General features: G+C 42.6%; 1 protein-coding gene and 1 pseudogene across 1 annotated transcript; one reads left to right on the forward strand and one right to left on the reverse strand.

Annotated features, from left to right (window-relative positions):
• Nucleotides 1–23,869: 23,869 nt before the first annotated feature.
• Nucleotides 23,870–93,067, reverse strand: ENPP1 (ectonucleotide pyrophosphatase/phosphodiesterase 1). Its single transcript, XM_072721009.1, has 25 exons — nucleotides 92,842–93,067; nucleotides 65,016–65,088; nucleotides 63,137–63,253; nucleotides 62,195–62,320; nucleotides 61,224–61,284; nucleotides 59,192–59,289; nucleotides 57,222–57,301; nucleotides 56,075–56,194; nucleotides 54,898–55,007; nucleotides 53,936–54,001; nucleotides 53,554–53,626; nucleotides 50,816–50,924; nucleotides 49,714–49,845; nucleotides 47,915–47,946; nucleotides 46,209–46,336; nucleotides 44,784–44,853; nucleotides 43,966–44,053; nucleotides 42,168–42,337; nucleotides 41,274–41,325; nucleotides 39,204–39,358; nucleotides 37,488–37,617; nucleotides 32,851–32,931; nucleotides 31,883–32,015; nucleotides 30,138–30,300; nucleotides 23,870–28,237 (listed from the first exon to the last, which is right to left on the reverse strand). Exons 1-25 carry the CDS (start codon nucleotides 93,052–93,054, stop codon nucleotides 28,067–28,069), a joined length of 2,751 nt encoding a protein of 916 aa, XP_072577110.1. The 5' UTR covers nucleotides 93,055–93,067; the 3' UTR covers nucleotides 23,870–28,066.
• Nucleotides 93,068–93,434: 367 nt separating this feature from the next.
• On the forward strand, nucleotides 93,435–133,235 carry LOC112912248 (zinc finger RNA-binding protein-like; annotated as a pseudogene).
• Nucleotides 133,236–288,358: the final 155,123 nt, after the last annotated feature.

A 288,358-nucleotide genomic window follows, 5' to 3' on the forward strand; every position in this document is an offset into this window, starting at 1 on the left:
CAAACTGAACTCCAATAAAAAATAAAAAATAACAAAAAGATAAAAACAACCAGCTAGAGGAGATGGAAGTTCCTGGTTTATAGAAATAGAAAATTTTTACTGTAAATGCTTCCATGATAGCCAATTTCAAACTACCGATGTGAAGTCCCTCAGCTTGCAAAATCTCTGACAATTATCAGTTGCCCTAGAGGCTGTCCCCAAGGGACCTCTGCCTAGTTTGAACATGTTGAATTGAGCTGATCTTCAGACATCTAAATGAAGATGTCTAGTAAGAATTACAAGTCTGAGAGTTGAGCAAAGCAAGGTCTTCAAAGTCTCAAAGGTCTACTATTTGGGGAAATGTCACTGAGAAGTCAAGTTCTAGGTTTCACACCTCTACTCAACGAAAGTAGATGTTATAAATATTTTATGTGAAAACAGGAGGTACCACTTCACCAATTTAGAGGCACCAGATAAAACAGTAGTTCAGGTTACATTCACATTAAAAGCTAACTGCAGATCCCCATGATGTCCAACATGCCCTTGGAATTGCCTTTCCAAACAGCCCTGGGCTCCTTGGAAGCCTGTTACAGATTTTCCATAATCACTTACTGCCACCTGCTGGGTGAAGAGGTGCAGCACTCGAGGTCAAGGAACCACCTGAACTCTACATAGCTAAGACTTCTGGGCTATTTGCAGCCTAGTGTCATTGTTACTGTTAAAGCAAAAGCCATTTGAAAAGACAGTCCACCCAGTTTAGAGAAATGTGCCCAGTGTCATATCCAGTCATTGCTGGCAATTCGCAGAGCTTCAACATGACTGCTGGAGATCTCTGCTGATTTGCCCAGGCTTCAGTGACCTTTGAGATGCAAAGGAAGGCACTTCTCACATACGATGCTCCTGTAAATAGATCCTCTTAGTGTTCAGTGCTCTGGATGGATACTCAGACAGGTAGACCATGGTTCCCAAGGAACTCCTATGGCATCTGTACATTGAATTCCTATGCTCCTAGTATTCCTAAACTGAAGATATCCTATAGTGATACGTCACTGTGATCTAATAATATTTCTAACGTTCATATCATCCACTTTATCCTGTAAGTAAGCTGAGACTTTGTTTGGCAAAGTCATTGTGCCAAAAAATTACTAGTTCTACATAAACATAATTACAAGGGCCAACTAAACAGTTGCTGACTTATTTTATTTTCTTTAATTCAGAAGGATGAGAACTTCTTATGAAAGGGGGGAAAAAACAAGAGAAGACACAAAATATATTTCAGATTAATTGGTTAGGTAACTATTAATGTGATCATTGCTTTTCATATAATTACTACAAAGTGGAACTTAAAATTATTTATGAATACATCCTCATAGTTACTATAAAATTCTACTAAGAATGCAAGTTTTTGGTATTATTTTTGTTTCTAAATATTTATTTTAAAAACTGAGCATTTTGTACAAAACAATGGACACTCATAAACATAGCAACTAATGTTCATATTTAATTTGGGAATAATAATAAAACAGCATATCTTGCACCTTAGAGTGGTGGGATTGGGAAGAAGGTAAAAATTCCACTCACCACTGCTATTCAAAATGATATTGTAAGAAAAAAAATGATATTGTAATTTCTAGGATGGAAATAGAACAATAAAAAAGGGAATAAAAGAAAGATAGGTAGGATAGATTAAAACTGTCCTCATTTGCAGATGCTTTGATTGCCTACATAAAAAGTCCCAAGGAATATACAAAAAAAAGTTAGAATCACATATTTCTGTAAAGTCCTACTGACTGTGCCTGCCTCTCCTGCCTCTCCTTCTGCTTGCTCCTTCTCTTTTGCCTCTGCCACCCTGAGTCAGTAGGACCATACTTCCACTTCTTCCTTATGATGATCCATTTCCACTTATTGAACAGTAAATAATCATCACACCATATAGTTAATCAACCTGTTGTGTATGTGTGTCTTCATGTGACAATCTAATAACTAGGGCAAGAACCATATGAGACATTTCTGTGTCTTCTTCATTATCAACTAAGTATTCATGATATAGAGCATTGTGTGTAAGACTCGTATAGAAGTGGATAACCTATGTTCACACAGGCATAAGGGGAGTAATATTTAATATAAAATTAATATTGTCAGTTTTCTGTTTTATAACTTCTCTTTTAGAGAATTATATTATCATATAGTACACCTCTCTCATGATTGGAGAAACAGGGTGTCAGCCTATCATCACACAAAAATGATTTCTTAAAAAGACCATAACAATGTTTCCAAAGTTGTATTGTAAACATGACTGTAATATTGTATGCCATGAAATTTTGTGATGATCCACTAGTCTATAAACTAAGCTACTGCAAAGCAAAGCAATGACATTGATTGTACGAGGCTCCCAGAAAACAATCATATTGCTACTTCATTGTCACTTCATGAGTCATTATACCTGTAAATAAATGGGAATTTCTTTTTCATTTTTCGTTTTCCTTTTTTATGTGTAGTGTTAGTAATATGTGTAACATCAACAATGTTGTATCATATTAGATAATATCTATGTAGGTTCTACAGAGATTTCATTTTGTAAACAGATGACATGACTTTGCAGTATGGATAAATGCTATACTATAAGTGTATTTTCTCTTCCTTATTATTTTATCAATGACATTTTCTTTTCTCTAGCTTACTTTATTGTAATAACACAGTGTACAAGATATGTAACATAGAAAGCATGTTAACTCTGTTATCAGTTAGGCTTCTGGTCAACAGCAGGCTACTCATAGGTAAGTTTTGGGGGAGTAAAAACTTATACGAGGATTTTTTACTTCATTGAGGTTGGCACCACTAATAATATTCAAGGGTCAACTGTAATTATTTAAAAATAATAAGCTGCTTAAAAATACAACCAGAAAAAAATGCTCATTGACAATATCTGTGTACCTACCTATGATTAGATAACCTCTTATTGCTGAATACTAAGGGCAAGAATCCAATGTACTGATTATACCTCTGCTGAACTGCTTTACTACCTTATTTATGCCCCAGTTCTTACATGTCACTACATGTGATTTCTATCAACTCATAATTCCTTCCTGCATTTGATTTAATAATTCACATGTGTATATCATACTATTATATGTCAAACCCAATGTCATCTTTGAAACCTCAGTGTTTATTACAATGCCTGGCACATTATAGAAAGGCCAGTGAATGAATGAGCTATATCCAAATAAACAGTATGTTACTTTTAAGAAATGGAAGAACAAATGAATGAGTAATTGCAGATAATGGCTACAAGAGTTTTCAGGAAACATTTTTGTGAATAAAAAGGTCTGTATTTTCATGGCAGGAAAAATCTTGTAAGGAATGTTCTCACTCTCGCTGTCCTGGTTTTCGCCTAAAAACATTTCAAGATGGCCAGCAGGGGGAGAATTACTCCTTACTTTAGAGTTGGGATCCAAACTAGGTACAGGCATCTTCTGCTTTTTGAAAGTTTGTGCTAGGCCACTTTGCTTTTACACACACACAAAAAAAATCCTACATTATTAGTACCTAGTTTTGCTAACCAAGAGAAGAGGATTTTTGCCTTTACAAAAAAACCCCAAAAACTCAAAAGGCAAAAGTAGCATTCAGCACTTGCTTTGCAGTGAGCCTTTACCCAGGCAGTGTGCACCTCCTGCCGCAAGAAGGGCTCCACCAGGCTCCTTCCTGAGAGAACTACATGGCATCTCAGCATCAAGCCACCAGAGCTTTGAACTGTCTGTGAGCATCTGTGCTTTATCTCAATTTATTTGGTGTCTTTGTTAGCAAGATATGCCCTAAGGTACCAAAAAAGCCTATGAGAAGATATTGTTTCATCTGGGAACACTCAAAACAATTTCCACATACACTAATGGTAATTGCTTCTTCGCTCTATACCATTTCTACTTAGCAAAAGGTTCATAGGAACGCTCTATTTTCAGATAGTGGGGGGAAATTGTATTTGTGGCTCTCGTAGTTTCCTCTGTTCAATTTTATTTCAATGCCAGCATTTATGGAGCTAAACAATATTTCTAAAGTGAGGATTGTCTTTCGGTATTTTTACTGCTGTTATATTTATTATTGCTGTGAAGCATACTTGTAAACTTGCAGATTACTATCTACCATCAGGATAGATCTATTCTGTCACCCTGTCCTCTCCCTCCTCATTTTTTGGTAAATTATTGTAAAACTGACAAATAAAATCATATAACACAAAATTTGCCATCTTAGCCATTTTAAGTGTACAGTTTCATAGCAGTAAGTATATTAATACTGTTGTACAACAGATTTTCAGAAAATTACCATCTTTCAAAATTGAAGCTCTGTATTATTACATAACTCATATATCCTTCCTCTCCAACCCCTGGTAACTAACTACCTGGTAACCTTTTGCTTCTATGACTGACTCCTTTAGATAGTTCATACATAAGTAGGACTGTACAATATTGGCTTTTTGTGTCTGGCTTATTTCACTTAATGTTCTCAAGGTTCATCTCTGTTGTAGCATCTGATATATTTTTTCTTTCATTTTAAGGCTGAATAATATTTTATTGTTTGTAGATAACATATTTTATTTATCGATTCTTCTGTCAATGTACATTTAAGTTGCTTCCACCACTTGGCTATTGTGAATAGTTCTGCTACAAACATGATATGCATCAATATGGCCTTTTTAAAATTTTTTTATTGGAGTTCAATTTGCCAACATATAGCATAACACCCAGTGCTCATCCTGCCAAGTGCCCCCCTCAGTGCCCATCACCCAGTCACCCCCACCCCCTGCCCACCTCCCCTTTCACTACCCCTTGTTCATTTCCCAAAGTTAGGTGTCTCTCATTCAACATGGCCTTTTATTTTTTTTATAAATTTATTTTTTTATTGGTGTTCAATTTGCCAACATATAGAATAACACCCAGTGCTCATCCCATCAAGTGCCCCCCTCAGTGCCCATCACCCAGTCACCACCACCCCTGCCCACCTCCCCTTCCACCACCCCTAGTTCGTTTCTCAGAGTTAGGAGTCTCTCATATTCTGTCTCTGTTTCTGATATTTCCCACTCATTTTTCTCCTTTCCCCTTTATTCCCTTTCACTATTTTTTATATTCCCCAAATGAATGAGACCATATAATGTTTGTCCTTCTCCGATTGACTTACTTCACTCAGCATAATACCTTCCAGTTCCATCCACATGGAAGCAAATGGTGGGTATTTGTCATTTCTAATGGCTGAAGAATATTCCATTGTATACATAGACCACATCTTCTTTATTCATTCATCTTTCGATGGACACTGAGGCTCCTTCCACAGTTTGGCTATTGTGGACATTGCTGCTAGAAACATCGGGGTGCAGGTGTCCCGGCGTTTCACTGCATCTGTATCTTTGGGGTATAAATCCCCAGCAGTGCAATTGCTGGGTCGTAGGGCAGGTCTATTTTTAACTCTTTGAGGAACCTCCACACAGTTTTCCAGAGTGGCTGCACCAGTTCACATTCCCACCAACAGTGCAAGAGGGTTCCCCTTTCTCCATATCCTCTCCAACATCTGGCCTTTTAAATATAAAATCAATACACATACAAATGACTTAGATCTCAATTTGTAACTCAAACTTGTTGCTTTCACAAACAACTGAAGATAGATTTTTGAAGAATGCCAACATTATATACCACATACTACATAGGTAGTCCTTTCTCTGCCTCCCACAATCTCTGTAGCATTTTCCAACGTCTGCCTACTGCCTGGTCCCAAAGTCAATGCTACATGTTTCAGGTTGCATTCAGGGAGGTGGGGCAAGATGGCAGAGGAGTAGGGTCCTCAACTCACCTGGCCTCACCAACTTACCCAGATAACTTTCAAACCATCATGAAAACCTACGAATTCAACCTGAGGTTTAATGAGAGAAAAGCTGGAACACTACAGAGAGAAGGGTTCTTGCTTGTAACAAGGTAGGAAGGCAGAAAAAAATAAAATAAAAAAGACTCAAGTGGGGGAGGGGCCCTGCGAGGAGCCGGGGTAGGCCTGCAGCAAAAGCCTCTGGGACAGGAAAGCCCAGGCCAGGAGAAGCAGGACCTTTAAAAAAATCCGCATCAGATTCTGCTTGGACTGAAAGGTCCTTAGCAGGGAAATCGAACAGAATGGCAGAAGGGGCAGGGAAGCCTCCAGTCTCCCGGAGTCACCAACAGAGGAAGTGTGCCCAGGGGAGAGCATACCACAAACTGTGGGCTGATATCAAAGGGCTGGAGTGCGCAGCCAGTGGGGAATCAGGGAGAAGCCAGTGGGTCAGGTGGGTGGTTCCAGATGGAGGGGTCTGTGCCCTGCTGACTTTGGGAGCCTCGCACCCAGGGAGTGCAATTCCAGTAGCACAGGCCCCGGATCCCAAGGCGCCAAGCGAACACAGCCCAGGATCCTGTATTTCCCCCAGAGAGGCAGAGGAGGGGAGGACACAGGACAGTGAAGACTCTCCTGCCTCTGGGTGCCCCCGAGCTGTGCAGATCAGTGCCACCACCACCACCCCAGAAGCATCTAGGCTAGTGAGGACTGGGAGACTGCAGTAGTTACTGCAGGGAGCTGACTCCAGAGCTGGAGACGTGGCCGTCAACAGTGTTGTTCCTCCTGGTGTCACCTGTGCCTGGGAAGGGCAGGGCTGCCAGGAAACAGAGGCCTCATGGAGTAACCAGCTCCCACTGAGCGCGGCACCCAGCGGGGGGGCGGGGCAGCTCCCCCAGGTGCACACACCTGAGATTCAGCACAGCAGGCCCCTCCCCCAGAAGACCAGCTGGAAGGACAGGGGAAGAGCAAGTTCTTGACCCAGCGGCACTGAAAAGCTCCAGGAGAAGTCCAGGGATTTACAGTATATAGAACCAGAGGGTATCCATCCTATTTTTTTCTTCCTTTTTCCAGTACAACTTGTTTTTATATCAGACTGTAAATTTCCATTTTTTCCTCTTTTCCCACCTTAACTACAATACTTTACCACCTGTTCATTTTTAAGATTCTTCCTTTTTGACTTTCATACTTCTACAATTACAGGTCCTAGATATATTTTCCGCCTCTAGATTCCCTTCAACATTCTCAACTTAATTTTGGGAGATATACAAGATACGATTTTTTTGTTTTGTGTTTTTTGTTTTTTCTGCCTCATTTTGTTCTACAATGGTGGAAGTTAAAACCTTTTAAAACATGAGCAGCCTGTATCCAGAACCAAGTGGTATACTGTGCTGGTTCATTCAATGAGACTCCTCATTCCCATTCTGCCCCCCTCTTTATCTCAATTATGTTTTGGTGGTCAATGTTGGGGCCTCTACAAGTATTTCTGCTTTATATAAATTTGGGACTAAGCATCTTATAACATACAGAACTTACTATACTCATAACCAAGAGCATCTTCCTCTAGAACCGATCAGGTAGACTACATTCTCCCTACACTACAACTCCATCACCACCACCAAATCCCAGCCCCCACTCCTTTTGCTTTCTTTTTTTCTCCTTTTTTTGCTCTTCTTCTTTGAGATTCTTGGCCTATTTTTTTTCTACTTTGTTTTAAATTTTGCTTTTCACTTTAGTGGTCCTTTTGTTTTATTTCATTCTGATCTTTGTTTTCAGTTTCTGGTCTCTGACCAAGCAGAATCATCTAGGGTGAAATTTACTTAGGTCATGGTTGATATTCTTGACTCAGCCTGCTCATACAGCCACTCTGCACTGAGCAAAATGAGTAGAAGGAAGAACTCACCACAAAAGAAAGAATCAGAAACAGTACTCTCTGCCACAGAGTTATAGAGTTCGGATTACAATTAAATGTCAGAAAGTCAATTCAGAAGCACAATTATAAAGCTACTGGTAGTTCTGAAAAAAAGCATAAAGGAATCAAGAGACTTCATGACTGCAGAATTTAGATCTAATCAGGCCGAAATTAAAAATCAACTAGGGATCCCTGAGTGGGTTAGCAGTTTGGCACCTGCCTTTGGCCCAGGACATGATCCTGGAGTCACAGGATCAAGTCCCAAATAGGGCTCCCTGCATGGAGTCTACTTCTCTCTCTACCTGTGTCTTTGCCAATCTCTCTCTCTCTCTCTCTCTCTCTCTCTCTGTGTGTGTGTGTGTGTGTGTATCTCATGAATAAATAAATAAAATTGTTAAAAATTTCAATTAAATGAGATACAATCCACACTGGAGGTCCTAATGATGAGGGTTAATGAGGTAGAAGAAAGAGTAAATGACATAAAAGACAAGTTGATTGCAAGGAAAGCTGAGGAAAAAAGAGAAAAACAATTAAAAGACCATGAGGAAAGGTTAAGGGAAATAAATGATAGCCTCCGAAGGAAAAATCTAAATATAATTGGGGTTCCAGAGAGCACTGAGAAGACAGAGGGCCAGAAAGCATATTGGAAGAAATCATAGCTGAGAAAATCCCTAATTGGGGGAGGGAAACAGGCATTCAAATCCAGAAGATAGAGATACCGCCCCCCAAATCAATAAACACCGTTCAACAGCTTGAAATTTAATAGTCAAACTTGCAAATTACAAAGAAAAAGAGAAAATCCTTAAAGCAACAAGATATAAGAGATCCCAAACTTATATGGGGAGAAATATTAGAGTAATAGCAGACCTCTCCACAGAGACCTGGCAGGCCAGAAAGGGCTGGCAGGACATATTCAGGGTGCTAAATGAGAAGAACATGCAGCCAAGAATACTTTATCCAGCAAGGCTCTCATTCAGAATAGAAGGAGAGATAAAGAGCTTCCAAGACAGGCAGGAACTGAAAGAATATGTGACCTCCAAACCAGCACTGCAAGAAATATTAAGGGGGACCCTGTAAAAGAAAAAGTCCAAAGAAATAATCCACAAAAACAAGGACTGAATAGATATTACAATGACACTAAATTCATATCTTTCAATAGTAACTCTGAACGTGAACGGGCTTAATGACCCCATCAAAACATGCTGGGGTTCAGACTGGATACAAAAGCAAGACCCAACTATTTTCTGTCTACAAGAGACTCATTTAGACCTAAGGACACCTCCAGCCTGAAAATGAAATGGTGAAGAACCATTTCCCATTTAAACGTCCCTCAAGAAAAGCTGGAGTAGAATCATATCAGATAAATTAAAGTTTATCCCAAAGAATGTAGTAAGAGATGAAGAGGGACACTATATCATACTTAAAGGGTCTATCCAACAAGAGGCCCTAACAATCATGAATATTTATGACCCTAATGTGGGAGCTGCCAAGTATATCAATCAAGTAATAACCAAAGTAAAGACACACTTAGTTAATAATGCACGAATACTAGGCGACTTCAACATGGCACTTTCTACTAATGACAGGTCTTATAAACACAACATCTCCAAAGAAACAGAGCTTTATTTTTTTACAATAAATTTATTTTTTATTGGTGTTCAATTTGCCAACATACAGAACAACACCCAGTGCTCATCCCACCAAGTGCCCCCCTCAGTGCCCGTCACCCATTCACCCCCACTCCCCGCCCTCCTCCCCTTCCACCATGCCTAGTTCGTTTCCCAGAGTTGGGAGTCTTTATGTTCTGTCTCCCTTTCTGATATTTCCCACACATTTCTTCTCCCTTCCCTTATATTCCCTTTCACTATTATTTATATTCCCCAAATGAATGAGAACATATAATATTTGCTTTAAATGATACTGGACCAGATGGCATTCACAGATGTATATAGAACTTTGCATCCAAACACAACTGAATACCCATTCTTTCAAGTGCACATGGAACTTTCTCCAGAATAGACCACATACTGGGTCACAAATCAGGTCTCAAGTGATACCAAAAGATTGGGATTGTCCCCTGCAATTTTCAGAGCACAATGCTTTGAAACTAAAACTCAATCACAAGAAGAAATTTGGAAGAAACTCAAACACATGGGGGTTAAAGAGCATCCTGCTAAAAGATGTCTGGGTCAAACAGGAATTTAGAAAAGAATTAAAGAGATTCATGGAAACTAATGAAAATGAAAATACAACCATTCAAAGTCTTTGGGATACAAAAGCAGTCCTAAGAGGGAAATGCATTGCAATACAACCATCCCTCAAAAATTGGAAAAAACTCAAATACACAAGCTAACTTCGCACCTAAAAGAACTGGAGAAAGAAAAGCAAATAAAACCTACACCAAGAAGAAGAGAGTTAATAAAGATTCTAGCAGAACTCAATGAAATAGAGACCAGAAGAATTGTGGAACAGATTAACAAAACCAGGAGTTGGTTCTTTGAAAGAATTCATAAGATAGATAAACCCCTAGCCAGCCTTATTAAAAAGAAAAGAGAAAAGACTCCAATTAATAAAATTATGAATGAAAGAGGAGAGTTCACAACCCATAACAAGGAAATACAAACAATTTTAAAAACGTATTATGAGCATGTATACATCAAAAAATTATACAATCTAGAAGAAATAGACGCATTTCTGGTAAACCACAAATTACCAAAACTGGAACAGGAAGAAATAGAAAACCTGAACAGGCCAATAACCAGGGAGGAATTTGAAGCAGTCATCACAAACCTCCCAAGACACAAAAGTCCAGGGACAGATGGCTTCCCAGGACAATTCTATCAAACATTTAAGAATAAACAACACCTATTTTATTAAAGCTGTTCTGAAAGATAGAAAGGGACAGAATACTTCCAAACTCATTTTATGAGAGCAGCAACACCTTGATTCCAAAACCAAAGACTCCACCAAAAAGGAGAATTATAGACCAATATCCCTGATGAACACAGACGCAAAAATTCTCAACAAGATCCTAGTCAATAGGATCCCACAGTACATTAAGAAGATTATTCACCATGACCAAGTGGGATTTATCCCCAGGATGCAAGGCTGGTTCAACACTCATAAAACAATCAACGGAATAGATCATATTAACAAGAGAAAAAACAAGAACCATATGATTCTCTCAATTGATGCAGAGAAAGCATTGGACAAAATACAGCATCCATTCCTGATCAAAACTCTTCAGAGTGTAGGGATAGAGGGAACATTCCTCAGCATCTTAAAAGACATCTATGAAAAGCCCACAGCAAATATCATTCTCAATGGGGAAACACTGAGAGTCCCCTAAGATCAGGAACACAACAGGGATATCTGCTCTCACCAGTGCTATTCAACATAGTACTGGAAGTCCTAGCCTCAGCAATCAGACAACAAAAAGAAATAAAAGACATTCAAATTGGCAAAGAAGAAGTCAAACTCTCCTTCTTCACATATGACTACTGTACATAGAAAACCCAAAAGACTCCACCCCAAGATTGCTAGAACTGATTCAGCAATGTGGCAGGATACAAAATCAGTGCCCAGAAACCAGTGGCATTTCTATACACTAACAATGAGACTGAAGAAAGAGAAATTAAGGAGTCAATGCCATTTACAATTGCACCCAAAAGCATAAGATACCTAGGAATAAACCTAATCAAAGAGGTGAAGAATCTATACCCTAAAAACTACAGAACACTTCTGAAAGAAATTGAGGAGGACACAAAGAGATGGAAAAGTATTCCATGCTCATGGATTGAATATTGTGAATGAATATTGTGAAAATGTAAATGTTACCCAAGGCATTTTACACATTTAATGCAATACCTATCAAAATACCATGGACTTTCTTCAGAGAGTTGGAACAAATCATCTTAAGATTTGTGTGGAATCAGAAAAGACCCCGAATAGCCAGGGGATTGTTGAAAAAGAAAACCAGAGCCGGGGGCATCACAAGGCTGGATGTACTAAGTTGTACTACAAAGCTGTGGTCATCAAGACAGTGTGGTGCTGGCACAAGAACAGACCCATAGATCAATGGAACAGAAGAAAGACCCAGAAATGGGCCCTCAACTCTATGACCAACTAATATTTGACAAAGCAGGAAAGACCATCTACTGGAAAAAGGACAGTCTCTTCAATAAATGGTGTTGGGAAAATTGGACAGCCACGTTCAGAAGAATGAAACTAGACCATTCTCTTACACCAAACACAATGATAAACTCAAAATGGATGAAAGATTTGTGGAGGCTGAGAAAATTAAGGCCATTTCACCTCAAGTTTAACGTTAGCACAAGTACAGCCATCTCAGGCCCCTGTGAATAAGAGCTGAATTTTACAGGAAAAACCGCAGAATGCCCTTGACAGAAAGTCCCATATCAGAATGAGAACAGAGCTCAGAACGCCCTTGACAGAGACAGAAAGTCCCGTATTGGAATGAAAACGGAGCTTAAGAAATTCCCCCGCCCCTTCTGAAAGTCCCCTAGACCAGCCCATAAAAACCCAACGGTAACCCCCCTCGGGGTCCAAGTCCCTGCCCCGCTGTGTCGGGTATACTTGGACCCAAGCTCGAGCTTGTTAATAAACCCTCGTGTCCTCGTATCAGTGTCAGCTCCTTGGTGGTTTTCTCAGATTCGCAATTTTGGGCACAACATTTAGGGGCTCGTCTGGGATCCGAGAGGCCCCCTGGACCCCATCCGGAGGGTTTCACACCTGGTGAGTACTCAACTTTTTCTACGGGTGTCTTTGTTATTTTCTGAGAGCTCTAAACTGCATTTTTACCTGTAGGAATTCCAATCTGTATTGGGTCGGCATTGGCTTAGGCGGACGCGCTGGCAGGTTGTCGACTGGGGGTCTTGGGAGACGGCCCTTGCCCCCGCCAGGAGGACGAAGTCCTCATTTGAGGGGGTCTTAGGAGATGTTCCTTGCCCCCTCCGGGAGGATGAAGTCGTCATCTGTGAGGAGGACAGGCTGTCATTAGGGACTACCTGCCCTTCGGTTTACTTTGTTTTGTCTCAGCAGTCGCACTGGAACATTTGTCTGTTTTACTGTGTCTTTGTTAATTGTCATAAGCGTCTGTGCTTTGGTGTGGATGGGGACATAATGGGGCAGACACAAACCACCCCCCTGTCTCTTATGCTCTCCCACTTTTCAGACGTTAGGGAAAGAGCTCATAATCTGAGCACAGACATATGGAGAGAAAAATTTCGAGAACTTACTGCATGTCAGAATAGCCAAGCCTTGATGCAGGATGGCCCTGAGAAGGAACTTTCCACCTACCTATTATCTTACAGGTTAGGCCGTGGTCTTCAGGACGGCCACCCTGACCAGGGGCCCTACATCCTGGCCTGGCAGGACATGATCGAGAATCCCCCTCCTTGGCTAAAACTATTCTTACCCCCAAAGCAGGACCTACCAAGACTATAGCCCTGCCAAAGGCCGAGAAGGAGACTGACTCTAAGACCAAAAAGCCCCTTTATCCGGTCTTGCAGGATTCCTCCCCGGAGGACCTGATTCTCCCACCGCCCTACCGGACACCCCCTCGCCCTCTGGGGCTGCAGAAGGGGCGCCACCCCTCCCTGACGAGGGAGTCCCTGTGCACGGTGGCAGCGGGGACACGCGGGCGGCCCCACCGGGCGGCCCCACCCCCTAATGCGGGGCCAGCCAACTCCACCGACCGTCCCCTCCGCCCCATGGGACCCTGAGGGGAGCGGCGGACAGCCAATGTTATATCGGCCCTTCTCCACCAGTGATTTATATCATTGGAAAACCCAGAATGCAAAGTTCTCTGATAACCCGACAGATCTAATCAGGCTTTTAGATGCTGTTCTCTTTACCCACCAACCCACAGCTCTTGCAGGTTCTCTCCACCCCGGAGGAGAGAGAAGGAATTCAGGTGGAAGCCCGAGGTCTCCGGGAGAGGACAGACACCGACTCCAAACCCAGACCTCCTAAACGCTGCCTTCCCCTTATCCCGGCCCCTGGGACCACAACTCGGCTGGGGGTAAGGAGAGGCCCCGGGTCCACCGCCAGACTCTAGGGGCAGGTCTCCAGGCTGCCGGGCACAAGCCGACCGATCTGGCCAAGGTCTATGATGTGAGGGAGGGTGAGGATGAGAGTCCAGCAGCCTTCGTAGAGTCATAGAGGCTTTTAGGCGGTGCCCCCCCTATGAACCCAGAAGCCCCGGAAACAAAGGCCGCAATTATCATGCTTTTGTTAACCAGGCCGCTCCAGACATCGAAAGAAAACAAATCCGGATCTAACCCGGGCACCTGGCTCCAAGGGGACCGCCCAGGAGCCTACTGGGAAGTGGACTTCACTGAAGTAAAACCTGGAAAATACAGGTATAGGTATTTACTAGTATTTGCAGATACTTTTTCAGGATGGACAGAGGCATTTCCCACCAAACATGAAACAGCACAGACTGTGACCAAGAAACTGCTGGAAGACATCTTACCGAGGTATGGTTTTCCTGTTAAGATTGGATCAGACAACAGCCCAGGATTCATCTCTATGGTAACATGGGGAGTGGCACTAGTACTTGGGGCAGATTGGAAATTACATTGTGCATATAGGCCCCAGAGCTCAGGACAGGTAGAGAGGATGAACAGAACATTAAAGGAGACCTTAACTAAATTAGCCCTGGAGACTGGCAGGGACTGGGTGACTCTCCTCCCCTTCGCCCTATATAGGGTACAAAACTCCCCACATAAGATGGGACTTACCCCCTACAAGATCATGTTCGGTCTTCCTCCACCTATTATCTCCAATTTAAAACCTGAGGTGCTCACTGAATTTGATGATCACCAGCTCCTTTTCTCCCTCCAAATGTTACAACAAACTCATGAACAGGTATGGCCTAAGCTGAGGGCCCTTTACAAGACCAGGCCACCCCCAGACCCCCATCAATGTTGGCTGGGTGACTGGGTGTACGTCCAGAGATACCAATACCAGACACTTCAACCTTGCTGGAAGGGACCCTACATCATGAACCTGACCACTCCTACCACTCTCAAAGTCGATGGGATTACTCCCTGGGTCCAGTACACCCACATCCGGCCAGCTGACCCACACACCGTTCTCAAGGACTTTGTTCCAGAATAGAAAATTCAACCAGACAAGGACAATCCCCTAAAGCTAAGACTGCACCGTTCTCACTTACCCTACTAATGTTGCATATGCTATGTCCTCTTCATGCCAGAACCAATCCCCATCAGCCATTTAATCTAACCTGGCAGGGAATAGATGTCTCAAGGGAGAAGTAATCTCACCCAGTCACCTCACTTCCTCCCCTAGCCTACTATGGGGTTTCATCCTGTCGCCCCCTGCTTTGCTTCACACACACACACACACACACACACAAGGACAGGTGGGTACAAGTTCCACTGGAGGAAAAATGGCAAGGACTGACAATTTCCCCTTGTAAAAGGCCTTCATACCAGATAATGAACTCAAAAGACTGCTTTCACTGCGATTGTGCACAGGAGGAACCTGAGCCTTGGGTCTTGCATGTCCCTGGCTCACTCACTGCTGAGGAAGAGGAAGGAGAGCAAGGCTTAAGCTAATGTGTAACTGGTCAGTTGGCAAGTGGCAGAAAGAGCCTACAAGGGAAAATGTGGGGAGCACTATGCAGCAAGGCCCGGCATCCCAGGTGGGCAGCGACAGGTGAGGTGAGAAAGGCAAGAAAGACTATGTTTGGGATGCGATGCAATGAAGGGTATTAAAGGAAATAGTTGTGCTCTGCACTAGAAAATTGGGTTATGTAAATGATGCTATGAATGCTGAGCCAGAGGCGAGATCAGAGAGTTGGTATAAGGTCTGTTTATTAAATGGGTGAGTCTGGTGCCATTTCTTTTAGCGAAGTCGGAGTCGAAATTGAAGAGATCAGACCATGAAAGTCACTGCACTCGTTTACCATCAGGATTAAAAATATGCACCCAATTCAGCCTTACTTTTAAAGTCTTTTAAAGTTTAAAAAGATGGGAGCAGGGATCCCTGGGTGGCGCAGCGGTTTGGCGCCTGCCTTTGGCCCAGGGCACGATCCTGGAGACCCGGGATCAAATCCCACGTCGGGCTCCCGGTGCATGGAGCCTGCTTCTCCCTCTGCCTGTGTCTCTGCCTCTCTCTCTCTCTCTCTCTCTCTCTCTCTCTCTGTGACTATAATAAATAAATAAAAATTTAAAAAAATGGGAGCATCTTAACTATAGAGAGGCTTTTGCAAGCAAGGGGGGCTTAAACCCACAGTATCATGTTTTGCATGAAGAAAATAGACCTTCCCTTGGGTGACTACATTTTAAACATGCAAATCCATATGCTGCCTTTTCTTTACTGACCACTCAGGAATAGTCCAAGAATCTATGGCAAAAGTCAGAGAAAGTTGGCTAGATATAAACGGGAATGAGAACAGCAACAAGGTTGGTTCGAATCCTGGTTCAATCATTCCCACTGGCTCACTCTGAGACCAACCTGGACCTATGATTGGGTCCTTCCTTTGGTTCCTCTTAGAGGGGGAAATGTGGAGGCCAAGAAAATTAAGGCCATTCCACCTCAAATTTAGCATTAGCACAAGTACAGCCATCTCAGGCCCCTGTGAATAAGAGCTGAACTTTACAGGAAAAGCCACAGAACGCCCTTGACAGAAAGTCCCATATCAGAATGAAAACAGAGCTCAGAACGCCCTTGACAGAGAAAGTCCTGTATTGAAATGAAAACAGAGCTTAAGAAATTCCTCCACCCCTTCTGAAAATCCCCTAGACCAGCTCATAAAAACCCAACTGTAACCCCCCTCTGGGTCCAAGTCCCTGCTCCACTGTGTCAGAAATACTTGGACCCAACCTTGAGCTTGTTAATAAACCTTCATGTACCTGCATCAGTGTCAGCTCCTTGGTGGTTTTCTTGGATTCCCAATCTTGGGCCCAACAGATCTAAATGTAAGACAAGAATCCATCAAAATCCTAGAGGAGAATACAGGCAACACCTTTTGAACTTGGCCACAGTAACTTCTTGCAAGATACATCTATGAAGGCAAGGAAACAAAGGGAAAAGTGAACTATTGGGACTTCATCAAGATAAAAAGCTTCTGCACAGCAAAAGAAACAGTCGACAAAACTAAAAGACAACCTACAGAATGGGAGAAGATATTTGCAAATGACCTATCAGATAAAGGACTAGTATCCAAGATCTATAAAGAACTTATTAAACTCAACAGCAAAGAAACAAACAATCCAATCATGAAATGGGCAAAAGACATGAACAGAAATTTCACAGAGGAAGACTTAGACATGGCCAACAAGCACATGAGAAAATGCATCACTTGCCATCAGAGAAATACAAATCAATACCACAATGAGATACCACCTCACACCAGTGAGAATGGTGAAAATTAACAAGACAGGAAACAACAAATGTTGGAGAGGATGTGGAGAAAGGGGAACCTTCTTGCACTGTGGTGGTAATGTGAACTGGTACAGCCACTCTGGAAAACTGTGTGGAGGTTCCTCAAGGAGTTAAAAATAGAGTAACCCTATGACGCAGCAATTGCACTGCCGGTGGTTTACCCCAAAGATACAGGTGCAATGAAAGACCGAGACACCTGCACCCCAATGTTTATAGCAGCAATGTCCACAATACCCAAACTGTGGAAGGATCCTTGGTGTCCATTGAAAGATGAATGGATAAAGATGTGATATATACATATATATACACAATGGCATATTACTCAGCCATTAGGAACAACGAATACCCACCATTTGTCTCAACGTGGATGGAACTGGAGGGTAGTATGCTGAGTGAAGTTAATCGGAGAAGGGGAAACATTATATGGTTTCCTTCATACGAGGAATATAAAAAATAGTGAAAGGGATTAAAGGGGAAAGGAGAAAAAATTAGTGGGAAATATCAGAGAGGGAGACAGAACATGAGAGACTCCTAACTCTGGGAAATTAACAAGGGGTAGTGGAAGGGGAGGTGGGCGGGGGGACGGGGGGACTGAGTGATGGGCACTGAGGGGGGCACTTGATGGGATGAGCACTGGGTGTTATACTATATGGTGTAAATCAAACCCCATTAAAAATATATACAAAAAAAGTTGCACTCAGTACTACCCACTCTCAGGCATCAAATGTATATGATTGCATACAAGCACTCCAATACATAGTAGCTTAAAAGAATGATTTAATAATTCTCATGATTCTATGGTTGTGCTCAGCAGAGTGGTTCTTCTGTTGGTCTCTCTGGGGCCATTCATACCACTGCCGCCATCGGGCAGCTCCATTCACAGTGGAGGGCATAAGATGGCTTTACCCTCTCCTTTGTTGGGGCCTTGTACTGGTTGTGACCTCAGCCTCTCTTCCACACAGTTTCTTGTCATCCATTGCGTTAGCCCTGGATGGTAGGAGTATTTTTCAGAGCCTAAAGCATAAGGTACAAGGACCTTTAAGGATCACCTCATAAGTGAAAAAAATGTCACTTTATGTCAAAGCAAGTCACAAGGCTAGCCCACAATTCAAGGCTGGAGCAACAAAGTCACACTGAAAAGAAGCATGCAGGACAGAAAGAGAGAACAATCTATCTCAATGGTGGAATGGGGGAATATAATGAGAATTATTCTGGGAGAAAACTCAGGGACATAAGGAAAGAGAAAAGGGAGTTGAAAGAGATATGCAATCTCCTGGGTATCCATCAAATTGAGAAAATGAGCCACAGTCCAAGAGTATCGAACACAAGAATTGTTTACTCCCCAGACAACGTGAACATTTGTATGAGACACAAGCTCAGAAGAGGGAAGACCAAATATATAGAAAGTCCAAGACAAACTCAAACTCTCTTTTCTCCCACCACTACTTTATCCCTGGGCTTCAAAAAAGTGGATGGGAGGCAAAATATTTCTACCTGAAACTATAGTTTAAAGGAATAAACAAATGACTCTCAGATACGATTGGAAGATGGTCACCCAGTCCATCTCTGAGTAGAATAGCGCGTCAAACAGGAGGAAGATGAAAAGGAATGGCATTAAACTCAGCAAATATATTGTGGGCTAAGACAAGAGGAAAGAAAGGAGGGAGAGACAGAGGCAGGGAGGCAGAGGGGAGGTGAGGAAGGAAAGCTTACGCCATCTATTCCACCTAGAGGAGAACATAGGTCAAACAATAAGAAGACACATGAATTCAATAAATAAAAATAAGCTCAAAGAAGATATGATAAATAATAAAAGATTTTAAAAGAGCAGATGGCAGGCCCAGAGAAATAATACTACAGAAATAATAAATCACAAATAGCAAAGAAGAGAGTAAACATACTGAAAAATGGATTCAGGGGCATAAAGGGATGCTTGAGATAATTACAGTGATTGGAAATATATCTAAGAAAGCTTAATGCAATAATGGAGAAACTAATGAAGAAGCCAGGATGTGAGTAGATATCTGCATGGGATGATGATTATTTTTCAACTTATACTTTGCAGAATATTGTTACATTTCCAAAATAAAAATGAAATCTGTCAATTAGGAAATCATTGTTCTTTTTTTAAAAGAGCGGTTATGGGAGGTGGGGAGGGCTGGGGAGGTGATCAGAAACCAAATTATTAGAGTTTCAAACAAGGGGAGAAGTTAGTGAGGCAATAAGGTCAGGGGCTATAAGCCAGGCACCTACTGGCCCTGTTTCACTGTTTGAGCTCCAGGGACAGATGCAACAAGGAGGATGCATAGGGAAAAGGAGGGACCAGTACACACAGGTATCTCTCTAGATGACAGCAGCACAGAGGTGGGAATCACAGATGGTGGCTGAGGAAGAAGGGTTAATTAATAACGAAGAAAACAAAGCCCTGGGAGAAGTGAGAACTCAGGTCTGAACAAACAAACAAATCCCATTTTCTCCATGAGAGACTAGAAGTAAGGTGGCAGGCGCCAACACAGAAGCTTGGAAGGGAAAGAAAGAGGACCCAAGACAAATGTTTTGTGTCATATGGTGAAATTCAAGTCCAAGTGAGCTTTTTTGGAAGTATGTGAACATCAGCATGGAGAGTAGCAGAGCAATGAGGGAATATCCCTCATACACTACTAATATGCACCCAAGCAATATCCTAGGTACTGGGTACTGTCTGCTGTTTGGATGCTTATCACCACATATATAGATATGGGTGCAGTCACTTCAAATATTTTCTAAGATTCAAGAGCGCTTTTTGTCTAAACGAATTTTACTGGTGTTTTTTTCCCAGATTATAGAAGAAAGAAATTATAGAAGAACAAGACAGTGAGGATCACCCCAAACCCCCAGCACTCAGTTAAAATCATTGTAAATATTTTACTGTGTACAAGAAAAACAGAAGAAGAAGGGGAGGAAGAAGAGGAAAGGGGATTTTATTTTTCCTTTCACCAAAATGGATACATTATCATATGATATTTTAGAAGTTCATTTTTGATTCCTGTATTGTGAAGTTTTCCACTTTAGTAAATTCAGATAAAGATCACATTTGAGAGAATATTCTATTGTATGAATATACTATAACTATTTCTCTAATAAGAGTCAACAATTTCAATTGAGCATTTTATGTCTTCGTACAATTGTACAATGGCTTCTTCAGAATAATTTGAGGAACTGAAATCTGAGTCATAGTTCATGAACAGTTTTTAGACTTTTGGAATGCAAATTATCAAATTGTGTTCACATGGGCCATAACAATTTGTGCCGCCACCCTCAAGGTGTGACTCCTGCCGATTAACTTCCCAACACTGGAGATCCGCATCTTTTAAAGCTTTTCCCACATGGTAAGCACACAAAGATGTCACTTGTATATCTTTAATTTATGAACTAAAACACTTTTTATGGTTTTGCTTTATTTTACAGCTCTTTTCTTTATGAATGTTTTAATCTAGACTTTTTCAATTTGAGAGTTAACTTTTAATTCTGCTTTTAAGTGCTCTTTTTAAAATAGCGATATTTCATGTTCTTAATACACTATTAATTTAATTCAGAACTGATTCGGAATTCAGCTGCTGATGGAGTAGACCTTGATGAATTTGAACACTTTTAATATTCTCTTCAAGAAGGAGGTGTAACATGCTGTTTAAATATATGAGCTTTATCAAGACGTGGGCTCAAATCCCTGCCAGTGATAACACACTAGCCAGGGTTAGGATTACTATTTTCACATCACAGAGTTGTTGAGAAAATATATGTAAAATGTCATTTAGTACAATGTCTGGAACACAATAAGCACCCAGTAAAGTTAGCCATTATTATAACTATCATAATATTTGATCTAGTTTCAGAGACATCTTTGTTATCATAATGATGAATACTAGGTACACAAATAATCAAACTTGTCTACTATCAACCTTCCATGATGGAAAGGGATGATTTCACATCACTAACATCTCTTAGTTCGTCACTATCTTAGCCAATGCTAGATTCAATTACCCTAAACTTCACAGATAGTGAGAAGATGTAGGAGAATCTCTCGTCTTCAGTAAAATGAAGTTGCCTGAAATGTTTGTTTTAAGGTGCTCCAGCATGGTTCCTACCACCTACTTATTTTTTCCAAGCTGATATGTTTTTCTTCATAGCAAAAGGTGTTACCTGAGGTTGATAGAAGAGATGCTCCCATGCTTTTCCACCTTTGCCACTGAATGCTTACGACAGCACTTTGTTGCTGGAAAAACACTACATGCTTTGTAGAGAGGTTTTCATTTGAGATGTCAAAACTCTGAACAAAGTTCATTCTTTTCCTCTTCAGTTCACCAGGCAACATACCTTCCACAGGATGTAGTCGATGAAACTATGAGTGGCCCTTGAAAGGCATTCTTGATCTTATACTTATTGTATTTTTATTTTTATGTTTGTATTGTATTTATTTTTAAATGATGCCTTGTATACTAGGAAGACATATACAGATGCACTCCTTTTAAAAAAAAGTACCCATCTGGCACATAAAAACCACAGATGCAAAGAATAATTAATGTCACTGTGATGTCCCATAGCTGCATTCTATAACCTGTGATTCCTGAGCTATTTTAAATGAGTGCTTGGGTAGGATTAGCTTATTGGGTTTTATTCATCTGGACTTTTTTTTTCATTATTAATAACCAACGACGATGTACCAGGCACTGTACTAGAAACAGTGGCTATAAAGATTATTTCTATTCTCAATGACAGTTTTGGAGACAAAATGGAGAACTACATGAAAAGGAATTTGTCAATTTAAAAAATATATGCTTAATGTCAAATGAGAGTTACAACCAGTGTGGGGGAAAGTTCCACAGGATTCAGTCGTATTTCTTATGAAACAGCACACTCTTGACATAAATCTCATCAAAGTTATAGTTTTAGAGAAGAAATTCAAAGGGTATATTCTTAGCAAATTTAACAGAAGACCACAGGCTGGAAATACTTAGATAATGCAGCTTCTTGGGACTTCTCAATCTCAAGAGGTTGGTGGAATGTGTTCTCTTTAGGATAAGACCCTGCCAGGTCCCTGAAAGCCCTAGGTGGAAGCTAATACTTCTCTTATACCCATAACCACATCACCCTGAAATTATTTCCTTTTATGGTTGCAGACTACCTTTAACAAGCCACACACTTGGATCTAGTATCAGGGCCTGAGTACAGTTTCCTAGTAAGTCACAGCGCCATCTAGTAACATTAGGTACAGATTATAGGACAATAAAATGCATCACACATGTGCAGTTGGTTACAATGACTAGCCTGAGGACCTGTGGTCTGTCTTCTCTGACGCCTGGGAGGGTCTGATCACATGACCATGCTTTAGGGATAAAGAGAACTGATGTCAAGAGCAAATGGGCCTTGAGCTATATCTTGAAATCAAGGTGAAATGTTGGTAAGTATCACGAGGGCAGGCATCCCATCTGTTCTGTTCCCCAATTTATTCCTAATGCCTATTTCCTTGACACAGAGTAAACACAGCTTTGAAATCTGTTGTCAGTCTTGATCTAATTGAATTTAATCTAGTTGAAGGCAGCAAAGCATCCTATTGAGTTAAACAGTGATGAGATCTTGAAAACACACAAGAACATAAAAATGACCTCACGGGCTAACCACTGTTTCTGTTTGGACCTTCATAAAAGTGAGTAACTCTTCAAAACAGTGAAATTGTGTCAAGATCTAGAATAGTTTATGAATGCAAAATTGTAGATTTTGATCTCAGATTTTTTAAATTGTAAAAATTTGAGCAATGAGATCCATTCATTGAACTGAGAAAATACTAGTCTCATTTATTTAAAATAATCTCCAGTCTCTATTAATTTATAAACCTTCAGTTCTGACAGGTTTATATTACACTTATTACAATGTCATCTAATTGTAGGCATAAAAAATTTTGATAGTGAGAAATACCTGGATGTCCTGGGGCAAAATTATTAAGAGATATAAAAACTCATTTCCTGGATATTTATTAAATTGTTTTGTGTCTCTATCTGTGAAAGCTGAAATCTATCCTAATTCTGAGTTCTGAATTTGTTGCAATGAAATTCTATGAGAGTTTTAAATGAATGGGTTATTTTTAATAAAATCCTGCCCCCTGAGTTGAAGTTTTATGGGCAAGTACGAAATCAAATTTAAAACGATGACTTTGGGGTAGAATGAAAGGCACATTTTTTTTTCTGTTGCTTCCTTTCATATCTCAGGAAGAGATTCTTTCATTTCTAGCAGACTAAGACTAATTTTATGCATCTATAGTTTCTGCTATAGCTATAAATTCGAGTAAATATTTTTCCTTCAATTGCTGGTTATACACAATGGAAAGGAGAAGTACAAAAATTTCATACTAAAAAATTCTATGGAAGTTACAAATTGGATACTTTCCCTCTGGCTTCAGACCATTCTAAATATTGGAAGGATGTTTATACATGCCAGTCTTTTGTTTTTACCTACAAGTATGATTGCAAATAATTAAAAACCAAAAACAAGAATAATAAGTCACAGATCAGAAATTCATGTTTACTCTGTGAACCTGAAATGAACTTTGGATCTTTTCTCCCCTACCATCAATACAACTGTGGCTGTCTACAATCCTTGCATGCAGTACAAGGAAAAAATCACCATCCCATTCCCTGTCCCCGCCCTCCACACACAGGAAAGCAGCCACACTTCTGCATATATCACTTTTATTGGTAAATCCACATTTCTTAGCTTAGACATATTCTGTAGATTATTCCCCTCCCCCTTTCAATATCTAGACTGCCAAAAATCAAGGAAAATGCCACTGGACTGCAGTCATGTTAAAATTTTACCAAATGCTTATTACGAAAGCACCAACACACCGGATTCCTGTGATAGGCTTTGGCATGAAGTGTAATCACATTTAGTTTCAAAGTTCAAATGCCTGTTCCTGTTATACATAAGCAGGTACCCACAAGGCAAGGCAGGACAGTTACTGTAGCTAATGAAAGAAAAAAGTCAGAGTGAGGAGAAGTAACAGCCTTTCCTGGAGGAGTGGGTGGTCTCCGCTACAATCTCGTCTGCCTCCTCTCCTCAAACAGGACTGGGCCAACTGGTCTAATGGTCCTTTACACATTGATCTACTGTGCTGGAACATTTGCCTTCAGCCCCCTAAGGTTTGCCCTCTTTTCTCTGAAACTTCTAGGTATTTTTAAGTTCCAGCTGGTTCTCTGCCCTGCCATGATCGAGCTGACTGAGCTATAAAATCTTATACGGAAGTTACTTACATCATTTAAGAAGTACTAATCAGAGGCATTGCAATAAAATGAGGGAAAAGTAAAGGTTTTGCTTTGCATATGAAAAGCAAAGACCAGCCTTTACTGTAGAGAGTAGGATAAAGACATTTTCATATATAGTCTTGTGAATTTACCATTCAAATTGAGAGAGTGAAGGCCAGTCACTTGTCTTAAATTGATAATATGTCAAAGGAGAGATCTCTTTCGAGACAAAACAAGAAAAAGAACACTGTAAGAGGAACTGAAAAAACAAGCTCAGTAGGAATAGATGTGGGTGCCCTTTAAAGAGTCAGCATAGCATTTATAGTCTGACTTTTAAGAATAGATTATTATAACAAAGCAGAAAAAATAAAGTGGTTGTACATCATAAGTTGGTCATAGCAACACTCGTAGGAAATATCAGAAGTAAAAGAGTAAATGGGAAGAGGCCAAGGATGTATTCGTCCAACGGATATTAAAATGTCCTTTCCTGGAATGCCTGGGTGGCTCAGCAGTTTAGCACCTGCTTTTGGCTCAGGGCATGATCCTAGAGTCCCGGGATCAAGTCCCAGATTGGGCTCCCTGCATGGAGCCTACTTCTCCCTCTGCCTGTGTCTCTGCCTCTTTCTTTCTGTGTGTCTCTCATGAATAAATGGATGAAATCTTAAAAAAAATTTAAAAATAAATAAATTTGAAAAATGTCCTTTCCTTACCTGTTCACCTGAAGAGTTCCACTTCACACCAAGTTCCAGTCCAAATGTCACCATCCATGGGAAGTCACTGATAAGACTACCGCGTACCACCCAGTGTCTCTTCTCTCCTCCCTGGCACCCTGCCTGGCTCCATTAAAACAATTACCACCCTTTTGGGATCATCTACACTTCTGCTATGTCCTCTCCCTCCCTAAAACTGTAAGGATTATTACTTGTCCTTCTTTGTATCCCTGGTGACTGGCAAAAGGGAGAGACATCTATCCATTTAATTAAGATCTGCTAAGATACTTTACATAGAGGCAATCATGTGTCTGCATGTGTTTTGAAGAATATATAAAAATCAATGAGACACTTCTATAAAGAAGTAGATATTCTTCTGCTAAGTGCAGATAAAAAGCTTAGATATTACATATAAAACAAAAATAGGAAGATTCTGACAGGTGGAGAGAAGGAGGCAAACAGACTAGGGACCTTGGGACCCAAAAGACAAAGCTGTGATAAGTTCCCCTGAGTTTGCTTTTTAGTTCATATGTCCCAGACTTGGAGCGAAAGAAGTCACAACCTGTACATGCCAACAGAGTGGGCAGAAAAATGTCGGAAGAAAGGCCTACTCTCTAGCCAAAGGACTGGAAAAGTAGCCTAGCAAGAGAGAAAAGAGTAATGGCTCCACTCCAGGAAACACCACTGAAAAGACCATGGCCCTACCCATGCCAGCAAAGGCCAAGTGGGGAGCCTAGACTTCCAGCCTCAACAGGTTGTAATGAAGTATCCTAACTCCCCTGAAATTGCAGTGTCTGAGAAGGTTGAGTAGGCAACTGGCCATTTCATCCCCACTTGGGTCATAATAATGCTTTCCCAGCATTCCTGCCCAGTGTCAGTGGATACCACATGGGAGCAAGGACAAGGCCCACTGCACACCCTAGCCAGGAATGCACTCAATGGAGGCCCAGTGGAGAGCTGACCTCCCACCCTACACAGCAGCGACAAGGGTCTCATCTCGCCCCAACCATCACTGGCAGCTGAGTGGGAAACCTGGACTCATAGCCACGTGTGGAAATAACTAGACAGTGCTTCTAATTCGCCCACTGAGCTGATGTCAGAGAAAGTCTGCTAAAACAGATGGTTTCAAAAAAGATCTATACTCACATAATACCTAAATTATTCAGTTTTCCACTGAAAATCATTCATCATGCCCAGGACCAGGAAAATCTCTTTCAATTTGAAAAGAGAGAGCATATGCCAACCTTTAGATGACACAGATGCTGGCATTATTTGAAAAGAATTTTGCAGCAGCCATCACCAAATGCTTCAGTGGGAAGTATGAAGTGCAATGGAAAAAAATGAGAAAATAGAAAATCTCAGCAAAAATAATAAAATTAAAATTCTCAGCAAAGAAAGAAATGACATGAAGAAGAACTAAGTGGAAATTTTAGAAAACAAAACAAAACACAATTATTGAAATACAAAAATCAATGGGTGGGTGGGCTCAACAACAAAATGGATGAGAGAGAAAAAAAAAATCCATGAACTTAAAGACAGAACAATAGAAATTGACCCAAATTGAATAACAGAAGACAGATTGGAAAAAAGTAATATACAAACTCTCAGGACCCTATGGGACTAAAACAAAAAACAACCCAACTTTCATTAAATAATTTCATTAATTTCAATTAATTTCAATTTAATTTCATTAAATAATTTCTAGATACAAATTGTATTATCTAAAGGATTCTGTGCCCTGTAGTCTGTTGAAGAATGATCATTATATGAAGAGCAAATACAGATTTCTGGTGGACTAATATATCACTGAAATCAAACCCAGGTTGCCTGAGTGAAGGCCAACTCTGAAGGTTCACAGGTTGGGACTAAAAGATACAGGCTATGTGGTGGAGAGGTCAGGTTCCTTTATGACTGATGACCAAGAAGACGTAAAGCAATGGTTACACGTTCTCTCCAGATCTGGGGAACTTCAAAATGAACAGCTCAGCACAGTTCTGCTGTTGGCGGGGTCATTTTTGTGCAGAGGAAAACAACCTACTGTCTTGAAAAATGCCACGATGCATGTGCTAACAAGTTCTCTGAAGTTCCACCAAGTCATTTTTAATAGTCTAAAAGAACCACTTTGAGAGCTATTTTCCACCTATGTTAATTACCAGTGAACAGGATGGGAATCTCTTTTTGTATAAATGTAGAAGAAAATTTTATAGCAGGTAGATCTACTAGATTACTCAATTCACACATCTTCCCTCGAAGTCTAACTTGTTAAAGACTTTAAATCTGAAGAAGCCCAGTCGCAACTAAAAAATAAAAAAATAAAAAATAAAAAAAATACCCACAGGATGACATATTTTGGCTTTTGAAGGGGTATAGAGCAAAGACAGAAAGAGGGCCTTAGAAATATTTTTGCTTCTAATAATTTTTTCAGTTAAAACTAAAATGAATGAAACTCCAAGTTAGAAAGTATCCAGAATTACTTTTTAAATCCTTGTGAAAATACTAATGTAACACAGACTATTCCAATCCTATCCATTCAGTTGTGTTTGCCAGTTCCATAAAAGTTTATTAAAGAAAATAAAATTAAAATATCTGGTGTCCAGACAAGGTTCACAGCTACTTCTGCCCTTAAGAGAAGTAGAAAAGTAGTTTTAGAGATAGTCTGTCTTTATTCCCCAAATTGGAACAATTAAGAATTGTTCATTCAACTGTGTGTGAGATTCAGTAAGAGCATTTTTCTACTGCCAAGCGGAGGCCACAGGGTTCCCTGAGATGGTTGTATTGCAGAGGATTCTCAGCTCTGGTAGACATTTTCCAAACAATGTGACAGCGTGAAGAGAAGACTGTATAAAATAAAAGGTTCTTTCCAAAACATTGTGCTATGTTTTTAGAATTAAAAATATCAGTCTTCAAAAAAAAAAAAATCAGTCTTCTTGGTCAAAGGCTGGCAGCTGTGTTTTCAACTTTAGAATGTCTGAAATTGGCTCTCTTCTTTCTTGATAGAAGCTGAGTCCAGTGAGGTGTTCAACATCTGTGATCCGAGCTCTGTGTAACCTCAGTAACTCTTCAACCCACAGAGACTCATGCTTTCCATGCTATGAAAGTGAGGGGGGAGAAAGAAGTCACTGGAGAGAACAGTCAGTTCACTTTCCTTACAAGCACTCCATCTTCACATTTCAAAGATTTACATCACTCTAGCTCCCAGAAGGCAGGTGCTACAAGCTTTGTTAGGCATGATCGCTGCTTTCGAGTAGCTCACCATCTAATACATACCAAGCAGGCTTATTTAATTAGATGTCTCAAGTTTGGGAAAAGGGACATATACCTGGAATCGACGCTCATGTACTGCATTGGTGCAAGAACCTTCAACAGTGTGGGAATTAGCAGAGAGAAACTTGGATTTAAGTCCTGGTCCTGTCACCATCACACCATGTAAACTGAGGCAAGTTATTTAACATCTGAAACCTGATGTTCCTACCTATACCCTCCTGAGAGGGTTGTTCTGAGGATCAAATGTCATGATGTGTGCAAATGCACTATGAGAACACCAGTTCTAATCAGAATCAGTTATTTACACAGTTGCAATGCAGAGGGGATCTGGGGACATAGTAAAACACAATTTCCTTTCTGGTGGGGTAATGACGTCTCGGCTAACGGGAAATCAGACAAGAAGTAAAGACACATGCTCTGGCACATGGAAGCAGAGCCAGTAGCAGAGGCAGGTAACAGAGATGGAAATCATACACTTATGTGTAACTATACATTTTTCTGAATATGCCTTCTGTTGGAGTAGGATGAAGAAGGTATGCACTGGCTGCTGGGCTATAATTGTACTTTAAAGACATCCTCCAATAAAGATTTCTGTACCCTTGGGGCATTATATTAGTTGGAAATAATTCAGACTTTCTACATAAAAAGGGAATGGATCAATCATTTCCATTTTCCCATTAGCCTCCAATGATCACTATACCCAGTGCTACTTACTACCCCACTCAAGCTCTTTCTCTGCAACAATCTTCACTCTGGCTCTTAGGGGAATAACCCTGACTCAGTGGACTACTAGGCCAGTAGATACTTTCCATTCCTGTTGTCCCAACACATAGAGATAGATAAAAAGTACAGGTAATGCATCTTCCTCTCATGTCAATATCCTGCTGATGGTTAGTCACTACTTCAGAGATGAAACAAAAGGGATCAGTCAACATATGTGATACACCTTCCAATAATCCTCTCTCTGGTTCAAGTCCAATATTTAGTGTGTTCTAGGTATACTGCTATTATAGAATTTGGTAAAATGTTTACATTTAAGACATTGGTAGAATAGCTTTTGGAACGGTAGAGATGGAAAAGGAGTGCCTAATTAGGGACAAACATGATTTTATAATGAAGTTATATGTAGAAATTAACCTGAAATACTACCTAGCCATAACTTTAAGACTAATTTATAACAGTGCTGACACTTTGAGAATTATCAATCTAGTTTTGAAACAAGAGTAAATTTGTAGTTTAAATAAACCTGGAATTTAGCAGCTAAGCCAAATGCAGGTGCTAAGATTTGACTTTTTTTTTTTTTTTTTTAAGATTTGTTTATTTACTCATGAGAGACACAGAGAGAGAGGCAGAGACACAGGCAAAGAAGCAGGCTCCATGCAGGGAGCCTGATGCGGGACTCGATCCCAGGTCTCCAGGATCCCAAACTGAGCTGAAGGAAGATGCTCAACCACTGAGCCACCCAGGCATCCCCTAAGGTTTTACATTTTGATCTGTTTTTTGTGTTTTAACAGACAAGGGTGGTCTTCGCCAAAGATATATCATCTCGAAGTTTCGAATTTAAAACCACTCTGCAGAGTTCATGTAAAGTACATTCTTTCAAAGTACATGCATATTCACATTCTGTTTTTGCCCACAGTAATGTCAGATATGATACACACAAATATACTTATATTCATATTTTCTACACAAATTAACAAAGGTAAATTAACAAAGGCTTCTTACCACACAGCTCTCGCTGTTGTCAGCCCTGTGAGGCAAAATGAAAGCTAAGCTGTCTAAATCATCACACTGTGAGGGAGTCTGGAATGTGTCTTTACAATTTGTCAGCACAATGAAGAAGTGAGTTGGGATCAGAATTTCTTGATTATGGATGAGTCGGCTGTTTCTAGAAAACATGAAAATCTTTACTTTAAGAAAAACATAACCATCTTTTTTTAATGAATATGTCAGTAAAGTATATTTTTAGTACAATGCATCTAAAAATAAAATTCAGTCAAATAATTAAAAATATTATGAAGTTAGTGATCATAATACCTCAACATGTTCTGCCAGATTGAGAGAATTAGAGCTAGAAAACAGATGAACATGAGCCAAAAAATTTTTATTTTCTATAAAAATTTACTGAACTTCAGATTTTTTTTTTTTTTTAGTTCTACCTTAACACAGTGGAATTGGGACACTAAAGAGAAAAATCTTTCTCGAATCCCTACAACCAGGATTCCAAAGCATTATTAATTGTCTTCCAACTCTGTGCTGCTATGCACAGATGGCAGACAGAGAGGGAACTGGTTTGGGATGTTTTCTACTCCAGCCGTGCCAGAGAAGTCATGTTTCTATGAACCCTCCTTGCTTTTAAAGGGATTTTCTTTCTCATCCTGAGAACTTCTTTTAAATTGCAGCACATTTTCCAACATGTCCCTTTACCTCATCTTAATGCTATTTCCTTTGGCCTCAAAACCAGGTTTATTTATTTGTTTTTCAGTATCTTTCCAAATTTAAGTTAGTGGGAGCATTGTTTTCTATCATAACCTTATGTGGAACCGTAATATATAAAACTTATTAAAACTGAGAGCTCTGGTGGAAGGGGAAAGGCATGAAATTCTCTTCTTTACCCATTCTACTGCTATGACCTCTGAGGCAGTTATGTTGAGACCCTTATATATTTATAATAAATAGACAAACAAACAAAACCTGTCATTTTACAAACCAATGTCTGTAAATTATACATGACAAACTAATGTGTCACCGGTACATGTGTGTGAGAGTAATCCCTGAGCCCGCCTGGGAGAGCAGTTCTCCAGAAAGAGCTGAATGTCAGCATACATTTCATTCTCTTTTTCCTGTAAGCCTTAATAGCAATATTGCTTCAAAAAAATCATGCTGTTATTATTTTAAGAAAAATCAAGTGGCTTTGAAAATGTTCTGCTGCTCTCCTTTATAGAAACCACCCACTGATGGTTTGAGTCACTGATGGTGACTCAGTCTCCCTCTAAGCAACGCTAGGTAAAATCTGTGACATTCACCCAAGGTCTATACTTGGATACTACAGCTTTATTCTTCCATTCATGATGCCTCTAGCCACACCTAGTGTAGATAACACATCTAGTGGTTATCTTCTAATCACTTTATTAAGACAGTATCGTAACAATTAGCCACACAGAGAGATCTTCAACATGTATCTTAAACCTTCTTAACATATGGCAGACTTCAGTGTTTGATCTGAACTCAGGAATTACTCATCTAAACTGAGTGGGGGAGAAACAGTCTTTCTTTCCTCTAAAAAACATTTTACTGAACACTGAGCAAAACGTCAAAATTAATCAGATATTTCAAGGGGCTTCCAGTGTAATCAGAAATGTCATGTTCAGCAATATGAATAGTATCAGACAGAAAAAGCTCCACTGACTCAAATGGATGGTAATCTCAGTTGACAGCTGTTTTTAAGAGTAAATGAAATATGTTCTTACTGCCTCAAGGTCTCTGAGGAATCATAACGTCCATCATAATCAGAGTCAAACACAGGACCGCTGACAACATTGACACCATTTCTTTCCTCCACGTATCTTTGCAGAAGGGTACCATGAAAATAGTGCCATATAACTGAAACAAGAAGGAAGGAAGTCATGCCGCCATGTGAAATAACTCAATAATCTTATTCAAAATTAGAATCTGTAATAATTAAAGACAATGTCAAATCTGACTTCAGTCTTAGTGTGATGCCAAAAATACATTGTTCAGCTTTGGCCTCTGGCAGAAGAGACAGATGTTGAAATCAACACTATTTTGGGCATCCCTGACCATGTGCATCACCATGAATTTGTGATCACAGATCACCATTAGGCATTAAAAACCATGAACCTAAATGCAAGGCAGGTTATTCAGATATACTGTTAATATCCAAAAATTCCCTTTGAAATATTCGCAAGTATTCTATACGTAGAGTAAAAGCCTCCTTGTGTGCTCTATATTTTGAAATTCTATGACATCTAAAGAAAAAAATGTGTATTTATTTTTGTAAGAATTCCAAATACTGTAATAATTAATGATGATGCAAAAATCTATTCATTTTAAGATCAAAAACAATTACCAAGAACCTCCAAAAGTTAAATGGGAAAACATATTGAAAGTTAATGTGTTAGTAGGCTATATTAGTCAGATAACTTAGAAAAAATATTACATACTTTTTCCACCAAAAGATATTTATAAACATTTAAATACAAAGTAGAATAATAGACATTGGAATATATCATAATTCTAAGAGTTGTAGAAGTTTTGTGTACTGATATTGTTAAAGTTAAGAACACATAAGAACATATACCTGTAAGAATCTGTTTGATAGTCATTTAATTTAGAGGATAAGTCTTATTAATATAATTATACCTATAATATACAGAAATTCATTGAAATTGTGAGATACAGGGTTAAAATTTTTTACCTTGAAAACTCTGGTACATTGGCACTATATTAGTACTAAGCAGTGCTTCAGAATATAGTTGATTTGAACCTTTATTTAGTTCTACAAAGAAAATTAAAAAAAAGTAACTATTTCGTTCTTCATGAATAACATTAGAAATTATACTTTCTCATGGGAGGGCATTTATTTTTTATTTCTTTTTAACTTGTTTCTTTTTTTTTTAATTGGAGTTCAATTTGCCAACATATAGCATAACGCCCACTGCTCATCCCGCCAAGTGCCCCCGTCAGTGCCCATCACCCAGTCACCCCAACCCCCCGCCCACCTCCCTTTCCACAACCCCTTGTTTATTTCCCAGAGTTAGGAGTCTCTCATGTTCTGTCTCCCTCTCTGATATTTTCACTCATTTTCTCTCCTTTTCCCTTTATTGCCTTTCACTATTCTTTATATTCCCCAAATGAATGAGACCATATAATGTTTGTCCTTCTCTGACTGACTTATTTCACTCAGCATAATACCCTCCAGTTGCATCCACGTGGAAGCAAAGGGTGGGTATTTGTCGTTTCTAATGGCTGAGTAATATTCCATTGTATACATAGACCACATCTTCTTTATCCATTCATCTTTCGATGGACACCGAGGCTTCTTCCACAGTTTGGCTATTGTGGACATTGCTGCTATAAACATTAGAGTGCAGGTGTTCTGGCATTTCACTGCATCTGTATCTTTGGGGTAAATCCCCAGCAATGCAATTGCTGGGTCATAGGGTAGCTCTATTTTTAACTCTTTGAGGAACCTCCACAGTTTTCCAGAGTGGCTGCACCAGTTAACATTCCTACCAAGAGTGCAGGAGGGTTTCCCTTTCTCCACATCCTCTCCAGCATTTGTTGTTTCCTGTCTTGATAATTTTCACCATTCTCGCTGGTATCTCACTGTCGTTTTGATTTGTATTTCCCTGATGGCAAGTGATGAGGAGATTTTCTCATGTGCTTGTTGGCCATGTCTATGTCTTCCTCTGTGAAATCTGTTTACGTCTTTTGCCCATTCCATGATTGGATTGTTTATGGATCTTGGATGCTAGCCCTTTATCTGATATGTCATTGCAAATATCTTCTCCCATTCTGTAGGTTGTCTTTGAGTTTTGTTGACTGTTTCTTTTGCTGTGCAGGAGCTTTTTATCATGAGTAAGTCCTAATAATTCATTTTTGCTTTTGTTTCCCCTGCCTTCATAGAAGTATCTTGCAAGAATTTGGAGTGGCCAAGTTCAAAAAGGATGTTGCCAGTGTTCTCCTCTAGGATTTTGATGGATTCTTGTCACCCATTTAGATCTTTCATCCATTTTGTGCTTATCTTTCTGTCTGGTGTAAGAGAATGGTCAAGTTTCATTCTTCTGAATGTGGCTGTCCAATTTTCCCAGCAGCATTTATTGAAGAGACTTTTTTCCAGTAGATGGTCTTTCCTGCTTTGTCAAATATTACTTGACCGTAGAGGGTCCACTTCTGGGTTCTCTATTCTGTTCCATTGATCTATGTGTCTGTTTTTGTGCCAGTACCACACTGTCTTGATAACCACAGCTTTGTAGTACAACCTGAAATCTGGCATTGTGATGCCCCCGGCTCTGGTTTTCTTTTCCAATATTCCCCTGGCTATTCGGGTCTTTTCTGATTCCACACAAATCTTAAGATGATTTGTTCCAACTCTCTGAAGAAAGTCCATGGTATTTTAATAGGGATTGCATTAAATGTGTAAAATGCCTTGGGTAACATTTACATTTTCACAATATTAATTCTTCCAATCCATGAGCATGGAATATTTTTCCATCTCTTTGTATCTTCCTCAATTTCTTTCAGAAGTGTTCTGTAGTTTTTAGGGTATAGATACTTTACCTCTTTGATTAGGTTTATTCCTAGGTATCTTATGCTTTTGGGTGCAATTGTAAATGGGATTGATTCCTTAATTTCTCTTTCTTCGGTCTCATTGTTAGTGTATAGAAATGTCACTGGTTTCTGGGCATTGATTTTGTATCCTGCCACACTGCCGAATTGCTGTATGAGTTCTAGCAATCTTGGGGTGGAGGCTTTTGGTTTTTCTATATACAGTATCAGGTCATATGTGAAGAGGGAGAGTTTGACTTCTTCTTTGCCAATTTGAATGTCTTTCGTATTGCTGAGGCTAGGACCTCTAGTACTATGTTGAATAGTAGTGGTGAGAGCAGATATCCCTGTTGTGTTCCTGATCTTAGGGGAAACACTCTCAGTGTTTCCCCATTGAGAATGATATTTGCTGTGGGCTTTTCGTAGATGGCTTTTAAGATGTCGAGGAATGTTCCCTCTATCCCTACACTCTGAAGAGTTTTGATCAGGAATGGATGCTGTATTTTGTCAAATGCTTTCTCTGCATCTATTGAGAGGATCATATGGTTCTTGTTTTTTCTCTTGTTCATATGATCTGTCACATTGATTGCTTTATGAATGTTGTACCAGCCTTGCATCCCAGGGATAAATCCCATTTGGTTGTGGTGAATAATCTTCTTAATGTACTGCTGGATCCTATTGGCTAGGATCTTGTTGAGAATTTTTGCATCTGTGTTCATCAGGGATATTGGTCTGTAATTCTCCTTCTTGGTGGGGTCTTTGTCTGGTTTTGGAATTAAGGTGATGCTGGCCTCATCGAACAGGTTTGGAAGTATTCCGTCCCTTTCTTTTAGAACAGCTTTAGTAGATAGAATAGGTATGGTTTCTTCTTTAAACATGTGACAGAATTCCCCTGGGAATCCATCTGGCCCTGGATTTTTGTATCTTGGGAGGTTTGTGATGACTGCTTCAATTTCCTCCCTGGTTATTGGCCTGTTTAGGTTTTCTATTTCTTCCTGTTCCAGTTTTGGTAATTTGTGTTTTTCCAGAAATGCATCCATTTCTTCTAGGTTGCCTAATATTGGCATATAGCTGCTCATAAGTTTAAAAATCGTTTGTATTTTCCTGGTATTAGTGATAATCTCTCCTTTTTCATTCGTGATTTTATTAATTTGAGTGTTTTCTCTTTTGTTTTTTAAGGCTGGCTAATGGTTTATCTATGGGAGGGCATTTAAAAAAATTAGCTGAGTATCACCTTAAACTCATAAAACATTCCTAGGTACTGAGTCAAGGGAAAGTGCAATTTGTTTGGTCAAGTCCCTTAAAATAAAGTAAAATATAGATCTTTTCTTTTTCAAGATGAATTTACTAAAGAAACAAAAGTTTAATAACAGCCCCAATTGGGGATCCCTGGGTGGCTCAGCAGTTTAGCGCCTGCTTTCGGCCCAGGGCATGATTCTGGAGTCCCAGGATCAATTCCCACGTCGGGCTCCCTGCATGGAGCCTGCTTCTCTTCTGCCTCTGTCTCTACCTTTCTCTCTTTCTATGTCTCCCATGAATAAATAAATAAAATCTTTAAAAAAAAATAACACCCCCAATTTAAATATATTCAAATTTCAACTAAAATGTATTGACAACCCTCTCTCCTTACACTCTTCCAATAGTGAGAAGAAAAAAAGAGAATATATGGCTTCAGAACAGTACTTACTACCCAGAAAAAACATCGTAGGATGCCTGCCACTAATTATTGTATAAGACTTCTTTGTATAGATTTTTGGCATGGGCCTGGTCTATTTTTATAAAGCAATAGTCAAGTTCTGACTTCAGACACTTACTCTGGGGATTGGACTGGATATTAAGAATATTTGAGCACTTGGAGCCTTCTGATTTTTGCCTTTTTTTTTTAATTTTTTAATTTTATTTTTTTATTTTTGCCTTTTTTAAAAAAGATTTTATTTATTTATTCATGAGTGACACACACAGAGAGAGAGAGGGAGAAACAAAGGGAGAGGGAGAAGCAGGGTTCATGCAGGAAGCCTGATGTGGGACTCGATCCCAGGACTCCAGGATCACGCCCTGGGCCAAAGGCAGACGCTCAACCGCGAGCTACCCAGGTGTCCCTGATTTCTGCCTTTTAAGGCCAGTCTCAAAACATCTTCTCATTAACCCACAAATGTGCCGCATTAAAAATAAACACAACTTCAAAAAAGAAAAAAAAGCCATTCCCTAGCAGCTCCATCTCCGTGAAAGAGCAAGTACACCTAGGCTCTGCCTATTCCTAATTCTTTGACAAATTACTTTTCCTTTTTAAAAAATTTTTATTAAAATTTTTTTTTTAATTTATTTGAGAGAGAGGGAGAGAGCATGACTGACAAGTGGTAGGAGAATGAGGGGCAAAGGGAGAGGGAGAAGCAGGCTCCCTGATGCGCAGGGAGCATGACATCCCAGGACCCTGGGATCGTGACCTGAACCGAAAGCAGACACTTAACCGACTGGGCCACCCAGGCACCCCTACATTTTTCCTTGTAAGAAACAAAAGATATTTCCTTCCTAAGAACCCTGATATATCCTTCTGTTCCAAGTTTTCTCAAATTCCATGTCAAAGGAATGTAGAAACGTGAAGAATGTTCTTTTTTCTAAAATTCAAGTTTTAGGCACTGGAAACTTTTCCCTAATAGTTATACTTTTCATTCACAATTTTCACCAATAAAAAAAAAAACAAGATATGTACTCTGCCTCATAAGGAAAAGAAAAGGAAGACAGAAAGAGGACAAGAGAGAAAAGGTCAGAGACTTAGAAACTTACGTGGTGGGTAGAGGAACCCATAACTCAGTTCAGCATTATTTTTATAAAAGGAACACTTATGGATAGGACTCAGAGGAATTCGAAGATCCTGGTAAAGACAGTTGGAAAAGTCTTCTGTAGAGAAACTGTCCTGAACAACAAAATGAAAACAGCCATCAAGTATCACACATATACAAGAAGATTGCTTTGAGTAGCTGAAGGTGAATAACACCATACAATTATAGAGCTCCAGCTGTCCTCCACCATTTCCCCATTTTTCTAGTAGTATATTCATCTTTTTTCTAAAGATGTAAATGTAAAACCTCTTTAAGATATTAAGGATATTAGACATCTGTCGTATATGTGCAAATATTTTCCTATTATGCTGGCTCATTTTGTGGACACTGGTTTTGTTTGGTCAATTGCAAACCGACTGAGGATGAAATGCTGTTTTGGGGGAGACCTGAGTCTTTCATACGCAACTACACAGACTATAAAGCTAGGAGTGGGGAGCCACTGAACAATAATGCGGCATGAAAACCTCAGGAGTACTGATGACAATATATGCGGCTTTGATTATATAAGAAAACTGAACATTTGAACAGAATTAAAGAACACTGTAATTAAGGCTTTAAACAACAGTACATCTGCTGGGGACCTACAAAACACCACACAGACTCTCATATATCACAAAGTCAAGTAAAAAAATGTATTTAGAGTGTTGGAAAATAGTCTTCAAAATTACAACAATCAAATTTATGGTAGAAACTTTATGTAAACTTTATGTAATCATGTGAATATGTGCAGGTACATTGTGTGTGTGCATATACATATGTATACACACACACACACACACACATATTTAACACAGTAATTACATATATACACACACATATCCCTATCTTTTTATTTGGCTTTCTCAGTGAGTATTAACAATAGTTTTATTCTTTAAATCCAGCTGCTACACTCAGTTAAGCTCTCTCAAATCCCCTTTCCATCCCTTAAGGGCATCCTGTAGCTTGCCTGGCATTCACTTTCTAAAAATCTGGTCTAGTTTAAAACTTCAATTTGATTAAAATCTAAATCTCATCCCCTCCTCCATTCTCTCTTCCAAGGCCCATCTTCCGTTTCTCTTTGTATCACAGTAGCCAGGGGGCAGGGGGCAGGGGGAATGATGGTCTTATTCTGAGGTATTTGCCCTCTTCACCCCCAACTCTTTTCAAGGCCTTCCTATGTTCTGGGAGGTGGACAGGACCCCAGCCTCTCCCTGGTTTGGTTTGGGGGTCGTCCTGTGAGTGGTATATACAGGGAGGTTACTGAGCTTTAACAGCCTCCCCCATTAGTGAGGACCCCCTCAGGTGAGCGCAGCTGAGGAAGATCCTTTGTGCTCACACATCTATGTATTTAGAGATGAAGAACTGTGCCTGACTAAAAAATTGATTTTGCAAAATTGTAAAGTAGAATCATAAGATAGTAAAATGAACAAAAAGCATGGGAGGAACTCCTATTACATGCACATCCCTCATTTCACAGAAGAAATCCGTGGAGTCGCATAGCTAGTTAGTGGCAGAGCTAGAACCAGAACCTAATTTTCAGACTCCCAGTTTAGTGACCTTCTAACTCAGGAATTGAGTATAGAGCCAAGATTAACTGACCAAAATTAACTATGCTTTCAATGTTTTGCTTCACGATAATTTGAAATATCCACACATAGCTAAAGAGGAGACCAATACTTGCATTTCTGTCGACAGTGTAAGATGTCCAAAGGGGCATCAGGATGTCATGGCTGTAACCACTCACAAACTGGTGCTGGTATAGAAGACAGACTGTGGTGTTCTTCTGGATAACTCTGGGTCTTCCATAAGGTAAAGTGCCGCGCTTAATAACCTTCTCTTGGGTCATAGGGGAATAACGAAACCACCATTCAAACATACTTACTGTGAGTTCTATGACAATATATAATGATACATTCATCCAATTCTTTCCTCTAATTTTCCTACTGAAAAGTGATTTTTAACTGTAAAAAAAAACCCCTAATTACAAAGAACAGAACCATGAACGATTAAGAAAACAAAAGAGATTCACTATAGTTTTTGCCCATGAAGATTCTGAAAGATCAACATAATATCAAGATATCACAAGAGGACACTATATGAAATTGCTAGAAATTTCAGCAACTAGGACTTAAAAGAATATTACTAAAATTCTTAGCATTATTTTAATGATTTATTCTTCAGGGAAAACTACAGACAGAGAAATTTCTGGGTGATGCATGATGTGCTTAGAAAGTAAAAAATTCACAGCCGAAATTATGAGATTGAGCTGAATGAAGCATTAATAAGATAGGCCATTTATTGTATTTTTGCCAAGTATCAAGTGCTTTGTAGAGTCTTTTGTATACATCATCTAACTTAATTCTTACATAGCCCTATGAATTAAGGTTATATGCCCCATTATACAGATGAGTAGTTTACAGGGATTGAATACTTTATCCATGGACATACAGTTCCTATGCTCATATTCAAACACTGATCAGTTCCAGAAGTGTCATCCTTTACCAGAACTCTTTGCCATTACAGAGCCATCAAAGATTTCTCTAAACATTTACAGGGCTTTTTTATTTCATTTGATCTGATTTGATTTTTATGTTATGTTATTCTGTTTTTGAGAGAGAGAAAGAGAGAGTGAGACACATGCAAGAGGGGGGAGGAGAGAGGGAAAGGGAGTGAGAGCATCCCAAGCAGACTCCAAACTCAGTGTGGAGCTCGATGTAGGGCTCAATCTCATGACACTGAGATCATGACCTAAACCAAAATCAAAATCAAGAGCCGGATGCTTAATTGACAGAGCCACCCAGGTGCTCCAAATTTAAAGAGATTTTATATAAGCAAATTCAACTTTGGAATGATGCAGAATTCACTTTTATTCCAGAAGGAAAAAACTGAGCCAAGTAACTAAAGGATCAGAGACTATATCAATGTGTATCAGAGACCATATCAAAGTGATGCTGAACATCCCAGTCACAACTGATGAATGTTAACAGTTGTCTGTATATTAAGCATACATAATTTTCATTCAAAAGTTATGAAGAAATAACTTTAGATAAATAATTTATACACTCAGAACTAAGAACCAAGTGAAATAGAAATTTAACAGGTGTTTACAATTGAAATCTGAGGGTCTCTTATAGGACCTATTAAAATCCTCAAAATCTCAAACCACCTCCACTATGTTCATAAAGAGTAATTCAGCTTCCATTAAATATATGATGTGCTTTAAAGATTCCTTCTTTCTTTATGATGAACAGTCTAGAGTGTCAAGCAATGATATCTCTTTGTTTCCTCAGGTGGTCCTCCACCACTACTACCTTTAAGTTATTGGTTGTTCTCTCTCTCTCTCTCTCTCTTTTTTGAGTTCTCTATGGTCTTTTTTAAATTTTATTATTTTTTTTATTGGAGTTCAATTTGCCAACATGTAGCATATCACCCAGTGCTTATCCCATCAAGTGCCCCCCTCAGTGCCTGTCACCCATTCACCCCAACCCCCCACCCACCTCCCTTTCCACCACCCCTTGTACATTTCCTAGAGTTAGGAGTCTCTCATGTTCTGTCACCCTCTGATTCTTCCCACTCATTTTCTCTCCTTTCCCCTCTATCCCCTTCACTATTTTTTATATTCCCCAAATGAATGAGACCATATAATGTTTCATTGTTCTCAACTAATGTCCCCAAACCAACTTTCTGTGGTTGATACTGTTGAGAAAAAGCCTGCTTCCACATTCTAAGCTCAAGAGTAAACATGTCTTACCTTCTGCCACAGTCAAATTCAACTGTGTCTCAAAATCTGTAACTGGCAAAACCTAAAAAGGTAATAGTACTATTTTAAGTAACAAGAGACATGGGGTTTTATTTTGTTTTTGTCTTAAGACATGCTTTAATCTTGAAAGAAACAACTTCTACAACAGCCTGATTATTCTATCATGGGACAAAGGTAAAACCATCTTGTACAAGTGAAAGTTATTTTTTTGAAGAAGAGGATAAAAGGTCAGATGACAGCTACAAAAAGACAAAACTGTTACATAAGCCCAACAGTATGAATGAAAAATGAGAATTGCTGCTTTATCATTTTATCACTATTCTTATAGTCTTTCTTTGAGCCTAAAACAAAATGGAAAGCATAAAATCAACTGCTCCCCAAATCTCTAAGGACACTATCAATTTTGTTCACTTGTCACATATTTTTATCTTCTTACAACTGTATGTGAAGATAGGAGTAAAAAAGAAACAGTGCCATATATTCATTTCATACCAAAAGAAATGTGATTTTCCCTCTAAATTTAAAATAAATTGAGATATATTTTAGAGAAAGAATACTGTGATTGGTTTATAATAAAGACCTCACTGCTAGGATAACAGCACAGATTCTCATGATTCAAGATGCTCCAGGACTTAGCTGGACTTCTCCCAACCTGCACCTAAGTCAAGTCACAGCACCAAGGGATAGAGACAGAGGTGAAAATGCAAAAACTAGGGAGAGGAAAAATAAACAATAAAAGTGGTGCAGCGTTCTACCAGAATTAAACATAAATATATATTTATGCCCACTCATAGATTTTAATTTGACCATTAATTGTTTCTAGAACACAAGCTATGCAGAGGGTCCCGTAAGATCAAACTGGGCTACGTTTTTGAAGATACTTACTGAGGGATCGCATGAGCAGTCAAGGTTATGTCTGGGGGCTCTTGTGAAGGGGCACTGTACCATGGGATGAACTTCTTTGGGGTTCTTTGGGGTGTAGACAGGATTCTTTAGAAGGTGGTTAAGACTTCCATGAGTTCCATTATTAGGAGCAGGTGTCAAATTCAGTAAATCTGCATAATTCCAAGAATGATAAATCGTTAGAGGTTTCAAAATCAAATAAACAGTAGACTTATCCTTTGATTTTTATTTTTTTAAACCCTATCTATAAAAGAGTTTACTCTCCTAAAATGAAACTGTAACACTCTCTTGAATTTTAGAGCATTTATGACTAAGGTATTCTTAATGGAATTACTGATACGTATGCTGTAGTTCTCTATAGAAACTTCTGAATTTTAATGTGTAGGATAGTTACCACCATTAGTATGCTTATTATATGCCAACCACTGTGCTAATATATTTTTCTTGCTTAATCCTCAAAACAATTTAATAAGTTATTGTCAATACTTGGTAGATGAGTAATCACAGTGTTTTGCTCAAGGCCTCAAAGCTTTAATGGAGTAAGACCTAGGATTCAAAACTAGCTTAGTCTGAGTCTGACTCATGCTCTTGGTAATAACAACAGCAAACACGGGTGCCTATGTGGCTTAGTCAGTTAAGCATCTGCCTTCAGCTCATGATCCCAGGGTCCTGGGATCGAGTCCCACATGTGGCTCCCTGATCAGTGAGGAATTTGCTTCTTCCTCTGCTCCTCCCCCACTTATTCTCTCTCTCTCTCTCTCTCTCTCTCTCTCTCACACACACACACACACACACACACATACATAAATAAATAAATAAAATCTTTAAAAATAAAATAGCAAACACTTCTATAGTAAAGCACTTAGGATGTGCTGGGCATTGTTTTAAGTGCTTTAGGACATATTAATTCATTTAAAAATATAGGTTTCCACTGAAAGAATTACACTGAGGACATATTTAAGTTTTGCAAATGCCTGGTATCATTATCAGAAAAAGGAAGTAATATTTAAAACACATATCTGACCATAAAAGTATTAATTATATGGTCTCATTCATTTGGGGAATATAAATAATAGTGAAAGGGAATAAAGGGGAAAGGAGGAAAAATAAGTGGGAAATATCAGAAAGGGAGACAGAACATGGAAGACTCCTAACTCTGGGAAACGAACTAGGGGTGGTGGAAGGGGAGGTGGGCGGGGGGTGGGGGTGACTGGGTGGCGGGCACGAAGTGGGCACTTGACAGGATGAGCACTGGGTGTTATTCTGTATGTTGGCAAATTGAACACCAATAAAAAATAAATTTATTATTAAAAAAATAAAATAAGAAAATTACTAATTAAGAAAGTACAGAGTAAACCAAGAATGTATCTAATGAGTCCTCCTCAATTTCTACCACCTTGACACTGTCATCCATTCAACTATGATTACTACCAGAGGCTCTGCCTGTTTGGTGTACCCTTCAGACTCCAAACTCTCTCAGGCTTCCCCCCAGGCCTGTTTCAAATGTTATATAATTAAGCCCAAGTCCTGGCAAAATGTGAGGCATTGGGGATGTACCTGCTCTGGATGTTCCAGTTTACCTGTGTGCAGCCTAGTGGAAGAAACATTTGTAATCAGATGGCATGGTCCCCATACTTTTTTTCAATGACTCCAGGTCAGGAAGAAGATCTGTTTCCCCTCATCACCCTCTCTATAAAGGAGCCCACCACGTGGCCTACTTTGGATAGTCCTATATCAGCTCTGTTTTCAGACAAAATGAAAGAAGCCTGTTCACACTTACCACATATTAAATTATAGACTTCAATATTTTCAAAGGAGTCAACTTCAATGTTGTGCTTGAATCCAGGTCCATAGCCAATAAAGAGGGCCTAGATTGGCCAGAAAAGTCAGTTTGTCAATTCATTTCAGCTATGTATGTAGTCAGTGACAAAAACTATTTTATATTATCCACACTGTCTGTATATGTATAAACTGGTTAAGATAATGGGAAAAATGCTTGTGTCCATGAACTCCATGGGATACTGTTTTAACCCATGGTGCACATTTAATCTAAGGACACATGGGCTATTTCTCTCAGCTTTACTGCAATCCTGACTTGACAGTCAGAACAGATGATCAGATGATGAAATCATTGCTCATCTGTAAAATGGGATATAAATGTCACCCTGCTCACCACACACAGTGCAGTAGGAATCAAATTAATCATTGTGAGTATATTTTGAAATTTTAAATTGTTAGTTAAATATAAGGCATTATCTTCATTTAGGAAAAAAGCATGATATCTTTTCCCCTATTAAATCACTAGTTTTCATTTACTATAGAGCAATATTCTTAATGGAGCAGAAATACAGGCAAAATAACTATTAGAAATTTAGTCTAAGGTAAAAATCACAAGTTCATGAAACACGAATATAACATTTTAACAAAATTCTATTAATGTAATGCCCAAAGTAAAACAGCTATATAAAATTATATGCTTCATTAATTTTCATTCAAGACATATAATCACATTCTATGTTTCTAAGTCTATAATATAACTTCATACAGTTTTCTTCAGATATAAACTATCATTTTTTAAAGTATAACAAGTTTACTTACTTGCATATTTGAAAACAAATTGTCAGAACCATGGAATCCACTTCCACAATGTTTTCTTTCTGAAGGATTCCTAATTTTGACATAGTATGAATTAAAGACGTAAAGTCTATTCATAGTACCAAATTTATAATCATGACATTATTTATGTTAATAAAGAATAAGGCCCTATTTTGTTAAACAAAGCAAAAAAAAAAAAAAAGCAAACAAAGTCACCTGGCTTGGAAAGAATTAACTGGCCACCCTTATCTTTTATTTTGTAGATAAATCAACTCTATAAGCAATATAGCATAGAGGAGAAAAGACATAAGCATTGACACAGAGTTGATTCTGAATGCTGACTAGGCTATTTACTAGCTGTGACTTTAGCAAGCTAGTTTTCTTTCCTTGGTTTCAATTTTGTCGTTTTTGGTTATTTGTACAAATTAAATGGTTTAGTCTAAAGAAATCTTTGGAATATAATAGATGTCATTGAAATATTAGTTCTCTCATGAGGGTAAAGACCACCACTTCCTTCATATTTTTCTTCCAGACACTAAAAGTACAGCTCTCTAGTAAATGGAGTGAAACATTAACTGAATCCTTGTTCATTGCTTAGGCTTTGCTTTATCATCCCTGACTTCCTGGCAACCATCAAAAGAGTTAATTATCATGTTTTGAGATATTAACAATATTAACCATTCAAATAGTTTTCCAACACACCAAAAAACTGAGGTGAAAAACAACTCTGTAAAATGAAGAAAGTAATCGTTCATTATAAAGAGGTTCTACCAATTAATTGCTGGATTTATATTTATTTATTTAAGTATTTATTTGTTTGTTTGTTTATTTATCTGGCAGACAGAGAGAAAGAGTAAGCACAAGCAGGGGTAGTGGCAGAGGGAAAAATAGAAGCAGGTTTCCTGCTCAGGAGCTCCATCCCAGGACCATTGGATCATGACTCGAGTTGAAGGCAGCCGCTTAATGAACCACCCAGGCACCCTATTTGCTGGATTTAAAGGTATTAGTAGGACAGCTGTAATGTGCAGCAGGGATACAATGGTAAGTGGTAGTACAAATGTAGAACATAAGAAATAATCATATGGATGTGAGCAGAGGAGTGGTATCTAGCTGGGGGTGAATGGCTCTCCCCAGGGAAACTCTGGCAATGTCTAGAGACACTTTTGGTTGGCACAACTGTGGAAAGGGTGCTTTTTAATCTAATGGTTAGAAGCCAGGGATGCTTTCAAATATCCTGCAATGTCAAGGACACCACAAAGAATTATCTGACCCAAAAGGTCAACAGGCCAAGGTTAAGAAATTCCAGGATAGTGTGGAGAGAATCTATTTGTACAATTTTCATATAATAAGATTGTTGGAAAGGGGCCAATGGTTACATTGAATTACTAACATATGAGGCTAAGTTTATCTGGAAGCCATCAAACTTACAATGCGAGTTGCCACTGAGGGTCCAAATAGAATGTCAAGGGCTCAATCCTGTCATTTTTGGCAAAATGCATACGCTTCGGTAAGAAATGTTTCAGATAAGGTTTGAAGTGCTGGTTTGGTTCCCGGCACTGAAATTATAGGAGGTAAAGAAAAAATCTTATTTCCATATCTTTTTAGGTGTAAACTTCTCTTGAAATTGCTTAATTCTGTACGAATTTTTTCTGATAAAATTTTTACCAGACTGCTCAATAAGTCACAGATACAAAAATAACTGAGTTCTTACTAGTTATATAATGTACCAGTTGACCATTCCCAACAATTCAACACTCAAATTTTTTTTTTTTTTTTTTTTTTTTATTTATGATAGTCACAGAGAGAGAGAGAGAGGCAGAGACACAGGCAGAGGGAGAAGCAGGCTCCATGCACCGGGAGCCTGACGTGGGATTCGATCCCGGGTCTCCAGGATCGCGCCCTGGGCCAAAGGCAGGCGCCAAACCGCTGCGCCACCCAGGGGTCCCAACACTCATATTTTTTACAAGAAATCAGACTTCATAAAAACCCACAAACTCAAAAAAAAAAAAAAAAACCCACAAACTCTTAAGACTTTGGCACTCAGTTTTGTTATTACTGATTATATTATTTTCAAACACTTAGAACTACAATGTCAAGAATTTTAATACTTAAAACATACCATGTAAAAAACTGTACTGTAGATAACTTATCAACAAGACAGACATTTATTTTTTAAATAGGTATAAAAAGACTGCTAGGAAATATGTAATAATGTTAACAGTACCTATGGTAAAATAGCTATAGATTTTTTCCTTCTGTTTTTTCCAATTATTTCTTTTATTTAAAAAAAAAGATTTATTCATTCATGAGAGACACACACACACAGAGAGAGAGAGAGAGAGAGAGAGAGAGAGGCAGAAACACAGGCAAAGGGAGAAGCAGTTTCTATACAGGGAGCCCAATGTGGGACTCTATCCTGGATCCTTGGGATCATGCCCTGAGCTGAAGGCAAACTCTCAACCACTGAGCCACCGAGGCGTTTCTCCAATTATTTCTTTACTGTCATAAAAATGAAACAATGACAATAAACGAATTCTTTAAAATTTTTTTAATTAATTAATTTATTTGAGAGAGAAAGAGACAGTGTGCATGCATGTGTGTTGGGGAAGGAGGAACACAGGGAAAGAGAGAGGCAGACTCCCTAGTGAGCAGGGAGCCTGACATGGCCTCAGTCTTGGGTTCCTGAGCTCATGACCTGAGCTGAAGGCAGATATTTAACCCACAGAGGCACCCAGGCACACCCTTAAAAACTTTCAATGCTAGCTTATTGGGAAATATCCTCAAAGTTATTTAAAAACAACAGAGCAGGATCCCTGGGTGGCACAGCGGTTTAGCGCCTGCCTTTGGCCCAGGGCGCGATCCTGGAGACCCGGGATCGAAGCTTCTCCCTCTGCCTATGTCTCCGCCTCTCTGTGTGTGTGTGTGACTATCATAAATAAATAAAATTTAAAAAAAATAATAAAAATAAAAAAATAATAAAAAATAAAAATAAAAACAACAGAGCATATAAATGTTGGCCCATACACTCAAAAATTCTAATGCTAAAACCCCAAGAACAGATACTGAACCCTCTTTCTAAACACATATTAAACAAACAAACAATAACTAGATAATGGAGACATAAAGATACTTACAGAAAGATTTCTGGCAAGATCTTCATAATTAACTGAAGGGGGACAAAGATAAGAATTATTGTTGATGGTATGCTACAATTAAAACAAAAGTGCTGCATGTCAAACTCAAACTCTATATTAAAATATCAAAATATGTTTCAAGCACCTTATTTAAATCATTAGTTATTGGCAAGATTGAGAAGGCAACCACCCCATGCCTCTAAAATTATGTCATATTGTTCAATGAAAAGGCAAGTTACAGAATAACTTTCTATCCATTCATCTGTTAATTTATATATGTGTCCACCCATCTGACCACCCACTTATCTGTCCATGCACCTAGATCTAGAACGATTTCAAGGTATAAAAATTAAAAAACAAACATGTTTTATATACGCATACCAGATATCTGGAAAGACATATCCCAACCTAACAAGATTTATCTCTAGAGAGAGGAAATGAGTCATGAATTAGGGAGATTTAGGGAAACTGTTATGTTTTACTTTACATATTTTGATATTCAGTAATTCTAGAATTTCCAAATAAAAAGGAAACAGGGGAACTTAGAAGAGAGGGCAAGTAGACTAGCTTTGAAACTGAATTTGCAAAGCAAGATTTAGTGTATTCTGTGCTACAAATCAATAAATGTCTAGCTTTCCAAAGATCCTTCTAGTATACTTTATATAAACTTGAGAAAATTACTCAGATAAAAGAACATGTATTATAAATATATTTTATGTATGTATACTGATAAATAAATATAGATACAGTTTTTGCTTTAATTTGGGAAACAGAAGCCTAAGGAGATAAGGGTGTGGTCAAAGCTTAGCCATCCCATCCTAAACAGCTGTGGGCACTGCCTCTGCCTGCATACTTTTTATAACAGGTTTTACAATAATTGTATACTACTTTTATAAATTAAAAAACTACTAATTAAAACTTGCCATGCATATACAGAGTCTGTGCTTAGTGTCACTACATTGTTTAATATTTGCATAAACATTTTCCTGCAGTGACATCTATTTCTCCTTATGGATATTCAACATGACACATACAGCACCACACTGCCCAAACCTAATTCTGATAAATGTCAGACAAGCTTTTTATCTCTTTCTATTTCAAAGTTTACTGTAGTAGAGAGATAAACAGGACCTGCTGTAGGCATCTGGAAGTTAACAAAGATGGCAATCAAGAAGTGGCTACAACAGAGGTTCAAACAGTTAGCAAATGGACCTCACTTGCCAAAGAATTAATATTTAAAACCATTTCTTGGCAGGTGGGGTTCCACATGTGTCAGGACAGAATGTGAAGAAATTTTTTCTCCATTTACAAAACACATTCTTACTCTGTTTTGGAATGGTCAAGGAAAAGTCATTTATGAGGACAAAAACCAGTTGTTCATAGAATTTTAAGAATTACGGAATTGCCAACATTCCTCCTCATAATGGAATATTATTCTATAACAGCTCTAAGCTATTTTAATGGAATGTTATTAAACTTGAATATGTGTAGCTGAACTTTTCAGTTTTTTTTTTTTGTACAAGTATTCTTGAACCTAATACAAGTAAAACACATACTTCAACATAAAATTGTACTAAGTTCATCAAATAATATGTTTAGCAATGAACAACAAAGATAAGTGGTTGGACCTGTGTCCTCATACCCAGTCCCCTTATAGAATCCCTCTGAGTACCAAAGATCTGCATTGGAGAACTAATCATGAAAAAGAAATTAACTTTGATGCACTTTAGTGAAGAGACATAGTAATTTAGAGGAAAGTATTATAAATATAATCCAAGTTAGCATCCATGTATACTTACATGAAAAGTACTTATTTGGGACATCAGAGGGTCTCAATCGAGCTGCAGGTCCATATACAATTTTGATATCTTTAACATCTCCCAAATATTTATTCAGATATACATATTTCTTGCAACTGCCTTGTTCCATGCCTGGGAGAAAAAAAATTCCCAAACATTTTGCAATTTTAACAAGGAATTTAAATGTAGAAGAGAATTTCTTTTACCTCCAAAATTTATTTCAATAATTATATGCTCAGTGCTTATGTTTGTTAAACATCTAATAGGTAAGACATAGAATTTCAGCTATATATACTGTTCCACTTCAAAAAAAAACAAAGAACTTTTTCCCTTCTTTCATCCACAATTCATTTACTGTTTCTTTTTATTTATGTATATAGTAACTTTATGTGAGTGAGGAGGAATATCACAGTTTCAGACTGAAAAGGAAAGCCCACTTATTTTCCCTAAATCACCCAAAATACTAATGGTAGCATAAAATTCTCAGTCTCATTCCAGAACTGCAGCTTCTTTGGCATAGAACTTCTTACAACTGTTTCTAGAAATAGCTTTTAGTAATTATTTCTGAAGCAAACAGTAACACGAGAAAATAAATAAGAATTTGTTTTCTATTTTCTTATATACTCATTACTTCTGTACTCCCAAGGCTATTACTGTTCTAAGATCAAAGTAAAAAATGAAATTAACATAGTGCTAAAATTAATTTATACTGCTTCTGAAATCAGATTTATCATGGTAAAGAAAATAGAAAAAGCACCCAACAATGGGCTCAAATGAAATCTAAAATTGTTAGACTAGATTTACCAAAATTTATTATTAAATAACGTTGTTTTAACTATTCAGAATTCCTGGTATAAACCTTCCCCAAATCAGGAGATGGGTGTATTGTCATTGATAGGCTTTTAGGTTTCTGTTAATTTTGTGTTTTACTCGTACTTTATGTTTAATATAATTTTTTTCTAAAAACTTTCCACAAAAAACTACATTTAAAAAAAAGAATTAACTATAACAAACAGAAGAAATAATGAAACAATAACCAATCAAGGAAACTTCTTTTTGGCACCATTTAACCTGAAGGGTAAATGATACAAATTCAGATTACCATGGTCTGATATAAGGATGAGGTTCAGGCATCGATGCAAGTTCAGCCCTTTCAGGCCATCCATCAGCATGCCAACCATGTTGTCAACCCTCTGCAATGCTCTGATGACCTAAGAGAGGGAAGCAATTTCATATGATGGATTCCATACCAATGGCTATTTCTGTATCTGTTAATAAAGGGAACGTTCAGTGTATGCTATGATAAACTGACTTACATTAGGCTAAGACAGGTCAGTTAAGACAATACTCATTAACAAAAGAAGGGCCCAAATCCCATACGTGCTCAATTATAAATATTAGGAATGACACCAGCTGATCTGTTTGTCTTAACTGCCAGATGTCAAAATTATTCATGAAATGCTTTTTATAATTCTTTGTATTTGATTTCTAAAATTAGAATTCTTAGGAATACAACCTATTATTTCCTTCCAAACTACATGTATTTTGCACAACTTTATCACAAGGACACAGAAGAGCAAATGGTTTTAGCAACTTGCTTTTTGACATTTCTCTTTACAGCTCTCTTTGCAAAGCTGCCTGAGGAGAATTCTTTGCAGTTCTACATGTGCTTTCTGTTATGTATCAAATCAATCTTATTTCTGTGGTCAATGTATTTCATCTCTACAGTCAATGTATTTCACTGAAATATGAAACAATCTCCTTCAATACAGTCTTTCATTCATGCAAAGCTATCCAACTTGAATTCGAATTTTAAAGTATTAAAATAAGGTGGGTTTTGATGTGCCAGAAATATTAGAATTTAACAGAGTTTACAAGTTGGCGACTATGATGAAAAGCAATGGGCTCAATCTTAATGCAGGTGAATCAAAAAAGTAGTCCTTTGGCAAATCTTCTGTGAAATTAGAATAGGCAGTACTGACTTTACAACTTCTAAGAGCTGATCATCAAACAATTGTAAAATGACCCTCAGACTTACTTGTAGCCAAACTGACCTGGACAGGAATCTTAAGTGTCAGGGAATTTAGTGAACAAATAAATAATAGGCATCTGGCCAACTGTCAAAGCAACATAACACCAACAAGAAGGTTTTCCCTTCCAGTTATGACATCATCGCATTGTCAGCTGTGTGTCTTCTTTACTCCACCTCTCGGGAGCATTTTGTCTTAGTGGAAGGCCAGAAGCAAAGCAAGGCACATGGAATTACTAACTACATTAGAGCTGCTGCAGATGGGTTTTGATGGAAAGAACCTAGAGAGTAAATACAGACCTAGACTGAGGATCAACTTCCCTCTCTGTCTCTTTTAGCTGACAATATGGCATCCAAGAGGAACCTATGCTTTAAGAGAGGCAAATCTGGAGTAAAGTAAAAAATCCCTTCCCAGGGTAAGGGAAACCAGATGGTGTAGGCAGGTGTTTTAAATTCAAGTGAGAAAAAATAAGCCATGTTCTCCCCTCCTCCTGCTGCTGCTGCTGAAGGAAGCATTTAGAGCAAATAGCACTCTCAAAACCAGAGCTCACGACAGACACAGTAGTATAGGCTCTGGTCTGGACTCTGTGCTACAGAGTCTTTGAAGCTCACAAACTATCCATCCTGAGGGCGAAATTCTAGCTATTCCTGGTCTTTTATCTCTTGGAGTCACATGGGGAAAAAGAAAACAAGGATTCTGAGATTAGGGTCCCTGGCTATATGGATTCTCCTTTCATTATGACCAACAATATTCACAGATCTCATTTCTTGTTTCTTCTCAGATCCCGGGTTACAGATAAAATATACATCATAAGGGAAGTCAGCTTAGAGGTACAAGGAAAGAAGTTCAAATCATTATCTGTGCTATCGCTTCCTCTGCTCCAAGAAACAAAAATTACATAGCCACTCAAAAACTGAAAGCAGTATTTGATCTTCTAAATCTCTATACCAGGACCCCTGGGTGGCTCAGTCGGTTAAGCATCTGCCTTCGACTCAAGTCATTATCCCAGGATTCTGTGATTGAGCCCCATATATGGGGTCCTTGCTCAGGGGAGAGCCTGCTTCTTCCTCTTCTGCTCCCCCTGCTTGTGCTGTCAGATAAATTTTAAAATCTTTTATTTAAATGTGAGTTGAAAAAAGTATTTTAAAAAATAAAATAAAGCCCTTATACTGATTACAAACATAGCCAGGATGAGCTAAGTTCCTGAAAGAGTATCAGGTCAAGTAAGACCTTACACTGTCAGCCTTAGTCTATGAGCTGTTTCCCATCTCTAGCTTCCTAGTAACTGTTCAATAAAATCATAGTTATTTCAAATTCTCTATAGTTTTGACAAAATTTCCTATTTTTTGATGCCTGAGCTCTGTTGTGAGCATAAGCTCAGAGATCAGAGGTATTGGTATTGAACTAAATGGTATTGAACTAAAATCCCCTAGGGTGGAAAGGTCACAGTAGGTTTCTTGTGCTATTGGACTAATTCTCCTATATTTACATAGAAAGTTGGAGTCTTACCCATTTTCAGCATTTCCAAGGAGCCCTTAGTTTTTTAAGGTGATGTAGTGAGAAATGGAGTGAATAAAAGCTTTGGAAATGAGAATACGCATTTTTTTTTTTTTTTTTTTTTTGAGAATACGCAATTTATCACCAGTTCAATTTAGCATTGCAGGAAGTTTAGATAAGACCAATTCTCCCTACTATTTTTACTAAAGTGCATCTTATTCATTCCAGAATCATGGAATCTTACAGAATGGTCCAAAAGCCTGCTTCAAAGCAAGGTTTAGTTAGAAGTAATCACTGATAAAAAGGCACTTACTTCACTGCTGACTGGTCCATATGAATGACCTGAAGAATCTGGTTCTTCTAAATACAGAGTGTAAAAGTGTGGTCTAAATCAAACAGCATCAAAATGTAATATTTTATAAACACATTGTAAAACAGAATGGAAAGAATAATTTAACAATCAACAGTGAGTAAAAAGTCTACAACACTGGGGTAACATTTCTAAACTTCCTAAGAAATAATTTACAGATTTGGAGTTCTTCAAAATGTGGCTATTAGAGCTACATTAAAAAAGTTCATTTGGATATAAAATGCCAGAGCCAATTGCAAAGTTTTTTTTGCAACTTATTTAAAAATATTGTGTGATTTCTGTAAAACAAAGCAGTATTTATCATAGAAATTAGTCCTCTACATACCTTTCATCTTTAGGAAGCTGTAACCACTTAAGAACAGCTAAAATCCTTTCTTCAAATGGTATTGAACTAAAATTAAGGATAAGCAAAATGAAACAATTTGTGACAATGGTCTGAGTTTAAAATGGCAGTGTTTTTCTTACTCAAAATAACACTGAAAGACTAAAATAATACCATGCATTGTGTTTGAAACAATGTAAAAGTTTTATTTGAAAACTCAAATTTCTTTTCCCAACAAAGGAACAAAGGTTAAGATTTACACATATGAGAACTGTAACTGGGTTTAAAAATTTGCTTCTTGGGGCTCCTGGGTGGCACAGTCTATTAAGCATATGACTCTTGATTTTGGCTCAGGTTGTGGTCTCAGGGTCATGAGGTTGAGCCCCCATGTAGGGCTCCCCACTCAGTCTGCTTGAGACTCTCTCTCTTCCTCTCCATTTCCCCCTGCCCCCTGCTCACATTCTCTCTCTCAAATAAATAAGCAAATCTTTAAAAAATAATAATGAATAAATAAAAATAAAAATTTTCTTCTTATATCTACTTGAGGATATTATTTCTCTGAGGACAGTAACTGCTTCCAGGTGAATGACCCATGTGTTGATACATTCTACAAAGGGTACCTCTTGGATAGTTCACTCACTTGTGACTCTTACATAAAAGTTGGAGTCAGTCACCACAACTTCATTTTTTACTCCTGCCCAAAGATCTGAATGCAAACTCCAACACATTACCAGCACTTTCTAGAAAACCTCTAGAAAAAAACTGTCTAGTTTTACTGGCCATCCATGCATCCAAAACTTACTTACCTTCCACCTAAAAGGTAGCTGAGATAGAGTTCTTATTCTGACCATTCTCATTTTTCAGCCAACGCATCACAGAAATGCTGGAACTTAGACTTGATAACAAGGAGAAGCTGAGATTTAAAACAAATAAGCTATTCTGAAAAAAAATACAACTATACATACCCATTATACATTTTATAGATATCTGGGAGAATTCCTTTAATTTCCACATCCGATCCTGGCCAAAAAAATGTGCCACTTTTCAGGCCTTGATATTTAGTGGTGAGCCAAATCTGGGGAAGAGAATGAAGGCAATTCAGAAAATTATAAAACCGTGCATCTGTTAGGAAAGTATGTGTTCATGTGACATCAATGCACTCAAGTGCTACAATATTTTTGAGGTTAGAAAGCTCCTGCAGTGAGACTATAAAGTAATCACTTAATAGGACTCTGAATAGCAGCAAAATGAAATGAAATAATTAGAGATTAAATTAGTCTAAAAAAATATAGACACCATCAGTTGAAAACCTCTGCAACTTTCAGAGCCCTAACCCTACCTACTTAATGGGCTCCCCTTGAAAGAAGGAAATATTCCCAAATATTCATCTGTTTAATTTGTTGACACATTTGTTGTATAACTAACACTTATTAAGTACTTACTGCCAATTATAGTTCTAAATAATATCCCCATAAGCATCCCAATTATTAATTTAGATAATCCTCACAATAACCCCATGAGGTAGTTAACTGTATCATCTACAGGATAAATATGAGAAAACCAAGCTATAGCAAAAATTGCCTAAAGTCACATAATTTTAAATATCAGTACTAGAATTTGAATTTATTTCCTGAAAATTAAACATCATGATCTTTTTCCTTCTAAGAGGAATATTGAGACTATCCAAAAAAGTCTCCACAGAATTTCTGGGGCAATTTTTTTTAAAAATACAATGAACACATCTAAATCACTGCAAGAAAGAATCTTCTAAGTTAGCATATATAAATGAATTCAAAGTTTACCTCCTTTGGAAACAATTTGTTATATGTAGATCAAAATGTGGCCCCCAGACTACAGTTATAAACTACTAGTACAAGAAGGTAGAATCAGCAGAAAAGAAAAATGGTTCAGAATTTCCCCAACCCAGCTATGAAATAAAACTACTCTCATTATACAATGATACAAGCTGTATTTAGGATTATTAGCATTCATCTCCATCACCAAAAGGAGGACCACAGATATGATAAATGATGTAGGTTATTAAAAGCTTCAGGAAATCTGTTATTTAACTGTGATTGAAATAGATTAGAGTAACTTAAAAAAACTATTTTATTAGCTAAAATGAACAAACAAACAACTCACTGGTTCTCCTTTGTACCACTCAGGATTAAATTTCTCCTTACTTTTAAGTGCAAAGAAAGCATTCATTTTGGGATCATATATCTTATTGTCAATTATGCCATGGGATTCTGGATAAAGTCCCTAAAAAATATAAAAACAAGTTTTATGCAGGTTGTGAGGTTTTTAGTGTTAAATAAATTCAGAGAACAAAATCATCGAAGAGAAACAGGTAATTAAAGCTACAAGAAACTTAACATAGGTTAAGGAGAGAAAAACAAAGAAATGGAATTGTCAAAACACAATCAACCACTCAAGATGTTTTATAATATTCGTGTTTTAAATTATGTAATAAGTAGGAATGCTATGGATGAGGATCTAGATAAATAGGCAGCCTCCCCAATGTTTTTAAAGATTTTATTTATTTATTTATTTATTTATTTATTTATTTATTTATTTATTTATTTATTTATGAGAGAGAGAGAGAGAGAGTAGAAGCAGGGAGAGGAGCAGAGGGAGAGGCAGACTTCACAAGGAACAGAGTCTAACTCATGCTGGATCTCACAACACTGAGATCATGATCTGAGCCGAAATCAAGAGTCAGATACTTAACCAACTGTGCCACCCAGGCATCCCTATAACCTCTTCAATTTTTAAGAGTGTTCTATTTTCCTTTCACATTGCTGAGTAAAGTATTTTTGTAGAATAAACTTTGTTTTAGTTGAGTCTGAGAATAGCTTGCATTAACACAACCTCAGGAATTAATTTTCTGGCTTCAACCCTAATGCCTAATATATTTGACTTTTTTTCTGGACTCCAATTAAATTGGGAAACTTTGAAACAGAAACAGGGTTGTAATCCTGTCTAGAGTCAGGCAAAGTGATTGCTTAAACTCAAACACCAAGATGATTGGAAAGGCAAAAGGAAGTCAAGAAATCGTTTCTCAGAGACTTTAGTCACCTCTTTTCAAGATGGAAATATTGAGACCAGAAGGTAAAATGTCCTTCCCCAAACTGCAGCAGTAGTGGCAGAGCAAAGACTAGGTTTCCTTGCTTAACTACATATTGGAAAAGTTATCCTTTTTTGATCTGATGTCTAATTATTCCCTCGAAAAATGTAACATTTACATTTCACTTCTGTGAACATACAAAAGTTGAAACTTGGAGCTTACAGTGACAATGCTGTAGTGATTAGGAAAAGTTTTTGTTGGATATACTGGTCTCATGTTTTTGGTATATGTTCCACAGTTTTCTATAAGGGAAAAAATTAAAGATTGTTATTAAATACAATTGATAATCGGTTTACATCATCTAGCTTTGCTACCAATAAGTCTAAATAGTATTAAAAAATTAACCAGGAGGAATTTATAACCATATAAAAATTTAGGGCTACTTATAAAGCAACACTGTAGATTCAAATTCAATGTTAAGAGTTCATTTTTTTCAGAAAAATATCAAACAAAATAATTAAGCCATTGAAATAATTATCCCATACTCATCAATAACCTTAAGTTCTAGGTGGACCACTTGTAATGAGGATGCCTACTAGATCTCTGTCTGATATTACTTGGTGCTTACATACCTAAATTATAAGAGGTAGTTTAAAAAAAAAAAAAAAAACTCTACTGGTAGCAAAATCTGCAACATTAAAACATGGGTGAAACAGTAGCTGGGATGACAGTATCCCAATCTGAAAATCCACAACCAACTAATTCTGGACAAACTCAACACGGCTCTAAAGATAAAAGATATCTTCTGGCTTTAAGCTAGAGAAAGCACAGAAGTCAGACTGCTCCAGATTTAGCCTTGGTGTCATGCTCCTTTTCTCCTGCCTCTACTATTGAAAAAAGAACACATAAACTAATGATTCTAGCATTTCAGTACATCATTGCTAAAAATGTTCCTGAACTGGCATGTGTCGATCTATCTCAATGCCTTCCAAACAGTGCAGAATTACAGAGTATGTTCCCCAATTATGCGAAGCTGGGGCTTAGGCTAATTGTGTACTGATTTCTTTTCAAATTTCGCATATAGGTAGCTACAGCTCCTTAATTCTGAACTCAAGATGCCATGTTTGGTGCCACAATCTTTCCTCCTAATGGTTGCAAAGGACTAGATTCAAGCTTCAAAGCCCATGGGCCTAACTGATAAGAACAGAGCCTTCCTTGCCCATGCATGCTTTTTGCTATGGACTTTTTTCATGTCAAATGATTATTTATAAAAATTATTTTCTTCTAGGTAGAAATTAAAAACTGAATTTTAAAAGTTTTCCCAAAATTATTTTGTCATAAAAGTAAAATAAATGCACATGTGTATTTACTGAGAGTGATTTTAATGTTTAAGCTAATCTCAAGTACTCAAGAGTCTAATAAATATTTTAGAATTCCAGAACACTAAAATCACTGTATTTGCTTCTATTTCAGTCTTGTATTATACTGTAATGCTTAACTATTGATCACCGATAATGAGCAAATTTCCATAATTTTTAGACCCATAAGCAATTTTTTTCCTTTTTCAATTAACAATGATGATATAAATGGTACCCATAAAACTGGGGGTTAACTTGATTTAAAACTTTAGCATTAATACCAAGAAAAGACCATTCTACTATTGCATCAATAACTTATAGGACAATCATTAAAGGCTTTGTATGAGGCAAAGAAATTTGGAAGGATGCTACATGATACTATAGGATAACTGGGAAATATTCAGTGTCTACATAACTAGAATGATATCAGAAATACTTTCAGTTTTTGAAATTCTATTTTAAAATGTAATAATTATTATTTTTCCACAAAATGAACCCAAAAATTCTAAGAAAAAATACATACATGCCTATAGAGATCTAAATGTATGTATGTATGTGTGTGTGTGTGTGTGTGTGTGTGTGTGTGTGTATACACATAACTGTATTATCTTAGAAGTATTTAAAAGGCAGCTTCAAAGTAATTACAATATTGGAAACTAGCTCCTTATCATCAGGTTCAACTACTTCGCAATAGAGATGTTTGGTAAAACACATTCTGCCAGTACTTTTCCAAAACAAAACAAAACAAAACAAAACAAAACAAAACCACTGTCTGCTTCATCTAGTTCACTGAAAACGGTGACACCTCCAACAGGGAACTCCAAAGTTACTCACTTAGTTTGCTAATAACAGGAAGAAGGCCACCCCAAGTGTGTAAATATTCTGCCCTGAAGCCATCCAAGGAAAATAAGAGGGTAGGAGGCATTTCAAACCTGGGTAATGAGAAAGAAAAGAAACAAATGTATGAAGAAGCAGAAGGAACACACACACATCCAATGACAGTTCTTCTCCTTCTTTGGCAAAAGTCCAATGAAGACTTCTCCCTGAGATCATTTTGTAATCTAAAGTAAACAAGCTCAGCAAGCACCCTTATAAAGGAGATTTTACATTTATATCATATATGTGCCTATACATTCCATAACATATATATATGATATATACATACATCATCAAATACTATTTCTCAAACACTTCTACCATTTTGAGCCACCGTATTGAGAATATCATTCACAGTCCCTGCTATTCCAAAAACTGGGCCAAATGCTACTAAAATATAATAATATTTTCCCAATTTGTAGGAATATAAATATTAATAAATAGGATTTTTCTAAATTATGTTTTTGCTTCCATTAAGTTTTTTCCTGAGCAACCACTTCCTGACATTGTTTCTATGTGAATCTAATATATGGTACCTTATATCAGATAAATTATATATAATATTTAGTTTTTAAATTTACTAAATTTGAAAGATACTACTATTTTGTAGAGAGATTTGAGAACTACTTACACCATAGCTCAGTTAGAAGATTCCAGAATCAGCTACATAGGGTCTCAATAGTCCAGAACTGTATAAAATCATTTGTATTCAAGCAACATAAAATAGAAGTTTCTTGTGCCACCAGATAAATATACTGGTATAACTTCCAGTATAATAACACATGTTCTAAATTACAATCTTATTGTAAAGAAAGGAATTTTTTTTCCACTAAAAAGATCCACTAAAAAGATTGACATTACAAATCAAAAATAATGATCAATATGTGAAGGGAATGAAAGATTCAAAATTCACTAAATCTAAATTTTCCAATATACCTTGGACTTAAAAGACAGCTTAAGGTATAAGAGAGTTCCCTTTGAAAAAAGTCTCTTCTGTTTTAATCTTTTGGTTAGGGTTTAGTTTTTGCACCTGCTATTACTGTTGTTTCCAAAAAAATGTACTCTCTCATCCCAAAGGAAAAAAATACATTGTATAAAGCAAAGATAAATTATATACACAAACAACGTAAGCTAAAACTACAGTTTTAAAATTTTCATCCTTTGGAAAAATATCATTATTTTAAAAAGGTAAAAATGTATTTCTGAAGATGAATAATTCAAATTATATGAGGTAATAGATCTCAAGTGGAGCCAAGATAAATATATCTAACATCTTCATAAAACTCCCCCCTTTGAATTCCACACAAATTGTTTCAATGACCTACCTAGTACACATAAGACTGTGCAAAATACTTTAAGGACAAAAAGAACAAATATGAATTATAAAAAAAAATTAAGATTTTACTTATTCATTCATGAGAGACACAGAAAGAGAGAGAGAGAGAGAGAGAGAGGGAGGCAGAGACACAGGCAGAAGGAGAAGCAGGCTCGATGCAGGGAGGCTGATGTGGGACTTGATCCCAGGACTCCAGGATCACGCCTTGGGCTGAAGGCAGGCGTTAAACCGCTGAGCCACCCAGTGATCCCTGAATTATAAAAATTATGTAATATTCTCTGATAGACACATTGCTTATTCCCAAAATTTATGTGAGCCAAAATACAAAAATAAAAAGGAAGCTATAAAGTAATTTGCTAAAGGTTTAACTCTTAAAGCTACAAATGAAAGTAAAAAGCCTTCCTTCCCAAGTAGAAGGACAAAAGATTTCCACTCAATGCTTACAAACACTAAAACCTAAAGTCATGGCCTCTCTTTTTCTATGAGCTTCCAGAGGGGGGAGGTCATTCCATAGTCAACTCTACACCATCAGTGCCTGACACAAGGCCTGACTAAAAACATTTAATGAACCAAAAATGAATTATTATCTTCTCAACTTGGAAAGAGAAAAAAAAATAGTACCTTAAAAGAATAGTATCTTAGAATATATCTTACCCTGCTGGACACTGCGGCTCATCAATGCTCTCACATGTTTCTTCTACCCAACTTTTCTCTCCTAAAGTATTTTCAAGAAATAAAACAAGTTGAACACACTAAACAGTTAACAATAATTGTGATTTTGTGAGGCAATGACAGATTCCAAAACAAAATAAACCAGATATATAGGTAATATGTGGCATGATTTTAGGGAAATACAACAAATATAGAAAGCAAAATAAGAGCCTATGGAAAAAAAGCAAAAAGAAAAAACAAAAAACAAAATAAGAGCCAGTTGATACCAGGAAGAAAAAAATGTATAATTGCAAGACTACAACACATTACTGAATTTGTGAGAACTTAAAGGCATCTTTTTCATTCTTTAGTTGTTAATATTTTTAGCCAAAATTTATAGCCCTCCTTTTATCCACCCAACATATTTTAGTATATTTTAGTACTAAATCCTTGATGTCTTAGTTCCCTTCATATTAATTTCAAAGAATCCTGTAACACTTGGACAAGACATCACAATAGCATCAGTTTACATAATACCCTACAATCATGGGCAGTAATTTCACATCTATTCTTTCAATACGTGGCAGACACTGTCCTCATTTACTACGAGGCAACGTGGGACATGATAGTCAGCCAGGACTGCAGAAGTCCTCTTTCCACAAGGCATCATTAAATGTATAGCTAATATCAAAATAACATGAAGGGGTTGTAGCGGCAGAGTGAGTAACTATAGATAGAATGAGATTTGCTGTGCGTAGATAATAGCAATTCTTCAACTGATTGATAGGTACAAGATTCTTTGCATACTCTACTCATGTTTGAATTTTTCTTTAATAAAGTATTTTTTCAGCTAACCATAGTTGGTCAATAAATATGGCTCCTAATGTAAAAAAAACCACACCTATGCAAAACCCCGCCACCATGTAGGGGGATGTCCGGCTGCTGTGGAACCAGATGGGCATTTGAAACCTCACCTAGGCATACAGAACTATAGTTGACGCAGCAGTCACCCTTGTCCCTGCAGTCATCTGAACAGGAGCAAAGGCTTCTGGACAACCTTTTCTCACCACACCTGAACTTGCTGCATGTCCATATGCGTTCTAGAAACAAACAACAACAAAATCCATGTTATGGTCCAAATTGAATACATCTAAAGTGGACACACAATGCATCTCTTCTGGAGAACAATCCATGAGACACAATGAGCTCTTTCATAACTTATAGTTACTCACAGAATCTGCCACCGCAGTGGTCGATCTGAACTAATAGAAAATATGCAAGCAGTAATTGTTATTATGTCACTAAAAGAACCCAGAATTTCATCATTTTGAAACATGGACAAATATTATTATTATCACATCATATATGGATCTTTCTTGGCTTTTTTCCACCAGCCATTTTCAGGGTTCTGAAATTTAAGCTCAATCTGGTTTATTCTCATTTAAATATTAAATACCCATGTCAGATGTAGAGAAATCCAAATCAAACTGAGAAAATTCACATCTTCTGATGGTTTTATTTTGAAGTATAAGTAGACATCTACATATACTTGAAACTAATGTAACATTCTGTCAACTATATACTTCAATAAAAAGAAGTGGCCTTCTAAGAACTGTGTTTTAATGAGCCCACACTGAAAAGATTCATATATTTCAAGCAACCTTAGGTTAGTTTAAGTGCAAATTAGATTATGTTGGCTTTCAGCGTACATTAAAAACAAGCACAGTTTTGCTAGCCCTAAAGTGTTGAACAAAGGCAAAACACATGAAATTTTTTCTCTAACGAATACCAAGGCCAAATTTTTAAAAATCTCAAATGAGTTAGATAAATCACATACCTAAAAGATGCAGAACTTTTCTTTGATCTTTTACTAAATGCCGATGGCCCCATCTTTTGCCCTGAACATTTTTATTTACCTGGTTCTATGCACGTCTCCTGGTAATCCAGACAGCAGTTTCCAAGGTCAACACAAGCAACATCACAGCGGCAGTTCCCAAACGTTCTCTCAAAACAACGACCTTTGCAACTTTTAACTGAAAATATTGAATAACAAGTTAGAGGTTTCTGATCATAGAAACACAAAGCAAACATCAACTAATATACCTAAAATAAAATCAAATCCTACCTTAGAAAACACAGATTGGGGGAATAAAGTTACCTAAGAATATTTTCATAAATATACATAGGAAGTGGCACAACAGAAGGCATAGAGTTTTGATTTTATCTCTTGCCATAGAAAAAGGGACTTTTAAAATTTATTACAAACCCAACTGGGGCTGATAAGATTTAAATCCTTATGGCACGGTAAAGAAAAGTCAGAATAAGGACTTGTTCTGAATGTGTTATGCTCTGAGAAGTTTGGCTTACACAGCCATAAAGTTCTCTAAAATCTCAAAACGTGAGGTAAAGTTTGTTTTTTTGTTTTGTTTTCTGTTTTGTTTTTTGTTTTGTGAGATAAGATTTTAAAAGTGATTATCTGAGCATTTCAGAAAGAGAAAGAATGTCTGACTTAACTCCCCCCCCAGTCTTGGTATATAAAAGAAGTAATGTCCATGTGCGAATGTTCTGCAAGACTGCCCCTCCCATCATCATCCAAAATACCCATTTCACCTTCAGATCCAGCCTGGTGCCCAAACTCCCCAGTCAAGGTCTGATTTCCTTGTTTGAAGCTTGTATAAAACCTTGTCCTTCCACTCCATCACTTAATTCCATTTGAACCAGAGTATTTGGTTAATATCCCAGTGTCATACTACACTACCAGCTTCTTTTTTTTAAGATTTTTTATTTATTTATTTATTTTTAAATTTTATTTATTCATGAAAGACACATAGAAAGAGGCAGACACACAGGCAGAGGGAGAAGTAGGCTCCATGAAGGGAGCCCGACAGAGGACTCAATCCCGGGACCCCAGAGTCACGCCCTGGGCCAAATGCAGGCGCTAAACCACTGAGCCACCCTGGGATCCCAGGCTACCAGGTTCTTAAGAACAAAGACCACATGTGGATTTTGCCCAGCACCCTACAAGGTGCTTGACTATAGTTAGTACTAGCAAGTTTTTGTTAAATGGATAAATGGTGGATATGAAAGGAAAATTTTTTATTAAGAACAATAATTTTATGGTTTTTTTTTTAATTTTATGTTTTAATTGTTACTAGATATGTCAAAAAAGATAGGTTTTCATTAGATTACTAAAAAAATGAGGATAGTGAGAAAAAAAAATCCATTGTAAAATAATGCAAATCCAAGAGAAAAAAAGGAATAATTGTAGCTTTTGACCACCAAGGCCAACAATTTTAAAAGCCGAAAGGGCGTGTAACCATTAAGTTTCTGGTTGCCCAATGATGCTAAGTGATTACCTAGTAACCCCCTGTAGGGCTGCTTCAGTAACTAACTCCTTGTGAAAAAAAGAGTGTCCTAGGAGTCCCTGGAGAAAGTGAGGGAGAGGGCTCCAGGGGCACACCACCAGAATCTCTAGGCCATATTTGCCTATTTGCTTCACCGTTCTTAATTTATTTTTTGTTGTTTGGTGGTTTTCTCTTTGGTTAATTTTTTTGGTCATAGCCCCTGTTTGTTGTTTTAGGATGAAGTTTTGCAAGTAAATACAATATTATAGCTATAATAATAATAATAATGAAACTTCAAGAAGGCTCAAACCAGCATGAAATCTGCAGTAACTACGGAGTACCCACAGATCAGGACATAACACTTTTCTCAATCACATTCTGAAGAAGTCTAAGTAGCAGTACATGTGCACATATGTACACAGGCACGCACACTCATTACTGTGGTAATTACCTTCTTTGGCACAGCTTGGTTTCAAACCAAATATACAACCAAGAATTGTTGTTAACACACAGACTGACAATACCTGTAGAGAGAAAAAAGAAAATTATATAGCTTCAAAATCCTTTTATTTAGTCAAATGTTTCTAAACTTGCCGGTGCTGCTCTGTTTCCTGATATGGGTACAGGTCACATGGATACATGTGCTTTGTGAAAAATTCAAACTGCATGGCTACGCTTTGTGCATTTTTCTGTATGTATGTTATAGTTCAAGAAAAAGTTTATTCAAGTGTTAGCAAACAAATCTGTGCCATTGAAAATGTTTCCAAAAACTTCCCAGTTGATGCAAATGAATCCAGTCAGAGAATTCTGAACTAATTAAGGAAAGGAGAGAGGAATAAAATCTATTCAGAGATTCAATTTCTTATTTGTTAATCCATAAAAGGCAACATGAGAATATTAGATGCTTCCTTTATATAGTTTACATAAACCTAAACAATATCCTCATAGGCCCCGTGCCCCACAGCTGCTCGTGGGAACAGGCACTAGATAGGGCTGGGTAACTCCAATGTGGGCCCAAACATCACCACAAACTGGTTGTACAACTTGGGGGAGATCACTTACAATAGTCTAGACATCAGATTACTCACTTATACAATCAAAGAGCTGGACTACATGGATCTCTAAAAATCTTCCTAGCTCTAACATTTTGCCACTTTCTCATTCTCCACTCTTGTGGCCTTTGACATTTTAAAATAAGTAGATACACCAAATAGAATTTTTATTTGAAAATTAGAGAGAGAGAGAAAAAAAAAATCCAGAGAACAACTCTCAACATTTTTACTGAAATGGAGTTCCCTTGATAGCTCCCTGGAGTCTTGCTTTGCAGGAAAATCCAACAAACTATGCATTCAGTACCAACTATGTGTAAAGACAACTATGCACAGGAAAGAACGGAGAGATACCTCAGGGAGCTTCTATTTGTGTGGCAAAAGATAAATATAACAGCATAAATGGCTCATATTTGGCAGGTCCAAGGAGGCAGCTGCAGTTCCACGGTTGTTTAAAGAAGGAGAAAAGTTGCAGTGGTTGGAGAGAGGATCAGAGAAGACTTCATGGAGAAAGTCCTTAGGCGGGGCTCTGAAAGGGGAAAATGATGGTGTGACATGATAGGTGATGATGATGGAGCAAACTTCTAGGAGGAAGGCCAGAATCAGGATGTCTGAAGGAAGAAGTGGAAGGCAGCAAATGAATGAGCAGCCTACTTTAGCTAGAACAAAGAATATGCAAAGGGGAATGGATGTAGTGGGGACAGGTAGAGCGGTGTTTCCCAAAAGCCAAGCTAAAGAGATAATAGAAACAAGAGGAATGAGTAAATGGGACAGGGTGGATGCTGGGTACGGGCATTTTTGAACTCACTCCCTCAAATAAAACATATCAAGTATTGACCATATATGCCAGTCACCAGGTTAGGTACTGGATACTCAGTAGTAAAACACACATGACCTTTGTCCTCGAGGTGCCTAATGTCAACTGACTACAAGAACTAAAGAGAAAGGAAATGGCAAACTGAATCAGCAGGTCTAATTTATTTCAGAAGAAAATGAGGGTAAAGGAAGAGAGAGCAAGAGTTTAGTGGGTTTCAAACACAACAGGGTCTAGGTGAAGCTTTTTTCTTAGGAAACCAAAAACCTAAGTGTATCTATATCCATCAAAATAGGGAGCCATCAGAGGAAGAGCTTCAACAAACAGGTAAATGATGGCAAACAGAACAAGGCACCAGCAGAGAGCACTAACAGATTGCCCTGAACCTTTGATGGTAGTATAAGTTGACACAAACATACGAAAAGTAATTTTCGTCTCTATCAAAAAACACTAAACACTCTTATTGTCACATAGGGAAATGAAACTGTAAAACTAATCTGTATTTAGTATATTGTAATTTAAAACCTGGAGAATTAAAGTTTTCATTGTAATAAATTTATAAGAATAGTTTGAACAGTGCTTTATTTTCTTGTCATATAGCTTACAATACAGAATGAGAATCTTTTCCATGCCTCAGCACCCTGCCACATTCCTTTCTAAACTTAGTAATGGTGAGTTTATGGACATAGTGAGGAGTGTGGTTGGATGGACAGGATAAGGATGTCCCAGAGAAAGAGACACTGGCACAAGAAATCATACTAAAGGAAGTCTTGGAGATACTGCACAATACTTAAAGTGCAAAGCCTAAAACGAGGGAAACTGATGTAAGTTCCTCTGGCTGCATAGCTGGAGTCTGCTAAACAGAGGCAGTGTTAACATGCACACAGTTGGCTTTTTCTTCCATAATCTCATTTACACTTGAACTGAATTTCACTTCTGGCGTTATCACTTTTTTTTTGCCTTTGCTCAATTTTCATCTTTATTGGCCAATACTCTCTTTAAATTATACATTTTTATAAAATGTCATGTACGTTTGCCACTGGCAGACAAAGAAGCAACATAACTACTTGCTTTGCTGGCTGTGAACTGACCAACACATGCATAGTAACCAATCACTGACAGACTTTTTTAATATTTTATTTATTTATTCATGAGAGACACATACAGAGAGACAGAGACACAGGCAGAGGGAGAAGCAGGCTCCCTGTGGAGAGCCCAATGTGGGACTCAATCCCAGGACCCCAGGGATCACTGTGTGAGCCAAAGGTCAATGCTCAACCACTGAGTCACCCAGATGCCTCTCACTTACAGACTTTTAAAAAAGCCAGTTGGTCACAGACCACCATACACATCTATTATTTACACAGTGATTTGCAGGCTGAAAAAGCTAACAGCAAAGACTCTACTCTGTGCAACTCTTTACAGTTAACAATAAATCTTAGTAACTAAAATGATCCATGTTGTTGGGGGACTGGTGTTATTAAACTGTGGTTACTGAAATTGAGCATGCCACTGAGTCATGCAAAACTAGGGCTGCCTGCGCTCTCACGGATGGGCAATATGGCTGTCCAAGGCTGCCTATTTCAAAAATGTTTGTCTTCACAATAAATACACAAACAAACAAGAACCAAGAAATAAGTTCATTTTAAGAAACTGCCTTAAAAGGTCAGTTTAATCTACACAATCTCAGGAGGTTAGCCTCAAAGATAGGCATGTCAGAAGAAGGCTCTCACAAAATAATACAAAGCATGGAAATGAAACAAGAATATGACAATAGGAATAATTAATTCTCATCTATAATCACATCCTTAAAAGATGAAACATCATCAGAACAGTTTTTAGCAGGAAAATTTCAGAGCTGTAAAATCTAATCCAATTTTAACCTCTTCTCAAAGTAGTTTAAGAAATCAATGTCAGAGGTACCTGGATGGCTCAGCTGGACAAATAATCATTGAGCTGAAAATCAGCAATCTGTGATGTCAGTCAGTTAAGTGTCTACCTTGGGCTCTGGTCACGATTTCAGGGTCCTGGGATCGAGCCCTATTTCGGGCTTCTTGCTCAGACAGGAGTCTGCTTCTTCCTCTGCCCCTCCCTCCCACTTGTGTGTGATCTCTCTCAAATAAATTCTTTTTTAAAGCAATGTCAAGATTCATTACTCATTTTCACCTCTACATCAATTTAGGTACTTTTCATATTTTGATATTCTCTTAGAAACTTGAGACAAAACATTTCATCTTTGAACACATGGAGCTACCAGACACAGAAGTAAATTGTTGGAATGTTTTACCTCTACATCAGAAGAATATTTATTTGAGAGTTTCCTGCTTCTTCAGTTGGAGTACTTAAATAATTAGGCCTTTCTTGGACATTTAGTGAACCAAAAGAAATAGATACAAAGAAAGCACTCGTTTTTTTTCAAAGAGATTCCCTCAAATACAGTGACATTAATATAACATGTATTATTCTTTATTGAGCATTCATTCATATGAGTGTCTACTTGTACCCAGTCCCTTCCCTTTGCTAAAGGCCAGAGACAAATAAAAGTAACTAGTAACTCCTATCCTGACAGAGAAATGAAGCTGGTGGGGGGGAGGGCATGGAAATTAATGATTACGATGAAAAGGGACAAGAGCTACAGAAGAAATATGTAAAAAATGTTAACACACAAATAGCACAGTAGAGAGAAGCAAAGGAGAGAATAGTGATTAAAAAAAAATACTTGATAAAGAGAAATTTGGAGAAAAAGGGATTTCCTCATCCATCAATAAATAAATGTGAGAGGTAAATCTAACATCTTTTATGCAATGAAAGCAATGAATAAGTAATTTAAAAAATCATGCCACTTCTGCAGCTTAATAAAAGATTAGAGACTTCATATACTATGTATGTTTTAAACTTATACTTAGCATTCATTCATTCATGGAGCCCAGTGCGGGGCTTGAACTCCCAACTCTGAGATCAAGAGTCAGATGTTTAAATGACTGAGCCACCCAGCTGCATGAAGCCTGGGATGAAAGTGTTTTCTTCCAAAAATGATTTATATTTGCTTCTGTCAAAAACATTAGAGAAACTTCAAGTTTGAGAACACCTTTGTAACTTGAGGTAGATAAAGTGAGATCAACTTACATATATCTTTATTTATGGGAAATACACCATAATTATACAATAGAGCTAGGTCTTACAGAGTGTTCCAACTTCATACAACCTAATATGTATATAATACATTTATAACACAATTCACAGCATATAAGATATGTAAGCATGCAAAATTTCTTTACAGAATGAAGTTTTGACTTCAAAATATTATTTCTGATTTATGATAGCCTCCAGAAATATACCTCTTATATTTCTGTCTCTCTTTTCTATGGTCAAGCTCATCAAATTCTGTTCAAGAAATATTAATGCCTGCCTGTACTGTATCAGGGAACATCTAGTACGCTTTTTCTTTCTTTCTTTCTTTCTTTTTTTTTTTTTGTTTAAGATTTTACTTACTTATTCATGAGACACAGAGAGAGAAAGAGAGGCAGAGACACAGGCAGAGGGAGAAGCAGGCTCCATGCAGGGAGCCTGAGTGGGAGTCCATCCTGGGTCTCTAGGATCAGGCCCTGGGCTGCAGGCGGCGCTAAACCGCTGAGCCACCTGGGCTGCCCTGCTAACTGTCTTAAGTAGAATGTCCTTTATGTTCATACTTATGCTAGTTATAACATAATTTACTGAAATAGTGGTATTTTTTATTACCTCAATAACGTCTCAATTAAGAGTCACAAATCATTATAGGAATATTTATTATCTTCTGACTAGAATAGGTTAAAGACTACAATGACAGAAGGAGGATCACGTGCTAAAACAAACGAGAAATTAGTCATTTTCAAGTTGTTTTTTTTTTTTTTAAGATTTCATTTATTTATTTGGAATAGAAAGAGAGTAAGGAGGGGCAGGGGCAAAGGGAAAGGGAGAAGAAGACTGCCCACTGAGCAGGGAGCCTGACATAGGGCTTGTTCCCAAGACCCTGGGATCATGACCTGAGGCAAAGGCAGACACTTAACCAACTCGGCCACCCAAGCGCCCCTCATTTTATGAGCTTTTAGGCAATAACTAGCAATTTATTGAGACACACACACACACACACACACACACACACACACACAGTAAAACCAAAACAAACAAACCAAACCCAGGGTCTTAATGGACAAGGCCATTTGCTACCAAATCACTGCTTCTAAGAGTAACTAGAAGGACCAATCAGAAAACTAATGACAACGTAACAGAGGGAGAACACTATAGTGGTTCCTTTGGATCTGCAAAGATCCGTGCATGAGGCACTACTTATTATTACCTGCTCAACCCAGCTGCTAAAGTATTTCTAGGACCTCTCTATTACAAGCAAGCTAACCTCACAAGCCATAGCACTGTCCCTCACAGAGATATCTAGCACTGTGGATAAAAAAATTCTCTGCTACATGGATACTAGTTCGTCACTTTCCACAAACATAAAAGGGTAAATATTGGTTTTAAAATAAGAAATACTGGGTAGCCTGGGTGGCTCAGCAGTTTAGCGCAGCCTTCAGCCCAGGGCATGATCCTGGAGACCTGGGATTGAGTCCCAGGATGGAGTCCCATGTCGGGCTCCCTGCATGAAGCCTGCTTCTCCTTCTGCCTGTGTCTCTGCCCCCTCCCCCTCTCTCTGTGTGTCTCTAATGAATAAATAAAATTTAAAAAATAAATAAGAAATATTAAGACAGGAGAAACAAACAATCCAATCATGAAATGGGCAAAAGACATGAAGAGAAATCTCACAGAGGAAGACATAGACATGGCCAACATGCACATGAGAAAATGCTCTGCATCACTTGCCATCAGGGAAATACAAATCAAAACCACAATGAGATACCACCTCACACCAGTGAGAATTGGGAACATTAACAAGGCAGGAAACAACAAATGTTGGAGAGGATGCGGAGAAAAGGGAACCCTCTTACACTGTTGGTGGGAATGTGACCTGGTGCAGCCACTCTGGAAAATTGTGTGGACGTTCCTCAGTGTTGAAAATAGACCTGCCCTTTGACCCAGCAATTGCACTGCTGGAGATTTACTCCAAAGATACAGATGTAGTGAAACGCCAGGACACTTGCACCCCGATGTTTCTAGCAGCAATGTCCACAATAGCCAAACTGTGGAAGGAGCCTCGGTGTCCATTGAAAGATGATGGATAAAGAAGATGTGGTTTAAGTATACAATGGAATATTCCTCAGCCATTAGAAATGACAAATACCCACCATTTGCTTCCACGTGGATGGAACTGGAAGGTATTATGCTGAGTGAAGTAAGTCAATCAGAGAAGGACAAACATTATATGTTCTCATTCATTTGGGGAATATAAATAATAGTGAAAGGGAATATAAGGGAAGGGAGAATAAATGTGTGGGAAATATCAGAAAGGGAGATAGAACATGAAGACTCCTAACTCTGGGAAATGAACTAGGAGTGATGGAAGGGGAGGAGGGCAGTGGGTGGGGGTGAATGGGTGACGGGCACTGAGGGGGACACTTGACGGGATGAACACTGGGTGTTATTCTGTATGTTGGTAAATTGAACACCAATAAAAAATAAATTTATTATTAAAAAAATAAAAAAAAAATAAATCATTCAAAAAAAATAAAAACCATACACTCTTCTTTGGAATATTTAGTTCCTTTTCTCATATCTTAAAAAAAAAAAAAAAAAAAAACAGAAGAGAAATAATGTCAGAAGGAGGTAGAACAGTTTAGTAAGACATAAAATAGAAATCCTTAAATAAAAAAAAATAAAAATAAAAATAAAAAGAAATCCTTAAATTATTAGTATTTTAAATACTGGCTCTCTCAAATGCTACCATGTGCTACTCTGGACCTCTGGACATTTAACCCATTTAACCCTTTCCTAAGTGAGAAAGAAAGAAAACAGCAAATAGATATTTTGAAACATTCAGGTATGATACTATGTACATGAAAGAGAAAAGCAGCAATGCCTTCAATCTCACATGAATCTGTTAGGAGATGCTTATAAAAGAACATGCAGTTCAAAACAATTATTTTGAATAAACACATTTCATATTTGGTTGAACTAGCCTCTTGGGCTGATAAAACTACGAGATTCTTCCCCAAACTAGAATTAGTGGTCCAGAAAATGTTTGGGGTTTTTTTTTTTTTTTTGGCACCTTTGATATTTAAGCAAATAGTCATTTTATCAATTCCCTGATTTTCAAAGACTTATCCTAGTTAAACAAGCATTTAAAGAAAAGTATCCAAAAAAGCTCCTATCTACAGCCAATAAAAGCTGGTAATGATAACTGAAAAATAATCTTTTTAGGACAAGTTAAAATAAAATATCAAATTAAAAGGCTGGCTTTAGGGATCCCTGGGTGGCGCAGCGGTTTGGCACCTGCCTTTGGCCCAGGGCGCGATCCTGGAGACCCGGGATCGAATCCCACATCGGGCTCCCGGTGCATGGAGCCTGCTTCTCCCTCCGCCTGTGTCTCTGCCTCTTTCTCTCTCTGTGACTATCATAAATAAATAAAAATTAAAAAAAAAATTAAAAAAAAAAAAAAAGAAAAAAAAATAAAAGGCTGGCTTTAAAAATAGAAACAATGTTACTACTTTGCCATAAACTGCAAAGAAATGATTAACCATTTTCAGTTAAAAATATAAGTATGGCAAAATCATGGCCTTAATCACAAAAAGATAAACAACTCTCATGCCATTATATCCAAAGAAGGATGTGTATTATACTTCGAGCTTTGTGATACAGAAGAAGCCACATCATCTGTAGTTCCCACATTGGACTGAATATTTTCTAAGGTCCCTGATAAATCTAAAATATCTATGAATCAACTTCTGACAACTGATCCTACTTTTATTTGGATTACCCCTGACCCCATCTCCTCCACCCTTCTCTCTTAAGGAATATTACCTCAAATATGAACATGTATTAAGATTCTTGGCTGACTCTGGAAAACAGTATGGAGGTTTCTCAATAAGTTAAAAATAGAACTACCCTAAGATTGGGCAATTGCACTACTAGGTATTTACCCAAAGGATATAAAAATAGTGATTCATAGGGATTCATGCACCCCAGTGTTGATAGCAGCATTATCAATAATAGCCAAATTATGGGAAAAGCCCAAATGTCCACCGACCGATGAATGGATAAAGATGTTGTGGTGTATACACACACATACACACACACACGGGCTATTACTCAGCCATACAAAAAGAATGAAATCTTGCAATTTGTTAGAAAGTGGATGAAGATGGAGAATATTATGTTAAGTGAAATAGGTCGGTCAGAGAAAGACATATGATTTCACTCATATGTGGAATTTAAGAAACAAAAAGGTGAACATAAGGGGAAAAAAAAGAAAGAGGCAAACCAAGCAAGACTTTTACCTATAGAGAATGAAATGAGGGTTGATGGAGGGGAGGTGGGCAGGAGGATGGGCTAGATGGGTGATGGGTATTAAGGGGGGCACCTGGAATGAGTACTGGATGTTGTATGTTAAGTGATGCATCACTAAATTCTACTCCTGAAACTAATATTACACTGTATGGTAACTAACTGAAACTTAAAAACTTGAAAAAGAAAAAAAAAAAAGACTATTAGCTAAAAATAGTATAGTGGAATAACTATTAGGTCTGCTATGAAAAGAACTGGAAACATCAGCCCTGGAGACTTACTTCCTCAGGTGAATCAGAAGTACGAGTGGGCGGGGCAACTCACCTGAGCCATATCCTTCAGTCAAAATTTTTCCTGGAATGCTGCAAAGCCTCCAGAGAATTGAATCATCTAGGACAGCAATTCTTTTCTCTATTATGTTCATTTATTTATTTTCCAGTTTTCACAAGAAATAATTGACATCACTATAAGTTTAAGGCATACAACATGATGGTTTGATTGATATATACTGTGAAATGATTAGGTTTGGTTAACATCTATCATCTCATATAGATATAATAAAAAGAATAACTTGTTTATTTTTGTTTCAAAAAGTACCAAGCCCTTCATAGGGAAAAATATCCAGTCTTTGTAACTTCTGGCTGAGTGAGTAATCACTTTTCTCAGATCTCATCAATTGCTTTCACAGACCATTTCTCTCTGAAGTTAAAGGTCAAAGGGTAAAGCAGCCATTTGGTGGTATAAAGTAATGGTTTCAGTAGATTTAGCTTTGATGGCAACCTTCACCCCATGACCTGTATTCTCTCCTTTAATCTTGAGATATAAACACTTAATTAACAAGATCAGTAACAGAAAATACCTCAACATGAAACAGGATCACTCTTAAAAAGGCTGGAGGTTAAAAAAAAAAAAAAAAAAAAAAAGGCTGGAGGTTAACTCAGATAGACTTCTGCCACTAAGGCTTCTACTTATATCTACAAATGCATAATACCCACAATGATCACAGAACATTTTTGTGGTTTTCCTTTATGTAATCTTCTGACTCCAGTCTCTTAAGAAAAGTAATCTATCGAAATAAGATCTTGAGGAAAGTGTTTAGCAAACTGGATTTCTATCTCTTGACTTTTAACAAAATAAAATGATGGGGAGTACTTGGTGGCTCAGTTGGTTAAGAGTCCTCAGACTCTTTTTCAGCTCAGGTCATGAACTCAGACTCAGGTCATAAGGTCGGCTCTGCACTAGGTATGGAGCCAGCTTAAGATTTTCTCTCTCTCTCCCTCTGCTCCTCCCCCATCCCACTTAACTGTAGCCTCTCTCTAAAAAATAAAGAAAAAGTTTCAAAGTAAAATGAGATGGAATAAATATTTAAAGATTTAACATGAAACCACTGGAAGAAAATATGAGCAAATATTTTTATAATTTTAGGGTGATGAACACTATTATAAAGATGGCACAAAAATCCAAAAATTAGAATGGAGACATTAATATATTTGATCCATAAAAATAAGGAATGCCTGTAATGCCAAAGAAAAAGAACATCAGCCACTAGAAAGATGGGGTGGGAGAAACTAGGATAAAACATTTCAAAAGGAGCACCTGGGTGGCTCAGTAGGTTAAGTGTCCAACTCTTGGTTTCAGCTCAGGTCATGATCTCAGGATTGTGGGATTGAGCCCCACATCAGGCTTTGCACCCAGTGAGGAGTCTGCAGGAGATTCTCTCCCTCTCCCTCTGCCCATCTCCTGCTCTCTCTCTCAAATAAATAAATAAAATCTTTAAAAAAATTTTTTTTCAATATATGACAGGTTAACATCCATAATAATGAGCACATAAAAATCAAGTAGAAAAGATAATCCGCAGTTTTAAAATAATAAAAATAATAATAAACTATTCTATGCAAAGAAGTAAAACAGCTAATAAAAACATATGTGCCTCCATTAAAAATCAAAGAACTATAAATCAGAGTCCTTTTTCAGCTAATGAGATTAACAATTATTAAAAAGATTGATAATTGCAAGTATTGGCAAGTATATCAGGTGAAACAGACACTTTTGCACTGCCTTCATAGTATATGTTCCTTTCTAAAAGGTTATTTAGATTAATCCACCTTTCTAAAAAGTTATTTAGATTAATTTATGTAAATTCAAAATGTACATAATCTCCACTCCTGCAATTCCAAATTTAAAAATTTGCAGAGAAATTTTCACATAGATGCATTAGGCTATGCACAGAGATATTTATTGTAGCAATTTTTGTAATAGCAAAAATGTGCAAAAACCTAAATTTCTGATAATAAGCAACTGAATAAATATAATGCATTATGGTAAACCCAAACAGTATAAAATACTGATCAATTCTTCTGAACTTATGTAAATCCATCACTGAAATGCTTACTCTTAAAGTCTTCGGCCCCATGTAAGCTGTCTACTCTGAGGCTATTGTGCCGTAAGCCCAAGCTATCCTATGCATAGATCAGACCACATGAGGAGGTCCCGAAACTATATGACGTGGGAGGAAGATGCCTGGCCAGCATCTAGATGCTCCATCCCCTGCTGTTACAACTCCAGGCACCATCTGACTATAACCACATGACAGACCTGAACCACATCTGCCCTACCACACTTTCCCCAAATTCCTGACCCATCAAATACCATGAGAGGGTTTTGAATCTACACAACTGACAACCAGATACTGAACAGAGAGGAATTTACCAAGCTGGTAATACCAACCAGTATGGCTCTCTGAGCATAGGAGAACACACTTTCCTTCCTCCCAGATTTTAAGCCTACATCATTCCCAAGATAAAATGATCAATGGAGGAATGAGTTAACTCTGCTTAAAGTGCCCAATGGCCAGCTTCTTTCAGAGGTAATATTTGTTCCTCATCACTTCATTGAAGGAAGGGAAATGCCTGAAAAATACTTCACATAGGGACATAAGCATGTAAGTGATGTGATGTGTATGTTGCTTCCTTTGGTACGGGCACAGAGAATTTAGGCACAAGTATTTATGTAAGTCCACTCCTAATTTTCAAATGTAGACTTTTGGTTATGAGTATCAAGAATATTAGTAAACATTTAGGGGAAAAATAGGACAAGATGAGGCTGAAAGTCTGAAACATCTTGTCTTATATGAGAAAGTAAAGGAAGCGCTAAATACCAAACACACACACAATGATGGGGGGAGTGCCAAAAGGTACAAACTTTCAGTTATAAAATAAGCAAGTTATAGAGATGTAATTAATGTACAGCATGGTAACTATAATTAAAAATACTCTATTGTAGGGATGCCTGGGTGGCTCAGTGGTTGAGCACCTGCCTTTGGCTCAGGTCGTGATCCTGGGGTCCTGGGATCAAGTCCTACATTGGGCTCCCTGCGGGGAGCCTACTTCTTCCTCTGCCTGTGTCTCTGCCTCTCTCTGTCTCATGAATAAATCAGTAAAATCTTTAAAAAAAAATACTCGTATATTTGAAAGATGCTAAATCTTAAAAGTTCTCAACACAAGACAAAAAAAATTATAACTGTGTGATGATGGATGTTAACTAAACTTACTGTAGTGATCACTTTACAATATATATGTATATTGAATCATTATGTTGTCTACCCAAAACTAATATAAAGTTATATGTCAATTATACCTCAATAAAAAAATTATGATCCAATTACATTTCACATGGTCAGCCCTCAATACTTTGAAAGTAAAGCAATTTTTGTTGTCAACTATATTCAATTTTCTTTAAAAGCCAACTATAATTTAATTTAGAAAAACTGTATTAATCCGTAAAGAAAACAATATTAGTAAACACTTGGGGGGGGGGGGAATAGGACAAGATGAGTTTGAAAGCCTGAAACATTTTGTAGTACCAGAAAATAAGGAAGTGTTAAACACAAACACAAGCACCACACAAAGATGGGGGAGGTCAAAGGGACGGAGGTGCCAACTCCCAATGGCCAAAGCTACAATAATTTGTGTAAAAATACAATAACACATTTTGGGGTTATAACCCAAAGTATAAAATAAACATCAGTAAGTACAAACTGAAACAAATGACTGAGTAAATAAGCAATATATGGGGAAGAAGAGACAAATCTCCCATACAGAATTCCAATTAACTTCTATAGATACTCTACCCTCAAGACAGAACATACTCTAATAAAAGTGTTGGCTGGGATTTCAGAGTACAGGATGGAAAAGTACAAAACAGAGTATCTCGAAGAGTGAAGAACACTGGAAAACACCACGTCAGGGCTCCACCTCCCAAAAGTGAACATTCCCGCTCTACTCATGAGAAAAATGTAGGCAAATCCCAGTTGCAAGACATTCCACAAAATACATGACTAGTACTGCTGAAAACTGTCAAGATCATCAAAAACAAGAATAGTCTGTTGTCACAGAGATGTGACAACTAAATGTAATGTGGTGTTCCTGGATGGGATATGGGAACAAACAAAAAAGGACAGCAGAGGAAAGATAAGGAAATACAAACAAAGCATGTACTTTAGTTAATGAGGCTGTATGAATATGGGTTCATCATATTGACGATATTGTGACAAATGCATCATTCTGGCATAAGATGTTAATCATCTCAGCTCCGGTTTCACCATTCTTTCCCCTTTACCCCTCCTGCCCTCAGGATGGTAGCAGGTTCCTTCTGTTACCTTTCCTGGAGCTGCCTCATTGCCACACCATCCCATTTGGATTTCAGTTCTTCAAATACCTTTGCAACCTGTTTCTCATACTAAATTCTCTGGATGAGATTACCAAGTATGACCTTTGTTTTTCTGATTGGACCCTGGCCAATAGAGCTTGGAATTTCTCTCTCAATGCACCCTATACACACACACACACACACACACACACACACACACACAGACCCCTCAAGGCATAACCTAAAGGTATAATCTAAACTAAACTGAATATAGGCAAAGAACTTTCCATTTTGGGGATTCATTTGTTTTTAATTCTCTATCTCCTAGATACAAAACATATATATATTTTAATTAAGTCTTGCTTCAGTTGGATTTCAAGAAGAAAAAAAAAAAACACTGCCAAAATAATTCTGAAAACAGTTTGTTTCTTTTGAAGCTATGATCAAGAAAGATGAGTCATTAAATGAAAAGTATTATTAACTGATTTTAGAAAAAAATGTTTTAAGTCAAGTTCATGAGATGGAAAAGTAGTTCATTTACAGAACAGGACAGCCCTTTCTCCCCTCAGGCTGAGGACAAATGGACAAAAAAGGTAAGGAACTATGGATTTTATCCAAAATAGTTTTTCTTGCCTAGACAGGTATCTTGCCTTCACAGATGAAAGGTCTGAGATAAAAACAAAAGGGAGAAAGGGCATTGTGCTCAGTTAAGTACATGTGATTTGTTTCCCCTCACACCCCAAATAATTTTTGCAGCATAATGACTACAGCAACTTATATTTATTCTTAAAAGATGGCGGCAGGAGTGAAGGGAATAGACAACAAAAAGACAACTTATCCAGGGGATTCCTGGCAATTCTTCCCAAGGACAGGAAACAGGATAATGCAAGATAATGCAAGATAATTTAGGAGGCAACATAATTTTAGAAATGTGTCACCTTTAACGTGCAGATTTGCTGAATGGCTGCAACCAACTTAATTACACTCATTCAGTTGGATAAAAAAAAAATCTTAAAATTACATTTGGAAGAACATTTACAAAGTAACCCTTTTGAACAATTTCTTTTGTTCTAACAAATGTTTCTTGAACAAAGAACATTTGTTTTAGGTACATGTTCATTATTACTTCCTGGAAGAACTATAAAAGTAAAAACAACAACAACAAAAACCCCATGATACCACGACCTTCAAGAACTACTAGCAACAGAAGTTTTTAAGATGCTCATGTTCTAACAGCTTCTATTGCCCAGTATGGTAGTGACTAGCACTTAGCTGTGGAGAACTCCAAAAGTGCCTCCTGTGACAACAAACTGGATTCCTTTTTATTTAACCTTACGTAACAGAAATTTTAATTTAAATAGAGACATGCAGAACTTACAATCTAGAGGAAAAGAGAAAATAGTTCTGAAACAGCCAGGTAAAAAAGCAGGCTCTTCCTTCACCCATGTTCCTACTGATGTGGTTTTGAAATGTAGGTGAGTTGGTTGGTGGGGTAAGGTCTGGAGCCAATGTGCTAATTCTTGAGAAGTCTTTGGTGCAAAAAGGTGATTTTATGAAAGCGTGGGGACAGGACCCATGGGCAGGAAGAGCTGCTGCCAAGGGCTTGTGAGGGGTTGTGATTATAATCTTGGGAGTTGGGGGATGCAAGGCAAAGGGAGGTTTCAAAAGGATTTTCACATGCCATTGTCAACTTAGGGCTGTTTTTCCTCCTAGCAAGGCATTAAATGAAGACAGCTGAAAGATTCTTTCTGGGTTAGTTAGGGTATTGATAAAGATCCTTTTTCTTGTAAATCACTAAGACATTTTGTAAACTGAGGGAGACTTCTGTCTTGCAGGACTGTGATCTCTATTAGTTAAGCATTTCTTTTTTTCCTTCCCTTAGTTTTCAGGCAGCCAGGAGTGCCTGAGGAACCTTACACAGATCCCACCTCGGGGAGGGAGGTTTGGGAGGTGTCAACATATGCTTTGCCCTCAGCGTGCCTCTGCTCCCCTCATCACTACTGCTACTGATCTTTCCAAAATGTAAATCAGATTTTGTCACTAAGAATGAAAATAGAAACAAAAACAAACAGTGATTTCCAATTTGCAACGCCCTGCGTGGACCTGGCCCCAGGCCTCCTTCCCAACCATGTCACTCATCATACAACCTCTGCTTACCAGCCACCTGGTTTCCTCCCAATTCTGTGATAGACCATGCTCCCCGCTATCTCAGGGGGCCTTTGTACATGCAGCCACCTCCTCGGAAGCCTCTTCTGCTCCCTGGTCACTGCCCCCAGGACACCGTCAACCTCTGTGAAGGTGCCACTTCCCCCTCAGGACTCTCCCTCACAGCCCAGGGTAAGGTTCCCAGGCAATTCTTATCACTGCTGCAATGGGAGATAATCATATAGATTCTTTGATAACTGGTGCTACGGGGGTGGACCTTGAGAACAGGGAGGAAGTCTTTCCCTTCTCGTAGCCACATTTAGCCCTGATTCTTGCATGAAACTGCTTACACAGTAGGGACTTGAAATAGTTAAGCTACCCACCCTAACAATAACCATCAACCATAATTAATTCATTTAATCTCTAGACCTATGAGGTAGCTAGCTACTATTTTTCTCCCCATTTTACAGATGAGGCAACTAAGGCACAAGAGAAGTGAAGGGACTTGCCCAAGGGCACACAACATTTCTGGACAAAGATGATCTCCAATGCCAGCAGTTTGGCCCTTAACTACTAAGTTCTATGGCCTCTATATGATTAACAGAGGCAAGATAAAATAGCAACTGAGTGCTTCAGGGACAGGGGAGATGGTGCCAAAGAGCAGCTAAGGAATGTTTCCTGTGAGAGGAGAAACGGAGTTGGATCCCAGGGAGTGCCTCATGTCAGGTAAGAAAAAGAGGTTTAAAAGAAAAAAAAATCATTCTTGGGTTAGAAAACAGAAATAGTCAAAACAAGTGTATCTGTAAAACAGTATATACAGGCCTGAGCTGACTATAATGGAAGGTATGTTCCAGCAGAGCTGGGGCACTGTGAACAGGGATATCAAGACCTGGGCTGCCTCCACTGGCACAACACCAGGAGTACAGGAGGGGATATTGATCCGAGTCCTTCGAACATCTAAACCCACGTTAGGCATACAACATCCACATATCCCATATTACAGAAGGGACACAGTGTCCCACCTCCATTTGGGTCCCAGACCTGACTTGCCAGCCATCAGGTGCGATCCCTGTTAGGTCACACAATCGTGCCGATCAAAGGCAGAAAAGTGCTTCACAGAAGTCTGACACAGAGTCCACTCCATAAAGGCATGTACAAGTTCATCAAATACGTCACAGCTCTTACCACGAGCAAGGGTCTACTCTAAGAGCCTGGCGAATCCTGACCGCTCAACAGCCACACCTGTGCGTCATGGACCTTCGGGCTGCTATGAATGGATGAAGCTATTCACGCCAGCCCCCATCGGCAACACTGTTACTCAGGCAATGAGAAATAGGCAAAAAGATTGCGCTTAGGGGTATGCATTTCCCCTTTTATGTTATATTCAGGAAAACTAATAACAATAAGAAAGAGATCTGAGCAGTGGAGGTGAAGCTGAGGAATGAATAAAACAAAACCAAACAAAAAATCTGTTCTAAATTTTTGAATTCTTGGGGACTAAGTCTGAGGTATGAGCAGAGATGCTTTCAAAGATTACCCCATGATTTAACCCCATAAAATAAAAGTCTCGAAACCCTATTCCTGAAAGGTTATAAAGCTGTCTAGCAGTAACAAAATCTCAATGGAACATAATTTAAAAAGGAAATGGAGCGGTATCTGTAGTATAATTCTATTTTTGTTAAAAAAAAAAAAGTGATACATACACAGAAAAGTCCTGAGGTAGAAAACAGAAACAAAAACAAAACCCTATAAATAGCAGATAAGGGGAATGCAATCTTTATTCTCTTCCTTATATTTCCCCACATTTTCTGAACTTTCTGTAATACATGGTATGTTTCTAACAAGGTGAAAATACTCTGAGCTCTCTATACTACACAAAGATTTGAATGTACAGGAGAGTCACCTAACCCAAACCTCCTATAACGTGGTTAAAGAAACTGAAAGTCAGAGAAGCAAAGCACATACGTGTTCAAAGGTCACACAGCAACTAATTGCTGTGACTTCACATGCCCATCTCTTAAAATTTGCTTGAATCATCCCAGAAAACTCAATGTTCTCTTTTCCTTTAAAAGTTTCCAAGAGATGACAAATGTAGCAATACTTCCATACATCACCATTCCTCACCTTTACTTCCTTTGAGCTGTAAGGTACTTTAGTCTACAAGTACAGTTTCCTACTTCTCTTTTGTTAATTCAGACACAAGACAAACACAGTATTCATGATGCGAACCACACCCTTCCCACCTGAATACACTTCATTCACCTGCTTCCTAGGCTCCAGAAGATTCTAATCGAAGTGATGCTGGGTGGCACTCTATAAGAAACCAATGTGTTTGGATGATGAAGTATTATGGAATAAACTCTATGCCAAGGACATTTAATTTGATTCAGTGCCACCTGAAAAAACCCAGGTCCAAGATCTCTTTGTTTTGGTGTTGCATTGGGTATATTGTTGATTGTTGAGAAGGTGCTGGTCATGGAAACTCTGAAGAGTTCTATTTGGTGGTGCAACGTAAAAGTGAAATCAGCTTGATATTCTGATAGGTGGGTGTCTGAATTGAAAAGAACATCCGAATGTTATCAGATCCCAGCAATCGCAGAAGATTGGCACAGCCGAGAGTAATAAAGAGCAATTAAAGGACAAGCCAGGGCAGAGGCAGGAAAAGGCAGTTAAAGTACAAGAAACAAATGAGAGCACAGGTTGGCTCCTGAGAGACAGTGACTGTACATGTGAAGGGAGGTAAGAAAGACTGTACTTCATGTCCTGTCCATACAAGGGCAAGGGCTACCTTCATCAATGCACCGAGGTCCCAGGAAAGAATGAGGCCAAATGCAACAAGCGGTAGCACCACATCAACCCAAAGCCAACACAGCTGAGATAATTAAGGAACACTTAGTAATTTTATTCTTAACCATAACATCATGCATGAAGTCTGTGGAAGCCCAAAAGTCAATGACCCCCAGCCCGAGACATTCGGGTTGAAATGCCTCCTGTACCACCCACTTCAACATCCTTAGGAGTGCCACTCCTCAAGCTTTAATGTGTACACAAACCCCTGGTGATCCGAGAAGATGCAGATTCTGGTTTGGGAGGTCTGGAGTGGGGCCCAAGGTGCTGCATTCTGCACAGGCACCGAGGAGGTGATGCCACTAGCCTAGCCTGCAGACTTTGCTTTGGGTAGCAAGGATATAAATGTCTTCTGAATAAGGAAAAATAAAAAATTCAATCACACCGAAGCATGTCAGGAAGCACAAGAAAAATGAGCACTTATTCAGGGCACATTTTGTGTCCCACTTTGTATACATTGCCTAATTTAATTCTTACACCAGCCAGTATGATTTGATCATCTCTATTTTATTGTTGTGGAAGCTGATATTCAGTAAAATTATTTGCCAGCATTCAAACAGCTAATAACAGTTCCAGGATTTAAACTGAGTCTGAAAAATTAAATAAATAAACAAACAAACAAACAAACAAACCCAGTCTGTCTGACTTGAAAACTGTCTGTCAATAAGCTACAGGGATAGGATTAAGAAAAGTATTAGAAATTCTTAGAGTCCCCCAAATTTCTGAGCCATGATTTCTTGTCCCTAACACAAAGATAATGGCAGAGCTGTGGCATAGAACAAAAGAGGTAATGGATCTACTTAGAAGTCTAGAAAGGATGTTATATGAAGATACAGTAAGTTGTAACTAGCTTCTAGTTGTAACTAAGAGATATGTCTAAATCTCCTTTCCTTAAAATAGTATTGAATGTATACCTTTCTTTAAAGCAGATATTCTTAAAGCTTTTGGTCTCAGAATTCCTTTATACTCTTACAGAGGACTTTTCAGACAATTGTGGGCATTCTTTAAAACGATTCCAAAATTCTACAAATGGTAATTTCTTAAAGGCAAAATGCAACATGCAACTTGAAACAATATTAATACATTTTTCATACTGCTACATTAAAATCCATTGGTCTATCCTGTACTTTGAATGAAACTTACACTCATAGTTTTGTAAATCATCCATTGATCCCAAAATACTGATTTACTGAGTTACACGTTCTTCCAAATGTTGACATGTTGTTTTACCCCATGCGAAAAAAATCACACTCCTTACCCTTACTATTTCCACCAATTTCTAAAGAAAAGTTGTTGGGTTTTTTTTTTTTAAGATTTTATTTAGTTAGTTGAGAAAGAGCAAGAGAACACAAGCAGGGGGAACTGCAAAGGGAGAGGGAGAAGTAGTCTCCTCGGTGAGCAGGAAACCTGATGTGGGGCTTGATCCCAGAACCCTGGGATTATGACCTGAGCCCAAGGCAGATACCTGACAGAGCCACCCAGGAACCCCTGAAGAAAGTCTTTAAAAATTGGGATGCTATCAATCATACAATGGCAGCTACAAAGTTCTCCAAAATTCTGATTTTTGCTGAAAAGATTGGATTTTATCATAGGAAACAGGTATCTTAATTTGTTGTCCTTGAAGTGACAAGCTAACATTATGCATTTTGACAAAATGTGTGCCAAATATTAAAATCTAAAATCTAATCTAAAATATGAAAATCTAATCTAAAATCTATGACATTTATATTATGTGTGTCAGTTGTTCCTTCCAATAAAAATGTTCCATGAAAAAAAAAAAAAAACACAGCTAGTTCAACTCACAACACAATCAGTTTTCCCTCCAGAAAACCACAGCACTCCAGTATGCAGCAGATATGCGGCATGCGTACCTCCAATTTCACACCTATTAAAGAGATAGGTAATTTAGGGTTGATATTTAATAAAAATCTGCTTTCTTGAGGACATTTTTACTGCTTTAGTATACTCTTTTAAGTGAAACTGACTTCTTTTTGTCGTGATCCCGAGTACATGACTACCTGTATTACTGGGGCCACTCATTGCCTTTATTTCTGCTAAGGCGACCCCAGAGGCACCTGCCATTGCTTTAATGTCATCAGTGTAAATGTCAGCAGTTAAAAGGGCAAATGACAGCATGCTACTGTTAAAATCATTTGGAACTCGTAGTCCTCCGAAAGGCTTAACTTAGGGACGGATACCCCAGGGACCCACACACCACACTTTGAGAGCTGCTGCCTGAAATATTTTGGCTTTTGAAACTTCATTCTATCTGTGTTGTCTTTTGCTTATGTGAAGATTTATTCAAAATAAAGGTAATCCGGAGCAACAGGCAACTATTTGGAAAAACATCATAATGAAAGTTGTATTTATTTTGCTGCACGACAGCACCATAAAAACTACTTAAGTCCCTTCCACGTCTGTCTCTCCATGACAGACCATAGGCCCCATATGCTTGCTAATGGCACAAAGCTTTTCAAGGAAAAGAAATCAGCTTTAGGAACAAGCTACTTTTTCTGAAAGATTTCCTGAAAACCAAAATAGAATGCTCTTTAAAGGATATCAAATCACACCTGTGATAGAATGTTTGCCACCTAAATCTATGTAAAGACCTAAGACATGGTGAGAAAATGATCCATCCACATGAGATATGCTTGTGAAAATTCACTCCCTCCAAAATGACTTTCTATCATGACTCTCTATTTTCCTATTCTGGTACATTTAAAAATGTATTAAGAAGGAAATTCAAATTAAAGAAGATGAAAATCATTTTCCCCAAAATTGTATACATTGGAAGCTCAGCGTAACATGTGATTACTGACATCACTCTGATAAAAAGGCAAACAAATAGGATGCCATTCACCAATAATTCAGAATAAAAATCCATAGTTAAAAGTCCTTTTGGTTATCAAAGTTTTCTACTTCCAAATGGTATGACTTTTGCCTATAAATTTAACCCACTCTTTCTAGAAGTAGAGTAAATGAACCAACTATGTCTGAATTACTTGAGGTACCTAATATGATGCAGATTCTCTGGGTCCATTCCTATCTTAGTCTTCCCAAACTACTGTGACAAAATATCATAGACTGGGTAGCTTACACCGCAGAAATTCTTACAGTACTAGAGCCTGGCAAGTCAAAGATCAAGATGCTGGCCAAACTACATCCTGGTAAAGACTCTTCTTCCTGGCTGCTCTTTCATTATGTCTCCACAGAACTTCTTCTGTGTGTGTTGGAGAGAGCATGGGGGAAAGGAAGGGAAGACACCACTCAGCTCTCCTCTCTCTTCCCCTTCTTGTAAGGCCACTGATCTGATCCCCACAGCTGCACTCTCATAACCTCATCTAAGTCTTGTTACCTCCCAGAAGCCCCACTTCCAAATATTATCACACTGCAGAGTTGATTTCACCATGTGAATTTGAAAAGGACACAAACGTGCAGTCTGTAACAATTCCTTTTTTTTTTCTTAAGATTTTATTTATTTATTCATGAGAGACACAGAGAGAGAGGCAGAGACACAGGCAGAGGGAGAAGCAGTCTCCCTGCAGGGAGCCCAATGTGTGACTCAATCCTGGGACCCCAGGATCACGCCCTGAGCCAAAGCCAGATGCTCAACCACTGAGCCACCCAGGCGTCCCTAGTCCTAACAATTTCAAGCCTTCTACACCATAACCTCTAGGACTGGAGCCCAACAATGTTTTCCTTAATAGTTTCTGGCTGTTTTCCTAAGCATGGTGCAGTTTGAGAAACCTGAGTGTGCCCCTGTGTGCCTGTTTCCTAATCTGTAAACTGGAATTGATAGTCACCATACTTTCCTGTTTCAGAATTGCTGATGTGTTGAGGATCAGTTAAGAATATGTGAGAAAATGCTTTCTAAGACTGCAAAGTGCTTTGTGAATGATAATCATCCAAGCTTTTATCACCTACATTTCCACCAGATCATATTCTAAAAACTAAAAGTAAGGGTGCCTGGGTGGCTCAGTCAGTTAAGTGTCCCACTCTTGATTTTGGCTTAGGTTATGATCTCAGGGTTCTGAAATCGAGCCCTGCAATGGGCATCATCCTGGGCGTGGAGCCTGCTTACGATTCTCTCTCTCTCTCTCTCTCTCTCTCTCTCTCTCTCTCTCTCCCTCTCCCTCTCTCCCTCTCCCTGACAAAATAAATAAATAAAATTTTTAAAAATTAAAATAAAATAAAAATTAAAAGTGAGGGTCACCTGGGTTGCTCAGTCAGTTAAGCATCCGACTCTTGGTTTCATCTCAAGTCATAATCTCAGTGTCCTGAGATCAAGCCCTGAGTCAGGCACTCTACTCAGTGGGAGTCGGCTTGAGATTCTCTCCCTCTGCCTCTGCCCCTTTCCTTCCTCTAAAATAAATAAATAATCTTTTTTTAAAAACTGTAAAAATGAATAAAAGATTATTACAGATATTATATGAGTTCTTACCATAAAACCTCAGATAACTAAAATACACAGTAAATAGGGTGGTCTAGTTAATAGCTGAACATCCTGGTCACTCTTTTGAAAAGTGATTTTAAATATATTATTATACTTTATTTCCATGGTAAATATATAACAGATTTTATTTGATGTCAAAGGGGGCTTTTTATTTGACTCAGTTTTCTGAATATCAATTCTTGCTACATAGGAGTCAAGCTTAAAAGAGTAATTTCTGCCTTGAACTCATTTGCCAAGAGGTCCCTTATTTACTCCCTGTTGTTTGGGAGTAACATAGCTGATAAAGGCATGTTTATTTTAACCAAAGGTAGATCTCTAATCACAAGTTGTATTCCAAAAGTTTACATCTTCCTAAATCATTTGAAACATGAAATGCCTCTCCCTCTACCAAATAAAAATTATGAATCACAATTATATTCTCTAACTTGTCCAAAAACCCATAATACAGATGAAATACATTTGCTATGAGTTAGAAATCACAGGGATATTTTGCCATGAAATTTATCAAACTCAATCTGAGTACATAACTATTCTCATTTACCTTTAATGTTTGTATCTGAGAAAAAAGCTAGCTGGAGAAAAAGAAGATGATAGGTAAAAATTTCTTTGAATATTCTAAATGGATCAATGGTCCTCAGTTCTTTATTACACAGAATGCATAAGGTCCCTCAACATGGCCATTAGGGATTCTCTTCAGAATCATGAACAGGATATAACAGAGGCAGGGGACAGCAAAACCAAGTGTCCAGAACAGATTCTGAACAAGCAGAATGCAAGGGAAAAATAAAATGTTGAAAAGATGTCTGTATCCATGGAGCAGAAACCGCTGAGTATCAATGGTGAGAGAGTGACCAGAATGCATAAGACCCAAACCAGAAAGAATTGAAAGCAATGCTGGAGAAAACAGCCCACAAAAGCCATGAAGACTGAATGGCAGGGTATGCCACAAAGTCACAAAAACAGAAGAGGCCTTGATACAAGTAAAGGAGACTCTCATTTGTACCTGCAGGATGACCTAACCTGTGCATGCCAGATGCGGCCACACTAGGTCATTCATACCTGAGAGGATGGCCAGTGGTTAGATCCTGATTCTGAATCCAAGTGATCACAGAGGCCTTGTTAGGCCTGTCCTAAAGCATGATGGCCTTGGCTGGAAACTTTTGTTTATGGCTTATTCACTGCCTCTTCCATCTGCAATGCCCTAATGGAATGGTATCCTACTTTTGATCTTACCCTGAATTTCTACCCAAGTGCCTTATCTATTGGTGCATCTATATTTAGATTCCTGACTTTCAACTGGTCATATGGGTCTGTGGTTGTATATGTAGCTTCTCATCTACCCATTTTCCAAAGCAAAGTGTCACCTGGTCTAAGTAAAAATGCAGTACATTCATTCATTCAACCAGAAGCTGACACTGTCAGGCACCATCTGAGAACCAGTGGTAAACACAATCATCTTGCTTGCCTCCTAGAAATGTTTGATTCATTTTATCACATGTGAAACAAATACCAAAAGGCATAAACAGGAGACTTCTTTGGCCTCTAAGATGCTCTGGTCATTTTGAAATATGCTAAACTATGGCTGGACAGATATTAAATTTTACAAATCAAAGAACAATGTTGATTCCAAATCTGATTAAGGGCAGAGAACCAGGGGCACCTAGTGGCTCAGCCAATTAAGTGTCTGACTCTTGATTTCGGTTCAGGTCCTGATCTCAGGATTGTTAGAGTAAGCCCCACATCAAGCTGTGTGCTCAGTAGAGTCTGCTTGAGATTCTCTCTTCTCTCTTCCCCTCTCCTTCTGTACCTCTCCCTGCTCAGGCTAAGTAAGTAAAATCTTTAAAAAAAAAAAAAGGCAGAGAATTATCTTGAATGTTCTCCATTTCTCCATGCTGTATTTTAGAGATAAGACAATGTGTTGGAAAAAAATGAGAAAATCTAAAAAAAAAAAAAAAAAAAAAAAAAAAGGAGAAAATCTTATCCAATTAATAGCTTTCATACCCAAACTTCTGATAAATGAGGGCAACCTCTGCCACTTACAAAGAATTCTTTCACTGAAAGGGGAAGTAGTCTTTAGCCACCACCACCCACACATAAAGCCCTTTACACATACACAGGTATATCTATTCATAAGCACAGCAGGACGTCACAAACAAAATAACACTGCAGAACGACTCACTGGTGAATGGAAAAATGTACTGCATTGTGGCTGAAAATTCTCTGCCCTTTCAAATGATACCAGGGAACAAGGATTTTTTTTTTTTTAATAACTCTTCAAGTCTAACCTCAGTGGAAGTCAAAATTTCAGCTCAGAATTTATTTTGGAACTAAGGAAAGACATCCAGCATTTAACATATCATCTAGAGCACATACAGAGTAATTCTCCTATTTGCCCTCTGAGTTTTCTGCAGCCTAGCTCAATGCTTAGGCATTGGCATTTCCAGGGCCCAGGGCCAAAAGCCACCAGAACCTGCAATTCTTTCCCTGGACTCAGACACCACACTAAAGAGAAGCAAGGATAGAGTGGGTTCTTTCCTTCATCCATTCTCCCATTACTACAGCATTTAAACTTATTGGAAATGTCTTCAAAAATGCAAGAGTTGCCACTGATTATCTCTCTGGAAAGCAACTGCAATTATCCTGCTAGGTAAAGACTGTGTGCCCCACGACTAGGTCAGTGGTTGGCTTCCAGTAATCCCAACTCAGGATACAATTAGTCAACACATTCCTTCAGCTTTACAAAAAAGGTGTTGATGACCAACTTGAAAAAAGGAATCCCATAATTGCAGCTCCTTTCTAGAAGACTTGTCCCAGAACTCTTTGATGTCAATTGTCAAATTCCTTCAGGAGACTTTTCCCTTTGTAAGTGCTTCATTTGGGAAAGCGGGAACAGTTGGAGAAGAAAGCAGGGTATTAAAGTAGGGAAGAAAAAGAATGGGTAAAAGTTTTCACATTCACTGGAGTTATTAACATTTCAAAAATACAGCAATGAGTTTGGGTGTATATTTAATGTCCCACAGTGTTTCATCAAAGATGTGAGATGATAATTCTTTGCCAATTCATGTTACAGCAAAGACCCCACCTAACGGGAAAAGAAATATTCATGACTGTACTACTTGTGAAAGTGAGACCTAAGGCACTTTCATGTCCAGTATCCACAGCTGCATCATCAGAGCACAGTGGAATGCTGTCTGACCAGTGACTGCAGGTGTCAGAGACTGAAATGCAAGTTTCAGAGGTAGACCTTTGCTCATACCTGAACGTAAACGAGTAGGAAAAACTTAAAAACAGATATAGTAATTGGCAATTTAGCAACCTTCTAAGACTACAGGCATTTAGAAGTGATTTCGCATTAGTTACACACAGATTCAAATGTACAATTATGGAATAGCTAGGAGTGTGCTAAACCTGAAAGTACAGATACTAAAGAATTTAAGTGATCGTTATAAAAGCAAAGGTCTCCCATTAACAGAAACCTAAAAGGAGACTCAAAAGACCAAAAGTAAGTTCTCACCCTGATGCAAAAATATGTGTTGAGATACACTGTGTGGTTAGTGACTCTCTGAAATTTAGGCTTAGGTTGACTAAGCATACGACACCATCTCTTGAGGAATGTTGGCTCCTCAACGTATTGTAACAGCTCCATGAAACCTAAAATATAGTGAAAATGGAAATGCTTATGAGAAGAGGTAGGTTTCAAATATCAGGAAACGTATTCTCCACACAGCATTGTTCAATCATAATAAGTGATGTTACTTCCACATAATGCAATAAAAATAATGTCTCCTTGTAATTTTCAGTTTACTTCCCCACAAACATTGTTCCCATTGGATCCTCATGATAATCCTATGCAATGGGCAATGAAAGTAATGTCCTCATTTTAACGAATAAGGAACTGAGGTTTGGGAGAGTTATACAAGGACTCAGCAATCACTAACTCAACCAAGAACCCAGGCTCTGACTCTCAGCCCGCCACTTTCTACCCTAGGAATGAAAATCCCCCACATTTCATAAAATTGGCTGTGGGTCTTGCCACTGTCACAACAAAATAGCAGAGGAATAATGACTACTTTTGTTAGCAACAAAAACCACGTAACCTACGGTAAAAAGAGTGGACAAAGAACGGCTCGCGCTTCTTCACATTCGCATAACATGAATATTGATGGGATTTCTGAACAGCTGCACGGAAATTCCTAAGCAGAGCCAAAAGAAAAGGCATTTCCTAAAGCTCCCCATAAAACTTAGGCAACTCTATTAAATCTTTTCCAGTGAAATAGGTTAATGCAAAGAAAGTCATCAATACTACACCCAGGGTCGCCTAAAAAGAGACTGAAAAGGGAAAAACAAAACAAACAAAAAAAAAATGTTGGTCCTTCCTAAGACCAGCAATCCTCCGGCTGGCTGGTTATTTCTCCCCAAAAACAACTTCATTCGCTCTTGGGGGACGGGTGGTATTTACAAACAGCGCAGTTCTAACAGCCTCATTTCCCAGCCGGGCCCTCCGGAGCCTCCGCGGCGCCCGGGAGCGTGAAGGCCTCCCCCGGGGAGCAGAGCGCACCGAGCGGGGGTCCGGGCAGCGGCCGCGCGCGTGGAGAGGGGGCGCAGGGGGCGCAGGGGGCACGCGTGGAGAGGGGGCGCAGGGGGCGCGCGTGGAGAGGGGGCGCAGGGCGCGCGCGTGGAGAGGGGGCGCAGGGGGCGCGCGTGGAGAGGGGGCGCAGGGGGCGCAGGGGGCGCGCGTGGAGAGGGGGCGCAGGGGGCGCGCGTGGAGAGGGGGCGCAGGGCGCGCGCGTGGAGAGGGGGCGCAGGGCGCGCGCGTGGAGAGGGGGCGCAGGGGGCGCAGGAGCCGGACACCGCCCTCCCCGCCCGGGCGCCGGGCCGGCCGCGGACCTACCAGCGAGAGCACCTTATAGGTGTTGGGGTCCTTGGCCGGGCGGGCGCGGGCCGCCTTCTCCGGCGGCTCCTCCCCCAGGTCCATGGGGGCCAGCAAGGACGCGGTCGCCTGCCCATGTCCCGGCGCCGCGGCGGCTCGGGCGCAGTTCGGGTCGGGGCCGTTCCCCGCCGGGCCCTCCCGGGAGCCGCGGCCCGCCTGGCCGCCGCGCTCCATCGTGGCCCCGGCGCTCCGGCCCGGCCGCCCCGCCGCGCCCTTAATAGGCTCCGCGCCCGGCCCCGCCCCGCCCCGCCCCGCCCCGCCCCGCCGCCGCGCCCGCCCCTCGCCCGCCCCTCGCCGCCGGACCTTGGCTCGGCTCCCGCCGCCGGCGCTGCTGTGAAGGGAAAGCGACTCAACGCCCCGGATTACTTGGCTTCCTGTCTGATTTCGGGCGCTCTGCGTGTGGGTTATTTTAGGTCCTGCACGTGGGCGAGTCTTTAACTTCCCCCAAAGCCTTCTCCCCGCGCCCGGCACCTTCCGAACACTTGCCGCAGCCGCCCTGCGTGGCCTCGCGGCGCGGGCTGCCCTGGAATTGCAGAGTGTGGTCTGCAGAGGGCATGAGCTCATGCGGCCCCAAAATAGAGCGGGAGGGGGAGGAGGGGGAGGAGGAGGAGGATGCGGCCGGGCCGGCACTGCCCCTCGGTGGCCGGCGAGAGCCGTGGGGCCGCGCGTGTTTCCAGGTGCACGTGCAAGCGGGCCGGAGGGCCCAAGGTGGGGTCAGACCATCTCCTAAGCCCCGCCACCCACTACCACTCTCCTCTGAGACATGAATTACCCACCTTAAGATACCTGGTGTAACAAAAGCACTCATATATAAGGGATACTTAGTTTTCCACGGTTTTATGTGGTTTCTGGGGTTTTCTAGCCCATCTTGCCTTAATATATTTGTTAGTTCCTTTCGACTTTCTGTGTTGAAGGCTTCAAAGTGTCCATGCTGCCTCCTCCTGAGGTTGATCCTGGCACTTGGTTAGCAATACTGAACATTTTAACATCATCTGAAATACTTTGATACTTTATTTTTGAACAAGGACATGAAGGGTAGGCTGTAAATCTTGATGGGTTTTGATTCACCTTTTATTCTACAACTTTCACATTTCCTTCCTCATCAGAAAAACCGCAAGTGTGTAGTGAAGTGATTCTTGTCAAGGGGAAACAGACGAGTGGCTTTCAACAGTTTTGCAATACTAGGGACTGACTTTGAAGACCCAGGAAAGTTTCACAGTCCAAAAACATTCATTGTCAATCCATTTTGACTACACGAATGTATACAATTTTTTTTTTAAGATTTAATTTATTTATTCATGAGAGACACAGAGAAAGGCAGAGACACAGGCAGAGGGAGAAGCAGGCTCCCTGCAGGGACCCCAAAATGGGACTGGATCCCAGGACCCCAGGATCAAGCCCTGAGCCAAAGGTGCTCAACCACTGAGCCACTCAGGTGCCCCCAGATATTTTTTTTTAAACTGAGGATGACTATTTCACAGATATAAAATGTTTGTTGTTCCCTTTAAAACAGTCAATTTAGGATGCTTTCCATTTATATTGACTCTTCATTCATTCAGTCTTTTGGCCTCCAACTTTGTATACCATATTGAAGATGAAAAAAATGTATGTATTTCTCAAGTAGCTCTCAGTCTGATGGAAGGGGGTAAAGACAACAAACAAAAAAAAATTTAAAACCCAAGTCCTAAATACAAAATAGTGTCACAAATCAGATATTTTGAAAGTTTACTGGAGAGGTAACTGACATTTGGAAGGAGTAAAAGGCCATCCCCTCAAAACGTTATTGAGCCCACTTTTAATTACCTTTGAGTCAGCTTACAAACCACCCAAAAGAAACACGTTTTCACTGTTTCATAGTCACACATATTTTTTACCCCGAACTTGGCTCCAAATTTTCCTTAACTGTTTCCAGAAGTCAGATTCAGGGACAAAGATTTGTGCCACAGAGACTGGTCAAATCAGTGTCAAAACTTCTAAAGGAAACTCCACAGAAACTTCTAAAGTGGCTTTGAACCTGACAAAACAAATGGAATCAGTATATTGGTCGTTCACATTCCAAGGCAAAGAATAACTTTCAAGGTTTCACCCATTGGAAATGTGAGCGGACACTCTGGAGTCACAAACTCAAACACCATAAAGGAGTGAGGCAGCCCCGGGGTAGGTGAACTGTGTGCCCTCGTTAGAGGGGTGAGGCATGTGCCTATCATGGCCACTTAGATTTCTCAAGAGAAACAAGAAATGTAGATGTTTGTGCGAATTCTCCAGATTGCAAAACTGTGTCTACAAAATTCAGAAAAACAATTTATTTAAACACTTGAAAGGCCAAACAAAATGTAACACATCTGCAGGGTGGGCCTGGCAAACAGGCCACCAGGATGTGGCCTCTGCCTTATACTCAGGCCTTGCCTGTGCCAGTCGGGACTTGTATGGGTAACTATAAAAGTCCCATGGAAATTTTAAAATCAGGGATGCCTGGGTGGCTCAGCAGTTGGGCGTCTGCCTTCTGTTCAGGGCCTGATCCTGGGTCTGGAGAACGAGTACCCCACCAGGCCCCCTGCGAGGAGACTGCTTCTCCAATGTTGTGCCCAAGATCGCGAATCTGAGAAACCGCCGAGGAGCCGACACCGATGCAATCACACGGGGGTTTATTTACATTACAAGCTCGAGCCTGGGCCCAAGTACACCCGATGCAGCGGAGCAGGGACTTGGACCCCGAGACTAAGAGGCGTAGCAGCTTTATAGGGGCCAGTGGCCAATGGGATACGCAGAAAGTTGCACAGTCATGCTGGTCGGCTGAGCAGGATTTCCGGTTAGGCTGTGCCCTGGTCTCTGACTAGGGCGGGGCAGTGCCCTAAGTAATAAGCAGGTCAACACAAGGCGGGTGCAGCCCAAAATAGAGTCAGTCCTGCTCTGCTTGTCCAGGGGTAGGGGATTTTGTTCAATTTCCTGGGTCCCACACCATCTTCTTATGTCTCTTCCTCTCTCTGTGTGTCTCTCATGAATAAATAAGTAAAATCTTTAAAATTCTTTTGAAAAAACTATTTATTTATGATAGTCACAGAGAGAGGCGCAGAGACATAGGCAGAGGGAGAAGCAGGCTCCATGCACCGGGAGCCCGATGTGGGATTCGATCCCGGGTCTCTAGGATCGTGCCCTGGGCCAAAGGCAGGCGCCAAACCACTGCACCACCCAGGGATCTCCAAAAAAACAATTTAAATCAGAGGGATAAGAATGGATCAATTGAGCATGCAACTCATATTGCTTAGCTACAGACATAGCAATGCCTGTAGTGAGTCTTGCCTCGGTCTTGTTTGTATTCCACACTCCCAAGTACAACAGAACCTTCCTGGTTAGTGCAAGGTTAATAATAAGTTGGATCCTTGACCCTAAATACTCTGCTTTAATGATTGAAGACTATAATCTGGTACAGCAGGAAAGATGAGAATTTAAGACTTTATCAGATTTCTAAAGTTTTATTCTACAGAAATATGTATGTATTTAAAGATTTTATTTATTTATTCATGAGAGACACATGAGAGAGGCAGAGACACAGGCAGAGGGAGAAGCAGGCCCCATGCAGGGAGCTGGATGCAGGACTCTATCCCAGGACCCTGGGATCATGCCCTGAGCCAAAGGCAGACACTCAACCACTAAGCCACCCAGGCATCCCTCTACAGAAATATTTCGATGTTTCTCTCCCAGTGCCTGAAACTTGAGACACAGATAGGACCAAAACACCAAATAAAACCAACTTATTTGTGTGTTTGAATTCTGACTTCACAATGTGAGGAACAGTTTCTGGGTTTTAAAAACTGAAATATGCTGCAGAGTAATTATTTTACCAGCTGCTCCAGAGCTTGTCCAGCTTTCTCCGATTCTCCAGTAAAACAGGAAAGACCTCTAGCCCAGCCTAAAAAAGAAAAAAAAAAAAAACTTTGGCTCTTCAGTCTTCGTGAGACTTAGAAAAAAAAAAAAAAAAATTTCCATGGCATTAATTTATTTTTAAGATTTTTGTAGAATATCCTTTCTCTTTCCTTTTCATAAGCACAAAAGATTTACTCTCTGGGAGAAGCTTGGATAACTATGTGACCTTGTACAGATTACAAGGACTCTCTGAGTCTCGGCTTCCTCATTTATAAAATGATGTTACAAATAATACCATAAAATTACACTGCTGTCTCCAAATAACAACAACAACAACAAAAAAAAATTAACATTTCCCTACTGCCACAAAAATTTGAATGTATTCTTTCCATATTTTTGTTTATTTTTTATTGGAGTTCGATTTGCCAACATATAGCATATTGCCCAGTGCTCATCCCATCAAGTGCCTCCCTCCATGCCCATCACCCTGTCACCCCATCCCCCAACCAACTCCCCTTCCACTACTCCTTGTTCGTTTCCCAGAGTTAGGAGTCTCTCATGTTCTGTCTCCCTCTCTGATATTTCCCACTCATTTTCTCTCCTTTCCCCTATGATCCCTTTCACTGTTTTTTATATTCCCCATATGAATGAAACCGTATAATGTTTGTCCTTCTCCGATTGACTTACTTCACTCAGCATAATGCCCTCCAGTTCTATCCACGTCTAAACAAATGGTGGGTATTTGTCGTTTCTAATAGCTGAGTAATATTTCATTGTATACATAGACCACATCTTCTATATCCATTCATTGTATCCTTTCCATACTGAAATCACTCAACTCACACCCCTACCAGAGAGAGAATAAAACAATTTCATTTTCACGTAAATAATGCATGGTTAACACTTAATTTCTGGAAAGGTTTGAGAGCTGCCAGTGAAAATGCAACTACAAAGGTAGAGCCTGTGGGGTCAGGAAGAGATGCTTGCCCCTCTGGGATGGAGGAGAGACAGCTTCTTAGCAGGCAGATAGCAAAATGAGTGGACTGAACCACGGAGTGTAAAATGCAGTTGAGAGTTACAGAAACCATGAAAACATGGAAAATACATATCCCATCTAGAGGGAGCTGCCATCCAGGCCTTCACTTTCTGGTACTCTGAAGTCTCTGCCACTCTTGTTTCCTTTTACACCTCATTCCCAATAAAGCCTTGGTTGCACATGATGTGATAAGCACTGAATGTTATGCTATATGTTGGCAAATTGAATTTAAAAAAAAAAACTCTGGTTGCCAATAACCTGAATTCATGTCTGCCACTCTGCTATTTGCTTTCCTCGTGCCTCATGTCTTATCTTTCTCTCTGTTCCTCCTTCGCTTCTGTAAATTTGTGGTAATTTTTTGTTGTTATACCATGCTAATTCCTCTGTTGAATTTTAGCTTTTTTAAAGGTGTTTTTCTTAGTAGTTGCTCTAAAAGTTATAATAGGCATCTTTAACTTACCATCTGCTTCAGATTGATACTGACTTAATTCTGGTAAAATATAGCATTTTTTTCTGTAATACATTTCCCTTGCCTCATCCTTTTCTTTTGCTATTGTTGTTATATATATCAATCTGTATGTGTTATAAAGCCAATGATTCAGTGTTGTAATCATTTTTAAACAAACATATTTTTTTAAAGAAATTAAGAGAACACTCACATATAGACACACAGATTTTTTTCCCCTTGAATATGTGTTACTTTTTCTTGTTTCTTTGCATGTAATATAATTTTTGGTTGAACACTGGACTTGTGGGACTGTGTTATAGCAACTCTGAGTTCTGAGTATTTTTCTGACATTTTTTTAATTCTCCCCTGTACTTACAGCTACAAATTTGTCCTGCTGTTTTATACCTTTGCCAGGGGACTTTTTGGAGTGATAGAAATGCCTTATATCATTACTCCATTTATATATACACCAAAAACTCACTAAATAGCACACCTAAAATCAAAGAATTTTACTGCATACAAAATATACCTCAATAAGGCTGATTTTTAAAAAATAAAAAATGAAGTAATATGGACAGGGATTTCTGGGCAAGGCGTGGATCAAACTCTTTCACTTTCTCCCAAATCACACTCAAACAACAAAATGATTTTTTACACACATACAAGGACAAAGAGAACTGGAGAAGAGATGACCAGAATAACACAACATTAGGTGGAAAAAGAGGTGGACATTTGATAACTGCTTTAGGAGATGAAAGAAACGCAACCCTAAGCCAAAAGCCAAGGTGAAACTAGACTTCTATGTAAAATGGGCTACACTGGGTACCTCTTTTAGAGGATATAAAGGTTGGACTTAAAAACAGGAGAATTGGGTAAAAGTCTGTTTTAGAAGCATTGAGAGGGCCAGAGTCTCACCCCAACTCCATGCAATTGGTCTCTCTCTTTTCCCTTGTCAGCAGAAAACTGGATATTTATTCTGTGGGGAAAATAAAACACAGTCTTTGGACTCAAGGACTCCAGAAATGAGAGGCAAGGAATTACCATATTAACATATCTATCTAGTTACCATTATTGGGAACACATTTATTGATTATCTACTGTATATCAAGGACTGTATTGGAAACACATGGCGATAAAACAAAAACAAAAACAAAAACAACCAAAGAATTGTCTGGTTCCAGGAGAATAATCTACAAAAGTATTGTTGTGTGTAAATATTCTACTTAGAAAATTAATTCGGGGGTGAGGGGGATATCTTCAAAATATCTTCAATCTCTTTGAGCTACAAGATAATTCATTTTAAGAAATTAAATGTAAAGGATCCCTGGGTGGCTCGGCGGTTAAGTGCCTGCCTTTGGCCCAGGGCGTGATCCTGGAGTCCTGGGATCGAGTCCCATGTCGGGCTCCCGGCATGGACCTGCTTCTCCCTCCTCCTGTGTCTCTGCCTCTCTCTCTCTCTCTCTCTTTCTCTCTCATGAATAAATAAAATAAAATAAAATAAAATCTTTAAAAATAAAATAGATGTAGTCAATTACTTTATTTAAAAAAAGAAATTAAATGTAAGATGAATGGGATGGTAATTATCCACAGGTCTCAAATTTTCCATGTGAATCTAAAACAAAGTGATTCTGAGTCCTTGCTGTCAATTCACTGAGAACTGAAATTAAGATTAACATTATTATAACAGAAAAATTAGTTACCCAGAAATGTTCCTATTCTTGAAATTATCATACTTCTTTATAAGGAAAAATGAAGGTCTTAAACTTGCAAATTTTATTAAAGCATGCAAATTAAAGTAGAGAAAATTGAATTTTCAGAAAAAAATGTATGAATAATTAATTTTATTTACTCTTGGCCATATATTTCTTTTTTTTTTCCAAATATTTTATTTATTTATTTGAGAGAGAGAGCATAAGCAGGAGGAGAGGCAGAGGGAAAGGGAGGAGCAAACTCCGCAGTAAGCAGGGAGCCCAACATGGGGCTTGATCCCAGGACCCTGTGACTCTGACCTGAGCAGAAGGCAGACACTGAATCTACTGTGCCACCCAGGCACCCCTTGGCTATACATTTCTTGATCGTAGAAATCTTCATCAGACTAATAAAACTTACACTAAAAATTTTACTGTTTTAGAAAATTAAGTAAAGTCAATATGAATATACATTTTTAATATGCATGACTATTAAATAGAAAAATATTTTACATGTTTTACATCTAAAAATTAACTGATTTATTCTTTATTATTATGCATTCACATGTACACATACATATATGTATATCTTTCTATGTCTATACATCCATCCATTGCACAACTATAGGAAACAATAAGATGGTGGGAAACAACATATTTGAAGGAGCACATAACTTTCAGTTTCTGAAGCCATAATCAGGTCTTTGATGGACTAAAATACTCAGCAAATTTATTTGATCTGGTATGGAGACTAACAATAATAATATTAACTTATTTTATTGATTGTCACTGTGTCCTGGTCATGATTCTGGAGACTTAAGTCATTCATGTATTTTTTTCACCTCTTTATTCATTCATTTATTTATGCATGTATTCACCCAGTATTTATTGAATTCCTACCATGAGTCAAGTGTTATTATAGGCTTGGTCTACAAGAGTAAAAGAACATCAATCTTCTCAAGGAGTTAAGTGTCTTGTGAAAGGAGATAGATATTAATCAAGTAAGTGCTTAGAATCATATTAAAAAGTGCAATAAGCACTATGATGAAAGAGTACAAGAGGCTAGAATATAGATACTGGAATATCTAAACTAGTCTGCGGTAGTGGTAGGATGTGGTTAAAGGATTCCTTGAAGAAGTGATGCTTGGACCAAAATTTGAAAGATAGGTAGGACTTAATTAGAGGAAGTGAAAATAAGACCACAGACCCAGATGATTACCGGTTGTATAACATCTGTATAAAGGAAGAAATGAGATAAATGGGCCATGAGTCATAAACTGAGACAATTCAGGTATCAGTTCTTTATCTGCCAATTTTATGGTGTCCTTTTATACATGAAAACAATTCAAGATCTCTCTAACATTGCCCAGAGTTTTGGGATCTGGATAGGGAGAAGTACTTGAATTTACAAGTGAAAAAAGAACTTCAAAGGGATGATAACAATAATATACATTTATGTGTGTGTGTGTGTTTAAGACTTTATTTATTTATTCATGAGAGACACAGAGAAAGACAGAGATATAGGCAGGGGGAGAAGCAAGCTCCTCATAGGGAGCCTGATGCAGGACTCAATCCTGGATCCCAGGGTCACGCCTTGAGCCGAAGGCAGACACTCAACTGCTGAGCCACCCAGGGGTCCCAATAATACACATTTGAAATGTGATCCAGGTATATGCATTTTGAAAATAGAAAGTGAAAGAGCAAATTAGATAAAATATACATTTGAAAATAGATTCAAATACATATTTTGAAAATAAGGGAGTCATATAAATGAGAAAAGTTATACATCAAAAAGGAGATTCAAAAAGAAAGCAAATCACAGAATGATGTCGAGAAAGGAAATCTGTAAAGATATTTTTGTTTTGATTTACCTTGAGTTCCGAAGCACTGCAAGTAACAAGTGACCTTTATGAGGTTTTAACAGGAAATTGAATGTCTTGTACTTTTTTTGCTTCAATCAAATAAAGTTAAACTTTCTAAGATATTTCATAGGAATGAATGCTTGGCAAACTGACAAAGCAATGTGAAAATTTATTTTTGCTTTTTTTACACTTGTTCAGAGATACTTGAACTTTGTAAGTCACAAATTGTAAAATGATTCAAAATTTCATTTTAGTAAGTTATTATATTTTTCAAAATGGGAGGATGAGGATTCTGTGGGTTAGGCCTTTGTGCATAAAGAAGCAGTTGGCTTCCCAGCTCAGAGGATGGGCAGATCCTCCTCTCTAGCAGTTGCTGTATTGTAAACACAATTCCAAGGAGAGGCATAAAGGACTTTAAGGATTCATTCAGACATCCTCTTCAGCTCCCTGGAAGTAAGCCATGATTGAGATTGGCTGGAAAACAGCTATTGGTAACAGATCCATCTGGCAAGCAGCTGAGACATGAAGTTGCTTTTTTTGAGCAAAGGCTTAAAGCCAATGATATCTCTAACAGGCACTGATACAAACAACCACAGTCGCCTTGTAGAGCCTTGTTGCTATGTAACTGCATATTATGGGGATAAAATAAATGATGATAAATAATAAAATAATACTGGTTACTACTTGTGGGGTTAATGGGGTTCAGGGCAGGCTGCCCCAGATTATGCCATTTTGGCATATTATTTTGAATTAAAGTTACTTGAGAAACAGCCAATACAAGAATACTCTGACTCTCTTTTCTGTCTCTCTGAAAGCAAGAAATAAATCTCCCAGGTAAAATGCACCCTCCATGCACCAGGATGTAGAGACATCCTTATTGCTAGAGATAGGGAGTTCAAAGCCATGTAGACTTTTTGTAAACAAACTCTGCTTAGTTTCCTCACTAATGAGTACTCAAACCTAAGTTTCCTTGTCTTGTCAGTTCTTAACAAATGTATTGTTTCTTTGTCTGAAAGGTATAAAAGCTGCCTTCACTGATCACTTCTTTGAGTCTCATATTCTTATGGGGTTCAATATACACAAAATTAAATATGTGTTTCTCCCATCAATCTGTGTTATGTTAATTTAAGTATTAGACCAGCCAAAAGAACCAAGAGGGGTTGGGAGAAACTGTCCCCTCCCTGACAGTTTTGGCATAGTAGGAAGGGTACTTTGCTGGCTGGACACTACTTGCTCCAGGGCTACAACTGAAAGGTCCTAGGGCCCTGACTAGCACCAACAGAAAGTAAAGAATTCTTACTTTGTCAGCAGGTCTCTGTCTTGTTCAATGGAAACAAAAGTGGTGATAACCCTTCTGCTGTTTTTCAAAATTTAGATTATCAGGAGAAAATATTTGTGGAACTAGTTCCTTAGGTACAAGGACACAGGTATAGATTTTGTATGAGTGCTGTCATTTTGTACTGATCCTTTTCTCCCCAAAGATGGCTACTATTTCTCTTTGTTTCTGTCTATTATATCATTTATCATAAGGAGGAAAAATCAAAGGGTAAAACACTGGCATAGGACCTATAAGCCTGCTGTTCAAGCTGACTTCACAGACTGGTGAGGTCACACTTCTCACCAGATCAATATCTGTTTACCATAAACTTTGCTATGGGTTCCCTGTGTAAAAACTAGATCAGGCTTTTCCTTTCGTCTTGTTCTATGTCCTGAGAGTGTGCCTTTATGACCAAAGGGAATATTCTTTCTGGTCTCCCCCATCCAGAAGATGTACTTACCAGGGTACACTTTGGTGGTCAGTTGAATGGACTGGGATTCCAAGACACGATGTTATAAGCAGCATTCTCTTTGTCTGACCATGCCAACTCTCCAGGGAATTTGTCCTAACACTCCATAAGGGGCCTTTATCATCTCAACGTTTCTGTCTGCTAATCTAATTCCACCAGCACCTGCACAATGTCACAGATTAGCAGGTCTGGGACTGGAGAGGCATCTCATGTTCCTGTAAGAGAACAGAAATAGCATTTTCAATTCACCATCCCTTATTGCCTATGCAATGAAGGCCTTAGCTTTCTTAGGCTGTCTGGATCTGTGAGGGCTGCAGTTCTTGTAGTCTCTCATAGGATACCTCTGGCATCTTTGGTGAAGCCATAAAAAAGCTTACTGGTTTGAGTCACTATTGGATTAGTATAAGATTCTATTCATCACTGATCACACAATGGATCCTTTGAATTGGAAAAACTTCTATATTTTAGAGAACCTAAACAATTGTCTTATTGATACCAGCAGAAAGACCAAATTAAAAAGTGGGTACAAAAAATTATGACAGCTAACTGTACGGACTCTGTTAACAAGATAAAAAACAGAAATTAAACCTAAAATGAAATTAAAGTCCACATCCAACATAAATTCCCTTTCTTAAAATCTGGCCCCATCTCCTCAAATTCCTCTAACTCCTCAAACTCTTCCACCTTCCTCAGAAAATCCCTTAAACACTCAGCTGCTTGTTTTAACTTCCCTTCCCCTACAAGATTTTCAGAGAGCCCTCCAGCATAATCCCTAGGCCCAAGGTCTACAAGTTACTTAGGTAAATACTAAAAGCCAGGAAATAAATCCAGAAATACCCAGGATGAGCAATAAGGTTCATTTTGCTGGGCTTTATAGTCAGACTTTACCAGCTTCAGGTCTTTCTATGCAGAGATCCTAAGCTGTAGGAGCTCTGTTTATGTTGTCTGTATGTATGTGTATAATATGTACATTACAAATGTGGTATTTTTCTACCTCTGGATGGTATTGCCAAAACTAATTCATAAAAGAGCTCTATTTAATGGCTTTAAGTGCTTGTAAATTAAGTATTTCTGATTCTCAAAAAAGAGAATAGAAACTAATCGTATTGATTTTCAAAATCACATGCCCTGGGAAAATATTTGGTATTGAGCAAGTTTAAGTTTGTTGGTTTAAATAATACAGATGTTTTTAGAGTTCTCAGCATTAAATATAATGCTTTTATTCTGCCTAAAGCTTACCAAAAGTCAAATAAGTTCATGTTATCTCTGTTACAAAATGTGTCAGCAAGAAAAAAAAACTTAATGGTTAACTGCTTTAATGATCTCAAGAAATTCCCATGAGTAATCTAAGTATGATTCTTAAAAACATATGAGTTAAATGAGAGAAGAGTTTTAAAAACTGAATTTTTAAGCAATGATTGCATTGGAATATGTTTACTTAAATAGTTTTCCAAATCTACTTGGTATCTTCCAGAACTCCTATCCTTAGGATTTTGCTAAGTTAAATCAAATTAAGGGAGCTTGTTTACTGTCTAGATCATTTCCAATAAGATAAATACGGAAACATTAATTGCTGAACAAGCCTAAGTAAAGCTACTTTTGAACTCTTTTTACAAAGGAACTAGAGAAATTTGGGTGTATTAGTAAATATGCCTTGTGCTATGTTAAATACATTTTGCTACTTATGTATTTATAATTTTGTCAATCTAAGAATACTGATGTAATAGTTCATAGTTGCTTACTTTTTAATTTTCACTAGAAATTAAGGTTTCTAAGGGTTAAGAATTGTAATTAGCATATGTAATTAAAGCTTTTAGAAATAAGGGAAATAACTGTATGCAAGAAAAGTAGGATAAACATTTTTAGAAAGCAAACATATGAGGAATAAAGATGCATTTTTGTTGGTTGGAAAAATAATTCTGTCCTAAAGTAAAGCTGATTATTTCTGAGCAGGAAAGATAACAAGGGACAAATTGAAATAAACATAGGAAGTTGTAGAAGGTTTATGAAGAAGGAATCTTGGAGACAGAATTTTATATGTGATCAAGTTGGATGAATTGAATTAATTTGTTATAAGGATTAAGGAAATAAATTTGAATATCAATAGTGTACTTATGTCAAACCAGAACTTAATTTTCTTTCAACTTCTAAAAGGACAAATAAATTTGACTGGACTATTGGTCTACTCCTCATAAGAGTTTATACTCATCAGAAATTATAGAAAGGTTTTTCTTTACCTTTTAAAGTAATTTGCTTAGAAAACAAGAATTTTATGTTTTTCTAAAATAATTTCCAGTGTTTATCAGGTCTTTGATTGCTAAAGTAAACCTAGTTCTCTTGATATTAAAAGAACTAAGTTTTGCTTAGAACTATGTAACCTATATTTGCCTATGAGGTCTGTAATTGTCACTTTGGTTAAAGAGATAAATAACTAAGGATTATTGCACAGGGAACTATGATCCTATTTTACCAAGTGTTTTAAAACCTTTTGATATTTTTGACAAGCTTCCCCCAAAGCAAATTCTAAATAAAGTCTTTTTGACCTCAGACAAACAATTTTAAGAGGGTCTCTGGGACATCTCAAAAGATTTATCTCTCCTCTTATAAAAGAGAAATGTTGGGGATCCCTGGGTGGCTCAGCGGTTTGGCGCCTGCCTTTGGCCCAGGGTGTGATCCTGCAGTCCCAGGATTGAATCCCACTTGGGGCTCCGGGCATGGAGCCTGCTTCTCCCTCTGCCCATGTCTCTGCCTCTCTCTCTCTCTCTCTATGTCTATCATGAATAAATAAATAAAATCTCTAAAAAAAAAAAGAGAGAGAGAGAGAGAGAGAAATGTTACACAAATTATTCTAATTTAGTATGTTATAATTACATGGGAAGGATTGTCAAATAATGATGATAACTCTTCTTAGGTTATAGGATATAAGTGAATGTTAATAATATGAGTGCTTTAAAATTATATAAAATTCCTAGAATTCTGATATATCCTGGTATAATGTTATCAATCACAATTCTGGTTATTATTATCTGAAAATGTGTGTCACAGAAATAAATTATCTTGTCAGATTTTCTCATCAATTGTATTATAATGAACTCTCATCACATATTTAATTATAGCTACTTTTAAGTCTTTTGTTATTGTTTTATTCAGATGTTGTTACAAAAGCTTCCTGAAAATTTGTTTCATCTTCAGAGAAATTCATGGAAAGGAATCTGACAAGTACTCTAGAATATAGCTTTCTGCTAATTTTCAGAGCATATCACTGAACTAAATAAGAATTTATAGCAGCTTTATTGGGGAAACTGATGGCTTCCTAAAGCTTCTGACAAAAGATAGATCAACAAGAATTAATTGCGTGGGACTGAATAAACTGAGGAGGTTGATTATAATTTTTATGACTTTCTACTTGAAACCTTGCTATTTTTTTAATGTTTTGTTTCCAGATGTAAGGAAACCTTTTTCTCTTTTTCTTAAGCTTCCTGTGACATGGAGCAAAGATAAAACATCAACAATCTTCTCCTCCCTACCTGATCCCTCCAAATTTGGCAACTCTTGGTGAATATTTTTCTGTTTTTATGGCAATACAGTTATTTGAATAAGTTCAATAACTGTTGAAGAGTCAAAATTCTCTTTGGCTGAAAAGAAGGGAAAGGAGAAGCAGGAAGCAAAGAAAGTATGTGATTCGGTGGTGCCTGATATCCAGTCCCTACTGGACTGCTCCCAAATGCATTATTCTGAAGGGTCTGCTGCTGTTTGTAAAGATAGCTAAAGAAGTATCATTTTGTAATGAGAAGAGGCTTTGGACTCAGAATACCTTTTTGGAAGTTCTGGTTTCCCTATTCAGTAGTTGGATGACCTAGCCAAGTTACCTAACATCTTTCTGCTTTGATTTCCACATTTGGAAAATGAAGATAATAGTACTATCTGTTCTGCCCATCTCAAAAAGGCTGTTTGAAATATAATGAAGAGTCTAGACATGAAAGCACTTTGTAAGTTTTAAGGGACTAGTAGAGTTGGTGATGATGTTCCTGTAATAATTAACTATAGAGTAGATGCAAACCGAAGCCAAATCATTTATTCCTGAAGGGGAAATTTGCTGCTTTGGAGTGGTGGTTTGTTTACCCTAAAATTTCTAGGATTTTATTTTTTAGTTTCAAAGTATTGGTAAACATAACTTGCAAACATTATGTATTTTAAATTAACGCTCATTTTAAATTTCACATCGTGACTGCTGAAAAAAAAATTGTTCCCTGAAGAAAATTTTACAGTTTATAACCATAGAGAAAGCAAACTTGTTTTTCTTAATTGCTCCAAAGGACATTCTACCCTGAAGTGATAATTGTGTGAATTTGTAGACCTGTCTGAGGATCCAAAATAAATTTCTAAATATACAGAACTCTATGCAAGAGAATAACCTTTTATTTCAAAGTAAAATTTAACTTTAAAAATAAAAATCAGTGTGCTTTTTTATAAGATCTGTGGCAAGATAAACAGATGTGCCCACCCTTTCCCCACCCTAAGTACAATGACCTTCATTCCTAAAGAGATCCCATGACTTCTTTGTTGCTTAATATCACTTCTTTTTTACCCCATTCTGTTCTATATTCTTTCCCTCCATGACTCTTATTCCAAGGTGACATCAGCTTTCAGGTAAAAAGCAATATTCAAATATTTTTTCATGAGGAAGATTCTGGATGCTCCTTGATCCTATTGCCCTACCCTCAATATCCCCTGTGCTTTTCTTTCCAAAGATGTATTATTATTGTATGATACACATAATATAGTTTGTATATCATACAATGATTTTGCTGATTTTAAATTACTCTTTGGCTAACAGTGGAAATAAATATTTGAAAGATATCACAGTATTTTTAAAAAATAGAACTTTGTTTTTCTTTTCTTTTTTATTGAAGTATAATTGACATTCAATATTATATTAGTTTTAGGTGTCCGATGTAGTGACTCAACATTTATATATGCTACAAAAATGCTCACCTAATGTCTAGTTACCATCTGTCACCATACAGAGCTAATATAATATTATTGTCTATATTCCCTGTGCTGGAAATTTCATTCCCATTATTTTATTTTATAACTGAAAATCTGTAACTCTTGATCCCCTTTACCTATTTTGCCCAACCCCCAACCTCTTCCCTGGCAAACACCAGTCTGTTCTCTGTATCAGTGAATCTGGTTTTGTTTAATTATGTTAGTTCATTTGTTTTATTTTATAGATCTCACATTTAAATGAAATCATATGATATTTGTCTTCCTCTAGTTAACTTATTTCACTTAGCATAATACCCTCTAGGTCCATCCACCTTGTCAATAATGGTAAAATTTCATTCTTTTTTTTTTTTTTTTTTAGAGAGAGAGGGTACATGTGTGTGCACATGTGTGTCCTTTGGGAGGGAGGTGATGGAATAGAGGAGGAGCGGAAGAGAGAACCTTATGCAGGCTCCACACTGAACAAGCCTGATGCAAGGCTCCACATGGGGCTCCATGTGGGGCTCAATCTCATGACCCTAAGATCATGACCTGAGCCTAAATCAAAGTCAGATGCTTAACCAACTGAGCCACCAAGGCTGGCTGGAGATCTCCTGCCCCCTTTTCAATCAGATGTTGTTTTACTTTCTTTTGAATTCTATGAGTTCTTTACATTTTTGGATATTAGTCCCTCATCAGATATATGATTTGCAAATATTTTCTCCCATTTAGTAGATCGCTTTTTCATTAAGTTGATAGTTTCCTTTGCTGTGTAAAGCTTTTTAATTTGATATAGTCCCATTTGTTTAGCTTCATTTTTGTTGCCCTTGCCTATGGAGTCAGGTCCAAAAACAGATCACTAAGACAAATATTGAGAAGCTTACCGCCTATATTTTCCTCTAGGACTTTTGTGTTTTTAGGATATACATTCAAGTATTGAATCCATTTTGAGTTAATTTTTGTGTATGGTGTGAGAAAATGATCCAGTTTCACTCTTTTGTGTGTAGGTGTTTAGTTTTCCCAACAACAGTTTTTGAAGAAATTGTCTTTTCCCCATGGTGTATTCTTGTCTTCTTTGCCACAAATTAATTGATTATACATGTGTAGGTTTATTTCTGGGCTCTTAATTCTGAGAAACAGTACTTTGAAATGATTCCCTGCAAACAGAACAATCTTACAAAAGGAAATAATTAAGCCCATAAAAAATAATCACTTGGTTTGCATAGCATCCTAGGTTTCCAAATTTTCCACCAATATTAGAACCTGTCTACACAAGTTTCATATTTGGTAAACATTTTTTTAAAAACTAAGGAATCATGACTCTATTCCATGAACAGCAGGCAAACTAGAAGGGAACCAAAATACCAGGAACCAAAATACCAGGAGTGTTTATAAAGGTGAAACCCTTATAGGGAAGGGGACTAAGAAATTCCAGTGTTTCTTTATCCCCTCTCTGAACCCCCCGAGATCCAGGGTGACTAGGACCCCTGGTGAAATCATCCATACTTGAGACTGAAGATTTTCTGTGGGGTATATTAGACTTTCAGTGAGGCATGTGTGTTGTAGGGGGAAAAACAATATTATGATACAATTTTATATATTAAAAATCCAAATAATTTTTATTTTGGAGGCACCTGGTGGCTCAATCAGTTAAGCATCTGACTCTTGATTTTGGCTTACATCATGATCTCAAGGGGCATGACTGAGCCCTACCTCTGGCTCTGTGCTGGACATGGAGCCTGTTTAAGATCCTCTCTCTGCCTCTCCCTCTTCCCTTGCCACCTTCCCCTCTCCCTACACTGGTGCACATGCACACACATGCTCTCTCTCTTTCTAAAAAAAAAAAAAAAAAAAAATCTGAAATGTCAAATTATTCTTAATTTGGTTTTCCAAGAAGGCATGGATTTTGAAACATTGAGTTCTGTGCAGAGTTTTTCCTCCTTTCAGCTTCCTGTGGGAATTTGCCTGACTTCTCATGCCAGAACCAAGATCCGTACTGAGAGTGGGTATCAATAAGACCACCAGTTTCCCAGGGTGTAAGCGAGAGAAATCCAGCCTCCATAAGCTCCCTGGCCCAGGTCACAGATGTTCTACATTTGCCTCCACTCTTCTTCTCAATAAGCCTTCCAGGAGAAACTATAAACCCAATGCCCAATGGTCCTACATGAAGCTTGAGTTACATGTCTGGACAGCGAGCTGATGGAGCTCTGGATGAGAGTTTGGCTACATGGAGGGTTGCCATTTCCAACCAAGCAATTTTATTCCACACAATCTCCTGGGAGAGAAGTAAGACAGAAGCGAGGAAGGAGAAACTTGGCCCACCATACATCAATATGGGCTTACCTAAGCCTTTTGCTAAGTAACCATAGAGAAATACATTGAAACAACCAGACTTCATTACTAAAACCAGAAAGTATTTTTTCATGATTAATTGCTTCTTGGTTTCCAATTCCTGGAAAAAAGCTCTGCCAATGAGAATGTGCTAATAGTTCTCTCACGAAAACAAAAACAAAACAACCCATAAGTAAAGTTAAAATTCATATGCTGGAATTATCAGGAAATATTAACACATATATGTTGTGTGTTGGTAATTTCTTATAGAGAAATAAAGATGGAAGTCAGTTTACTGCACAGAGTAACCAATGAGAGTTAATAAGAAGATTGATGATTTGGCTAGCCTTCTTGATCAATGGTGATTCCAGAGGAGTGAAGTTTAAAGATTTTGTGGTCTTCATAATCTGTAATAAAAAATGGAGCATCTATGATACACAGATCAGTACTCAGTTGACTCTGAAATCAACTCATTCATTTTCTAGTCTCATTTTATTGAACCTTACCTCAACGCGTTGCCCCTTCAAGATAATGTTGGTTATCTGGATAAAAGAAAGAAGCAGAAACGAGTGAACAAGATAAACCAGGATTTCGTATCTAATGAGGCAGGTCAAACAAGATGGAATATCTCTTGGTTAGGAGGGGATTAAAAAATCCACAACAAGTGGCTAGGCACATCTGGAGAAGGGTATTGCAGAAAATAGTTGTGGAAAAGCTTTAAGAACACAAACAGCCTTAGTATGAACCGATGTTCTACATTCCCAAAGTATTCTGGTTGTCCTAGTTTCTGCTGTGTCCCAGTGTCCTCTCTGTTCCCCTACCCATCTAGAGCTTGTCACATCTATTCTTTAACGGCCTGTGATTTCCTCCATCCCAGTGACCCTTGGGTTTCTAGGTTGTTTTCCTCAGAGTTCTGTTTTAAGAAAACTGTTCTCTTCATAAATATCAGCAAAATGGCTGCCCAGAAGTCCATACCAGTGGTCAAATCTACTTCCAATGTAAAGCTAGCAGGCCAAAAATTGGTTTCATCTCACCAGGCCCATCAAATCCTCTCAGCCCCTCCATCTGCCTACCTTGCTACCTAATGAACTATTTTAATCTCCACTACCACCACTGCCACCACCATCAAGGCCCTTATACCCATTTTTAAATAGACATCCAACTCTCTGTGAGACAGATATTGGGAGCCTACCACATGGCTGGCACTGGAAATATAGTAATGGTGGGAAAAGACACCTTCCTGGCACTTTCAGTTTATTGGGGGTGGAATGTAGACAACAAGGATAATAAATAAATAAAACATACAGTGTGTTAGCAAGTACTAAGTTTGTGGAGAAGAATAAGTGGGGAAGGGAGAGGATATTAGGGAGACGTGGCTATAATTTTCATCATAGTGGCCAGAGAAGGCCTTACTGAGAAGGTAACATCTAAGTAAAGAGTAATAAAGAATGAGGTGACAAAGGGTATCTGGGGAAGGAGTGTTGCAGAAAATGAGAGCTGGCAGGTGCACAGCTCTGAGGTCAGAGCCTACATGGCCTTTCTGAAGCATACCCAAGAGACCAGGGTGGCTGGAGCAGAGCTGGGGAAGAAAGATGAAAGCAAATGAAGTGAAAGAGGTCAGGAAGTTGGATTTTGGAGGTGAGAAACAACCCTTATCTACAAATCCCACAAATACTGACTACCATTGTGGAACACTCCCTAGAGAGCTACTTCTGGGATTTCATATCTTTTATTGCCAAGTGCAGCCAGTGGATTTACTGTGCATATGTAGATGCTCTGCCCTCTGTTTGGAGCCTCTGCCAATTTAAGGCAGGATCCTCATGTATTTCTTGGTTCCCTTGAGGGCAGTTACATGGATAGGTTTTTATCTGGACTTGTGTTTGTCCTCAGTTCCTAGGAAGCTATAAATCTGCAGAGATTTTTTTTTTTCTGTTGACTTTTCTGCCAATTAATTCAAGAGCAGAGGAAGTATGCAGGAGGATTCACGATCAGGGATATGGGCATTTCTGAACCGTGACACTAAGAATATGGAGATAAGATAATGACCTGAGGAGGGTGGGAGAGGCGGTTATGAATTCTCAAGGGGCCAGCCTGGCATGTGCCTGTTGCAGTGTCCCCACTACTTATATTAGCTCATCATTCTTCCCACCGCTGAACAAATGAATGCTTTTCAACAAATTAGTAATATTTTGATAGTTAAGACTTGCTATCTTTTGAACTATTTTTAACAATATTGTATATTTCATAGTACTCAGATGCCATTGTCATTTTTTACTGAGAGGTCTTTTTTAAAAAAGCCCAAGATTGAATCCATGGGTAGGAAGCATTCAGCAGTGAACAAAGATGAACTGACTCTGGTTTCTAACCCCACTCTTTTTAAAACCACAGTGATGTTTCACCCAAGTTTTCTGTATTAAAAACAATTATTTAGAATACTTATTCTGTACTGGATGCTATCATAAGCACATATTAACTCTTTACATGCATTAACCCATAAAAAAATTTCTGATGTATTGTTATTGTACCATTTTTTAGATTTAAAAAGTTGATGCTTAGAGAGTTTAAGAAAATCTGCACAGTGTTTCTATGTATAGCTGCCAAAGGGACATATTTTCATTTACTCTGCAAAGGGAGGTATGAATAACTGGCAAAAATATATTGAAATCTTAAGAAGCAATAAGCAGACTGTTATCATTAGATCAGTCTGTAATGTTTAATTCAGTTTATTCCTTGATGGATGAGGGATACACTCCTTTTAGGATCTGGTAGAGATTAGGAAAGCCAAGAAAATCTTACAGGCCCTCAATTGGCCTGAAAACACTGTAAAAATAGCTATAGACACATTATCTCACTTTTTCCGTATCTGAGTCCAGTTTCAACTGAGGAAGTCAGAATTATGTGTTCAGGGAAAAATCATGGAAATAAACTAACTGGGGACACCTCGGTGGCTCAGTGGTTGAGGTCTGCCTTTGCCTCAGGGCGTAATCCCGGAGTCCTGGGATCAAGTCCCCATCCAGCTCCCTGCCTGGAGCCTACTTCTCCCTCTGCCTGTGTCTCTGCCTCTCTCTCTGTGTCTTTCATGAATAAATAAATACAATCTTAAAAAAAAAAAAGAAATAAACTAACTGAACACCATCAGTTATGCTGGAGTTTTTGCAGCACTATTACTTTGTGAGTTATTGTCTTTTCCTTATCCAGGAGTTAAAAAATTCAGAGATATCTTCAAGAAATTAACTAACTAAGATATACATGAAGAATCTTGACCATTCTTTTTTTTAACCACATCAGACAAGGGAGTAGTGACACTAAGACTCAAGAAAAGCTCCCCACTGGGGATACCGATGAATCCAAGGACACATGGTTTACTTTTCTTGAGGTGGGTCATATGGGAGTACACAGAGTCACAAGTTCCTCAAAATCCAACCTCCCCATGGTTTTTGCATCAAGATCTTCTACCCACTACCCTCCCACCGTTTCCTTCCTCTCATATCATTGCCATCAACTTAAATCCAAAACATTTACATAAAATGAGTTTCTCTTTACAAGTTTGTAGCATTCTAGAAAAGTTCTGATTTACTATTTTTGCAATTATTATAAGTCTTATTAATGTTCTTCCTTGGGGCACATCATCATTTCAGACATGCCTTCTCACTTGAAGAGCACAATTTTATACATATAAATATATATTTTAAATTTACATATGTATATATGTTTAATATACATATATTATTTTACAAGCTACATTAACAGTCACATGTCATGATGCCTCAACTTTTCTGAAATGTCATAGTTAAGAATATAATTTCTGATAATATCATTGTATAATCCTGAATTAAAGTGGGTGGATACTTGTGGTAAAACAGCATGGTAATAACATTTGAAAAATTCCAAAGTTTTTTTTCTTATCTCTATTTTCAAATCAACACTCCTCTTGTAAACTTAAAAATATCCATTGTTCTAACAAATATCAATTTATTTAATAAATATATCTTGAGTAGTTGGCACGTGCCTTGAGCACCTACCACCTGACAGAAACGTTTGCTGGGCAATGGATATGCAATGAAGAAATGAGCACCAATGAAGGTGAACCTAGCCCTCTCAACTAATCCCACCAAGGAATATAATTATAAGCAAATAAAGATGAAGGCAAGATATTTAGGACTTACCAATAACTCAAGCCACTTATATGATAAATCATTTCATTAATAAACTACATGCATACATAGCAATTGTTTAGGAAGTATCCGACTGGTTGCCCAACAACTGCATTTAGAGATCTACCCAGCATATAAACCTCAATAAGGCAAAAGTAAGCCCCATATCTTGTCCCCAGACTTTCTGTTTGAAGACATCTTTATCCTTTCAGTTGCCTCAGACAAAACCTTGGTGCCATCTTGACTTTTCCTTCTCCTTCTTTTATCTAATCTTTCAGCAAATCTGTGACTCTACCTTCAAAATACATGTGAAACCTGACCACTTCTCCCTCCTGCCACTGATCCCACCCAGGTCTGGATAGCAGAATTCAAGTGATATCAAATCTTGCCTGGATTTTTACCCCCAAATGGCCTATCTTCTACATTGTCTCTGTTGGCAGTCAATTCTCAATGTAGGTGATATAGTGACCTTGATAAAGTCTAAGTCACTCCTCTGCTCAAAATGTTCCAGTCCACACTACTCATACATTAAATTCACAGTCTTACAGGAGCACATTTTTTTACTACGACTTCACCTCTTGCTCCTTTGCTCCTCACTCTCTTTGCTCTAACATCCTGGCCTCTTGCTTATTCCTGAACTGGCCAGGAACATCCCTTTTCTGGGAGTCTTTGCTTTCCCTGTTCCTCCTGCCTGGAATGCCTCTCCTCAGAGACCTGCATGTCTCCCTCCTTCCCTCACCTCCTTCAAGTATTATTCAAATGACATCTTTCTAATGAAGCTCATCTTCTATTTAACATGGCAACCTGTCCTGGCCTCCACTCCCAGCATTCCTGACTCCTCTGATTCTGCTCCTCTTTTCTTTTCCCCCAGTACTTAGCATCTATTAACAAGTATATAATTTTTTATAAAATTACATTGTTTCTTTGTCTTTCCCCCTAAAATCTAAAACTCATGAAGCCAAGAAGCTTTGTCTTTTTTCATTCATGTATTCTAAACATTTAGAACAGTGCCTGGTACTTAATAGATATTTTTCAAATAGATGAATGGAAGTTAGTAAGCAGGGAAATGTAGTGGAAGAGTGCAGACTTTGAGTAGGCAAACCTGGGTCCAAATACAACTTTGCATGTTCTAGTTGGGTGAGCTTGGGTGAATTACTACATACACTGAAGCTTTAGTTCCTCCAACTGTAAAAAAGTGTAAACCATAGTATCATTGTTGTCAGCGTGCAGTACATGGACATGCTGCTTCTTGCCACCCCTGCCTTCTACCTTCCCCCTTTGCCACCCTCCATCCAAGCCCTCAGGGCAGCTGCTGGTTCACTCCTGCTTGCTGGGGGTCTGGGAACATTTGGATACCTCTGGAAACTCTATCCAGTGTTCTGACTTTCCTACATGATCTTGGCCAAGTCACTTATTGACAATTACCTGATCTGCATGAAGTCACAAAGGGTCCTCATGTTGTGATGTTACAGGATCCTCTAATCATGCTCACTGTGCACATATAAACTAATTTGATTCTCATCACAACTCTGCAAGATACTGTTAATGTACCCACTTCACAGTTGAGAAAGCAGGCTGTAGAGAGAGGTGGTTGTTAACTCCTTAAGGTCATATGGCTAATAAATGGAAGAACTGGAATTCAAACTTACTGAACTCCAAAGCTTGAGCTCCTCTGTAATTCCAGGATGTAGAACAGAGATTATCACTATCCTCATCAAAAGAAAGGGAGAAAAAAAAAGAACGGAAGGAAGGAAGGAAGGAAGGAAGGAAGGAAGGAGAAAGAAGAAAGAAAGAAAGAAAGAAAGAAAGAAAGAAAGAAAGAAAGAAAGAAAGAAAGAAAGAAAGAAAAAGAAAGAAAGAAAGAAAGGAAGGAAGGAAGGAAGGAAGGAAGGAAGGAAGGAAGGAAGGAAGGAAGGAAGAAAGAAAGAAAGAAAGAAAGAAAGAAAGAAAGAAAGAAAGAAAGAAAGAAAGATCATTGTGAGAATTACACACGAAACACCCAGGGTGACAGGTTTTCTAGGTGTGGTTATCAGAGATCTCATCACCATATTTTTATATGAGATAGTTAACAAAACATATAATGCCATATTTTTTCAAACAATGGTCTCTAAGTCATGCAGATAGCTTGTTGAGTGCTCAAAAATATGTGCTCATTTTGGCAGCCTAGGCAGTAGTCAGAACACTAAAGCTCATCAACAGCATGAGTTCTTCAGGTTTCATTGTGAGAACTTGAGCAGGTCAGTTAGTTACTGGAAGGTATTGCTACAGGATTTGTGTTCCTAAGTGCCCAGGTTCTTGGTCACTCCACTTCAAAGAATGAAGAGGTAGACCAGACCAAGAGTGGTGAGCAGCAAAGCAAGGTTTATTGAGCGAGAATATAGAACTTCCAGAGAGAAGGGGGAGCCTGAGAGGGTTGCTCCTGGAGTTTCTAAGTTTAGCGATTTTTAAGAGCTCTTTTGCAGAACTATCTTAAGCAATCAGGGTGTGCTGAGTCCTGCCAATCAGGGCTTTGGTCCGGTATCTGTCTACCTATTAGGTTAATGTGTCTGTGCTGTTGATGTGCCTTTTTATGCTGATATCTGGGGGCTTTGGTCTTGCCCGTGACCTTGACAAATGCTTTGTGGCTAATTGTCTCAATTTAGGATGTTTTGCAGAAGTCTTTTCTGCAAGGGCTGCAAAGCAGAATGTGAGTGTGGTCCCGTGTAATCTGTAGAACAGGATGTCAGTGGTGTTTTTCTGTCTGTCCTGACTCCATATTTTCGTGTTGGGGATCCTGGTCCTGACTCCCTAACTGTCTAGCTAACTCCTAACAAAATGAGATAAAGCCCCAGAGGAGAGTCTGCCTCAAAGATAGTTTATAGATATTCAGCCTTTTCCTAGATTTCACCCACCTTGTAACACCCTTTCTAGAATGGAGGTAGCTATTACATATCCCCTGAATCTTCTTTTCTCTCAGGATGAACACATGTGGGGTTTTTTCTTTTAGCTTTTCCTTATACGACAGAGTCTGTGCTCCTCCTCCTCATACTTGTATTGTCCTTGTTTTAACAAGATTCCTTTTATTTCAGTTGTGCATGGAACTGAACTCATACTTCAGGTGATGTGACCTCCACAGAAGGGAGTGACCTTTCTATCCTCTCTGAACAGGATTTCTCTCTCAGATCAGACCAACGTCACCTTTGGGGTTCCCTCAATGGTCTATTGATCTATAACAAGTTGAGTCTCCTACATTTTTCACCATCTGTTGCTCAGGGGCCTGCCATGCCATTGGCTGTGAGTACCCGTGATAGGCTTTGTCAGATGCTTTCTGGAGATCCAGGTGTGCTCTGACTCTGGCATTGCCTTTATTTACTGATTACCAAAAATAAACAAAGGAACAAACAAAAAATACATGATGTTATTTTCCATAAGGGTGGGAGTTTTTTCATTCAGAAGACATATACTGGATGCCTGGCACATGATAGGCCCTCAGTGACTTTTAAATAAATGCATGAATCTGTAGTTCATGAGTTGATTGGCTCCTGTTACTCCCTTGTGGTACAGGGTTGTGGGATTCTGGTCTCATGAAGTCAAAGAATGCATCTCGCAGATGCAAAAGAGTGAAGTGAAAGTTTATTAAGTGAAAGTGAGAACAGAAAGAAAAGAAAAAGCCCTCTGGAGTAGAGGGGTTACTAAAGGGTTGCCACTGTGGGCTGTTAGTACCAGTCTTATTGAGAACCAACCAGGGAACTTAAATCTTCTTGACGTCTCTATCACTGATAGTGCCATGCTTACTTTTTCTTTGATGTTTAGTAATTTTTAGTGGTCCAGCTGTAACTATAACAGAGATATCTGGTCTCTGACATTAATGGCAAATGAGGTAGTCTCGTTAATCTTGTTATGTTCCCTTATCTCTGGTTTTGAATGCCTCAGGATTTCTCCACAGCTGGGATTTCTGTGAGCCTGGTCACTGGACCCCTGCATGAGCCTGGTCATCTATCTCTCCCTGTCTATACCTTAACCTGTTCCTTACTTAATTGCTTAATACAGGTTTGAAAGGCAAGCCATGGCCTGTGCAATTTACTTTAGGAAATTGTGTGATTTACTTTAGGAATTGTAACTATAAGTTCCACTTATCTCTTATTGCACAGCAAATATATTTCAGTTCACTTCTTAAAAGTAACTAGAAATGGCTCAGAAATCTTAAGAGCCCACCAGTTGAATTTGTGAGGATAAACTGGTTCAGAGTAGCATCCTTTTCTCGCACGGCCTCACATATCTCAAATATTTTATGCTTCTATCTCCTCTCAATAGTGTTTGTTTTTCGTCTGATGTTTCTTCTTCATGAAAGAAAATCAAAAAGCAAAATTGAATGCATTTTTATTCCTGCTTTCTTTCGGCCATTTGCCAACATTACACTATTTGCTATTGGAAATGAGCCTGTCTTTTCTAGTCATTTAACTTTGTATACTATTAATGGGGCCACTTTGTTATCCTTAGGTGTTTATGACTATAAAAATCTGGTATTAGATCATTATATCTTTCAGTTGCTAATACTGTTAGGAGTTAGCTAGACGGTTAGGGAGTCAGGACCAGGATCCCCAACACGAAAATATGGAGTCAGGACAGACAGAAAAACACCACTGACATCCTGTTCTACAGATTACACGGGACCACACTCACATTCTGCTTTGCAGCCCTTGCAGAAAAGACTTCTGCAAAACATCCTAAATTGAGACAATTAGCCACAAAGCATTTGTCAAGGTCACGGGCAAGACCAAAGCCCCCAGATATCAGCATAAAAAGGCACATCAACAGCACAGACACATTAACCTAATAGGTAGACAGATACCGGACCAAAGCCCTGATTGGCAGGACTCAGCACACCCTGATTGCTTAAGATAGTTCTGCAAAAGAGCTCTTAAAAATCGCTAAACTTAGAAACTCCAGGAGCAACCCTCTCAGGCTCCCCCTTCTCTCTGGAAGTTCTATATTCTCGCTCAGTAAACCTTGCTTTGCTGCTCACCACTCTTGGTCTGGTCTACCTCTTCATTCTTTGAAGTGGAGTGACCAAGAACCTGGGCACTTAGGAACACAAATCCTGTAGCAATACCTTCCAGTAACTAACTGACCTGCTCAAGTTCTCACAATGAAACCTGAAGAACTCATGCTGTTGATGAGCTTTAGTGTTCTGACTACTGCCTAGGCTGCCAAAATGAGCACATATTTTTGAGCACTCAACAAGCTATCTGCATGACTTAGAGACCATTGTTTGAAAAAATATGGCATTATATGTTTTGTTAACTATCTCATATAAAAATATGGTGATGAGATCTCTGATAACCACACCTAGAAAACCTGTCACCCTGGGTGTTCCGTGTATAAAGCCTGCACCCTTCCACTACATTACCCTGTCTACTAACTTTCTCTCAATTTTAGCTTTAAAGTACCTGATTCCTGATGGACACAGCACCTAATGTCTCTTCACAAGCACACAGGGAGCACGGGAAGGGATCCCTTCCCTTCCATCTGGCCTGTCTCATCTTCCCAGGGGCTAAATGACTGCTTTTGTATTAACTGATTCCATTGTGAAAGTTTCAAGAGGTTAACAGCAGATAAGATTCAGAAAGGAAAAAAAGTATTTGACCTTAGGGGCAAATGTTTACCTCAGAGATAGAAGCAAAGAAACCACTCCAGGGATCATGAGTGACTGCAGTCTGAAAGGACACAGAGAGCATGGCCTGAAATGCCACAGCAGCCCAATCCCATACATCAACGTGTTGACAAAGGGCTCAGACCAGTGCAGACATAGCTATTGCTGATTTCCCAAATGGGACATTGGGCCTCTAGAACGTGGTATCCACTTTTGAAAACGAGAGAAATTGGTTTGCCTGGGTTGGGAGAGTCTGTTGGACTTCTCCGCTTCAACAAACATCTCTGAATCAGGCTTCTATTCCTTCAAGAACCATACTTACCTTCAAGCACATTTTGGCTCAGAGAGGCCCTCATTACCAGTTATGTTCACAAAGAAAGGAATCCTTTCAGGGAGACTTCAGAAAATATATGAAAAGGGTCTTTGAAAGCTATCACATTTTGAAATTGACTTTCAATGAGCTACTGCAGCTGCAGTGATCACGTTATGTAGATGCAATGGTTTTTCTTTATTTTTAGTATTCTAGAGTTCACTTTTCCCTACTATTCTCAAATAACCTAAGTATTCTGAGCCTTCTGATGCTCTGTTTACAAGAAAATTGATAGCATAAGAAGAAGCATTCTTTTTCCCTGGTAATGTCCCTAGCAGATTTCTGCATTGCTGACAAGACTATGGTTAACGAGGGCAGCCCCGGTGGCTCAGTGGTTTAACGCCGCCTTTAGTCCAGGATGTGATCCTGGAGACCCGGGATCAAGTCCCACCTCTGGCTCCCTGCATGGAGCCTTCTTCTCCCTCTGCCTCTGTGTGTGTGTGTGTGTGTGTCTCATTAATAAATAAGTAAAATCCTTTAAAAAAAATTAAGACCTTGACTTCTTTAAAAAAAAAAAAAGACTATGGTTAATGAGCATACATCTATAAGCATAACTTTGAACTGTATTCAATAAAACAAACATTCAAAATGTCACCTTCACTAAAGGGTAGTGCTACTTTAAGTACTATGTTTTGGGGTTTAGGAACATAAAGAGATGCTTTAAATGAAGAAGTAGCTGCCTAGATGACTCCACGCGGGTGGAGATCACATCCCCAATGTGGCCGATTCTATTCATGAACTCCTTTTCTGTCCTTCCTCACCACCTCTCACACCAGAATCAGGCCAATGTTTAGCTCCCCGAAACTGTTCTGTGCTTATGTTACTTTTATTAAATACTTATTACGTGCATTGAAAGTGTGAAAGTAAAAAAAAAAGTGTGAAAGTGTGAAAAGCGAAATAAAATAGAGTCACTTAGGTCAAGGAATTTTACAATGGAACCGGGAGGCCATGAAATAGGGGGCTGTATGCATGTCTTCACCAGATGGAACCATGAACTTTTGAACTGGGCCAAACAGCAAATAAATGCTCCAAGGATTCTGCTCTGAACACTTGCAACTTGCTTACAGTTGGGGACTTCTGCTCAGTGATAGCCTTAGCAACCAATTATGTCTAGCCCACATTAGCTTTCTATTGCCTATACTGATTAAAATTCTTTGTAAACATCATATTCAAGTATTCCCTTTTGGTCTTTAAAAACCCCTTCCTTGGGATCCCTGGATGGCTAGCGGTTTAGCGCTGCCTTCGGCCCAGGGCGTGATCCTGGACACCCGGGATCAAGTCCCGCCTTGGGCTCCCTACATGGAGCCTGCTTCTCCCTCTGCCTGTGTCTGTGCCTCTCTCTCTCTCTGTCTCTGTCTCTGTCTCTCATGAATAAATAAAACCTATATTTAAAAAAAAAAACCTGCCTTTGCTCCCTAATGGGAAACTATTACCTTGGATTATAAATGTGTTGATCCCAAATGAATACTTTTTTTAAAGTTTTTATTTATTTATTCATGACAGACAGAGAGAGAGGCAGAAGGCAGACACAGGCAGAGGGAGAGGGAGAGAAGCAGGCTCCATGCAGGGAGCCTGAGTGGGACTCGATTCTGGGTCTCCAGGACCACACCCTGAGCCGAAGGTGGCGCCAAACCGCTGGGTCACCGGGGCTCTCAAATTTTTGCTTAATTATTGCCTCCTGACAGTTTTAGGTTGACAAGGAACACAACTGAATTTAATTTTCATAGTAACCTCTTGAAGTGGGTACTATTTTTGTTCCCACTTTACAAAGGCAGAGGCTGAAGCTTGTAAATTCTGCCTAACAAATGGCCGTTAAGTAGTGACTCTGACCCAGAGCCCTGCTTCTTCATTATTGCACTAAAATATGTCTCCTTGCCAAGTTCCTTCCACCTAGGATTGGTCCGTAAGTCCCTAAATTTAATCTGAAGTGTTCTAATAAGAAGGATAATCGCAGGTAGGAAATAAGTTAGTGGGACCTGAAATCTCTGGCCACTAGAAACAGAAAGGAGCCCCTGACAGAAATAACAGTGAACATTAGGTGTGAAGTCAGTTATTCCGGCTGCTTCACCCCCAGCCATGGCCAGCCTTAGCCTAGAGACATCAAGACCTGCCACAAGCACAGAGGGGAGACTCTAATGCTTTATTGTTCTTTTTTTATTTTTTCTTTTTCAGACTTCTGGGCTTTGGAAATCTGCCAGAAAAGCTTGGCAATGGCCTTAGGAGAACTGTTGGCAGCACCCTTAGGAGCTGTTGGCCAAAAGCTTCAAACATCACTTCTCATCACTGAGACTTGTCTGTTGGGAGTAGTTCAAAGATATTCTTTCAACCAAGATAATTAGTTCCACAAAAGGGACCCATTGTGGTTTATAGGGCTCACCATCGATTACTAGGTCAAGATAAGGATTGTTCTCTCTTTTTTCCCTCCAAAGACCTTAGATAGTAAAGTACTTTTGACCTTGTGCAATAGAGATTCTCTTTCCCTTTGAGAATCATGTGGTAAGGTGCAAAGAAATCAACATCCATTGTACCACTTCTCAGCACCCATGTTTACACTGTCAGTCACTTAACCCACAGGCATGTGGCCCTAGCCAGCAGAATCAGGAGAAAAACACAACATTCCTCAGACCAGCAATGGCCCTGAGGGGGTCAGACATACCACCCTGAGATAGGCTGCCTTAGCATATTGATTATTTTGAGCTGAAAGCACTTGGCAAATAACAGATGCAGGAAGGGGTCCCGCTTTCTACTAAAAGTATGTCATAAGATTTGTCTTGGAAAAGATGTCCTTCTTGCACTGGGAAAAGAATGTTCTTACCACCAGAGATGAACACACAAGCAAACCTACTAAAATAACTATTATCTTCCATTAGTTTCTCCCATATATTTTCTCATCACTGCCTCACGATTTGCTGCCCGTAGCCCAAACTTCTCTGTCTTAAACTACATACCCACAATTTTTTAAAAGATTTTATTTATTTATTCATAGACACACAGAGAGAGGCAGAGACACAGGCAGAGAGAGAAGCAGGCTCCAAGCAGGGAACCCGATGTGGGACTCGATCCTGGGTCTCCAGGATCACACCCCAGGCTGCAGGCGGCGCCAAACCGCTGTGCCACCGGGGCTGCCCACATACCCACAATTTATCATTAGTTGCTTTAAAAAAAATACATAAGCTTTGGGACCTAATGGCTTCTTTTGGTCACCAGTTTCATTTGAAGACTCACACGCACACATTAAATATTAAATAAAATTTGTATGCTTTGCTCCTGCTAATCTGTCTTCTGTCAGCTTACTTCTTAGAGCCAGCCACAGACCCTACCTAGGACGGTGGCATGAAGTTTCCCCTTCCCGAGAGACCTTTTGGAAAGCATGGAAAGTTTTGTTCCAAATAGCCTGATGACAAAAAACAGCCAAACTGATGAAATGCCTCATTAAAATTTTTTTCCTCTTTTTTGTTTTTATGCATTCTATTCACAATCATTGAAAAAAATGTAAAAAATACAATTGAAAAGAAAGTGAGGGGACGCCTGGGTGGCTTGGTGGTTGGGCGTCTGCCTTCAGCTTAAGGCGTGGTCCCAGAGTCCCGGGATTGGGTCCCACATCAGGTTCCCTGCCTGGAGCTTGCTTCTCCCTCTGCCTCTGTCTCTGCCTCTCTCTCTCTGTGTGTGTCTCTCATGAATAAATAAATGGGTAAAAGTCTTTGAAGAAAAAGAAAAGAAAATGGGTAAATTAAAACCACTCAAAATACTACTATTCAGAGATAATAACCATTAATACTTTTTGCAGATTCTTCCAAGCTCTTTCTTGGATTTGTTTTGTCTTTTTCAGTTTTATTGAGAAATTACTCAATTCAACAAGAATTATGTATGACATCACTGAGTAAATTTAAGGCATACAGCATAATGGTTTGATTTGCATATATTGTGAATGATAACCACAATAAATTCAGCTAACAACCATTCTCATATAGATAAAGTTGATGGAAAAAATTTCCCCTTATAATAAGAATTCACATTTAGTCTCCTATTAACTCTCCTCTATATCATACAGCAATGTTAGCTATAGTCATCATGTGCATGGCATCACAAATACTTACCTTGTAACTGGAAGTTTGTAATTTTGAGAATCTTCCTTCAAGTCTGCCTTCCCCTACTACTTGCCTCTGGCAACTACAAATCTAATCTTTTTTATTTCTTTTTTTTTTTTAAGATGTATTTATTTATTTATGATAGACAGAGAGAGAGAGAGAGAGAGAGAGAGAGAGATTGAGGCAGAGACACAGGCAGAGGGACAAGCAGGCTCTATGCTGGGAGCCCGACGTGGGACTCGATCCTGGGACTCCAGGATCGCGCCCTGGGCCAAAGGCAGGCGCCAAACCGCTGAGCCACCCAGGGATCCCCTCTAATCTTTTTTCCTATGAGTTTGGGGTGGGTAATTTTTTGCCCTGTGTTTTTGTTTGTTTTAGGTTCCACATATGAATGAGATCATACAGTATTTGTCTTCTCTAATTTTAATTTCCCTAAGCATAGTGCCTTCAGGGTCCTTCCATGTCATTGAACGTGGTAGGAATTTCTCATTTTTGTGGTTGAATGTGTATACACACATATATACATGTATATATATAAAAAACACAAAAAGTAAATATAAATGTATATGCATATGTGTGTATATATGTATATATACAAAAACTCCTTTATCCATTCATTCACTCATTCACTGAAGGAAATCTAGGTTGTTTCTTTGTTTGGGCTATTGAAAATAACGCTTCTATGAACATGGAAGTGAAGATGAACTTTTTAAGTTAGTGTTTTTGTAACCTTTGCCTATATTCCCAGAAGTGCAATTGCTTGGATCATATAGCTGTTCTATTTTTGAGGTTTTTTTGAGGATCCTCCAACCAACATTTTCCCTAACAGTCCTTGAAAGTGCCATAACATCCTTAGCAGAGCAAATCAATGGGTCCTTATTATAATGCCAGAAGAGAGAGGAAGCAGTTTTGCTGCTTTGCCACGAGGCCCCTCCACTGGGGTCTTATACTTTGCTAAGATAATGTAAATGATTGTCATTCTGTTGCCCCCATTTGTAAAATGAGACGGCAGCAGAGTTAGATTATTATCTCAGAACAATGGAGAATCCAGGGGCCTTCTGAGAAGGCATTTGTTGCAAAGTGCAGCTTTGTTAAGACAACAGAGCAAAACCCAGCATTTGGTGTAGAGGTCTGCAGCAGTTGGTAAAAGCTGATGCTTCAGAGGTGCAGAACTTACTTATTAACCTAATATATTTATAGCACTTAGTATGTGCCAGCCGCTCTAGGTGCTTTATAAATCTCAAATCGTTTACTTCTTATAACAATCCTGTAATAAGGTAAATAGCATCTCTATCCCTATTTTTACATGGAGGTTAAAATAACTTGGGATTAATTCTAGAGTCTGTGTATCTAACCACATAACAGTATTGTCCATCAGGGAATGCTCTTAATCATACTGAGAACATCCCCAACCACTCCCACACATCTAGCATAATAAATGATCAATTTTCCAATCAAGCAGAAAGCACCATTTAACTGGTATTAGAAAAGTAAAAACAACGAAAATGGAAATTTGCACACAAAAGGCCACATAATACCTAAAATAATGAAAATAATTTTTAGAGGGTAACGTGCACCCTGCACCTGATTTAGCCCTGGTTTCATCTGCCATTTATTAATTTTAACTTTTTCTTTTCCAGGCAGATTCATTTTTTTCTTCAATAAATCATAATCAGACTATTTAAGGATGTATTTTTCCAAAGCCCTATATCATATATCATCTTATCAAATCCCCCAAACAATCAGTTAGGAAAGTATTGAGGCTTAAAAAGGCTAAGTGATTTATTTGCGGTAACAAAAGGAAGACATGAACACATCTTCTGACTATTTCACCACCCTATCATATGTCTTGGCCTCCATAATCTTACAATGGGCATTGAAACGAAGCAAAAATGTAAGTGTGCTTATATGTTAACAGACATAGGCAGTTAGGTAAACAGATTAATATCTAGACACACACACACACAACTATAATATTTCATGTATTTTGAATTCAACCATCTGGTGAACTCACCTTTTAGAACTCAGGATCACCTAATCATTTTATGTATGCATGCATGCACGCATTGATGTATAGAATATGCATGTATTTGTTCACCTCTAGTCAGCTTCCTCTTACATACCTCACAAAACTGATTCTTTTTTTTTTCATTATGATAAGTGTACTCTTTAATCTCCATTACCTATTTCATCCATCCCCCCACTCACCTTTCCTCTTATAACCCTGTTTGCTCTCTATACTTACGAGTCTGTTTTTTGGTTTGTCTCTTTTTTTTCCCCTTTGCTTATTTGTTTTGTTTCCTAAATTCCACATATGAGTGAGATCATATGGTATTTGTCTTTCTCTGATTGACTTATTTTGCTTAGCATTATATTCTCTTGCTCTATCCATGTTGTTGCAAATGGAAAGATTTCATTTTTTATGGCTGAATAATATTCATATATATATATGAATATATGAATTCATACATATATATATCACATCTTCTTTATCCATTCATCTACTGATGGACACTTGGGCTGCTTCCATAGTTTGGTTGTTGTAAATAATGCTGCAGTAAACATAGGGGTGCATGCATCCCTCCGAATTAGTGTTGTTATATTTTTTGGGTAAATACCCAGTAGTGTGATTGCTGAATCAAAGGGTAGTTTTATTTTCAATTTTTTGAGGAACCCCATCCTGTTTCCCACAGTGGCTGCTCTAGCTTGCATTCCCAGTGACAGTGCACGAGAGTTCCTTTTTCTCCATATCCTTGCCAACAGTTGTTTCTTATGTTTTTTATTTTAGTCCTTTTGGCAGGTATGAGGTGACCACAGAACTGATTCTTAAATTTCACATGTCAAGCACCCAAGCTTTTTTTCTCTCTACAATTGACAGAGAAAGTTAAGGCCATCTTTCATTTATTTATTCAGATGCTCATTCAAATGTATGACACTGTGCTGGAACCTTCTACACAACTTATAAAAACACCCTCAGTCTCTTTCAACATAAACAAATACACATGCAAACACATATGCACAGACATGCGTGTATACACACACACTCATGTGTGTACCCACGCACACACCTACATTCTGTAGTCTTGAATTTCCTCTGGTTTCTATAGCTTATAGATAAGATGTCAAAATCTCCTTTTATTCATTATATATTACATTATTTCCAGCATACCCCAAGGCCCCATATACTAATAACCTAGATTTGACAAATCCTAACATTTTAACTTTTTTATTTTACTAAAGAATACCATTCTATATGTATCATAGGAACTCTGATATGCCTCTCCTTGACCCCTTTTCTTTCTCTTCCTCACTGAAGTTAACCAGTAACATGACTATATCATATAGGGGTTACATATTTTATTATTTATACATGTATCAATTAATAATTAATGCATATATTAATTAACATTAATTTAATTATTGTTAAATAAATAATTTTAATCTTTTATATTCTCAAAATTTCCTTTAAATGGAATACTGGAGTATCATCTTGAAATTTTCTTCATTCATCTAACATTGCTTTTTGACACTTATTTGCAATGATCCATGTAGTCATAGTTCATTGTAATTTCATTTTAGTAGTAGGCTACTGTATGTACATGTTACAATTTATTTATACTGTTACCTGTTTATGAATATGTAGGTTATTTATTTATTTTTTTAATTATAAGATCTCATCTCTTGCTTCTTCATAGAAATGAAGTTCCTAAAAGGGAACCCTCTTGCACTGTTGGTGGGAATGTGAACTGGTGCAGCCACTCTGGAAAACCGTGTGGAGGTTCCTCAAAGAGTTAAAAATAGACCTGCCCTACGACCCAGCAATTGCACTGTTGGGGATTTACCCCAAAGATTCAGATGCAATGAAACCCCGGGACACCTGCACCCCGATGTTTCTAGCAGCAATGTCCACAATAGCCAAACTGTGGAAGGAGCCTCGGTGTCCATCGAAAGATGATGGATAAAGAAGATGTGGTCTATGTATACAATGGGATATTCCTCAGTCATTAGAAACGACAAATACCCACCATTTGCTTCCACGTGGATGGAACTGGAGGGTATGATGCTGAGTGAAGTAAGTCAATCGGGGAAGGACAGTGTATGTTCTCATTCATTTGGGGAATATAAATAATAGTGAAAGGGAATAGAAGGGAAGGGAGAAGAAATGTGTGGGAAATGTCAGAAAGGGAGACAGAACATGAAGACTCCTAACTCTGGGAAACGAACTAGGGGTGAGGGGAGGGGAGGAGGGCGGGCGGGGGTGGGGGTGAATGGGTGACGGGCACTGAGGGGGGCACTTGACGGGATGAGCACTGGGTGTTATTCTGTATGTTGGCAAATTGAACACCAATAAAAATAAATTTATTATCAAAAAAAGAGAGAGAGAGAAATGAAGACCCTGAGTTCAGAGTCCAGCAGCAGCAGCCCGAGCCCACGGTCCCCGCCGTTTCTTTCACCTTGTGCCCGGCCGCTGGGGGCAGATGCCAGGACAGATGCCAGGACGGCGACCGGCCACTACTTGGGATTGACCCAGGGCGGGGGGCGGGGGGCGGGGCGCCCGGTACAGCCAGCTCCCGGCTTCTGGTGCAGCCTCCTCTCACCCGACGACAGCTGCTAGCTACACTGTCCGTCAGGCTCCAGGAGCTGCTCACACCGTTACTGCGGCCTACGCAGCAGCAGGCACCACAGTTGCGGTTGCCAGGCCGGCCCCAGTAGCTGTTGCAGCTGCCGCAATAGCTGCTGCTTGTGGAGGCTGCCCCACTGGACATACAGCAAGTGACTGCGGCTCTATCCAGAGACAACAGGAAGCACCACCACCACCACCCCCAGCTACTACACAGAACTACCAGGACTCGAACTCATATGTAAGATCCACTGCTCCTGCTGTAGCATATGATAGTAAGCAGCTGCCTGCCCAGCCTCAGCCTTCTGCTGCTGAAACCTACTAAGCAGGTTATAGCCCAGGTGCAACTCAGTATACACAAGCCCAGCAAACTCAACAAGTGACAGCCATAAAACCGGCCACACCAAGTCCAGCTACCACTGCTTTCTCCATTTATCCCGTACCTTCCACCATACAGTCAGTAGCAGCAGCAGCTACTGTGGTGCCATCCACTATACCCAGAGTGCTACTTATAGTACCACGGCAGTTACTTATTCTGGTACATCTTATTCAGGTTATGAAGCAGCAGTATCAGCTGCATCCTTCTCCTACCAACAGCAGCAGCAGCAACAGAAGCAGGCAGCAGCGGTGGCGGCAGCGCGCAACAGCTGCCTGGACAGGGACCATCTTTACTAAAAAAGCACCATTCCAAAATAAACAACTGAAACCAAAACAGCCTCCCAAACCAGCCCAGATAGACTATCGTGATGTTTGTAAGATTAGCTGTGCTGGACCACAGACTTATAAAGAACATTTAGAAGGACAAAAACATTAAAAAAAAAAAAAAAAAAAAAGAAGCCACATTGAAAGCTTCACAAAATACCGGCAGCAGCAACAATTCTATCGTGGGACTCAAAATCACCTACGTTGTGAGCTCTGCGATGTGTCTTGTACAGGAGCATATGCTGCCCACATTCATGGTGCTAAGCATCAGAAAGTGTTTTATTATTATTATTATTGGTGTTCAATTTGCCAACATACAGGATAACACCCAGTGCTTATCCCATCAAGCGCCCCCCTCAGTGCCCATCACCCAGTCACCCCCACCCCCCGCCCTCCTCCCCTTCCACCACCCCTACTTCGTTTCCCAGAGTTAGGAGTCTCTATGCTCTGTCTCCCTTTCTGATATTTCCTACCCATTTCTTCTCCCTTCCCCTCTATTCCCTTTCATTATTATTTATATTCCCCAAATGAATGAGAACATACACTGTTTGTCCTTCTCCGATTGACTTACTTCACTCAGCATCATACCCTCCAGTTCCATCCATGTGGAAGCAAATGGTGGGTATTTGTCGTTTCTAATGGCTGAGGAATATTCCATTGTATACATAGACCACATCTTCTTTATCCATCATCTTTCGATGGACACCGAGGCTCCTTCCACAGTTTGGCTATTGTGGGCATTGCTGCTAGAAACATCGGGGTGCAGGTGTCCCGGTGTTTCACTGCATCTGTATCTTTGGGATAAATTACACACAAAACTTGGTAAACCCATTCCTTCAACAGAACCAAATGTTGTTAGCCAAGCTACTTCTTCAACAGCTGTGTCTGCTTCAAAACCTACTGCCTTTCCCTCAAGCATTGCAGCAAGCAATTGTACTGTAAATACTTCATCAATTGCAACTTCTTCAGTGAAAGGTCTTACAACTACAGGAAACTCATCTCTTAATAGTACATCCAACACTGAAGTATCACCAGAGCCTACAAATATGGCTGCCAAGAAAACATCTACACCCAAAATAAACTTTATTGGTGGGAATAAGCTGCAATCAACAGGAAATAAAACAGAAGACTAAAAAGGAACGGAATGTGTTAAAAGCACTCCTGTCACCTCTGTACGGATTCCAGAAGTAGGCCAGACACCCTGTCAGAACCAGTCACACCTGCATCTCTTGCCGCTTTGCAGAGTGACATGCAGCCAATGGGCCATGATTATGTGGAGGAGGTATGAAATGATGAGGGAAAAGTAATTCGATTCCATTGTAATTATGCAAATACAGTTGTAATGATCTCAATGCTAAGGAGATGCATTTGAAAGGGCAAAGACACAGACCTCAATATTAAAAAAAAAAAAAGTAAACCCAGATTTGCAAGTAGAAGTAAAGCCCAGTATTCGAGCCAGAAAGATTCAAGAAGAGAAAATGAGGAAGCAGATGCAGAAAGAAGAGTATTGGCAAAGACAAGAAGAATGCTGGAGAATGGAAATAAGGCGTTATGAAGAGGACATGTACTGGAGAAGAATGGAGGAAGAACAATACCATTGGGATAATCGCCACCTAATACCTGATGGAGGATATCCTCATGGTCCCTCAGGCCCATTAGGCCTTCTAGGAGTCCGACCAGGCATGCCTCCTCAGCCACAGGGGCCTGCACCCTTATGCCTGACTCCTCTGATGACCATTATGTAATGACAAAACATGCAACCGTTTATCCAACTGAAGAGGAATTGCAGGCAGTTCAGAAAATTGTTTCTATTACTGAATGTGCTTTAAAACTTGTTTCAGACAGTTTGAACGTGAGAAGAGCAAGAGCAAAGAGGGAGATGATAAGAAAGAGGGAGGTAAAGACAAAGCTTTAAAAGGAGTTTTGTGAGTGGGAGTATTGGCAAAAAGATTACTTCTTTGAGCAGATAGAAATGTCAACCTTGTTTTGCTGTGCTCTGAGAAACCTTCAAAACATTATTAGGCCATATTGCAGAAAACCTACCCAAACAGCTTGCTGTTATAAGTCCTGAGAAGTATGACATAAAGTGTGCTGTGTCTGAAGCTGCAATAATCTTGAATTCATGTGTGGAACCCAAAATGCAAGTCACTATCACCCTGACATCTCCAATTATTCAAGAAGAGAACATGAGGGAAGGAGATGTAACCTCAGATATGGTGAAACACCCACCGGTGTTAATCTTCTGTCTTGGACAGGCAAAAATGCCTTGACACTCTGGCTGCTTTATGCCACACTAAGTGGTTCCAGGCTAGAGCTAATGGTCTGCAGTCCTGTGTGATTATTATACGTATTCTCCAGGACCTCTGTCAGACAGTTCCAACATGGTCTGATTTTCCAAGCTGCGCTATGGGGTTACTAGTAGAGAAAGCAATCAGTAGTGCTTCTAGTCCTCAGAGCCCTGGAGATGCACTGAGAAGAGTTTTTGAGTCCATTTCTTTAGGGATTATTCTTAAAGGTAGTCCTAGACTTCTGGATCCTTGTGAGAAGGATCCATTTGATATCTTGGCAACAATGATTGATCAACAGCGTGAAGACATCACATCCAGTGCACAGTTTGCATTGAGAGTCCTTGCATTCCACCAGATACACAAAGTTCTAGGCATGGATCCATTACCCAAATGAGCCAACGTTTTAACATCCACAGGAAACGAAGAAAGGATAGCGATGGAGCTGATGGATTTGAAGCTGAGGGGAAAAAAGACAAAAACCATTATAATAACTTTTAAAAAGTTCCTGCAAATCTGCAGTTTTAAAAACAACAGGTGCCCATTTGTTGGTTGTTTTTCATTCATAATGTCTACTTTGAAAAATTTATCAAGAATTTAAAGAATTTCATGGAAGAACCAAGCTTTTCTGTGACATTAATATCTTAATGTACAGTGTTAGGTATTATATGAATGAAATGACACCCAAAAAAATTGTGCTCCAACTAGGGGAAAAACAATACTTCACATGTTTTCCCCATTATTTTGGTTTTATTTACTGGTTGCCCTAGCTCCCCCTATTTTTGTGTCTTTTATTAGCTAGTCTTATTAAATCTTTACTGTATTTAATGCAGTATTTGTGCTTCGGTTGTTATGTGTATTTTGATATTTTTATTTAGGAGTCTTGTTTGCTCTTTGACACTAGTTATTTGGGGGGGGTTGTTTTTATTTTAAAGATTTTATTTATTTATTTATGAGAGACACAGAGAGAAAGAGAGAGAGAGAGAGAGAGAGGCAGAGACACAGGCAGAGGGAGAAGCAGGCTCCATGCAGGGAGCACAATGTGGGGACTCGATCCCTGGTCTCTGGATCACGCCCTGGGCTGAAGGCAGCACTAAACCTCTGAGCCACCAGGGCTGCCCTCTAGTTGTTACTTTGTGTTATAGATGATATCCTTTACCCCTTCTTAATATTTTACAGCAGTACATTTTTTGTAACGTGAAACTGCAGAATTTTTTCCTTTTGTTTTGTTATTCTGCATGGATGGTTATTCTGTATGATGGATTACAACACAAAAAGTTATCCTGCCATTTAAGTGCTCAGAATTGAATGTTTCTGCAGATCTTGTGGCATTTGTCTCTAGTGTGATATATAAAGGTGTAATTAAGACAGATCTCTGTTAATCAAGTTTGCTGTTAGTTGTGCATTAGCAGTATAAAAGCTAATATATACTATATGGTCTTGCAACAGTTTTAAAGCCTCTGCATAATTGATAATAAAAATGCATGACATTTTTGTTTTTATTTTTTATTTTTTTCATTTTTGTTTTTAATAGACTTTTAAAATTATAATTTTAGGTTTGACACGTAGATCTTTGTACAGTTGACTTTTTGACATAGCAAGGCCAAAAATAACTTTCTGAATATTTTTTTCTTCTGTATAAGCGGAAAGGGCATTTTTCACATATAAGTGGGCTAACCAATATTTTCAGAAAACTTTATCATTGTGCAACTAACAACAGTAACCAGCCCTTAATTATAATGACAGTTCCTTATTGTTGTGTGTGAGATTACTGTAGCAAACTCTTACAGTATAACATAGTTGAATGATCCTCCCCTCTTCCCTCATACCCCATCACCCAGATAATTTATAATTCTCTTAACAGCGAGGTTGATAAAGTATTACTGATAAAAAATATTAAGGTTATCTAAGGAAATAAAACCCAGGAAATTATTTGGTGTGGCCATCTTACATGCTTATGTGTCCTACGAAAAGCTAAATATTCTAGCAGTGGTGTAATGAAAAGGTACCTCTTACTGTTGATATATGTATGCTCTGGTACACAGATGTCATTTTGTTGTCACAGCACTACAGTAAAATACACAAATAAAAACTTAAATTAAAAAAAAAAAAAAAAGAAAGGGGATCCCTGGGTGGCTCAGCGGTTTGGAGCCTGCCTTTGGCCCGGGGCGCAATCCTGGAGTCCTGGGATCGAGTCCCACGTCGGACTCCCGGCATGGAGCCTGCTTCTCCCTCCTCCTGTGTCTCTGCCTCTCTCTTTCTCTCTCTGTCTATCATAAATAAAAATAAATAAATAAAAAAAATCTTTAAAAAAAAAAAAAAGAAAGAAATGAAGTTCCTGGCCCCTACAATGGTAAAGTACCCCAAGGCTGCTAAAGAACCTGTTTATGCACTCACCACTCTCGTGTTGAGTTATCCCTTTGTGTATGGGTCCTGGGGTTATCTCTTACATTTTGCAAATTTAGCTACACATTTAAAGCATGTTTGTTATATTTTATCCAACATATTAGGTGTGACTTAGCAAGGTTGTTTTCTGGTTAGCAGTTCCCTCTTACTACCTGAAGTGGGAAAGCCACTACTTTCTTTTCTAAACTTTCCTTTTCATTGGTATCACCACATTCTATTGTATCTCTCCCTTTTTGCTCGTCATCCCACTTCTTGTTCTTTAAATATAAAAACCATGATAAAGTTTGCCTGATCCTTCTCACTCTAATGTATACTTCCTGGGTGATCGTTTTCATAGACATAATTGACCATAACATACAGATGACTCACAAATCAGGAACCCAGAATTCTCTGACCAGAATCTTCCTGATTTTCAGATCTGTATATCCAACTACCTCCTATTTATTTTCACCTGAATGGGCCACTGGGACTTTAAATTCATTGCTTCTGAAACTTAACTCATTCCTTCCCCTAAATCTTCTTTCTGTTTTGTATCTCTAAGAAACAATGTCATCTACCCAAGTCAGAAAACTTAGTCACTATACACTCCTCCTTTTCCCTCAAATATCAGCCTCCTATATCCTGCCGGAATCATTAGCTATCACATCCACCCAGGTCCATCTCTCTTCTCCTCCACTCAGTCTTCCACGTTTTTCTCTCTCTTTTTTTTTTTTTTCACATTTTAGGCCTTGTCATCTCTTTGAGCAATCACCACAGCCACTTAACTGTGCTCTTGTGCCTTCCAACCAGGGTTGCCAAATCTAGCAAATAAGAATACGGAATGGCCAATTAAATTTGAATTTCAGATAAACAATCAATATTATCTTAGTGCACATATTTCCCAAATATTAATAGGAACCTATCATTTATCTGGCAATCCTACAAACACATCTTTAATATTGCTGTCAAAGTGAGCAAAAAAATTGTACCATAGTATTTTCCAGCTTAATGTTGCCAAAGTTTCCTTTTTGTCCACAAGACTGTCTTTGGAAAGGTCTTGACCTGGCACACAAAGCCTGCCATGACCTGGCCACTTCATATCTTTCCAATTTTCCTCACATATCTCTCCCCTCATTTACTGTGTTCCAGCCACACTAGCCTTGGTCTTCTTTTCTGTCTTAGAACTTGCAGGCCCATCTACCTGAATCACTGTCTCCCAGATATTTATACAGCTCTCAGAGTCTCATTTTTCAGAACTTAGCTAACTGTTACTTCTTCGTGAAATCTTCTCTGGGCATTCTATCTATAGTAGCTACTAGTTACTCTTCATCTCATTCTTGCTTCTTTTCTTGATGACAGTTTCATAATCTGAGAGTATCTTGTTTATTTGCTCAATAGTTTATTATCTATCTTTTCATTAGAACATAAATTCTGTGAGATCAAAGACTTAACTTGTTCACCACTGCACTCCCAAGCCTTAAAACAGTTCCTAACACAGAGTTGGCACCCAATGAATATTTATCGAACAAATAAACAAATGAGCAAATAGGTGAATGAATGAATGAATGAATAAGCAAATGAACAAATGTATGAATAGTTAAGTCCTCTAGCCATCAGTTCCTTTTGAGTCCTTGCTTACCCTATGCTGCATGCCCTATCTTAGTTTGGGCTGCCATAACAAAATATCCTAGAATGAGTGCTTTAAACAATAGAGATTAATATTCCCACAGTTCTGGATCACGGTCAAGGTGTGAGCATGGTCAGTGTCAGACTCTTTTCCTGGCTTATAGGTGATCGCCTTCTCACTGAATCCTCATATAGTAGAGAGAGAGAGAGAGAGAGAGAGAGAGAGAGAGAGAGAGAGAATGAGCAAGCTCTCTAGTATCTCTTCTTACAAAGGCACAAATCCCATCATAAAGTCTCCACCTTCATGATCTCATCTAAATCTAATATCTATCTTCCAAAGTCCCCGTTTCCAAATACCATCACATAGGGGTGAGGACTACAATATCTGAATTTGGGGGAGACACAATTCAATCCATAGCATGCTCCAAGTGTAGTGCCCTCTTCCCATTCTGTGTGCTCAAGAATCACTATCTCTATACAGAGACTCCAGGGAAAATAAATCACTCCTTCCTTTGAACCTCACCAACACCCTATATACTTGTTGTAGTTTATTATAACTAGTTGTTTGTTTGTTTGTTTTATATAGGACTGTCTCCCTCTCTGAGATTTTAAGTTCCCTGGGAGATGTACCAACACCTCACTGTGCCATGTCTGGCATAATGTCTGGTACTATATTCCTAAGGTTTAATACAGTTTAACAAATATTCATTAACTGCATAGATAATTGGATGAATGAATAGTAGTACCTAAGAAGGCAGTATAAAATAACCAGGATTTGAATAGCCAATATTCATCTTATAAAGCTCATAAAAGCTACTCGTAGAAAAATATATTCTTAGACTTTTTCAAAGTCTATTTATGGTTAGTTTTCATGGTATTCATTAATTTAGGTACAGGATCTTCAAGCTAACCTATAACAGTTTGCTGGGGTGGCCATAACAAAGTACCACACACTGGATAGCCTCAACAACAGAAATGTATTTTCACTGTTTTGGAGACTAGAAATCCTAGATAAGGTTTTAGCGGGGTTGGCTACTTCAGGGGGCTGTGAGGGAGGGATCTGTTTCAGACTCTCTCCTTGGCTTATAGATGGCCGTTTTCTCCCTGTGTCCTCACATCCTCTTTCTTTAGGTTTCTGTGTCCAAAGTTTCTCTTCTTGTAAGAACTCTAGCCATTCAGATTAAGCCCACCCTAACGACCTCATCTTAACTTGATACACTTGTGAAGACTCTATTTCCAAGTAGACTTACATTCTGAAGTATTGGGTTAGAACTTCAACATATAAATTTTGGGGAGAACACAATTCAGTCCATAACATAATCTCTGTAATGCAAATGAGAAAAATGGCTGTCAGGGCTGGTCTAAGCTGTGACATAACTACAGAGAAAGAGAGAAAGAAGTGACAACCAATCTCCTGAAACCAAAGGGCAGACAGAGCATAGTGGGCCCGGGCTGGGTAAGGAGTGGCAGCGAAGAACACATTGAAAAACAAGCACAACATACATTAAAAAAAAAAGTCTGGTGGCACCTCGGTGGCTCAGTGGTTGAGCATCTGCCTTTGGCCCAGGGCATGATCCCAGAGTCCCAGGATCAAGTCCCACATCGGGCTCCCTGCATGGAGCCTGCTTCTCCCTCTGCCTGTGTGTGTGTCTCTCTCTGTGTGTCTCTCATGGATAAATAAATAAAATCCTTAAAAAAAAAAATTCTGGCCAAAGGGCAGAGTGCATTGCTGTTCAAGATAATAAACAGAGTCTGTAGGACAACATTTGGTTATGTATAGAATACTTCGTTTAAAAGGGCAGAAAGGGCTGTAATACATTTTATAAAGTGGTCTTTCAAGTACAATTGCATTGTTCTAAATATTGTGTCTTAAATATAAACCTCCAAGGCACACGAAAAGTTTCATTACTCAGCCGGCCACTGCTCCCAGTGGTTTCTAGTAACTCCCATCTTCAAGTGAATTACCATAGATTATAGAGTAAAAGTGAAAAAACAAAATATCAAGCAGTTCCCAAAAATGGGTTAAAATACCAGGAATATGCATTCAGGCAAGAAACACCATGTGCAAAATAAGACACATTCTATTGTTTAATTCTTATATTTGCTCTTAATTTCTCCTTTGCCACCCACGTTCTGGAGCATTCTGGAAGAATGAATCACCATGTGTTAAGGAAACTCAGGAGTATTGGTTTCTTGGAAGTCTGGGAGGTGACTCATATTTCATAGATTTTGTCCTAAACAATTTCATTTGGAAAAAAGGATTCACATTTCCCAAATATACAGTATGTCTGTTAAAAAATTTAAACATAAAATAAATACATATAAAATAATACATAGTTTTTTAAAGCTCGAAAATGTTATATATTTTTTTGTAACATAAGGTATTTTCATTTCATTATGTTGTCTTCTACACTCATATTTTTAACTATAACTATAATCAATAATTGCATTAATCAGAGTAATGCTAATTGTTTTGGCAAATACATGACCAAAATTGTATTTTTGTTCAAACACAACAACGTTGAATATTTTATTTGGGACAATTCAACTCTGTCTTTGATGATCCTAGCACTTCAATATTTGAAAATAAACCAAATATGAGGATACTTCCTATTACATTTCAATCAACATAGAGAGAACTCTATACATTGGATATTCCTGAATTCTTTCTTCTGTAGATTAGAAGTTTGGTTTTGATCTGGATTTCTTTATATTCCTGAAATCTCCTGAAGGAATATTCCAATTTAGGCTACTGTCTGGGCTGAAGTAACAGTGGAGCTTACCAATTTAAGGCACCATACACCATAAATAAGTACAGTGGCTTTGTAGAACCCCCAAAGGAGTTAATTTCTACTTCTTTAAACTGCCAAGTATATACACATAAATGAGATAGCATTTATCTCCTGGTATAAAAAGAAGTTTAATGTAATACTGTATGTAGAGTATTTAGCATAGTACTATTATCTGTAGGATACAGAGAATAATGAATATACAGAATACGACCTTCTATAAGCAGCACTTAAAAGAATATGCATTCAGATATTAGCAGTGATTTGCTCTGTTTGATAATATTTTGAGTGTTATTCCATTTTCCTATCTGTATTTCTCTGTATATAGAAAGCATTTAGAGTTTCATAACAAGATTAATAACTGATTTTTAGTTTTTAAGATAATACTTTAAATTCAGTGACAAGTGTTTGTTTTTTCATCTTTTTACATCAGAAATTTCCCTGTTGATTAATTAGTCCAAACTACCCATTTGCAAAAGAGTTTCATGTATTTACAATTTTGTTAGTGACATACAGATACAATTATAACACATATATGAAAGGAAATGTTTTCTTGCCTATGAAAGCAGTCATCTTTTTTGGCTTCTACAGGCTAAATTTGGAGCAAAAGTATTAACAGTAGATAACCTGATAATCATAACAGCATTTCCGATTAAGATGAGATGAATCACTGCCTGAAAATCTAAGTTACAAGATGTGCCTAAAATTCTATGTTGGCTCCCATTCTCACCCTGTATCTATTCTGAAGCCAAACTCAGGTTTTGCCACATCCACAGAATATATCCAACACTACCATGCATTCATTAGTAATACCAATTTTACTGATGATTTCTAGGGGAAATGAGGAAAAGAAATTACATAACATATTGCCCAGAAAAATGTAATGAAGGTTAATCTTCACTGTTTTACATTCCCTTCTCTTGTCTGCCAATCAAAAAATTATTTCTATTATCTTAACATTCAAATCCAGCCTTTGGCTTGAATTCTTCAATTATCAAAAACGTGACCAGTGAATGCCCTCCACACATAATAGCCATCACCACCATTGTAAAAAAACAGATCAATAAATAATGAGTGTTGATTAAGTCTGGCTCATGGGTTTTCATGTTCCATCCCGAGCAGTTTATCAAAATACTCACCCAGTAAAGCAGGTGAGTGTGTGTGTATGTGTGTGTGTGTGGTGGTGGTGGTGGTGGTGGTGGTGGCAGTTGTGAAATTCTGCAGGTAAGAGAATGTTATTTTCACCTGATAGATAAATATGCAATATTGTTACATATCCATAAACATATATGGATAAACATATAATATGAAAGTGACAAGGACTCTCAGTTCTGCTCCTGGCCTGTCTTTGCCCTGGCTTCAGCTTCTAATGAGAATAAGCTGGCCAACCTAGAGTTCCTGGTGCTGGGGGACAAGGGCTCTTTGAATTTAAGCTCCCTCTGTGGTTGGGAGGTTTCTGTATGCCTTCTCAGAAAGCACATAGCAGTGGCTACTGAGGACACACGGAGCGTCCCAGGGCAAGTATTTTTTAAGAGAACTTTTTTAAAATAAAAAAAAAAATGTCTTCTCTATACTTTTATATAACACGCTTGACAGATCGAGATGAATTTTAATTTGATATACCCAGAAAACTTCCACTTTCCTTCCAGAGTCCTGTGTCCCATTCGTATATAAAGCTATCTATAATATGAGCAATAAATTTTAACTTGATAGCTGTCATGAATCCAAATTCAAGCTTTTTTCCAACTATTGATGCCATCACTCAGCAACCATTTACTAATTGTCTAGTTACTGTTTCCAAGTATGTGGGCTCTGGCTTGTAAAGTCAGAGTGGGAAAAGAGGAAAATCCAGCCTACAAAGTTTCCGTCAAATAAGTCTAAACACCAGACATGCCTTGAGTCACTCTGACTCTACTTGGTTATTGAAATTATATGGAAACTTTTTCTACTTGTTGGCACCACTAAAACTTTCAGAAAACTGGTTTCCAGCCTTGTGGTGCCATGTGCTGTTTTTCCCTAATTACTTTTTGAAACATTAAGAGAGTCTGACCTTTCCACTTTCTTCCTTGCTGTTTTGAGGCTTCAAAATGTATGCTTGCATATTATCTAAGTAATTCTTATTTTAAGGTAAAGATGATTGCAACTTTAAGTTTTAATATTTCACTTCTTCATTTGATGTTGCTTTTCAAAACCAAAGTCACTCCACCAGTCTAAGATAACCACATTTCATAGTTGTCTCACACTTACCTGATGAATATAGCTTTCTGGCAAATCTGTGAAGGAAGTATGTTTGCCCTGGATTGTCCCAGGTTCCCCTTCTGCAGATCCTTCCCCATTATTAGTATCTTATCCTTGAAGTTTTACCCAGAGCTCTCAGGCAAGTATCATCTTCAGAGATCCCAGAAAAAATAAATTAAGAATTGAATGAGTTAATCTCTTAGGAATATATACAATTCAAAATATGGCACATAGATTTAGGACAAATTTAGCAAATCTCTGGTGGGAACACTTAAGACTACAAAAGGAAAATTTTTCAAGGCATACTTGTCAGAGGAGAGGGGTCATAGTAGAAGAGAAACAGTACTCTAAATTCTCTGAACTTCACTTGCTGCCTCTGTACCTACTCTCGGATTGTGTAGAAGAATGTGATTGCATAAATATAAATAAGTAATATTGTATAAATGTATGTAAAAATGTATGGTGAGATGTGAATAAGGCCATTAGGTTAGTTAACAGTATTATACAACGACATTTCCAGGTTTTGGTATTTTATTATAGTCCTGTGAGATGTTACCACTGGTGGAAGCTGGGGTAAGGGTATACTGGATTCTTTCCTCTATTTTTTCAGCTTCCTCTGAGCCTATAATTATTTCAAAAATACTTATTTATTTACTTGTTTATTTATTTATTTATTTACCAGATTTTATTTATGCATTTGACAGGGAATGAGAGAGAGCACAAGGAGGCAGAGCAGCAGGCAGAAGGAGAGAGAGAAGTAGCCTCCTTGCTGAATAGAGAGCCCGACACGGAGCTCCATCCCAGACCCTGGAATCATGGCCTGAGCCAAAAGCAGACATTTAACCAACTGAGCCACTAAGGTGCTCCTGAGAAATACTTTAAAAAATGATAAAGGAATTTAAAGTTTTCCTAGAAAGGTACAGTGCACTAAAGAAATAGGGTGAATATCTTACTTGCCTCATTTTCAGTTACCTTCAACATCTTGAAGTGCAATGTGCATTATTTCAAAGTAACTAATAACTGGGATGCCTGGGTGGCTGCATGGGTTGAGCGTGCCTGACTCTCAGTTTCAGCTTAGGACATGATATAATGGGTGGTGAGATGGAGTCCCACAAGCAGTTCTACCTCAGTGGGAAGTCTGCTTGAAGATTCTCTCCCTCTGTCCCTCCCTGCACTTATGCCTGTGCCTTCTCTGTCTGTCTCCTTCTAAAATAAATAAGTCTCTAAAGTAACTAATAACTACTCCCACGAAACAACTCACTAAACAAGAAGCATCTTCAATTCTCAAAAAGATTTTTTTGAAAGCATTACTATGACTTCTCTCATTTGCCTGTTTTGAGCAGAGTTATTCATCCTACTTGCCCAAAGATGGGTAAGAGTGAAGTGGGGGAAATTAATATGTTTTTCACTGTTTAGGAAACATCACATGAAACACTGGAGTTCTGATATTCAAAAATAAGGCTTTGCCCAGAGACACTAGCCTTTCACCAGGGATTATTATTTGGGGAAATGAGTATCTAAATTTCTTTTTTTTTAATTTTTACTTAATTATGATAGTCACACACACACACACACACAGAGAGAGAGAGAGAGAGAGAGAGAGAGAGGCAGAGACACAGGCAGAGGGAGAAGCAGGCTCCATGCACCGGGAGCCCGACGTGGGATTCGATCCCGGGTCTCTAGGATCTCGGCCTGGGCCAAAGGTAGGCACGAAACCGCTGCGCCACCCAGGGATCCCAGTACCTAAATTTCTTGATCTCCTCTTCAACATACTCAGGAACTGACTTGACTGCCAAGACACAGAGTTTTCAGTGCAGAGGATCCAGAAGGAGAAGATGTTCCTCCTTTTTGGCCTTGTTGACTGTGGAAAGAAGAAGAAAACAGTCCTGGCAGTTGGATGTGTGTATCAGTTTTTACATTGCTGGGCTACAGACCAAATGTGGTAGGTTCCTGAGGAAATAACTTTTGAGGGTACAGAGGAGGTGGCCTTGGGAAGCTTGGAAGAAGCTGATGGGAGCCAACATAAGGCAATAGGGCATGGTCATGGAGAGAGAGGGAGAAGAACCCATTTTCCTGAGGCACAGATCCTGGTTTAAAGGCAACTTGTGTGGGAGAAGAAATCCCACATTAGGAGGTGGGATTGGATTTCAAGGCCAGCTGGATAGAGAAGATGTGGTGAGAGACTGAGGCTGAAGTGCCTACGTGGAATGGAGGGACCTTGAGTTTAGCACCAGTAGATTTCAACACAGGGAACCAATGGGCAATTCCATGGCAAGGCAGAGATGAATGTACCACTCCCTGCAGAAGATGCCAGCCAGAGCACATTCATGAACAACAGGAAGACAGGGATCTCCTCCCAAGCATCACAAGGTCATGAAATCCACCTTTTTTTTTTTTTCATTTAAACGTGGACATTATCCAAGACAGAAAAAGAGAATGAAAAATATTTTCATCCTAGAGTGTTCAAATACCACTCAAAAAGATTTCTTTTACATTATAAGGTCACACTAGGCTTTAAACAGAACTAGGGTTCAACTTTTTCCTGTCAACCAGCAGATGGTGACTTCTCTGCCCATCTGAATTACAGCATAGTGAATTATGAGTTAGATTTTTCAGTCTGCTATGTGTCTTATAAACTACAGGCACTCTACAGGGTACCTGGAAGCTAAAGAAAAGAAGGAAGATTAAAATTGAGCAGAATTTAGTCTAACCAGATTTAAATACATGGCAGGACAAATCATGTTATTGTATCCTTACGTGTAAAGTTTCTCTAAGCATAGCTTAATATATAGCCAAAGCTGTTAGCGCTTTCCTAACACCAGTTTAATGTGCCCAGAGAAACGAACAAGGGGTAGTGGAAGGGGAGGTGGGTGGGGGATGGGGTGACTGGGTGACAGGCACTGAGGGGGGCACTGGACGGGATGAGCCCTGGGTGTTATACTAATGTTGGCAAATTGAACTCCAATATATAAAAATAAATAAATAAACAAACAAACAAGCCCAGATAAGTTTACTTAGCATATACTGAGCCCCTTCTCAATCAGACACTCTGGTAGTCACTGGTATAAAGGTAAAGTCTCTAGTAACAAGTTACTCAGATTGATCATAAATAATTATGATATAACAATGTATGAGCTAAAATTACTTTTAAGAGCAATGGTGTGACAAAAGTTCTGAAGTTATGGAACAGAATGAAGATCTATCAGCCAGCCTTTCACCAAGGCTCTAGCCAGCCAGGTTATCAAATCAATAATGTATCTAGTAATAGTACAATAGGTTCAAAGAATTATGTTTTTAAATCTGTGGATTATTTTATATTTTTAAAAAATGTGTTATTTTCCTACAATCTAATTTTTAGGACCAGACTAAGTTCTTTCACACTGGGATCTATAGTCCCATGTTAATTTTCAGAGCAAGTAACAGATGATAATAATAGCAGTTTTCACTTTCCTAAGCAGGTTTCATGTGTTAGCTCACTGAATCTTTACAACAGGTATTAAACTGTCCAATTTTAGCAACGAAAGTGAACTGCACAGAGTTTATGCAGTAGGATACCAGAGCACCATTTTAACCTTGTGCCCTACTTCAGTTTCCTGTGCTTTCTCTGAAGCACTGGGCAGGCCCATCCATGTAGTACTAGTTTAACAAATTGGCTCCATTGCTCCACATTTACAAGTCTATTCTTCAGAACACTAGCACTATAGGCACAGGTTGCTGGCGCACCTTTTGTTTTTAGTTACAAAGTTCTTTTTATTATTTTTTTTAAAGTAACTGAGAGTACTGTTTAACTTTATTAATTTTTAAAGATTTATTTTTATTTATGATAGAGAGAGAGAGAGAGACAGGCAGAGGGAGAATCAGGCTCCATGCCAGGAGCCCGACGCGGGACTCAATCCCGGGACTCCAGGATCGCGCCCTGGGCCAAAGGCAGGCACGAAACCACTGAGCCACCCAGGGATTCCCTCTTTTTATTTTTTTAACTGAAAAGAAAGAAATCCTTGGGCCTTTGATATCTTAATGTGCACAAATATACTTCCAAAGGACATAATCATGTTCAATGCTTCCCAAACATAGAGACCAATTGGAAATAGAGCATCCCAGGTCTGTTAGTCAAGTTTCTCCAGAGAAACCAAACTAATATGACACACACACACACACACACACACACACACACAATAAGTTTTATTTTAAGAAACTGGTTCATGGGGCCACCTGGGTTGGTCAGTCAGTTAAGGTCTGCCCTCGGCTCAAGTCATGATTCCAGAGTCCTGAGTTCTAGCCCCAAGTTGAGCTCCCTGCCCAGCAGGGAGCCTGCTTCTCCTTTTCCTTGTGCCCTTTCCCTACCCTCCTCATGCACTCTCTATTGCTCCTTCTCAAAAAAATAAATGAATCTTAGAAGAAGGAGGAGAAAAGAAGAAGAAGAAAGAAGAAGAAGAAGAAGAAGAAAGAAGAAAAAGAAGAAGAAGAAGAAGAAGAAGAAGAAGAAGAAGAAGAAGAAGAAAAGAGGAGGAGGGGGAGGAGGAGGAGGAGGAAGAAGAAGAAGAAGAAGAAGAAGAAGAAGAAGAAGAAGAAGAAGAAGAAGAAGAAGAAGAAGAAGAAGAAAAGAGGAGGAGGGGGAGGAGGAGGAGGAAGAAGAAGAAGAAGAAGAAGAAGAAGAAGAAGAAGAAGAAGAAGAAGAAGAAGAAGAAGACAACTGGCTCTTGCCGGGCACCTGGATGGTGAGTCAGTTAAAGCATCCAACTCTTGATTTCGGCTCAGGTCATGATTTCAGGGTCATGAGACTGAGACCTGCATTGGGCTTCCTGCTGGGCAGGGGAAGCTTGTGTGGGCACTCTGTTTCTAAAGTAAAAGAAGATGATGAAATAAAAAGATACTGGCTAGAATGAAATTATGAAAGCTAGAGAATCCAAAATCTGCAGGGTATTCCACATGATTTTCTGACCTAGGGAGGAGCCAATTTGCAGTTCAAATCCAAAAAGCTATTGTTGCAGATTAAGTGTTGAAGAGAGTTTTCTGGAAAATTCCCTCTTGCTTGGAGAGGTTTTTGTTCTAGTCAAGACTTCAGCTCAATGGATGAGACCCATCTACATTTCAGAGGGCAATGTGCTTTCTCAAAGTCCACTATGTGGATGTAGGTGTAATGCAAATTTTTATTAAAAAACACTTTCAATGGAAACATCCACCAGGCAAGTTAGTGCATATAATGAGACAGCGTACATGAGGATTAGGATTCCACAGATGTTGCCTTAGAAAACACTGCCTTAGCTGGATAATCAGTTTGAAGGCAAGACCTGAGTTTTGGATTCTTGTATCCTTCAATATCATGATTAATTGATAGCAATAGGCTATCACTATAGTAAAATAGAATGAGCACTTAACTTGGGGTCAAAAAAACATGGAGTCCAATCATGGTTTAGCATTCTAGTAACTTTGAGATCTTGAGTAAATAATTTGGACTCCATTCTTATCAGGTTTGTTATAGTGTACTGGGAGCAATCCCAACTGTGTCAAAAGATTGTGGAATTAAATGAGGAGAGAGGCGAAGGTGTGTGGTGCACTGTATGAATTAGAAAATGTTTCATAAAGCAGACAATGATAACTCCATGACAAAAGACTATGTCAAAATATGGCAATGTCAAACCACATCTCTGAAAATCAAACACTCTATTTTAAATGACAGAGCCTAACCATGTGAAATTGTCAATGCTTAGCAATTTTAGTTACATGCATGGAAATTTCTTATGGCTTATCTTGGTGCTGTAATAGGAATAGAGGATAAGATGCAGACTTATGCTTGGGGCTATTGCTAACAGATTGGTTATTGCAAACTAAGAACTTGATATACCCTATTCAATGAATATATCAGAAGGAGAAGAAGAGAGAGAATGTTAAGAATATATCCTATTCATTATCTGCCTTCAAGGAGACTTGACTCTGGAATAGGGTGACTCAGAGTACCTGTTAAACACAACAAAAAGAAGGTATGCCTGGGTGGCTCAGCAGTTGAGCATCTGCCTTTGGCTCAGGGCATGATCCTGGAATTCCAGGACCAAGTTCCACATCTAGTCAAGACTCCCTGCAGGGAGCCTGCTTCTCCCTTTGCCTGTGTCTCTGCCTCTCTCTGTGAGTCTCATGAATAAATAAATAAAATCTTAAAACAAAAAAGAAAAAAAATACCTGATCACTTTTTGGCTTGGTTGCAACTTTGAAATTAATCTCCTTTATCTATTTTTTTTATTTGTAGGTGGATTCCAGGAAATGATGAAGAGAGAGGTCTGAAAGGACAAGAAGTTTTTATCTAACAGCCATGCTGACTTTCTACAGCTCCTTTGAGCACATGCCTTTGTAGCTTCCCCCATGAATCTGCCTGCTTAACACCTCATTTTGTTCAAGTCTCCTCATATCTCACCTTCTCAAGGAAGGCTACCTGACCAACCTATTTTACATTTTTAGCAAGCTGCCCTCACAACCTGTTTTCCTGCTGCTTTTCACCAGCATTACTTTTCTTCATTTTTTTTATAGCACTTACCATTCTTCTCACACATATGATTTAATTTTCTTATCTGTTGTATCTATTATTTATTGTTTGTCTTCTTTGCTAGAATATAAGCTTCTCTAGGGCAAGGCTTTTGATCCAGTTTTTTTCACTGATTATCCAAAGCTCCTGGAACAGTGCCTGGGACACAGAAATTCAAATAACATTCGCTGAATAAAAGGATTTAATAAGAAGATCTTGAATAGGCAAGACATGCTGCCAAATGACTAGGAAAAGGTAGTCAGTTCCAGATTCAAAGGAACAGCAAGAGAGGAAGGCATTTTTAATATCAAAGTAATCCATTAAAGATTTGATTCTAAATTTCTTTTCCTAATTTGTGAAAAATTTTGCTTAAATGCTATAAGAGGCAGAGGTTAGAATATGATACTTGATGAAATCTCTATAGAAAAAACTCATTTTCTGAGACAAGATCCATGCAAATCAGGCAGAAACTCATAAATATACTGCCAATGCCAGTTGATTGAACCATTGTGGTCAATCCATTTCTGTTATTTTTATTTTCCTTTCCAATATCCTGAAGTAAGAAGATTAACCATGCCATGGTTCTTACCCACCCCACCATCCTGCCTTAAAGTGCTTATGTGGCCATAACTTAGAAAAATATTCTTGGACCTAACCAATGGATATGGATTGTAATAAAAGCAGGCCAAATTTAAAGATCAGGGCAACCACTAACCATGATGGAGGATGCGATTAATGTGACTAACTCGTCCTGGCAGGAAATATAGGAGTCAAACCTGCAAATCACAGGGCAAAGAACAACCTGACACAATCCACAAATCTGAGTCATTGAGGTTGTGCCTAAACCCAAGTGAAGCAGAAGCAATTGCCTGGTTAGTTCAAAATGAGTGCTTTTATTTCCTTTGGAAACTAACAAACCTTATAAGGATCCCATGAAATAGACAAGACACTGTCATAATCGTTAGGCAAATCTTCTCAATTTCAAGAAATGTGAAAACTTTTTTTAGGTCCTTGTTCATCCCTCAGAGAAACAGAACTTTATTCTTTAATTAAGTAAGCCTTAACAGAAGGACTAGCTGGCCTCTTCAGATTTCTTCTAGATCTAGGAGCCTTTGACTTATACATTAACAAACAGTATCATAGGAGAATAGAAATAGTGTAGCTCTAAGTCCGGGTCCTACTTTATTAGTCATCATTCAACTGCCTTTATACTGTGAATCTGGGAGTCAGAGTTGCACAAATTCTGTCACTGGAAGACTGAGGTTTGTTCCTGTCTGGAAGTTTGTTCAAGCGTGAGTCCTGATTGAGGGAGTGATTGTGGTCTGCCAAGGGTGCTGTGTAAAAAGGAAGTCGATTCTTCCAACAGCCTTGTTTGTGTTTTCAAAAACTGTTTCAGTTTATGTTCTGTTTCCATTCCCATGCCTAGCCCTCCCAAAGTAAACAGATGACAAGTAGTGGTGGTGGGATAGTGGTGATGCAGGGGTGGGAATGGAGGTGGAGGAAGGAAAGAGAGGTCCCTAGGGCAAGAGGACTTCTCAAAGAACCCAAATGTAATTTGGAAATAAACTCAAGTGCCAAAACCAGATGGGATTTACAGCATTAAGATCAGCCCAACCTATAGGCATAAATACAGACTCCTAAAAATTCCATTTACTTATTCTAATGTGATCAAAAAACACTGATGAACATTCTTATACTAAACTTCAGCTAAATTAGTGGCTGAAGATGAATCATTGACACATCAATAGGTGGACTCCTTTCTTCCATTCATCCCACCCATCCACTTCTACTTGCCCAGAAAACTCATTTATTTCTCCCTTTTTAGAATAATAGACCCTGAACTCCCTTAATAAAAAGTATGGCATTAAAAACTCTGAAAGGTTAAAAAAAAAAAGAAAAAGAAAGAAAGAAAGCATAGAAAAGAAAAAATAAACAAATGTATTGAGAAAATAAACTTCCAGAATTTTAACTAAATCTGGAAAATAAGCCAACATTTAGAATTTTCCTTCTTTCCTAGTCTACTCCTAAGACCTTAACTGACCTCACTCAGAAAGTTCTATTTCTACAAAGGAAATTAATTGTAAACTTTGATTCAGTAACATTGGAACTTATAAAAATCTCCCTTTTATATATTTGTCTACCAAAATACATATAACTAGTAGTAGTATGTGGTCCCTCTATTTAAAGGCAAATAATTCTATTGTATTAAATTATAATTTATATAGAAAGTAGTTGTCAAAGTCAGTTGATCATGTATTTCTGTGTCAGCAGAATAAAAAGAAAAGATAATTATATTACTGAGATGACATAATTCTATTGTCCAAAAGTAAAAAATAACTATATATGCATATATATAGTTATACAGTTTGCATAGTGTTACAATGAGTATGTTAGTTTTATGATTCAGAAAGCATAAGTTATTTCCATTTTTGGTGGGGGAGAACTACATCTCATTAAATTTGGATTTTAAATATATCAACTTAGAAATTAAAGTTGTTCCAATACAGTACTTCTAGTTTTAGAAAATAAAACTACCGGATGCCTGGGTGGCTCAGTGGTTGAGTATCTGCCTTTGGCTTGGGTGGTGATGTTGGTGTCCTGGGATGGAGACCTGTGTCAGGTTCCCTGCTCATCGAGAAGTCTGCTTCTCCCTCTCCTGCACTTCACTCCTGCTTCTGCTCTCTCTCTTCTGCTCTCTCTCTCTCTCATAAATAAATAAATAAATAAATAAATAAATAAATAAATAAAATAAACAAACAAATAAATAAAATCCTAAAAGAAAATCCTCAACAAAATATTAGCAAATTGAATCCAACAATGTATGGAAATACTTGTACTTCACGACCAATTCGGATTTATCTCAGGTATGCAAAGCTAGCCAGACATTTGGAAAACAATTAATGTAATCCATCACACCAAAAAGCTAAAAAAGAAATAATAATAATATCAATAGATAGATATTAATAGAAAAAAGATTAGAATAGAAAAAAAGCATTTGACAAATCCATTTTATAATAAATAGTTCTCAGTAAACTAGGAATAGAGAAGAATTTCCCCAACTTGGTAAAGAATATCTACCAAAAAAGCTACCACTAACATCATATGTAATAGTGAGAAACTCAAAACTTTCCTACTAAGGCAAAGTTCAAGGCAAGGATGTCCCCTCTCCCTTCTCCTCTCCAACATCATACTGCAAGTTTTAGCTAACATAAGACAATTAAATGTAAGGAAAAGGCAATTAAATGTATACAGATAGGGAAGGAAGAAATAAAACTGTGCTGGTTCATAGATGCTTTGATTGGCTATGTAGAACATCCAAAAGAATCAACAACAAAAGAAAACTTGGAACCAATAAGTGATTTTAGTAAAGTTGCAAGATACAAGATTTTCAAAAGTCAATCACTTTTCTTTATGCCTGCAATGAACAAGTGGAATTTGAAATTAAAGACACAATACCACTTAACATTAGCAAATTCAAAATGACATACTTAAATATAAATCTAACAAAATATTTACAAGATCTAGATGAGGAAATCTAAAGTGGTGAAAAAAATAAAGAACTAAATAATGGAGAGATATCCCATGTTCATGAATAAGAGGTTTCACTATTGTTAGGATGTTAGTCTTCTACTTGATCTATAGATTCAAAGCAATCTCAATCAAAATCCCAGCAAATCTTTTATGGATATCAACAAACTCATTCTAAGGTTATAGAGAGGCAAAAGATCTAGAACAGCCAATATAATACTGAAAGAGAAGAACAGAGTTGGAGGATAATTGCTACCTGACTTCAAGACTTATTAAAAACCTAGAGTAATTAAGGCAGAGTAGTACTGCTGCAAGAACAGACAAATAAGTTAATGGAACAGAAGAGAGAGCCCAGAAATAACTCACATAAATATAGTCAACTGATCTTTGACAAATGAACAAAGAAATATGATGGAACAAATATAGTTTTTTTTTAATAAACAGTCCTGGAACAAGTGGAAATTCACATGCAGAAAAATGAATCTAGATACAGACCTTCCACCCTATATGAAAAATTAACTCAAAATGGATCATATACCTAAATGTAAAATGAAAATCTATAATACTTTTAAAAGATAATGAAGAAGAAAATCTAGATAATCTGAATTTGGTGATGACTTTTTAGATACAATACCAAAGTCACAATCCATAAAAAAATAATAAGCTAGATTTCAGTAAATTTAAAAATTTTTGCTCTGCAAAAGACAATATCAAAAAAATTAGAAAACGAGCCACAGGGGGATCCCTGGGTGGCTCAGCGGTTTAGTGCCTACCTTCTGCCCAGGGCATGATCCCGGAGACCGGAGATCAAGTGCCACGTCAGGTTCCCTACATGGAGCCTGCTTCTCCCTCTGCCTGTGTCTCTGCCTCTCTCTCTCTCTCTGTGTGTGTGTGTCTCATGAATAAATAAATAAAATCTTTAAATAAAAAAAAAGAAAATGAGCCACAGACTAGGAGAAAATATTTGCAAAAGATACATCTCATAAAGGACTTATTCAAAATATACGAAGAACTCTTAAAACTGAACAATAAAAAAAATCTTATTTAAAAATAGGTTTAAGACCTTAACAGAGACCTCACCAAAGAACATAGCAAATAAGCATATGAAGGTTCTCCACATTCTATATAATCAGAGAAATGCAAATTAAAACAATGAGATACCATTACACAGCTATTAGAATGGCCAAAATCCAGAGCACTGACAACATCAAAAGTTAGCAAGGATGTGGAATGACAGGAAATTTCTTTTATTGTCATAGTAATGCAAAATGGTAGAACAAATTTGGAAGACAGTTTGGCAGTTTCTTACAAAACTAAACAGGGGGGATCCCTGGGTGGCGCAGCGGTTTGGCGCCTGCCTTTGGCCCAGGGCGCGATCCTGGAGACCCGGGATCGAATCCCACATCGGGCTCCTGGTGCATGGAGCCTGCTTCTCCCTCCGCCTGTGTCTCTGCCTCTCTCTCTCTCTCTCTGTGACTATCATAAAAAAAAAAAAAAAAAAAAAAAAAAACTAAACAGGGGTGCCTGAGTGACTCAGTTGGTTAAGCATCTGCCTTTGGCTGAGGTCATGATCTCAGCATCCTGGGGTCAAGTCCCCAAGTAGGCTCTCCATTCAGTGGGGAGCCTGCTTATCCCTCTCCCTCTGCTCCCTCCCTTCATGCTCTCTCTCCAATAAAAAAATAAAATCTTAAAGAACTAAACATACTCTTACCAACAATTATGCTCTTTGGTATTTATCCAAAGGAACTGAAAACTCATGCCCACACAAAAACCTATATATGAATGTTCATAGGAGCTTTATTCATAATTGCCCAAGCTTAGAAGAAACCCACGTGTCTTTCAATAGGTAAATGAACAAATAGATGAGTATATCCAGACAATGGACTCACGTTTTTTTGTACATGTAGTTATAAATATGAGATATAAATAGATCCTAGACAAAAATATGTAGACACAGATTGTATTTTTGTTGACTAAAGGGGCATAGATACAGTGATACTCCAGAAGTAATTAGGGCACCAGCACTCACTAAATGGAATAAGAGCTCCTTGGAGAAATGGCTGACTCCAGAGTTAGCACAGAGAAGTATAAGAGGAGCCTAAACATTTTTTGTATCAAAAAGTAAGGAGGTGCTCTAAAAATGATGAGGATATGTCAAAGAACACAAGAGTTCACTTAATGGAGCTTCCACAGGCCAAATCTGGGGCAATTTGAGTACTAAAATAAGTAACAATTATAATGTATTTTACTTCATGGGAATAAAAAGAATCTATGAGTCTATACAAATAATAAACAAATAATGAGCAAATAAACACATAAGATAGGAAAACTTTTTCTTACTGTAGAATGTTAATAAGTGTAGAAGGAGTAATGGCAGTTTAAGAAAGAACCCTTTTGCAACTATAATAGCAAAAATTTAATCAGAAATAATTATTAATTATTAAATAATTAATTATTAAAGATAGTGGATGATTTAATGAACCAGGAAGTTTATAGGGTCTCAAGTATCCCCACAAATAACTTACAAATTATAAAGGGGGAAATACTATCTTTACAGAAGGGAAGCCAGGTGAACACCAACTTAGACAACTGATCAAATTTGGCATCAGTAACAATGGTATAATTGAACATCTTGTGCTTCTTGATACAAAGCACTGAGAACACGCCATCACTGTTGTACTGTTTCTGCCAAAGATGCAAAACATTGATCCAATTATCAGGAAATGTCAGAAAACCCAATTTGAGGGACAGACATGAACAAAATACATGACCTAGACTCATAAAAAAAAAGGTCAACATTATTTGGTAAAGCCTGATTATTTATTTATTTATTTATTTATTTATTTATTTATTTATTTGTTCATAAGAGACAGAGAGAGAGGCAGAGGGAGAAGCAGGCTCCATGTGGGACTCAATCCCAGGACTCCAGGATCATGCCCTGGGTGGAAGGCAGGCGCTAAACTGCTGAACCACCAGGGATCCCCTGTAAAGCCTGATTTTACATTAGAAAAGACCAAAGTGGAAAGAAAACAAGGCATTGAACAATTCTGTCTTGGATCCCAGAAAATAATATAAAGGACATTACTGAAAATATAAGAAATTTGAATTAGACCTATAAATTAAATAATAACGTCATTGTACAAACATTAAACCTCCCAACTACAGCTTAATCTTAGGAAATACAGATTGAAGTTTTGGGGGTGAATGGGTATAATGACTAGCATGTACTCTCAGAAAGCTCAGGGAGAAAAGACTGTATATATAGTCAGGATATTAACAATTGGTAAAGCTGGCTGAAGGTTATACAAGAGTTCTTTATATCATTCTTGCAAACTTTCTGTATCTTGGAAATTCTAAACAAATGTTTTTCAAATGCAACTAACTTTATTGTCTACATTTTCAGATTTAAAAAAAAAATAAAACAAACTCATTGTAAAAACTTGACTACATACTTAAAGTTGTAGCACTTTCAAAGACCTTGTAATTCCATGACCTGTCAAATAATTGGTATCCTTCCTTCAAAATGATTTCAGATATATGCACTTCTTTTTAATAGGATAATGATTATGCAAAAGAAAGGTATAATAACACACAATCTCTATGCAAAACAATAAACTTCAATTTTTCTCTGACTGAAATTTGTGTTGAGTACTCATTTGATCTAATAATAGAAAACAATTCAGTCACTTTCAGAGAAATTCAGAAACACTAAGGACATTCAGAGTTAAATTCAGTTCAGGATTATAACCATCCTCCATTTGTCTCCCCATGGTGCAGTCTAAATTCAGGTGATCTTATCTAATTTCCAGGTTGTGATGGGGCAGAGAAACATGAATTGTGGGAATTCTATTTATATTTAGGGTTTTAAGGTTTCTGGTTTAATGTTCCAGGTAACTAGAAATAGTTTAATTTGTGTCTTACAGCTTTCACTGCACAATTTTTTAAACTATAAGTGGAGAAAATACGTTAAAACAAAACAAAAGATGAATGGATAAAGAAGATGTGGTTTAGGTATACAATGGAATATTACTCAGCCATTAGAAACGACAAATACCCACCATTTGCTTCCACGTGGATGGAACTGGAGGGTATTATGCTGAGTGAAATAAGTCAGTTGGAGAAGGACAAACATTATATGGTTCATTCATTTGGGGAATATAAAAAATAGTGAAAGGGAATAGAGGGGAAAGGAGAAAAAAAAATAAGTGGGAAATATCAGAAAGGTAAACAGAACATGAAAGACTCCTAACTCTGGTAAACGAACTAGGGGTGGTGTAAGGGGGGGTGGGGGGGGTGACTGGGTGGTGGGCACTGAGATGGGCACTTGATGGGATGAGCACTGTGTGTTATTCTGTATGTTGACAAATTGAACACCAATAAAAAAATAAATTTATTAAAAAAAATAAAGAGCTGGTTTTCAAAACAAAACAAAACAAAAAACCATTGGCGTTTAAACTAACTAAAGCCTCTGTCCCCTGGATGAACAATCATTTGGAACATTGCTAGTCTAGCAATCCAAAAATCTGATCAATGGTATTTCCTCTCAAAAAGTATGGGATCTCCTTGATTAATATGTTTTGAAAAATTAAACAAGAAACAGAGTGACTTTTAAATTTTTTAGATACCAAGAGGTCACAAAGAAAAAAAAAATTATCTCCCTCTCTCTTTACCATTAATTCCTACCTCTCCCCACCCCAGCTTTATTATAAAATCAGGGATTGACAAAGGATAGCTCATCCATGGTTTTTGTGCTTGTTTCTTTTTTTGTTTTTTAGATTTATTTCTTCATTCATTCATTCATTTATGAGAGACAAAGAGAGAGAGAGAGAGAGAGAGAGGCAGAGACACAGCCAGAAAGAGAAGCAGGCTCCTGCAGGGAACACGATGTGGGACTCCATCCCCAGACTCTAGGATCATGCCCTAAGTAGAAGGCAGATGCTTAACCGCTGAGCCACCCATGCGTCCTTGTTTGTCTGTTTCTTAAACAAAGTTTATTGGAGCCAAATCTAACCCTCTGTTTCTTTTTGTAAATAAAGTTTTATTTAAACACAGCCACTCCAATTTCTTTTACATATTATCAGTGAGTACTTCCTTGATGTAATGGCAGAGTTGACTGTAGGGGACTGTATGGCCTAAGACATTTTATCATCTGGCCCTTTTTCTTTTCTTTTCTTTTCTTTTCTTTTCTTTTCTTTTCTTTTCTTTTCTTTTCTTTTTTCTTTTCTTTTCTTTTCTTTTTTCTTTTTTTTTTCCCGATTTTTTTTTTCATTTATGAGAGAGAGAGAGAGAGCATGAAGGAGGGGGACGCAGAGGGAGAGGGAGAGGCAGACACTCACTGAATGGGGAACCCGGACACAGGGCTCCAACCCAGGACCCTGAGATCATGACCAGGGCCAAAGGCAGATGCTTAACTGACTGAGCCACTCAGGCACTCCCTCTTCTGGTCCTTTAAAGAAAAAGTGCTGACGCCTAAGACATGAGAGCATGCTATTTTACCTAGTTCATTTAACAGTAGACATACATTCAATATATAGGTCTACTTCTTTCTTCATAGTATTGGAATAGCATTTTTCCATTCTATTGTTTAAACATAATTCCATAATTTGTTCAACCAGTCTTTGAGGTTGTTTTCTGGTCTTTTCTACTGTAAAAGATCTGTTTATACAATTTTTACAAGTGAAATTATTGAATCAGGTAATGTGCTTCTTTTAATAAATACTGTCTGATCGTCAAATCTAACACTTCTTGTACAGTGTTCACCAAAGTGATACTTTTCTTGCTCTCCCTTCTGTTTAGATAATGCTGGGCAGGAAAATATAGCCAAAGATTACAAGTGAGATAAGAAATCTCATATAACACAGCACAATCTCTGCAAAACAAAACAAAACAAAAGTGTGACCTCAAAATACAGTTCACATTTACAGAGATGAAGTGAAAAGGAATAATGAAATTATGCCACATGGCTTTTTTAAGGAGTTAAGGAAAAATAGAGCGTTTTATTTTGCGATTATTTAAGAGGGAAAAATCATTTATATTCCCCCAGAATTCATTTATATATTAGGTTATAGTTTCAAATGTGGGTAAATATGTCTTTAGCTGCAAAATTTCAGAGACAGGCTGTGCTTTTTTCTGGTAAAAGTCCAGCTCAGTAAGTTCTACATCACAGACCTGAGCGATGTGGGCTTGCCGTCTTTCTTCAATCCAAACAGCTTTCGGTTTATCTTCCTATAAAACAGAAACAAAAGACTGTTTTTCATAGGGTATTATTTTTCATTAGCAGATATATCTTTTATCATTTAGAAACTTTCCTTTTTCCTGGGATTTTTATTGCCTTAAATCTTGATATAGCTAAATTTTGTGGTTTACTAAAATAAAAAGAAGACAAAAGTATACTATAGCAAATACAGACCACCACAAAGTCATAAAATTGAACTATTTTAATATTTACTTCAGATAGAAAAGAAATAAGATCTTACAGATGAAGTTAAATCCCCAGTTCAGCACTAATCATGATCACAAGTCCATGTGAATTCAGCCTGTGTTTTAGCTTTTACTGCACATCAATATATAATACATAGTATTGACTTAAGAGTTTTCAAGCTTATGTTATTATAAGTGACAGTGTATAATTACTTTCTCAGTCAGTATTATGTTTGCGATCCATCCATAGTGATATATCTAAAGCTAGTTAAATTATTTGTTATTAGCTGTGGCTTATGATAGCATTTTTTTCATTACCATATTGATAGTATTTTTGGCATTATAAATAACACGGTAATGAATAACTTGGCACATGTATCCTATATTCAAGAATATGAGTTTCTAAGATCTATAAATGGACTTGCTAGATCATAGAGTACATGCAACTTTTATTTTACCAGATATTAAACCTTCCACTCCTCAAGGCGTTCATACCAATTTACACTTGCCTTGGCAGTGGAGGATAGTACCTATTTCCCTCACATCCTTGCCAAATTATGGTGCAAAATACTGTTTCATCTCTGTTTCATTTTATTACCCTAAGTATCATTATAGAAGAGTATCTTTTCAGACATTTCTTTGCCACCTGACTTTTAATAGGCTTTTTACTATATAAAAGTTAAGTCGATCATTTAAAGCCATGGATTTCTACATATTTTCTTATTCTTTATATAGTAATTTTCTGATACTCACATGGTATTGTTAATTTTCATTTAGATTTTTTTAAGTATGAAAATTTAAGGGTTTAATTAGATGAGTGTTTTAATAACTGTCATTTGAATTCAGCATAGTTATTTTTTAAATATGCATGCTTTAAAAAGGCATCTATTATTTGACCTAAAGGAAGTGTAAGAGGAAAGTACTGCTTGTCTATAGCCTCTCAAGCACTTCTCTGTGTGGGATTCATGTTGTGTGTTAATTTTTAAAAATAAATATACAGTGTACTAATTTGACCTCATATTTCCAATGAGAATATAATTAATTATTTTTTCCTGCCTTTACTATGCCCCATTTCAGCAGTGTTTAATAGTTTTTATCACATTTTTTGTAAAGTTCTCTCCCACTTGATTTATATTGCTCTGCTCTCTTATGGTTTATTTGGTATTTAGCCAAATAAATATTTACTCAGCACCTGACTCGGTCTATCCTCTTAAAATTCTGATTCAATAAACCTAAAGCACAACACATAACTATATCTAGGCAGAGGTGCTACTCAAGTCCTTTAATATCAGCTAGTCCACCTGCACCAACCAATCTGAACAGAAGCCAGCAAGAGACAACTCTTACTATATTCGTGCATCCCAACAGAAGAGCAGCCTTGCATACATACAATTTTTATGAGCTGTATTTAAATACAATTGATCCTTGAACAAGTTTAAGCTATGGGGATCCACATATATGCAGATTTGTTTCAATAAGTACAGTACAGAACTGCAATGGTCTTTTCCTTATTATTTTCTTTCTTTCTTTCTTTCTTTCTTTCTTTCTTTCTTTCTTTCCTTGTTTGTTTCTTTCTTTTTCTTTCTTTCTGTCTTTCTGTCTTTCCCCTTCTTTCTATCATTTCTACAACTGATGACAATTCCTTCAGATCTCCTAAAGTAGGGGAGCTGAGGAATTAGATTATCTAAAAGTGCAGTTTCCATACATCATGCCCTGTAAAGCAAGTCAACTATTTCATTGTGTGCTCAAGGCACAATTACCTTTTCTAATGTTAGGGGGAATATTGGTTGATTTAGACTTAAGGTATAGTTTGTATATGTACTATACTTATTGGGTGATTTGATTATAGAGGATTTTATTTGTATATAGTCCCCCTTTATGTTGACTGCAGAATGTGTAACTCTAACATAACATGTGATTCTTTAAAATGGCCACCATTTGCTTACTATTTATTGAGATTTCTTAGGATTTTATATGAAATAACTAATGCTTACAGGAATTTTATGTGAATTTTTGTATATAGTTGAGGAGATTGACATTCTGTTATTTACCCAAAGAGGAAATGTCAGTAACTCAGTACAGGATGTCCAACTCAAAAATCCATGCATTTAAGATCTTTTCTACACTGTTTCTCATGTATCCTCCTAGGTGTTCAACTAGTTTCTCAAATTGAAGACCACCAAAAGCAAATTGATTCTTTGCAAAACAACTGATTGTCTCATATATTTCTTAGTCAGTCATGCCTAAGTTTTCAGTTACTTTTGACCCTTTCTCATCCTGCCACATCCTATGCATGCATAATCTCTTATAATCATAGTTTGGGGGATGTAGGGGTCGCTCAGCCATTGAGCATTTGCCTTTGGCTTTGGGAGTGATCCTGGTTCTGGGGTCGAGTTCCACATTGGGCTCCCTGCATGGAGCCTGCTTCTCCTTCTGCCTGTGTCTCTGCCTCTCTCTCTCTCTCTCTATGTCTCTCATGAATAAATAAATACAAATCCTTAAAAAAATCATAGCTTGGCTTAAGTTTGCTTTACACTCATCATAATCTTTATAAATGTCATATCCTTATTACTATACTGCAAATTCCTTAGTATCTTAAATAATGTCCAACTCATTATTGTTGATGTCTTCTTCAATGGAGATGATGCCCTACCAATTTTGAGATTATCTTTACTTTGGATGTCAGAGATTTCATACCATTTGTATTTTACCTTGAAGCCTTCTGTCTTGTATTTTACCTTCTATCTTGAAGGTAGAGTTTTTAGCAGATGGAAAAGAAGGGCATTCTAGGAAAGAAAAGCATGAGCAACGATGTTGAAGTAGGGAAATTCAAGATGTATCAAGTCATTTCAAGGACTTCAGTGGGCCCACAACTTGGGTTTGTAAGGTTAACTGAAGGTACATTGTGAAGAGCCTTAAGTACAGGCCTACATGTTTTTGTTTGCTTGTTTTTGTTTTTTTATTTAGAGTAGCTAAAGTTTTGGGATGAAAAAGGATATGACAATGAAAACCTAACATTTAGGGTAAGTCAGTAGTGGTGTACAGAGGTGAACAAGAGGAGGACAAGAGACAATGAAGCTATTTAAGATTCATTTTCAAAAGTTCTGATAAAAGGCAATAAGGGCCTAGACCAGGGAGAGCCAATATTTTCTTCTTTGCATACCCATTTTAATCAATCCATAGTAGCTACCTAGACTCTGCTATAAAGAACTACTAAATTCTGACTCAGTGATAACCAGCATCACACTGTATTAGCCACCACTGTCTGACACTGGAAAAGTAAGTGAAGAATGATCGCTTACCATTTTTTGGAAACCCTTGCCTACTCTAGGACTATGAGAGACCTACTGCTTAGCCTCTAACCTTTGCTATCCATCTTTAGTCATTAAAAGGCCAGTAACATTCAAGTTAAAATACTATCTTCCACACTCAATTAGAATGTCACCTTCCCTATTAAGTAATATTTCTTCTTTTAAATCCTATAGTAATTTTATCTGTCCTTCTTTGTCCCACTTATCTCTTCCTTCTTCTATTGTACTAGGCATTCAAGGGCTAGACTGTGAGTCCCTTTTGATAGAATTCATGTCTAATTTATTGGTATATCTCCCGCAGTACACAGTATGGTGAAGGCAGTTATGTGTTGAACACCTGAAAGAAGAGAATGAATCCCAATCTGTCCTGGAACCTAAGTTTTAATTTCCAGTCTCTACTAGCCTATGGGATTTTTCCATGTGAACCCTTATTTCTACAAAGAACGTGCATAAACTCAACTGTCTTATCGACCAACCAAAATAGTTCTCATTCCTAATTTCCCTCTGTTATCTCCTAATTACCTACATTTAAAATCTATGATTCAGGGATGCCTGGGTGGCTCAGCAGTTGAGCATCTGCCTTTGACTCAGGGAGTGATCTCGTGGTCCTGGGATCGAGTCCCACATCAGGCTCTCTGCATGGAGCCTGCTTCTCCCTCTGCCTATGTCTTTGCCTCTGTGTGTGTGTGTGTGTGTTTCTCATGAATAAATAAATAAAATCTTAAAAAAAAATAAATAAAATCTCTGATTCATCTTCGAGTATCCCTTTTTCTTTGGCTGTTGCACCCAATCAGTTAGTTATCAAATCTTTTCTACATTGAAGGTTCTTCTCAATCCTCTCAATTTGTTCAAATTCTGCCCATTTTTAGGGCCCAACCCTACTCTCTCATTTTATATAACCTTCCTTTATTGATTATTCCAGCCAAATGTGCGTCAAATTTGAAACACTAAATCCTTATAACATTATTTAGCAGTTAATCCAACTTTGGATTTAGCAATTAAAGCAACTTTGTGACATCTCTTATTTTTTAAAATAACTTTTCTATTATCAACTGACCCATTATGTGTCTATATTTCATTTATCCTTATTTATATCTCATTTATATATCAAAATTATATATGAACTCCTTAAGGTCAGAGACAATGTATTCCTCCATGGTGTGTTCTAAAAAAGTCTCTTTCACAGTACTATGCATTTAATAGGTACTCAATATATTTGTTGAATAACTAGTAAAACACAATTTCAAGAATATATATTTTTCTATAAAAACATATGCAAGTTTAAGTAACTATTTACATACCATTTTCCTTGATCCATATTAGATACTAAAGTAGACTAACACATGATGTTTTAAAAAGGTGTTACTCATTATCTATTTGTCTGTAATTAATTTCAGACCTCATGTTCCCAGTTGATGGAGTTTTTGTATTTACATATTCATTCACTAAACACTGAGTGCCAACTTTGGCACAGAACTCTAAATTTTCTGTATTAAGAATAAAAATATTACTATGATATCATCCCTTCCCTTATGAATGAGTGTGAATAAAGTGTATATAAATTTAATTATATATATATATATATATATATATATATATATATACACACACACACACTTGGTCATGTAGGCATATACATATTTAAATTGACATCAATTACATGAAGATCAATAGTCCAAGGAAAAGTTCAAGAATGAGGTAATTTTTAGTACAGCTTTATCCATGAAACAACTAAAAAGTATGTTGTAGTCAAGGCCACTTTGATGAAAGCCTGGAGGAACTTGGACTAATCATTTTCTGAGGTCCTGAGGACTCTACAGGAGCAGACTCACTGGGCAGCTCTTCACATTGGTAGGTCAGTGAGGCATAATAAGAGGTAGGACACTAACCCTTTATCTTTCCTTCTATTCTGAATGACAGCCTTGCTGGATAAAGTATTCTTGGCTGCAGGTTCTTCTCATTTAGGACCCTGAATATATCCTGCCAGCCCTTTCTGGCAAATTGAACTCCAATAAAAATTTTTTTATTAAAAATAAACTAAAAAAAAAAAAAAGGAGGTAGGACATCCAACCAACCAGGGAAGGCATTAGGGGTGTGGCTCTAGTTTTTGCACTGGTCAGCACCACAAAGTAGTGCACTAGGATAGGAACACTAGTGTTCATTATGTATCTAAAACCACAATTGAAGGGAAAATACAAATCAAAACCACAATGAGATACCACCTCACACCAGTGAGAATGGTGAAAAGTAACAAGACAGGAAACAACAAATGCTGGAGAGGATGTAGAGAAAGGGGAACCCTCTTGCACTGTTGGTGGGAATGTGAACTGGTGCAGCCACTCTGGAAAACTGTGTGGAGCCTCAAAGAGTTAAAAATAGAACTACCCTACAACCCAGCAATTCCACTGCTGGGGATTTACCCCAAAGATACAGATGCAGTGAAAGCCCAAGACACTTGCACCCCAATGTTTATAGCAGCAATGTCCACAATAGCCAAACTGTGGAAGGAGCCTCGGTGTCCATCGAAAGATGAATGGATAAAGAAGATGTGGTTTATGTATACAGGGGAATATTACTCAGCCATTAGAAACGACAAATACCCACCATTTGCTTCAACATGGATAGAACTGGAGGATATTATGCTGAGTGAAGTAAGTCAATCAGAGAAGGACAAATATGTGGTTTCACTCATATGGGGAATATAAAAAACAGTGAATGGGATTACAGAGGAAAGGAGAGAAAATGAGTGGGAAATATCTAAGAGGGTGACATAACATGAGATACTCTTAACTCTGGGAAATGAACAAGGGGTAGTGGAAGGGGAGGTGGGCCGGGGTATGGGGTGACTGGGTGATGGGCACTGAGGGGGGCACTTGACAGGATGAGCACTGGGTGTTATACTATATGTTGGCAAATTGAAATCCAATAAAAAAAACACAAGAAAAGAAAAATAAATAAATAAAAGTAAAAACACAATTGAAAATATATTGTTATTACACTTTTGCTTCTAAAACTTATAAATGAAAAAAACTTATAAATGTTGTCATACATTTTTAAAGAAATGTTATAGTAAAAATATAGTCAAGAAAGTAAATGAATAGAAAGTACAAAATCTTATCACATGTTTTTAGACTTCCATAAGCCAGAACAGAACTTTATAGAAGCCTGAACTTGGTCATTATAATATTATGGGAAAATATGAGAATACAAAGGAAAGCAGACCATGATATTATGCCTCTTGTGTTTCCTAGTTTTGTTGACTCTATACTTCATAGTGCCATTTTGCAATAGAGCAAGGACTGGAAAGCAGAAGCCCCAATTCCAACTCTAGCACGGCACTTCTGCTAGATGTCTGGGTGGGTGCTAATCTTCTCACAGTCTATGACTTGATAAGTTTCCTTAATTTTAACATAGAGGTGATCCTGTACTACCAACTTCACAGTGCAGACATGGGGATAGATACTTACAACTAATATGACAGTCCTTTAGTTTTAGATAATAAACATGAAAGTGCTTTTTAAAGTTTTAAGTGCAAAATAAAGGTAGACTATTATTAGGAGCCCATGAAAAGAAATATGACTGTATGACTGCTATACATAGTGATATTACTGTGATTTTAGGATTTCTACATTAATTCAAAGGGTTGTATTCTGACTTTCCCACTTATTAGCTGTGGAACATAAATAAGATACTTAACCTCTCTAAATCTGTTTCTCCATCTCTAAATAGGGAGGCTAACAGAATCTAACACAGGAATGTTTTGTGGACCAAATGAAGTATATGTGTTTAGAAAGGTATTTATCATGTAGTAAAGTGCTATCAAAGTGCTTGCTAGAATTACTGCATGGTGAAATGTAGGATTAATAAGCACTAAAATAAGGACAAGACAAATGAAATACAGAAAGGCCACACACTGAGTTGTCATAAATGTTCCTCTATCAAAAGGTACAGGTAAGAGGAATGCCTGGGTGGCTCAGTGATTGGGCGTCTAGCTTTAGCTCAGGGTGTGATCCTAGAATTCCGGGATCGAGTCCCACATCAGGGTTCCTGCATGGAGTCTGTTTCTCCCTGTGCCTACGTCTCTGCCTCTCTCTCTCTCTGTGTGTCGTCATGAATAAATTAGTAAAAAAATTTTTTAAAGGTATAGGTAGAAACCATTGCTTTACACAATCTAGGCTCAGACAGCATAATTGTTTAGTTCAGTCCTTCATAAACTTTGATAATAAAATAAATAATAGATAAAACTTCTAAACCTCTCTATTCCTGTGTGCTGTATCCAAAGGTAATTCTTAGCAATGTATTATGACCAGGTTTGGTACAAAGATGTACAAGTGAACACAACTGGTTTCCTAGGGGAAACTTCTACCCTCTCCTGGAAGATATTTTATGAATCATCCACTATTGGACAATATTATGAATCATCACTACTTGGTTTTTTAAATTAATTGCTGGACTGGCTCTATATTTATTGATAGTACAATAAGTCTTTCTTATCTCTTTAACCTTCACAAAAACACATTTTCCCTGTGCCCATTTGTTTTGAAATTTTCTAAGTAAAAATTTTGCTAAGCTTTTCCTAAATAAAAACTTTGCTAATTTCTTCTTTGCACATTAGTTTAAGTATTTGCCATATAAAATTTTGCAATATATTTAGACCAGTTGAAGATAGTCAATGATAACATCCCTATGTAAATATATTGTGTAATATTAGAATTCTAATCTTTTATTTAGCATACTGAGGTTTCCCCTCATGATACCCTATTGCTAAATCAAAAAATCCATTTGTTTTCAAATTACTTACCCTGTAATTTCATTTGGAGCATCAAAATGACCATCATAATTATAATCAAATACTGGCCCACTAACCACATTTACTCCATTTCTTTCCATGGTGTGTTTTACAAGAAGAAAACTGTGGAAGTAATCCCACATTTCTAAAAAATAATAGAATAAGACATTAAAAACATCTACCTTAAAAAAAAAAAACATCTACCTTTATTGAACACAGAAATATTTTCTATAATAGGGAGATGCATTTAAATAGCATCAAATTCTGTTTCAATAATTGTCAGTGGTGCTTAGGTAATTCTGAAAAATAGTCCATGTAAGAAAAAGAATAGTTACATTGATAGGGGTACTTGTCAGTACCCCGATCACTTCAGATAGTGAAGTCACTTGTGTGTCTGCCTTCAGCTCAGGCCATGATCTGAGGGTCCTGGGATCAAATCCTGCATTGGGCTCCCTGCTCAGTGAGGAGTTTGCTCCTCCTTCTGACCCTCCCTTCCTTGTACTCTTTCTCTCTCTCTCTCAAATAAATAAATAAATAAATAAATAAATAAATAAATAAATAATAAAATCTTAAAAAGATAGTCACATTGATGATACTTCCTGTTACTGAGGTAGTTGCAGTCTTGAAATTAAGTAAAATGTTTCCTTTAAAAAAATTTTTATTTATTCATGAGAGACACAGAGAGAGAGGAAAAGACACAGGCAGAGGGAGAAGCAGGAGCCTGATGCAGGACTCGATCCCAGGGCTGCAGGATCACACCCTGAACTGAAGGTGGGCACTCAAACACTGAGCCACCCAGGCGTTCCAAGTAAAATATGTTTCCAAATTCCTTCCTAGTGCTGAGGTGCTTTGGGGACAGTTATATTAAATCATGGTCAGAATATACACATTGCTTTATTGATTATGATTATAGAGACAAACATGTTGCACTTACTTATGGTGAGTGTCAGTAAAATTTTGTTTTGTGATTAGCCATTTACAGCTGAATTAGATTAAAAACAAATTATTGAAGTTCTAGTCAGAAGGCACCCAAAATTGAAATAAGCTGAAAAAAACAAAACTATGTCAGAGATCTTCCTATTTCTAAATTAAAGCATTAGAACATAATGACTCAATATCAGGGACAAATTGTGAAAAAACAAAACAAAGATGTGTTTAATTTATAAGTTCATAAAGTCACTTAGGTGTTTTTAAATTAATAATCTAAATGAATACTTACCTTTAAATGCTTTATACATACGGACCAAATTACTTGTGATTAAAACATCATATTGACTATCAGAAGTCCTATTATTTGCTGTAAAACAAATGGATTTGATTAACTCTAGCTAGAAGAGAAAATATAACAAAAATCGTAATCAGTAAAATACTATTACATACCAATAAAAATTTATTAGCAGTTGAAACATAGGAATATTAAGTACTCCCCAGTAAAGGTTATCAATAAGGCCAGCAGTTTTATGCATTTGATACCTATAGGTTGAATGGTGACCTTCAGAAAGATATGTTCAAGTCCTAACCCCCTGTACCTGTGAATGTGATACATAGGAAAATTGAGTCTTTACAGATACAATTGAGTTATGGGTCTCAAGATGAGATTATCTTGGATTTAGAGTAGGCTGGTGTTTTTATAAAGACAGGAGGTTCAGAAGAGGAGAGATTCAGGGGAGAAGGCACTGTGAAGACACATGCGAAGATTGGAGTGATGTAGCCATCAACCAAGTGATGCCTGAAGCCCCCCAGAAAGTGAAAGAGGTAAAGAAGGATTCTCCCTAGGTTCTCTCCTTCAGAAGGAGCATGGCCGGGCCATCATCTCCATTTTGGACTTCTGGTCTCTAGATCTATGCAGAGCTATCAGTTTGCTTTAAGCTATCAGTTTGTTGCTTTAAGCTATCAGTTTGTTGTAATCGGTTTACAACAGCCCTAGAAAACAAGTACTGTAACAATATGAATGCATTGTTATTGAATGTGCACAAAGTAATAGTGCTGTTATAAACAACTCTTCCAAAATCAAATGTTTCTAAGAAAGTAAGTTTTAACTCAATGCTCATGACACCACACATGATTGGTTCGGAGGACTTGGGGATGTGCTCCCTGGCTTAGTGCCGGACATGTGTAGTCCAGAATCAGAGTGCCTGGGTTGAAAGCCCAGCTCTGCTGTGTACCAGCTTAACCAGTGGAGCAAAGTGCTTTGTCTTATGACATCTATATCGTGGAAATATCATGAGGATGAAAAAAGCTGCAAGCCTATAAATGTTTATCATAATGTTTTTTTATATTTAAATTATACTTGGATATGCTAACTAATATTTAAGTGAAAGGCCAGTGGGTGGGTACCAAAAACCAAGGAAAAACAAATTATTGGGGTCTTTTTCCTTAAAATTTCACATGCTATTCACAGTCCTCAGAACCCTAGTTCTGAAGCTTTCTCTACTTTTTAAATTAAGCTCTGAAAGTTAGGATAGCAATCTGGACAGTATTACCTCATTTTCAGAGAAAAGTAAGATTAGTTTCTGATGGAATTTCTAACAAACAAAATAGTGGAGACTTAGCAAAGAGTTTCATTTCATCCTTAATATTTTAAGACAAGTTGTTTAGTTATTAATTTCATTTCCTTGTTGAGGCAAATATTTATATATCAACCAATGCCTTATGGCTCAACAGATATAATTTTATATGCCAATTTTAAAAATTATTAATAAAATGTTGCAACTACTTAAGGTTTGCATAAGCTTGGGAGCTCTGCAGATATTTTAATAAGATATATCAGTTTATTTATCCTAACTCTGTGCTAGGTATTTAAATTGATATACTACTTATTTTCACCAAGCCTTTTTTTTCCCCCCACCCTAAAAATCCCTAAGCTATAAATCTCCAAATTGACCTCTTAGGTCATGGCTTACAGAAAAATTAAGCCAAATATCAGGAGTAAATCCATTCTCAGAAGCTGAAATTGTTGAAAATCTCATGAGTGAGTTAATAAAAATGACATTTCCTGCTAAATAGGGAAGAGATTTCAGTTCAGAAAAATGACACTGGCTTTTGCATGTTCTGAAGAGAGATGCTTTCTAAAAAAACAAAGCAAAACAAAACACAAAAAAATGTAAAGGTTATTCAGCTGCTTAATCCACAATGTGAAATTGCTGGACACAGCATGCTCTGTGTGTTACAGGCGTGAATCCCAGTCTGATTTCTTGCTACGGGCACAGCTGCATGCACCGTACAGGCCTTAGCTTGGGTAGCAGCCAGAAAAAATGTGTTTTTTAGATGCATTGTGTCCCTCTCCAAAGAATCTTCAGTTTTAAAATTAAACCTAAATCTGCTGACCTCTCTGAACATCTGGGCCAGATTACAGCTGATGTGTAATTCCTACTGCAAAATTTATTAGTCTTTATTATAGCTGTTACATGGCTATAGGTCACCCCACAACCACTGGAAGCCTCCTGGGCAGCCAGTTTTGCCCAAGCAGGTAGTTTCGGTGGGGGAGCGTATGTTTAAGGCACATGCCCACATCCAGCTGATGAGGGCTTTCTAAGTTGCTGCCCTAAAAAAGAGTTATACTAACCAGGAGGATAGAGGAAGCCGTGGGTGATATTCTCGTCTGCTAAATAAAAGGAACACTTTTGGCTTTCAGAAGGAGCAACTCTGACATCAGCCCGCAGACAGTCTGGGACAGTGGGAGGAAGAGGCGATGTGTCTCCCTGTTGAAAGAGAGAAAAAAAAAAGTTACGCCTACAGTGGTGGCTAACCCATCACCTTATATGGTTTGTAACTTCCCTAGAATGTTTTTCATTTAACCTTTTCTTATTTTCTTAGTGAATCAGGTCTACGCAAGCAATGGAAATGGGTGTCTTCAGCAATGTTTTCTTCTGTGGTTCCCTTCTGGTTAGGAACACTGGGAAGGCAAATCAAATACATCCTGGAAAGGAATATTTGCAGAATAAAATCCTGAATTGAGAGCAAATGAATAATGAGAGCTCCTGCTAAAAAACAAAAATTCTTTTTAAGATCTAACTTTTAGGTGGTGATGATATATGGTGTACTTACAAGTAAATATTGAGAGTAAAATAAAAGCAATTCATTTTTAAAATGCACATACGAGGGATCCCTGGGTGGCGCAGCAGTTTATCGCCTGCCTTTGGCCCGGGGCGCGATCTTGGAGACCCGGGATCGAGTCCCACATCGGGCTCCCGGTGCATGGAGCCTGCTTCTCCCTCTGCCTATGTCTCTGCCTCTCTCTCTCTCTCTCTCTCTCTCTCTCTCTCTGACTATCATAAATAAATAAAAATTAAAAAATAAAATAAAATAAAATAAAATACACATACGAGGGACACCTGGGTGGCTCAGTGGTTGAGCGTTTGCCTTTGAATCAAGACATGACCCTAGGGTCCTGGGATTGAGTTCTACATCCCCACTTCTCCCTCTGCCTGTGTTTCTGTCTCTGTTCCTCTCATGAATAAGTAAATAAAATCTTTTAAAATATACATATAAAAAATAAAAAATAAAATAAAATACACATACAAACTGTTGGGCAATCTGAGATTAATTTAAAGCAACTTCAGTTATCTGAACTTACTTATTTGGGGACTTAAAAAAATTGTAGCTGTGCTTCATTCATCATATAATATAGGAATATGTTTTTTGCAATTTTCTTTGTAACTTCATTTAAAGGCTAAAACAATAATTAATCCACTAGCAGACATACTATAAATATGCTGCCTAACCCAAGTGTTTAAGGCAATATAGTCTTAAATCATCATCATATTTCAATTAGCATATAATCATAAGTAAACATTTCACTATTCATTTAATTTTTTTCAGATTTTGATTCATATGAACATTGCTGCCCATAGTGTATATATTTCTTAACAACAAAGAAGGTTTAATTAAATTAGGATATCCTTCCCTTATTTACTGCATTGTAGTAAAAGCAAAAATTACCTGGTGTCTAAATGTATAGAGTAATCATTTAATAATATATACATGTATGAAATTATCACATGGTGCATTATGAGCTTATACAGTGTTTTATGCCAATTATATCTCAGTAAAGCTGGAGAAACATAAAATGTGAAAGATCAGTTCACAAAGAAAAAGGCAAAAAACACTGTACTATATCCATAGGCAGGAGAGTACCATGATGAGGTATAGAATAGGTAGGAGAGGGTGGTGCCTGGGTGGCGCAGCGGTTTGGCACCTGCCTTTGGCCCAGGGCGCGATCCTGGAGACCCGGGATCGAATCCCACATTGGGCTCCTGGTGCATGGAGTCTGCTTCTCCCTCTGCCTGTGTCTCTGCCTCTCTCTCTCTCTCTCTCTCTGTGTGTGTGTGTGTGTGTGTGTGTGTGTGTGTGTGTGTGACTATCATAAATAAATAAAAATTTAAAAAAAAAGAATAGGTAGGAGATGAGGATGAGGGAAGTCTGTGGAAAGCCAACAAGAGAATGTACTCCCTAACATACTACAACACTCCAGTTGGAGAAGACTATATGGAAGTTGAGTAGACTCCTCAACTTAATTGAACACATTTATTTCTGCTCCCTTCCAAAATTCCACTAAAAGAACATTAATGATGAAAACACATGATAGATAATAAATTTTCAGAAGCTGGAAATCAGATCAACATAGTTGTTTACTATTACATTGCAACATGACTTAGTAGACCACTAAATACTGACAATGAAAAGCCGTGACTCGGGAAAAGCACAATGGAATGGATTCCTACTGCCAAACCTCAAGGGTAGAATTTGGGAATCTCCTAAAGACAGGCAATGCACGTAGGGCCAGAAAGAAGAGACCGGGTTGAAAGTCTGTAAAAGAGGATAGATAAAAAGTTTACTCACTGGAGAAGTTGAACCAGAGAGATGTTCAGTCTAAGGACACAAGACAGGCCAGAGAACAAGTGCACCATATTGAAAGCAATGGGATTAAATAAAAATTCATATACTGCATGGTAAGACTCCTCCCATTATCATTGCTGCCTGATTCTATATGCTGGGTCAGATTAAAAGTGTTCTTCTTTGGGAAACAAACCAGCCTGAAAGGAAAACTAGATGCTTACAACTGGAAATTTTCCCCAAGAAATGGCTGGTTCTTATCCTGAACAACCTATCAGCCTATCAGCTGGCCAGCCCCAGCCATGAAGCTTAGCACCTCTCCCTTAACATATAAAATTATAACCAAGGATCACCAAACATTTTGTGAGGGTTGAAGAGGAACCATGATAAAAAAAGAGACAATGCAGAGAGAGAAGAAAACTTGCTCCTCAGAGAGATGAGAGTATACAAGGCATCCATATAGAAAGAAGAGAAAGCTATAGAAAAGCAGAGAGAGCTCTTTGAATTAAAAAATATATAAATATGGCAACAGAAATAAAATATTCAGTAATATTTATAAGATGAAGTTGCAAATATCTCTCAAAAAGTAAAATTAAAGACAAAAGATGGAAAAATTAGGGAACATATAAAAATATTAGACAGTCAGTGCAGGAAATGTTATCTCCTATTAATTTGAAGAAAAATTATCTCTAAAATTCTAAACCCTCCAATAGTATATAGATGGAATAAGAATTTTTAAGATGCTTAAAGTCTCAAAAATATATCTTTCCTTCTTTCAAAGATACATCACAACAAACAGTTCTGAATGACATAAAGAGGCATGTGAAGATGTTATAAAATGGGAGAACCAACAATATCAATTGTGAGCCTCAGAGACAACGAGAATATTGTGAGTTGATGTTTCCTGCCACACGTCTTTATCATTTTACTCTAAAACTTCACAGGTTTTGTACATTTTACTTGAAGAAATGTACAATACATAAATGTAGCCATGGGTGTATTCTCTGTAATGTAAGGAAGATAAAACACCTATTTTCAACAGTTAAAATTATAAAAATGTTAAGGAAAGAAGTGTATTATAATTTTTAGCAAAGGCTGCAGTTAGGCAAAAATGTTTACTATTTTCTCAAAGTAGCACAGACTTTGAGTTGGGGAAAATGGATCAGGATGGCTTTAGTCAGAAAGTACTAAAAAAAAATTATACTTTTTTCTGTTTACTGAAAATCTTGTTTCTTACATACCAAACTTGAACCCCAAATATAAGTGTATCGACACTAGGGAAGACAGGATGTGGCCTCCTTTATAGGTGAGATTATGCAATAGGCAGCGCTCTAGCAGGATTGGGGGGGGTGGGTATGGTCATGTCATTTCTGAGTCCTGGGTTCCTGAGAAAGCACAGCAAACCATCCTCCCATCCCCACATATAGAAACAGCTTCAACCCTGCTAGCTTTTCAGAGTTCCTTAAGAGTTTTTTAAGCTAAAGGATAGAGAGTCAGGAAAACAGTAATTAGAACTCAGACGCTCAGATAACATCTGAACTCTCTAGCTCTCAAAATTCTTCAAGAGAAGTAGATGATGAGCATAGACAGGAAAGTGAGATGCTTTCATTTGTAGTCTGGCATGGGGTTAAAATAATACTTGAACAGTGGATAACATTATTTTTATTGAAGTTATAGACTTTCTTTACCTATAGGCTGAACATAAAAGCTAAAATTATTTATTTAGATATTGGATTGTTACCATCTAGTCTTACAGTAAGGATAATAACTATATACTTTTAAAATTCTTATTCTGGTCATAGTTTTTTCCTACAGGGAAAAATATTTCTTATAGTTAAAAAAATATGATACACAATAATGTTCCTAGTTTTTTAAAGAATCATAAGACATGATTAGATCATAATTTATATTAGTGCTAGCAAGCTTTGGAAACAAGAAAAGGCTATTCAAAAGTCCAATGATATACACATATATATCAAGAGAAAGGGAAACATTGTTTAAGTGTGCTAGATTTTTCCTCTCTCTAAAAGTTCTTTGATATACATCAAATTTATAAGGTAAATGTTCTAAAGCGTAATCATAATTCCTGCTCTTAATTTCAATTTTTCACCCAGCAACAGAAAAAGCAGTTCACATAATCCTACTGAGTGGCCCCAGAAGTGAAGCCCATATATAGTCTATTAGTTTTGAAGCTCTTGTTGCAGGACTGTGATTTCAAATCACAGCTACTTCTCCAGAACTCTTCTGAGATAACAATAACAACAACAAAAATTAGAAAACCCACCAAAACCACAGAAAAACAAAAGCTCCATAAAACTTCAAGACACAAGCCAATTAGGCCCATGCTCCGAAAAGTGCTTATTTAAAGTCTGATTTTTCAAACACAGGGCTGATTTACAACATTTTTATGTGAATCTCAGAACATCCTTGTATGTAATTTTCTTGAACCACAACATACTAACGGAGTAATTTCTGAATTAGAAAGCAGAAAATTGCTAGAATTCCATCCTGTCACATGGTGGGAGAAATACATAAGTAGTTCTGTGGGATCAGTGAACAGACAGGAACTTTTGGTAACAAAGAAGCTAGTTTTAAAACAATAGCAAAAAAGAATTGTACTAAACTCTTGGTCTGAGCCCACTTAAAATCTCCTTGCCTCTGGTTTCCGCTAAAGCTCATATAAATTCAGGAATGCAAGACAGTAGGAGAAAATATTAAAAACACAAACATTCCATTAACTCCACACAATCCCTGATACCTGGACTTTTCAAAATAGAGAACTAAATCATCTGATTGGTCTTGAATCATACCGCCTTTCTCAAAAACAGAAACAAATTATTTTAAGGAATAAATAACTTCACATTGTTGTTCCACAGTATGTTGAAAAAAATCACAAACTGAACATTTTGTGTAATAGGAAAGTGATATTGCCATTAACCATACACATGAACTCAGGTCTTGTGCATCCAGTGTTCTGTGAATTCCAGCTAGCAGGCTTTGCATCCTGGAAAAGAAAAACCAGGGGTTTTAGCTCCATTCCTCTGCTCCTGTCCTTTGCTCACCAGCTAGGTGACAACATGAACTTTTTGCACCATGAACCCATGGCCTACACTGCTTAGAACCTCTCCCTTCCAGATAAAATGCTTTATAAGTCTATGGAAAACACCAGCATACCTTGACAAAGCATGAGGGACCCTGTTTAAACAACGCTGAGCAGACCCTAGACTATAATCAACCATGAGCTTTAATGTCTATGCTGACAGGCTGGACTGCTTTCTCTCTTTTGTAATAGTTCTATAGACCAGCAGTGTTTAAAAGATTGTGAGTCTATTATCTGTTGTATTGTGCTTGGGTTTTTTTTTTAATGGCTTTTTATTTTTTATTATAGCTAAGGAAATACCAAAAATTTCAAAAAAAAAAAAAAAGGCTTTGTAGGATACTTGTACTTAGTTTGGGAAAAAAATGAAATTGTTATGCTTTTGTATTTCCATTTCTTGCAAATAAAAATATTTTTTTCTTAAATAAAAAAAAAAGATTAAGATTTCAAACTTTATTTTGTTCTAGGAACCATCTGTGATGCACCTGCAATTTGTTCTTCTCATAAATGCTCTCTGCTTTTTTTTTTTTTTTAATTTTTTTTATTTATTTATTTATGATAGGAACACAGTGAGAGAGAGGCAGAGACACAGGCAGAGGGAGAAGCAAAGCAGGCTCCATGCACCGGGAGCCCGACGTGGGACTCGATCCCGAATCTCCAGGATCGCGCCCTGGGCCAAAGGCAGGCGCCAAACTGCTGCGCCACCCAGGGATCCCTTTTTTTTTTTTTTTTTTTTTTTTTAAATGAGGCTATGTTTTATCTACTTGGAGTTTCCATTGTCTTTAAAAAAGGAAAATATATATATATATATATTTTTTTTTTACATTGCAGTATATAAATCTAGACTCTACATATACAGTACAATACATAGGGCGAGCGCACGGGCACAACATGTATGTCTTTGTAGCCACACCCTAAACCAGGCCAACGGTCCTATATTTTGCGACCTTCAAACCAAGAAATTCAGGCTGAGGCTACATTTACTTCCATCTCCATGATGTCTAGCACCCTGGCCATCTCTCCTCCAAACACAGAAGCACAAATCGGACGATTTGGTAAAATATTTGCCCACATTGGAAAACAACATCAGTGCTCTCCTACCACTGACCACAATTAAACCATTGTCAGCAACAGAGTTGGTGTTCAGAACACACAAAGCTTCAATTAATAGTGGGCAAATATGCTTATTTTTCTCCAGAAATCTTGAATTAGAACAAGAAGAGTAAATAAACCAGATACAACCAATCACTTCCTTGCCATAAAAAGTATCTCTTGGCTAAGCAAGAACATTAATAGGTTGAGGTTTGTCAAAAGAGTCTTTGGACCTAAGAGATCACAATTTTCTTTACAAAAACAGCTTCCTGATGATTTACCCTTCTAGTTGAAAGTACTGCTTTGTCCTCAAGTCTTTAAAAATAATGGCTGGGGGATCCCTGGGTGGCGCAGCGGTTTGGCGCCTGCCTTTGGCCCAGGGCGTGATCCTGGAGACCCGGGATCGAATCCCACGTCAGGCTCCCGGTGCATGGAGCCTGCTTCTCCCTCTGCCTGTGTCTCTGCCTCTCTCTCTCTCTCTCTGTGACTATCATAAATAAATAGAAATAAATAAATAAATAAATAAATAAAAATAATGGCTGGGATTAACGTAGCCAATGCACTCATTCAGAAACATTTACTGGGCAGCACTATTGGGCGAGGATACATTAAATAGAACCATCTCTTCCCTGAAGGAGTGTTTTGACTGATTTTTGGCAGACTTTAATTTTTGCTTTCCTTTACATTTCCCTGGTTGCTAATGAGGTTCAATTGCTTGGCTCATATACTCATTGCCCATTTATTAGCTAAGATGTTTGTCATTCTCTTGTTTATTGGAAACTGATTAGCCATTCTGGATTTTAATTACCATTCTGGATACTCATCTCTTGTTTTTTACATACAATGTAAACATATTGCCTCATCCATAACTTTTTCTTTTTGTCACACATTAGCATTAATAGAGCCAAATTAACCAATTCGCTCTGTATTTGTTGTTCTTGTGTCCTAAGGAAACCTTCTCTACCCCAAGGTCATAAAAATACATGCAAAGGAAAATATGGATTTGCTGTTCACATTTAGGTCTATAAATTCACCAACAATTTAATTTTGTATATGGTGTGAGTTAGAGATCTAACATTTTCTTCCTTTTGATAGCCAAATGACCCAGGGTCACTTATCGAAAGAAAGATTGTTGGACAGTGAAAAAAGAAGAGTATCAATAATTGAATTCTCAACTTCAGCCTGGAGAGACCTATGATATAGCACATCTCTACATGTAAGTCTAGCCTGACCTAGGGGAGTACTAGATACTTTGGGGAAGGATTACTGCTTATTCACATTATGTTCTTTGTGCCTACCATGATACACAGCAGAAAGTATGTGGTAAATAACCAGGTAAATGTAAAGCCCTTTATAATCTAGTTAGCATCACCTTCTAGGTGCATCCACCATGTACTTAGGATGTACAAAATAGATAGTGTGCCTCTGTTTCCTGTTGCCACTCTTCAAAAGTTTCTTTTCTACCTGCCTTACCAATTGACCTGTACACATCTTTTAATTTCTCCAGGCAAAACATGATGTGTTCCCCTTTTGCACCCACATAGCACCCATAAATACCTTTGAGAAGTATGTGGGACATTGTCTTACAAGACACAGGCCAGTGAACTCCCTTTGGGATCTCTACTGAAAATCAAAATTCAATTCTTAGAATATTAGGGAACCACAGATTTTTTCCAGCCTTCATGGAGCAGTGGACACAGGAGCTTACTGGTTTTGGTACTGTATATGAGCACCACAAGGGCATCTTGATAGCTTTTCCAAATCCACTGACATATTCCCTGTAATATAGAAGACAGTATTCCTTGGTCTGCATAATTCTGGACCTCCCAAATGGCATATTTAGTTCCTCTGTTGCTGTTACTAGAGTAAAAATAACCTAAAATTAAAATGGTTGTAAAATTAGCAAATGCTTCCATGCATAAAAGCATCATCATTCTCTGATGGTTTATTATGCACCTGTTTCTCTGATAAATATTTTACATACTTAACCTCTTAATCCTTATAACTCCGAGGCTATTACTGTTCCATTCTGTTCCATTACAAAACTAGGGCTTAGAAAAGTAATTTGGCCAAGCAGCTAACAGTGCATAGGACATATTTAAAGAGATGAAACCTCAAAACCAAAAGGACATACTTTGTACAAAGATGATCTACCTTAATAATTATCATAGGAAAGATATTGCAATTTTATAAAGAAAAGTATGTCCTAATGTACTTATTTATTTTTATTTACCTGTTGTAATATTCTAAAAATCCATCAGTTATTGATGGTTTAAAAACCTACAAGGTATTCATGTCATGTCAATAGATTATAAAAATATTGTCAACCAACAAAGATATTTGCTGAACTCTTATTGTGTGCCAGGCACCATTCTAAGTACAGACATATATTAACACATTTAATTTTCACAAAAACTCAATAAAGACGGTATTCCTATTTTTTTTTTTTTTTTTTTGGGCCGGTATTCCTATTTTACAAATGATGCAACAGGCCTAGTGAGTTTAACACAAGAGCACTGGGTGTTATTCTGTATGTTGGCAAATTGAACACCAATAAAAAATAAATTTATTATTAAAAAAAGAATATTTAAAAGATAATAGGTAATAAGAATGTTGTTACCGGCCAGGGACTGTTCTAAATTCTTTCCATGGATTAATTCTTTCAGTTTTTACAACGACATGAGGTGGGTTCCATTATTATAGATGAGGAGATTGAGATACAGAGAGGTTAAGTGATTTGGCCCAGTCACACAGCCAATAAGCTGCAGGGGTAGGCAGTTTGGGCTATTCACATGTAACAAAAAGAACAGCCACAACCATTTGAAGGAAATTTGTTATGTTCCTGGAACCACTGCAAGTACTCCAGGCTTATGATTATTGTTATTAGGTCAGTTTTGTGGGATATTTTTCTTTCTGTATATCAGCAATACAATCTTGATGTTCAAAAGCCTCTGTGAGTTTATATTAAAGGATCCCCAAAAGGCAATATTGTGTTTCGTTAGGCCTATACACCAAAGACTTGACCTATTTTCTGTTCACTTACTTTGGTCTTCAGGGAGATTAAGCATTTGATTCACATGTTCTAGAGAAGTATTCTACAAGACAACGTGGGCTAGAGAAAGTAATTCAAAGTGATAACACATGTTGTTAAAGGCCATCAGAATTATTTCTGCAGTCACACCCAAATGTTATACTACTCAACAAAGAGCTAAACCAGCTTGAATTTAAATTCCCATTCCGCCACTTGCTCAGAAATACTTTGTATGGGAGTCTGCAGATACAAGAAAATGGGGCAAAGCATTTTGACAGCAGCTAGAATTGACTACTAAATTGGCAGGACAACATCCCTGGGCTTCTCAAGCTAATATGAGTACAACTCACCTGAGGATCTTGTTAAAATGCAGATTTTGATTAGTAAACCCAGTGAGGCCTGAGATTCTGGATCTCTGATCAGCTTGCAAGTGAAGCAGATGCTGATCCTGTGACCACACTTTGAATAGCAAAGGGCTTTCTTAACAGAGAAGAATTTGGACATTTGTAGTCAGGTAGACCAAATTTCTGTGGCCTTGGACAGTTTGCCTAGCCTCTCTGATCCTTCTTTTCTCCTAAAACAGAGACAAAAACATCCACATTGTAATGTTTTATTATGATGATGATGATTTTTTTTTGATGATGATGATTTTAAATGGCAGTTTCATCGAGGTAAGCTATAGATAAGGAATCCATACCCCTACACTGATCTTGGCTGTGGATTTGACTTTTATTGGAAATATTGACTGGACTTTTTTCTGTTCAAGACTCTTTTGGTCAGCATTAATTTATAAATACTTATTGATCTATGTGGTGTAATGTTACTTTGAGGATTAGAGAAAATCAAGTCTTTGCTGACTCCTGGCTATAAGGAATAATTCTTACCTGAGACAGTGGATACTTATTGAGTTCTACAAAAATATTTTTAATTTGGCATCAGATGCACCTTGACATTGGTTTTAACTTGATGGACTCTTGATAACTGGGCTCCAACTCCATTCTGAAATCCCAGCCCCCATCCTTGTGTTGCAGTAGGGTTGGTCCTTAAATTTGGAACTTCTGTTCTGATCCCTTATCTTTGGGGAGTAGGGGGGTCTCCTAGCACTGGAATCTCACCTTACTGAGTCTCCTGGGATCTGAAGTCAAGCTCCTGAACTCAGCCAAGTGCCTGATCCACTAAAAAGACCTGTAAGAAAACTTGCAGCTGTAAGAGCGTTCTGTTGATGAAAGAAATCAAAGAGCTCCAAGATTCTACTGTTTTGAAGGGTTAAGGACATTTAGCTCACAAGGGAATTAATAATTTTCAGATAGTGCTTTCCAGTTTACAAAGCATATTCACACACTCAATCTTACAATGTATCTCCTCTCATCTCCAGACAAGTTTCAGAGAAACCACATACATTTACGTAGGTAAATACCTAAACTAGAACACAAACCTGATCATTAGCTACCCTGGTTGTAACCCCGGTTATAGATTTACTTGCCCCTTTACATTTTTATGAATATGTGAAGTTATTACTTACACTTTGTAGCTCAGGGCATGAACAATCTAGAGCATCTGTGGGCAATGGAACAGTAAAGCCACAAACAGAAAACTTTGACACTTCCTCTGTATGGGATGGCTCATAAAAAGGTACCTTCAGAAGATGGTTTAAACTACCATGGAGGCCATTGTTTGGTGCTGATTGAATGTGTAGAAGATCTGTTTTTAAAAATAAGTTCAAAGTAGTTTTATTTTTTTTAAGATTTTATTTATTTATTCATGACACACACACACACACACACACACACACACAGAGGCAGAGACACAGGCAGAGGGAGAAGCAGGCTCCATGCAGGGAGCCTGGTGTGAGACTCGATCCCAGGACTCCAGGATCACGCCCTAGGCCAAAGGCAGGCACTAAACAGCCGAGCCACCCATGGATCCCTCAAAGTAGTTTTAAATTAAAAGGCACAACATCTATCTAGGAGTTGGGAGAAAACAAAACTTCCTTTAATAAATTCTCTTGTACTGTATCTGCCATCCAAGTTAGTGACTCTTCCCCTCAGGTTTTCTTTTTGGGTTTTTTTTTTTTTTGGAGGGATGTTTTTTGAGAGAGGGAGAGAGAGGGGTGAGGTGGGGACAGGGCAGAAGGAAAGGGAGAGAGAAATCCCTCCAAGCAGACTCCCCACTGAGCAGAAAGCCTGATGTAGGGACCCACTACCCCAAGACCATGACCTGAGCTGAAACCAAGAGTCAAACTCATAACCACCACCCAAGCACCACTGTCCTCTCCACCAGGGTGTCTATCACCTCCTCCTTCTAGAGAATGGCCATATTTGTTATAGAAGCTACAGGCACTTCCAGGAACTATTTCTGCTCCTCCAGAAAAAAGTATCATCGCTTAAATGATCACTTTGTTCCTTAAGCATATCCCAGTTTTCTAGCATACAAAGCTATACTTTTATCAAAAACAATTTTGAAGAAGTTAAATAATTAACAATCTTATTTGTAATATATTTGCTTGGTTATATGAAACTTCTCTAAGGGCAGATACCTTTAAAATATTAAACTCATGAATTTTGTGTGATTTTTAGATAGCTTCTTCTATTTTTTTCTACAATAACACAGTATACAAATAGTTTACAAACATAGTTTTTTAAGTGGCTCCTGCTGAATACCACCAAATAGATCTCACTTAGAACTGAAATCCTACCTAGTTCCTTCTAAGCCTCTCCACAAAGGGCCAACATCCCAGACCACAAACTCAGCTTGATAATCAAGAGTCTGAGCTGTTAAGACTATAACAAATTATTTTCAAATGGATACTTTTTTGTTTCTAAGCCATATTTAATCACCACATGCCTTTGGCAAGATTAGGAATGACAACTGTGAGTGTATTTATGTCAGAACTCCTGAAGCTCAGGGTGAAATTGCAACTTATCCATTTGCCTTGCTTAGATAAATGACTTATCAGTACAATGGTCTGAAGTAAGCATGTAGGCAGAAAGGTAGGGGAGATCCCCGAAAATTCTAATTCCTTAAGGTGGTTTTTGTTTTTCTTTTTGTTTTTAAACACTGTTATAATCCCAAGCATCTGTCCATAATAGGACTTTCTAGCATCCTTTTATGCCAGAAGCTTTTTTCTCTGTCATTACAAACAAAACAAAACAAAACAAAACACTTGAGCTTGAGGGGGTTTTTCCTGCTTTGAAAAGTTTGAAATGTAATTTTATTTGTCTAAGTTTTATGAAATTTTCAAATAGTGAGTAAGTGGTAGAAAAGCTGGTCTCCTGAGATCTAATGTTTATCATTATCAGGAAACAAAGAATTCACTCTTACAGTTCAATCATTCTGAAAGATGACTCATTCCCATCTTTTCCAGTTTCTGTCTTAGTACAGAGCACCCACCTCAGGGATTCAGTTTATTACCAATTTCAAAATACATAATTTAAAAAACATATCCATATTTTTTGTAACATTTTTATTTTTATTTTTTTTAATTTTTATTTATTTATGATAGTCACACACAGAGAGAGAGAGAGAGAGAGAGAGAGAGAGAGAGAGGCAGAGACACAGGCAGAGGGAGAAGCAGGCTCCATGCACCGGGAGCCTGATGTGGGATTCGATCCCGGGTCTCCAGGATCGCGCCCTGGGCCAAAGGCAGGCGCCAAACCGCTGCGCCACCCAGGGATCCCAACATATCCATATTTTGATGTTAAATTTATATAGATGTCCTCACTACATATAAGGTTATAGACTTCAATATTTTCAAATGGTTCAATTTCAGTTTTTTTCTTTAAAACTGGATCCACATGCCAAGAAGATAGTCTAGGTGGTAATGGTCCTACTGTTATTCGATGCCATCTCAATTCAAAAACAGATGTTGGAAGAGACACAATTTTCCTTCTGTCACAGCTCTCCCAGTTATGACTGAGGCCACTGTAAGGATTTCTTTTCAGATTTGAATGTGATTTTTATATCATTTGCACCTATGATTGGGATCTCAACTATACAATAAATTATCATCTGTATTGTGTTTACTTTTTCTAAATGTACTTGCTTCCACAGCACCTCTTATGCCTACAGATGAGGGGAAATAAGCAACAGTAGACAACAATGTAAGCACAGTTCTACTATATGTAGACAGTATAAATTATAAATTCATCACATAACATCAGATACCCTTATCATAGTCATTTCAAATCATTGTTCAAATATGTTAACACATGGCCAAAAGCTGTTGATGTTTCTAAACACTATGTTTTTTCACAACTTCTACTAACCCACTGATATCTCAAATATATCTCCCCTTTACTTTTAGGGTGAAGAAACCTAAATATTTTTATGTATATTGAATTAACTCATGTTTAACTTAATTATATTACTCATAACACATTTGATACTTTTATATTGTAAAGAACAAGAAGAAAAGTGTCAAACATAAATAAACAATTATTTTGCAATAATGGGGCCAAATACACATATATTTATAAATATATTTTTAAATATATTCATATATTATATATTTATAAAAGCATTTATTATATATTATAAATATGTATATATATTCAACAGTTGTCCGGGCTGTATAATATATGTATTTTTTTCCAAGATAATTAGCAAAGAACTGGAGGCATAAGTTTTCCTGATACTGATTGACTTAATTATCAAATAATACTCTATTTAATAAAGAAGCACTCTGTCTCCAGAGACTTTTCAAACATTTACAAGGATATATAGCTCATCATGACAATGTTAAAAGGCACTATATTCATAAAGAGCCCAACACATTTTTTTTATTTGGGAAGGGATATGTGTGTGTGTGTGTGTGTGTGTGTGTGTGTGTGTGTGTGTGTGTGTATTATTAACGGAAATAGATAAGACAACCAGGCTGCAAAAACCATAAAGCCTTATTTATGGGGGAATATCAGCTACACTTTATTCATGGGCTCTTCCAAATAGTTTGGGTTTCTACGACATACTATGTTCCTTGTTTTCTTCCTTCCTTACTGCCTGTACTTGTAGGTGTATTTGCCAGTGATTCTCTTTCTTTCAACCTTTTCAAGTAGAATTGCTTAGAGCTCAGTACTTGGTCTTTCTTTCTACTCATACTCAGTTTCTGAGGATCTTATCTAGTTGCATATTTTTAAAATAAGTTACATTCCTAAAACCCAAGTTTTAATCTCTGAGTAGATAGACTCTCTTTAGGTGCCTATATAACATCTCTACTTTCATGTCTAATACATATTTTGAACTTAAGATACCCACTTGAACCATTGCTCCTTCCTCTTGAATCAGCCACAATCATAGCTTATGAAGGCTCTTTTATCCCCAATATATCAGGCAGGTTGCCACCTTTGGGCCTTTGCACTGGCTGTTTCCTCAGCCTGGGACACTCGTCCCCTGAATATTTGAAAGGTTGATTTTTTTCACCCTCTTCAAGTCTCTGTTCAAACATCATCTCAATGAATCTTACCTTCTCCACCTTATGTAAAACTGCATACTGCCCCTCTGGTACCCTGAAACACACCCAGTTTCTACCTACTATGCTTTACTTTTATTTCTCATGGCACTTATCCCCTAACATACCAAGTAATGTATTTCTTTATTATGCCAATTGTCTATATTCCTCTGTTAGAATGAAAGCTTCATGAGAGCAGAGATCCTTATCTGTTTCATTCAGTGCTGTTCACAAGGGTCCTAAAAATTGCCTATCACAAAGTAGGTGCTCAGGACTCCTGGGTAGCTCAGCAGTTGAGCATCTGCTTTAGCTTAGGGCGTGATCCCAGAGTCCTGGGATCGAGTCCCACATCAGGCTCCTTGCAGGAAGCCTGCTTCTCCTCCCTCTGCATATGTCTCTGCCACTCTCTGTGTCTCTCATGAATGAATAAATAAAATCTTCCAAAAAAAAGTAGGTGCTCAATAAATACTTGTTAAAAAAAAAGCAGTAGGTTACCTCCATGCTCTTAAATTCATTGTTATAACCATGATTACCTCCTCCACAGAATGAATATGTTTTACTCCTTTAAAGAAATAATATTACATTGCAATCAATACATTGATATGAGATCTTACTGTATACTGAGCTTTAATGGATTTTTATGTAGCTTCTCTTTTATAAAATTTTTCTGTCAATGATAGCATACATATAGTTATTTTTGGACTCAAATTAATAACTAGAGGAACAAACAGAATGGTAGGAGAGAAAGAAGGAGAATCCAGAATCTATAAATAGAATTTAAAAGCCCTTGGCTCTTAGACATTGACAACACAATGATAACAGAGGCACAGATTAAAAAAAAGAAGAAGAATTTGAATATAACATTGTACATTAGCTACACATCCATTAAAAATTAATTTAAAATGTTAAAAAATTGTCTTCAAGCTTACCTGTATCTTTTAGGCATTAATTAATGCCCATGTGATTAAGAATAGTTTGACTAATATACTACTTTAAGCATTTCAGTACTTTAGAAACCGGTCTTTGAAACTGGGAAAAAATATTGATTTCTATTTTACACAGTAGATATCTAGGAAAATAGCATAAAATATAAAGAAGAGGGCAGCCTTGGTGGCTCAGCGGTTTAGTGCCGCCTTCAGCCGGGGGTGTGATCCTGGGGACCCAGTATCGGGTCCCACATCAGGCACCCTGCATGGGGCCTGCTTCTCCCTCTGCCTATGTCTCTGCCTCTCTCTCTCTCTCTCTCTCTCACTCTGTGTCTCTCATGAATAAATAAATAAAATCTTTAAAACATATATATATATAAAGAAGATGGAAAGTTAATTATAGTACTTGGTAAGAAAAGGCTAGTACATTCTCTTAAATCCGTTTTTTTTTTTTAACTTTGGGGTAGCAACCCCAAAACTTCAGTATTCAAGTAATACTTGAATACATTCAGTAATTCAAGTATTACTTGAATGACTTCAAATGTAATTAGTCTTTTGCCTATCTCCTCATATTTTAGCATTTTAATTCAGCAGTATTAGCAATTTTATACTGTTTGTTTTTATACATGAAAACAAAATATCAATAAATAAACTTAGATTTATTTTTTAAAGTAAAAATGTCATACTGGTTCCAATTAGGTTTCTAATGGATAAAAGATTCCTCTTTTTTAACAGTTGTCCGGGCTGTTAACAGAGACGGGCTGGGGGCTGCATCACCTCTCACGGACCCCTCGGAGGGACCCCGGCCTCCCTGGAGGCGGTGTGGGTACTCTGGCTTGCTCCGGGCCGCCTGGGGTATCACCAGCAGGAGTGCCGGCAGGCAGGCCAGTCATCCCAGCGCCTCAGCCCTCGGATCCCCAGGGACAGTAGGTGCTTTCACTCCCTCAGCCTGCAAGGGTCAGATTTGCCATCGAAACGACGACCTCTACTGTTTTCTTTTGTGTTTTGATAAACACTGAAGAAGCTGGAGCTGTACAACTTTATCTTGAGGGAAGTCCTCAGAACTGGTTTATTTGGTGTCGTGTAACCTCTTTCTGCTTTCAATACACAATTAGTAATCAAAAAAAAAAAAAAAGAGAGAGAGAAAGAGAGAGAGAGAGAGAGATTTGTCTCATTTACTTTCCTACTACCCACCTCCCATTCCTCAGGTAAACACACACACACACAATGTTTTTGTTTTTGCATTGTAGGAAGGACTTTAATTTAGTGTTTTAAAAAAAATCAACTTTCAAAACATTCATAATTGACTCTCACTCATCTTAAATAAAAATAAATCACAAAATGGAAAATAAATCACAACACTGAGCAGGCTACACTCAATGCTACCTAAAAGAGGGAAGAAGGGGATCCCTGGGTGGCGCAGCGGTTTGGCGCCTGCCTTTGGCCCAGGGCGCGATCCTGGAGACCCGGGATCGAATCCCACATCAGGCTCCCGGTGCATGGAGCCTGCTTCTCCCTCCGCCTGTGTCTCTGCCTCTCTCTCTCTCTGTGACTATCATAAAAAATTAAAAAAAAAAAAAAAAAAAAAGAGGGAAGAAAGGAAAGGCTAAGGACTATCTAGAATGGGGAAAGCGAGAGGATTCTTATTTATAAGGGTTTTAAATTCAGTTACTCAAAGGTGCCAGTTCATTACCTTGGTTAATTCTAATAAAATTTTTGGCATAAGATTTGTTTAAAATATATACATATTTTAAAAGATTTTATTTATTCATGAGAGACACAGAGAGAGAGAGAGAGAGGCAGAGACACAGGCAGAGAGAGAGAAGCAGGCTCCATGCAGGGAGCCTGATGTGGGACTCAATCCCAGACCCCAGGATCAAGGCCCTGAGCCAAAGGCAGACGCTCAACCACTGAGGCACCCATGCATCCCTAAAATATTTTAAATGATAAAAAGTATTTTTTTTCTTTATTACATAGATATTTGCAAGATTATTGGAACTATTTGGGGATAATTCAGTTTTAAATTCTGTGTGGGAGGCTAGAGTATTCATTAATGAAAGAAAAAAGGGTCTTTAGAACCAAGTCATTGGTAAAATTTTCTAAAATGGATCCTTTCTATATTTTCAGAAAAAGACTTTTAAAAAATGTTTTCAACTTCTAACCCAACTCAATTAGAAAGCTTTAGTTAATACTAAAGTCAATACTTATTCAGAGATTAAAGATGAGAAATAGTGTTTGAAAAACACTATTTTCTATTCTTCTCAAGTGAAAATTTTAGAAATTTACTCTTCTAACTGCTCATGTTTATGCTTTCCAACCATTAATTTGACTCTGGAAATTACATATGGAAAAATAGAAGCTAGCATTTGGAAAAAATAAGTTGATTTTATCTGTCATGATTTAGCTCAACTTCCAAGTACCATATGAAATCTTCTGGAACAAATTCTCTTCTATCTTCTCAATGTCTAATTAATAAAGTCGAAATCAAGGCCAGTTCCTCTGCCACAGCTGAGTGATGACACAGATGGGAGATGAGTAAGACTTACTTCCTGACCCCCAGGAGAGTCCTAGCCATCTATGTAGAACCTTTCACATTTTCCCCTGCTCTCCTCTTCTGCTACCATTCTAAGCTGACCCGAACAAAGTTCCTAACTGGTTATCTTAACTCCGAACTTCGGAATCTTCCCACAAAGAGCACGTGTGCACATGCGCACATACACATACACACACCTACTCTTATTGAATGTTGTTAGCTCTCTGAAATGCAACTCCACACATCCACATATTCACCTCCAGCCACATTGTATCCACCAATGTGAATTTTCTTTACAGTCAAAGTCGCACTATTTAGTCATGACAGTTGGATCCTTCAGAAAGAAAGCAGCTTCCTTCACCGGAACCTAGTCCTGTAATCCATTTCTATACTTCCTTGTCCCAGAGCAACTGCTGGCTTTAAAAAATATGTCCCACTGCTCTGGGTAGCGTATTTCAAGACAGAAGCACTTCTGAGATTATACAGCCTGACAGTGCTCAAGGCTTGGTCAGCAGATGGATGTTTTCCAGTCAAGAAAAATGGCCCATTTCCTTCTGTGCAGATAGAGCCTCCAGTCAGAGCTCAGTGAGCTAAGCAAGGGTTATGCTTCTACTGCCTCTCATCTTCTTGGCTGAGTGCCTCTGGACAATGCACAGACTTCACAAAGCTTGGGGCAGACCTGCTGTATGTGACAGCATTTAGCCTAACCCATCCTAACTCTTCAAAGCCCAGACCAAGGGCAGCCCAGGTGGCTCAGTGGTTTAGCACTGCCTTCAGCCCAGGGCCTGATCCTGGAGACCTGGGTCAAGTTCCGAGTCAGGCTTCCTGCATGGAGCCTGCTTCTTCCTCTGCCTGTGTCTCTGTCTTTCTGTCTCTCTGTCTCTGTGTGTGTGTGTGTGTGTGTGTGTGTGTCTCATGAATGAATAAATAAATAAAATGTTTTAAAAAAATTTTTTTAGAAAAAACCCAGAGCAAGAACCACACCTACCAAGAAGTATCATCTGACCTTCTTTGACATCCACACCTGGGCTGTGTAATCACTCTTTTTGTTTCCTTGTACCTTGTACTTGATCCTAGCTTAGCATTTGTTACACCTGATTATAATTGTTATCTCCCTCCCTGCCTGCACAAAGATCATTAGGGTGGGGATTGTGCCTATTCCCATTTCTTAGAAAAGTACCTGGGAAGTATTTGTAACTTTCCAATCATAAAATAAAAAGTTATTATTCATGTTCTTTAAGGGAGGCACTTTAACAATATTTCAGCTGTAGTTCAAATAATTAGGTTTCCCCAAATTAGTAAAATCTAAACATTTTAGGCAAAATAAGGATGATAATGGTGGTGATAGATTACACTAAATGATGGAATTTGCTGATTCTGGAAAGGAAATCAAATCTAGTCATCAAATGTTGGACATTATAACTAAAGACAGCATACTTTATTTTTTTTTTTTTTTAAATTTTTTTTTAATTTTTATTTATTTATGATAGTCACACACAGAGAGAGAGAGAGGCAGAGATACAGGCAGAGGGAGAAGCAGGCTCCATGCACCGGGAGCCTGACGTGGGATTCGATCCTGGGTCTCCAGGATCACGCCCTGGGCCAAAGGCAGGCGCCAAACCGCTGCGCCACCCAGGGATCCCAAGACAGCATACTTTAATGTAGAAACCAGGTAGCCTGACACTTGTGTATTAAAAGAGTTGGAAGTAGAGTGAACCCAGGACTTAATCAGATGAGACTCCTTGATTGCTCTGGTTAGAGCTGTAATCAACATTTCCCTTGATGTAAATTAGTTTACTTTAATATCAAGGGAGTAATAAAACCAGGCTCATTTTGTGTTACAGATGATGAAAATGAAACCTAAGACATGAATTTAAGTTCTCATAAGTTAGGGTGTGGAAGTGGGTCTTGAACTCTCAGTCTGCTGTTCTTTTTACATCTCACCACTAGCTTTTAAATATACAAGGCTTATAATTTGAGACTAGATATTAATTATGATACCCAGATGTACTGTGGTGGCTGGACTCTCCTTCTATAACCCATAGGCCATGTTATAAGATGGGCACTTTCTCATTTTGCATTAATGGCCTCCTAACTTCTTTAATTTCATACTCTCAACAGTAAATGTTTGGGTAATTCACCTACACTTGGACATATTTGTTCACATATTATGTTCACATATTATACACATATTTGTTCACATATTATGCACTTAAATTACTAAAAACCTTATATACTTAATATTAGTAAAGCTTAGTCTTTTTAATTCTTCTAGAGAATGCTATGTTGAGTCACACAGTAAAGCCACGGACCTTCCAGAGAAGGGCTATGAAACTCCAAACCCAAGAAGAGAGGCCAGTGCCATCTAGAGGCCAGGGGTGAACATGCACACTCTCCGGATCAGCCGGGTACTGACTGCTTGGGTTTCAGGGTTATCTCAAACAACGGGCTCTACCAAAATCACAGTTCCTCATCTTGCACACACTTATATTAGAGCCCAACTACCTCATTTGTTTTTGCTTCCTCTTTGTGAAACATATCTTTCAAACTCTGAATTCCTATTTTCCTCTGTCTCTTCCAGCTTTACATAGCATACAAATAAGGCCAGAAAACAGTAGGATCCTGATTCCATTTAAAGCCACTTATGAAAAAAAAAAGAAAAAAAAAAAAAGCCACTTATGTACAAGAAAAAAAAACCCCACTGGAACGAAATATAAAAATAGGAAACATTAGTTAAACTACTAGAAAGTGTGTATGTATTTGTTTGCTGGATTATCATCAGTCTTCTTCATTTGACAAGAATCCTGCCTGTATCCCAAATGCCTAGAACAAGGCCCAGCACATACCATAACACCAATATGATTTTGTGAAACCAGTGAATTAATTGGTTATTTGGAATGAGCCGATTTGGAATGGTTTTTATTTTCTCTACACATAATTATCATTTGCAAATTCTCAACAATCAACATGAATTATAACTAGAAAAAAAGAAATAATGTTAATACCTAGTTAGCTTGGCCTTAGAACCAATAAAGGTGCTCTTTCATAAAAACCATCAAGATGACAAAGATCTCAAAGAGCCATCTAATCAATTACTTACTACCAGCCTGGAAGACAACTGATACTGTCTTTACATCCTGTCTACCCATGGAAAAAGACCCCATGGGGGTTAGCAATGTGCTGCTATTGACAGCTTCTGGACTATAAACAGTGGTCTATAAACAGTGCCAAGCTTCTTCTTCCCATTCTTCTATATTGTGAGGCTTAGGAATCTAAGATTGGCCCCCTAGTAATAGGGGTTTCAAATGTAGAAGTGCTAGGTAGCATATAAAAAGTCAAGGAATTATTAGTATCAGGAAAAATTACAGGATCATAATAACAGGATAAAATTAAGATAATTTATAATGAAAGATAGTTGTTAAAAGTATCAGGAGACAAGTAAATATATGCACAAATCTCACAGCCAGCTACTGCCGATCCACCAAAAGATGAGCTTTATCAATTCTGACATTTTTGGCAAAATGTAGTGGTTTTGGCAAATCAGGAGTCAAATAGGGTTTGAAATGCTGATCAGGTTTCTGGCAATAAAAATAAGTAAATTCTTTCTTCGTGTATGTTATAAAATATGCAAGCTCATTCAACAATTTCATCTTCTAAGACAATTAAGTACTTTTTAAAAGTAAGAGGGTTTAAGCTTGGCTAATAAAATAAGGATATTAAGTATTAAATTAAATAAGAATATTAAAATATTAAAGGATATTATGTTGTTTTTATTGTTGCAACAATATTTAAATTGCAATTAAAAATGTGATTTAGGAGAGGAGGGGCAAGATGGTGGAAGAGTAGGGTCCCCAAATCACCTGTCCCCACCAAATTACCTAGAAAACCTTCAAATTATCCTGAAAATCTGCGAATTCGGCCTGAGATTTAAAGAGAGAACAGCTGGAATGCTACAGTGAGAAGAGTTCGCGCTTCTATCAGGTAGGAAGACGGGGAAAAAGAAATAAAGAAACAAAAGGCCTCCAAGGGGGAGGGGCCCGCGAGGAGCCGGACTGAGGCCGGGGCGAGTGTCCCCAGGACAGGAGAGCCCCGTCCCGGAGGAGCAGGAGCTGCACCAACCTTCCCAGGCGGAAAGCGGCCCGCAGGGAGTTAGAGCAGGACCCAGGAGGGCGGGGATGCCCTCGGGCTCCCTGGGACACTAACAGGCACCTGCGCCCCGGGAGAGCGCGCCGAGCTCCCTAAGGGCTGCAGCGCGCACGGCGGGACCCGGAGCAGCTCAGAGGGGCTCGGGCGGCGGCTCCGCGGAGGGGGCTGCGGAGCGAGAGCGGGAATCCAACAGCGCAGGCCCCGGAGCACAGGGCGCCGGGACACAGCCCAGGATCCAGCCTCCCCCAGGACAGGCAGAAGCCGGGAGGGCCCAGGACAGCGAGGACGCTCCTGCCTGGAACTGAGCAGATCAGCAGCCCCGCCCCGGAGCCTCCAGGCCCTGCAGACAGAGAGTCCCGGAGTTACTGCGGGAGCTGACTCCAGGGCTGCAGAGCTGGCCCCACCACTGGGGTTGTTCCTTCTGGGGCCTCACGGGGTAAACAACCCCCACTGAGCCCTGTACCAGGCAGGGGGCAGAGCAACTCCCCCAAGTGCTAACATCTGAAAATCAGCACAACAGGCCCCTCCCCCAGAAGACCAGCTAGATGGACAAGTTCCAGGGGAAGTCAAGGGACTTAAAGTATACAGAATCAGAAGATACTCCCCTGTGTTTTTGTTTTTTTTTATTTTTTTATTTTTTGCTTTTTGATTTGTTTGCTTCCCCCACCCCTTTTTTCCTTTCTTTTTCTCTTTTTCTTCTCTTTTTTCCCTTTTTTCTTTTTTCTTTTTTCTTTTTCTCTTTTCTTTTCTTCTTTCTCTCCTCTCTTTTTCTCCTTTTCCCAATACAACTTATTTTTGGCCACTCTGCAGTGAGCAAAATGACTAGAAGGAAAACCTCACCTCAAAAGAAAGAATCAGAAACAGTCTTCTCTCCCACAGAGTTACAAAATCTGGATTACAATTCAATGTCAGAAAGCCAATTCAGAAGCTACTGGTGGCTCTACAAAAAACCATAAAGGACTCAAGAGACTTCATGACTGCAGAATTTAGATCCAATCAGGCAGAAATTAAAAATCAATTGAATGAGATGCAATCCAAACTAGAAGTCCTAACGACGAGGGTTAACGAGGTGGAAGAACGAGTGAGTGACATAGAAGACAAGTTGATGGCAAAGCGGGAAACTGAGGAAAAAAGACACAAACAATTAAAAGACCGTGAAGATAGATTAAGGGAAATAAACGACAGCCTGAAGAAGAAAAACCTACGTTTAATTGGGGTTCCTGAGGGCGCTGAAAGGGACAGAGGGCCAGAATATGTATTTGAACAAATCCTAGCTGAAAACTTTCCTAATCTGGAAAGGGAAGCACGCATTCAGATCCAGGAAATAGAGAGATGCCCCCCTAAAATCAATAAAAACCGTTCAACACCTCGACATTTAATAGTGAAGCTTGCAAATTCCAAAGATAAAGAGAAGATCCTTAAAGCAGCAAGAGACAAAAAGTCCCTGACTTTGATGGGGAGTAGTATTAGGGTAACAGCAGACCTCTCCACAGAGACCTGGCAGGCCAGAAAGGGCTGGCAGGATATATTCAGGGTCCTAAGTGAGAAGAACATGCAACCAAGAATACTTTATCCAGCAAGGCTCTCATTCAAAATGGAAGGAGAGATAAAGAGCTTCCAAGACAGGCAGGAACTGAAAGAATATGTGACCTCTGTCCAGCTCTGCAAGAAATTTAAAGGGGGACTCTTAAACTTCCCCTTTAAGAAGAAGTTCAGTGGAACAATCCACAAAAACAAGGACTGAATAGATATCATGATGACAAAAAACTCATATCTGTCAATAATAACTCTGAACGTGAATGGGCTTAATGACCCCATCAAAAGGCACAGGGTTTCAGACTGGATAAAAAAGCAGGACCCATCTATTTGCTGTCTACAAGAGACTCATTTTAGACAAAAGGACACCTACTGCCTGAAAATAAAAGGTTGGAGAACCATTCACCATTCAAATGGTCCTCAAAAGAAAGAAGGGGTAGCCATCCTAATATCAGATAAACTAAAATTTACCCTGAAGACTGTAGTAAGAGATGAAGAGGGACACTATATCATACATAAAGGATCTATCCAACAGGAGGACTTAACAATCCTCAATATAAAACCCCGAATGTGGGAACTGCCAAATATATAAATCAATTGATAACCAAAGTGAATAAATACTTAGATAATAATAAACTTATACTTGGTGACTTCAATCTAGTGCTTTTTGTCATGCTTCCTTGTGCGACCTGAGGTCGGGGCAGGACACTCCCGCATCCTGACTGCCCGTAGACATAGGTCCCAGCATCCTTACGTTAGGCGCTGAAAGAGGTTGTGGGAAAAGCATATGGAACTGACAGGACTCTCCTCAAGTGAACTGAGTCCAATACAGACATTGCAAACGTCCTAGTTCAATGAGAGTGTAGCTCGGTCCTAGCTCCCATCAAAGTGTCTAGCAGACATCTGCCTGCAAAGCATACACACTTCTGAGAGTTGAGCTTATGGACTGTCCCTCCCACATCCTGCCTGCAGGTACACTGCGCTCCTAACATGCCTAGCCCCGATGCGTGCCTGAAGTGTTGTGAGAGGTAAGTGGAAAGTCCCGGCCCACAAGACTAGTGCCTCCAGGATCAATCCAGCAATTTCCTAGTATTTCCTGTGTGAGCCAGGTGCTACATCCTAGGTGCCATACAAGAGAAGCGAGCTGAACGCCTTGTCCAAAAGCAACTTACTTCGGAGAGTTGAGCTCACCATCAGTCCCTCAGAGTTGCACACTGCCTGCAGAAAGAGCTTCCAACATCTGCACCAGAGCCATTTGTCAGAGGCTTGCGAGACGCAAGCTTATTCCAAGCAGACCTGGAGGGTGTCTCCAGCTGCAGTGGAGTGGTATTCTGGGTAACTCATGGCTTAGAACACTGTTACGTTCTCAGTGCCCTAGGAACGCAGCTAGTTGAAAGCTGGCTTGTAGGCATGCTTCCTTGTGTGAGCTGAGGTCAGGGCAGAACCCTCCCGCATCCTGACTGCCCGTAGACATAGGTCCCAGCATCCTTATTTTAGGCGCTGGAAGACGTTGTGTGAAAAGCATATGGAAGTGACAGGACTCTCCTCAAGTGAATCTGAGTCCAATACAGATATTGCAAACGTCCTTGTTCAATGAGAGTGTAGTTCGGTCGTAGCACCCATCAATAAGAGTCTTCAAGACATCAGCCTGCAAAGCATACACACTTCCGAGAGTTGAGCACATGTTTCACAAAGGGAATACTAGGAAATCGCTGGATTGAGCTTGGATGCACTAGTCTTGTGGGCCGCGACTTTCCACTTACCTCTCACAACACTTCAGGCACGCATCGGGGCTAGGAATGTTAGGAGCTCGGTGTACGTGCAGGCAGGATGTGGGAGGGACAGTCCATAAGCTCAACTCTCGGAAGTGTGTAGGCTTTGCAGGCAGATGTCTGCTAGACACTTTGATGGGAGCTAGGACCGAGCTACACTCTCATTGAACAAGGACGTTTGCAATATCTGTTTTGAGACAAGATACACTTGAGAAGAATCCTGTCACTTCCACATGCTCTTCACACAACCTCTTCCGGCACCTAACATAAGGATGACGGGACCTACTTCTACGGGCAGTCAGGATGCGGGAGGGTCCTGCCCTAAACTCAGCTCGCACAAGGAAGCACGGCTACAAGCCAGCTTTCAACTAGCTGCGTTCCTCGGGCACTGAGAACGTAACAGTGTTGTAAGCCAGGAGGTACCCTGAATACAACTCCCTGCAGCTGGAGACACCCTCCAGGTCTGCTTATTCCACTTGCGTCTCACAAGCCTCTGACAAACGGCTCTGGTGCAGATGTTGGAAACTCTTTCTGCAGGCAGCGTGCAACTGTGAGGGACTGAGGGTGAGCTCAACTCTCCGAAGTAAGTTGCTTTTGGACAAGGCGTTCAGCTAGGTTCTCTCCTATGGCACTTAGGATGTAGCACCTGGCTCACACAGGAAATACTAGGAAATCGTTGGATTGTGCTTGGATGCACTAGTCTTGTGGGCCGGCACTTTCCACTTACCTCTCACAACACTTCAGGCACACATCGGGGCTAGGCCTGTTAGGAGCTCGGTGTACGTGCAGGCAGGATGTGGGAGGGACAGTCCATAAGCTCAACTCTCGGAAGTGTGTAGGCTTTGCAGGCAGATGTCTGCTAGACACTTTGATGGGAGCTAGGACCGAGCTACACTCTCATTGAACAAGGACGTTTGCAATATCTGTTTTGAGACAAGATACACTTGAGAAGAATCCTGTCACTTCCACATGCTCTTCACACACCTCTTCCGGCACCTAACATAAGGATGCTGAGACCTACGTGTACGGGCAGTCAGGATGCGGGAGGGTCCTGCCCTTACCTCAGCTCGCACAAGGAAGCATGCCTGCAAGACAGCTTTCAACTAGCTGCGTTCTTAGGGCACGGAGAACGTAGCAGTCCTCTCAGCCAGGAGGTACCCGGAATACCACTCCACTGCAGCTGGAGACACCCTACAGGTCTGCTTATTCCACTTGCGTCTCACAAGCCTCTGACAAATGGCTCTGGTGCAGATGTTGGAAACTCTTTCTGCAGGCAGCGTGCAACTGTGAGGGACTGAGGGTGAGCTCAACTCTCCGAAGTAAGTTGCTTTTGGACAAGGCGTTCAGCTAGCTTCTCTCGTATGGCACTTAGGATGTAGCACCTGGCTCACACAGGAAATACTAGGAAATCGCTGGATTGTGCTTGCATGCACTAGTCTTGTGGGCCGCGACTTTCCACTTACCTCTCACAACACTTCAGGCACGCATCGGGGCTAGGCCTGTTACAAGCACGGTGTACCTGCGGGCAGGATGTGGGAGGGACTGTCCTTAAGCTCAACTCTCGGAAATGTGTATGCTTTGTAGGCAGATGTCTGCTAGACACTTTGATGGGAGCTAGGACCGAGCTACACTCTCATTGAACAAGGACGTTTGCAATATCTGTTTTGAGACAAGATACACTTGAGAAGAATCCTGTCACTTCCACATGCTCTTCACACAACCTCTTCCGGCACCTAACATAAGGATGACGGGACCTACTTCTACGGGCAGTCAGGATGCGGGAGGGTCCTGCCCTAAACTCAGCTCGCACAAGGAAGCACGGCTACAAGCCAGCTTTCAACTAGCTGCGTTCCTCGGGCACTGAGAACGTAACAGTGTTGTAAGCCAGGAGGTACCCTGAATACAACTCCCTGCAGCTGGAGACACCCTCCAGGTCTGCTTATTCCACTTGCGTCTCACAAGCCTCTGACAAACGGCTCTGGTGCACATGTTGGAAACTCTTTCCGCAGGCAGCGTGCAACTGTGAGGGACTGAGGGTGAGCTCAACTCTCCGAAGTAAGTTGCTTTTGGACAAGGCGTTCAGCTAGGTTCTCTCCTATGGCATTAGGATGTAGCACCTGGTTCACACAGGGGATACTAGGAAATCGCTGGATTGAGCTTGGATGCACTAGTCTTGTGGGCCGTGACTTTCCAGTTACTTCTCACAACACTTCAGGCACGCATCGGGGCTAGGCCTGTTACAAGCACGGTGTACCTGCGGGCAGGATGTGGTAGGGACTGTCCATAAGCTCAACTCTCGGAAGTGTGTAGGCTTTGCAGGCAGATGTCTGCTAGACACTTTGATGGGAGCTAGGACCTATGTTCACTCTCATTGAACAAGGACGTTTGCAATATCTGTTTTGAGACAAGATACACTTGAGGAGAGTCCTGTCACTTCCACAAGCTTTTCATACAACCTCTTCCGGCACCTATCATAAGGATGTTGGGACCTACTTCTACGAGCAGTCAGGATGCGGGAGGGTCCTGCCCTGAACTCAGCTCGCACAAGGAAGCACGCCTACAAGCCAGCTTTCAACTAGCTGCGTTCCTCGGGGACTGAGAAAGTAACAGTGTTGTAAGCCAGGAGGTACCCTGAATACAACTCCCTGCAGCTGGAGACACCCTCTAGGTCTGCTTATTCCACTTGCGTCTCACAAGCCTCTGACAAACGGCTCTGGTGCAGATGTTGGAAACTCTTTCTGCAGGCAGTGTGCAATGGTGAGTGACTGAGGGTGAGCTCAACTCTCCGAAGTAAGTTGCTTTTGGACAAGGCGTTCAGCTAGGTTCTCTCCTATGGCACTTAGGATGTAGCACCTGGCTCACACAGGAAATACTAGGAAATCATTGGATTGTGCTTGGATGCACTAGTCTTGTGGGCCGGCACTTTCCACTTACCTCTCACAACACTTCAGGCACACATCGGGGCTAGGCCTGTTAGGAGCTCGGTGTACGTGCAGGCAGGATGTGGGAGGGACAGTCCATAAGCTCAACTCTCGGAAGTGTGTAGGCTTTGCAGGCAGATGTCTGCTAGACACTTTGATGGGAGCTAGGACCGAGCTACACTCTCATTGAACAAGGACGTTTGCAATATCTGTTTTGAGAGAAGATACACTTGAGAAGAATCCTGTCACTTCCACTTGCTCTTCACACAACCTCTTCCGGCACCTAACATAAGGATGCTGAGACCTACGTCTACGGGCAGTCAGGATGCGGGAGGGTCCTGCCCTTACCTCAGCTCGCACAAGGAAGCATGCCTGCAAGACAGCTTTCAACTAGCTGCGTTCTTAGGGCACGGAGAACGTAGCAGTCCTCTCAGCCAGGAGGTACCCGGAATACCACTCCACTGCAGCTGGAGACACCCTACAGGTCTGCTTATTCCACTTGCGTCTCACAAGCCTCTGACAAATGGCTCTGGTGCAGATGTTGGAAACTCTTTCTGCAGGCAGCGTGCAACTGTGAGGGACTGAGGGTGAGCTCAACTCTCCGAAGTAAGTTGCTTTTGGACAAGGCGTTCAGCTAGCTTCTCTCGTATGGCACTTAGGATGTAGCACCTGGCTCACACAGGAAATACTAGGAAATCGCTGGATTGTGCTTGGATGCACTAGTCTTGTGGGCCGCGACTTTCCACTTACCTCTCACAACCCTTCAGGCCCGCATCGGGGCTAGGCCTGTTACAAGCACGGTGTACCTGCGGGCAGGATGTGGGAGGGACTGTCCATAAGCTCCACTCTCGGAAGTGTGTATGCTTTGCAGGCAGATGTCTGCTAGACACTTTGATGGGAGCTAGGACCTAGGTACCCTCTCAATGAACAAGGACTTTTGCAATGTCTGTATTGAGATCAGAAACACTTGAGGAGAGTCCTGTCACTTCCACAAGCTTTTCACAAAACGTCTTCCGGCACCTATCATAAGGATGCTGGGACCAACGTCTACGAGCAGTCAGGATGCGAGAGGGTCCTGCCCTGAACTCAGCTAGCGCAAGAAAGCACGCCTACAAGCCAGCTTTCAACTAGCTGCGTTCCTCGGGCACTGAGAACGTAACAGTGTTCTAAGCCAGGAGGTACCCTGAATACAACTCCCTGCAGCTGGAGACACCCTCCAGGTCTGCTTATTCCACTTGCGTCTCACAAGCCTCTGACAAACGGCTCTGGTGCACATGTTGGAAACTCTTTCCGCAGGCAGCGTGCAACTGTGAGGGACTGAGGGTGAGCTCAACTCTCCGAAGTAAGTTGCTTTTGGACAAGGCGTTCAGCTAGGTTCTCTCCTATGGCATTAGGATGTAGCACCTGGTTCACACAGGGGATACTAGGAAATCGCTGGATTGAGCTTGGATGCACTAGTCTTGTGGGCCGTGACTTTCCAGTTACTTCTCACAACACTTCAGGCACGCATCGGGGCTAGGCCTGTTACAAGCACGGTGTACCTGCGGGCAGGATGTGGTAGGGACTGTCCATAAGCTCAACTCTCGGAAGTGTGTAGGCTTTGCAGGCAGATGTCTGCTAGACACTTTGATGGGAGCTAGGACCTATGTTCACTCTCATTGAACAAGGACGTTTGCAATATCTGTTTTGAGACAAGATACACTTGAGGAGAGTCCTGTCACTTCCACAAGCTTTTCATACAACCTCTTCCGGCACCTATCATAAGGATGTTGGGACCTACTTCTACGAGCAGTCAGGATGCGGGAGGGTCCTGCCCTGAACTCAGCTCGCACAAGGAAGCACGCCTACAAGCCAGCTTTCAACTAGCTGCGTTCCTCGGGGACTGAGAAAGTAACAGTGTTGTAAGCCAGGAGGTACCCTGAATACAACTCCCTGCAGCTGGAGACACCCTCTAGGTCTGCTTATTCCACTTGCGTCTCACAAGCCTCTGACAAACGGCTCTGGTGCAGATGTTGGAAACTCTTTCTGCAGGCAGTGTGCAATGGTGAGTGACTGAGGGTGAGCTCAACTCTCCGAAGTAAGTTGCTTTTGGACAAGGCGTTCAGCTAGGTTCTCTCCTATGGCACTTAGGATGTAGCACCTGGCTCACACAGGAAATACTAGGAAATCATTGGATTGTGCTTGGATGCACTAGTCTTGTGGGCCGGCACTTTCCACTTACCTCTCACAACACTTCAGGCACACATCGGGGCTAGGCCTGTTAGGAGCTCGGTGTACGTGCAGGCAGGATGTGGGAGGGACAGTCCATAAGCTCAACTCTCGGAAGTGTGTAGGCTTTGCAGGCAGATGTCTGCTAGACACTTTGATGGGAGCTAGGACCGAGCTACACTCTCATTGAACAAGGACGTTTGCAATATCTGTTTTGAGAGAAGATACACTTGAGAAGAATCCTGTCACTTCCACTTGCTCTTCACACAACCTCTTCCGGCACCTAACATAAGGATGCTGAGACCTACGTCTACGGGCAGTCAGGATGCGGGAGGGTCCTGCCCTTACCTCAGCTCGCACAAGGAAGCATGCCTGCAAGACAGCTTTCAACTAGCTGCGTTCTTAGGGCACGGAGAACGTAGCAGTCCTCTCAGCCAGGAGGTACCCGGAATACCACTCCACTGCAGCTGGAGACACCCTACAGGTCTGCTTATTCCACTTGCGTCTCACAAGCCTCTGACAAATGGCTCTGGTGCAGATGTTGGAAACTCTTTCTGCAGGCAGCGTGCAACTGTGAGGGACTGAGGGTGAGCTCAACTCTCCGAAGTAAGTTGCTTTTGGACAAGGCGTTCAGCTAGCTTCTCTCGTATGGCACTTAGGATGTAGCACCTGGCTCACACAGGAAATACTAGGAAATCGCTGGATTGTGCTTGGATGCACTAGTCTTGTGGGCCGCGACTTTCCACTTACCTCTCACAACCCTTCAGGCCCGCATCGGGGCTAGGCCTGTTACAAGCACGGTGTACCTGCGGGCAGGATGTGGGAGGGACTGTCCATAAGCTCCACTCTCGGAAGTGTGTATGCTTTGCAGGCAGATGTCTGCTAGACACTTTGATGGGAGCTAGGACCTAGGTACCCTCTCAATGAACAAGGACTTTTGCAATGTCTGTATTGAGATCAGAAACACTTGAGGAGAGTCCTGTCACTTCCACAAGCTTTTCACAAAACGTCTTCCGGCACCTATCATAAGGATGCTGGGACCAACGTCTACGAGCAGTCAGGATGCGAGAGGGTCCTGCCCTGAACTCAGCTAGCGCAAGAAAGCACGCCTACAAGCCAGCTTTCAACTAGCTGCGTTCCTCGGGCACTGAGAACGTAACAGTGTTCTAAGCCAGGAGGTACCCTGAATACAACTCCCTGCAGCTGGAGACACCCTCCAGGTCTGCTTATTCCACTTGCGTCTCACAAGCCTCTGACAAACGGCTCTGGTGCAGATGTTGGAAACTCTTTCTGCTGGCAGCGTGCAACTGTCAGGGACTGAGGGTGAGCTCAACTCTCCGAAGTAAGTTGCTTTTGGACAAGGCGTTCAGCTAGGTTCTCTCCTATGGCACTTAGGATGTAGCACCTGGCTCACACAGGAAATACTAGGAAATCGTTGGATTGTGCTTGGATGCACTAGTCTTGTGGGCCGGCACTTTCCACTTACCTCTCACAACACTTCAGGCACACATCGGGGCTAGGCCTGTTAGGAGCTCGGTGTACGTGCAGGCAGGATGTGGGAGGGACAGTCCATAAGCTCAACTCTCGGAAGTGTGTAGGCTTTGCAGGCAGATGTCTGCTAGACACTTTGATGGGAGCTAGGACCGAGCTACACTCTCATTGAACAAGGACGTTTGCAATATCTGTTTTGAGACAAGATACACTTGAGAAGAATCCTGTCACTTCCACATGCTCTTCACACACCTCTTCCGGCACCTAACATAAGGATGCTGAGACCTACGTGTACGGGCAGTCAGGATGCGGGAGGGTCCTGCCCTTACCTCAGCTCGCACAAGGAAGCATGCCTGCAAGACAGCTTTCAACTAGCTGCGTTCTTAGGGCACGGAGAATGTAGCAGTCCTCTCAGCCAGGAGGTACCCGGAATACCACTCCACTGCAGCTGGAGACACCCTACAGGTCTGCTTATTCCACTTGCGTCTCACAAGCCTCTGACAAATGGCTCTGGTGCAGATGTTGGAAACTCTTTCTGCAGGCAGCGTGCAACTGTGAGGGACTGAGGGTGAGCTCAACTCTCCGAAGTAAGTTGCTTTTGGACAAGGCGTTCAGCTAGCTTCTCTCGTATGGCACTTAGGATGTAGCACCTGGCTCACACAGGAAATACTAGGAAATCGCTGGATTGTGCTTGGATGCACTAGTCTTGTGGGCCGCGACTTTCCACTTACCTCTCACAACCCTTCAGGCCCGCATCGGGGCTAGGCCTGTTACAAGCACGGTGTACCTGCGGGCAGGATGTGGGAGGGACTGTCCATAAGCTCCACTCTCGGAAGTGTGTATGCTTTGCAGGCAGATGTCTGCTAGACACTTTGATGGGAGCTAGGACCTAGGTACCCTCTCAATGAACAAGGACTTTTGCAATGTCTGTATTGAGATCAGAAACACTTGAGGAGAGTCCTGTCACTTCCACAAGCTTTTCACAAAACGTCTTCCGGCACCTATCATAAGGATGCTGGGACCTACGTCTACGAGCAGTCAGGATGCGAGAGGGTCCTGCCCTGAACTCAGCAAGCGCAAGAAAGCACGCCTCCAAGCCAGCTTTCAACTAGCTGCGTTCCTCGGGCACTGAGAACGTAACAGTGTTCTAAGCCAGGAGGTACCCTGAATACAACTCCCTGCAGCTGGAGACACCCTCCAGGTCTGCTTATTCCACTTGCGTCTCACAAGCCTCTGACAAACGGCTCTGGTGCAGATGTTGGAAACTCTTTCTGCTGGCAGTGTGCAATGGTGAGGGACTGAGGGTGAGCTCAACTCTCCGAAGTAAGTTGCTTTTGGACAAGGCGTTCAGCTAGGTTCTCTCCTATGGCACTTAAGATGTAGCACCTGGCTCACTCAGGAAATACTAGGAAATCGCTGGAGTGTGCTTGGATGCACTAGTCTTGTGGGCCGCGACTTTCCACTTACCTCTCACAACACTTCAGGCACGCATCGGGGCTAGGCCTGTTAGGAGCTTGGTGGACGTGCAGGCAGGATGTGGGAGGGACAGTCCATAAGCTCAACTCTCGGAAATGTGTATGCTTTGCAGGCAGATGTCTGCTAGACACTTTGATGGGAGCTAGGACCGAGCTACACTCTCATTGAACAAGGACGTTTGCAATATCTGTTTTGAGACAAGATACACTTGAGAAGAATCCTGTCACTTCCACATGCTCTTCACACAACCTCTTCCGGCACCTAACATAAGGATGACGGGACCTACTTCTACGGGCAGTCAGGATGCGGGAGGGTCCTGCCCTAAACTCAGCTCGCACAAGGAAGCACGGCTACAAGCCAGCTTTCAACTAGCTGCGTTCCTCGGGCACTGAGAACGTAACAGTGTTGTAAGCCAGGAGGTACCCTGAATACAACTCCCTGCAGCTGGAGACACCCTCCAGGTCTGCTTATTCCACTTGCGTCTCACAAGCCTCTGACAAACGGCTCTGGTGCACATGTTGGAAACTCTTTCTGCAGGCAGCGTGCAACTGTGAGGGACTGAGGGTGAGCTCAACTCTCCGAAGTAAGTTGCTTTTGGACAAGGCGTTCAGCTAGGTTCTCTCCTATGGCATTAGGATGTAGCACCTGGTTCACACAGGGGATACTAGGAAATCGCTGGATTGAGCTTGGATGCACTAGTCTTGTGGGCCGCGACTTTCCACTTACCTCTCACAACACTTCAGGCACGCATCGGGGCTAGGCCTGTTACAAGCACGGTGTACCTGCGGGCAGGATGTGGTAGGGACTGTCCATAAGCTCAACTCTCGGAAGTGTGTATGCTTTGCAGGCAGATGTCTGCTAGACACTTTGATGGGAGCTAGGACCTATGTTCACTCTCATTGAACAAGGACGTTTGCAATATCTGTTTTGAGACAAGATACACTTGAGGAGAGTCCTGTCACTTCCACAAGCTTTTCATACAACCTCTTCCGGCACCTATCATAAGGTTGTTGGGACCTACTTCTACGAGCAGTCAGGATGCGGGAGGGTCCTGCCCTGAACTCAGCTCGCACAAGGAAGCACGCCTACAAGCCAGCTTTCAACTAGCTGCGTTCCTCGGGGACTGAGAAAGTAACAGTGTTGTAAGCCAGGAGGTACCCTGAATACAACTCCCTGCAGCTGGAGACACCCTCCAGGTCTGCTTATTCCACTTGCGTCTCACAAGCCTCTGACAAACGGCTCTGGTGCAGATGTTGGAAACTCTTTCTGCAGGCAGCGTGCAACGGTGAGGGACTGAGGGTGAGCTCAACTCTCCGAAGTAAGTTGCTTTTGGACAAGGCGTTCAGCTAGGTTCTCTCCTATGGCACTTAGGATGTAGCACCTGGCTCACACAGGAAATACTAGGAAATCGTTGGATTGTGCTTGGATGCACTAGTCTTGTGGGCCGGCACTTTCCACTTACCTCTCACAACACTTCAGGCACACATCGGGGCTAGGCCTGTTAGGAGCTCGGTGTACGTGCAGGCAGGATGTGGGAGGGACAGTCCATAAGCTCAACTCTCGGAAGTGTGTAGGCTTTGCAGGCAGATGTCTGCTAGACACTTTGATGGGAGCTAGGACCGAGCTACACTCTCATTGAACAAGGACGTTTGCAATATCTGTTTTGAGACAAGATACACTTGAGAAGAATCCTGTCACTTCCACATGCTCTTCACACACATCTTCCGGCACCTAACATAAGGATGCTGAGACCTACGTGTACGGGCAGTCAGGATGCGGGAGGGTCCTGCCCTTACCTCAGCTCGCACAAGGAAGCATGCCTGCAAGACAGCTTTCAACTAGCTGCGTTCTTAGGGCACGGAGAACGTAGCAGTCCTCTCAGCCAGGAGGTACCCGGAATACCACTCCACTGCAGCTGGAGACACCCTACAGGTCTGCTTATTCCACTTGCGTCTCACAAGCCTCTGACAAATGGCTCTGGTGCAGATGTTGGAAACTCTTTCTGCAGGCAGCGTGCAACTGTGAGGGACTGAGGGTGAGCTCAACTCTCCGAAGTAAGTTGCTTTTGGACAAGGCGTTCAGCTAGCTTCTCTCGTATGGCACTTAGGATGTAGCACCTGGCTCACACAGGAAATACTAGGAAATCGCTGGATTGTGCTTGGATGCACTAGTCTTGTGGGCCGCGACTTTCCACTTACCTCTCACAACACTTCAGGCACGCATCGGGGCTAGGCCTGTTAGGAGCTTGGTGGACGTGCAGGCAGGATGTGGGAGGGACAGTCCATAAGCTCAACTCTCGGAAATGTGTATGCTTTGCAGGCAGATGTCTGCTAGACACTTTGATGGGAGCTAGGACCGAGCTACACTCTCATTGAACAAGGACGTTTGCAATATCTGTTTTGAGACAAGATACACTTGAGAAGAATCCTGTCACTTCCACATGCTCTTCACACAACCTCTTCCGGCACCTAACATAAGGATGACGGGACCTACTTCTACGGGCAGTCAGGATGCGGGAGGGTCCTGCCCTAAACTCAGCTCGCACAAGGAAGCACGGCTACAAGCCAGCTTTCAACTAGCTGCGTTCCTCGGGCACTGAGAACGTAACAGTGTTGTAAGCCAGGAGGTACCCTGAATACAACTCCCTGCAGCTGGAGACACCCTCCAGGTCTGCTTATTCCACTTGCGTCTCACAAGCCTCTGACAAACGGCTCTGGTGCACATGTTGGAAACTCTTTCCGCAGGCAGCGTGCAACTGTGAGGGACTGAGGGTGAGCTCAACTCTCCGAAGTAAGTTGCTTTTGGACAAGGCGTTCAGCTAGGTTCTCTCCTATGGCATTAGGATGTAGCACCTGGTTCACACAGGGGATACTAGGAAATCGCTGGATTGAGCTTGGATGCACTAGTCTTGTGGGCCGTGACTTTCCAGTTACTTCTCACAACACTTCAGGCACGCATCGGGGCTAGGCCTGTTACAAGCACGGTGTACCTGCGGGCAGGATGTGGTAGGGACTGTCCATAAGCTCAACTCTCGGAAGTGTGTAGGCTTTGCAGGCAGATGTCTGCTAGACACTTTGATGGGAGCTAGGACCTATGTTCACTCTCATTGAACAAGGACGTTTGCAATATCTGTTTTGAGACAAGATACACTTGAGGAGAGTCCTGTCACTTCCACAAGCTTTTCATACAACCTCTTCCGGCACCTATCATAAGGATGTTGGGACCTACTTCTACGAGCAGTCAGGATGCGGGAGGGTCCTGCCCTGAACTCAGCTCGCACAAGGAAGCACGCCTACAAGCCAGCTTTCAACTAGCTGCGTTCCTCGGGGACTGAGAAAGTAACAGTGTTGTAAGCCAGGAGGTACCCTGAATACAACTCCCTGCAGCTGGAGACACCCTCTAGGTCTGCTTATTCCACTTGCGTCTCACAAGCCTCTGACAAACGGCTCTGGTGCAGATGTTGGAAACTCTTTCTGCAGGCAGTGTGCAATGGTGAGTGACTGAGGGTGAGCTCAACTCTCCGAAGTAAGTTGCTTTTGGACAAGGCGTTCAGCTAGGTTCTCTCCTATGGGACTTAGGATGTAGCACCTGGCTCACACAGGAAATACTAGGAAATCATTGGATTGTGCTTGGATGCACTAGTCTTGTGGGCCGGCACTTTCCACTTACCTCTCACAACACTTCAGGCACACATCGGGGCTAGGCCTGTTAGGAGCTCGGTGTACGTGCAGGCAGGATGTGGGAGGGACAGTCCATAAGCTCAACTCTCGGAAGTGTGTAGGCTTTGCAGGCAGATGTCTGCTAGACACTTTGATGGGAGCTAGGACCGAGCTACACTCTCATTGAACAAGGACGTTTGCAATATCTGTTTTGAGAGAAGATACACTTGAGAAGAATCCTGTCACTTCCACTTGCTCTTCACACAACCTCTTCCGGCACCTAACATAAGGATGCTGAGACCTACGTCTACGGGCAGTCAGGATGCGGGAGGGTCCTGCCCTTACCTCAGCTCGCACAAGGAAGCATGCCTGCAAGACAGCTTTCAACTAGCTGCGTTCTTAGGGCACGGAGAACGTAGCAGTCCTCTCAGCCAGGAGGTACCCGGAATACCACTCCACTGCAGCTGGAGACACCCTACAGGTCTGCTTATTCCACTTGCGTCTCACAAGCCTCTGACAAATGGCTCTGGTGCAGATGTTGGAAACTCTTTCTGCAGGCAGCGTGCAACTGTGAGGGACTGAGGGTGAGCTCAACTCTCCGAAGTAAGTTGCTTTTGGACAAGGCGTTCAGCTAGCTTCTCTCGTATGGCACTTAGGATGTAGCACCTGGCTCACACAGGAAATACTAGGAAATCGCTGGATTGTGCTTGGATGCACTAGTCTTGTGGGCCGCGACTTTCCACTTACCTCTCACAACCCTTCAGGCCCGCATCGGGGCTAGGCCTGTTACAAGCACGGTGTACCTGCGGGCAGGATGTGGGAGGGACTGTCCATAAGCTCCACTCTCGGAAGTGTGTATGCTTTGCAGGCAGATGTCTGCTAGACACTTTGATGGGAGCTAGGACCTAGGTACCCTCTCAATGAACAAGGACTTTTGCAATGTCTGTATTGAGATCAGAAACACTTGAGGAGAGTCCTGTCACTTCCACAAGCTTTTCACAAAACGTCTTCCGGCACCTATCATAAGGATGCTGGGACCAACGTCTACGAGCAGTCAGGATGCGAGAGGGTCCTGCCCTGAACTCAGCTAGCGCAAGAAAGCACGCCTACAAGCCAGCTTTCAACTAGCTGCGTTCCTCGGGCACTGAGAACGTAACAGTGTTCTAAGCCAGGAGGTACCCTGAATACAACTCCCTGCAGCTGGAGACACCCTCCAGGTCTGCTTATTCCACTTGCGTCTCACAAGCCTCTGACAAACGGCTCTGGTGCAGATGTTGGAAACTCTTTCTGCTGGCAGTGTGCAATGGTGAGGGACTGAGGGTGAGCTCAACTCTCCGAAGTAAGTTGCTTTTGGACAAGGCGTTCAGCTAGGTTCTCTCCTATGGCACTTAAGATGTAGCACCTGGCTCACTCAGGAAATACTAGGAAATCGCTGGAGTGTGCTTGGATGCACTAGTCTTGTGGGCCGCGACTTTCCACTTACCTCTCACAACACTTCAGGCACGCATCGGGGCTAGGCCTGTTAGGAGCTTGGTGGACGTGCAGGCAGGATGTGGGAGGGACAGTCCATAAGCTCAACTCTCGGAAATGTGTATGCTTTGCAGGCAGATGTCTGCTAGACACTTTGATGGGAGCTAGGACCGAGCTACACTCTCATTGAACAAGGACGTTTGCAATATCTGTTTTGAGACAAGATACACTTGAGAAGAATCCTGTCACTTCCACATGCTCTTCACACAACCTCTTCCGGCACCTAACATAAGGATGACGGGACCTACTTCTACGGGCAGTCAGGATGCGGGAGGGTCCTGCCCTAAACTCAGCTCGCACAAGGAAGCACGGCTACAAGCCAGCTTTCAACTAGCTGCGTTCCTCGGGCACTGAGAACGTAACAGTGTTGTAAGCCAGGAGGTACCCTGAATACAACTCCCTGCAGCTGGAGACACCCTCCAGGTCTGCTTATTCCACTTGCGTCTCACAAGCCTCTGACAAACGGCTCTGGTGCACATGTTGGAAACTCTTTCTGCAGGCAGCGTGCAACTGTGAGGGACTGAGGGTGAGCTCAACTCTCCGAAGTAAGTTGCTTTTGGACAAGGCGTTCAGCTAGGTTCTCTCCTATGGCATTAGGATGTAGCACCTGGTTCACACAGGGGATACTAGGAAATCGCTGGATTGAGCTTGGATGCACTAGTCTTGTGGGCCGCGACTTTCCACTTACCTCTCACAACACTTCAGGCACGCATCGGGGCTAGGCCTGTTACAAGCACGGTGTACCTGCGGGCAGGATGTGGTAGGGACTGTCCATAAGCTCAACTCTCGGAAGTGTGTAGGCTTTGCAGGCAGATGTCTGCTAGACACTTTGATGGGAGCTAGGACCTATGTTCACTCTCATTGAACAAGGACGTTTGCAATATCTGTTTTGAGACAAGATACACTTGAGGAGAGTCCTGTCACTTCCACAAGCTTTTCATACAACCTCTTCCGGCACCTATCATAAGGATGTTGGGACCTACTTCTACGAGCAGTCAGGATGCGGGAGGGTCCTGCCCTGAACTCAGCTCGCACAAGGAAGCACGCCTACAAGCCAGCTTTCAACTAGCTGCGTTCCTCGGGCACTGAGAAAGTAACAGTGTTCTAAGCCAGGAGGTACCCTGAATACAACTCCCTGCAGCTGGAGACACCCTCCAGGTCTGCTTATTCCACTTGCGTCTCACAAGCCTCTGACAAACGGCTCTGGTGCAGATGTTGGAAACTCTTTCTGCAGGCAGCGTGCAACTGTGAGGGACTGAGGGTGAGCTCAACTCTCCGAAGTAAGTTGCTTTTGGACAAGGCGTTCAGCTAGCTTCTCTCGTATGGCACTTAGGATGTAGCACCTGGCTCACACAGGAAATACTAGGAAATCGTTGGATTGTGCTTGGATGCACTAGTCTTGTGGGCCGGCACTTTCCACTTATCTCTCACAACACTTCAGGCACACATCGGGACTAGGCCTGTTAGGAGCTCGGTGTACGTGCAGGCAGGATGTGGGAGGGACAGTCCATAAGCTCAACTCTCGGAAGTGTGTAGGCTTTGCAGGCAGATGTCTGCTAGACACTTTGATGGGAGCTAGGACCGAGCTACACTCTCATTGAACAAGGACGTTTGCAATATCTGTTTTGAGACAAGATACACTTGAGAAGAATCCTGTCACTTCCACATGCTCTTCACACAACCTCTTCCGGCACCTAACATAAGGATGCTGAGACCTACGTCTACGGGCAGTCAGGATGCGGGAGAGTCCTGCCCTTACCTCAGCTCGCACAAGGAAGCATGCCTGCAAGACAGCTTTCAACTAGCTGCGTTCTTAGGGCACGGAGAACGTAGCAGTCCTCTCAGCCAGGAGGTACCCGGAATACCACTCCACTGCAGCTGGAGACACCCTCCAGGTCTGCTTATTCCACTTGCGTCTCACTAGCCTCTGACAAATGGCTGTGGTGCAGATGTTGGAAACTCTTTCTGCAGGCAGCGTGCAACTGTGAGGGACTGAGGGTGAGCTCAACTCTCCGAAGTAAGTTGCTTTTGGACAAGGCGTTCAGCTAGGTTCTCTCGTATGGCACTTAGGATGTAGCACCTGGCTCACACAGGAAATACTAGGAAATCGCTGGAGTGTGCTTGGATGCACTAGTCTTGTGGGCCGCGACTTTCCACTTACCTCTCACAACCCTTCAGGCCCGCATCGGGGCTAGGCCTGTTACAAGCACGGTGTACCTGCGGGCAGGATGTGGGAGGGACTGTCCATAAGCTCCACTCTCGGAAGTGTGTATGCTTTGCAGGCAGATGTCTGCTAGACACTTTGATGGGAGCTAGGACCTAGGTACCCTCTCAATGAACAAGGACTTTTGCAATGTCTGTATTGAGATCAGAAACACTTGAGGAGAGTCCTGTCACTTCCACAAGCTTTTCACAAAACGTCTTCCGGCACCTATCATAAGGATGCTGGGACCTACGTCTACGAGCAGTCAGGATGCGAGAGGGTCCTGCCCTGAACTCAGCTAGCGCAAGAAAGCACGCCTACAAGACAGCTTTCAACTAGCTGCGTTCCTCGGGCACTGAGAACGTAACAGTGTTCTAAGCCAGGAGGTACCCTGAATACAACTCCCTGCAGCTGGAGACACCCTCCAGGTCTGCTTATTCCACTTGCGTCTCACAAGCCTCTGACAAACGGCTCTGGTGCAGATGTTGGAAATTCTTTCTGCAGGCAGCGTGCAACTGTGAGGGACTGAGGGTGAGCTCAACTCTCCGAAGTAAGTTGCTTTTGGACAAGGCGTTCAGCTAGGTTCTCTCCTATGGCATTAGGATGTAGCACCTGGTTCACACAGGGGATACTAGGAAATCGCTGGATTGAGCTTGGATGCACTAGTCTTGTGGGCCGCGACTTTCCACTTACCTCTCACAACACTTCAGGCACGCATCGGGGCTAGGCCTGTTACAAGCACGGTGTACCTGCGGGCAGGATGTGGTAGGGACTGTCCATAAGCTCAACTCTCGGAAGTGTGTAGGCTTTGCAGGCAGATGTCTGCTAGACACTTTGATGGGAGCTAGGACCTATGTTCACTCTCATTGAACAAGGACGTTTGCAATATCTGTTTTGAGACAAGATACACTTGAGGAGAGTCCTGTCACTTCCACAAGCTTTTCATACAACCTCTTCCGGCACCTATCATAAGGATGTTGGGACCTACTTCTAAGAGCAGTCAGGATGCGGGAGGGTCCTGCCCTGAACTCAGCTCGCACAAGGAAGCACGCCTACAAGCCAGCTTTCAACTAGCTGCGTTCCTCGGGGACTGAGAAAGTAACAGTGTTGTAAGCCAGGAGGTACCCAGAATACAACTCCCTGCAGCTGGAGACACCCTCCAGGTCTGCTTATTCCACTTGCGTCTCACAAGCCTCTGACAAACGGCTCTGGTGCAGATGTTGGAAACTCTTTCTGCAGGCAGCGTGCAACTGTGAGGGACTGAGGGTGAGCTCAACTCTCCGAAGTAAGTTGCTTTTGGACAAGGCGTTCAGCTAGGTTCTCTCCTATGGCACTTAGGATGTAGCGCCTGGCTCACACAGGAAATACTAGGAAATCGTTGGATTGTGCTTGGATGCACTAGTCTTGTGGGCCGGCACTTTCGACTTACCTCTCACAACACTTCAGGCACACATCGGGGCTAGGCCTGTTAGGAGCTCGGTGTACGTGCAGGCAGGATGTGGGAGGGACAGTCCATAAGCTCAACTCTCGGAAGTGTGTAGGCTTTGCAGGCAGATGTCTGCTAGACACTTTGATGGGAGCTAGGACCGAGCTACACTCTCATTGAACAAGGACGTTTGCAATATCTGTTTTGAGACAAGATACACGGAGAAGAATCCTGTCACTTCCACATGCTCTTCACACAACCTCTTCCGGCACCTAACATAAGGATGCTGAGACCTACGTGTACGGGCAGTCAGGATGCGGGAGGGTCCTGCCCTGAACTCAGCTAGCGCAAGAAAGCACGCCTACAAGCCAGCTTTCAACTAGCTGCGTTCCTCGGGCACTGAGAACGTAACAGTGTTCTAAGCCAGGAGGTACCCTGAATACAACTCCCTGCAGCTGGAGACACCCTCCAGGTCTGCTTATTCCACTTGCGTCTCACAAGCCTCTGACAAACGGCTCTGGTGCAGATGTTGGAAACTCTTTCTGCAGGCAGTGTGCAACGGTGAGGGACTGAGGGTGAGCTCAACTCTCCGAAGTAAGTTGCTTTTGGACAAGGCGTTCAGCTAGGTTCTCTCCTATGGCACTTAAGATGTAGCACCTGGCTCACTCAGGAAATACTAGGAAATCGCTGGAGTGTGCTTGGATGCACTAGTCTTGTGGGCCCCGACTTTCCACTTACCTCTCACAACACTTCAGGCACGCATCGGGGCTAGGCCTGTTAGGAGCTTGGTGGACGTGCAGGCAGGATGTGGGAGGGACAGTCCATAAGCTCAACTCTCGGAAATGTGTATGCTTTGCAGGCAGATGTCTGCTAGACACTTTGATGGGAGCTAGGACCGAGCTACACTCTCATTGAACAAGGACGTTTGCAATATCTGTTTTGAGACAAGATACACTTGAGAAGAATCCTGTCACTTCCACATGCTCTTCACACAACCTCTTCCGGCACCGAACATAAGGATGACGGGACCTACTTCTACGGGCAGTCAGGATGCGGGAGGGTCCTGCCCTAAACTCAGCTCGCACAAGGAAGCACGGCTACAAGCCAGCTTTCAACTAGCTGCGTTCCTCGGGCACTGAGAACGTAACAGTGTTGTAAGCCAGGAGGTACCCTGAATACAACTCCCTGCAGCTGGAGACACCCTCCAGGTCTGCTTATTCCACTTGCGTCTCACAAGCCTCTGACAAACGGCTCTGGTGCACATGTTGGAAACTCTTTCTGCAGGCAGCGTGCAACTGTGAGCGACTGAGGGTGAGCTCAACTCTCCGAAGTAAGTTGCTTTTGGACAAGGCGTTTAGCTAGGTTCTCTCCTATGGCATTAGGATGTAGCACCTGGTTCACACAGGGGATACTAGGAAATCGCTGGATTGATCTTGGATGCACTAGTCTTGTGGGCCGCGACTTTCCACTTACCTCTCACAACACTTCAGGCACGCATCGGGGTTAGGCCTGTTACAAGCACGGTGTACCTGCGGGCAGGATGTGGTATGGACTGTCCATAAGCTCAACTCTCGGAAGTGTGTAGGCTTTGCAGGCAGATGTCTGCTAGACACTTTGATGGGAGCTAGGACCTATGTTCACTCTCATTGAACAAGGACGTTTGCAATATCTGTTTTGAGACAAGATACACTTGAGGAGAGTCCTGTCACTTCCACAAGCTTTTCATACAACCTCTTCTGGCACCTAACATAAGGATGTCGGGACCTACTTCTACGGGCAGTCAGGATGCGGGAGGGTCCTGCCCTGAACTCAGCTCGCACAAGGAAGCACGCCTACAAGCCAGCTTTCAACTAGCTGCGTTCCTCGGGGACTGAGAAAGTAACAGTGTTCTAAGCCAGGAGGTACCCTGAATACAACTCCCTGGAGCTGGAGACACCCTCCAGGTCTGCTTATTCCACTTGCGTCTCACAAGCCTCTGACAAACGGCTCTGGTGCAGATGTTGGAAACTCTTTCTGCAGGCAGCGTGCAACTGTGAGGGACTGAGGGTGAGCTCAACTCTCCGAAGTAAGTTGCTTTTGGACAAGGCGTTCAGCTAGCTTCTCTCGTATGGCACTTAGGATGTAGCACCTGGCTCACACAGGAAATACTAGGAAATCGTTGGATTGTGCTTGCATGCACTAGTCTTGTAGGCCGCGACTTTCCACTTACCTCTCACAACACTTCAGGCACGCATCGGGGCTAGGCCTGTTAGGAGCTTGGTGGACGTGCAGGCAGGATGTGGGAGGGACAGTCCATAAGCTCAACTCTCGGAAATGTGTATGCTTTGCAGGCAGATGTCTGCTAGACACTTTGATGGGAGCTAGGACCGAGCTACACTCTCATTGAACAAGGACGTTTGCAATATCTGTTTTGAGACAAGATACACTTGAGAAGAATCCTGTCACTTCCACATGCTCTTCACACAACCTCTTCTGGCACCTAACATAAGGATGACGGGACCTACTTCTACGGGCAGTCAGGATGCGGGAGGGTCCTGCCCTAAACTCAGCTCGCACAAGGAAGCACGGCTACAAGCCAGCTTTCAACTAGCTGCGTTCCTCGGGCACTGAGAACGTAACAGTGTTGTAAGCCAGGAGGTACCCTGAATACAACTCCCTGCAGCTGGAGACACCCTCCAGGTCTGCTTATTCCACTTGCGTCTCACAAGCCTCTGACAAACGGCTCTGGTGCACATGTTGGAAACTCTTTCTGCAGGCAGCGTGCAACTGTGAGCGACTGAGGGTGAGCTCAACTCTCCGAAGTAAGTTGCTTTTGGACAAGGCGTTTAGCTAGGTTCTCTCCTATGGCATTAGGATGTAGCACCTGGTTCACACAGGGGATACTAGGAAATCGCTGGATTGATCTTGGATGCACTAGTCTTGTGGGCCGCGACTTTCCACTTACCTCTCACAACACTTCAGGCACGCATCGGGGTTAGGCCTGTTACAAGCACGGTGTACCTGCGGGCAGGATGTGGTATGGACTGTCCATAAGCTCAACTCTCGGAAGTGTGTAGGCTTTGCAGGCAGATGTCTGCTAGACACTTTGATGGGAGCTAGGACCTATGTTCACTCTCATTGAACAAGGACGTTTGCAATATCTGTTTTGAGACAAGATACACTTGAGGAGAGTCCTGTCACTTCCACAAGCTTTTCATACAACCTCTTCTGGCACCTAACATAAGGATGTCGGGACCTACTTCTACGGGCAGTCAGGATGCGGGAGGGTCCTGCCCTGAACTCAGCTCGCACAAGGAAGCACGCCTACAAGCCAGCTTTCAACTAGCTGCGTTCCTCGGGGACTGAGAAAGTAACAGTGTTCTAAGCCAGGAGGTACCCTGAATACAACTCCCTGGAGCTGGAGACACCCTCCAGGTCTGCTTATTCCACTTGCGTCTCACAAGCCTCTGACAAACGGCTCTGGTGCAGATGTTGGAAACTCTTTCTGCAGGCAGCGTGCAACTGTGAGGGACTGAGGGTGAGCTCAACTCTCCGAAGTAAGTTGCTTTTGGACAAGGCGTTCAGCTAGGTTCTCTCCTATGGCACTTAAGATGTAGCACCTGGCTCACTCAGGAAATACTAGGAAATCGCTGGAGTGTGCTTGGATGCACTAGTCTTGTGGGCCGCGACTTTCCACTTACCTCTCACAACACTTCAGGCACGCATCGGGGCTAGGCCTGTTAGGAGCTTGGTGGACGTGCAGGCAGGATGTGGGAGGGACAGTCCATAAGCTCAACTCTCGGAAATGTGTATGCTTTGCAGGCAGATGTCTGCTAGACACTTTGATGGGAGCTAGGACCGAGCTACACTCTCATTGAACAAGGACGTTTGCAATATCTGTTTTGAGACAAGATACACTTGAGGAGAGTCCTGTCACTTCCCCAAGCTTTTCATACAACCTCTTCCGGCACCTATCATAAGGATGTTGGGACCTACTTCTACGAGCAGTCAGGATGCGGGAGGGTCCTGCCCTGAACTCAGCTCGCACAAGGAAGCACGCCTACAAGCCAGCTTTCAACTAGCTGCGTTCCTCGGGGACTGAGAAAGTAACAGTGTTCTAAGCCAGGAGGTACCCTGAATACAACTCCCTGCAGCTGGAGACACCCTCCAGGTCTGCTTATTCCACTTGCGTCTCACAAGCCTCTGACAAACGGCTCTGGTGCAGATGTTGGAAACTCTTTCTGCAGGCAGCGTGCAACTGTGAGGGACTGAGGGTGAGCTCAACTCTCCGAAGTAAGTTGCTTTTGGACAAGGCGTTCAGCTAGGTTCTCTCCTATGGCATTAGGATGTAGCACCTGGTTCACACAGGGGATACTAGGAAATCGCTGGATTGAGCTTGGATGCACTAGTCTTGTGGGCCGCGACTTTCCACTTACCTCTCACAACACTTCAGGCACGCATCGGGGCTAGGCCTGTTAGGAGCTTGGTGGACGTGCAGGCAGGATGTGGGAGGGACAGTCCATAAGCTCAACTCTCGGAAATGTGTATGCTTTGCAGGCAGATGTCTGCTAGACACTTTGATGGGAGCTAGGACCGAGCTACACTCTCATTGAACAAGGACGTTTGCAATATCTGTTTTGAGACAAGATACACTTGAGAAGAATCCTGTCATTCCACATGCTCTTCACACAACCTCTTCCGGCACCTAACATAAGGATGACGGGACCTACTTCTCCGGGCAGTCAGGATGCGGGAGGGTCCTGCCCTAAACTCAGCTCGCACAAGGAAGCACGGCTACAAGCCAGCTTTCAACTAGCTGCGTTCCTCGGGCACTGAGAACGTAACAGTGTTGTAAGCCAGGAGGTACCCTGAATACAACTCCCTGCAGCTGGAGACACCCTCCAGGTCTGCTTATTCCACTTGCGTCTCACAAGCCTCTGACAAACGGCTTTGGTGCAGATGTTGGAAACTCTTTCTGCAGGCAGCGTGCAACTGTGAGGGACTGAGGGTGAGCTCAACTCTCCGAAGTAAGTTGCTTTTGGACAAGGCGTTCAGCTAGGTTCTCTCCTATGGCATTAGGATGTAGCACCTGGTTCACACAGGGGATACTAGGAAATCGCTGGATTGAGCTTGGATGCACTAGTCTTGTGGGCCGCGACTTTCCACTTACCTCTCACAACACTTCAGGCACGCATCGGGGCTAGGCCTGTTACAAGCACGGTGTACCTGCGGGCAGGATATGGGAGGGACTGTCCTTAAGCTCCACTCTCGGAAGTGTGTATGCTTTGCAGGCAGATGTCTGCTAGACACTTTGATGGGAGCTAGGACCTAGGTACCCTCTCATTGAACAAGGACTTTTGCAATGTCTGTATTGAGATCAGAAACACTTGAGGAGAGTCCCGTCACTTCCACAAGCTTTTCACAAAACGTCTTCCGGCACCTATCATAAGGATGCTGGGACCTACGTCTACGAGCAGTCAGGATGCGAGAGGGTCCTGCCCTGAACTCAGCTAGCGCAAGAAAGCACGCCTACAAGCCAGCTTTCAACTAGCTGCGTTCCTCGGGGACTGAGAAAGTAACAGTGTTCTAAGCCAGGAGGTACCCTGAATACAACTCCCTGCAGCTGGAGACACCCTCCAGGTCTGCTTATTCCACTTGCGTCTCACAAGCCTCTGACAAACGGCTCTGGTGCAGATGTTGGAAACTCTTTCTGCAGGCAGTGTGCAACGGTGAGGGACTGAGGGTGAGCTCAACTCTCCGAAGTAAGTTGCTTTTGGACAAGGCGTTCAGCTAGGTTCTCTCCTATGGCACTTAAGATGTAGCACCTGGCTCACTCAGGAAATACTAGGAAATCGCTGGAGTGTGCTTGGATGCACTAGTCTTGTGGGCCGCGACTTTCCACTTACCTCTCACAACACTTCAGGCACGCATCGGGGCTAGGCCTGTTAGGAGCTTGGTGGACGTGCAGGCAGGATGTGGGAGGGACAGTCCATAAGCTCAACTCTCGGAAATGTGTATGCTTTGCAGGCAGATGTCTGCTAGACACTTTGATGGGAGCTAGGACCGAGCTACACTCTCATTGAACAAGGACGTTTGCAATATCTGTTTTGAGACAAGATACACTTGAGGAGAGTCCTGTCACTTCCACAAGCTTTTCATACAACCTATTCCGGCACCTATCATAAGGATGTTGGGACCTACTTCTACGAGCAGTCAGGATGCGGGAGGGTCCTGCCCTGAACTCAGCTCGCACAAGGAAGCACGCCTACAAGCCAGCTTTCAACTAGCTGCGTTCCTCGGGGAATGAGAAAGTAACAGTGTTCTAAGCCAGGACGTACCCTGAATACAACTCCCTGCTGCTGGAGACACCCTCCAGGTCTGCTTATTCCACTTGCGTCTCACAAGCCTCTGACAAACGGCTCTGGTGCAGATGTTGGAAACTCTTTCTGCAGGCAGCGTGCAACTGTGAGGGACTGAGGGTGAGCTCAACTCTCCGAAGTAAGTTGCTTTTGGACAAGGCGTTCAGCTAGGTTCTCTCCTATGGCATTAGGATGTAGCACCTGGTTCACACAGGGGATACTAGGAAATCGCTGGATTGAGCTTGGATGCACTAGTCTTGTGGGCCGCGACTTTCCACTTACCTCTCACAACACTTCAGGCACGCATCGGGGCTAGGCCTGTTAGGAGCTTGGTGGACGTGCAGGCAGGATGTGGGAGGGACAGTCCATAAGCTCAACTCTCGGAAATGTGTATGCTTTGCAGGCAGATGTCTGCTAGACACTTTGATGGGAGCTAGGACCGAGCTACACTCTCATTGAACAAGGACGTTTGCAATATCTGTTTTGAGACAAGATACACTTGAGAAGAATCCTGTCATTCCACATGCTCTTCACACAACCTCTTCCGGCACCTAACATAAGGATGACGGGACCTACTTCTACGGGCAGTCAGGATGCGGGAGGGTCCTGCCCTAAACTCAGCTCGCACAAGGAAGCACGGCTACAAGCCAGCTTTCAACTAGCTGCGTTCCTCGGGCACTGAGAACGTAACAGTGTTGTAAGCCAGGAGGTACCCTGAATACAACTCCCTGCAGCTGGAGACACCCTCCAGGTCTGCTTATTCCACTTGCGTCTCACAAGCCTCTGACAAACGGCTTTGGTGCAGATGTTGGAAACTCTTTCTGCAGGCAGCGTGCAACTGTGAGGGACTGAGGGTGAGCTCAACTCTCCGAAGTAAGTTGCTTTTGGACAAGGCGTTCAGCTAGGTTCTCTCCTATGGCATTAGGATGTAGCACCTGGTTCACACAGGGGATACTAGGAAATCGCTGGATTGAGCTTGGATGCACTAGTCTTGTGGGCCGCGACTTTCCACTTACCTCTCACAACACTTCAGGCACGTATCGGGGCTAGGCCTGTTAGGAGCTTGGTGGACGTGCAGGCAGGATGTGGTAGGGACTGTCCATAAGCTCAACTCTCGGAAGTGTGTAGGCTTTGCAGGCAGATGTATGCTAGACACTTTGATGGGAGCTAGGACCTATGTTCACTCTCATTGAACAAGGACGTTTGCAATATCTGTTTTGAGACAAGATACACTTGAGGAGAGTCCTGTCACTTCCACAAGCTTTTCATACAACCTCTTCCGGCACCTATCATAAGGATGTTGGGACCTACTTCTACGAGCAGTCAGGATGCGGGAGGGTCCTGCCCTGAACTCAGCTCGCACAAGGAAGCACGCCTACAAGCCAGCTTTCAACTAGCTGCGTTCCTCGGGGACTGAGAAAGTAACAGTGTTCTAAGCCAGGAGGTACCCTGAATACAACTCCCTGCAGCTGGAGACACCCTCCAGGTCTGCTTATTCCACTTGCGTCTCACAAGCCTCTGACAAACGGTTCTGGTGCAGATGTTGGAAACTCTTTCTGCAGGCAGCGTGCAACTGTGAGGGACTGAGGGTGAGCTCAACTCTCCGAAGTAAGTTGCTTTTGGACAAGGCGTTCAGCTAGCTTCTCTCGTATGGCACTTAGGATGTAGCACCTGGCTCACACAGGAAATACTAGGAAATCGTTGGATTGTGCTTGGATGCACTAGTCTTGTGGGCCGGGACTTTCCACTTACCTCTCACAACACTTCAGGCACACATCGGGGCTAGGCCTGTTAGGAGCTCGGTGTACGTGCAGGCAGGATGTGGGAGGGACAGTCCATAAGCTCAACTCTCAGAAGTGTGTAGGCTTTGCAGGCAGATGTCTGCTAGACACTTTGATGGGAGCTAGGACCGAGCTACACTCTCATTGAACAAGGACGTTTGCAATATCTGTTTTGAGACAAGATACACTTGAGAAGAATCCTGTCACTTCCACATGCTCTTCACACAACCTCTTCCGGCACCTAACATAAGGATGCTGAGACCTACGTCTACGGGCAGTCAGGATGCGGGAGGGTCCTGCCCTTACCTCAGCTCGCACAAGGAAGCATGCCTGCAAGACAGCTTTCAACTAGCTGCGTTCTTAGGGCACGGAGAACGTAGCAGTCCTCTCAGCCAGGAGGTACCCGGAATACCACTCCACTGCAGCTGGAGACACCCTCCAGGTCTGCTTATTCCACTTGCGTCTCACAAGCCTCTGACAAATGGCTGTGGTGCAGATGTTGGAAACTCTTTCTGCAGGCAGCGTGCAACTGTGAGGGACTGAGGGTGAGCTCAACTCTCCGAAGTAAGTTGCTTTTGGACAAGGCGTTCAGCTAGCTTCTCTCGTATGGCACTTAGGATGTAGCACCTCGCTCACACAGGAAATACTAGGAAATCGCTGGATTGAGCTTGGATGCACTAGTCTTGTGGGCCGCGACTTTCCACTTACCTCTCACAACACTTCAGGCACGCATCGGGGCTAGGCCTGTTACAAGCACGGTGTACCTGCGGGCAGGATGTGGGAGGGACTGTCCATAAGCTCCACTCTCGGAAGTGTGTATGCTTTGCAGGCAGATGTCTGCTAGACACTTTGATGGGAGCTAGGACCTAGGTACCCTCTCATTGAACAAGGACTTTTGCAATGTCTGTATTGAGATCAGAAACACTTGAGGAGAGTCCTGTCACTTCCACAAGCTTTTCACAAAACGTCTTCCGGCACCTATCATAAGGATGCTGGGACCTACGTCTACGAGCAGTCAGGATGCGAGAGGGTCCTGCCCTGAACTCAGCTAGCGCAAGAAAGCACGCCCACAAGCCAGCTTTCAACTAGCTGCGTTCCTCGGGCACTGAGAACGTAACAGTGTTCTAAGCCAGGAGGTACTCTGAATACAACTCCCTGCAGCTGGAGACACCCTCCAGGTCTGCTTATTCCACTTGCGTCTCACAAGCCTCTGACAAACGGCTCTGGTGCAGATGTTGGAAACTCTTTCTGCAGGCAGTGTGCAACGGTGAGGGACTGAGGGTGAGCTCAACTCTCCGAAGTAAGTTGCTTTTGGACAAGGCGTTCAGCTAGGTTCTCTCCTATGGCACTTAAGATGTAGCACCTGGCTCACTCAGGAAATACTAGGAAATCGCTGGAGTGTGCTTGGATGCACTAGTCTTGTGGGCCGCGACTTTCCACTTACCTCTCACAACACTTCAGGCACGCATCGGGGCTAGGCCTGTTAAGAGCTTGGTGGACGTGCAGGCAGGATGTGGGAGGGACAGTCCATAAGCTCAACTCTCGGAAATGTGTATGCTTTGCAGGCAGATGTCTGCTAGACACTTTGATGGGAGCTAGGACCGAGCTACACTCTCATTGAACAAGGACGTTTGCAATATCTGTTTTGAGACAAGATACACTTGAGAAGAATCCTGTCACTTCCACATGCTCTTCACACAACCTCTTCCGGCACCTAACATAAGGATGACGGGACCTACTTCTCCGGGCAGTCAGGATGCGGGAGGGTCCTGCCCTAAACTCAGCTCGCACAAGGAAGCACGGCTACAAGCCAGCTTTCAACTAGCTGCGTTCCTCGGGCACTGAGAACGTAACAGTGTTGTAAGCCAGGAGGTACCCTGAATACAACTCCCTGCAGCTGGAGACACCCTCCAGGTCTGCTTATTCCACTTGCGTCTCACAAGCCTCTGACAAACGGCTCTGGTGCAGATGTTGGAAACTCTTTCTGCAGGCAGCGTGCAACTGTGAGGGACTGAGGGTGAGCTCAACTCTCCGAAGTAAGTTGCTTTTGGACAAGGCGTTCAGCTAGGTTCTCTCCTATGGCATTAGGATGTAGCACCTGGTTCACACAGGGGATACTAGGAAATCGCTGGATTGAGCTTGGATGCACTAGTCTTGTGGGCCGCGACTTTCCACTTACCTCTCACAACACTTCAGGCACGCATCGGGGCTAGGCCTGTTACAAGCACGGTGTACCTGCGGGCAGGATGTGGTAGGGACTGTCCATAAGCTCAACTCTCGGAAGTGTGTAGGCTTTGCAGGCAGATGTCTGCTAGACACTTTGATGGGAGCTAGGACCTATGTTCAACTCTCATTGAACAAGGACGTTTGCAATATCTGTTTTGAGACAAGATACACTTGAGGAGAGTCCTGTCACTTCCACAAGCTTTTCATACAACCTCTTCCGGCACCTATCATAAGGATGTTGGGACCTACTTCTACGAGCAGTCAGGATGCGGGAGGGTCCTGCCCTGAACTCAGCTCGCACAAGGAAGCACGCCTACAAGCCAGCTTTCAACTAGCTGCGTTCCTCGGGGACTGAGAAAGTAACAGTGTTCTAAGCCAGGACGTACCCTGAATACAACTCCCTGCAGCTGGAGACACCCTCCAGGTCTGCTTATTCCACTTGCGTCTCACAAGCCTCTGACAAACGGCTCTGGTGCAGATGTTGGAAACTCTTTCTGCAGGCAGCGTGCAATTGTGAGGGACTGAGGGTGACCTCACCTCTCCGAAGTAAGTTGCTTTTGGACAAGGCGTTCAGCTAGCTTCTCTCGTATGGCACTTAGGATGTAGCACCTGGCTCACACAGGAAATACTAGGAAATCGCTGGATTGTGCTTGCATGCACTAGTCTTGTGGGCCGGGACTTTCCACTTACCTCTCACAACCCTTCAGGCCCGCATCGGGGCTAGGCACGTTACAAGCACGGTGTACCTGCGGGCAGGATGTGGGAGGGACTGTCCTTAAGCTCCACTCTCGGAAGTGTGTATGCTTTGCAGGCAGATGTCTGCTAGACACTTTGATGGGAGCTAGGACCTAGGTACCCTCTCAATGAACAAGGACTTTTGCAATGTCTGTATTGAGATCAGAAACACTTGAGGAGAGTCCTGTCACTTCCACAAGCTTTTCACAAAACGTCTTCCGGCACCTATCATAAGGATGCTGGGACCTACGTCTACGAGCAGTCAGGATGCGAGAGGGTCCTGCCCTGAACTCAGCTAGCGCAAGAAAGCACGCCTACAAGCCAGCTTTCAACTAGCTGCGTTCCACGGGCACTGAGAACGTAACAGTGTTCTAAGCCAGGAGGTACCCTGAATACAACTCCCTGCAGCTGGAGACACCCTCCAGGTCTGCTTATTCTACTTGCGTCTCACAAGCCTCTGACAAACGGCTCTGGTGCAGATGTTGGAAACTCTTTCTGCAGGCAGTGTGCAACGGTGAGGGACTGAGGGTGAGCTCAACTCTCCGAAGTAAGTTGCTTTTGGACAAGGCGTTCAGCTAGGTTCTCTCCTATGGCACTTAAGATGTAGCACCTGGCTCACTCAGGAAATACTAGGAAATCGCTGGAGTGTGCTTGGATGCACTAGTCTTGTGGGCCGCGACTTTCCACTTACCTCTCACAACACTTCAGGCACGCATCGGGGCTAGGCCTGTTAGGAGCTTGGTGGACGTGCAGGCAGGATGTGGGAGGGACAGTCCATAAGCTCAACTCTCGGAAATGTGTATGCTTTGCAGGCAGATGTCTGCTAGACACTTTGATGGGAGCTAGGACCGAGCTACACTCTCATTGAACAAGGACGTTTGCAATATCTGTTTTGAGACAAGATACACTTGAGGAGAGTCCTGTCACTTCCACAAGCTTTTCATACAACCTCTTCCGGCACCTATCATAAGGATGTTGGGACCTACTTCTACGAGCAGTCAGGATGCGGGAGGGTCCTGCCCTGAACTCAGCTCGCACAAGGAAGCACGCCTACAAGCCAGCTTTCAACTAGCTGCGTTCCTCGGGGACTGAGAAAGTAACAGTGTTCTAAGCCAGGACGTACCCTGAATACAACTCCCTGCAGCTGGAGACACCCTCCAGGTCTGCTTATTCCACTTGCGTCTCACAAGCCTCTGACAAACGGCTCTGGTGCAGATGTTGGAAACTCTTTCTGCAGGCAGCGTGCAACTGTGAGGGACTGAGGGTGACCTCACCTCTCCGAAGTAAGTTGCTTTTGGACAAGGCGTTCAGCTAGCTTCTCTCGTATGGCACTTAGGATGTAGCACCTGGCTCACACAGGAAATACTAGGAAATCGCTGGATTGTGCTTGCATGCACTAGTCTTGTGGGCCGGGACTTTCCACTTACCTCTCACAACCCTTCAGGCCCGCATCGGGGCTAGGCACGTTACAAGCACGGTGTACCTGCGGGCAGGATGTGGGAGGGACTGTCCTTAAGCTCCACTCTCGGAAGTGTGTATGCTTTGCAGGCAGATGTCTGCTAGACACTTTGATGGGAGCTAGGACGTAGGTACCCTCTCAATGAACAAGGACTTTTGCAATGTCTGTATTGAGATCAGAAACACTTGAGGAGAGTCCTGTCACTTCCACAAGCTTTTCACAAAACGTCTTCCGGCACCTATCATAAGGATGCTGGGACCTACGTCTACGAGCAGTCAGGATGCGAGAGGGTCCTGCCCTGAACTCAGCTAGCGCAAGAAAGCACGCCTACAAGCCAGCTTTCAACTAGCTGCGTTCCTCGGGCACTGAGAACGTAACAGTGTTCTAAGCCAGGAGGTACTCTGAATACAACTCCCTGCAGCTGGAGACACCCTCCAGGTCTGCTTATTCCACTTGCGTCTCACAAGCCTCTGACAAACGGCTCTGGTGCAGATGTTGGAAACTCTTTCTGCAGGCAGTGTGCAACGGTGAGGGACTGAGGGTGAGCTCAACTCTCCGAAGTAAGTTGCTTTTGGACAAGGCGTTCAGCTAGGTTCTCTCCTATGGCACTTAAGATGTAGCACCTGGCTCACTCAGGAAATACTAGGAAATCGCTGGAGTGTGCTTGGATGCACTAGTCTTGTGGGCCGCGACTTTCCACTTACCTCTCACAACACTTCAGGAACGCATCGGGGCTAGGCCTGTTAGGAGCTTGGTGGACGTGCAGGCAGGATGTGGGAGGGACAGTCCATAAGCTCCACTCTCGGAAATGTGTATGCTTTGCAGGCAGATGTCTGCTAGACACTTTGATGGGAGCTAGGACCGAGCTACACTCTCATTGAACAAGGACGTTTGCAATATCTGTTTTGAGACAAGATACACTTGAGGAGAGTCCTGTCACTTCCACAAGCTTTTCATACAACCTCTTCCGGCACCTATCATAAGGATGTTGGGACCTACTTCTACGAGCAGTCAGGATGCGGGAGGGTCCTGCCCTGAACTCAGCTCGCACAAGGAAGCACGCCTACAAGCCAGCTTTCAACTAGCTGCGTTCCTCGGGGACTGAGAAAGTAACAGGGTTCTAAGCCAGGACGTACCCTGAATACAACTCCCTGCAGCTGGAGACACCCTCCAGGTCTGCTTATTCCACTTGCGTCTCACAAGCCTCTGACAAACGGCTCTGGTGCAGATGTTGGAAACTCTTTCTGCAGGCAGCGTGCAACTGTGAGGGACTGAGGGTGAGCTCAACTCTCCGAAGTAAGTTGCTTTTGGACAAGGCGTTCAGCTAGGTTCTCTCCTATGGCATTAGGATGTAGCACCTGGTTCACACAGGGGATACTAGGAAATCGCTGGATTGAGCTTGGATGCACTAGTCTTGTGGGCCGCGACTTTCCACTTACCTCTCACAACACTTCAGGCACGCATCGGGGCTAGGCCTGTTAGGAGCTTGGTGGACGTGCAGGCAGGATGTGGGAGGGACAGTCCATAAGCTCAACTCTCGGAAATGTGTATGCTTTGCAGGCAGATGTCTGCTAGACACTTTGATGGGAGCTAGGACCGAGCTACACTCTCATTGAACAAGGACGTTTGCAATATCTGTTTTGAGACAAGATACACTTGAGAAGAATCCTGTCATTCCACATGCTCTTCACACAACCTCTTCCGGCACCTAACATAAGGATGACGGGACCTACTTCTACGGGCAGTCAGGATGCGGGAGGGTCCTGCCCTAAACTCAGCTCGCACAAGGAAGCACGGCTACAAGCCAGCTTTCAACTAGCTGCGTTCCTCGGGCACTGAGAACGTAACAGTGTTGTAAGCCAGGAGGTACCCTGAATACAACTCCCTGCAGCTGGAGACACCCTCCAGGTCTGCTTATTCCACTTGCGTCTCACAAGCCTCTGACAAACGGCTTTGGTGCAGATGTTGGAAACTCTTTCTGCAGGCAGCGTGCAACTGTGAGGGACTGAGGGTGAGCTCAACTCTCCGAAGTAAGTTGCTTTTGGACAAGGCGTTCAGCTAGGTTCTCTCCTATGGCATTAGGATGTAGCACCTGGTTCACACAGGGGATACTAGGAAATCGCTGGATTGAGCTTGGATGCACTAGTCTTGTGGGCCGCGACTTTCCACTTACCTCTCACAACACTTCAGGCACGCATCGGGGCTAGGCCTGTTACAAGCACGGTGTACCTGCGGGCAGGATATGGGAGGGACTGTCCTTAAGCTCCACTCTCGGAAGTGTGTATGCTTTGCAGGCAGATGTCTGCTAGACACTTTGATGGGAGCTAGGACCTAGGTACCCTCTCATTGAACAAGGACTTTTGCAATGTCTGTATTGAGATCAGAAACACTTGAGGAGAGTCCCGTCACTTCCACAAGCTTTTCACAAAACGTCTTCCGGCACCTATCATAAGGATGCTGGGACCTACGTCTACGAGCAGTCAGGATGCGAGAGGGTCCTGCCCTGAACTCAGCTAGCGCAAGAAAGCACGCCTACAAGCCAGCTTTCAACTAGCTGCGTTCCTCGGGGACTGAGAAAGTAACAGTGTTCTAAGCCAGGAGGTACCCTGAATACAACTCCCTGCAGCTGGAGACACCCTCCAGGTCTGCTTATTCCACTTGCGTCTCACAAGCCTCTGACAAACGGCTCTGGTGCAGATGTTGGAAACTCTTTCTGCAGGCAGTGTGCAACGGTGAGGGACTGAGGGTGAGCTCAACTCTCCGAAGTAAGTTGCTTTTGGACAAGGCGTTCAGCTAGGTTCTCTCCTATGGCACTTAAGATGTAGCACCTGGCTCACTCAGGAAATACTAGGAAATCGCTGGAGTGTGCTTGGATGCACTAGTCTTGTGGGCCGCGACTTTCCACTTACCTCTCACAACACTTCAGGCACGCATCGGGGCTAGGCCTGTTAGGAGCTTGGTGGACGTGCAGGCAGGATGTGGGAGGGACAGTCCATAAGCTCAACTCTCGGAAATGTGTATGCTTTGCAGGCAGATGTCTGCTAGACACTTTGATGGGAGCTAGGACCGAGCTACACTCTCATTGAACAAGGACGTTTGCAATATCTGTTTTGAGACAAGATACACTTGAGGAGAGTCCTGTCACTTCCACAAGCTTTTCATACAACCTCTTCCGGCACCTATCATAAGGATGTTGGGACCTACTTCTACGAGCAGTCAGGATGCGGGAGGGTCCTGCCCTGAACTCAGCTCGCACAAGGAAGCACGCCTACAAGCCAGCTTTCAACTAGCTGCGTTCCTCGGGCACTGAGAACGTAACAGTGTTGTAAGCCAGGAGGTACCCTGAATACAACTCCCTGCAGCTGGAGACACCCTCCAGGTCTGCTTATTCCACTTGCGTCTCACAAGCCTCTGACAAACGGCTTTGGTGCAGATGTTGGAAACTCTTTCTGCAGGCAGCGTGCAACTGTGAGGGACTGAGGGTGAGCTCAACTCTCCGAAGTAAGTTGCTTTTGGACAAGGCGTTCAGCTAGGTTCTCTCCTATGGCATTAGGATGTAGCACCTGGTTCACACAGGGGATACTAGGAAATCGCTGGATTGAGCTTGGATGCACTAGTCTTGTGGGCCGCGACTTTCCACTTACCTCTCACAACACTTCAGGCACGCATCGGGGCTAGGCCTGTTACAAGCACGGTGTACCTGCGGGCAGGATATGGGAGGGACTGTCCTTAAGCTCCACTCTCGGAAGTGTGTATGCTTTGCAGGCAGATGTCTGCTAGACACTTTGATGGGAGCTAGGACCTAGGTACCCTCTCATTGAACAAGGACTTTTGCAATGTCTGTATTGAGATCAGAAACACTTGAGGAGAGTCCCGTCACTTCCACAAGCTTTTCACAAAACGTCTTCCGGCACCTATCATAAGGATGCTGGGACCTACGTCTACGAGCAGTCAGGATGCGAGAGGGTCCTGCCCTGAACTCAGCTAGCGCAAGAAAGCACGCCTACAAGCCAGCTTTCAACTAGCTGCGTTCCTCGGGGACTGAGAAAGTAACAGTGTTCTAAGCCAGGAGGTACCCTGAATACAACTCCCTGCAGCTGGAGACACCCTCCAGGTCTGCTTATTCCACTTGCGTCTCACAAGCCTCTGACAAACGGCTCTGGTGCAGATGTTGGAAACTCTTTCTGCAGGCAGTGTGCAACGGTGAGGGACTGAGGGTGAGCTCAACTCTCCGAAGTAAGTTGCTTTTGGACAAGGCGTTCAGCTAGGTTCTCTCCTATGGCACTTAAGATGTAGCACCTGGCTCACTCAGGAAATACTAGGAAATCGCTGGAGTGTGCTTGGATGCACTAGTCTTGTGGGCCGCGACTTTCCACTTACCTCTCCCAACACTTCAGGCACGCATCGGGGCTAGGCCTGTTAGGAGCTTGGTGGACGTGCAGGCAGGATGTGGGAGGGACAGTCCATAAGCTCAACTCTCGGAAAAGTGTATGCTTTGCAGGCAGATGTCTGCTAGACACTTTGATGGGAGCTAGGACCGAGCTACACTCTCATTGAACAAGGACGTTTGCAATATCTGTTTTGAGACAAGATACACTTGAGAAGAATCCTGTCACTTCCACATGCTCTTCACACAACCTCTTCCGGCACCTAACATAAGGATGACGGGAAATACTTCTACGGGCAGTCAGGATGCGGGAGGGTCCTGCCCTAAACTCAGCTCGCACAAGGAAGCACGGCTACAAGCCAGCTTTCAACTAGCTGCGTTCCTCGGGCACTGAGAACGTAACAGTGTTGTAAGCCAGGAGGGACCCTGAATACAACTCCCTGCAGCTGGAGACACCCTCCAGGTCTGCTTATTCCACTTGCGTCTCACAAGCCTCTGACAAACGGCTCTGGTGCAGATGTTGGAAACTCTTTCTGCAGGCAGCGTGCAACTGTGAGGGACTGAGGGTGAGCTCAACTCTCCGAAGTAAGTTGCTTTTGGACAAGGCGTTCAGCTAGGTTCTCTCCTATGGCATTAGGATGTAGCACCTGGTTCACACAGGGGATACTAGGAAATCGCTGGATTGAGCTTGGATGCACTAGTCTTGTGGGCCGCGACTTTCCACTTACCTCTCACAACACTTCAGGCACGCATCGGGGCTAGGCCTGTTACAAGCACGGTGTACCTGCGGGCATGATGTGGTAGGGACTGTCCATAAGCTCAACTCTCGGAATTGTGTAGGCTTTGCAGGCAGATGTATGCTAGACACTTTGATGGGAGCTAGGACCTATGTTCACTCTCATTGAACAAGGACGTTTGCAATATCTGTTTTGAGACAAGATACACTTGAGGAGAGTCCTGTCACTTCCACAAGCTTTTCATACAACCTCTTCCGGCACCTATCATAAGGATGTTGGGACCTACTTCTACGAGCAGTCAGGATGCGGGAGGGTCCTGCCCTGAACTCAGCTCGCACAAGGAAGCACGCCTACAAGCCAGCTTTCAACTAGCTGCGTTCCTCGGGGACTGAGAAAGTAACAGTGTTCTAAGCCAGGAGGTACCCTGAATACAACTCCCTGCAGCTGGAGACACCCTCCAGGTCTGCTTTTTCCACTTGCATCTCACAAGCCTCTGACAAACGGTTCTGGTGCAGATGTTGGAAACTCTTTCTGCAGGCAGCGTGCAACTGTGAGGGACTGAGGGTGAGCTCAACTCTCCGAAGTAAGTTGCTTTTGGACAAGGCGTTCAGCTAGCTTCTCTCGTATGGCACTTAGGATGTAGCACCTGGCTCACACAGGAAATACTAGGAAATCGTTGGATTGTGCTTGGATGCACTAGTCTTGTGGGCCGGGACTTTCCACTTACCTCTCACAACACTTCAGGCACACATCGGGGCTAGGCCTGTTAGGAGCTCGGTGTACGTGCAGGCAGGATGTGGGAGGGACAGTCCATAAGCTCAACTCTCAGAAGTGTGTAGGCTTTGCAGGCAGATGTCTGCTAGACACTTTGATGGGAGCTAGGACCGAGCTACACTCTCATTGAACAAGGACGTTTGCAATATCTGTTTTGAGACAAGATACACTTGAGAAGAATCCTGTCACTTCCACATGCTCTTCACACAACCTCTTCCGGCACCTAACATAAGGATGCTGAGACCTACGTCTACGGGCAGTCAGGATGCGGGAGGGTCCTGCCCTTACCTCAGCTCGCACAAGGAAGCATGCCTGCAAGACAGCTTTCAACTAGCTGCGTTCTTAGGGCACGGAGAACGTAGCAGTCCTCTCAGCCAGGAGGTACCCGGAATACCACTCCACTGCAGCTGGAAACACCCTCCAGGTCTGCTTATTCCACTTGCGTCTCACAAGCCTCTGACAAATGGCTGTGGTGCAGATGTTGGAAACTCTTTCTGCAGGCAGCGTGCAACTGTGAGGGACTGAGCGTGAGCTCAACTCTCCGAAGTAAGTTGCTTTTGGACAAGGCGTTCAGCTAGCTTCTCTCGTATGGCACTTAGGATGTAGCACCTCGCTCACACAGGAAATACTAGGAAATCGCTGGATTGTGCTTGGATGCACTAGTCTTGTGGGCCGCGACTTTCCACTTACCTCTCACAACACTTCAGGCACGCATCGGGGCTAGGCCTGTTACAAGCACGGTGTACCTGCGGGCAGGATGTGGGAGGGACTGTCCATAAGCTCCACTCTCGGAAGTGTGTATGCTTTGCAGGCAGATGTCTGCTAGACACTTTGATGGGAGCTAGGACCTAGGTACCCTTACATTGAACAAGGACTTTTGCAATGTCTGTATTGAGATCAGAAACACTTGAGGAGAGTCCTGTCACTTCCACAAGCTTTTCACAAAACGTCTTCCGGCACCTATCATAAGGATGCTGGGACCTACGTCTACGAGCAGTCAGGATGCGAGAGGGTCCTGCCCTGAACTCAGCTAGCGCAAGAAAGCACGCCTACAAGCCAGCTTTCAACTAGCTGCGTTCCTCGGGCACTGAGAACGTAACAGTGTTCTAAGCCAGGAGGTACTCTGAATACAACTCCCTCCAGCTGGAGACACCCTCCAGGTCTGCTTATTCCACTTGCGTCTCACAAGCCTCTGACAAACGGCTCTGGTGCAGATGTTGGAAACTCTTTCTGCAGGCAGTGTGCAACGGTGAGGGACTGAGGGTGAGCTCAACTCTCCGAAGTAAGTTGCTTTTGGACAAGGCGTTCAGCTAGGTTCTCTCCTATGGCACTTAAGATGTAGCACCTGGCTCACTCAGGAAATACTAGGAAATCGCTGGAGTGTGCTTGGATGCACTAGTCTTGTGGGCCGCGACTTTCCACTTACCTCTCACAACACTTCAGGCACGCATCGGGGCTAGGCCTGTTAGGAGCTTGGTGGACGTGCAGGCAGGATGTGGGAGGGTCAGTCCATAAGCTCAACTCTCGGAAATGTGTATGCTTTGCAGGCAGATGTCTGCTAGACACTTTGATGGGAGCTAGGACCGAGCTACACTCTCATTGAACAAGGACGTTTGCAATATCTGTTTTGAGACAAGATACACTTGAGAAGAATCCTGTCACTTCCACATGCTCTTCACACAACCTCTTCCGGCACCTAACATAAGGATGACGGGACCTACTTCTACGGGCAGTCAGGATGCGGGAGGGTCCTGCTCTAAACTCAGCTCGCAAAAGGAAGCACGGCTACAAGCCAGCTTTCAACTAGCTGCGTTCCTCGGGCACTGAGAACGTAACAGTGTTGTAAGCCAGGAGGTACCCTGAATACAACTCCCTGCAGCTGGAGACACCCTCCAGGTCTGCTTATTCCACTTGCGTCTCACAAGCCTCTGACAAACGGCTCTGGTGCAGATGTTGGAAACTCTTTCTGCAGGCAGCGTGCAACTGTGAGGGACTGAGGGTGAGCTCAACTCTCCGAAGTAAGTTGCTTTTGGACAAGGCGTTCAGCTAGGTTCTCTCCTATGGCATTAGGATGTAGCACCTGGTTCACACAGGAGATACTAGGAAATCGCTGGATTGAGCTTGGATGCACTAGTCTTGTGGGCCGCGACTTTCCACTTACCTCTCACAACACTTCAGGCACGCATCGGGGCTAGGCCTGTTACAAGCACGGTGTACCTGCGGGCAGGATGTGGGAGGGACTGTCCATAAGCTCAACTCTCGGAAGTGTGTAGGCTTTGCAGGCAGATGTCTGCTAGACACTTTGATGGGAGCTAGGACCTATGTTCACTCTCATTGAACAAAGACGTTTGCAATATCTGTTTTGAGACAAGATACACTTGAGGAGAGTCCTGTCACTTCCACAAGCTTTTCATACAACCTCTTCCGGCACCTATCAGAAGGATGTTGGGACCTACTTCTACGAGCAGTCAGGATGCGGGAGGGTCCTGCCCTGAACTCAGCTCGCACAAGGAAGCACGCCTACAAGCCAGCTTTCAACTAGCTGCGTTCCTCGGGGACTGAGAAAGTAACAGTGTTCTAAGCCAGGAGGTACCCTGAATACAACTCCCTGCAGCTGGAGACACCCTCCAGGTCTGCTTATTCCACTTGCGTCTCACAAGCCTCTGACAAACGGCTCTGGTGCAGATGTTGGAAACTCTTTCTGCAGGCAGCGTGCAACTGTGAGGGACTGAGGGTGAGCTCACCTCTCCGAAGTAAGTTGCTTTTGGACAAGGCGTTCAGCTAGCTTCTCTCGTATGGCACTTAGGATGTAGCACCTGGCTCACACAGGAAATACTAGGAAATCGCTGGATTGTGCTTGCTTGCACTAGTCTTGTGGGCCGGGACTTTCCACTTACCTCTCACAACCCTTCAGGCCCGCATCGGGGCTAGGCACGTTACAAGCACGGTGTACCTGCGGGCAGGATGTGGGAGGGACTGTCCTTAAGCTCCACTCTCGGAAGTGTGTATGCTTTGCAGGCAGATGTCTGCTAGACACTTTGATGGGAGCTAGGACCTAGGTACCCTCTCAATGAACAAGGACTTTTGCAATGTCTGTATTGAGATCAGAAACACTTGAGGAGAGTCCTGTCACTTCCACAAGCTTTTCACAAAACGTCTTCCGGCACGTATCATAAGGATGCTGGGACCTACGTCTACGAGCAGTCAGGATGCGAGAGGGTCCTGCCCTGAACTCAGCTAGCGCAAGAAAGCACGCCTACAAGCCAGCTTTCAACTAGCTGCGTTCCTCGGGCACTGAGAACGTAACAGTGTTCTAAGCCAGGAGGTACCCTGAATACAACTCCCTGCAGCTGGAGACACCCTACAGGTCTGCTTATTCTACTTGCGTCTCACAAGCCTCTGACAAACGGCTCTGGTGCAGATGTTGGAAACTCTTTCTGCAGGCAGTGTGCAACGGTGAGGGACTGAGGGTGAGCTCAACTCTCCGAAGTAAGTTGCTTTTGGACAAGGCGTTCAGCTAGGTTCTCTCCTATGGCACTTAAGATGTAGCACCTGGCTCACTCAGGAAATACTAGGAAATCGCTGGAGTGTGCTTGGATGCACTAGTCTTGTGGGCCGCGACTTTCCACTTACCTCTCACAACACTTCAGGCACGCATCGGGGCTAGGCCTGTTAGGAGCTTGGTGGACGTGCAGGCAGGATGTGGGAGGGACAGTCCATAAGCTCAACTCTCGGAAATGTGTATGCTTTGCAGGCAGATGTCTGCTAGACACTTTGATGGGAGCTAGGACCGAGCTACACTCTCATTGAACAAGGACGTTTGCAATATCTGTTTTGAGACAAGATACACTTGAGAAGAATCCTGTCACTTCCACATGCTCTTCACACAACCTCTTCCGGCACCTAACATAAGGATGACGGGACCTACTTCTACGGGCAGTCAGGATGCGGGAGGGTCCTGCTCTAAACTCAGCTCGCACAAGGAAGCACGGCTACAAGCCAGCTTTCAAGTAGCTGCGTTCCTCGGGCACTGAGAACGTAACAGTGTTGTAAGCCAGGAGGTACCCTGAATACAACTCCCTGCAGCTGGAGACACCCTCCAGGTCTGCTTATTCCACTTGCGTCTCACAAGCCTCTGACAAACGGCTCTGGTGCAGATGTTGGAAACTCTTTCTGCAGGCAGCGTGCAACTGTGAGGGAATGAGGGTGAGCTCAACTCTCCGAAGTAAGTTGCTTTTGGACAAGGCGTTCAGCTAGCTTCTCTCCTATGGCATTAGGATGTAGCACCTGGTTCACACAGGAGATACTAGGAAATCGCTGGATTGAGCTTGGATGCACTAGTCTTGTGGGCCGCGACTTTCCACTTACCTCTCACAACACTTCAGGCACGCATCGGGGCTAGGCCTGTTACAAGCACGGTGTACCTGCGGGCAGGATGTGGTAGGGACTGTCCATAAGCTCAACTCTCGGAAGTGTGTAGGCTTTGCAGGCAGATGTCTGCTAGACACTTTGATGGGAGCTAGGACCTATGTTCACTCTCATTGAACAAAGACGTTTGCAATATCTGTTTTGAGACAAGATACACTTGAGGAGAGTCCTGTCACTTCCACAAGCTTTTCATACAACCTCTTCCGGCACCTATCATAAGGATGTTGGGACCTACTTCTACGAGCAGTCAGGATGCGGGAGGGTCCTGCCCTGAACTCAGCTCGCACAAGGAAGCACGCCTACAAGCCAGCTTTCAACTAGCTGCGTTCCTCGGGGACTGAGAAAGTAACAGTGTTCTAAGCCAGGAGGTACCCTGAATACAACTCCCTGCAGCTGGAGACACCCTCCAGGTCTGCTTATTCCACTTGCGTCTCACAAGCCTCTGACAAACGGCTCTGGTGCAGATGTTGGAAACTCTTTCTGCAGGCAGCGTGCAACTGTGAGGGACTGAGGGTGAGCTCACCTCTCCGAAGTAAGTTGCTTTTGGACAAGGCGTTCAGCTAGCTTCTCTCGTATGGCACTTAGGATGTAGCACCTGGCTCACACAGGAAATACTAGGAAATCGCTGGATTGTGCTTGCATGCACTAGTCTTGTGGGCCGGGACTTTCCACTTACCTCTCACAACCCTTCAGGCCCGCATCGGGGCTAGGCACGTTACAAGCACGGTGTACCTGCGGGCAGGATGTGGGAGGGACTGTCCTTAAGCTCCACTCTCGGAAGTGTGTATGCTTTGCAGGCAGATGTCTGCTAGACACTTTGATGGGAGCTAGGACCTAGGTACCCTCTCAATGAACAAGGACTTTTGCAATGTCTGTATTGAGATCAGAAACACTTGAGGAGAGTCCTGTCACTTCCACAAGCTTTTCACAAAACGTCTTCTGGCACCTATCATAAGGATGCTGGGACCTACGTCTACGAGCAGTCAAGATGCGAGAGGGTCCTGCCCTGAACTCAGCTAGCGCAAGAAAGCACGCCTACAAGCCAGCTTTCAACTAGCTGCGTTCCACGGGAACTGAGAACGTAACAGTGTTCTAAGCCAGGAGGTACCCTGAATACAACTCCCTGCAGCTGGAGACACCCTCCAGGTCTGCTTATTCTACTTGCGTCTCACAAGCCTCTGACAAACGGCTCTGGTGCAGATGTTGGAAACTCTTTCTGCAGGCAGTGTGCAACGGTGAGGGACTGAGGGTGAGCTCAACTCTCCGAAGTAAGTTGCTTTTGGACAAGGCGTTCAGCTAGGTTCTCTCCTATGGCAATTAAGATGTAGCACCTGGCTCACTCAGGAAATACTAGGAAATCGCTGGAGTGTGCTTGGATGCACTAGTCTTGTGGGCCGCGACTTTCCACTTACCTCTCACAACACTTCAGGCACGCATCGGGGCTAGGCCTGTTAGGAACTTGGTGGACGTGCAGGCAGGATGTGGGAGGGACAGTCCATAAGCTCAACTCTCGGAAATGTGTATGCTTTGCAGGCAGATGTCTGCTAGACACTTTGATGGGAGCTAGGACCGAGCTACACTCTCATTGAACAAGGACGTTTGCAATATCTGTTTTGAGACAAGATACACTTGAGAAGAATCCTGTCACTTCCACATGCTCTTCACACAACCTCTTCCGGCACCTAACATAAGGATGACGGGACCTACTTCTACGGGCAGTCAGGATGCGGGAGGGTCCTGCTCTAAACTCAGCTCGCACAAGGAAGCACGGCTACAAGCCAGCTTTCAAGTAGCTGCGTTCCTCGGGCACTGAGAACGTAACAGTGTTGTAAGCCAGGAGGTACCCTGAATACAACTCCCTGCAGCTGGAGACACCCTCCAGGTCTGCTTATTCCACTTGCGTCTCACAAGCCTCTGACAAACGGCTCTGGTGCAGATGTTGGAAACTCTTTCTGCAGGCAGCGTGCAACTGTGAGGGACTGAGGGTGAGCTCACCTCTCCGAAGTAAGTTGCTTTTGGACAAGGCGTTCAGCTAGCTTCTCTCGTATGGCACTTAGGATGTAGCACCTGGCTCACACAGGAAATACTAGGAAATCGCTGGATTGTGCTTGCATGCACTAGTCTTGTGGGCCGGGACTTTCCACTTACCTCTCACAACCCTTCAGGCCCGCATCGGGGCTAGGCACGTTACAAGCACGGTGTACCTGCGGGCAGGATGTGGGAGGGACTGTCCTTAAGCTCCACTCTCGGAAGTGTGTATGCTTTGCAGGCAGATGTCTGCTAGACACTTTGATGGGAGCTAGGACCTAGGTACCCTCTCAATGAACAAGGACTTTTGCAATGTCTGTATTGAGATCAGAAACACTTGAGGAGAGTCCTGTCACTTCCACAAGCTTTTCACAAAACGTCTTCCGGCACCTATCATAAGGATGCTGGGACCTACATCTACGAGCAGTCAGGATGCGAGAGGGTCCTGCCCTGAACTCAGCTAGCGCAAGAAAGCACGCCTACAAGCCAGCTTTCAACTAGCTGCGTTCCTCGGGGACTGAGAAAGTAACAGTGTTCTAAGCCAGGAGGTACCCTGAATACAACTCCCTGCAGCTGGAGACACCCTCCAGGTCTGCTTATTCCACTTGCGTCTCACAAGCCTCTGACAAACGGCTCTGGTGCAGATGTTGGAAACTCTTTCTGCAGGCAGTGTGCAACGGTGAGGGACTGAGGGTGAGCTCAACTCTCCGAAGTAAGTTGCTTTTGGACAAGGCGTTCAGCTAGGTTCTCTCCTATGGCACTTAAGATGTAGCACCTGGCTCACTCAGGAAATACTAGGAAATCGCTGGAGTGTGCTTGGATGCACTAGTCTTGTGGGCCGCGACTTTCCACTTACCTCTCCCAACACTTCAGGCACGCATCGGGGCTAGGCCTGTTAGGAGCTTGGTGGACGTGCAGGCAGGATGTGGGAGGGACAGTCCATAAGCTCAACTCTCGGAAAAGTGTATGCTTTGCAGGCAGATGTCTGCTAGACACTTTGATGGGAGCTAGGACCGAGCTACACTCTCATTGAACAAGGACGTTTGCAATATCTGTTTTGAGACAAGATACACTTGAGAAGAATCCTGTCACTTCCACATGCTCTTCACACAACCTCTTCCGGCACCTAACATAAGGATGACGGGAAATACTTCTACGGGCAGTCAGGATGCGGGAGGGTCCTGCCCTAAACTCAGCTCGCACAAGGAAGCACGGCTACAAGCCAGCTTTCAACTAGCTGCGTTCCTCGGGCACTGAGAACGTAACAGTGTTGTAAGCCAGGAGGGACCCTGAATACAACTCCCTGCAGCTGGAGACACCCTCCAGGTCTGCTTATTCCACTTGCGTCTCACAAGCCTCTGACAAACGGCTCTGGTGCAGATGTTGGAAACTCTTTCTGCAGGCAGCGTGCAACTGTGAGGGACTGAGGGTGAGCTCAACTCTCCGAAGTAAGTTGCTTTTGGACAAGGCGTTCAGCTAGGTTCTCTCCTATGGCATTAGGATGTAGCACCTGGTTCACACAGGGGATACTAGGAAATCGCTGGATTGAGCTTGGATGCACTAGTCTTGTGGGCCGCGACTTTCCACTTACCTCTCACAACACTTCAGGCACGCATCGGGGCTAGGCCTGTTACAAGCACGGTGTACCTGCGGGCATGATGTGGTAGGGACTGTCCATAAGCTCAACTCTCGGAATTGTGTAGGCTTTGCAGGCAGATGTATGCTAGACACTTTGATGGGAGCTAGGACCTATGTTCACTCTCATTGAACAAGGACGTTTGCAATATCTGTTTTGAGACAAGATACACTTGAGGAGAGTCCTGTCACTTCCACAAGCTTTTCATACAACCTCTTCCGGCACCTATCATAAGGATGTTGGGACCTACTTCTACGAGCAGTCAGGATGCGGGAGGGTCCTGCCCTGAACTCAGCTCGCACAAGGAAGCACGCCTACAAGCCAGCTTTCAACTAGCTGCGTTCCTCGGGGACTGAGAAAGTAACAGTGTTCTAAGCCAGGAGGTACCCTGAATACAACTCCCTGCAGCTGGAGACACCCTCCAGGTCTGCTTTTTCCACTTGCATCTCACAAGCCTCTGACAAACGGTTCTGGTGCAGATGTTGGAAACTCTTTCTGCAGGCAGCGTGCAACTGTGAGGGACTGAGGGTGAGCTCAACTCTCCGAAGTAAGTTGCTTTTGGACAAGGCGTTCAGCTAGCTTCTCTCGTATGGCACTTAGGATGTAGCACCTGGCTCACACAGGAAATACTAGGAAATCGTTGGATTGTGCTTGGATGCACTAGTCTTGTGGGCCGGGACTTTCCACTTACCTCTCACAACACTTCAGGCACACATCGGGGCTAGGCCTGTTAGGAGCTCGGTGTACGTGCAGGCAGGATGTGGGAGGGACAGTCCATAAGCTCAACTCTCAGAAGTGTGTAGGCTTTGCAGGCAGATGTCTGCTAGACACTTTGATGGGAGCTAGGACCGAGCTACACTCTCATTGAACAAGGACGTTTGCAATATCTGTTTTGAGACAAGATACACTTGAGAAGAATCCTGTCACTTCCACATGCTCTTCACACAACCTCTTCCGGCACCTAACATAAGGATGCTGAGACCTACGTCTACGGGCAGTCAGGATGCGGGAGGGTCCTGCCCTTACCTCAGCTCGCACAAGGAAGCATGCCTGCAAGACAGCTTTCAACTAGCTGCGTTCTTAGGGCACGGAGAACGTAGCAGTCCTCTCAGCCAGGAGGTACCCGGAATACCACTCCACTGCAGCTGGAAACACCCTCCAGGTCTGCTTATTCCACTTGCGTCTCACAAGCCTCTGACAAATGGCTGTGGTGCAGATGTTGGAAACTCTTTCTGCAGGCAGCGTGCAACTGTGAGGGACTGAGCGTGAGCTCAACTCTCCGAAGTAAGTTGCTTTTGGACAAGGCGTTCAGCTAGCTTCTCTCGTATGGCACTTAGGATGTAGCACCTCGCTCACACAGGAAATACTAGGAAATCGCTGGATTGTGCTTGGATGCACTAGTCTTGTGGGCCGCGACTTTCCACTTACCTCTCACAACACTTCAGGCACGCATCGGGGCTAGGCCTGTTACAAGCACGGTGTACCTGCAGGCAGGATGTGGGAGGGACTGTCCATAAGCTCCACTCTCGGAAGTGTGTATGCTTTGCAGGCAGATGTCTGCTAGACACTTTGATGGGAGCTAGGACCTAGGTACCCTTACATTGAACAAGGACTTTTGCAATGTCTGTATTGAGATCAGAAACACTTGAGGAGAGTCCTGTCACTTCCACAAGCTTTTCACAAAACGTCTTCCGGCACCTATCATAAGGATGCTGGGACCTACGTCTACGAGCAGTCAGGATGCGAGAGGGTCCTGCCCTGAACTCAGCTAGCGCAAGAAAGCACGCCTACAAGCCAGCTTTCAACTAGCTGCGTTCCTCGGGCACTGAGAACGTAACAGTGTTCTAAGCCAGGAGGTACTCTGAATACAACTCCCTCCAGCTGGAGACACCCTCCAGGTCTGCTTATTCCACTTGCGTCTCACAAGCCTCTGACAAACGGCTCTGGTGCAGATGTTGGAAACTCTTTCTGCAGGCAGTGTGCAACGGTGAGGGACTGAGGGTGAGCTCAACTCTCCGAAGTAAGTTGCTTTTGGACAAGGCGTTCAGCTAGGTTCTCTCCTATGGCACTTAAGATGTAGCACCTGGCTCACTCAGGAAATACTAGGAAATCGCTGGAGTGTGCTTGGATGCACTAGTCTTGTGGGCCGCGACTTTCCACTTACCTCTCACAACACTTCAGGCACGCATCGGGGCTAGGCCTGTTAGGAGCTTGGTGGACGGGCAGGCAGGATGTGAGAGGGACAGTCCATAAGCTCAACTCTCGGAAATGTGTATGCTTTGCAGGCAGATGTCTGCTAGACACTTTGATGGGAGCTAGGACCGAGCTACACTCTCATTGAACAAGGACGTTTGCAATATCTGTTTTGAGACAAGATACACTTGAGAAGAATCCTGTCACTTCCACATGCTCTTCACACAACCTCTTCCGGCACCTAACATAAGGATGACGGGACCTACTTCTACGGGCAGTCAGGATGCGGGAGGGTCCTGCTCTAAACTCAGCTCGCAAAAGGAAGCACGGCTACAAGCCAGCTTTCAACTAGCTGCGTTCCTCGGGCACTGAGAACGTAACAGTGTTGTAAGCCAGGAGGTACCCTGAATACAACTCCCTGCAGCTGGAGACACCCTCCAGGTCTGCTTATTCCACTTGCGTCTCACAAGCCTCTGACAAACGGCTCTGGTGCAGATGTTGGAAACTCTTTCTGCAGGCAGCGTGCAACTGTGAGGGACTGAGGGTGAGCTCAACTCTCCGAAGTAAGTTGCTTTTGGACAAGGCGTTCAGCTAGGTTCTCTCCTATGGCATTAGGATGTAGCACCTGGTTCACACAGGAGATACTAGGAAATCGCTGGATTGAGCTTGGATGCACTAGTCTTGTGGGCCGCGACTTTCCACTTACCTCTCACAACACTTCAGGCACGCATCGGGGCTAGGCCTGTTACAAGCACGGTGTACCTGCGGGCAGGATGTGGGAGGGACTGTCCATAAGCTCAACTCTCGGAAGTGTGTAGGCTTTGCAGGCAGATGTCTGCTAGACACTTTGATGGGAGCTAGGACCTATGTTCACTCTCATTGAACAAAGACGTTTGCAATATCTGTTTTGAGACAAGATACACTTGAGGAGAGTCCTGTCACTTCCACAAGCTTTTCATACAACCTCTTCCGGCACCTATCATAAGGATGTTGGGACCTACTTCTACGAGCAGTCAGGATGCGGGAGGGTCCTGCCCTGAACTCAGCTCGCACAAGGAAGCACGCCTACAAGCCAGCTTTCAACTAGCTGCGTTCCTCGGGGACTGAGAAAGTAACAGTGTTCTAAGCCAGGAGGTACCCTGAATACAACTCCCTGCAGCTGGAGACACCCTCCAGGTCTGCTTATTCCACTTGCGTCTCACAAGCCTCTGACAAACGGCTCTGGTGCAGATGTTGGAAACTCTTTCTGCAGGCAGCGTGCAACTGTGAGGGACTGAGGGTGAGCTCACCTCTCCGAAGTAAGTTGCTTTTGGACAAGGCGTTCAGCTAGCTTCTCTCGTATGGCACTTAGGATGTAGCACCTGGCTCACACAGGAAATACTAGGAAATCGCTGGATTGTGCTTGCATGCACTAGTCTTGTGGGCCGGGACTTTCCACTTACCTCTCACAACCCTTCAGGCCCGCATCGGGGCTAGGCACGTTACAAGCACGGTGTACCTGCGGGCAGGATGTGGGAGGGACTGTCCTTAAGCTCCACTCTCGGAAGTGTGTATGCTTTGCAGGCAGATGTCTGCTAGACACTTTGATGGGAGCTAGGACCTAGGTACCCTCTCAATGAACAAGGACTTTTGCAATGTCTGTATTGAGATCAGAAACACTTGAGGAGAGTCCTGTCACTTCCACAAGCTTTTCACAAAACGTCTTCCGGCACGTATCATAAGGATGCTGGGACCTACGTCTACGAGCAGTCAGGATGCGAGAGGGTCCTGCCCTGAACTCAGCTAGCGCAAGAAAGCACGCCTACAAGCCAGCTTTCAACTAGCTGCGTTCCTCGGGCACTGAGAACGTAACAGTGTTCTAAGCCAGGAGGTACCCTGAATACAACTCCCTGCAGCTGGAGACACCCTCCAGGTCTGCTTATTCTACTTGCGTCTCACAAGCCTCTGACAAACGGCTCTGGTGCAGATGTTGGAAACTCTTTCTGCAGGCAGTGTGCAACGGTGAGGGACTGAGGGTGAGCTCAACTCTCCGAAGTAAGTTGCTTTTGGACAAGGCGTTCAGCTAGGTTCTCTCCTATGGCACTTAAGATGTAGCACCTGGCTCACTCAGGAAATACTAGGAAATCGCTGGAGTGTGCTTGGATGCACTAGTCTTGTGGGCCGCGACTTTCCACTTACCTCTCACAACACTTCAGGCACGCATCGGGGCTAGGCCTGTTAGGAGCTTGGTGGACGTGCAGGCAGGATGTGGGAGGGACAGTCCATAAGCTCAACTCTCGGAAATGTGTATGCTTTGCAGGCAGATGTCTGCTAGACACTTTGATGGGAGCTAGGACCGAGCTACACTCTCATTGAACAAGGACGTTTGCAATATCTGTTTTGAGACAAGATACACTTGAGAAGAATCCTGTCACTTCCACATGCTCTTCACACAACCTCTTCCGGCACCTAACATAAGGATGACGGGACCTACTTCTACGGGCAGTCAGGATGCGGGAGGGTCCTGCTCTAAACTCAGCTCGCACAAGGAAGCACGGCTACAAGCCAGCTTTCAAGTAGCTGCGTTCCTCGGGCACTGAGAACGTAACAGTGTTGTAAGCCAGGAGGTACCCTGAATACAACTCCCTGCAGCTGGAGACACCCTCCAGGTCTGCTTATTCCACTTGCGTCTCACAAGCCTCTGACAAACGGCTCTGGTGCAGATGTTGGAAACTCTTTCTGCAGGCAGCGTGCAACTGTGAGGGAATGAGGGTGAGCTCAACTCTCCGAAGTAAGTTGCTTTTGGACAAGGCGTTCAGCTAGCTTCTCTCCTATGGCATTAGGATGTAGCACCTGGTTCACACAGGAGATACTAGGAAATCGCTGGATTGAGCTTGGATGCACTAGTCTTGTGGGCCGCGACTTTCCACTTACCTCTCACAACACTTCAGGCACGCATCGGGGCTAGGCCTGTTACAAGCACGGTGTACCTGCGGGCAGGATGTGGTAGGGACTGTCCATAAGCTCAACTCTCGGAAGTGTGTAGGCTTTGCAGGCAGATGTCTGCTAGACACTTTGATGGGAGCTAGGACCTATGTTCACTCTCATTGAACAAAGACGTTTGCAATATCTGTTTTGAGACAAGATACACTTGAGGAGAGTCCTGTCACTTCCACAAGCTTTTCATACAACCTCTTCCGGCACCTATCATAAGGATGTTGGGACCTACTTCTACGAGCAGTCAGGATGCGGGAGGGTCCTGCCCTGAACTCAGCTCGCACAAGGAAGCACGCCTACAAGCCAGCTTTCAACTAGCTGCGTTCCTCGGGGACTGAGAAAGTAACAGTGTTCTAAGCCAGGAGGTACCCTGAATACAACTCCCTGCAGCTGGAGACACCCTCCAGGTCTGCTTATTCCACTTGCGTCTCACAAGCCTCTGACAAACGGCTCTGGTGCAGATGTTGGAAACTCTTTCTGCAGGCAGCGTGCAACTGTGAGGGACTGAGGGTGAGCTCACCTCTCCGAAGTAAGTTGCTTTTGGACAAGGCGTTCAGCTAGCTTCTCTCGTATGGCACTTAGGATGTAGCACCTGGCTCACACAGGAAATACTAGGAAATCGCTGGATTGTGCTTGCATGCACTAGTCTTGTGGGCCGGGACTTTCCACTTACCTCTCACAACCCTTCAGGCCCGCATCGGGGCTAGGCACGTTACAAGCACGGTGTACCTGCGGGCAGGATGTGGGAGGGACTGTCCTTAAGCTCCACTCTCGGAAGTGTGTATGCTTTGCAGGCAGATGTCTGCTAGACACTTTGATGGGAGCTAGGACCTAGGTACCCTCTCAATGAACAAGGACTTTTGCAATGTCTGTATTGAGATCAGAAACACTTGAGGAGAGTCCTGTCACTTCCACAAGCTTTTCACAAAACGTCTTCTGGCACCTATCATAAGGATGCTGGGACCTACGTCTACGAGCAGTCAAGATGCGAGAGGGTCCTGCCCTGAACTCAGCTAGCGCAAGAAAGCACGCCTACAAGCCAGCTTTCAACTAGCTGCGTTCCACGGGAACTGAGAACGTAACAGTGTTCTAAGCCAGGAGGTACCCTGAATACAACTCCCTGCAGCTGGAGACACCCTCCAGGTCTGCTTATTCTACTTGCGTCTCACAAGCCTCTGACAAACGGCTCTGGTGCAGATGTTGGAAACTCTTTCTGCAGGCAGTGTGCAACGGTGAGGGACTGAGGGTGAGCTCAACTCTCCGAAGTAAGTTGCTTTTGGACAAGGCGTTCAGCTAGGTTCTCTCCTATGGCAATTAAGATGTAGCACCTGGCTCACTCAGGAAATACTAGGAAATCGCTGGAGTGTGCTTGGATGCACTAGTCTTGTGGGCCGCGACTTTCCACTTACCTCTCACAACACTTCAGGCACGCATCGGGGCTAGGCCTGTTAGGAACTTGGTGGACGTGCAGGCAGGATGTGGGAGGGACAGTCCATAAGCTCAACTCTCGGAAATGTGTATGCTTTGCAGGCAGATGTCTGCTAGACACTTTGATGGGAGCTAGGACCGAGCTACACTCTCATTGAACAAGGACGTTTGCAATATCTGTTTTGAGACAAGATACACTTGAGAAGAATCCTGTCACTTCCACATGCTCTTCACACAACCTCTTCCGGCACCTAACATAAGGATGACGGGACCTACTTCTACGGGCAGTCAGGATGCGGGAGGGTCCTGCTCTAAACTCAGCTCGCACAAGGAAGCACGGCTACAAGCCAGCTTTCAAGTAGCTGCGTTCCTCGGGCACTGAGAACGTAACAGTGTTGTAAGCCAGGAGGTACCCTGAATACAACTCCCTGCAGCTGGAGACACCCTCCAGGTCTGCTTATTCCACTTGCGTCTCACAAGCCTCTGACAAACGGCTCTGGTGCAGATGTTGGAAACTCTTTCTGCAGGCAGCGTGCAACTGTGAGGGACTGAGGGTGAGCTCACCTCTCCGAAGTAAGTTGCTTTTGGACAAGGCGTTCAGCTAGCTTCTCTCGTATGGCACTTAGGATGTAGCACCTGGCTCACACAGGAAATACTAGGAAATCGCTGGATTGTGCTTGCATGCACTAGTCTTGTGGGCCGGGACTTTCCACTTACCTCTCACAACCCTTCAGGCCCGCATCGGGGCTAGGCACGTTACAAGCACGGTGTACCTGCGGGCAGGATGTGGGAGGGACTGTCCTTAAGCTCCACTCTCGGAAGTGTGTATGCTTTGCAGGCAGATGTCTGCTAGACACTTTGATGGGAGCTAGGACCTAGGTACCCTCTCAATGAACAAGGACTTTTGCAATGTCTGTATTGAGATCAGAAACACTTGAGGAGAGTCCTGTCACTTCCACAAGCTTTTCACAAAACGTCTTCCGGCACCTATCATAAGGATGCTGGGACCTACATCTACGAGCAGTAAGGATGCGAGAGGGTCCTGCCCTGAACTCAGCTAGCGCAAGAAAGCACGCCTACAAGCCAGCTTTCAACTAGCTGCGTTCCACGGGCACTGAGAACGTAACAGTGTTCTAAGCCAGGAGGTACCCTGAATACAACTCCCTGCAGCTGGAGACACCCTCCAGGTCTGCTTATTCTACTTGCGTCTCACAAGCCTCTGACAAACGGCTCTGGTGCAGATGTTGGAAACTCTTTCTGCAGGCAGTGTGCAACGGTGAGGGACTGAGGGTGAGCTCAACTCTCCGAAGTAAGTTGCTTTTGGACAAGGCGTTCAGCTAGGTTCTCTCCTATGGCACTTAAGATGTAGCACCTGGCTCACTCAGGAAATACTAGGAAATCGCTGGAGTGTGCTTGGATGCACTAGTCTTGTGGGCCGCGACTTTCCACTTACCTCTCACAACACTTCAGGCACGCATCGGGGCTAGGCCTGTTAGGAGCTTGGTGGACGTGCAGGCAGGATGTGGGAGGGACAGTCCATAAGCTCAACTCTCGGAAATGTGTATGCTTTGCAGGCAGATGTCTGCTAGACACTTTGATGGGAGCTAGGACCGAGCTACACTCTCATTGAACAAGGACGTTTGCAATATCTGTTTTGAGACAAGATACACTTGAGAAGAATCCTGTCACTTCCACATGCTCTTCACACAACCTCTTCCGGCACCTAACATAAGGATGACGGGACCTACTTCTACGGGCAGTCAGGATGCGGGAGGGTCCTGCTCTAAACTCAGCTCGCACAAGGAAGCACGGCTACAAGCCAGCTTTCAACTAGCTGCGTTCCTCGGGGACTGAGAAAGTAACAGTGTTCTAAGCCAGGAGGTACCCTGAATACAACTCCCTGCAGCTGGAGACACCCTCCAGGTCTGCTTATTCCACTTGCGTCTCACAAGCCTCTGACAAACGGCTCTGGTGCAGATGTTGGAAACTCTTTCTGCAGGCAGCGTGCAACTGTGAGGGACTGAGGGTGAGCTCACCTCTCCGAAGTAAGTTGCTTTTGGACAAGGCGTTCAGCTAGCTTCTCTCGTATGGCACTTAGGATGTAGCACCTGGCTCACACAGGAAATACTAGGAAATCGCTGGATTGTGCTTGCATGCACTAGTCTTGTGGGCCGGGACTTTCCACTTACCTCTCACAACCCTTCAGGCCCGCATCAGGGCTAGGCACGTTACAAGCACGGTGTACCTGCGGGCAGGATGTGGGAGGGACTGTCCTTAAGCTCCACTCTCGGAAGTGTGTATGCTTTGCAGGCAGATGTCTGCTAGACACTTTGATGGGAGCTAGGACCTAGGTACCCTCTCAATGAACAAGGACTTTTGCAATGTCTGTATTGAGATCAGAAACACTTGAGGAGAGTCCTGTCACTTCCACAAGCTTTTCACAAAACGTCTTCCGGCACCTATCATAAGGATGCTGGGACCTACGTCTACGAGCAGTCAGGATGCGAGAGGGTCCTGCCCTGAACTCAGCTAGCGCAAGAAAGCACGCCTACAAGCCAGCTTTCAACTAGCTGCGTTCCTCGGGCACTGAGAACGTAACAGTGTTCTAAGCCAGGAGGTACCCTGAATACAACTCCCTGCAGCTGGAGACACCCTCCAGGTCTGCTTATTCCACTTGCGTCTCACAAGCCTCTGACAAACGGCTCTGGTGCAGATGTTGGAAACTCTTTCTGCAGGCAGTGTGCAACGGTGAGGGACTGAGGGTGAGCTCAACTCTCCGAAGTAAGTTGCTTTTGGACAAGGCGTTCAGCTAGGTTCTCTCCTATGGCACTTAAGATGTAGCACCTGGCTCACTCAGGAAATACTAGGAAATCGCTGGAGTGTGCTTGGATGCACTAGTCTTGTGGGCCGCGACTTTCCACTTACCTCTCACAACACTTCAGGCACGCATCGGGGCTAGGCCTGTTAAGAGCTTGGTGGACGTGCAGGCAGGATGTGGGAGGGACAGTCCATAAGCTCAACTCTCGGAAATGTGTATGCTTTGCAGGCAGATGTCTGCTAGACACTTTGATGGGAGCTAGGACCGAGCTACACTCTCATTGAACAAGGACGTTTGCAATATCTGTTTTGAGACAAGATACACTTGAGAAGAATCCTGTCACTTCCACATGCTCTTCACACAACCTCTTCCGGCACCTAACATAAGGATGACGGGACCTACTTCTACGGGCAGTCAGGATGCGGGAGGGTCCTGCTCTAAACTCAGCTCGCACAAGGAAGCACGGCTACAAGCCAGCTTTCAACTAGCTGCGTTCCTCGGGCACTGAGAACGTAACAGTGTTGTAAGCCAGGAGGTACCCTGAATACAACTCCCTGCAGCTGGAGACACCCTCCAGGTCTGCTTATTCCACTTGCGTCTCACAAGCCTCTGACAAACGGCTCTGGTGCAGATGTTGGAAACTCTTTCTGCAGGCAGCGTGCAACTGTGAGGGACTGAGGGTGAGCTCAACTCTCCGAAGTAAGTTGCTTTTGGACAAGGCGTTCAGCTAGGTTCTCTCCTATGGCATTAGGATGTAGCACCTGGTTCACACAGGAGATACTAGGAAATCGCTGGATTGAGCTTGGATGCACTAGTCTTGTGGGCCGCGACTTTCCACTTACCTCTCACAACACTTCAGGCACGCATCGGGGCTAGGCCTGTTACAAGCACGGTGTACCTGCGGGCAGGATGTGGTAGGGACTGTCCATAAGCTCAACTCTCGGAAGTGTGTAGGCTTTGCAGGCAGATGTCTGCTAGACACTTTGATGGGAGCTAGGACCTATGTTCACTCTCATTGAGCAAAGACGTTTGCAATATCTGTTTTGAGACAAGATACACTTGAGGAGAGTCCTGTCACTTCCACAAGCTTTTCATACAACCTCTTCCGGCACCTATCATAAGGATGTTGGGACCTACTTCTACGAGCAGTCAGGATGCGGGAGGGTCCTGCCCTGAACTCAGCTCGCACAAGGAAGCACGCCTACAAGCCAGCTTTCAACTAGCTGCGTTCCTCGGGGACTGAGAAAGTAACAGTGTTCTAAGCCAGGAGGTACCCTGAATACAACTCCCTGCAGCTGGAGACACCCTCCAGGTCTGCTTATTCCACTTGCGTCTCACAAGCCTCTGACAAACGGCTCTGGTGCAGATGTTGGAAACTCTTTCTGCAGGCAGCGTGCAACTGTGAGGGACTGAGGGTGAGCTCACCTCTCCGAAGTAAGTTGCTTTTGGACAAGGCGTTCAGCTAGCTTCTCTCGTATGGCACTTAGGATGTAGCACCTGGCTCACACAGGAAATACTAGGAAATCGCTGGATTGTGCTTGCATGCACTAGTCTTGTGGGCCGGGACTTTCCACTTACCTCTCACAACCCTTCAGGCCCGCATCGGGGCTAGGCACGTTACAAGCACGGTGTACCTGCGGGCAGGATGTGGGAGGGACTGTCCTTAAGCTCCACTCTCGGAAGTGTGTATGCTTTGCAGGCAGATGTCTGCTAGACACTTTGATGGGAGCTAGGACCTAGGTACCCTCTCAATGAACAAGGACTTTTGCAATGTCTGTATTGAGATCAGAAACACTTGAGGAGAGTCCTGTCACTTCCACAAGCTTTTCACAAAACGTCTTCCGGCACCTATCATAAGGATGCTGGGACCTACGTCTACGAGCAGTCAGGATGCGAGAGGGTCCTGCCCTGAACTCAGCTAGCGCAAGAAAGCACGCCTACAAGCCAGCTTTCAACTAGCTGCGTTCCACGGGCACTGAGAACGTAACAGTGTTCTAAGCCAGGAGGTACCCTGAATACAACTCCCTGCAGCTGGAGACACCCTCCAGGTCTGCTTATTCTACTTGCGTCTCACAAGCCTCTGACAAACGGCTCTGGTGCAGATGTTGGAAACTCTTTCTGCAGGCAGTGTGCAACGGTGAGGGACTGAGGGTGAGCTCAACTCTCCGAAGTAAGTTGCTTTTGGACAAGGCGTTCAGCTAGGTTCTCTCCTATGGCACTTAAGATGTAGCACCTGGCTCACTCAGGAAATACTAGGAAATCGCTGGAGTGTGCTTGGATGCACTAGTCTTGTGGGCCGCGACTTTCCACTTACCTCTCACAACACTTCAGGCACGCATCGGGGCTAGGCCTGTTAGGAGCTTGGTGGACGTGCAGGCAGGATGTGGGAGGGACAGTCCATAAGCTCAACTCTCGGAAATGTGTATGCTTTGCAGGCAGATGTCTGCTAGACACTTTGATGGGAGCTAGGACCGAGCTACACTCTCATTGTACAAGGACGTTTGCAATATCTGTTTTGAGACAAGATACACTTGAGAAGAATCCTGTCACTTCCACATGCTCTTCACACAACCTCTTCCGGCACCTAACATAAGGATGACGGGACCTACTTCTACGGGCAGTCAGGATGCGGGAGGGTCCTGCTCTAAACTCAGCTCGCACAAGGAAGCACGGCTACAAGCCAGCTTTCAAGTAGCTGCGTTCCTCGGGCACTGAGAACGTAACAGTGTTGTAAGCCAGGAGGTACCCTGAATACAACTCCCTGCAGCTGGAGACACCCTCCAGGTCTGCTTATTCCACTTGCGTCTCACAAGCCTCTGACAAACGGCTCTGGTGCAGATGTTGGAAACTCTTTCTGCAGGCAGCGTGCAACTGTGAGGGAATGAGGGTGAGCTCAACTCTCCGAAGTAAGTTGCTTTTGGACAAGGCGTTCAGCTAGGTTCTCTCCTATGGCATTAGGATGTAGCACCTGGTTCACACAGGAGATACTAGGAAATCGCTGGATTGAGCTTGGATGCACTAGTCTTGTGGGCCGCGACTTTCCACTTACCTCTCACAACACTTCAGGCACGCATCGGGGCTAGGCCTGTTACAAGCACGGTGTACCTGCGGGCAGGATGTGGTAGGGACTGTCCATAAGCTCAACTCTCGGAAGTGTGTAGGCTTTGCAGGCAGATGTCTGCTAGACACTTTGATGGGAGCTAGGACCTATGTTCACTCTCATTGAGCAAAGACGTTTGCAATATCTGTTTTGAGACAAGATACACTTGAGGAGAGTCCTGTCACTTCCACAAGCTTTTCATACAACCTCTTCCGGCACCTATCATAAGGATGTTGGGACCTACTTCTACGAGCAGTCAGGATGCGGGAGGGTCCTGCCCTGAACTCAGCTCGCACAAGGAAGCACGCCTACAAGCCAGCTTTCAACTAGCTGCGTTCCTCGGGGACTGAGAAAGTAACAGTGTTCTAAGCCAGGAGGTACCCTGAATACAACTCCCTGCAGCTGGAGACACCCTCCAGGTCTGCTTATTCCACTTGCGTCTCACAAGCCTCTGACAAACGGCTCTGGTGCAGATGTTGGAAACTCTTTCTGCAGGCAGCGTGCAACTGTGAGGGACTGAGGGTGAGCTCACCTCTCCGAAGTAAGTTGCTTTTGGACAAGGCGTTCAGCTAGCTTCTCTCGTATGGCACTTAGGATGTAGCACCTGGCTCACACAGGAAATACTAGGAAATCGCTGGATTGTGCTTGCATGCACTAGTCTTGTGGGCCGGGACTTTCCACTTACCTCTCACAACCCTTCAGGCCCGCATCGGGGCTAGGCACGTTACAAGCACGGTGTACCTGCGGGCAGGATGTGGGAGGGACTGTCCTTAAGCTCCACTCTCGGAAGTGTGTATGCTTTGCAGGCAGATGTCTGCTAGACACTTTGATGGGAGCTAGGACCTAGGTACCCTCTCAATGAACAAGGACTTTTGCAATGTCTGTATTGAGATCAGAAACACTTGAGGAGAGTCCTGTCACTTCCACAAGCTTTTCACAAAACGTCTTCCGGCACCTATCATAAGGATGCTGGGACCTACGTCTACGAGCAGTCAGGATGCGAGAGGGTCCTGCCCTGAACTCAGCTAGCGCAAGAAAGCACGCCTACAAGCCAGCTTTCAACTAGCTGCGTTCCACGGGCACTGAGAACGTAACAGTGTTCTAAGCCAGGAGGTACCCTGAATACAACTCCCTGCAGCTGGAGACACCCTCCAGGTCTGCTTATTCTACTTGCGTCTCACAAGCCTCTGACAAACGGCTCTGGTGCAGATGTTGGAAACTCTTTCTGCAGGCAGTGTGCAACGGTGAGGGACTGAGGGTGAGCTCAACTCTCCGAAGTAAGTTGCTTTTGGACAAGGCGTTCAGCTAGGTTCTCTCCTATGGCACTTAAGATGTAGCACCTGGCTCACTCAGGAAATACTAGGAAATCGCTGGAGTGTGCTTGGATGCACTAGTCTTGTGGGCCGCGACTTTCCACTTACCTCTCACAACACTTCAGGCACGCATCGGGGCTAGGCCTGTTAGGAGCTTGGTGGACGTGCAGGCAGGATGTGGGAGGGACAGTCCATAAGCTCAACTCTCGGAAATGTGTATGCTTTGCAGGCAGATGTCTGCTAGACACTTTGATGGGAGCTAGGACCGAGCTACACTCTCATTGAACAAGGACGTTTGCAATATCTGTTTTGAGACAAGATACACTTGAGAAGAATCCTGTCACTTCCACATGCTCTTCACACAACCTCTTCCGGCACCTAACATAAGGATGACGGGACCTACTTCTACGGGCAGTCAGGATGCGGGAGGTTCCTGCTCTAAACTCAGCTCGCACAAGGAAGCACGGCTACAAGCCAGCTTTCAAGTAGCTGCGTTCCTCGGGCACTGAGAACGTAACAGTGTTGTAAGCCAGGAGGTACCCTGAATACAACTCCCTGCAGCTGGAGACACCCTCCAGGTCTGCTTATTCCACTTGCGTCTCACAAGCCTCTGACAAACGGCTCTGGTGCAGATGTTGGAAACTCTTTCTGCAGGCAGCGTGCAACTGTGAGGGAATGAGGGTGAGCTCAACTCTCCGAAGTAAGTTGCTTTTGGACAAGGCGTTCAGCTAGCTTCTCTCCTATGGCATTAGGATGTAGCACCTGGTTCACACAGGAGATACTAGGAAATCGCTGGATTGAGCTTGGATGCACTAGTCTTGTGGGCCGCGACTTTCCACTTACCTCTCACAACACTTCAGGCACGCATCGGGTCTAGGCCTGTTACAAGCACGGTGTACCTGCGGGCAGGATGTGGTAGGGACTGTCCATAAGCTCAACTCTCGGAAGTGTGTAGGCTTTGCAGGCAGATGTCTGCTAGACACTTTGATGGGAGCTAGGACCTATGTTCACTCTCATTGAACAAAGACGTTTGCAATATCTGTTTTGAGACAAGATACACTTGAGGAGAGTCCTGTCACTTCCACAAGCTTTTCATACAACCTCTTCCGGCACCTATCATAAGGATGTTGGGACCTACTTCTACGAGCAGTCAGGATGCGGGAGGGACCTGCCCTGAACTCAGCTCGCACAAGGAAGCACGCCTACAAGCCAGCTTTCAACTAGCTGCGTTCCTCGGGGACTGAGAAAGTAACAGTGTTCTAAGCCAGGAGGTACCCTGAATACAACTCCCTGCAGCTGGAGACACCCTGCAGGTCTGCTTATTCCACTTGCGTCTCACAAGCCTCTGACAAACGGCTCTGGTGCAGATGTTGGAAACTCTTTCTGCAGGCAGCGTGCAACTGTGAGGGACTGAGGGTGAGCTCACCTCTCCGAAGTAAGTTGCTTTTGGACAAGGCGTTCAGCTAGCTTCTCTCGTATGGCACTTAGGATGTAGCACCTGGCTCACACAGGAAATACTAGGAAATCGCTGGATTGTGCTTGCATGCACTAGTCTTGTGGGCCGGGACTTTCCACTTACCTCTCACAAGCCTTCAGGCCCGCATCAGGGCTAGGCACGTTACAAGCACGGTGTACCTGCGGGCAGGATGTGGGAGGGACTGTCCTTAAGCTCCACTCTCGGAAGTGTGTATGCTTTGCAGGCAGATGTCTGCTAGACACTTTGATGGGAGCTAGGACCTAGGTACCCTCTCAATGAACAAGGACTTTTGCAATGTCTGTATTGAGATCAGAAACACTTGAGGAGAGTCCTGTCACTTCCACAAGCTTTTCACAAAACGTCTTCCGGCACCTATCATAAGGATGCTGGGACCTACGTCTACGAGCAGTCAGGATGCGAGAGGGTCCTGCCCTGAACTCAGCTAGCGCAAGAAAGCACGCCTACAAGCCAGCTTTCAACTAGCTGCGTTCCTCGGGCACTGAGAACGTAACAGTGTTCTAAGCCAGGAGGTACCCTGAATACAACTCCCTGCAGCTGGAGACACCCTCCAGGTCTGCTTATTCCACTTGCGTCTCACAAGCCTCTGACAAACGGCTCTGGTGCAGATGTTGGAAACTCTTTCTGCTGGCAGTGTGCAACGGTGAGGGACTGAGGGTGAGCTCAACTCTCCGAAGTAAGTTGCTTTTGGACAAGGCGTTCAGCTAGGTTCTCTCCTATGGCACTTAAGATGTAGCACCTGGCTCACTCAGGAAATACTAGGAAATCGCTGGAGTGTGCTTGGATGCACTAGTCTTGTGGGCCGCGACTTTCCACTTACCTCTCACAACACTTCAGGCACGCATCGGGGCTAGGCCTGTTAGGAGCTTGGTGGACGTGCAGGCAGGATGTGGGAGGGACAGTCCATAAGCTCAACTCTCGGAAATGTGTATGCTTTGCAGGCAGATGTCTGCTAGACACTTTGATGGGAGCTAGGACCGAGCTACACTCTCATTGAACAAGGACGTTTGCAATATCTGTTTTGAGACAAGATACACTTGAGAAGAATCCTGTCACTTCCACATGCTCTTCACACAACCTCTTCCGGCACCTAACATAAGGATGACGGGACCTACTTCTACGGGCAGTCAGGATGCGGGAGGGTCCTGCTCTAAACTCAGCTCGCACAAGGAAGCACGGCTACAAGCCAGCTTTCAACTAGCTGCGTTCCTCGGGCACTGAGAACGTAACAGTGTTGTAAGCCAGGAGGTACCCTGAATACAACTCCCTGCAGCTGGAGACACCCTCCAGGTCTGCTTACTCCACTTGCGTCTCACAAGCCTCTGACAAACGGCTCTGGTGCAGATGTTGGAAACTCTTTCTGCAGGCAGCGTGCAACTGTGAGGGACTGAGGGTGAGCTCAACTCTCCGAAGTAAGTTGCTTTTGGACAAGGCGTTCAGCTAGGTTCTCTCCTATGGCATTAGGATGTAGCACCTGGTTCACACAGGAGATACTAGGAAATCGCTGGATTGAGCTTGGATGCACTAGTCTTGTGGGCCGCGACTTTCCACTTACCTCTCACAACACTTCAGGCACGCATCGGGGCTAGGCCTGTTACAAGCACGGTGTACCTGCGGGCAGGATGTGGTAGGGACTGTCCATAAGCTCAACTCTCGGAAGTGTGTAGGCTTTGCAGGCAGATGTCTGCTAGACACTTTGATGGGAGCTAGGACCTATGTTCACTCTCATTGAACAAAGACGTTTGCAATATCTGTTTTGAGACAAGATACACTTGAGGAGAGTCCTGTCACTTCCACAAGCTTTTCATACAACCTCTTCCGGCACCTATCATAAGGATGTTGGGACCTACTTCTACGAGCAGTCAGGATGCGGGAGGGTCCTGCCCTGAACTCAGCTCGCACAAGGAAGCACGCCTACAAGCCAGCTTTCAACTAGCTGCGTTCCTCGGGGACTGAGAAAGTAACAGTGTTCTAAGCCAGGAGGTACCCTGAATACAACTCCCTGCAGCTGGAGACACCCTCCAGGTCTGCTTATTCTACTTGCGTCTCACAAGCCTCTGACAAACGGCTCTGGTGCAGATGTTGGAAACTCTTTCTGCAGGCAGTGTGCAACGGTGAGGGACTGAGGGTGAGCTCAACTCTCCGAAGTAAGTTCCTTTTGGACAAGGCGTTCAGCTAGGTTCTCTCCTATGGCACTTAAGATGTAGCACCTGGCTCACTCAGGAAATACTAGGAAATCGCTGGAGTGTGCTTGGATGCACTAGTCTTGTGGGCCGCGACTTTCCACTTACCTCTCACAACACTTCAGGCACGCATCGGGGCTAGGCCTGTTAGGAGCTTGGTGGACGTGCAGGCAGGATGTGGGAGGGACAGTCCATAAGCTCAACTCTCGGAAATGTGTATGCTTTGCAGGCAGATGTCTGCTAGACACTTTGATGGGAGCTAGGACCGAGCTACACTCTCATTGAACAAGGACGTTTGCAATATCTGTTTTGAGACAAGATACACTTGAGAAGAATCCTGTCACTTCCACATGCTCTTCACACAACCTCTTCCGGCACCTAACATAAGGATGACGGGACCTACTTCTACGGGCAGTCAGGATGCGGGAGGGTCCTGCTCTAAACTCAGCTCGCACAAGGAAGCACGGCTACAAGCCAGCTTTCAAGTAGCTGCGTTCCTCGGGCACTGAGAACGTAACAGTGTTGTAAGCCAGGAGGTACCCTGAATACAACTCCCTGCAGCTGGAGACACCCTCCAGGTCTGCTTATTCCACTTGCGTCTCACAAGCCTCTGACAAACGGCTCTGGTGCAGATGTTGGAAACTCTTTCTGCAGGCAGCGTGCAACTGTGAGGGACTGAGGGTGAGCTCACCTCTCCGAAGTAAGTTGCTTTTGGACCAGGCGTTCAGCTAGCTTCTCTCGTATGGCACTTAGGATGTAGCACCTGGCTCACACAGGAAATACTAGGAAATCGCTGGATTGTGCTTGCATGCACTAGTCTTGTGGGCCGGGACTTTCCACTTACCTCTCACAACCCTTCAGGCCCGCATCGGGGCTAGGCACGTTACAAGCACGGTGTACCTGCGGGCAGGATGTGGGAGGGACTGTCCTTAAGCTCCACTCTCGGAAGTGTGTATGCTTTGCAGGCAGATGTCTGCTAGACACTTTGATGGGAGCTAGGACCTAGGTACCCTCTCAATGAACAAGGACTTTTGCAATGTCTGTATTGAGATCAGAAACACTTGAGGAGAGTCCTGTCACTTCCACAAGCTTTTCACAAAACGTCTTCCGGCACCTATCATAAGGATGCTGGGACCTACGTCTACGAGCAGTCAGGATGCGAGAGGGTCCTGCCCTGAACTCAGCTAGCGCAAGAAAGCACGCCTACAAGCCAGCTTTCAACTAGCTGCGTTCCACGGGCACTGAGAACGTAACAGTGTTCTAAGCCAGGAGGTACCCTGAATACAACTCCCTGCAGCTGGAGACACCCTCCAGGTCTGCTTATTCTACTTGCGTCTCACAAGCCTCTGACAAACGGCTCTGGTGCAGATGTTGGAAACTCTTTCTGCAGGCAGTGTGCAACGGTGAGGGACTGAGGGTGAGCTCAACTCTCCGAAGTAAGTTGCTTTTGGACAAGGCGTTCAGCTAGGTTCTCTCCTATGGCACTTAAGATGTAGCACCTGGCTCACTCAGGAAATACTAGGAAATCGCTGGAGTGTGCTTGGATGCACTAGTCTTGTGGGCCGCGACTTTCCACTTACCTCTCACAACACTTCAGGCACGCATCGGGGCTAGGCCTGTTAGGAGCTTGGTGGACGTGCAGGCAGGATGTGGGAGGGACAGTCCATAGGCTCAACTCTCGGAAATGTGTATGCTTTGCAGGCAGATGTCTGCTAGACACTTTGATGGGAGCTAGGACCGAGCTACACTCTCATTGAACAAGGACGTTTGCAATATCTGTTTTGAGACAAGATACACTTGAGAAGAATCCTGTCACTTCCACATGCTCTTCACACAACCTCTTCCGGCACCTAACATAAGGATGACGGGACCTACTTCTACGGGCAGTCAGGATGCGGGAGGGTCCTGCTCTAAACTCAGCTCGCACAAGGAAGCACGGCTACAAGCCAGCTTTCAAGTAGCTGCGTTCCTCGGGCACTGAGAACGTAACAGTGTTGTAAGCCAGGAGGTACCCTGAATACAACTCCCTGCAGCTGGAGACACCCTCCAGGTCTGCTTATTCCACTTGCGTCTCACAAGCCTCTGACAAACGGCTCTGGTGCAGATGTTGGAAACTCTTTCTGCAGGCAGCGTGCAACTGTGAGGGACTGAGGGTGAGCTCACCTCTCCGAAGTAAGTTGCTTTTGGACAAGGCGTTCAGCTAGCTTCTCTCGTATGGCACTTAGGATGTAGCACCTGGCTCACACAGGAAATACTAGGAAATCGCTGGATTGTGCTTGCATGCACTAGTCTTGTGGGCCGGGACTTTCCACTTACCTCTCACAACCCTTCAGGCCCGCATCGGGGCTAGGCACGTTACAAGCACGGTGTACCTGCGGGCAGGATGTGGGAGGGACTGTCCTTAAGCTCCACTCTCGGAAGTGTGTATGCTTTGCAGGCAGATGTCTGCTAGACACTTTGATGGGAGCTAGGACCTAGGTACCCTCTCAATGAACAAGGACTTTTGCAATGTCTGTATTGAGATCAGAAACACTTGAGGAGAGTCCTGTCACTTCCACAAGCTTTTCACAAAACGTCTTCCGGCACCTATCATAAGGATGCTGGGACCTACGTCTACGAGCAGTCAGGATGCGAGAGGGTCCTGCCCTGAACTCAGCTAGCGCAAGAAAGCACGCCTACAAGCCAGCTTTCAACTAGCTGCGTTCCACGGGCACTGAGAACGTAACAGTGTTCTAAGCCAGGAGGTACCCTGAATACAACTCCCTGCAGCTGGAGACACCCTCCAGGTCTGCTTATTCTACTTGCGTCTCACAAGCCTCTGACAAACGGCTCTGGTGCAGATGTTGGAAACTCTTTCTGCAGGCAGTGTGCAACGGTGAGGGACTGAGGGTGAGCTCAACTCTCCGAAGTAAGTTGCTTTTGGACAAGGCGTTCAGCTAGGTTCTCTCCTATGGCACTTAAGATGTAGCACCTGGCTCACTCAGGAAATACTAGGAAATCGCTGGAGTGTGCTTGGATGCACTAGTCTTGTGGGCCGCGACTTTCCACTTACCTCTCACAACACTTCAGGCACGCATCGGGGCTAGGCCTGTTAGGAGCTTGGTGGACGTGCAGGCAGGATGTGGGAGGGACAGTCCATAAGCTCAACTCTCGGAAATGTGTATGCTTTGCAGGCAGATGTCTGCTAGACACTTTGATGGGAGCTAGGACCGAGCTACACTCTCATTGAACAAGGACGTTTGCAATATCTGTTTTGAGACAAGATACACTTGAGAAGAATCCTGTCACTTCCACATGCTCTTCACACAACCTCTTCCGGCACCTAACATAAGGATGACGGGACCTACTTCTACGGGCAGTCAGGATGCGGGAGGGTCCTGCTCTAAACTCAGCTCGCACAAGGAAGCACGGCTACAAGCCAGCTTTCAAGTAGCTGCGTTCCTCGGGCACTGAGAACGTAACAGTGTTGTAAGCCAGGAGGTACCCTGAATACAACTCCCTGCAGCTGGAGACACCCTCCAGGTCTGCTTATTCCACTTGCGTCTCACAAGCCTCTGACAAACGGCTCTGGTGCAGATGTTGGAAACTCTTTCTGCAGGCAGCGTGCAACTGTGAGGGACTGAGGGTGAGCTCAACTCTCCGAAGTAAGTTGCTTTTGGACAAGGCGTTCAGCTAGGTTCTCTCCTATGGCATTAGGATGTAGCACCTGGTTCACACAGGAGATACTAGGAAATCGCTGGATTGAGCTTGGATGCACTAGTCTTGTGGGCCGCGACTTTCCACTTACCTCTCACAACACTTCAGGCACGCATCGGGTCTAGGCCTGTTACAAGCACGGTGTACCTGCGGGCAGGATGTGGTAGGGACTGTCCATAAGCTCAACTCTCGGAAGTGTGTAGGCTTTGCAGGCAGATGTCTGCTAGACACTTTGATGGGAGCTAGGACCTATGTTCACTCTCATTGAACAAAGACGTTTGCAATATCTGTTTTGAGACAAGATACACTTGAGGAGAGTCCTGTCACTTCCACAAGCTTTTCATACAACCTCTTCCGGCACCTATCATAAGGATGTTGGGACCTACTTCTACGAGCAGTCAGGATGCGGGAGGGACCTGCCCTGAACTCAGCTCGCACAAGGAAGCACGCCTACAAGCCAGCTTTCAACTAGCCGCGTTCCTCGGGGACTGAGAAAGTAACAGTGTTGTAAGCCAGGAGGTACCCTGAATACAACTCCCTGCAGCTGGAGACACCCTCCAGGTCTGCTTATTCCACTTGCGTCTCACAAGCCTCTGACAAACGGCTCTGGTGCAGATGTTGGAAACTCTTTCTGCAGGCAGCGTGCAACTGTGAGGGACTGAGGGTGAGCTCACCTCTCCGAAGTAAGTTGCTTTTGGACAAGGCGTTCAGCTAGCTTCTCTCGTATGGCACTTAGGATGTAGCACCTGGCTCACACAGGAAATACTAGGAAATCGCTGGATTGTGCTTGCATGCACTAGTCTTGTGGGCCGGGACTTTCCACTTACCTCTCACAACCCTTCAGGCCCGCATCGGGGCTAGGCACGTTACAAGCACGGTGTACCTGCGGGCAGGATGTGGGAGGGACTGTCCTTAAGCTCCACTCTCGGAAGTGTGTATGCTTTGCAGGCAGATGTCTGCTAGACACTTTGATGGGAGCTAGGACCTAGGTACCCTCTCAATGAACAAGGACTTTTGCAATGTCTGTATTGAGATCAGAAACACTTGAGGAGAGTCCTGTCACTTCCACAAGCTTTTCACAAAACGTCTTCCGGCACCTATCATAAGGATGCTGGGACCTACGTCTACGAGCAGTCAGGATGCGAGAGCGTCCTGCCCTGAACTCAGCAAGCGCAAGAAAGCACGCCTACAAGCCAGCTTTCAACTAGCTGCGTTCCTCGGGCACTGAGAACGTAACAGTGTTCTAAGCCAGGAGGTACCCGGAATACAACTCCCTGCAGCTGGAGACACCCTCCAGGTCTGCTTATTCCACTTGCGTCTCACAAGCCTCTGACAAACGGCTCTGGTGCAGATGTTGGAAACTCTTTCTGCAGGCAGCGTGCAACTGTGAGGGACTGAGGGTGAGCTCAACTCTCCGAAGTAAGTTGCTTTTGGACAAGGCGTTCAGCTAGGTTCTCTCCTATGGCACTTAAGATGTAGCACCTGGCTCACTCAGGAAATACTAGGAAATCGCTGGAGTGTGCTTGGATGCACTAGTCTTGTGGGCCGCGACTTTCCACTTACCTCTCACAACACTTCAGGCACGCATCGGGGCTAGGCCTGTTAGGAGCTTGGTGGACGTGCAGGCAGGATGTGGGAGGGACAGTCCATAAGCTCAACTCTCGGAAATGTGTATGCTTTGCAGGCAGATGTCTGCTAGACACTTTGATGGGAGCTAGGACCGAGCTACACTCTCATTGAACAAGGACGTTTGCAATATCTGTTTTGAGACAAGATACACTTGAGAAGAATCCTGTCACTTCCACATGCTCTTCACACAACCTCTTCCGGCACCTAACATAAGGATGACGGGACCTACTTCTACGGGCAGTCAGGATGCGGGAGGGTCCTGCTCTAAACTCAGCTCGCACAAGGAAGCACGGCTACAAGCCAGCTTTCAACTAGCTGCGTTCCTCGGGCACTGAGAACGTAACAGTGTTGTAAGCCAGGAGGTACCCTGAATACAACTCCCTGCAGCTGGAGACACCCTCCAGGTCTGCTTATTCCACTTGCGTCTCACAAGCCTCTGACAAACGGCTCTGGTGCAGATGTTGGAAACTCTTTCTGCAGGCAGCGTGCAACTGTGAGGGACTGAGGGTGAGCTCAACTCTCCGAAGTAAGTTGCTTTTGGACAAGGCGTTCAGCTAGGTTCTCTCCTATGGCATTAGGATGTAGCACCTGGTTCACACAGGAGATACTAGGAAATCGCTGGATTGAGCTTGGATGCACTAGTCTTGTGGGCCGCGACTTTCCACTTACCTCTCACAACACTTCAGGCACGCATCGGGGCTAGGCCTGTTAGGAGCTCGGTGTACGTGCAGGCAGGATGTGGTAGGGACAGTCCATAAGCTCAACTCTCAGAAGTGTGTAGGCTTTGCAGGCAGATGTCTGCTAGACACTTTGATGGGAGCTAGGACCGAGCTACACTCTCATTGACCAAGGACGTTTGCAATATCTGTTTTGAGACAAGATACACTTGAGAAGAATCCTGTCACTTCCACATGCTCTTCACACAACCTCTTCCGGCACCTAACATAAGGATGCTGAGACCGACGTCTACGGGCAGTCAGGATGCGGGAGGGTCCTGCCCTTACCTCAGCTTGCACAAGGAAGCATGCCTGCAAGACAGCTTTCAACTAGCTGCGTTCTTAGGGCACGGAGAACGTAGCAGTCCTCTCAGCCAGGAGGTACCCGGAATACCACTCCACTGCAGCTGGAGACACCCTCCAGGTCTGCTTATTCCACTTGCGTCTCACAAGCCTCTGACAAATGGCTGTGGTGCAGATGTTGGAAACTCTTTCTGCAGGCAGCGTGCAACTGAGAGGGACTGAGGGTGAGCTCAACTCTCCGAAGTAAGTTGCTTTTGGACAAGGCGTTCAGCTAGCTTCTCTCGTATGGCACTTAGGATGTAGCACCTCGCTCACACAGGAAATACTAGGAAATCGCTGGATTGTGCTTGGATGCACTAGTCTTGTGGGCCGCGACTTTCCACTTACCTCTCACAACACTTCAGGCACGCATCGGGGCTAGGCCTGTTACAAGCACGGTGTACCTGCGGGCAGGATGTGGTAGGGACTGTCCATAAGCTCAAATCTTGGAAGTGTGTATGCTTTGCAGGTAGATGTCTGCTAGACACTTTGATGGGAGCTAGGACCGAGCTACACTCTCATTGAACAAGGACGTTTGCAATATCTGTTTTGAGACAAGATACACTTGAGGAGAGTCCTGTCACTTCCACAAGCTTTTCATACAACCTCTTCCGGCACCTATCATAAGGATGTTGGGACCTACTTCTACGAGCAGTCAGGATGCGGGAGGGTCCTGCCCTGAACTCAGCTCGCACAAGGAAGCACGGCTACAAGCCAGCTTTCAACTAGCTGCGTTCCTCGGGCACTGAGAACGTAACAGTGTTGTAAGCCAGGAGGTACCCTGAATACAACTCCCTGCAGCTGGAGACACCCTCCAGGTCTGCTTATTCCACTTGCGTCTCACAAGCCTCTGACAAACGGCTCTGGTGCAGATGTTGGAAACTCTTTCTGCAGGCAGCGTGCAACTGTGAGGGACTGAGGGTGAGCTCAACTCTCCGAAGTAAGTTGCTTTTGGACAAGGCGTTCAGCTAGGTTCTCTCCTATGGCATTAGGATGTAGCACCTGGTTCACACAGGAGATACTAGGAAATCGCTGGATTGAGCTTGGATGCACTAGTCTTGTGGGCCGCGACTTTCCACTTACCTCTCACAACACTTCAGGCACGCATCGGGGCTAGGCCTGTTACAAGCACGGTGTACCTGCGGGCAGGATGTGGGAGGGACTGTCCATAAGCTCAACTCTCGGAAGTGTGTAGGCTTTGCAGGCAGATGTCTGCTAGACACTTTGATGGGAGCTAGGACCTATGTTCACTCTCATTGAACAAAGACGTTTGCAATATCTGTTTTGAGACAAGATACACTTGAGGAGAGTCCTGTCACTTCCAGAAGCTTTTCATACAACCTCTTCCGGCACCTATCATAAGGATGTTGGGACCTACTTCTACGAGCAGTCAGGATGCGGGAGGGTCCTGCCCTGAACTCAGCTCGCACAAGGAAGCACGCCTACAAGCCAGCTTTCAACTAGCTGCGTTCCTCGGGGACTGAGAAAGTAACAGTGTTCTAAGCCAGGAGGTACCCTGAATACAACTCCCTGCAGCTGGAGACACCCTCCAGGTCTGCTTATTCTACTTGCGTCTCACAAGCCTCTGACAAACGGCTCTGGTGCAGATGTTGGAAACTCTTTCTGCAGGCAGCGTGCAACGGTGAGGGACTGAGGGTGAGCTCAACTCTCCGAAGTAAGTTGCTTTTGGACAAGGCGTTCAGCTAGGTTCTCTCCTATGGCACTTAAGATGTAGCACCTGGCTCACTCAGGAAATACTAGGAAATCGCTGGAGTGTGCTTGGATGCACTAGTCTTGTGGGCCGCGACTTTCCACTTACCTCTCACAACACTTCAGGCACGCATCGGGGCTAGGCCTGTTAGGAGCTTGGTGGACGTGCAGGCAGGATGTGGGAGGGACAGTCCATAAGCTCAACTCTCGGAAATGTGTATGCTTTGCAGGCAGATGTCTGCTAGACACTTTGATGGGAGCTAGGACCGAGCTACACTCTCATTGAACAAGGACGTTTGCAATATCTGTTTTGAGACAAGATACACTTGAGAAGAATCCTGTCACTTCCACATGCTCTTCACACAACCTCTTCCGGCACCTAACATAAGGATGACGGGACCTACTTCTACGGGCAGTCAGGATGCGGGAGGGTCCTGCTCTAAACTCAGCTCGCACAAGGAAGCACGGCTACAAGCCAGCTTTCAACTAGCTGCGTTCCTCGGGCACTGAGAACGTAACAGTGTTGTAAGCCAGGAGGTACCCTGAATACAACTCCCTGCAGCTGGAGACACCCTCCAGGTCTGCTTATTCCACTTGCGTCTCACAAGCCTCTGACAAACGGCTCTGGTGCAGATGTTGGAAACTCTTTCTGCAGGCAGCGTGCAACTGTGAGGGACTGAGGGTGAGCTCACCTCTCCGAAGTAAGTTGCTTTTGGACAAGGCGTTCAGCTAGCTTCTCTCGTATGGCACTTAGGATGTAGCACCTGGCTCACACAGGAAATACTAGGAAATCGCTGGATTGTGCTTGCATGCACTAGTCTTGTGGGCCGGGACTTTCCACTTACCTCTCACAACCCTTCAGGCCCGCATCAGGGCTAGGCACGTTACAAGCACGGTGTACCTGCGGGCAGGATGTGGGAGGGACTGTCCTTAAGCTCCACTCTCGGAAGTGTGTATGCTTTGCAGGCAGATGTCTGCTAGACACTTTGATGGGAGCTAGGACCTAGGTACCCTCTCAATGAACAAGGACTTTTGCAATGTCTGTATTGAGATCAGAAACACTTGAGGAGAGTCCTGTCACTTCCACAAGCTTTTCACAAAACGTCTTCCGGCACCTATCATAAGGATGCTGGGACCTACGTCTACGAGCAGTCAGGATGCGAGAGGGTCCTGCCCTGAACTCAGCTAGCGCAAGAAAGCACGCCTACAAGCCAGCTTTCAACTAGCTGCGTTCCTCGGGCACTGAGAACGTAACAGTGTTCTAAGCCAGGAGGTACCCTGAATACAACTCCCTGCAGCTGGAGACACCCTCCAGGTCTGCTTATTCCACTTGCGTCTCACAAGCCTCTGACAAACGGCTCTGGTGCAGATGTTGGAAACTCTTTCTGCAGGCAGTGTGCAACGGTGAGGGACTGAGGGTGAGCTCAACTCTCCGAAGTAAGTTGCTTTTGGACAAGGCGTTCAGCTAGGTTCTCTCCTATGGCACTTAAGATGTAGCACCTGGCTCACTCAGGAAATACTAGGAAATCGCTGGAGTGTGCTTGGATGCACTAGTCTTGTGGGCCGCGACTTTCCACTTACCTCTCACAACACTTCAGGCACGCATCGGGGCTAGGCCTGTTAGGAGCTTGGTGGACGTGCAGGCAGGATGTGGGAGGGACAGTCCATAAGCTCAACTCTCGGAAATGTGTATGCTTTGCAGGCAGATGTCTGCTAGACACTTTGATGGGAGCTAGGACCGAGCTACACTCTCATTGAACAAGGACGTTTGCAATATCTGTTTTGAGACAAGATACACTTGAGAAGAATCCTGTCACTTCCACATGCTCTTCACACAACCTCTTCCGGCACCTAACATAAGGATGACGGGACCTACTTCTACGGGCAGTCAGGATGCGGGAGGGTCCTGCTCTAAACTCAGCTCGCACAAGGAAGCACGGCTACAAGCCAGCTTTCAACTAGCTGCGTTCCTCGGGCACTGAGAACGTAACAGTGTTGTAAGCCAGGAGGTACCCTGAATACAACTCCCTGCAGCTGGAGACACCCTCCAGGTCTGCTTACTCCACTTGCGTCTCACAAGCCTCTGACAAACGGCTCTGGTGCAGATGTTGGAAACTCTTTCTGCAGGCAGCGTGCAACTGTGAGGGACTGAGGGTGAGCTCAACTCTCCGAAGTAAGTTGCTTTTGGACAAGGCGTTCAGCTAGGTTCTCTCCTATGGCATTAGGATGTAGCACCTGGTTCACACAGGAGATACTAGGAAATCGCTGGATTGAGCTTGGATGCACTAGTCTTGTGGGCCGCGACTTTCCACTTACCTCTCACAACACTTCAGGCACGCATCGGGGCTAGGCCTGTTACAAGCACGGTGTACCTGCGGGCAGGATGTGGTAGGGACTGTCCATAAGCTCAACTCTCGGAAGTGTGTAGGCTTTGCAGGCAGATGTCTGCTAGACACTTTGATGGGAGCTAGGACCTATGTTCACTCTCATTGAACAAAGACGTTTGCAATATCTGTTTTGAGACAAGATACACTTGAGGAGAGTCCTGTCACTTCCACAAGCTTTTCATACAACCTCTTCCGGCACCTATCATAAGGATGTTGGGACCTACTTCTACGAGCAGTCAGGATGCGGGAGGGTCCTGCCCTGAACTCAGCTCGCACAAGGAAGCACGCCTACAAGCCAGCTTTCAACTAGCTGCGTTCCTCGGGGACTGAGAAAGTAACAGTGTTCTAAGCCAGGAGGTACCCTGAATACAACTCCCTGCAGCTGGAGACACCCTCCAGGTCTGCTTATTCCACTTGCGTCTCACAAGCCTCTGACAAACGGCTCTGGTGCAGATGTTGGAAACTCTTTCTGCAGGCAGTGTGCAACGGTGAGGGACTGAGGGTGAGCTCAACTCTCCGAAGTAAGTTGCTTTTGGACAAGGCGTTCAGCTAGGTTCTCTCCTATGGCACTTAAGATGTAGCACCTGGCTCACTCAGGAAATACTAGGAAATCGCTGGAGTGTGCTTGGATGCACTAGTCTTGTGGGCCGCGACTTTCCACTTACCTCTCACAACACTTCAGGCACGCATCGGGGCTAGGCCTGTTAGGAGCTTGGTGGACGTGCAGGCAGGATGTGGGAGGGACAGTCCATAAGCTCAACTCTCGGAAATGTGTATGCTTTGCAGGCAGATGTCTGCTAGACACTTTGATGGGAGCTAGGACCGAGCTACACTCTCATTGAACAAGGACGTTTGCAATATCTGTTTTGAGACAAGATACACTTGAGAAGAATCCTGTCACTTCCACATGCTCTTCACACAACCTCTTCCGGCACCTAACATAAGGATGACGGGACCTACTTCTACGGGCAGTCAGGATGCGGGAGGGTCCTGCTCTAAACTCAGCTCGCACAAGGAAGCACGGCTACAAGCCAGCTTTCAAGTAGCTGCGTTCCTCGGGCACTGAGAACGTAACAGTGTTGTAAGCCAGGAGGTACCCTGAATACAACTCCCTGCAGCTGGAGACACCCTCCAGGTCTGCTTATTCCACTTGCGTCTCACAAGCCTCTGACAAACGGCTCTGGTGCAGATGTTGGAAACTCTTTCTGCAGGCAGCGTGCAACTGTGAGGGACTGAGGGTGAGCTCACCTCTCCGAAGTAAGTTGCTTTTGGACAAGGCGTTCAGCTAGCTTCTCTCGTATGGCACTTAGGATGTAGCACCTGGCTCACACAGGAAATACTAGGAAATCGCTGGATTGTGCTTGCATGCACTAGTCTTGTGGGCCGGGACTTTCCACTTACCTCTCACAACCCTTCAGGCCCGCATCGGGGCTAGGCACGTTACAAGCACGGTGTACCTGCGGGCAGGATGTGGGAGGGACTGTCCTTAAGCTCCACTCTCGGAAGTGTGTATGCTTTGCAGGCAGATGTCTGCTAGACACTTTGATGGGAGCTAGGACCTAGGTACCCTCTCAATGAACAAGGACTTTTGCAATGTCTGTATTGAGATCAGAAACACTTGAGGAGAGTCCTGTCACTTCCACAAGCTTTTCACAAAACGTCTTCCGGCACCTATCATAAGGATGCTGGGACCTACGTCTACGAGCAGTCAGGATGCGAGAGGGTCCTGCCCTGAACTCAGCTAGCGCAAGAAAGCACGCCTACAAGCCAGCTTTCAACTAGCTGCGTTCCACGGGCACTGAGAACGTAACAGTGTTCTAAGCCAGGAGGTACCCTGAATACAACTCCCTGCAGCTGGAGACACCCTCCAGGTCTGCTTATTCTACTTGCGTCTCACAAGCCTCTGACAAACGGCTCTGGTGCAGATGTTGGAAACTCTTTCTGCAGGCAGTGTGCAACGGTGAGGGACTGAGGGTGAGCTCAACTCTCCGAAGTAAGTTGCTTTTGGACAAGGCGTTCAGCTAGGTTCTCTCCTATGGCACTTAAGATGTAGCACCTGGCTCACTCAGGAAATACTAGGAAATCGCTGGAGTGTGCTTGGATGCACTAGTCTTGTGGGCCGCGACTTTCCACTTACCTCTCACAACACTTCAGGCACGCATCGGGGCTAGGCCTGTTAGGAGCTTGGTGGACGTGCAGGCAGGATGTGGGAGGGACAGTCCATAAGCTCAACTCTCGGAAATGTGTATGCTTTGCAGGCAGATGTCTGCTAGACACTTTGATGGGAGCTAGGACCGAGCTACACTCTCATTGAACAAGGACGTTTGCAATATCTGTTTTGAGACAAGATACACTTGAGAAGAATCCTGTCACTTCCACATGCTCTTCACACAACCTCTTCCGGCACCTAACATAAGGATGACGGGACCTACTTCTACGGGCAGTCAGGATGCGGGAGGGTCCTGCTCTAAACTCAGCTCGCACAAGGAAGCACGGCTACAAGCCAGCTTTCAAGTAGCTGCGTTCCTCGGGCACTGAGAACGTAACAGTGTTGTAAGCCAGGAGGTACCCTGAATACAACTCCCTGCAGCTGGAGACACCCTCCAGGTCTGCTTATTCCACTTGCGTCTCACAAGCCTCTGACAAACGGCTCTGGTGCAGATGTTGGAAACTCTTTCTGCAGGCAGCGTGCAACTGTGAGGGACTGAGGGTGAGCTCACCTCTCCGAAGTAAGTTGCTTTTGGACAAGGCGTTCAGCTAGCTTCTCTCGTATGGCACTTAGGATGTAGCACCTGGCTCACACAGGAAATACTAGGAAATCGCTGGATTGTGCTTGCATGCACTAGTCTTGTGGGCCGGGACTTTCCACTTACCTCTCACAACCCTTCAGGCCCGCATCAGGGCTAGGCACGTTACAAGCACGGTGTACCTGCGGGCAGGATGTGGGAGGGACTGTCCTTAAGCTCCACTCTCGGAAGTGTGTATGCTTTGCAGGCAGATGTCTGCTAGACACTTTGATGGGAGCTAGGACCTAGGTACCCTCTCAATGAACAAGGACTTTTGCAATGTCTGTATTGAGATCAGAAACACTTGAGGAGAGTCCTGTCACTTCCACAAGCTTTTCACAAAACGTCTTCCGGCACCTATCATAAGGATGCTGGGACCTACGTCTACGAGCAGTCAGGATGCGAGAGGGTCCTGCCCTGAACTCAGCTAGCGCAAGAAAGCACGCCTACAAGCCAGCTTTCAACTAGCTGCGTTCCTCGGGCACTGAGAACGTAACAGTGTTCTAAGCCAGGAGGTACCCTGAATACAACTCCCTGCAGCTGGAGACACCCTCCAGGTCTGCTTATTCCACTTGCGTCTCACAAGCCTCTGACAAACGGCTCTGGTGCAGATGTTGGAAACTCTTTCTGCAGGCAGTGTGCAACGGTGAGGGACTGAGGGTGAGCTCAACTCTCCGAAGTAAGTTGCTTTTGGACAAGGCGTTCAGCTAGGTTCTCTCCTATGGCACTTAAGATGTAGCACCTGGCTCACTCAGGAAATACTAGGAAATCGCTGGAGTGTGCTTGGATGCACTAGTCTTGTGGGCCGCGACTTTCCACTTACCTCTCACAACACTTCAGGCACGCATCGGGGCTAGGCCTGTTAGGAGCTTGGTGGACGTGCAGGCAGGATGTGGGAGGGACAGTCCATAAGCTCAACTCTCGGAAATGTGTATGCTTTGCAGGCAGATGTCTGCTAGACACTTTGATGGGAGCTAGGACCGAGCTACACTCTCATTGAACAAGGACGTTTGCAATATCTGTTTTGAGACAAGATACACTTGAGAAGAATCCTGTCACTTCCACATGCTCTTCACACAACCTCTTCCGGCACCTAACATAAGGATGACGGGACCTACTTCTACGGGCAGTCAGGATGCGGGAGGGTCCTGCTCTAAACTCAGCTCGCACAAGGAAGCACGGCTACAAGCCAGCTTTCAACTAGCTGCGTTCCTCGGGCACTGAGAACGTAACAGTGTTGTAAGCCAGGAGGTACCCTGAATACAACTCCCTGCAGCTGGAGACACCCTCCAGGTCTGCTTACTCCACTTGCGTCTCACAAGCCTCTGACAAACGGCTCTGGTGCAGATGTTGGAAACTCTTTCTGCAGGCAGCGTGCAACTGTGAGGGACTGAGGGTGAGCTCAACTCTCCGAAGTAAGTTGCTTTTGGACAAGGCGTTCAGCTAGGTTCTCTCCTATGGCATTAGGATGTAGCACCTGGTTCACACAGGAGATACTAGGAAATCGCTGGATTGAGCTTGGATGCACTAGTCTTGTGGGCCGCGACTTTCCACTTACCTCTCACAACACTTCAGGCACGCATCGGGGCTAGGCCTGTTACAAGCACGGTGTACCTGCGGGCAGGATGTGGTAGGGACTGTCCATAAGCTCAACTCTCGGAAGTGTGTAGGCTTTGCAGGCAGATGTCTGCTAGACACTTTGATGGGAGCTAGGACCTATGTTCACTCTCATTGAACAAAGACGTTTGCAATATCTGTTTTGAGACAAGATACACTTGAGGAGAGTCCTGTCACTTCCACAAGCTTTTCATACAACCTCTTCCGGCACCTATCATAAGGATGTTGGGACCTACTTCTACGAGCAGTCAGGATGCGGGAGGGTCCTGCCCTGAACTCAGCTCGCACAAGGAAGCACGCCTACAAGCCAGCTTTCAACTAGCTGCGTTCCTCGGGGACTGAGAAAGTAACAGTGTTCTAAGCCAGGAGGTACCCTGAATACAACTCCCTGCAGCTGGAGACACCCTCCAGGTCTGCTTATTCCACTTGCGTCTCACAAGCCTCTGACAAACGGCTCTGGTGCAGATGTTGGAAACTCTTTCTGCAGGCAGTGTGCAACGGTGAGGGACTGAGGGTGAGCTCAACTCTCCGAAGTAAGTTGCTTTTGGACAAGGCGTTCAGCTAGGTTCTCTCCTATGGCACTTAAGATGTAGCACCTGGCTCACTCAGGAAATACTAGGAAATCGCTGGAGTGTGCTTGGATGCACTAGTCTTGTGGGCCGCGACTTTCCACTTACCTCTCACAACACTTCAGGCACGCATCGGGGCTAGGCCTGTTAGGAGCTTGGTGGACGTGCAGGCAGGATGTGGGAGGGACAGTCCATAAGCTCAACTCTCGGAAATGTGTATGCTTTGCAGGCAGATGTCTGCTAGACACTTTGATGGGAGCTAGGACCGAGCTACACTCTCATTGAACAAGGACGTTTGCAATATCTGTTTTGAGACAAGATACACTTGAGAAGAATCCTGTCACTTCCACATGCTCTTCACACAACCTCTTCCGGCACCTAACATAAGGATGACGGGACCTACTTCTACGGGCAGTCAGGATGCGGGAGGGTCCTGCTCTAAACTCAGCTCGCACAAGGAAGCACGGCTACAAGCCAGCTTTCAAGTAGCTGCGTTCCTCGGGCACTGAGAACGTAACAGTGTTGTAAGCCAGGAGGTACCCTGAATACAACTCCCTGCAGCTGGAGACACCCTCCAGGTCTGCTTATTCCACTTGCGTCTCACAAGCCTCTGACAAACGGCTCTGGTGCAGATGTTGGAAACTCTTTCTGCAGGCAGCGTGCAACTGTGAGGGACTGAGGGTGAGCTCACCTCTCCGAAGTAAGTTGCTTTTGGACAAGGCGTTCAGCTAGCTTCTCTCGTATGGCACTTAGGATGTAGCACCTGGCTCACACAGGAAATACTAGGAAATCGCTGGATTGTGCTTGCATGCACTAGTCTTGTGGGCCGGGACTTTCCACTTACCTCTCACAACCCTTCAGGCCCGCATCGGGGCTAGGCACGTTACAAGCACGGTGTACCTGCGGGCAGGATGTGGGAGGGACTGTCCTTAAGCTCCACTCTCGGAAGTGTGTATGCTTTGCAGGCAGATGTCTGCTAGACACTTTGATGGGAGCTAGGACCTAGGTACCCTCTCAATGAACAAGGACTTTTGCAATGTCTGTATTGAGATCAGAAACACTTGAGGAGAGTCCTGTCACTTCCACAAGCTTTTCACAAAACGTCTTCCGGCACCTATCATAAGGATGCTGGGACCTACGTCTACGAGCAGTCAGGATGCGAGAGGGTCCTGCCCTGAACTCAGCTAGCGCAAGAAAGCACGCCTACAAGCCAGCTTTCAACTAGCTGCGTTCCACGGGCACTGAGAACGTAACAGTGTTCTAAGCCAGGAGGTACCCTGAATACAACTCCCTGCAGCTGGAGACACCCTCCAGGTCTGCTTATTCTACTTGCGTCTCACAAGCCTCTGACAAACGGCTCTGGTGCAGATGTTGGAAACTCTTTCTGCAGGCAGTGTGCAACGGTGAGGGACTGAGGGTGAGCTCAACTCTCCGAAGTAAGTTGCTTTTGGACAAGGCGTTCAGCTAGGTTCTCTCCTATGGCACTTAAGATGTAGCACCTGGCTCACTCAGGAAATACTAGGAAATCGCTGGAGTGTGCTTGGATGCACTAGTCTTGTGGGCCGCGACTTTCCACTTACCTCTCACAACACTTCAGGCACGCATCGGGGCTAGGCCTGTTAGGAGCTTGGTGGACGTGCAGGCAGGATGTGGGAGGGACAGTCCATAAGCTCAACTCTCGGAAATGTGTATGCTTTGCAGGCAGATGTCTGCTAGACACTTTGATGGGAGCTAGGACCGAGCTACACTCTCATTGAACAAGGACGTTTGCAATATCTGTTTTGAGACAAGATACACTTGAGAAGAATCCTGTCACTTCCACATGCTCTTCACACAACCTCTTCCGGCACCTAACATAAGGATGACGGGACCTACTTCTACGGGCAGTCAGGATGCGGGAGGGTCCTGCTCTAAACTCAGCTCGCACAAGGAAGCACGGCTACAAGCCAGCTTTCAAGTAGCTGCGTTCCTCGGGCACTGAGAACGTAACAGTGTTGTAAGCCAGGAGGTACCCTGAATACAACTCCCTGCAGCTGGAGACACCCTCCAGGTCTGCTTATTCCACTTGCGTCTCACAAGCCTCTGACAAACGGCTCTGGTGCAGATGTTGGAAACTCTTTCTGCAGGCAGCGTGCAACTGTGAGGGACTGAGGGTGAGCTCACCTCTCCGAAGTAAGTTGCTTTTGGACAAGGCGTTCAGCTAGCTTCTCTCGTATGGCACTTAGGATGTAGCACCTGGCTCACACAGGAAATACTAGGAAATCGCTGGATTGTGCTTGCATGCACTAGTCTTGTGGGCCGGGACTTTCCACTTACCTCTCACAACCCTTCAGGCCCGCATCAGGGCTAGGCACGTTACAAGCACGGTGTACCTGCGGGCAGGATGTGGGAGGGACTGTCCTTAAGCTCCACTCTCGGAAGTGTGTATGCTTTGCAGGCAGATGTCTGCTAGACACTTTGATGGGAGCTAGGACCTAGGTACCCTCTCAATGAACAAGGACTTTTGCAATGTCTGTATTGAGATCAGAAACACTTGAGGAGAGTCCTGTCACTTCCACAAGCTTTTCACAAAACGTCTTCCGGCACCTATCATAAGGATGCTGGGACCTACGTCTACGAGCAGTCAGGATGCGAGAGGGTCCTGCCCTGAACTCAGCTAGCGCAAGAAAGCACGCCTACAAGCCAGCTTTCAACTAGCTGCGTTCCTCGGGCACTGAGAACGTAACAGTGTTCTAAGCCAGGAGGTACCCTGAATACAACTCCCTGCAGCTGGAGACACCCTCCAGGTCTGCTTATTCCACTTGCGTCTCACAAGCCTCTGACAAACGGCTCTGGTGCAGATGTTGGAAACTCTTTCTGCAGGCAGTGTGCAACGGTGAGGGACTGAGGGTGAGCTCAACTCTCCGAAGTAAGTTGCTTTTGGACAAGGCGTTCAGCTAGGTTCTCTCCTATGGCACTTAAGATGTAGCACCTGGCTCACTCAGGAAATACTAGGAAATCGCTGGAGTGTGCTTGGATGCACTAGTCTTGTGGGCCGCGACTTTCCACTTACCTCTCACAACACTTCAGGCACGCATCGGGGCTAGGCCTGTTAGGAGCTTGGTGGACGTGCAGGCAGGATGTGGGAGGGACAGTCCATAAGCTCAACTCTCGGAAATGTGTATGCTTTGCAGGCAGATGTCTGCTAGACACTTTGATGGGAGCTAGGACCGAGCTACACTCTCATTGAACAAGGACGTTTGCAATATCTGTTTTGAGACAAGATACACTTGAGAAGAATCCTGTCACTTCCACATGCTCTTCACACAACCTCTTCCGGCACCTAACATAAGGATGACGGGACCTACTTCTACGGGCAGTCAGGATGCGGGAGGGTCCTGCTCTAAACTCAGCTCGCACAAGGAAGCACGGCTACAAGCCAGCTTTCAACTAGCTGCGTTCCTCGGGCACTGAGAACGTAACAGTGTTGTAAGCCAGGAGGTACCCTGAATACAACTCCCTGCAGCTGGAGACACCCTCCAGGTCTGCTTACTCCACTTGCGTCTCACAAGCCTCTGACAAACGGCTCTGGTGCAGATGTTGGAAACTCTTTCTGCAGGCAGCGTGCAACTGTGAGGGACTGAGGGTGAGCTCAACTCTCCGAAGTAAGTTGCTTTTGGACAAGGCGTTCAGCTAGGTTCTCTCCTATGGCATTAGGATGTAGCACCTGGTTCACACAGGAGATACTAGGAAATCGCTGGATTGAGCTTGGATGCACTAGTCTTGTGGGCCGCGACTTTCCACTTACCTCTCACAACACTTCAGGCACGCATCGGGGCTAGGCCTGTTACAAGCACGGTGTACCTGCGGGCAGGATGTGGTAGGGACTGTCCATAAGCTCAACTCTCGGAAGTGTGTATGCTTTGCAGGCAGATGTCTGCTAGACACTTTGATGGGAGCTAGGACCTATGTTCACTCTCATTGAACAAAGACGTTTGCAATATCTGTTTTGTGAGAAGATACACTTGAGGAGAGTCCTGTCACTTCCACAAGCTTTTCATACAACCTCTTCCGGCACCTATCATAAGGATGTTGGGACCTACTTCTACGAGCAGTCAGGATGCGGGAGGGTCCTGCCCTGAACTCAGCTCGCACAAGGAAGCACGCCTACAAGCCAGCTTTCAACTAGCTGCGTTCCTCGGGGACTGAGAAAGTAACAGTGTTCTAAGCCAGGAGGTACCCTGAATACAACTCCCTGCAGCTGGAGACACCCTCCAGGTCTGCTTATTCCACTTGCGTCTCACAAGCCTCTGACAAACGGCTCTGGTGCAGATGTTGGAAACTCTTTCTGCAGGCAGCGTGCAACTGTGAGGGACTGAGGGTGAGCTCACCTCTCCGAAGTAAGTTGCTTTTGGACAAGGCGTTCAGCTAGCTTCTCTCGTATGGCACTTAGGATGTAGCACCTGGCTCACACAGGAAATACTAGGAAATCGCTGGATTGTGCTTGCATGCACTAGTCTTGTGGGCCGGGACTTTCCACTTACCTCTCACAACCCTTCAGGCCCGCATCAGGGCTAGGCACGTTACAAGCACGGTGTACCTGCGGGCAGGATGTGGGAGGGACTGTCCTTAAGCTCCACTCTCGGAAGTGTGTATGCTTTGCAGGCAGATGTCTGCTAGACACTTTGATGGGAGCTAGGACCTAGGTACCCTCTCAATGAACAAGGACTTTTGCAATGTCTGTATTGAGATCAGAAACACTTGAGGAGAGTCCTGTCACTTCCACAAGCTTTTCACAAAACGTCTTCCGGCACCTATCATAAGGATGCTGGGACCTACGTCTACGAGGAGTCAGGATGCGAGAGCGTCCTGCCCTGAACTCAGCAAGCGCAAGAAAGCACGCCTACAAGCCAGCTTTCAACTAGCTGCGTTCCTCGGGCACTGAGAACGTAACAGTGTTCTAAGCCAGGAGGTACCCTGAATACAACTCCCTGCAGCTGGAGACACCCTCCAGGTCTGCTTATTCCACTTGCGTCTCACAAGCCTCTGACAAACGGCTCTGGTGCAGATGTTGGAAACTCTTTCTGCAGGCAGTGTGCAACGGTGAGGGACTGAGGGTGAGCTCAACTCTCCGAAGTAAGTTGCTTTTGGACAAGGCGTTCAGCTAGGTTCTCTCCTATGGCACTTAAGATGTAGCACCTGGCTCACTCAGGAAATACTAGGAAATCGCTGGAGTGTGCTTGGATGCACTAGTCTTGTGGGCCGCGACTTTCCACTTACCTCTCACAACACTTCAGGCACGCATCGGGGCTAGGCCTGTTAGGAGCTTGGTGGACGTGCAGGCAGGATGTGGGAGGGACAGTCCATAAACTCAACTCTCGGAAATGTGTATGCTTTGCAGGCAGATGTCTGCTAGACACTTTGATGGGAGCTAGGACCGAGCTACACTCTCATTGAACAAGGACGTTTGCAATATCTGTTTTGAGACAAGATACACTTGAGAAGAATCCTGTCACTTCCACATGCTCTTCACACAACCTCTTCCGGCACCTAACATAAGGATGACGGGACCTACTTCTACGGGCAGTCAGGATGCGGGAGGGTCCTGCTCTAAACTCAGCTCGCACAAGGAAGCACGGCTACAAGCCAGCTTTCAACTAGCTGCGTTCCTCGGGCACTGAGAACGTAACAGTGTTGTAAGCCAGGAGGTACCCTGAATACAACTCCCTGCAGCTGGAGACACCCTCCAGGTCTGCTTATTCCACTTGCGTCTCACAAGCCTCTGACAAACGGCTCTGGTGCAGATGTTGGAAACTCTTTCTGCAGGCAGCGTGCAACTGTGAGGGACTGAGGGTGAGCTCAACTCTCCGAAGTAAGTTGCTTTTGGACAAGGCGTTCAGCTAGGTTCTCTCCTATGGCATTAGGATGTAGCACCTGGTTCACACAGGAGATACTAGGAAATCGCTGGATTGAGCTTGGATGCACTAGTCTTGTGGGCCGCGACTTTCCACTTACCTCTCACAACACTTCAGGCACGCATCGGGGCTAGGCCTGTTAGGAGCTCGGTGTACGTGCAGGCAGGATGTGGTAGGGACAGTCCATAAGCTCAACTCTCAGAAGTGTGTAGGCTTTGCAGGCAGATGTCTGCTAGACACTTTGATGGGAGCTAGGACCGAGCTACACTCTCATTGACCAAGGACGTTTGCAATATCTGTTTTGAGACAAGATACACTTGAGAAGAATCCTGTCACTTCCACATGCTCTTCACACAACCTCTTCCGGCACCTAACATAAGGATGCTGAGACCTACGTCTACGGGCAGTCAGGATGCGGGAGGGTCCTGCCCTTACCTCAGCTTGCACAAGGAAGCATGCCTGCAAGACAGCTTTCAACTAGCTGCGTTCTTAGGGCACGGAGAACGTAGCAGTCCTCTCAGCCAGGAGGTACCCGGAATACCACTCCACTGCAGCTGGAGACACCCTCCAGGTCTGCTTATTCCACTTGCGTCTCACAAGCCTCTGACAAATGGCTGTGGTGCAGATGTTGGAAACTCTTTCTGCAGGCAGCGTGCAACTGAGAGGGACTGAGGGTGAGCTCAACTCTCCGAAGTAAGTTGCTTTTGGACAAGGCGTTCAGCTAGGTTCTCTCCTATGGCATTAGGATGTAGCACCTGGTTCACACAGGAGATACTAGGAAATCGCTGGATTGAGCTTGGATGCACTAGTCTTGTGGGCCGCGACTTTCCACTTACCTCTCACAACACTTCAGGCACGCATCGGGGCTAGGCCTGTTACAAGCACGGTGTACCTGCGGGCAGGATGTGGTAGGGACTGTCCATAAGCTCAACTCTCGGAAGTGTGTAGGCTTTGCAGGCAGATGTCTGCTAGACACTTTGATGGGAGCTAGGACCTATGTTCACTCTCATTGAACAAAGACGTTTGCAATATCTGTTTTGAGACAAGATACACTTGAGGAGAGTCCTGTCACTTCCACAAGCTTTTCATACAACCTCTTCCGGCACCTATCATAAGGATGTTGGGACCTACTTCTACGAGCAGTCAGGATGCGGGAGGGTCCTGCCCTGAACTCAGCTCGCACAAGGAAGCACGCCTACAAGCCAGCTTTCAACTAGCTGCGTTCCACGGGCACTGAGAACGTAACAGTGTTCTAAGCCAGGAGGTACCCTGAATACAACTCCCTGCAGCTGGAGACACCCTCCAGGTCTGCTTATTCTACTTGCGTCTCACAAGCCTCTGACAAACGGCTCTGGTGCAGATGTTGGAAACTCTTTCTGCAGGCAGTGTGCAACGGTGAGGGACTGAGGGTGAGCTCAACTCTCCGAAGTAAGTTGCTTTTGGACAAGGCGTTCAGCTAGGTTCTCTCCTATGGCACTTAAGATGTAGCACCTGGCTCACTCAGGAAATACTAGGAAATCGCTGGAGTGTGCTTGGATGCACTAGTCTTGTGGGCCGCGACTTTCCACTTACCTCTCACAACACTTCAGGCACGCATCGGGGCTAGGCCTGTTAGGAGCTTGGTGGACGTGCAGGCAGGATGTGGGAGGGACAGTCCATAAGCTCAACTCTCGGAAATGTGTATGCTTTGCAGGCAGATGTCTGCTAGACACTTTGATGGGAGCTAGGACCGAGCTACACTCTCATTGAACAAGGACGTTTGCAATATCTGTTTTGAGACAAGATACACTTGAGAAGAATCCTGTCACTTCCACATGCTCTTCACACAACCTCTTCCGGCACCTAACATAAGGATGACGGGACCTACTTCTACGGGCAGTCAGGATGCGGGAGGGTCCTGCTCTAAACTCAGCTCGCACAAGGAAGCACGGCTACAAGCCAGCTTTCAAGTAGCTGCGTTCCTCGGGCACTGAGAACGTAACAGTGTTGTAAGCCAGGAGGTACCCTGAATACAACTCCCTGCAGCTGGAGACACCCTCCAGGTCTGCTTATTCCACTTGCGTCTCACAAGCCTCTGACAAACGGCTCTGGTGCAGATGTTGGAAACTCTTTCTGCAGGCAGCGTGCAACTGTGAGGGACTGAGGGTGAGCTCACCTCTCCGAAGTAAGTTGCTTTTGGACAAGGCGTTCAGCTAGCTTCTCTCGTATGGCACTTAGGATGTAGCACCTGGCTCACACAGGAAATACTAGGAAATCGCTGGATTGTGCTTGCATGCACTAGTCTTGTGGGCCGGGACTTTCCACTTACCTCTCACAACCCTTCAGGCCCGCATCGGGGCTAGGCACGTTACAAGCACGGTGTACCTGCGGGCAGGATGTGGTAGGGACTGTCCTTAAGCTCCACTCTCGGAAGTGTGTATGCTTTGCAGGCAGATGTCTGCTAGACACTTTGATGGGAGCTAGGACCTAGGTACCCTCTCAATGAACAAGGACTTTTGCAATGTCTGTATTGAGATCAGAAACACTTGAGGAGAGTCCTGTCACTTCCACAAGCTTTTCACAAAACGTCTTCCGGCACCTATCATAAGGATGCTGGGACCTACGTCTACGAGCAGTCAGGATGCGAGAGGGTCCTGCCCTGAACTCAGCTAGCGCAAGAAAGCACGCCTACAAGCCAGCTTTCAACTAGCTGCGTTCCACGGGCACTGAGAACGTAACAGTGTTCTAAGCCAGGAGGTACCCTGAATACAACTCCCTGCAGCTGGAGACACCCTCCAGGTCTGCTTATTCCACTTGCGTCTCACAAGCCTCTGACAAACGGCTCTGGTGCAGATGTTGGAAACTCTTTCTGCAGGCAGTGTGCAACGGTGAGGGACTGAGGGTGAGCTCAACTCTCCGAAGTAAGTTGCTTTTGGACAAGGCGTTCAGCTAGGTTCTCTCCTATGGCACTTAAGATGTAGCACCTGGCTCACTCAGGAAATACTAGGAAATCGCTGGAGTGTGCTTGGATGCACTAAGTCTTGTGGGCCGCGACTTTCCACTTACCTCTCACAACACTTCAGGCACGCATCGGGGCTAGGCCTGTTAGGAGCTTGGTGGACGTGCAGGCAGGATGTGGGAGGGACAGTCCATAAGCTCAACTCTCGGAAATGTGTATGCTTTGCAGGCAGATGTCTGCTAGACACTTTGATGGGAGCTAGGACCGAGCTACACTCTCATTGAACAAGGACGTTTGCAATATCTGTTTTGAGACAAGATACACTTGAGAAGAATCCTGTCACTTCCACATGCTCTTCACACAACCTCTTCCGGCACCTAACATAAGGATGACGGGACCTACTTCTACGGGCAGTCAGGATGCGGGAGGGTCCTGCTCTAAACTCAGCTCGCACAAGGAAGCACGGCTACAAGCCAGCTTTCAAGTAGCTGCGTTCCTCGGGCACTGAGAACGTAACAGTGTTGTAAGCCAGGAGGTACCCTGAATACAACTCCCTGCAGCTGGAGACACCCTCCAGGTCTGCTTATTCCACTTGCGTCTCACAAGCCTCTGACAAACGGCTCTGGTGCAGATGTTGGAAACTCTTTCTGCAGGCAGCGTGCAACTGTGAGGGACTGAGGGTGAGCTCAACTCTCCGAAGTAAGTTGCTTTTGGACAAGGCGTTCAGCTAGGTTCTCTCCTATGGCATTAGGATGTAGCACCTGGTTCACACAGGAGATACTAGGAAATCGCTGGATTGAGCTTGGATGCACTAGTCTTGTGGGCCGCGACTTTCCACTTACCTCTCACAACACTTCAGGCACGCATCGGGTCTAGGCCTGTTACAAGCACGGTGTACCTGCGGGCAGGATGTGGTAGGGACTGTCCATAAGCTCAACTCTCGGAAGTGTGTAGGCTTTGCAGGCAGATGTCTGCTAGACACTTTGATGGGAGCTAGGACCTATGTTCACTCTCATTGAACAAAGACGTTTGCAATATCTGTTTTGAGACAAGATACACTTGAGGAGAGTCCTGTCACTTCCACAAGCTTTTCATACAACCTCTTCCGGCACCTATCATAAGGATGTTGGGACCTACTTCTACGAGCAGTCAGGATGCGGGAGGGACCTGCCCTGAACTCAGCTCGCACAAGGAAGCACGCCTACAAGCCAGCTTTCAACTAGCTGCGTTCCTCGGGGACTGAGAAAGTAACAGTGTTCTAAGCCAGGAGGTACCCTGAATACAACTCCCTGCAGCTGGAGACACCCTCCAGGTCTGCTTATTCCACTTGCGTCTCACAAGCCTCTGACAAACGGCTCTGGTGCAGATGTTGGAAACTCTTTCTGCAGGCAGCGTGCAACTGTGAGGGACTGAGGGTGAGCTCAACTCTCCGAAGTAAGTTGCTTTTGGACAAGGCGTTCAGCTAGGTTCTCTCCTATGGCATTAGGATGTAGCACCTGGTTCACACAGGAGATACTAGGAAATCGCTGGATTGAGCTTGGATGCACTAGTCTTGTGGGCCGCGACTTTCCACTTACCTCTCACAACACTTCAGGCACGCATCGGGGCTAGGCCTGTTAGGAGCTCGGTGTACGTGCAGGCAGGATGTGGGAGGGACAGTCCATAAGCTCAACTCTCAGAAGTGTGTAGGCTTTGCAGGCAGATGTCTGCTAGACACTTTGATGGGAGCTAGGACCGAGCTACACTCTCATTGACCAAGGACGTTTGCAATATCTGTTTTGAGACAAGATACACTTGAGAAGAATCCTGTCACTTCCACATGCTCTTCACACAACCTCTTCCGGCACCTAACATAAGGATGCTGAGACCTACGTCTACGGGCAGTCAGGATGCGGGAGGGTCCTGCCCTTACCTCAGCTCGCACAAGGAAGCATGCCTGCAAGACAGCTTTCAACTAGCTGCGTTCTTAGGGCACGGAGAACGTAGCAGTCCTCTCAGCCAGGAGGTACCCGGAATACCACTCCACTGCAGCTGGAGACACCCTCCAGGTCTGCTTATTCCACTTGCGTCTCACAAGCCTCTGACAAATGGCTGTGGTGCAGATGTTGGAAACTCTTTCTGCAGGCAGCGTGCAACTGAGAGGGACTGAGGGTGAGCTCAACTCTCCGAAGTAAGTTGCTTTTGGACAAGGCGTTCAGCTAGCTTCTCTCGTATGGCACTTAGGATGTAGCACCTCGCTCACACAGGAAATACTAGGAAATCGCTGGATTGTGCTTGGATGCACTAGTCTTGTGGGCCGCGACTTTCCACTTACCTCTCACAACACTTCAGGCACGCATCGGGGCTAGGCCTGTTACAAGCACGGTGTACCTGCGGGCAGGATGTGGTAGGGACTGTCCATAAGCTCAACTCTCGGAAGTGTGTATGCTTTGCAGGCAGATGTCTGCTAGACACTTTGATGGGAGCTAGGACCGAGCTACACTCTCATTGAACAAGGACGTTTGCAATATCTGTTTTGAGACAAGATACACTTGAGGAGAGTCCTGTCACTTCCACAAGCTTTTCATACAACCTCTTCCGGCACCTATCATAAGGATGTTGGGACCTACTTCTACGAGCAGTCAGGATGCGGGAGGGTCCTGCCCTGAACTCAGCTCGCACAAGGAAGCACGGCTAGAAGCCAGCTTTCAACTAGCTGCGTTCCTCGGGCACTGAGAACGTAACAGTGTTGTAAGCCAGGAGGTACCCTGAATACAACTCCCTGCAGCTGGAGACACCCTCCAGGTCTGCTTATTCCACTTGCGTCTCACAAGCCTCTGACAAACGGCTCTGGTGCAGATGTTGGAAACTCTTTCTGCAGGCAGCGTGCAACTGTGAGGGACTGAGGGTGAGCTCAACTCTCCGAAGTAAGTTGCTTTTGGACAAGGCGTTCAGCTAGGTTCTCTCCTATGGCATTAGGATGTAGCACCTGGTTCACACAGGAGATACTAGGAAATCGCTGGATTGAGCTTGGATGCACTAGTCTTGTGGGCCGCGACTTTCCACTTACCTCTCACAACACTTCAGGCACGCATCGGGGCTAGGCCTGTTACAAGCACGGTGTACCTGCGGGCAGGATGTGGTAGGGACTGTCCATAAGCTCAACTCTCGGAAGTGTGTAGGCTTTGCAGGCAGATGTCTGCTAGACACTTTGATGGGAGCTAGGACCTATGTTCACTCTCATTGAACAAAGACGTTTGCAATATCTGTTTTGAGACAAGATACACTTGAGGAGAGTCCTGTCACTTCCACAAGCTTTTCATACAACCTCTTCCGGCACCTATCATAAGGATGTTGGGACCTACTTCTACGAGCAGTCAGGATGCGGGAGGGACCTGCCCTGAACTCAGCTCGCACAAGGAAGCACGCCTACAAGCCAGCTTTCAACTAGCTGCGTTCCTCGGGGACTGAGAAAGTAACAGTGTTCTAAGCCAGGAGGTACCCTGAATACAACTCCCTGCAGCTGGAGACACCCTCCAGGTCTGCTTATTCCACTTGCGTCTCACAAGCCTCTGACAAACGGCTCTGGTGCAGATGTTGGAAACTCTGCAGGCAGCGTGCAACTGTGAGGGACTGAGGGTGAGCTCACCTCTCCGAAGTAAGTTGCTTTTGGACAAGGCGTTCAGCTAGCTTCTCTCGTATGGCACTTAGGATGTAGCACCTGGCTCACACAGGAAATACTAGGAAATCGCTGGATTGTGCTTGCATGCACTAGTCTTGTGGGCCGGGACTTTCCACTTACCTCTCACAACCCTTCAGGCCCGCATCGGGGCTAGGCACGTTACAAGCACGGTGTACCTGCGGGCAGGATGTGGGAGGGACTGTCCTTAAGCTCCACTCTCGGAAGTGTGTATGCTTTGCAGGCAGATGTCTGCTAGACACTTTGATGGGAGCTAGGACCTAGGTACCCTCTCAATGAACAAGGACTTTTGCAATGTCTGTATTGAGATCAGAAACACTTGAGGAGAGTCCTGTCACTTCCACAAGCTTTTCACAAAACGTCTTCCGGCACCTATCATAAGGATGCTGGGACCTACGTCTACGAGCAGTCAGGATGCGAGAGGGTCCTGCCCTGAACTCAGCTAGCGCAAGAAAGCACGCCTACAAGCCAGCTTTCAACTAGATGCGTTCCTCGGGCACTGAGAACGTAACAGTGTTCTAAGCCAGGAGGTACCCTGAATACAACTCCCTGCAGCTGGAGACACCCTCCAGGTCTGCTTATTCCACTTGCGTCTCACAAGCCTCTGACAAACGGCTCTGGTGCAGATGTTGGAAACTCTTTCTGCAGGCAGTGTGCAACGGTGAGGGACTGAGGGTGAGCTCAACTCTCCGAAGTAAGTTGCTTTTGGACAAGGCGTTCAGCTAGGTTCTCTCCTATGGCACTTAAGATGTAGCACCTGTCTCACTCAGGAAATACTAGGAAATCGCTGGAGTGTGCTTGGATGCACTAGTCTTGTGGGCCGCGACTTTCCACTTACCTCTCACAACACTTCAGGCACGCATCGGGGCTAGGCCTGTTAGGAGCTTGGTGGACGTGCAGGCAGGATGTGGGAGGGACAGTCCATAAGCTCAACTCTCGGAAATGTGTATGCTTTGCAGGCAGATGTCTGCTAGACACTTTGATGGGAGCTAGGACCGAGCTACACTCTCATTGAACAAGGACGTTTGCAATATCTGTTTTGAGACAAGATACACTTGAGAAGAATCCTGTCACTTCCACATGCTCTTCACACAACCTCTTCCGGCACCTAACATAAGGATGACGGGACCTACTTCTACGGGCAGTCAGGATGCGGGAGGGTCCTGCTCTAAACTCAGCTCGCACAAGGAAGCACGGCTACAAGCCAGCTTTCAAGTAGCTGCGTTCCTCGGGCACTGAGAACGTAACAGTGTTGTAAGCCAGGAGGTACCCTGAATACAACTCCCTGCAGCTGGAGACACCCTCCAGGTCTGCTTATTCCACTTGCGTCTCACAAGCCTCTGACAAACGGCTCTGGTGCAGATGTTGGAAACTCTTTCTGCAGGCAGCGTGCAACTGTGAGGGACTGAGGGTGAGCTCAACTCTCCGAAGTAAGTTGCTTTTGGACAAGGCGTTCAGCTAGGTTCTCTCCTATGGCATTAGGATGTAGCACCTGGTTCACACAGGAGATACTAGGAAATCGCTGGATTGAGCTTGGATGCACTAGTCTTGTGGGCCGCGACTTTCCACTTACCTCTCACAACACTTCAGGCACGCATCGGGGCTAGGCCTGTTACAAGCACGGTGTACCTGCGGGCAGGATGTGGTAGGGACTGTCCATAAGCTCAACTCTCGGAAGTGTGTAGGCTTTGCAGGCAGATGTCTGCTAGACACTTTGATGGGAGCTAGGACCTATGTTCACTCTCATTGAACAAAGACGTTTGCAATATCTGTTTTGAGACAAGATACACTTGAGGAGAGTCCTGTCACTTCCACAAGCTTTTCATACAACCTCTTCCGGCACCTATCATAAGGATGTTGGGACCTACTTCTACGAGCAGTCAGGATGCGGGAGGGTCCTGCCCTGAACTCAGCTCGCACAAGGAAGCACGCCTACAAGCCAGCTTTCAACTAGCTGCGTTCCTCGGGGACTGAGAAAGTAACAGTGTTCTAAGCCAGGAGGTACCCTGAATACAACTCCCTGCAGCTGGAGACACCCTCCATGTCTGCTTATTCCACTTGTGTCTCACAAGCCTCTGAGAAACGGCTCTGGTGCAGATGTTGGAAACTCTTTCTGCAGGCAGCGTGCAACTGTGAGGGACTGAGGGTGAGCTCACCTCTCCGAAGTAAGTTGCTTTTGGACAAGGCGTTCAGCTCGCTTCTCTCGTATGGCACTTAGGATGTAGCACCTGGCTCACACAGGAAATACTAGGAAATCGCTGGATTGTGCTTGCATGCACTAGTCTTGTGGGCCGGGACTTTCCACTTACCTCTCACAACCCTTCAGGCCCGCATCGGGGCTAGGCACGTTACAAGCACGGTGTACCTGCGGGCAGGATGTGGGAGGGACTGTCCTTAAGCTCCACTCTCGGAAGTGTGTATGCTTTGCAGGCAGATGTCTGCTAGACACTTTGATGGGAGCTAGGACCTAGGTACCCTCTCAATGAACAAGGACTTTTGCAATGTCTGTATTGAGATCAGAAACACTTGAGGAGAGTCCTGTCACTTCCACAAGCTTTTCACAAAACGTCTTCCGGCACCTATCATAAGGATGCTGGGACCTACGTCTACGAGCAGTCAGGATGCGAGAGGGTCCTGCCCTGAACTCAGCTAGCGCAAGAAAGCACGCCTACAAGCCAGCTTTCAACTAGCTGCGTTCCACGGGCACTGAGAACGTAACAGTGTTCTAAGCCAGGAGGTACCCTGAATACAACTCCCTGCAGCTGGAGACACCCTCCAGGTCTGCTTATTCTACTTGCGTCTCACAAGCCTCTGACAAACGGCTCTGGTGCAGATGTTGGAAACTCTTTCTGCAGGCAGTGTGCAACGGTGAGGGACTGAGGGTGAGCTCAACTCTCCGAAGTAAGTTGCTTTTGGACAAGGCGTTCAGCTAGGTTCTCTCCTATGGCACTTAAGATGTAGCACCTGGCTCACTCAGGAAATACTAGGAAATCGCTGGAGTGTGCTTGGATGCACTAGTCTTGTGGGCCGCGACTTTCCACTTACCTCTCACAACACTTCAGGCACGCATCGGGGCTAGGCCTCTTAGGAGCTTGGTGGACGTGCAGGCAGGATGTGGGAGGGACAGTCCATAAGCTCAACTCTCGGAAATGTGTATGCTTTGCAGGCAGATGTCTGCTAGACACTTTGATGGGAGCTAGGACCGAGCTACACTCTCATTGAACAAGGACGTTTGCAATATCTGTTTTGAGACAAGATACACTTGAGAAGAATCCTGTCACTTCCACATGCTCTTCACACAACCTCTTCCGGCACCTAACATAAGGATGACGGGACCTACTTCTACGGGCAGTCAGGATGCGGGAGGGTCCTGCCCTAAACTCAGCTCGCACAAGGAAGCACGGCTAGAAGCCAGCTTTCAACTAGCTGCGTTCCTCGGGCACTGAGAACGTAACAGTGTTGTAAGCCAGGAGGTACCCTGAATACAACTCCCTGCAGCTGGAGACACCCTCCAGGTCTGCTTATTCTACTTGCGTCTCACAAGCCTCTGACAAACGGCTCTGGTGCAGATGTTGGAAACTCTTTCTGCAGGCAGCGTGCAACTGTGAGGGACTGAGGGTAAGCTCAACTCTCCGAAGTAAGTTGCTTTTGGACAAGGCGTTCAGCTAGGTTCTCTCCTATGGCATTAGGATGTAGCA

The sequence above is a fragment of the Vulpes vulpes genome, chromosome 1 (assembly GCF_048418805.1).
Source record: "Vulpes vulpes isolate BD-2025 chromosome 1, VulVul3, whole genome shotgun sequence".
In the NCBI taxonomy this organism is placed as follows: domain Eukaryota; kingdom Metazoa; phylum Chordata; class Mammalia; order Carnivora; family Canidae; genus Vulpes; species Vulpes vulpes.

Excerpts from the sequence above, each read along its gene's own strand:
- ENPP1 (XM_072721009.1), bottom strand. The coding sequence starts at position 93,054 with ATGGAGCGCGGCGGCCAGGCGGGCCGCGGCTCCCGGGAGGGCCCGGCG. Across the intron at positions 61,285-62,194 it reads CTATAGTTCTGTATGCCTAG|GAGAGAAAAGTTGGGTAGAA; the intron begins GTGAGGTTTCAA and ends AAAATACTTTAG. Across the intron at positions 32,016-32,850 it reads AATGTACCAGAGTTTTCAAG|TTATATGGCACTATTTTCAT; the intron begins GTAAAAAATTTT and ends TTCTTGTTTCAG.